General features: G+C 35.1%; 1 protein-coding gene and 1 pseudogene across 9 annotated transcripts; one reads left to right on the forward strand and one right to left on the reverse strand.

The window, feature by feature from the left end:
- Positions 1-2,479: 2,479 nt before the first annotated feature.
- Positions 2,480-17,796, reverse strand: LOC100391477 (elongation factor 1-gamma pseudogene; annotated as a pseudogene).
- An 81,707-nt stretch (positions 17,797-99,503) lies between these two features.
- POT1 (protection of telomeres 1) lies at positions 99,504-231,298 on the forward strand. 9 transcript variants are annotated; one of them, XM_078343863.1, is made up of 19 exons: positions 99,504-99,834; positions 100,635-100,812; positions 139,625-139,738; positions 140,605-140,653; positions 145,362-145,476; positions 185,627-185,757; positions 189,491-189,594; positions 192,926-193,216; positions 197,437-197,592; positions 203,287-203,453; positions 204,536-204,615; positions 209,754-209,810; positions 212,900-213,056; positions 214,654-214,859; positions 220,088-220,223; positions 225,132-225,220; positions 227,195-227,286; positions 228,847-228,952; positions 230,148-231,298. In XM_078343863.1, the coding sequence occupies exons 7-19, from the start codon at positions 189,511-189,513 to the stop codon at positions 230,258-230,260; spliced, it is 1,734 nt and encodes a 577-aa protein (XP_078199989.1). In that variant the 5' UTR covers positions 99,504-99,834; positions 100,635-100,812; positions 139,625-139,738; positions 140,605-140,653; positions 145,362-145,476; positions 185,627-185,757; positions 189,491-189,510; the 3' UTR covers positions 230,261-231,298. The 9 variants fall into 9 exon arrangements, with proteins under 9 accessions (XP_078199989.1, XP_009001384.2, XP_009001386.2 ...); XM_009003136.5 differs by lacking the exon at positions 189,491-189,594; XM_009003138.5 differs by lacking the exon at positions 189,491-189,594 and having other exon boundaries at positions 100,638-100,812.
- Positions 231,299-250,172: the final 18,874 nt, after the last annotated feature.

The raw sequence follows: 250,172 nt of genomic DNA on the forward strand, positions 1-250,172 counted from the left end.
CTGGCTCTATGGTTCACTGCTCTATCCTTAGGGCTCACTGATATACAGTAAGCTTTCCATAAATATAGGGAAGAAAATGATAAATAAATTCAAATTGAGCATTTATAAAAGTTCACATAGTAAAGTTCTGACTCAGAAAAAAATTAAAATTTTGTACAGCATATAAAAATAAAAAGCCAATCAAAGCACCAAAAATCAGAGAAACATGGCTTACATAAGCCGAGTGTTTAGAAGTTACTTTAGAAATGTGGAAAATAGCAATAAGTGTTAACAGTAGATAAAGAACATTCAGAAAGTTAATTCATAAGCAATATGAAAACTGTACTAGTTGTTTTTCATAATTTTAAAAAAATATTAAATGAAGCCATCCATTTTGTAAAGGAAGTCAAAGAGAGAAATACAGGAATCCAGAACAAAGACAGTGAGTGAGACAACAGAAGAAATAAGACATGATCTGTTAGAACTTGAGGAAGAAGTAGAAAAAAGGAAAAAAATGCAAAAATGAAGACAAAACTTGAAGATATGCAAAGGAGAGCAGAAACATATAAAAATATATAATAGGGGGCACAGAGAGTAACAATTTAACTTTCGAACATGAAGAATGGAGATGAAGACACAAATAGGAACAATTAGACAGACTGTAATAAATATAGAAGATGGGCAAAATAAGTCAATATATGCCTAATTGGAGTCTTGAATAAATGAACAAATATTTATACAATTCTTGAAAATTTTTATTTAATATACATACTAGAAGAACACACAGTCAGCTAGAGAAGTGGCCCAGAATGATTAACACTGAGCTATAGTCTAGTCAGGTTATTAGGCTTTAACAATACAGAAACAAGTAGAAGGGGAAAAAAATAAGGTAGGCTTCAAATTTCTCTGAAGCCATAGAAAATACCAGAATTGCATTGAGCAATATCTAAAAGATAAATAAAAGAGAAAGCCTAAGCTCAGGCTGTATTAAAACCAGGATATAAAAGATGAAGCCACATTTTGTAGGACAAGCTGCCCTACAAGTAAAATATACAATAATTCTAGAAATATTGTCTCTATGAACATTCTTGAGGATCTATTTAAGAAATTGCCAAAGAATTCATGAAAGAAAAAGTCAGTGAGACAGAAATAACCTAATTATGGAACTTCCCCTAAAATGAAAATGGAAACTAAAGTGGTTTGAACCACACAATTGCAATATCCATGGTTTCTTCTTTCCTCCTGCGTCTTTGCATTTTCATCTGGAGTTTTTTCTGCTTGAAGACCCTTTCATGTTTTCTTTGGTGCTGTGTTACTGATTACAAATTTTCACAGTTATCGAACATCCCAAAACTTAAATATTTTATTTTCATTCTCAATGAAATTTTTCACTTAATAAGGGATTTTTGATTAGTATTTTTTTCTAGCAACAATTTACCTGCCAGTTATCACTGCCACTTTTTTTTTTTTTTTTTTTTTTGGTGTCCAGGTGCCAGGCTGAAGTGCAATAGCATGATCTTGGCTCACTGCATCTTACCACCTGGGTTCAAGCAATTCTTCTGCCTCAGCCTCCCAAGTAGCTGGGCCTACAGGCACACATCACCATGCCCAGCTAATTTTTGCATTTGAGTAGAGACGGGGTTTCACTATGTTGACCAGGACGGTCTCGATCTCTTGACCTCGTGATCCACCCGCCTCGGCCTCCCAAAGTGCTGGGATTACAGGCGTGAGCCACTGCACCCAGCTGTCACTGCCACTTTTAAATTCATCTACTTTTGACATTTTCTTATATTTCTCTTAAATTTGTGTTACCACTACTCTTATTTTCTGTTTTGAAGTGTTCCTGCTCATTCTGGATATCTTTCTCTACCTAGTATATGATTAATAGTTCATAAATGCTACTCTCAACAGTGTCGAATGTGCTGCTAAACCTTTATCACTTATTTTCAAATTTGACTATAATACTTTAGTTAAAATTTCCGTATTTTATACTTTTCAGTTCTCTGCCAGATTTTCTAGTTTATATTTTGTGTCCTATAGCACAGTGAAATGGTTATTTTAGGGGTTTTGATAGCTCTAATATCTGAAGCCTTGTGAATCTTTCCTGTTGCTTGTTTCTGCTGGGTTTTGTTCAGCTAGTCTTTTCCCTTGATATGCCTGGATATCTTGGATACTTTTATGTTCCAGACTTTGTATTTGAAAAACTGGCTGTATAAATAATCTTACTAGACCTAAAATGGTGTCACTTTCCTCTCGAGATTATTTATCTTTTGTTTCTGCCAGAGTGCTATAAACATGGGATTACCTTTATCTACTTTCAGAAACTGAAATATCCAAAAGCTGACTCAGAATTTATGAGGGTCTTACCTATCCATTTGACCCTTACTCTTGGGTTGCAGCTTCTTGGAAGCCCTCCTCAAAACTAAGGGCATCCACCAGAGCCAAGCTCCCCCTGCACACAGATTTCTGCTCTTGTGATCTGTAATAGAATTAGAGTTGGATTCTTTTCTGATACACTTCACAACTAATAACTACAAGCAGAGGTTCATTGATAAAAATAAAGAAGCTATTAAAGTACTGAAGAAAACTACGGAGAATTTATATATAAATTTACAGCGGAAGAGGATGATCTAACCATGGCTTGCCATTCAGTCCTCCCACAGAAAAGACTGATAATTTTCATCACATATGAAACTTTAAGACAAACTTTTTTGCAGGTCAAAAAATACCATAAATAAATTCAAAGAGCAATCAAGAAAAAAAATACTTGTAATTCTGTGACAGACAAACATGTATTCTTGCTAGAATTTATAAATCTCTAAAAATAAGAAAAAATGAAAAATGGGCAAAGGTTATAGAAAGAAAAAAAATCAAGCAGTCTTTAAACATAAACAGATGCTCAAACTGACTAATAATGAAAAAACAGGAATTAAGCCTACTTCAAGGTAACATTTTATCTTACCACATTGGTAAAAACTGAAAAGTTCAAGAAAACACTCCATCAGTGAGGCTATGGGAAAACAGGTATCCTCATATATTGCTGATGGAATAGATACTGGTGCAATTCTAATGAACAAAAATTTGCCAATAACTACCAAAACTGCAGAAATACTTTATACAACAATACATGACATATTTCTCACAAACACTTGCATAAGTGAAAAATGATATACAGGTTGAGTATCTTGAATAAAGAAATCTGAAATGGTTAAAATTATAAACTTTTTGAATGCCTGTGTGGGACTGGAAGTTTGCAGTTGTCCATTGTTGCCATTGTTCAACAGCAAGTATTCTGATGATGGTACTGAGATGCTTTGTTACCCTGAACACATTTTTCACTGTATGAATGGTATGTCATTTTTTTACTGTTAAGTCCTTATGTGTGAATAAGAGTAAGACAATGATTACTTATTGGTAGCATATAAATTCAGAGTCAGAGATAATGACCACCACAGATTGTCCACATAGGTGGCTCAGACAGTTGACGCCTTTGCTTACTGATGGTTCAGGATACACAAACATTGTTTCATGCACAAAATCATTTAAAATGTTGTATAAGATTATCTTCAGGTCATATATACAAGGTGTGTATTAGACATAAATGAATTTGTGTGTATGCTTGGGTTCCCCAAGAACATTTCATTATGCATATGCAAATTTCCAAAACACAAAGTACGAAACACTTGTGGTCCCACATAAGGTTCAGATAAGAACCAGATAAGGTATACTCATATAAAGTATACTCAACCTGTGTATGCACAAGCTTACTCACTGCAGTATATTGTCTGAGAGCAAAAGGTTACATTTGTAATATTGTAATGTGCACCAGTTTGAGACAGATCAAGTAAATTATAGTTACTTTATGTGGACTCAGATCATTGTTTTTATTTTCATAGACATACCACAGGCCTAACATTTTTATTTTAATAAATATAATTGTTGCATATAAAATTAAATGCTTAGTAACAATATATACTAAAATTAAAAACTGTGGCATAAATTAACACAAACTCTATAATTAAGTAAACAAAACCTTTTGGAAGTACTCCACTTTGACTCTGTGTATTTCTGTACAAACAAGAAGAAAAAGGGCTTTGTCAAGAAAAGGAGAGAATGAGAAAGAAATTATATTGGAATATATCATCCAACAATGTATTTTAGGATAGTATATGAGTGGTGTGGTATATTTTATAAGCCTTTCAATAATAGAAAGTAACTGAATTGCCTTCAGAATTAAATGACCAATTCAGTGGAAATAAAATTCTTAGATCAAAAGCTGTTTCCTTCAAACTTCCAAAGAAAAGGCCTCTGCCAAACCAGAATGTGAGGAGTCACTCAAGGTGGAAGCAAAAATACTAAGGAAAAAATACTAGAGAAAGTTATAGAACAGTCTCAAACCCTTTTGGAAGTCCTAAAGGTTTTTTCTATAGTTCTTAGCTAAAGGCAGCCTTGTACCCTTAATTAAATAAATTAGAATAGAAACAAAGAAACATAAGGAGTTTGCCTAACTAACTTGTTTACTCATGTAGTCTTAACACTAACCTTTAAGCCAAATAGCCCTCTCAGAAAGAATTCAACAAAAAAGATCATCCTGTAATAGTGTTTGCTTTAAGCATCAGTCCTTTAATCTTTAACCTCTAGTAGTGTCGACTCAAGCCTTTGTCAAGTAAACTTTACTAAATAAACGCATGTCTCACTAGCTGATGAAAGCCAGCAGTCGCAACTGTTGACAGCACTCTCCAAAAAGTCTGTAAGCTGCCAAGACACTCAGTCAAACTAACAAAGCATAATTATCTGTGTGTCAGTGTACTTTATTCATCCATCACTAAGTCAAAGTCTGCAAGACAGACCCCCACAAGTAGTAACCCCAACAGTAGCTCCCAATGTAAAGCGACCCCAACACCCCAGACTAGACCAGGTTATATACATATACTTACACACACACACACCTTGCATTTCACCTTTTGTTTAAATATCATATGTATAATTATTTTGATAAAGAGTGTCTTCTCCACAAGACTGTGCCTATTTGCCTCTTTTTCATGTAGGTCTGTGTCAGATATAGATTAAGTGTATAAAATAAATGAATAAATGAGCAAATGCTCAAATCGAAAGAAATCCACAAAAAGCCTATATGTTTTTCTTTATTTTCTTCTGCTATTTATCATTAAAGTAAAGGTATCTAAAGAAAGGTACATTTTGCTCTGAAGTGAATACACTGCATAGTCTAAGTATATGCTTGGGTTTTTAAATCCTATTTCAAGTGTAGCACATATTTGTCTAGGCAAGAAGATTTTACACTCTGGTTGGGGATTTGCTGTTGTTTTTGTTTGTTTGTTTGTTTGTTTGTTTGTTTGTTTTTGATACAAGGTCTTGCTGTGTCACCCAAGCTGGAGTGCAGTGACACAATCATGGCTCACTGCAGCCTCAACCTCCTGGGCTCAAGGAATCCTCCTCCCTTAGCCTCCCAAGTAGCTGGGACTACAGGTGCACATCACCATGCCCAGCTAATTACCCTGTCATTGCAGTCTGTATTATAGAACTTTTAAAAATATTTGGATTTCAAGTGTAATTATGTCCATTGCTGATGCAAGATTCTGGGCAAAAATGTAAATAACAATAAATAACACAAAATGCTCCCTTTGTGTCAGATTACCTTTCCAGGAGCTTTATTAAAAATAACCAATTAATTCAAAATTAATTATATGATGTTACATTAATTTTATAACGATGGCACACCTGAAAAAACCAGAGGTTAAAAAAGTTCACCAAAGTAAGGAAGCCACGTGAGAGAGGAGACTTTTTTTCTGAATGTTCAGTTTCCCTTAATGACCCCCATCTCCGTGAAGGGCAGGTGCAGGCAGCTTGGCAATGGCAAGATATGTTCACTTGAAGATCTTGCCCTGATTGAGGGCTTTGCCAACATGCTGGAAAGCCCCATCCCAGGAAAAGTACTCTCAAACCAGTGTCTGCGTCTCCTTGCTGCGGGATCCAGTTTCCACCATATGTATGATTAGTAGTCCACCTGCTGATTTGGACTCAGTGGAAAGGTAAGCTCCTTGCCTCAGAAGATCCAGACTCTATAAATGGAATTACTATTTTTGGTTCCAAAGAAGATGACATTAGTGAAGGCATTCTTCCTCGCTTGTCCAGTTGCTGGAACATTCCAGCGATGACACTGTAGCTCATGAAGGTCTGAGTGAGTTCTTCAGGGAAGCGATACTCTGAGTGCCACAGAGACCAGCCGTCCTTATCAAAGTGCTCCCAGAATGTGGCAGTACCACAGAGAGTGCATCCTCATTGGAGTCCTTGCTGCTTAAATTCATACAACATGGCCGGGAACAGTGGCTCAAGCCTGTAATCCCAGCATTTTGGGAGGCTGAGGCGAGAGAATCACAAGGTCAGGAGTTTGAGACCATCCTGGCCAACATGGTGAAAACCTGTTCTCTACCAAAAATATAGAAAATTAGCTGGGCATGGTGGTGGATGACTGTAATCCCAGTTACTCAGGAGGCTGAGGCATGAGAATCACTTGAACCCGGGAGGCAGAGGTTGCAGTGAGCCCATATGGCACCACTGCAGTCCAACCTGGGTGACAGAGTGAGACTCTGTCTAAAAAATAAATAAATAAATAATCCTCCAACACAAAGGTACTCTTGGACAGGTGAGGAAAGGGGTCCTTGGACTTGGGCTCAGCAGCCAGCACCTGCTTACATCCATCCATTTCCTCCTCAGGAGCAGGGGCAGCTGCCTTTTTGTCTTCCTTCTGCTCAGCCTAGAGTTTCTGCTTCTCTTCCTGTGAAACCTGCTTTTTCTGTAGTGTATCCTTTTTGGGGTGGCTCTCGGCAAACTTTTTAGCATCCAACTGGGCCATCTTCTCACACAGTCTCATTTCCCCCAAGACAGCCCGGAACCGGGGCTGGTTAATGCAGGTGAGGAACCAGCAGTTATTATATATATATGTATATGTATATATATATAATATATAATATTATTTTAATATTTTAAAGTATATTACAAAATATTATATATGGTATTATATAGTATATAAATTATATGTAGATATAATTTATATTATTATATATGATATGTAATCATATATATTATAATAATGATATATATTATTTTATATATATAATAAAAATAAATAACAAAATTGGGAAAGGCTTGGTGGAAAGGTTCTATGACCTGCTTATAGAGCCAAAACAGAGTGCAGATGACTGTGATGTCAGCCAATCACTCGTTTGCCCACAGAGAAGTCCTTATCTTCAAGTGGGCATCCAGCAGCCCCAGAATTCTCCTCACTTCTTCCTTTACATTCTGAGTGGCCTGCTTGTTGTGGTACATGATGTCCATGATGGGGAACATCCAGGTACTACCTGGGCACACTATATCACTTTCAGCCAAGCTCACCCACTGTGCCACCTGGGCTGCTGCTTCTGGGGTACTTTCCCGCAGCACCTCATTGCTCACATAGTAGGTAATGGTATTGCTCTCAAACACACAGAATCCATCTCAAATGCTGGAACCTTGCCAGCAGGAAATCTGCAGAGAAATTCAGGGGTGCGGTTGGTTTGGCCAAAGTGGAAGTGCGTTGGTGCCGACAGTACATGGAGCTAAGCCCCACTGTACTGAGCAGCAATGAGGGCCTTGAAGGCCCTCCAGTTTTCAGGATATGTGTACAGAATCCCAGCTGCCAGGCTGATTCTGCAAAGAAAGGGACAAGAAGAGATGCTCTTTGATGCTTAAGATTGAAAGCATCTATATGTATTTAAAACATATATTCACATGCATAGAACAGACATGTAAAAGAAGCTCAGCAGAGGTTACTTCCCGAGAGGACTGGAGGACTTAGAATCTACAGTGAGAAGAGGACTAATATTTTACTATAAATGTTGGTGTACTGTTTGAAAGTTTTCCTATGTGCATATGTGACATTGTCAGTGGAAAGAAGAGACAGAGCAAATCCTACCTACCCTGAAATGTGTGTCTTGTTCCAGTTGGCAAGGAATGGCAAATAAAGGGAAGAAAGCTAAGGCCCAAATTGTTAATATCACAGTCTTGCAAATGGCCAGCCCTATTTAGCAAAGAAAGCATTTCAGATAGTCAACATCAAAATATGTATTTTATAAATGTTGTATCTATGCCTTCGGAGAAAAATATATTACAAAACAAAGTGTAGCATGTATCATTTTATTCAAAGTATTTTACATATTGATTCAGTTTAGAAAACCCTTGTGAAATGTGCTTCTACTATAATATACGACTGTGTGTTAGTCACTTTATTAATAGAATAATTGCACCATGCTTTTTTTATTCATGTATTGCTACTCAAAAGTATTTCTTTGAAAACAACACTGACTTTTTGATACCCATAATTCAAGTCTTGTAATCATTCAACATCAATAAGGAGCAAATCTCATCAGTTTCAAAGGTACACTGAGATTGTATGATGAGATATCATTCTAAGATACTGTTTCAGTTGTCAGATAAACACCTGTAAAGAGAACTAGTCTATTAATCTATGTCAAAAGGAGTTCTTTTAAAAAGCTGAAATCTGAAAAACAATACAAAAAATGACAAAAACAAGACACAGTAGGATGGGCCACTGTTATTTTGCCTTCCGCTCAATCCAGCTCACAACAGAAATACTTGTTTGGCAAATGAATAGATGGTGGTATTATTTACTTAAGTTGATTTTACAACATACTCAAGCAAGGATAGTTTGAGAATAAAAGGATGTATTATCCATTAGCCCCAGCAATCTAATGCAGGAACAGAAAAACAAACACCACATGTTCTTACTTGTAAGTGGGAGCTAAACAATGAGATCACATGGACACAGTGAGGGAAACAACACATACTGCGGCCTGTGGAAGGTGAGCAGGGGAAGAAGAACATCAGAAAACATAGCTAATGCATGCTGGGCTTTACACCTAGGTGATGGGTTGATCTGTGCAGCAAACCAACATGGCACACATTTACCTATGTAACAAACCTGCACATCCTGCATATGTACCCCAGAACTTAAAAAAAATTAAAATTTTTAAAAAATGCATTACCAAAAATGCATTATTATAATGACTCTATGACACAGGTGTAAGTTAAGACTGTCCCAGGCATATCAGGTGGCTTTTGCTATATAGCATACTAACATTGGATTTAAATAACAGTATTTTTTAATGTCATGAATCTATGGGTCACTTAGGAGGATTTTTTGGCTTGGGCCTGCTTGATTGATTTTCTCTCAGCTCACAGAATTCAGACCTGTTGGTGGCTGAATGATCTAAGATAGCTTCTGAATCATTCTAGGCTCACAGGTCTGGCAGTTGTCAGCAAATGTGCAGCTTGTCTTATTATACATGAGGCTGTCTTTTCCACATGGTAGACACAGCATTCTACAGGCAATGAAAGTTGAGACTAAGGCCTCTTAAAGCTTGGGCTCATAATTCAAACATCTTGTACCTCATCATTTTTACTAGATTTGATGTATTAAGGAAAGTTACAAGGTCAGTCCCAGATTTAAAGAATGAAAAACTAGACTCTACCATTTGATGAGAGTTACTGAAAAGTGTTGTGACTATTTTTGCAATCTAAAACTCTAGGCATACTAGAATATATGACCAGCCTGCATTTTCTGAAACTAGGAAAGCTAAAAGAAGTACAGCTTCTTTTCAAATACCACAAAACATGGCTATTCCACTGTCCTGTGACTTCAAATACAGGTCTTAGAATTATGAAAACATCTTTGAAGCCAGAACAGGACTCAAAATTCTAAAAAGACTGTGTAAAATGAACCTGCTGTATTGTTAATAAAATAATCCCGTAAACCATCCTTAAGTCATCCACATTTTCAAAATGCAGTAGGTACCTTTCAAGCCAGATATTTAAATCAGGCCTAGTCACTCACAATACTGGTCAAACAAGGTATTTGCCTGTTCTTGATCCTTTGCCCCCGGTCCCTCATGCTGCCTCTGGGGGCAAATACTCTCACAGCTAATGGATTATTTTCTTTGGAAGAGATAAGTTGATCACAGTTGCAAAACTTTTTGATCACAAATGGACCATTAATTAGCTCTCGTAGCTTTGCCCATTTTTTTCCTAAGGAAATTAAAAGGAGTTCAGATGGAACTCACAGCATCACTTAAATGGGAAGGATGTGCCAACCCGTCACAAGTTCTTAGCTTCAGTGCTCTTAAGGTATTTTCATCTGCCTCCTTTGGCTCAAAATATAAGCTGTCCACTAGTCCACATGGTAAACAGGTCTCACGTCCTCTTATACCCAGTCAGCTCCCAATGGACCAAGTTTTATGGGGAATATTCCTTCCTTCCTCCCTCCTTCCTTCCCTACCTCCCTACCTCCCTCCCTCCGTCCCTCCCTCCCTTTTCAGAAGTAGTTTCTCTCTTGTCACCCAGGCTGTAGTGCAATGGCACGATCTCAGATCACTGCAACCTCTGCCAACCAGTTTCAAGTGATTCTCCTACCTCAGCCTCCTGAGTAGCCGGGATTACAGGCAGCCAAAACCATGCCCAGCTAATTTTTGTATTTTTAGTAGAGACTGGGTTTCACCAAGTTGGCCAGGCTGGTCTCAAACTCCTGACCTCAGGTGATACATCTGAGTCAGCCTCCCAAAGTGCTGATATTACAGGTGTGAGCCACCATGCCTGGGTCGAGTCTTTACTTTTACCTGATAAAAGTAAAGTATCCTGCTGAGCTACCAGGTTGGGGACACATAGATATTATCAACAAGTTTATAACTGAAAATTCTTTACTTAATCTTTCTCCAAATGACATTTAGGAACCTAAACAAATAAGCAAGAAAAAACCAAACAACCTCATCGAAAAGTGGGCAAAGGACATGAACAGAAAATTCTCAACAAAAGATGTATGAACAGCCAACAAATGTATGAAGAACTGCTCAGTATCACTAATTATCAGGGAAATGCAAATTAAAAGCAAAATGAGATACCACTTTATTCCTGCAAGAATGGCCATAATTAAAAAATCAAAAGATAATAGATGTTGGTGCAGATGTGCTGAAAAGGAAGCACTTTTACACTGCTAGTGGGGATGTAAATTAGTACCATCACTATGGAAAACAGTATGAAAATTCCTTAAAGAACTAAAAGTAGAACTACCATTTGATCCAGCAATGCCACTACTGGGTATCTACCCAAAGAAAAAGAAGTCATTACATGAAAAAGCCAGATACACAGGCATGTTTATAGCAGCACAATTTGCAATTGCAAAAATATAAAGCCAACCTAAATGCCCATCAACCAACAAATGGGTAAAGAAAATGTGGTATGTACACACCATGGAATACTTCAGAGTCGTAAAACAGAATGTAATAACAGCATTTGCAGCAACTTGCATGAAGCTGGAGGACATTATTCTAAGTGAAGTAACTCAGAAATAGAAAATCAAACATCATATGTTCTCACTTATAAGTGGGAGCTAAGCTATGCAGATGCAAAGGTTTTCAGTACTTGGGGGGAAGAGTGGCAGAGAATACAGTGGTAAAACTACACATTGGGTACAGTGTACATTGCTCAGGTGACGGGTGTACCAAAATCTCAGAAATCACCACAATATAACTTATCCATATAAACAAAAATCACCTGTACCCCAAAAACTATTGAAATAAAATAAAGATTAAAAAGTTTTAAAGAAAGAAAATATAATGTATAGATTATTTTCTAAGAAGAAAGAAATTCTTATTCTAGTTTCTCTGAAATACTTTTACTAGAAAAAAATTTTTGCATCACTGACTAAAGAAAATCTTGTAGTCAAACACCTGCTTCCTATAAATTAGAACAGTTTCTTAGGGATATAGCTGACAGATGCCACTTTTATGTAGTGAATCTTCAAAAGTGGTACATTATTCTCTTGAAAAGAAGGCTGAAACACATAAAAATGAACAATAGCAACTACAGAATACATGCAAAAGAAAATTCCTGCTCAATCACACATAAATTAGTGAGAAGCAAAATCTGTGCAAAGAGCAAGATCTGCTCTTGCTTTTTCTTTCCTTTGTGTACACCAAACGCTGTTAAAGTAATAATGGCATTAATAACTATGATGATCAAATACTCCACTAGGTGCCAGGCCTGTCACTAAGCACTTTGCTTGCATTCATCTATTAAATTCTCAAGAAACTGTAAGGTAGCAGTAACAGCCCCACTTTAAAGATAAAGAATCCAGAACGTAAAAGTGTTAAGTAACTTGTCCAAAGTCAAACAGCTATTAAGTGACAGAACTGAGATTGGATCCAGGCTGCATCTTCCAAAGCCCATAAAGCTCAACTATGGCTACAACCTACTATAAAATATGATGTCTAGGGATAGAGCAAAGGTGAGGTGACAGGATCTGAAAACATGTTTATGGTTTCTCAACCTATGCTTAATAATAACCACAGATTCGACCTCCAACTTTGGCTTCTCCCAAAACCAATCATAAATCCATAATGCAAGCGAGTATATAATATTCAAATATCTATATGTTTAAATATTTGCTCCCACTTGAAAGTGAAGGGAACATCATGTTCCATAACTACATTCATTTTCAAATCCTTTATACTTAACATCATTAAGCTAAAGTGTGCATTTTTGTTATATTTTTAGGGAGATTATAGTTGTTTTTGTTTCCATGTCCAATTCAGATCTGTCAATAAGATGAACATTTACTTGCTACTAAATCAATAAAAAGTAATAGTACTCAGGGGTTGTCAACCATGTGAACAAAAGTCACTAGCGAGACTTAACTGTTAGGTTCAATTGACTGGATCTCATTCAAGAGGGCAAAGAGGTAACAATGCAAGCCTTCCTCTCCCACATAACATTATATGAATCTTCCTGCAAGAAAAAGGACATTTCACCAATTTGCCAAGTATTTGAGGTTTTTTCACAACTAGTGTAGCAAAAGTTAGCTGTATATGCATTATCCTTAATTTAAAATAATTTTGTATGAATGAGATGTACGCCTCAATTGGCAGCAAATGGTGCAGATCATCTGAACATACTTTGCACTGTGATGTTCTGCTCAAATGGCTTTTCAAATTATTAGTGTACATATATACAGCTCTTATCTTTTTTTGCTTCTGTTCTTATATATTTGTAAATGGGAATTTGTCTTTTTAAATTTCAACAGCAAATGCTTTAAGTTATTTTGTTATATATACATTGTTTCCAAGAAATAAAATATTTAAATATCTATTATCTTGATTTTCTCCTGAATATTAGACACAGAGTTTGTCTCCCATCGTTCATATAAGATTTAGATTCAATTATAGTATTAAGAATTATCTAAACTTATTTTAGGTACAGTTTAAAAATCAAACTATCATTTTCTGGATACCGTAAGATTGTCTTCTGATGCAATGCCACATTCTGGGTCCAGATATTTGACCCACATTCTGGGTCCAGACAAAAGTAAAAATAATAGGACTATATATTTTATGGGAGTGTGCTGTTAATTTCATAACGCCTCTAGAATCATTGTTTTTAAGACCAAAAGGAAGTGGAAAGAGAGGTGCAGGACCAATTGTCTCAGCTATCATTGGTTTAGAAATCTGTGTCTATGTCTCAGTAAAGTAAAGCAGGAAGTTTCATTGTGAATGTGAACCCTACGTGAATTCCATCCATGCTAGCTATATCTGAAGAGAGGGTGAAACCAGAGGTGAGGATTTGCATGATAGGAATACTACATGAGTCCCAACAAAACTCATAGAGGATGTCATTTTGCTTCCAATTGCCATCTTTAAATCAGTTCCTAATAACTGTTCATAGAAAAAGATAAAAACGTATCTTTTCCCTTCAAACAACTTGATGAAATTCCATATGAACATCCAAACAGAGTTTCAGGTATGTCAGGAAGGCCACTTAAAGAAAATACACAAGAAGCAGATCTACGTTCAAGTCCATTTGGACCACAATGCCTAAAAAGTTACTTTGTGGGGCTGAACTAAGACAAGCTGTCTACATTAATCAAATTACTTAAGAAATGGGCAAGAGTCTACTACGTGCTGTATAAAGACAGACACTGATGATCAAAGCTAGGGAGTTTTAATGAGGAGACTTAATTAAGATACATATCATCTTCAGAAATATGAGTCTTTAATTTTCAAAAAATCACTGCCAACCTTAGCTCATCTGTGCTAATTGGCAAAGACTGGGAATTCAGAAAATCAGGCATTTAGGGAAAAGTATCCTAAAGTGAGACTTTACAAAGCACTACCCAGGTAGTATACTGTTGCAACTCTGATCCTATGATAAATACTTTTGTAGATTTTGTCAGAAATGGGACTTTAAATATATCTGGCTAAATCGTCCATGAAAGACATTTTTCTCTAAACATCCTGAAACCTGGGAATCTCAAGAACATCAGAAACAAGGACTCATTATGCTCTGTGGCTCTTCTACTAGTTGTTGAATAGCTCAATTTAATTGGAAGTATTATCTCAGGCTAAGCCAAATCTGTCTCTTTGAGGTTTTCATTTATTGACTCTGAAATTATGCAGATGAAGACTAACCCTCATTTCTAAGTTAGTCTGTCTGTCTCTCTTTCTCTCTCTCTCTCTCTCTCTCTCTCTCTGTTAGACTTTCTCTTTCCCAACAGAATTCTCTGTTGTTTTCATTGTTTTTCAATAATTCCATTACAGATCTTACCACCATTCTGGGCAGCCTCCTGGAAGAAACCCAGTTGCTGACCTTCTTTAAAGTTGGTGCCTCAAAGTGTGATCTATTCAAGGTGTCACATAATAGAACTATGCATCTGGTTCTCTGGACATTGAAATTATTTTATTGCTACCTAAGTTTGTATTAACATTCTGGCAGTTACAGCACACTGTTGGCTGGCTTTGAACTTGCAATCAACTAAAACACCTGTCTTTTTTATGAACAGCCATTGAGCTAGGTTCCTATTTTGTGCTTCGTTGGTTGATTTTTAATTTAAGTCCAAGTTTATTTAGTCCCTATTGAACAAATGATCAATGTCCACTTGCAGAAAGATTAGAAAATATGGCAAGATAAGTAAGATGAGCAAGCATAAAAATTAAGTATAAATCATCCCTCTATTCCAAACATTTGAAGGTAACCACTCTTGACATTTTGGTATACATTTTATCAATATGTTTTTATGCATATATATACAATAGCTGTTGGGTATTTATGTGTATTTTTGTTTACACATACACAAAATGTAATTATATTCTTATGTACTTGTCATTTTCTGTAAATGCTATAAAAATATTATTTGCCTATATTTTCATTTAAAATTGCCTCAAGAATTTCATTTTTATATGTGTTATTATTTTATTTACTATGGCTGGGTAATAAACCACTTCAAAATGTAGTGAGTTAACAACATTTATTCTGCTCATAATTCTGCAATTTTGCAGACACAGCAGCTTCTCTCTGTTTTACTTAAAACTAGCTGTAGTGGCTTAAAGAGTGGAGGCTGGAATCAGTTGTGGTGAAATCCACAGTGTCAATACACTCCCCACCTTCTCTGTTCTCTAGTGGAACCCTAGTGCTTGTCTTGTAGCCTTAGAAAAATTTTTTTAAAAAATGGAACAGAGGCTGAAATCTTCTGAAATCTCATTCTCTCATATGACTAGCAGATGCTAGCTGTTGGCAGGAACCTAAGCTGGGGATGTCTGTTACAACACCTACTTGATACCTTGCCATATCACGTGGGTCTTCTCACAACATGGCACCTGGGTTTCGAAGGAGAAATATCCCAAAAACGAGAGAGCCCAGTGGAAATCATATTGCCTTTTATGACCTAGTTTTAAAATAACCCAATGTCACTTTCATTATATTCTCTTCATTGAGGGAGTCACAAAGTCTTGCCTAGGTTCAAGGAGAAGAAAAATAGACTGAAACTCTAAATGGGAGTGTGGTAAGGTTGAGAATGAGTATATGAGACTGGAAATATTGTGATGGCTAGTTTTGGCAAATACTGTCACTGCAGCTTTAACTCATTTATGCTACTTAACATTGCTTAAAATTTTCACCATTTGAAAAAAATACTGCAAAACAGTCTCTACATTTCTGATTATTAGTGTAATTATTTCCTTGGGATACATTCTGAATACAGTAATTACTGGGTCAAAATTTATACATATTTTTAAGGCTTTTGACAGATATAGGCAAATTGTCACTCAGAAACAATGGACATTCAAACCCCAGTCATGAGTTAATGAACAGAAAAGCCCATTTCTCAGCTACCATTAAACACTAGCTATATTAGACTTGTTAATATTAGCCAGTACTATCTTATTGGTATTTACTTTTTAATTTCTTTCAGTACTAGTTTGAATTCTTGCTATTCAAATTAGTTTCTTTTAGTACTAATTTGAATATTTGTGTATGTCTATTAGTAACTTGTATTTCTTCTTTAGAAGTTATTTTCAATTTCCTACAATTATGTAATCTCTGAGACATCTTTATCTTTGATCATATCTTATGGCTAGGACTACTAAGTGCTTTATAATTTAGTTATTATTTAGATTATTATTATTAATGAGCTATCTTTTTCATAGTAGGTTATATTCGTTTCTTGATAATACATAAGAAAACTATTATTTTTAACAATTATTTCTTATCCAGCCCCTTACTGAATTATTTCAAATCAATTGTTTTCATTTTGAATTCTGTGCATCCTATATAGGCAATCAAATTATCTGCACCAAGTATACTAATAACATTATATTTAGTTTCCCAGTATATAATTTATAAGTTATGTTAAAGTGTTCCAATATATATTTTAGTCAGAATATCTAAAGCAATCCTAAATAATAACAAAGATAATATACTTCTACTTTCTTTTTATAATGCATGAGTTGATGAGAATGCAACTAGAATTTCACCTGTGCAAAATAAAAATTCTTATTATGTTCATTTCCTTCTGTTCTTTGTCATTTTTTTCTACTATTCCCAGATTATTAACCATAAATGCCATTTTAATTTTTTTGACATATAATTCAAAAACCATATCATTCTCTTTTGAAGTACACAGTTAAATGGTTTTAGTATAGCTTGGCACAAAAGTACTTACAATTTTTGCCATTAAGAGTGAAACTGTGAGTCCATTAAGACTCTTTTTCTTTATAAATTACTCAGTCTCAGGTATATCTTAATTAGCAGTGTGACAACAGACTAATACAGTCTCTAAAATTGGAAATATCAGACTGAATTACATGAGAAAATATTTATATGAAATGTCTAGTATTGACATTTAATGGCAAAAACCGTAAGTAGTCTTGCACTAACCTAACATATTGTCAAAGCTATACAACTTTCACCATTATCTACTTCCAAGATACTTCTGTTACTCCCAAAAGAAACCGTTAATTAGTAGTCACTTCCCATTCCCCACATCCCTCACCCCTTGGCAATCTGTAATCTACTTACTCTCTGTATGGATTTGTCTATTTGAGTGTCTGTGGCTTTTCAAGGTGCATAGTACAAGCTAACAGTGGATCTACTACTCTGGGGTCTGGAGGACCGTGGCTCTCTCCTCACAGCTCCACTAGGCAGTGCCCCAGTGGGGACTCTGTGGGGGCTTCAACCCACATTTCCCTTTGGTACTGCTCTAGCAGATATTCTCCATGAGTGCCCAGCCCCTGAAGCAAACTTCTTCCTAGACATTCAATTGTTTCCATACATCCTCTGAAATCTAGGCAGAGGTTCCCAAACCTCAATTCTTAACTTCTGTGCATGTGCTGGCTCAACACCACATGGAAGCTGCCAAGGCTTAGGGCTTGCACCCTGTGAAGCCACAGCCCGAGCTATACCTTCACTCCATTTAGCCATGGCTAGAATGGCTGGGACACAGGGCACCAAGTCCTTAGGCTGCACACAGCAGGGGGGCCCTGGGCCCAGCCCAGGAAACCAATTTTCCCTCCTAGGCCTCTAAGCCTGTGATGGGAGGGGCTGCTGCAAAGGTCTCTAACATGCTCTTTGAGGAGATGCTTTCCCCTTGTCTTAGTTGATTAACATGTGGCTCCCCATTACTTATGCAAATTTCTACAGGAAGCTTGAATTTCTCCTCAGAAAATGGGTTTTTATTTTCTATCATATCATCAGGCCACAAACTTTCCAAACTTTTATGCTGTGTTTCCCTTTTAAAATTGAATGTTTTTTAACAACACCCAAGTAACCTTTTGAATGCTTTGCAGCTTAAAAATTTCTTCCACCAGATACCCTAAATCATCTGTCTCGAGTTCAAAGTTCTACAAATTCTAAGGCAGGGGCAAAATACCATCAATCTTTTTGCTAAAGCATATCAAGAGTCACCTTTACTCCAGTTCCCAACAAGTTCCTCATCTCCATCTGAGAACACCTTAGCCTGCATTTCATTGTCTATACCATTATCAGCATTTTGTTCAAGCCATTGAACAAGTCCCTAGGAGTTTCCAAACTTTCCTACAGTTTTCTGTTTTCTTATGAGTCATACAAACTGTTCCAAACTCTGCCCGTTACCCAGTTACAAAGTTGCTTCCATATTTTTGGGTATTTTCACAGCAGTTCCCCACTATCTGGTGCCAATTTACTACATTAGATTATTTTCACACTGCTGATTAAGACATATCTGAGACTGGGTAATTTATAAAGAAGAAGAGGTTTAATGGACTCACAGTTTCACATGGCTGGGGAGGCCTCACAATCATGGCAGAAGGTGAAAGGCACATCCTACCAGGTGGCAGGCAAGAGAGAATGAGAGCTAAGCTAAAGGGAAAATCCCTTATAAAACCACCAGATTTCATGAGACTTCTTCACTACCATGAAAACAGTATGGAAGAAACTTCCCCTTGAGAGCAGTATGGAATGATACTGGGTCTCCCACTGGGTCCCTCTCACAACACATGGGAATTATGGGAGCTACAATTGAAGATGAGATTTGGGTAGAGACACAACCAAACCATGTCAGAGACTTTTCTGAATTCTGATTCTATTCAGATTATACGACTAGGTGAATGTTGATTAGTTTTATAAGTATGCCTCTATGTCTTAAGTTACTAATATATTTTAAACACCAAAGCACCAATTATTTGCTCAACTTCTGTATAGGAACCATTCATTTTATTTGCATAACAAGCTTAAAATTTGCGCATTTCTAGAACCATGTTGCCTGCATGTCTCTATTTTGCCTTTAAGTATGTACTGAAAGACTAAGTGATTAGCTAAACACGTGATACATTGTCTCTGCGATGCCAACCAAAACCTTGCCAAATAACAAAACTAGAGGTTTTTGGCAAAGTTTATTCTAAGTCATTAAATATGAACTCATATTAATCAACGTACCCTTCTCTGTATGGGAATAAATCATCCTTTCATGAGGCAATACAGGCTCTTTCACTAGTATTAACCACAGACCTACTGACTCACAGTTTTCAGAGCAAAGCGTTTTTAAAACTTAAATCATTCAAGTTATTCCCTTAATCTAAACTCTGTAATATTTCCTTTTTTCATAGTATCTAAAAAATCACAGACAATGTGGCAGTTGCTAACTCTCCACTTTCATGTCTCCACTACAGCCTGGCTGGAGAAACAATGAAAGGGAGAACAGTATGATTGACACTCATCTATCAACTTGCTGGTCATAGTTTATGGAAATGTTCATATTGAATTTTATTATAATTAATAATCCAATTTAGCTTTCTTCTCCCAATTTGATTGCTATAAATTATTATGAAAAAAGAGTCATGAACTAATAACATGTTAGGCAAAAATTCCATTAGTATCTACATGGGAATTTATAATTAATGTGGTCATAGGATCATAAACATTTGTGAAATATTGTTGATGGCATACATATGCAAATCTGCAAATATGTAAACAAGGACACCTTTACCTGATGTGAAGTTCATGAATGTTTCATGGATTCTTGAGTGACAGAAGCTTTCAGAAACAATGTTTCTCTGATTTCCACTGCCTGCAAATAGGACAGAAGTTGCAAGTAATAATTCATTGAAAGCTTTATCTTTTACCATCTAACTAATGGGAAATAAGTATAAACCTGAGTATATTTAACCACTGAAGAAAATTAAAAAGATACTAACTACTAAAGAGAAAAAAAAATTGTAATAGCTTATATAAGACCCACTTTGTTGTTTATTAAATTACCTATATTTACAGAAATCAGTCAAGATAAATATAAGCTTGATGATGATCTAAATATTTTATTTTCTATTTATGAATATGATAGACAGGAACTACTGCAAAACAGAAGATAAATCCTTAAAATAGTCAATTCTAGAATATATCCATTACCTTTTGTGCCTTGTGCCACACAATGAATTATTCATAGAACATTGATAACTAAGTAACATACAACATTATACACAGTGGATCAAAACACTGAGCCTGAAGATGGAAGATTTTAATTCTCATTTTGGCTCTCCCACTAGCTGTGTGTCCCTGGACAATATATTCATTCATTCATCCACTCAATAAAATTTTATGAATCTTCTGCCATGTGCGATGTACTCTATCAGGCAATGAAATACAATAATTAACAAAACAGAAAAATGTCCCTGATTTCAAAAGGCTTACAGTCCAGTCAGTTAACCTCTATTGAAGACTTTTACTTTCTAGTTAAGACATGCAATTCCTTTGTCTCAAGTGTTCTCATTTCCAAAATGAAAAAAATTGGATTGCAGTATTTATAATATCCAATCAAAGACTCCTGAGTCTTCATCAATAAAGCATGTGCTTTCAGTCATGTTCTCAATAATGACTGTAGGTTGTCCTGAGTTGTCTATATATCAAGTTTCAAGATCTCCAATGATCACTTGCAACTATTTCTTGAGCAAGTTGACATTTTTGTTATGTGGTCTATCAAAACACCATCACAATTCTTGCTGAACAACACAGGTGTCCATCCAAAATTCAGAGCATTCCAACCAATGTGGATGAGTTACAACTGTGAGTGTGAGGAGATTGTAATTTCCTCCAGCTTCAGGGTGTTCTGATAAAAGTATGGGAGGCAGGAGCATCTAAAAGCAAGCATCTTTATCCATTGCCCTTCGTGTATTGCATGTATATATCGTTTTCTAGGTATGCCATGATATAAAAAAAATTGGGAATTATTGATCTAACCAACCAACCTATAAAATAAAAAATGCTAATATTACAATTTAAGTAAAGAAATAAGTAAATTGAAGAACAGAAGAAAATCAGTAAAAAGGGTATAGTCAAGTTCTAAAAAGTCTTTTATATCACCAAAACAAATTTATTATTATGTGAATAAAATCGAAACCAATAGATCTTAGACTTCAGGGAGTATAAAACTACACATAAATATGACATTTAATTTAAAGCGAAGTAAGTTTTGAAGAGTCTCATGGAAAGCTATAAATTCATCATTTCATTTTACAAGGCAGTATCCCTTTCCCCTTTGTTTAGTATGTTCATAAATACAATGATCTAAAGCACCTATAGATTATTTATTTCTAAGTTCTATTAATATATATTACCAAATCTAAATCCCACTGATGGAACACTAAGGGAACAATATTTTAAGGCTTTCTTCTCTCACTTAAATCTAAATAAATAAGTTAGATCAAAGCTCTGATTTATACAAGTCCTGCTGATTCTACAACCCCTCCAGTTGTTCAAATCTATTGACCTCCCTATTTGCAGCTATTGCCCTAAGTCTAGTTCTCATATCTGTCATCTAATCTACCTTCTCATTGTTTCCAAAATGCTTCTCTATCCTTTGCAAGACATTTTAAAGGAATCTCTTTGCCTACATATATTATTTTCACTGCAGGAATGTAAAAACTACCATAATTGCAAATTGTTTTAGGAGAGATTTGTTACATATTTCAAATGGATTTTCTTTAAAAATATGTAACACTGGTTAGCCAAATAAAGTCTAAATCTCTTGGTATGGCTTTCAAGATTGTCTTGACTTGGACTCATCAAATGTCTTTAGTCCCATCTTTTCTTATCCCTATTTCAAACAATTCTAAACTGTCCATAGTTCTACCAAGCACTCGTACATCAAACACTGGGTGCATTTGAACATGCCTTTCTTTTGCCTACAACCATCTATCTCCATGTCTTATATTCTTCAATTATATTTCTCAAATAGTCACAGATAAAGTTCATCATTTCTCCCATGTTTTATATTTGCTTCTCTTACAACAGAGTTAAAAGTATGCGTATGCCCATCTTATCTACCAAAGTAGGCTCTCCTTGAGTTGATTGTGTATTTCATCTTACTCAACCAGCATAAATTAGGTAGACAATAATATTTATTAAATTAAAGAAAAATCTTTCCTACATAGGTTTTCTTAATCTCTGCAGCTTTGGAAATCAAATTATAGTTGAGGATTCTTATAACATTATATATCAACTTGAAAAATTATTTTCAACTCCTTACAAGATTAATAACATATAATCTCCGTGTAGTAAAGGAATAATTTGCAGTTACAGTGCCTATATTGAAAATCACCTTATTATTTTCAGCAATGACAGGGAAGCTGTCAGTGTGCTAGGTAGTGAGAAATGAAATATAGATAAGAAAGGATCCCTGGAACCTTTGGTTCGAAAATGTATGTGCTCATGTATACTTATGATGTCTGCTTGAACTAGTTTCCCTATTACCAGTTATTCAGACTAATGAAAATCAGTATCAGTATCTAGAATGAAATGAATGTGAACTGACAAATTTTCACGGTGTTAGTTAGTGTCATACCTTGCTGTTGTCTCACAAAATTAATTCAGTCTGCAATAACATAGCATATGCTTTAAGATTCTGAGAAAAATTATTTTAAATTCTATACCTACCAATAAAAAAGCCATCTCCACGGGAAGCTCCTGGAAAACTAGCTAAAATCATCTTTTTTAAAAGTAAACTTTGTGCAAAGAGAGATTTTACTTCCCAATATTTCCAGGAAAAGCAAGCATCAAGATCTCTTCTGAATGCACAAACATGATTCAGATTTCTGAATCAAATCACTGTGGTCAAGAAAATTAAATGAGTTATTTAGTCAGACAGGTTATATCTCCATCCATGAAGAGAGAGCAGTAAGGTCAAGAGGTCACGCATACCTAAATCCCATGGACTAAGAGTGGACCCTTCCAATTATAATCAGGTCACTGGTATATGAAGAAAATAAAAAAGATGCTGGAAAAAATTAAAATGCAATTTCACTATAGAATAAGGAGAGAGAAAACCTCAAAATCAGTATTAGTCTATGCTCTCCCTTCAGCATTATTCTTCACAAAGAATATGATGATTATTGTGCTATCAGGTGTTCTAGATACAGAAAATAATATCCTCTTATAATTACGAAAACAGGTTTGACCTCATAGACTCCATAGAATTACCTTAAAAACCTTCAGGGATCCATGAACTATTTTTTGAGAGCCACTGTTACAGATAATACTTCTTAAATTTTAATGTCTATATAAATCACCCTGGGATTCTGATAAAATGTAGACTGCGATTTAGTTGGTCAGAGATGGGACCTAAGATTCTTCATTTCTAAGAAGTTCCGAGGAAATATCAATGCTGCTGGTTCATGAACCAGTCTTTGAATGGCAAAACTTAAACAATGAGGACACAATTGACTCACATAAATGAAACTCCAGAGGCAGAGAATAATTCATGATTGGTTTACTCTGGGGTTGTTTCTCTTTCTTTCTCTCTCTGTCTCTCTCCTCTTGCTGCCACTCACATTGCCACTTTTGTTCTAAAGCTGGTATCACCTTTGATCATCAGATATTTGCAAGAAATATTTATGTCCAGCTGGAAAGAACACTTCTCACCCTCAGTGAAGTGGAGGCTTGAGCATATAGTCCCTGAACCTCTCTTGAAACAGTTCCTGCAGATGGAAAATGACACATGCTGATTTATTGGCTCAGATAGCTGGGGAACCTGAGCCATACAGTATGGCAGAAGCAACTGATGTACTAATTAGATAAGATATTTCATTTAGCCAATAAATTATACTTCAATTTGGCATAAAATATAAGGAAATAACATGTATGAAATAAACATTGAGAAACCAGAAAAACAGACATGAAAATTACAACACAAGAAAGGAAGGAATAGAATAAAGAGATGGCAATGTTAAAGAATTAGATGGAAAATTATTCTTATAAGAAATTTAAAACAGTGCTAGAAAATGGAGGGTAATGATAACATTGTATAAAGTTAAACACCTTTTTAATGTTTAAGAAAAGTGAGGTAGGGGCCAGGTGTAGTGGCTCACACCTATAATCCCAGCACTTTGGGAGGCCGAGGTAGGTGGATCACGAGGTCAGAAGATCAAGACCATCCTGGCTAACACAGTGAAACCCCCTGTCTACCAAAAATACAAAAAAATTAGCTGGCATGGTGGCACCGCCTGTAGTCCCAGCTACTCTCTTGAACCCGAGAGGTGGAAGTTTCAGTGAGCCGAGATCCTGCCACTGCACTCCAGCCTGGGCAACAGTGTGAGACTCCATCTCAAAAAAAAAAAAAAAGAAAAGAAAAGAAAAAAAAAAAAGAAAAATGAAGTATATAAAATGCAGCAAATAAAAGAGGAGAAAATATGACAAATAGTAAATACAAAATATGACCAAAGATATGGAAGAGATTTAATATTTTACATGACAGAAATCTTGAAAACAAAGCAACAGAAAAGGAAAATGATACATCTTCATGTTATTTTTCAACATATTTTTGCATTTTGATTTTTAAATAAAGTACATTTTAAAATAAGTTTCTTAAAATACAAATAAGATGTAGAAAATATGAAATATTTTGTGCCTTTTTAGCAAAAAATGTAATATCTAAGAATAAGTGAAAAACCTACAGAATAAATGTCACAAAATTATACTAAATTTGTCTAGAACAAATGGAAAGCATTTCATGTTCTGAGATGCAAAAATAGGATATTATAAAGTTCTTTTCACAATAATACCATTCTTATAAATAACCCTCAGGATTCTTTGTAAAACTTGATAAAATAGTAGCAATTTTTGAAAGAATAATATAATAGAAAAATATAATAACATAATATAAATGGAAGAAAAGAATAAAGACAATTTTGAAAACTACATCAAATGATTACAATCTTAAATTTCTAGGTATTATAAGATCATAATAAACCATGTGGAACATGCATATAAAAAAATATTAATGGAACAGAATACAATGACTAGAAGCAGATTTATTTAGTGTTTGCTAAAAGTGGTATTTCTAATTCTCAGTATAAGATTGGATGATTAAACAACTCTTTTTGTAACAGCTGCTCAAATCATTAGAAAAATGATTAACTTTCTTATTCTATTGAGAGAAACAAAGTCTAGAAATTTTCCAATGAACTAAAAATACCAAAAAAGTCTAGGCAGTTCATGCAGAGGGAATTTAATACAGGAAATTAGTTTTTCCAATAATGAAATAGTTAAAAGCCAAAAGGGTGATACAAAATGTAGCAGCACAAGAAAGCTGTTATTACTCCCTTGTGATTGATGAATAAAGAGTAGTGGTAGTCTTATCAAGGCCTAACATCCAAAATAAAGGAAAGCGTACCAAGAAAAGATTGTTGTGTTAACTTGAAAAAATTAATATTCTATATGGCAAAAATTGTCCATAATCAATATGAGGCTAATAAAATGGAGAAAAATATTTGTAACATATGCAATATTTTTAATATGTTAAGAATTGTAAAGAAAATTTGCAAAAGAAGAAATGTAAAAAATTCACTTTTCTATGTTCAATCTTATGCACTAGAAATAAAATAATGCAAATTAAATCAGAGAAGCTTGTATTAACTGAATAAATATTACACTAATTTAAAATCAATAAACACAATAAATTGTAGGCCATGTGATCTTTTTTCAATAGTAGATGTACTTGCATTTTTTAGGGTATAAAGATATTTAATTCTAAAAGGTTATTGAAAGGGAAAAACTCCAAGCCCACTTTGTAAATATTAATCTGAAACCTGGAGACTTAAGCTGGAGACTCTTTCTAAAAAAAAAAAAAAAAAACTTAAAATTAAAATTAAAAAAATAAAGTTTACACCTTTGGCTTCCCAGTATATACAGAGATGATCTTCTAGCCAGGGTCTCTGCAGTTCCTATATCCAGTTGTAAATTCAGCTTTTCTGAGTGATGCTTATACCGTCTTTAGTACTTTCAGGATGATGATCAGGGTGATTCTAGGATGTTGATCATAGCTTTATTCCCAAGATCTGAGAGTTGCAGTAGTCTTTCCTTAATCCCTAGCACTGGTTGTTGCAAGTAACATGAGGCTTTCCAAAGAATCAGTTGAGTTTCATCCATACTTCTTCCTGACGCTATTGTATATCAATATCCTATTTTCAATTAATACTCTAGGTCAGAACTTTAGCCCACATGGTAACACTATCCTTTTGCTGATGTGTACTAGAGTTAGGCTATTTAAGCCTATTTAATCCAAAATAAATACCTTTTTTAGTTTTTAGTTTTATGAGTACATACTAGATGTATATATTTATGGAACACATGGCACATATTTAGATGCAGTCATACAATGCATAATAACATTAGGGTAAATGGGGTGCTCAACACCTCAAGCGGTTATCATTTCTTTGTTCATAGCCTCAAGCATTTCAATTATACTCTTGTACCTTTTTTTGCTGACTGTAATCACTCTGTTGTTCTAAGAAACATCAGATTTTATTTACTCTATCTATATTTTTGGACCCCTTAACCATCCTCACTTTCCCCCACACTCACTACCCTTCCTAACCTCTGGTAACCATTATCCTACCCTCTATCTCCAATTCAATATAAACATCTTTGGAGGAATGACAGAATCTGTCCAACTAATTGACCTGCTAGTAGGTAGCTTATTGGACCACTAAAATATAGGGCTTGTTAAGTAAGAGCCTATACAGGATCCTGATCTCTCACAAACAACCTGCTCACCATTGGATCTGAGACATAAGTGCTAAAAAGTAGATTGCTTCCGCAGTACCCTTTTATTGGTCTCTGTGCCTCTAAAGGCACCTGGTCCTTCAAATCATCAGTAAGATAGGTTTGACAAGTATGTACATGAATATGATAAACTAAGAACCCTCTTATCCATCTCCATATAACTCCTACTTGCAGAATTAACAGATGCTGCCATACACCCATACACTTTTGTTCCCACTGAATTATTACATGCTTCCCAAAATTCCATTGTACTTATTGTGAAACTTGTTTGTGCTTTCATCTATAATTACGTAAGTTAGTTAACCATCCTGTAAGCTAGTGAAATATGTATGTAAAAGGCATTTGATTCTACAAAAACTAAGTCGAATATATGGAAAGACCCAAGTAACTTAAATTATTTTAAAATTATATTCAGTTAAATTTAAGACAAAAATTTAAAAATGGAGAAAATATGGATTTCTGTAAAGACCTCCACACTTAAATTCCTTTGAAAGTACTTCTAAGTAATCACCGAGTTTATAAAAGCTGGATACGGTTATGAAAAAATACAATAATAATCTAGCCAAATAGTAATCTAGGTGAATCAAAGGCACAAAAAGCCTTTATTCTATCTCAAAACTTGATGAATAAATGTATATTTTTACTTTAACTTATTAAAGTTTTACCTCATTGAATTATACAAGTCTATATGTTGTCATCAAAATAAGAAGTGGACTTACAAGCATCACACCTCTTTCTTAAAGTAGGTGATACAAGGTGGAACCACTTCCACTTGGGAAAACATATCCCAATCTATACTCTAGCTCACTGGTCTGCCAGAAACTCCACTGAGGATACAGGAACTTAATTTTCATGGCTATGATTCCCTATCCTTTGGTACATACTTGCTGTACGTGGGCATCTGGGGTATAAGCAACTTATCATTCTCTAGCTATTGTCAGCCTAATGTCATCAGTGGACCAAAGTGACAACCTATAGGATGATGACATACTTAGATCCTGTAGACTATACATGTGATGAATCCCTAAGACAAGACTATGAATTTGTATTACTCTCCTTGTTCAATGTAATAAAACTCATTCTGGAGGGTTATTTTTAGCTATTGGGTAAGATTAAACATTATTTCCAAGATTAAAAATGTGTTGACTATTTACCACAGTTGTTGAAAATTCCCTCAGTGAGGAAATCCACCAGCATAACAACATTTGTGATAATGCACTAAAATTCTCCAAAATGCATTCATCTTCTGCACCTAGCAAATCAGGTGGCTAAACAGGGACGTAATAGAATCACAAAAACTGCAACTTTCAAGTATTGATACTAGATTTAACATCATACTGCCTTTACAAAGAAGAAAAGCTCCAGGATTTTCCCTTGCTCCATACTATCCCTTTCACCTTAAGTCAGGAAACCAAGTGAGGAGTTTGTCATTTATTTTAACATTTTTTTGGTTGATAATTTTATTTCTGTCTACAAGTAAGATTATGATTAGCCCTCCCGTAGAGAAAACAATCAATAAATGATTTTTGAAAGGTGTTGTCACTCACCATTTATTTCTCATGGCCTGTAGGAAGAGAGTGTGGTCTTGTTCTTTGGAGACATACTTGGAATAATTCACACACACTCTGCTAAAATTTTAGATTAGTTTTCTAGTAATTAAGGGACATACCTAGTAGATACATACTGTGTCTGTGGCTTGAGAAAGTTCACAGTTCAGGGCAGAGGGTAGTGGAAACCAGTTCCTTTGTTTTGTACATGTAAAATTTTGGATGCCTATTAAGTGTTTAAATTTATAGATGCAAGTAGCACATCATATAATCTGGAGTTCTGGGATGCTTGAATCTAAAGATACAAATTTGAGAATCAATCAAAAGTAGAGGGTATTCAGAGTCATAGGATTGAAAAAAGTTATCTATGGAGAAAGAAAAAGGAGCCAAAGTCCAATCCCTGAGACATAGCATTGTTCAGAATTCAGTCACAAAAGAAGAAACTAGAAAAGTAGAATAAGATGTAGAATCCACTGAAGAAGTGTAGTAGCAAGGAAGTTAAGACAATAAACTGACTCAAGAAGTAAATAATGGTTAACTGTCTACTGCTACTGAAAGATAAAGTAAGATGAAGACAAAGGAGTTATCAAGAGATTGGGAACATGCAAGAGCTATTTCATTGTGAAGTCGGAAAAAACAGTTCATTTGGAGTTTATTTAAAAAAATGAAAAGTAAGAATGTGAAGACAGTAAAAATAGCTTTTAAAATAAGATGCTGTGAAAAGTTGCAAAAAATCATGATGGAAATTGAGTAATGTGAAAAGTCAAGAAAAGGGACAGGATATTTTCTTAAGTTTGAAATGATAAAGATGTATATATGCTGACATAAGCTAAAATTTTAAGCAGTCTACCCATCTGACAAAGGGCTGATATCCAGAATTTACAAAGAACTCAAACAGATTTACAGGAAAAAAACAAACAAGTCCATTCAAAAATGGGCAAAGGATATGAACAGACACTTTACGAAAGAAGACATATATGAGGCCAACAATCATATGAAAAAATGCTCATCGTCACTGGTCATCAGAGAGATGAAAATCAAAACCACATTGAGATACCATCTCACGCCAGTTAGAATGGCAATCATTAAAAAATCTGGAGACAACAGATGCTGGAGAGGATGTGGAGAAAAAGGAACACTTTTACACTGTTGGTGGGAGTGTAAATTAGTTCAACCATTGTGGAAGACAGTGTGGCGATTCCTCAAGGCCTTAGAAATAGAAATTCCATTTGACCCAGCAATCCCATTACTGGTTATATATCCAAAAGACTATAAATCGTTCTACTATAAGGACACATGTACACGAATGTTCATTGCAGCACTGTTTACAATAGCAAAGATCTGGAACCAACCCAAATGCCCATTGATGATAGACTGGATTGGGAAAATGTGGCACATATACACCATGGAATATTATGCAGCAATCAGAAATGATGAGTTTGTGTCATTTGTAGGGATATGGATGAATCTAGAGAATGTCATTCTCAGCAAACTGACCCAAGAACAGCAAATGAAATACCACATATTCTCACTCATAGGCGGGTGATGAAAAATGAGAACACATGGACACAGGGAGGGGAGTACTAAACACTGGGGTCTATTGGAGGGAAAAGGGGAGGGCCAGTGGGGGGGGTGCTAGGGAGGGATAGCCTGGGGAGAAATGCCAAATGTGGGTGAAGGGGAGAAAGGAAGCAAAACACACTGCCATGTGTGTACCTATGCAACTGTCTTGCATGTTCTGCACATGTACCCCAAAACCTAAAATGCAATAAAAAATTAAAAAATAGAATAAAATAAAATAATAACATGAAGTTAAAAAAAAAAGCTTAAAATTTCCTGAATTGGCTTTCAGGAAGAAAAGTACAAATTTGCAAATTATTTACAAAGAATAATGAAATATATAATACTCTTCTGTAAATTCCATATAGCAAATTAGTCCTCACAGAGTGATCTTATTGATTTTTGCTGAACTTTTATGTTCTGTGACTGCAATTAACAAGTGTAGCTTTGACATTTATGTTGGTTGATATTTTCATTTCTATTAATAAGTAAGCCAAACGTGAAATAAAGATATACGTCTGAACCTTATTTGTTGGTCAATGACATGAAGGCCTTCCTTGTTGAATAATAGGATAGTTTTCCCAAACTGGAAAAAGATTTCCTTTTTGTGATATTCACAATGTAACAGGAACAGACATGACACTTCAAAAAGTTTAATCTGTATTATTAAGAAAGCATTTCCTTTACACTACTGTGTAGGGGCCATACAATATATTTCTTTTATCACTTTCTTACATCTATACAGCAAACAAAATAGTAAATTAAATTCTGATTTCTAGCATTTGGCAACTCCTGTGGTGTAAATATTCCCACCATGGGAATATTTAAGAGATAAACATAACAATTTTAAGAGATAAATTTTAAGAGATTTAAAAATTTTTAAATCTCTTTAAAATTTTAACAGATAAACATAACATCACAAAATGTTGAGTTGCAAAGAGCTGCCAGTAATACTCCATTGCATGGTATTTCCATGACACAGAAACAGTAGGTATAAGTAAACTCAAGATAATAATAAAATACAGCCAAATAATTAGGAAGTGATAAGGTTTGAGTATTTATTACCTTTATTTGTTATAGAATCTATTTAATGTTAAGTTTATATAATTATTTTAAAATAATATCTGGGTTTAACAACCAACTCCCAAAATTTCTAAAAGTTTAGTTCTGTTGAGTTGGTACAAGCCAGCCTCCTTCACACTATCATGTAGGGGCTGCAAGATACAATGCCTCACAGACCATAATAAGAACGTTTGATATCAAACTATGTACAATTTTCGTGTTTCAAACATTTAAAAGTAGAGTAATAAGAAGAATTAAGGCCAGAAAAATATAGTAATGTTACTCTCTTAATACTTCAGGAGAGTTTAGGGACATGGTTTGAGAACAGTTGGGAGAACTTACTTTGGAACAGGACACAAATTGTTGGAAGCAAATTATTTCCTAAAATTGAGTCCCCTTTGATTTTTCTGCAGTTTTCTAATGACTACAGAAACTATTAAAAATATGAAAATATAGGTCCCACCTAGCTGATGATCCATTATAGAGATTATTAGGTTAACTGATAATAATCTGATAATAATAACTGATTCAAGCTAAGTAGGTTTCAGCAGAAAGCATGTTGAAGTGAACTCTGATAAGCATTTTGCAAGGTCTAAAATCTTCTGATAAATAATATGATATAACATATTGCTTAATTTTTGGATATTAAGCCATCATAGCATTTGTGAAAAAAATCCTACTTGATTATTAGGTATAATTATTTCTACATGTTGCTAGATTCAGTCTGCTAGTATTTTCTGAAAATTTATATGTCTATATTCATATGGGATATTGGACCATGGTCATCTTTATTTGTGACCGTTTTATCTGGTTTTAGTATCACAATAAATCTGAATAATTAATAAATTAGAAAATGTTATCTTTAAAAAATTGGTTACAATTAGACAATCAGTAATGTGGGAAAATAAGATGATATTCCTGGGTTCCCAGTACTAAATCAAAAATATGTGAATGGTGTGTATAAAAAGTGGTGAAAATAAAATTTGCTTTTATTGCTATAAAGCTAATGAAAACCTCATTTCAGAAAAGAAATGAGGCTATCATATTTGCTGGTACATGCAATTCCTAGCAGGAAAGCTTTAAAAAGAGAGGGAGAAATGAAATCAGCCCCAGTGAGAAAGCAGCCTGATCAAACCTAAAATGCTGAAAAAAAAAGTTAAAGTGTAGAATTAAAAGTTGTAATTTCTACACCCGGGACACTATCAAATTGGTTGTTTTCAGCGTAGCTCTTGAAAGTGGTTTGATAGGAGCCAAAGTGTCTTTTGGCTTGTGAGGCTACGTGATAAATAGCTCATCCAGCACACTCTCCCTCTCCAAACCCATAGAAGCCATTATTACACTCTCAGTGACAGTTGGTTAACAAGTCTGGATAGTCAAACGAAAAACTACTCTTATTACAAGTTTAGAGCTCTACAGAAAGTATTGGAAACAACTTGAAAAGTGTTTTTTGTAGTGAAATAATAATGTAAATCGTTAACCACAAAATATAATTGTGGATTTAACAGCTATGGGTTTCTTTTTTTTTTTAACTGGGGAAGCCTCCTGATCAAAGGGGAAGTCTTAAGAGAATTAATTGAAAATGTATTTAGTTCTCTTTTAAATTATGTTTAAAATGTGGCATTTCTTGCAGTTATGAGTAATACTCTTGAAAAGAGACTGTTAAGTTAACCATAGTTTTTATAACTTACTTACATATTCAAAAATGTTATTTATTACATTCGTTTTCACATTATTTAGCTACATAAAGAAAAGGCAGCATAATTATTATTAAACCATTATTAATGCTAAAGAAGCCACTGATAAAAATTCATTTTTGTCCATTGACAAGTATAGATATCTAACATTAACACAGAGGAAAAGAACACCTAATGAGAAGCATAAAATCTAAAAATAGAATGAATTTGCATACATGATTTTATACTGAAATACTATTCTAGAACTCATTTTTTGCCTAATATTGTACCATTTGTTAAGAAAGAATTAGCAGCTAACGTGATGTAATGTGTTACAAAAAAGTGCTGTTACATAATCTTTACTATGTGCTATATCAAATTATGTTTCCACATGTAATATACATACGTAATGTGTATATGTAGTATGACAAACTGTCATACATACTACAGGTAGTTCTTAACCATTACCCAAATTCTCCTCTATAGTACTTCTTTATTTCGTAGTATAATTAATCCCATCCATTTCCTCTAGAAGGCAGTCCTGTTTTTCAGAGTCACATTCAAAGAGAGAATGATGGCACGTACAGGTTTTTAATATTATCTACCTATCTTTGAGATAATATCCAGAACAAAAGGGTAATTGTGGGAAGAATAGTAGCAAGTAGTATTCACAATTTTATGTGGAAAAAAAGGGTCCTTGTTGTTTGAGACCAGCTTGGCCAATATGGTGAAACCCTGTCTTTACTAAAACTACAAAAAATTAGCTGGGTGTGGTGGTAGGTGCCTGTAATCCCAGCTACTAGGGAGGCTGAGGCAGGGGAATTGCTTGAACCTGGGAGGCAGAAGTTGCAGTGAGCGGAGATCATGCCATTGCACCACTCAAGCCTGGGCAACAAGAGCAAAACTTTGTAAAAACAAAAAACCAGGGGTCCTTATTATAAGTATGTGAGTGAATTGGCAGAGTAGTCTTCTAGTTCGTGTCCTTCTACGTTAGGACATAAAAATCTCTCAAGGTGGCCAGGTGTGGTGACTCATACCTGTAATCTCAGCACTTTGGGAGGCCTAGGCAGGTGGACCACCAGAGGTCAGGAGTTTGAGACCAGCCTGGCCAACATGATGAGATCCCGTCTCTACTAAAATAGTAATAATAATACTAAAATTAGCTGGGTGTGGTGGTGTGTGCCTGTACTTAGGAGAATGAGGCATGAGAATCACTTGGACCCGGGAGGCAGAGGTTGCAGTGAACCGAGATCATGCTACTGCACTCCAGCGTGGGCAACAGAGAGACTCCATCTCAAAAAAAAAAAAAAAAAAGACGTTTATGGAGGTACAGGGAACTATTAACAATATTAAGTTAAAGCTTACAAAACCAGTTCCCATAAAAGATAAGGACATAGACTGCTGAAAAGGTCAAATACAATTTAAAAATATACAACATTATTAAAATGTATGATCCACCCAATCACAGTATTGAGCACAGTAATAACAAACACAAAGGATTTTTTATGCCAAATAATTAAGAAAATCTACATAATATGAGCTGGATTCAGCAGATAATAAATGTTCAAGGATGGTGACTATGATGATGAGAATAATCAGGTTGAAACATCTTACCATACCTACATAAGTCTTCAAAAAGTATCTTTTAGGAGTAAGGTTTATATTCTTTGACCCAGCAATTTCCACTTTGAGAATATTTTTCTAAGAAAATAATTAGATATGTGTGCCAAGATACATGTGTAATGATTTTCATAAAAGTTAATTCAAAGAAAGATATTGTTAGCAACCAAGTATTAAACAAAAGGGAATGGTTAAGTCAATCACAATTCCACTACAAAATGAAACACCATGCAAAACTGATAAATGATGTTATGAAATATTATATGACACAGTACATTTTCACAATACATTGTTAAATGGTAAAATTTTGTATGTCTACAATGCCATGTTTTGAATGTATGTAAATAATCTGTACCTATTATTTATATTTTTTCCTTTATATACGAATTTTACATATATATTCATATATAGTGAAAAATATATACCTAATAAGCAACTCTATCTGGGTGGTGATTACTTGTGCCTTTTATTATTTCATTTCCATTTTTCTTCTTTTCTGCATATTTCAAATTGTCTATGTAGCTATGCATAATTTTCATAATGTCAATATCAATGAATAGTCTACCAAGGGACTTTTTAATAGACACTAATAGAACTAGGAAAGGTATTTAGTGGAGTATATCGATGGGATTTGGTTGAGGTTCTAAAGGATGCTAGATTCATAAATCAGAGATACAGCCAATGCTAGAATGAATACCTTATTCTGATTCTGAGAATTTATAGGGTCAACTTTAAGTATTTTCATTGGCCACAATTTCTTTAAGATTTGCACATGGAGCTTAAAACAGTTTAAGACACTAGTCCACTAAATCAAGCAGGCCCTTCTTTGACAAGTTCATTTTATGAGATGATCTCAATTATTACTAACGCTTTAAAGTTTATAATTAGAGAATATGGTCCTCCCTCTATGTCCTGAACAACTGAGGGGAAAGCTAACAGAAAGAGGCTGGTAAATGGGTATGTGATTCCAAGCAGCAGATGGCTCTAGTGGTCTTCAGCAGGTGCTCATTTACATATTTTTGCCATAACCACCCTCCTCCTTCCCTCAGCATGGCAATATGCTTTGGCTTGAATGCACAATTATACCAGAAGTCTTTTGATTTAGTGAAAAAAGTACAGAATATAGGGTCTTACTTTGGTTTATTGTCCCGTCCCTTAGGCTAAGTACATATAGTCTTAAACATGTCCATTAAGCCTCATGAACATCCATTATTTTCAACCAGGTTTCCTGGTCATACTATTCATACAGAGATGAAAGGAAACTAAATGGAAAATTGTGCTTGGGAGGAATTGGATTTTACCCTAAGACACTAATAATTTAAGAGACCAAATTTTGGGAAGGAGCAGAAATGGTGCAGTGGGTAATGCCACAAAAATTGGAGGTCAGAAGACTCTGGTCCTCTCCCGGTCCCTAGTTATACATAGCAGGACCTTCAAAACATGTAATTGCATTTATGTTACCTCAACTTACCTAGCTGCAAAATGTGGGTACAGGAAAAGGGAAAGAGAATGTAGAAGTTAAGGTATATTATCTTTAAGCCTTATTCAGCTATAAAATGCTTTAATTTTGTTATATGATGTGAGTAATCAAGTGGGGTTTTTTTTTTTTTTGAGAAAAGTAAATTTATTCCAAAATTTTAACTGATTTCATGTGCTAAAGAGAATATATAATAGAACTTCACTGAAACAAAATATTATGTAATGGAATGTATTACTGAACAAACACTTTAACAGCACACTTTATGATTAGGAGGCCAGGCACGGAGGCTCACACTTGTAATTCCAGCACTTTGGGAGGCCGAGGCAGGTGGATCACCTAAGGTCAGGAGTTCAAGACAAGCCTGGACAACATGGTAAAACCACTGTCTCTACTAAAAATACAAAATTTAGTTGGGTGCAGTGACTCGTGCCTGTAATCCCAGCTACTCAGAGGCTGAGGCATGAGAATCGCTTGAGCCCAGTAGGCGGAGGTTGCAGTGAGCAGAGATTGTGCCATGGCACTCCAGCCTGGGCAACAGAGTGAGACTCCTTTCAAAATAAAAAATGAAAAATAAAAATAAAAATCGATATATCCCTTTCCATATTAGTTAAATATAAGGGTTACTTTTTACAAATAATCCCCATATTATTAGTAGCATCAATTTTTGTTATTATGATCCTTTCAGACAGTAGAGATACTGTCTAATTTAGTCGATAGAATACTAATGGAACTTTTGAAATAGTAGAGAAAATAAATTTAACATTTCAAAAAAACTATTTGGACTAGTTTCAAACATATTTTGTGGAATGTAAATAGTTTTTTAAAGTATTTGTCATTTATTTTATACCTTCCAGGTATGATCACTTTGTAGTGTATGTCATAAAATGAAGTTAATTATGGAAAAAATCTTGTCCACAAACCAATAGAATCATCTGGATTTTTGATGATGTAGTTAAAATATTTTAGTATTATATTACATAAATAAAACTTTAAAAAATTAAGAACAGTATTTCATTCAAAGTTCATTCATTTATTGAACAAGATTTAATTGAGTGTCTGATATGTTACAGCACTGCAGTAAGCATTGAAGTCTTTAAATAACATAAGGTGAATATTTGAGAGGCAAATTACTGTAATATCAGTTTCTTCATACCATTTTTTAATCCATATGATATGCTAATCTTTCAATTTATAATAGCATTCTCTTATCCCCTGATAACTTTCAGTTATTTAGAACTTTTGAAAAATACAAATGTATAGACTTTTTATATCCAAGAGCCAGCTTAAGCAAATATTACTAGAGATCACAGAGTATCCCACCATTCTAATTATTTTTATTCTAGAAGGCAGAAAAATAGGTAGATTCAAATACAAGTGAATCATTTAGAGAGGGAATGTCATCCCCTAAAAGGATGACATCTTTTGTGTTGAATTTTCATAGATTTTTTAGATTAGATTACAATGAATCATACTCAAATGTGACAAACCCATAGATTTTATGTTCTGATAGAAATGTATTTCCATCCCTGAAGAAAATAGTGATGAGATTCTGAAATCTGAACAAGTTATCAAGTTTTCAAGCAAGTATAATAAAACACAATAAAAATACTTATGGGAAAAGAAATGCTCAAAATCTTGTGAACAATCTATTTTTCTTGCAGTAGTTGCTACAAATACAAAGAAAATCAAGTGCTTCTCTATTACTGAGCTTTATATATATTTTGAATAACTGAGTGTCTAAACTTTTCAGAAACCTACTGTCCAGTCAGCAATTTAATTGGTTTTTAAGTTTTTTAAATTGACATTGAGGAGAGGACAAATCTGTCATAAGTGATAGCATTTTCAACGATGATATAAAAGTCAATCTAACTACTTCAGTAAATGATTTAATTGGCTTATACATAACTGCAAGTAAAGATAAAGATAAAAAATTTAATTATTACATAAATGTAAAATCTTTGTCATTAGTGCTTTTAAAAGGCTAGGGCAACATTAATGCATAGATAATTACAGCAAAGGTTGCAAATTAGTTTTCAGTGGTCACCCACAATTCAGTTAACAGGACCAACTGGCCACATTTGACTGCCTCTTACCCTTGTTAACATTCATGTTTTCTTTTATATTTCTTTCTTTCTGGTTTTCCAATTAATTCTTACAGGTTGCCAGCTTTTAAAATGTTCTTCCTTCTGAGGCCTAAGAAATCAGGCATGAATAGCACACTATTGCTCCTACCCACACCTAGTGCCTGTTTCTTGTCACTTCCCTCACTAAATTCTAGACAAACTGACCAGCCTTCACCTCTTTAAAAGTAAAGTCGTCCCTCCATATCCACAGAAGACTGATTCCAGGACTCCTCAAATATCAAAATCTGCCAATGGTGAAATCCCTTACATAAAATGGTTTAGTATTTGCATATAACCTATACACATCCTCCCACATAATTTAAATTATCTGTAGATTACTTATAATATCTGATACAATCTAAATGCTATGTAAACACTTTTATACTGTATTCTTTTAAATTCGTATTATTCTTATTGCTGTTATTTTTTATATTTTTAAAACATTTTTTATCCTCCGTTGAATTCATAAACGCAGAACCCAAAGATAGAAAGGGTTGACTGTAATCGTTAATAAAAATCATGCAACTGAAAAACAATTTCATATTGAACATTTTATATTCATATATCATTTTAAAGTCCTCATTGATGTATCTTAAATTATTTTGTTTCTAAAAGATAAGTAGTCATGTATGTTGAAATTAAAAGAAATTGTCCTACGATAATAAAGATTGAGTTGTGTTCCATTGTGTTCATGAATCTGCACACTTTCCATGCATACTCGAAAAGGGGAATTGGACTGCTAAATAAGTTTACCAATAAGAAAGTTAAGGTTAAATCAATAAACATATATATCAGTCTCAAAACCGGTTAAATGTATTTTATGAAGTCAAACATTTGTGTAATCATACTCAGAAATAAATGAGACAGAGAAAGAGTGCAGTGAAGCAATTTTCTTCCTTTAGAAATAGCTTGCATTTTATTTTTGTCCTAAAGAAATAGAAGTGTAAAATGGAACATTTCACATTGACAGATCTATCATCTTAAAAACAAAGGCAAAGTGTGACAAGCATTTTAACAAAAGTGAAGAGGAATTCTGTTTAATTTGGAGCTGTAATATGAGTGATGATGTAAGAACTTAAAATGGCAGGAGAGAACAAATAAGGTACTTGTCCAACAAATGTCTTCCCAAGAGCATCAGCACTCTTTTCTTTTGAGACAGAGTCTCTCTTTGTAGCCTAGGCTGCAGTGCAGTGCAGTGGCACAGTCTCAGCTCACTGTAACCTCTGCCTCCCAGGTTCAAGTGATTCTTGTGCTTCAACCTCCCAAGTAGCTGGTGAGCACCACCATACCCGGCTAATTTTTGTATTTTTAGTAGAGATGCAGTTTCCCCATGTTGGCCAGGCTGGTCTCAAACTTAGGACCTCAAGTCATCTGCCTTGCCTGGGCCTCCAAATGTGCTGGGATTACAGACATGAAACACCATCCTTTTCTTTTCTTTTCTTTTCTTTCTTTACTTGCTTGTTTGTTTGTGGATAGAATTGCTCTAACATGTCAATTCAGTTATCTTATTATCCTATATCATATTTTAATGGTAGCTGAGTGATCTCTGTGGATCTCATGGTAGAAATTAGGTTAAAGTAAAAAATGAGTCAGTTTGATTTTGAAGCATTTAATGTTGTAAGAACAGTGGTGACACTCATGCCAACATTTTAACATAAGACTTCTTTAAAATAAGTTCTTGACATATACAAATTCAAGTTTATGACTTGACCAAATAATTCAATACAGACACTGTAGTTCAGAGGCTCATATTTCAAATGTCAAAAGTTAGAATCTGAAGAAAAAGGCTGTCAAAAAATAGGGAAAGAAGGATAACTCTCTGAAAGCAGACTAAAACTCATAATCTGTCATGTGGGCAATGAGACTAAGAAACAGTTGTATTGTAGACATATTGAGTTGAAAGTGATTTAAAAAAAAAACTCTATCACTCATGAAAATTTTTTATTGACTTGATGTTTCCTAAGGAATGCCATCCAGCTACTTTAGCTTTGGGTCAGGTGTGGAGGTTCATACTTGAAATCCAAGAACTTTGGAAGTCCAAGGAGACAGGACCACTTTAAGTCAGTAGTTCGAGACCAGTCTGGGCAACATAGTGAGACCTCATCCCTACAAAATATTTAAAAATTAGCTGGGTATATTGATGCATGCCTATAGTCCCAGCTACTCAGGAAGCTTGGGTGGAAGGATCTCCTGAACCCAGGAGGTTGAGGCGGCAGTGTGTCATGACTGCCCTACTGCACTCCAGCCTGGGCAATGGAGCGAGACCACAACCCCCCCCAAAAAAAGAAATTTAAACTTTAGCTTTGGCATTCCAGGGTCCTTCATGACCTTTATCTTGACTTTGTGTACCTTTCCTCTCTTGTCTCTCTGTTCCCTATACTCCAGCCACACTAGACTGACTACTCACCTGATCAACAGATTTATTGCCTAGGGGGCTTTGATGAAACTTTGTTTGAGTTCTTTTCTCCATGGCTTTGACAATCAAAACCTTACCTAGCAATTTGTAAGGCTCAGTTCAATTACTCAAATCCTCTCTCTTTCAAGAAAAGAGAGGGGATTACTTTCCTCTGATTACTTACTGAGAACTATGCTCTTATTTGTACATACACATCTTCCTTTAAATCTATAATTGACTCATCACATTCTGCCATAAATTACAGTTGATTGTATATATCTGTCTCTTCCCTATATACAGCCCTAGAGTACAGACAATATATTCGTCTCTTTGTATCACATTTACATCTGAAGATGTGTGGAATGTAACTAAATGAATAGATTAGGAAATCTTAGATAATGCTATATTTAAATATCCTTTATCCTATTTTATATAAATAGAGAAAAATGTTCTCTGGAATCTTCTGCCATATGTCTACTTTGACACTGAAAATTAGCACCTAAGTATTATTCTAGGGCAAAACTATATCTCTTAAAAATTCTTCTTAAACTCTCCCTGCATATTTCTTCTCTGATGTTCTACTATAGCAGCCTGTATTCATCCACAGTAGCACCACACATTTCCTTCTCATTCGGGATTACAACAGTCTCTAGGAAAAACATCACACTGACTATACTCTCAATGCTGAAAATTAAAGTTGGAGACATGAGAAATTATTATGTGTTTATACATTTATATGTATGTATCTATGTATAGTTTCAGATGCCAGACTAAAATCAGAAATATTTCTTTACTGCACAATAACTGTAGGGTGTTCTATAATGACATTCTGAATTTGTCCATGCAGTTAAAAGAAAAAGCATCTTTGTGTTTACTGATTTTTTAAAAAATGCATTATGTTGAAGTTACAGTCCAACACAAACTCAGGTCTCACCAGAGGCTCTTAACAGTTAACATCTTATAACCAAGGCTTGTAATGTTAATATTTTATGAAGAGGCTGGTTAAATTATGAACATAAGAAATACCTCTGCCAGAAAATTGTGAAATTGTGTGTACACCCTATTCTGTTGATTCCACAAAAGTCAGCTATTTGTTTTTAGACTCTAGAACGTATAGGTCTCCAGGCAAGAGTTATTCAGAGCTGAAATAATCTGTTTGAGACAGGAATAAAGGAGAGGAGGGTGTAGGGGAGCAAACAGCCTCAGCTTCAGAGTTATTCCTTTCCTTTCTTCATTATCGTGATGTTACTTTGGCTTGCTCCTTTAATGGTGGAGATCTCTATTCACCCATGCTTTAACCAACCCACATTCTACTGCTGCTTCAATTTCTTTAGTTCGCCTGGTTGCTGATTATTTACGTGAACCTTAGATTTTACACTCTGCTCTATCTCTCTTGTTTTCTTGTCTGGCATCGTATATATCTCTTGCCTGGACTCTCTCTTGTTTTCTTGTCTGGCATCGTATATATCTCCTGCCTGGACATACTACACTTGTCTGTGTTCAACTTTCCTCATGGCTCTTCAGGGGGCTTCTCTCCTGACTGCTGGAAGAGCCAACCATAAATAATAGTTTCACCTTCTCAACTTTTCTCAAATACCAGTTGCTACTCATCTTTTTAAAGTCATTGAATTTAAAACTTTTACTGTGAGAAATGGATAGTGGAGAAAAATGGTGTAACAGAATTCCAGGGCTGTGTAACAAATTGCTAGAAACTGGAGGGCATCAAAAACCAACTTTAATCTCTCACAGTTCTGAATCCTGGAAGTTCAAAACTAAGATGCTGACAGGGTTAATTCCCACTGGAGGGACAAAACTTGTTCCGTGCTTTTCTCCTAGCTTCTGGTGGTTGTTGGCTGCTATGGTTTGAACATTTGTTCCCTCCAAAACTCATGTGGAAACTTAATTCCCAAGGTGGCAGTACAGAGAGGTGAAGCCTTGAGGAGGTAATTGGTCATAAGGGCTCTCCCCTCTGAATGGATTAATCTGTTCAAGGACTAATGGAATAATGGATTTTCAAGAGAGTGGAACTGGTGGCTTTATAAAAAAAGAATGGAGAACTTAGCAAGCACATTAGCATATTAAGTCCCTTCACCTTATGATGCCCTGAGCTGCCTTAAGATGCTACAGAGCATCTCTACCAGCAAAGAGGCTCTCACAAGAGGCAGTCATGCAGTCCCCCAACCTTGGAATTTTTTTTTTGAGACAGAGTCCCCCTCTGTTGATCAAGCTGGAGTGCAGTGGCCCAATCTTGGCTCACTGCAACCTCTACCTCCTGGGTTCAAGCGATTCTCCTGCCTCATCCTCCCAAGTAGCTGGGATTATAGCTGTGTGCCATCACACCTGAATAATTTTTGTATTTTTGGCAGAAATGGGGTTTTACCATGTTGGCCAGGCTGGTCTCGAACTCGCAACCTCAGGTGACCTGCCCGTCTCAGTCTCCCAAAGTGCTGGGATTATAGATGTGAGCCACCGTGCCCAGCCTAGACATTTTAGCCCCCATATTTTTAAGAAATTAATTTTTTAAACAAATTATCTAGTTTCAGATATTTTTATAAGCAACAAAAAATGGACTAAGACATTAGCAGCCCTTAGTGTTCCTTGGCTTATAGATGTATCACTCCAATCTCTTCCTCTGTCATTACATGGTTTTATCCCTATGCATCTCTGTCTCTATGTCTATTCTCTTAAGAACACCATTTATATTAAATTGAGAGCCTACCTTATTCTAGTAGAACCCAATCTCAACTTAATTACATCTGCAACAACCATACTTACAAAAATGTAACATTCTGGTACTGAGAATTAGGACTTTGACATCTTTTGGGGGGACACAATTCAACCTATAACAAATGGTTATAGCCTATGCTAGCAAATCTAATTTGTTAAAAAAAATTACAACAATTAAAATTATTGCAATTTCCGACCAGATAATGAACCCCTGCTTCTGCAGGATATAGTTAGGATGGCTTTTCTGCCTTCGTTTTTTATCAAAGAAAACTTCTCAAAGTCTGACTCTCATGAATACTAATGAGATTCAATTGTTTTGTTTGTTTGCCATAATTGCATATCATTTCACATTTGTACCATTAACAAACTGCTACTTTATTTAATATATACTTATATTCCTATATTTTAAGATATTGTTTTAGGAAAAATAAATGGACATAGTTTAGATAATTGACCCCTCCAAATCTCACTCTTAATTGATCCCCAATATTGAAGGTGGGGCCTAGTGGAAGGTGTTTGGGTCATGGGCCAAACCCTTCATGAATGGCTTAGTGCCATCCCAATGGTAATGAGTGAGTTTTCCTCAGTTCTAATAGTTCCCAGAGATTTAGTTGTTAAAAAGCCTGTCACTAACATGATTGTATATTTAGAAGACCCCATAGTCTCAGCCCAAAATCACCTAAAGATGATAAGCAACTTCAGCAAAGTCTCAGGACACAAAATCAATGTGCAAAAATCACAAGCATTCCTATACACCAACAATAGACAAACAGAGACAAATCATGAGTGAACTCCCATTCAGAATTGCTACAAAGAGAATAAAATACCTACAAATACAACTAACAAAGGACCTGAAGGACCTCTTCAAGGAGAACTACAAACCACTACTCAAGGAAATAAGAAAGGACATAGATGAAAAAACATTCCATGCCCATGGTGAGGAAGAATCAATATTGTGAAAATGGCCATACTGCCTTAAGTAATTTATAGATACAATGCCATCCCCATCAAGCTACCACTGACCTTCTTCACAGAACTGGAAAAAAACACCTTAAACTTCATACAGAACCACAAAAGAGCCTGCATAGCCAAGACAATCATAAGCAAAAAGAACAAAGCTGGAGGCATCACACTACCTGACTTCAAACTATACTACAAGGCTACAGTAATCAAAACAGCATGGTACTGGTACCAAGACAGAGCTATAGTCCAATAGAACAGAACAGAGGCCTTGAAAGTAACACCACACATCTGCAATCATCTGATCTTTGACAAACCTGACAAAAAAAAGTAATGGGGAAAGGATTCCCTGTTTAACAAATAGTGTTTGGAAAACTGGCTAGCCATGTGCAGAAAGCTGAAACTGGACTCTTTTCTGATACCTTACACAAAAATTAACTTCAGATGGATTAAAGATTTAAACATAAGACCTAACACCATAAAAGCCATAGAAGAAAATGTAGGCAATACTATTCAGGACATAGGCATAGGCAAGAACTTCATAAGTAAAACACCAAAACCAATGGAAACAAAAGTCAAAATAGACAAATGGGATCTAATCAAACTTAAGAGCTTCTGCACAGCAAAAGAAGCAATCATTAGAGTAAACCAGCAACCAACAGAATGGGAAAAAATTTTTTCAAGCTACCCATCAAACAAAGAGCTAATACTCAGAATCTACAAAGAACTAAAACAAATATACAAGAAAAAAAAAAAAAACATCAAAAAAGTGGGTGAAGGATATGAACACAAAAGTAGGTGAAACACACATATTTCAAAAGAAGACATTTATGCAGCCAACAAACATGAAAAAATGCTTATCATCACTGGTCATTAGAAAAATGCAAATCAAAACCTCATTGAGATACCATCTCCTGCCAGTTAGAATGACAATCATTATAAAATCTGAAGACAACAGATGCTGGAGAGGATGTGGAGAAATAGGAACGCTTTTACACTGTTGGTGGGAGTGTAAATTAATTCAACCACTGTGGAAGATGGTGTGGTGATTCCTCAAGGATCTAGAAATAGAAATATCATTTGACCCAGCAATTCCATTACTGGGTATATAACCAAAGGATTATAAATTGTTCTATTATAAAGACACATGCACATGTATATTTATTGTGGCACTGTTTACAATAGCAAAGATAATACAATACATTATCTTCAAAATAGAACAATACATTTGGAACCAACTCAAATGCCCATCAATGATAGACTGAATAAAGAAAGTGTGGCACATATACACCATGGAATACTATGCAGCCATTAAGAAAAAGATGAGCCATTTCCTTTGCAGGGATATGGATTAATCTGGAAATGATCATTCTCAGCAAACTGATACAAGAACAGAAAACCAAACACCACATGTTCTCACTCGTAAGTGGGTGTTAAACAATGAGAACACATGGACATAGGGAAGGAAACATCACAGATGGGGGTCTGTTGCATGGTGGGGGGCTAGGGGAGGGACAGCAGGGTGTGGGGTGATTGGGGAGGGATAACATTAACAGAAATACTAATGTAGGTGATGGGAGTATGGAGGCAGCAAACACCATGGCATATGTATACCTATGCAACAATGCTGAAATATCTGCATATGTACCCCAGAACTTAAAGTAAAATTTGTAAAAAAGTCTGTCACTTCCCTCCCTATTACTTTTTCTTCTCTCTTACTTTTCACCATGTGATCTCTACATGCCAGCTCCCCTTCAACTTCTGTCCTGAGTTGAAGCTCCTGGAAGCCCTCACTAGAAACAGATGCTGATGCCATCCTTCTTGTACACTCTGTAGAACTGTGAGCCAAATAAACCTCTTTTCTTCATAAATTACCCAGCCACAAGTGTTCCGTTCTAGCTACACAAACAGGATAAAACACTAACTAAACTTCCAAGTACTTACTGTAATAAACTGCCAAAAACACAAAAGCTGCAAATGAAGCATCATAGATTTCAACAGAAGTAAGAAAGACAGCAGCTGAAAGAATGAGGAAAGGATTCTGAGAAAATATGGTTTCAAGTTTAGATCTTAAAGGATAAGAGCAGTAAATGCTTACCAGAAAGCTGGATTTGGTGGAAGTTTTATATATTCTTCCCCAAAATTTTGAAATTCTATGATTTCATTATCTCACAAATATGAAAATAGATTATAATGGACATTTCAAGCAGAAGAAAATTAAATTATAAACAATTAAAAGACAAGGAGAGTATGTCTCAGTTTGGTTGGAGCATGACTTAGGAAACTAACTGGAGATAACACCGGAATGTTAGCCCTAGTTCCCAGCTGTCCCAGCCCAAACTCCTGTTCTCAGGATCAACCTTGATCAGAAACAGAGAACATATAAACCTTCTAAGCCAACAATCTTGGGTTAAGTTTCAAGTCACCTTTGCAGCAAGTTTTTGGCTGATCTCTTATGCTCTAGTCATGTCATTTGTGTCAATCCATAAAATCTAAAAGGGTACTGTGGGGAATGGGTACTCCTATGCATTACAAGTAAAAATGTGAATGGTAACAGCACCTTTGAAGAGCAATCTGATGATACCTATTAGAAATTAAAATACATAAATTATTTAGGCAGAAGTAATATCTTAAGGATCTATCCTAAAAGTGTTAAGGAGCCAGTAAATAAGGATCTGGTGCAAGGATATTTATCATAGATGGTTAACAGTGAAAAAAGAAAAGAGAAAGCAACAATAATGTGAATACCATCATCAACAAAAGAACAACTGAGTTACAAAGTTTATAAATAGCTTAATTCACAATGTACTACGTTGCTATTTAGTCCATTTGAGCTGATCTGATTGCATGTTCTCTCTCTAAAAAAATTATTCTATTACAATAATAAATAGTGTTCTCTCTCAGTTTTCCTTTAGAAAAGATGTCAAGTAGATACATTCCATCATTACTTTAGGGTATCTTGACTAAACTTCATGGAAACCATTCATTTTCTTCTCTACAAATTTACTTTTATAGAAAAAAAGTTTATTATAGATAATCTAGAAAAGGACATAAGCAAAATCTTACCCAGTAACAAATATTATACAGCCTTCAATGTAAAACCTCCCAGTATTTTTTCCTTTAAAAAATATTTTTCACCAAAATATATCAGATTGAACAAAATGTGCCATTGGATGGTGAATTAATTTCCTATCTTTTCTGTAATGCATCTATTTAGTGCTTTAAGACAAGTCAAATTTATAATTTTACAGGTGTGGAAGTCAGAAGTCCCAAATGAGTTTTACTCAACAGAAATTAAATTGATAGCAGGGCCATGTTCCCTCTAGAAGCTCTAGGGATGACTCTGTTTCTTTGTGTTTTCCATATTCTGGCGGCGGCCTGGATTCTTTGGCTCCTGGCCTCTTCCTTTGTCTGCAAAATGAGTAGATTTTAGCTTCTCTTGCCAGAGAAAATTAATTAATTAATTAATTGAAGGAGAACTATGTGAGATGAGGGATATGTTAATTTGCCTCACTATTGTAATGATTTTACTATCTATATGTATCCCATAACATCATGTTGTATACCTTCAACATACACAATAAAATTTATTTTAAAAACCAAAACAAGAACCTGGTAAAGATTAATATCTTTAAATCTCTCTCTGATTCTGACCCTTCTTCTTTCATTATATCTCCTTCTCTGACTCTGAAAATTCTTTCTCCTGCTAAGAAGAACCCTTATAACTACACTGGGGTCACCAGATAATGCACGATAATATTCACATATCAAGATTCTTAATTTAGTCACATCTAAAAAATCCTTTTTGTCATGTCAGGTAACATATTTACAGGTTTCTGAAATTAAGATGTGGACATCCTTGAGGGGCCATTATTCTGTGTACCACAGATAGGTTCTCCAGAAGCAGATGATCAGGTGGAGTTTGGGATGCAAGATGTTTTTCAGGGCTTAATCTGTGTTAGGGCAATAAAATAAAAGTTTGGCTAGAGAAAGAAGTCAAACTTTGTTAGGCCTAACTAAGTCTCAGCCAGCCCAACAAGGAGCTCTACAGCAATTCTTAACCTTTACAGTGTCATAAGTCAGCCCCAAATAGCTAAGCAATTTATACCCTGACCTGTATCAATCACTGAGTGATCCAGAGAATGAAGTCAGGCAAAGCAGCTCTCTGTATCTGAGGCAGACCATGAAGAAAATGCTAACCACACTTGCTAGCTGGGCAGCAAGTCTAATCCTTGAAGAGGAAATGTGTGTGGCACATCCTCAGGTCACCTACGTCATATATTTAAAATGCATCTATAGATTACTCTTTTGTAACTTGATTTCTTCACTAAATATATTTTAAACATTTTCCAAATAATTGGATATCTCTTAATGTCTAATGCCAAGATACGTGTAACAGGTACCTTCTGGTTGAACATTTGGGGCACTGCCATTTTTTTTACTCTAACAATGTAGCCAGGAACTATGAATTATATCATTAAACTACATTTACTAATATTCATCTCAGATTTGCATTTCTCTATCTATCCAGAGTGATAATCACTTTTTTCCCTTTCCCCCATAACAAGCAGATCATACTGGAATAAGAAATGGTAAATCCTTTAAATATAAACTTCTACAATTTATCTTCCAGAAGTTGTATTTTAGGACAGGATATTGTTTTTCTGGCATGAAGATCTAAAGTTTTCCTTAATGATATACTTTATCTTTTTGAATATCAATAAGTAAGAAATCTTGTGAAAATGTGTAAAGGCTACATATCAATTTTAAAAGTAAAAATCCTGAGTAGATATAAGGTTCTTCATTCATGGACAACCAGCCTCCTCATCTCAGATACACTGGACCTTTGCTTCTCACCAGTACCATTCTGTCTATCCCATTGTCACAGGCTTTCATTTTATTCCCATGGAGATGCAAAGGTCTGCTCTCCCAGTTATAGCGCTATAAGCCAGGGCCAGAGATAATACTTTCAAACAGTAACTACTAGCGAGACTTCTACATTCTCTTTACATGAAGCCAATCCTGACTGCACATTTATTAAGTATATGAAGAAAAGCCAAGAATTGTCCAAACAGAGAAAAAACACTTGGGAGATTAACAAACCCCATTTCCCTCTGGACCAAAATACTAGTCGTCTTAGTAGTCATTCCTACTTATTTTCCTGGCAAATGTCTCTATCCATACTAAGAGAACTGGGCCATGTTTGGGAAAAAAAAATCATCCTAATTAGTGGAAAAATTTGATAGCATTTTAAAATATAAATTGTATTTTTTTCCATAGACAACATTAACAATTTTCCAGCACATGGAGGTAAAATTGCATTGAAAGGAATAACTTTATACATTTTTAAATACATCCCATACATAATTGCTTAGTACAGAATGTTTCTCTTATGCCTGTTCCTTCCACTGTTAAAAGAACAGCAACTTTCACCATTTAATTGGCTACTAAACTATCATGTCACAATTAGTCACATGTAAATTTAAAATATCATATAAAGAAATACTCAGGGCAAATATTTACAGTATTAAATGCCCAGTGAAAATATATTAAAAATAATTTTGAGTTTGTATAGAAAATAATCTTGTATACCTAAACTATCCTACTTCATTTGGAAAGTCAAAATGAAATATTCCTGAGGACATATGAAAGTTATGTGATAAAAATGTTCATTTTTTGTTAGAATTTATCAGCAAATTGGCATTTGCATATCTGAGCATGTACTTTTTTTTTTTTTTTTTGCTTCCAAGGTAAGGAGTGTTACACCTGAATATAGAGCAATCACTATGACAAATTATTGATAAAAAATGTCAATAAGCTATTGTCCACTTTAAAATAAGTGTGCTGGCTGGAGATTAAATTAATTAAGTCTGATCTGACAGATTATAGTGCTGAGCTAATTAGTGTAACACTAAATGAAAGGAAAGGATGATTGGGCACCAAACCAAGATTTTTCATTTTAAACAGATTATGCAGCTGGCTTTTTAAGAATGTAAAGAAAATGACAAACTCCAAATGAATTTCTCACTCACCCCACAAATTATGACACTAGCAGTAAAAAGAGTTAAAAGAACCACAAACAGCACTGAGACTATGGAACAGCACTGCTATTCAGGTGTTATGGTTAATATTGAGTGTCGACTTGATTGAAGAATGCAAAGTATTGTTCCCGGGTGTGTCTGTGAGGGTGTTCACAAAGAAGATTAACATTTTAAGTCAGTGGACTAGGAGAGGCAGACCCACCCTCAATCTGGGTGGGCACCAGGTAATCTGCTGCCAGCATGCCTAGAATAAAGCAGGCAAAAGAAGGTGAAATGAGCTGACTTCCTGAGTCTTCCCACCTTCATCTTTCTCCCATGCTGAATGCTTCCCATCCTCAAATATGAGACTCCAAGTTCTTCAGCTTTTGGACTCTTGGACTTAGCAGTGGTTTGCCAGTGGCTCTCAAGCCTTCTCAGACAGAAGAGCTTGCACTGTTAGCTTCCTTACTTTCGAAGTTTTGGAACTACAACTAGATTCTTTGCTCCTCAGCTTGCAGAAAGCTTATTGTGGGACCTCACCTTGTGATTGTATGAGTCATTACTTCTTAATAAATTCTCTTCATATATACATCATATACATCCATCCTATTAGTTCTGTCCCTTTAGAAAACCCTGACTAATACATCAGGTAAGGCTATTTTTATAACAAAGACAAAACACCTTAAAACATAATAATTTTGGAAATATTATTATAACTTTCTGAAGTCTTCTGTCAAAACAACTGCTATTAATAGAATTTGCTCTATGTAGGGCCAAGGTATAACCTAAGCAGGGTTAAGGTGAGAGACAATCATTATCTTTAGATCATGGCACTAAAGCAGGCATTTATGGAAACAAGAGCTTAAGGCCTTATGTGCTCTTGCGCCCATTTTTAGATGTTGGGATATGTCATGAATGGACTGGGCATACCCCACAGAGGTCTGGGCTTAACAGGGAACAATGTAGAAAGCAGAAATCTATGTTGATAGAGAATTTTAGTGGTAAAGGTTGCTTAGGTTCATCATTTCTGCAATTACTGTAGAGTCAGAAACTGTTCCCAGTGAGTTTCTAACAACCCTGGGCCTGTGTCTGAGGCTGATTCACTGCTATATTTTTATCCAATGCAATAGAACTTGACTCATTTCAGTCATGTTAGTGGGATATCTGAACCTTCTCTCCTTGCTCTGATCTTTTTCCTCCCCTCCTCTCCCCTCTTCTCCCCTCTTCCGTTCCCTGTCATGTCACGGTCCCTCCAAATCTATTTTTATTTTTTTTAGCTCTTCCTGTTCTACACATATTACTTCTGAAGTTGTAGAAGACTTGGCCTTCTGTGATACTTATCTCTTACCCTCTGACTCCCTTTACCTCTGGCCATAACAGGGGGAAAAAAAGAATCAGAGTAAAAAAAAAAAAAAAAAAAGATTGCAGGCAGGAAAATGCTTTTAAACAAGTAAGTCTGGCAATGAAATAAAGGATGTAAGGTCAAAAGGGTGAAAAATGAAATATTAGGGACAAAATAGAACGTAGTAGATGTAATGGTTAATATTTGCTCTCAAAGACATTTCCCAAGAACAGTTCAAGTACGTTCATGACCATTTATGCCAGTGCCAACTATGCTGTAGAGGAAGTCAGGCAGCTTAGAATGATCCTTTCCCTTGGAATGCCGTTGTCCAGTGTAACCCCATCTGCCTGAGCAACTCCTACGCAGTCCTCAGCTCCTTCCAGTTGCCTCTCTCATATCACCTACTTATTTCTTTGATAACAGTTGCCATCATCTGTAATTACTGTCTTTTATTTATTTGTGACATGTTTATTGTCTCATTTTCTTAATAGAATGTATGCTACATGATGCTAGGAGCCTCTGTTTTTTTACAACTTAAGGCTAGTACTGAGCATGGTCCATAGCACAAAACTGATGCTTAATAATGTTAATGAATACATGAATGAATGAATGAATGAATTCAAGTTATAATTAAAGCACCATATCTTTTGTAAAGTGTTTGTTTTATACATTAGCTTCTTTTTCATTATAATAATAGCACCTTCCATATACAATTGTATTTTATTCTACAGTAATAAACTTTTTTTTTTTCACTTCTAACACAATACGAGCCCCTTGAAGGCTGGGTCATGTCTTATTACTCTTTGGAAAGGCAGACCACTTAGTAAACAGTTCTGTGAATGGATGAACATTTTGAGAAAGCATCATTAGCTTCCCAAAACCATCTTGAGCAAATGAGAAAACTTATATTTTACAAGTAGTTAAATATGAAAATATACTTCTTTATAATTCAGATAGCAGAAAGATTTTTATTATTTGCCTAGAAAAATAGATTATAATTTAAATATATATTTTCTCTTCTCCTGTACATTCCATAGTCTATTTTGACTACTTCATTGGCTGAAAATTAGTTGTTAAGTATAGGAGAGGCAAAGCTATGGTATCTTTTCAATGTATCACTGTAGTAATTGCTGATTGGCTTCACCACTTCTTTTTCTTCAACTCATCCGATACTTTGGTACCTATGAAGAATTATGACTTTCTCTATGATACTTAATTAAAATTTCAGAAATATCATATTTCTCAATGACAAATATGAATTTGAATGTAAAGTCATTTTCCACCTTTTTGCAAATTTTTAACTTGATATAGTATATTCAATTAAAGTTGAAAGAGATACTTAGGCTACATACAAGTAGACATTTTCTTTTCTAAGAATAGGAATGTAGGATTCTCCTTAAGAAAAGTTAGTATTTTTCTTCATTGTGACTACTTTTTGTCTTTTGGTTAAACATTTTCTTGCTATAAAATTTGCTTGCTATAATGTATGTAATCTGCTTGCTATAAAAGGTATAAAATATATATGCTTTAGATATCTTAAAAGAAGAGGGATATAATTGAGAAACCAACATCCCAGCTTGGCTAGCACTGAGGGGTTTCCTGGGATACAAAGCCTTCACTGCTAAAACCAGGCAGACCAGGATGGTCGTTTACCGTATGTTGATACAACATTAGTTTTTTCATTTTAAACTTAAACTGTATACTTGTTTAAAAAAGTTTCTAGAATTTTACAAGACGCATCTCTAAGGTAAAGTTAAAGAGAGGGAGGTAACTCATTTTCGTTTGAAAAGTTCACGTTTTTATGTTTTAGTTTCACCCTGAGATGATGATGATTTATTCCTAACAGTTGTAAGGGTACGTGGCACTTACAAACACATAAAAGGCAAAGCTCCCGTGAGGGTTCCCATCTAACCCAATATGCAATACAACACATAACGGCAAAAGAGGAGGTTAAAAAAGGTTGGAAAATAATCAATAGAGGAAGGCTTAATGAAAGAAATGTGTTCTCAACTTTCAAGGAAACATGTCAAAGAATAAAAGGAAGTGTGTTCAAGCAAGACTAATCTGGTTTTAAACCTTTTAAGAATTATACATGCATAAGTAATAGGAAAATGAATTTCTCTATCTGTTCTCTTGTTATACTGTATCTTCCTAGTGAGTCTTTTTCTTATTTACCATTATGCAATGGCCCTCTTAATACTGTAATGTTTTCTGCCTTAAACTATTCTGAGAGTAATATACTTATTCCAGCTTCTTGTGGTTAATATTTGTGAGGTGCATCATTCTTCTTCCTGTTACTTTCAAATAGAAAATTTCATTATGTTTTAGATGTGCCTTTTAGCAGAAAATTTGTAATCCAATCAGAATTACCTTGTTTTAATTGTTAGGTTGATTCTATTTTCTCCCATTGTGATTTTTAGTATTTTGTTACTTACACCTCACTTTTAGGTTTTATGTTTTCTTTTTTGATTTTGATATTGTCTATTGGACTCAAGTGTCTTTATTCCATTTTTCCCCTCCAAATTATTGGAAGTTCCACATTATGTTTCTAGGATTATTTATAGTGGTTTCCTGAAAATTCTAATATGTATAATCAAACCTGACAGAGTCTAATATTAATCGATATCTTTATACCCTACTTCATAAAAGAAAAGTAACTTTTACAAACCTCTTCCATGTAATTCATTTCTAATACTTAAAATGCGTTTTTTTTTTAAACCACACACAGTCATTATCTGTCATTTCACTTCATGTTTTCCACATATTTACCAATACTCATTCTTACCATCCATTTACGGATCCTGTTCCTACCTTCTAAGTTTAAATCCTTCCTATATTAAATCCTTGATTGTAATTTAAGTGATAGAGGCTCCCTGAGTAACTTTTTAAATTCCAACAAACAAAAAGCCCTCTCTATCTGAATATATCTTCTCTTCCCCCTCACTCTTGAAGAACAAAAATTTAACAGAGTATAGAACTCTGAATCTCTTATTTTCTCTAAGCATTTTGAGTGTATAATTTATTCCTCATTTTCTGACTTGATTTTGAGATATCTGCTGCAGTCCAAATATTATTTCTCTGTAGTTAATCTCTCTCTCTCCCCATCTCCCAGCTTCTTTTTCTATCTCTACCTATTCTTCCTTCCCTTTTTTACTCCCTTTCTCTCTCCTCCTTTTTCCCTTTCTCCTGGCTGTCTTCTCTTTCTCATTTGTCTTTGAGACAAAACAAAACATAACAAAAAACCTGTTGTCAGTTTTAACTGGATGTAATTGGTATAAATTTATTTTATTTATCCTGATTAGAAATTATTTTGCTTATAGGCTGTAAGAATTATTTTTCCTCAATCTGGAAAAGCTTTCAATTATTATCATTTCAAACACTGTCCCTTTCTTATGCTATATTTATAACTTCTATTAATATGTATATTGGATTTTCTCTTCTACCATCCATGTGCCTTAGTCTCTCTTTCATATCTTTACTCTTCATATTTCTCAGGACTACATTCTGGAAAATTTCACCAGGCAACCAATTCAACATTCTCTTTTCAGCTTTATTTTTATCTTAAGAAACATAATTGAATATCTGGAATGTCTACAGGCTGATTTTTCAAATCAACTTGCTTTCTTTTTATATTGCCTAATTCTTTCCTTATGGATTCTATTCATATGCGAATCTAATATATTAAGTATACTTATTTTGTTTTTCTGTTGTCTTTTTTCTTATATTTGCTCATTGTGACTTTGTTAAATCATTTCCCTATAATTGTTTTTATATTTGATTATAATCTTACCTTCCAAAACAAGTATTTACTCCATAAGCATTTTGTGCAGCACAGATAATGAAAGCATGTCTCCAGTAGTTTTACATTTATTTTTTCAAAGTGTCTCAGGAGTACCATTGTCCCCGGAACTATTTTTTTAACATCCTTATTAAAATTTCAATTAGGTACTATACAATTTCTGAGTTAAAGTGTGCAATACTATGGCTTTAGTATATTCACAAAATTCTGCAACCATCACCACAATCTAAGTTTAGAACAGTTTATCACCCCAAAAAGGAAACCTGTGCTATAAAGTCACTCTTCACTCCACCCCTTCCTCCAGGCAACCAACAGTCCTCTTTCTGTCTCTGTGGATTTGCCTCTTCTGGACATTTTATATAAACAAGATCAGGAAATATGTGGTCTTTTGTGACTGACTTCTTTCACCTAGCATAATATTTTAAGGCTTATCTGTGTTGTAGCATGTATCATTACTTTATTTCTTTTTATAATCAAACAATATTTCATTGTATAAATGTACCACATTTTGTTTATTCTTTCATCAGTTGATGAACATTTGGGACTTGTTTCTAATTTTTGACTGTTATGAATAATGCTGATGTGGACATTCATGCACAGGCTTTTTTGCGGATGTACATTTTCATATATATTTGAGTATACCCCCAAGAGTGACATTATTGCATCATTTGGTAATTCTGTGCTCAGGAGCTTAGCATTTTGAGGAACTGACTGTTTTTCAGGGTTTGTAGCATTTTACATGCTCACCAGCAGTGTTTAAGAGTTTAGGTTTCACCACTTCCTCATAAACAGTATGTCATTTTTTATTTTAGCAGTTCTAGTGTGTGTGAATTGGTATTTCATTATGATTTAGATTTGTATTTTCCTAATGGATATAATACAAATTTTTATGTGCTTCTTGGTCTTCTTTATATCTTTTCTAGAGATGTGTCTATTCAGGTCCTTTATCCATTTTTAAAACATGTCATTTCTCTTTTAATTATGAAGTTGTAGGAATTTATATTCTGGGTACTAGTCCTTCATTAGATAAATGATTGATTTGCAAATATTTTCCCCCAGCCAATGGGCTGCCTTTCACTTTCTTCATGGTATCATTTGTAGCAATTTTTTTTAATTTTTGATGTCCGAATTTACCTATTTTTTTCTTTTTTCACTTGTGCTTTTGGTATCAAATCTAATAAACCATTACGTAGGTGAATTTCATAAAGATTTACTCCTATTTTTTTCTAGGACTTTTACATTTTCAGCTCTTAAATTAGGTCTAGGATCTGCTTTGTGTTCACTTTTTGCGTATGCTTTAAGAAAGAAATCCAAACTCATTTTTTTTTTTGCCTATGGGTATTCAGCTTTTACAGCAATATTTGGTGTGAAAACAATCTTTGCTGTTGTCTTGACATCTGTATTCATTAATTTTTGTTTGTCAACTTGGCTGGGCCACAGTGCCCAGATACTTGGTAAAATGTTATTCTTGATATTTTTTGTGAATACCTTTTTTTTGGATGAGATTAACATTTAAGTTGGCAGACTCTGAGTAAAGGAATTACCCTCTATAATGTGATGGGTTCCATAATGTGGGTGGGCCTCATGCAAGCAGTTGCAGGCTTAACAGAACAAAGACTGACCTTCTCTGAACAAGAAGGAATTCTGTCTGCAGACTGCCTTTGGCTTGAACTTTTACTCTTCCCAGGATCTACAGCAGGCTGGCCTGCTCTGCATATTTTGGGCTTGCCAAGTCTCCACAATTATATGAGCCAATTCCTTAAAATAAATCTCTTCCTCTCTGTGTCCATGTGTTCTCATTTTTCATCACCCGCCTATGAGTGAGAATATGCGGTGTTTCATTTTCTGTTCTTGTGTCAGTTTGCTGAGGATGACGTTCTCCAGATTCATCCATGTCCTTACAAACGACACAAACTCATCATTTCTGATTGCTGCATAATATTCCATGGTGTATATGGGGGAGTACTAAACACTGGGGTCTATTGGGGGGAAAAGGGGAGGGCCAGTGGGAGGGGGAGGTGGGGAGGGATAGCCTGGGGAGAAATGCCAAATGTGGGTGAAAGGGAGAAGGAAAGAAAAGCACACTGCCATGTGTGTTCCTACGCAACTGTCTTGCATGCTCTGCTCATGTACCCCAAAACCTAAAATCCAATAAAAAATTTTTAAAAAAAATAAATAAATAAATCTCTTCCTCTTTTTCTCTCAGTGTGTGTGTGTGTGTGTGTGTGTGTGTGTGTGAGAGAGAGAGAGAGAGACAAACTGGTATCTGTCATTCTACATATACACACACATACACACATCTTGTTGAGTCTGTTTCTCTGGAGAACCGTTACTAATAGAGTGCCATTGTCCAAAATGATTTCACTTTAATTATAAGGGTTTAATTCTGGACTCTCAATTCCAATCCACTTACCTATATGTCCATCTTTATGACTCCAGTATCAATTTTAATGCTTCTATTTCATGATTTACATGTATTATACAGGATTCACATATACAAACAAGTTAGGATCAGACTTCAAATCTGTATATGGCACACTCTTCATTTTGAACTCTCATGAGATATTTCTGTTTATGCCAATAACTGAGCAGAGATATGACAACTTGACTCACATTAGGTCAGTGTAATTTCTTTATCATCACCAAAGGTGGAAAGTCAGAAGATGCTAGCTTTGTGTAGCTGCCTTAGTTCCAACTCTGTGTTTAATTTCCCCTGAAATCTCATCTTTTGTCTCTGCATGGACATTATGGCTCAAATTCTTGGGCATTATAGTTTGTTTCTGAATTTGATAATCACCTCCTAGATAAGTAATATCAACTTGTGCTCTTAATTGCTTCTTCTTCACTTTTGACACTGCACACACACACACACACACACACACACACACACACATATATCTCACTTTAAATTACAATTTATTCATCATTTCTAAGTATGAGAGTAAAGATTTTGGCCTCAATCTTTGTTAGAAACAGAATTTAAATACATATGTTTGTTTTTCTTTGACAACTTCAAAAGTCTGCACTAAAATTCAAATATAATTATAAAAGTTTAATATTAAATACATATAGTCTTAAGAAAACAGGATATGAATACTCAAATTTTATTTATAAGAATACTCTAAATTTCTTATACATTGAATGTATAAAGGTATTCCATGATTAAATTACACAGTCTTTTTTTGCAAGGCCAGGGGGTGGGAGGTGGGTGGCAGGGACTCCCTCTATTGCCCAGGCTGGAGTGCAGCAGAGCAATCTCGGCTCACGGCAACCTCTGTCTTCCTGGGCTCAAGTGATCTTCCAAGTAGCTAGAAGTACAGGTGTGTGCCACCCCACCCAGCTAATTTTTCCATTTTTTTTTTTTTAGAGATGGGGTTTTTCTATTTTACTCAGGCTGGTCTCGAACTATTGAGCTCACGAGATCCACCTGCCTCTGCCTTCCAAACTTCTAGGATTACAGGCCTGAACCACCTCGCCAGACCTAAATGACATAGTCTTACCACAGATTTAGTGATTAAAATAAGTCACTAACCACTTAATAAGTTAAATTATTGTATTCAATTTTATTGTTCAGTTACACATTGGATTACATATATATATAATTAACCTTAGGAGTTAAAGCTTACTATTTATTTTTCCATAAAATAAAATACATGCTGAATTCTAAATAACTATTGTCAAATGTATTTTGAATTTTTAAAAAAACTTATGTCTGTCATTCTATATTGTATTTAGGGGTCTATCTACTTGAAGGCAAAGCCATTTAGACAAACATAAAGGCCGGTTATATTGTCGTAAGCAAAGCATACAATTTCTAAATGGTTTATCTTCCTCACTGCAACAAAAAATTCATATACATTTTTAAAGTCTCAGAAGAAATGCTCCAGAGAAAATATTAACCATTTTACTTCCAAAAATCAGCTATTATAAACTCCTCAACATCAATTATTAATACATAAAAATGACACAACAAACCACAGTAATCTTAAGAATATTTAATCCTTGAGGTGGACCATTCCCTTTCCATTTCCTAGTGAAACAGCAATAAAATAAACATTTATTTCACATATTTTCACTTTAAAAGAAAATGGTTTTCTCAAAATATTTGTTTGAAAACATTTGTGGTTAAAATATTAATTAAGAAAACTAAATTTAGTTTTCTTGTCAAAATGTCCTTTTGTTTTGGGGAAGCTTTTCCTGTGTTGTAGGCTGTCAAAAACATTTTGAGAAGCAATGAATTAGTATTTTAACAACAAATATTTTCAATGAAATATTTCAACATAACATTTACTACAAATTAGAGGCTTTCTTACAAAATGTTAATAATTTTACACTGCCCAAAAATATCTTTTAGCCATACAGCTTTGTTTATCTTCATTTTATCTGATTACAAAGCAAGTAAGTTGAGTATCCATAATGAACATCTAGCGTGTTTGTTTAGGGAAGAAGACACGCAAAAACTAAGATATATAATGTGCTTAGTGTATATTAATTTTATAAATATGATTTATTCTATCAATTAGAACAACTGGTAAGCCATACACTTCATAACCGTAGGTACCATGTTGTATATAACCCTATTTTTTTAATTATACTTTAAGTTCTGGGTACATGTGTAGAATGTGCATGTTTGTTACATAGGCATACATGTGCCGTGGTGGGTATATTATCCTACTTTTCTTAGTTTTGACAGCAAAGTTTTCTAAGAGTGGACGGCTATTGCTACAGGAATATAAAACTTTTGGAAATTTTATAAACATGTTGAAATTATTCCATATATTTTTGAACTTATATTTTGGGTGAAAATTGATTTAATTTTAGCATACTTTGAACCTATTAAAACATATATTTGGTTTTGCACAATTCATAGGTTTGACGTTGTAGATTGAAGCTTGAAACAGGTGTCTTCTCAAAAAGATTAACAGCTAATATGGCCTCCCTCAAATGTGTGAGTTTATTTCATAAATAATTGTCCAGTTGCATTTACCAATTGATACGTATCTCATTTTCTTATAATTTAATCTTTTAACATTTTCATTTGTGATGTTAAAATTATTATGCCAATTAACTTTTGAAGAACTTTTTCTCTTTAGAAATAATGTATTTAGTTTTATATTTAGGTGAGAGTGAGATTTTTTTTTCTTTTTTTTTTTTGGTTTTTTTTTTTAATTTTTTTTTAATTTTTTATTGGATTATAGGTTTTGGGGTACATGAGCAGAGCATGCAAGACAGTTGCGTAGGTACACACATGGCAGTGTGCTTTGCTTTTCTTCTCCCCTTCACCCACATTTGGCATTTCTCCCCAGGCTATCCCTCCCCACCTCCCCCTCCCACTGGCCCTCCCCTTTTCCCCCCAATAGACCCCAGTGTTTAGTACTCCCCTTTCTGTGTCCTTGTGTTCTCATTTTTCATCACCCACCTATGAGTGAGAATATGCGGTGTTTCATTTTCTGTTCTTGTGTCAGTTTACTGAGGATGATGTTTTCCAGATTCATCCATGTCCCTACAAACGACACGAACTCATCATTTCAGATTGCTGCATAATATTCCATGGTGTATATGTGCCACATTTTTCCAATCCAGTCTATTATCAATGGGCATTTGGGTTGATTCCAGGTCTTTGCTATTGTAAACAGTGCTGCAATGAACATTCGTGTACATGTGTCCTTGGAGTAGAACGATATATAGTCTTTTGGATATATACCCAGTAATGGGATTGCTGGGTCAAATGGAATTTCTATTTCTAAGGCCTTGAGGAATCGCCACACTGTCTTCCACAATGGTTGAACTAATTTACACTCCCACCAACAGTGTAAAAGTGTTCCTTTTTCTCCACATCCTCTCCAGCATCTGTTGTCTCCAGATTTTTTAATGATCGCCATTCTAACTGGCGTGAGATGGTATCTCAATGTGGTTTTGATTTGCATCTCTCTGATGACCAGTGACGATGAGCATTTTTTCATATGATTGTTGGCCTCGTATATGTCTTCTTTCGTAAAGTATCTGTTCATATCCTTTGCCCACTTTTAAATGGGCTTGTTTGTTTTTTTCCTGTAAATCTGCTTGAGTTCTTTGTAAATTCTGGATATCAGCCCTTTGTCAGATGGGTAGACTGCGAAAATTTTTTCCCATTCTGTTGGTTGCCGATCCACTCTAGTGACTGTTTCTTTTGCCGTGCAGAAGCTGTGGAGTTTCATTAGGTCCCATTTGTCTATTTTGGCTTTTGTTGCCAATGCTCTTGGTGTTTTGTTCATGAAGTCCTTGCCCACTCCTATGTCCTGGATAGTTTTGCCTAGATTTCCTTCTAGGGTTTTTATGGTGCCAGGTCTTATGTTTAAGTCTTTAATCCATCTGGAGTTAATTTTAGTGTAAGGTGTCAGGAAGGGGTCCAGTTTCTGCTTTCTGCTCATGGCTAGCCAGTTTTCCCAACACCATTTGTTAAACATGGAATCCTTGCCCCATTGCTTGTTTTTGTCAGGTTTATCAAAGATTGTATAGTTGTATGTATGTTGTGTTGCCTCCAGTGCCTCTGTTTTGTTCCATTGGTCTATATCTCTGTTTTGGTACCAGTACCATGCTGTTTTGATTACTGTAGCCTTGTAGTATAGTTTGAAGTCCGGTAGTGTGATGCCCCCCTCTGTGTTCTTTTTGCTTAGAATTGACTTTGCTATGCGGGCTCTCTTTTGGTTCCATATGAAGTTCATGGTGGTTTTTTCCAGTTCTGTGAAGAAAGTCAATGGTAGCTTGATGGGGATAGCGTTGATTCTGTAAATTACTTTGGGCAGTATAGCCATTTTCACGATATTAATTCTTCCTAACCATGAACATGGAATGTTTCTCCATCTGTTTGTGTCCTCTCTGATTTCGTTGAGCAGTGGTTTGTAGTTCTCCTTGAAGAGGTCCCTTACGTTCCTTGTGAGTTGTATTCCAAGGTATTTTATTCTTTTTGTAGCAATTGCGAATGGCAGTTCGCTCTTGATTTGGCTTTCTTTAAGTCTGTTATTGGTGTAGACGAATGCTTGTGATTTTTGCACATTGATTTTATATCCTGAGACTTTGCTGAAGTTGTTTATCAGTTTCAGGAGTTTTTGGGCTGAGGCGATGGGGTCTTCTAGGTATACTATCATGTCGTCTGCAAATAGAGACAATTTGGCTTCCACCTTTCCTATTTGAATACCCTTTATTTCTTTTTCTTGCCTGATTGCTCTGGCTAGAACTTCCAGTACTATATTGAATAGGAGTGGTGAGAGAGGGCATCCTTGTCTAGTACCAGATTTCAAAGGGAATGCTTCCAGTTTTTGCCCATTCAGTATGATATTGGCTGTTGGTTTGTCATAAATAGCTTTTATTACTTTGAGATACGTTCAATCAATACCGAGTTTATTGAGGGTTTTTAGCATAAACGGCTGTTGAATTTTGTCAAATGCCTTCTCTGCGTCAATTGAGATAATCATGTGGTTTTTGTTTTTGGTTCTGTTTATGTGGTGAATTACGTTGATAGACTTGCGTATGTTGAACCAGCCTTGCATCCCTGGGATGAATCCTACTTGATCATGATGAATAAGTTTTTTGATTTGCTGTTGCAATCGGCTTGCCAATATTTTATTGAAGATTTTTGCATCTATGTTCATCATGGATATTGGCCTGAAGTTTTCTTTTCTCGTTGGGTCTCTGCCGGGTTTTGGTATCAGAATGATGTTGGCCTCGTAAAATGATTTGGGAAGGATTCCATCTTTTTGGATTGTTTGAAATAGGTTTAGAAGGAATGGTACCAGCTCCTCTTTGTGTGTCTGGTAGAATTCGGCTGTGAACCCGTCTGGACCTGGGCTTTTTTTGTGAGGTAGGCTCTTAATTGCTGCCTCAACTTCAGACCTTGTTATTGGTCTATTCATAGTTTCAGCTTCCTCCTGGTTTAGGCTTGGGAGGACACAGGAGTCCAGGAATTTATCCATTTCTTCCAGGCTTACTAGTTTATGTGCATAGAATTGTTTGTAATATTCTCTGATGATGGTTTGAATTTCTGTGGAATCTGTGGTGATTTCCCCTTTATCATTTTTTATTGCATCTATTTGGTTGTTCTCTCTTTTATTTTTAATCAATCTGGCTAGTGGTCTGTCTATTTTGTTGATCTTTTCAAAAAACCAGCTCTTGGATTTATTGATATTTTGAAGGGTTTTTCGTGTCTCAATCTCCTTCAGCTCAGCTCTGATCTTAGTAATTTCTTGTCTTCTGCTGGGTTTTGAGTTTTTCTGATCTTGCTCCTCTAGCTCTTTCAATTTTGACGATAGGGTGTCAATTTTGGATCTCTCCATTCTCCTCATATGGGCACTTATTGCTATATACTTTCCTCTAGAGACTGCTTTAAATGTGTCCCAGAGGTTCTGGCACGATGTGTCTTTGTTCTCATTGGTTTCGAAGAACTTCTTTATTTCTGTCTTCATTTCGTTGTTTACCCAGTCAACATTCAAGAGCCAGTTGTTCAGTTTCCATGAAGCTGTGCGGTTCTGGGTCGGTTTCTGAATTCTGAGTTCTAACTTGATTGCACTATGGTCTGAGAGGCTGTTTGTTATGATTTCAGTTGTTTTGCATTTGTTGAGCAGTGCTTTACTTCCAACTATGTGGTCAATTTTAGAGTAGGTGTGATGTGGTGCTGAGAAGAATGTGTATTCTGTGGATTTGGGGTGGAGAGTTCTGTATATGTCCACCAGGTTTGCTTGCTCCAGGTCTGAGTTCAAGCCCTGGGTATCCTTGTTGATTTTCTGTCTGGTTGATCTGTCTAGTATTGACAGTGGAGTGTTAAAGTCTCCCACTATTATTGTGTGGGAGTCTAAGTCCTTCTGTAAGTCATTAAGAACTTGCCTTATGTATCTGGGTGCTCCTGTGTTGGGTCCATATATGTTTAGGATCGTTAGCTCTTCTTGTTGTATCGATCCTTTTACCATTATGTAATGGCCTTCTTTGTCTCTTTTGATCTTTGTTGCTTTAAAGTCTATTTTATCAGAGATGAGAATTGCAACTCCTGCTTTTTTTTGCTTTCCATTAGCTTGGTAAATCTTCCTCCATCCCTTTATTTTGAGCCTTTGTGTATCCTTGCATGTGAGATGGGTTTCCTGGATACAGCACACTGATGGGTTTTGGATTTTTATCCAATTTGCCAGTCTGTGTCTTTTGATTGGTGCATTTAGTCCATTTACATTTAGGGTTAATATTGTTATGTGTGAATTTGATACTGCCATTTTGATGCTAAGTGGCTGTTTTGCCTGTTAGTTGTTGTAGATTCTTCATTATGTTGAAGCTCTTTAGCATTCAGTGTGATTTTGGAATGGCTGGTACTGATTGATCCTTTCTATGTGTAGTGCCTCTTTTAGAAGCTCTTGTAAAGCAGGCCTGGTGGTGACAAAATCTCTGAGTACTTGCTTGTTCGCAAAGGATTTTATTCTTCCTTCACTTCTGAAGCTCAGTTTGGCTGGATATGAAATTCTGGGTTGAAAGTTCTTTTCTTTAAGAATGTTGAATATTGGCCCCCACTCTCTTCTGGCTTGTAGTGTTTCTGCCGAGAGATCTGCTGTGAGTCTGATGGGCTTCCCTTTGTGGGTGACCCGACCTTTCTCTCTGGCTGCCCTTAGTATTCTCTCCTTTATTTCAACCCTGTTGAATCTGACGATTATGTGCCTTGGGGTTGCTCTTCTTGCGGAATATCTTTGTGGTGTTCTCTGTATTTCCTGCAATAGAGTGTTGGCTTGTCTTGCTAGGTGGGGGAAATTTTCCTGGATGATGTCCTGAAGAGTATTTTCCAGCTTGGATTCATTCTCTTCGTACCCTTCTGGCACACCTATCAAACGTAGGTTAGGTCTTTTCACATAGTCCCACATTTCTTGGAGACTTTGTTCATTCCTTTTTGCGCTTTTTTCTCTGATCTTGGTTTCTCGTTTTATTTCATTGAGTTTGTCTTCGACTTCAGATATTCTTTCTTCTGCTTGGTCAATTCGGCTATTGAAACTTGCGTTTGCTTCGCGAAGTTCTCGTATTGTGTTTTTCAGCTCCTTTAATTCATTCATATTTCTCTCTAAGGTATCCCTTCTTGTTATCATTTCCTCGAATCTTTTTTCAAATCTTTTTTCAAGGTTCTTAGTTTCTTTGCATTGATTTAATACATGATCTTTTAGCTCACAAAAGTTTTTCATTATCCATCTTCTGAAGTCTAATTCCGTCATTTCGTCACAGTCATTCTCCGTCCATCTTTGTTCCCTTGCTGGTGAGGAGTTTTGGTCCTTTCTAGGAGGCGATGTGTTCTGGTTTCGGGTGTTTTCCTCCTTTTTGCGCTGGTTTCTTCCCATCTTTGTGGATTTGTCCGCTGGTCGTCTGCGTAGTTGCTGACTTTTCGTTTGGGTCTCTGAGTGGACACCCAGAATGTTGATGATGAAGTATTTCTGTTGCTTGGTTTTCCTTCTACCAGTCTAGCCCCTTCGCTGTACGACTGTTGAGGTCCGCTCCAGACCCTGCTTGTCTGGGGTGCACCTCTAGTAGCCGTGGCACAGCGAGGGATGCTACCAGTTTCTTTTTCTGCTCTCTTTGTCCCAGGATGATGCCTGCCTAATGACAGTCTTTTGGATATAGAGGGGTCAGGGAGCTGCTTGAGGAGACAGTTTGTACTTTATAGGGGTTTAATTGCTGAGCTGTGCACTCTGTTGTTCATTCAGGGCTGTTAGGCTGCTATGTTTGATTCTGCTGCAACACAGCTCATTAAACAACCCTTTTTTTTTCTCAAATGCTCTGTGTTGAGGGGTTTGGGCTTTATTTTTGGATGTCCGATCAGGTGTCCTGCCCAGCTCGAAGGCAGACTAGCCACTGTTTGGCTGCCGAGGCTCCGCCCTGCTGTTGTGTGATTCGCGCTGTTCCTGCCGGCTCTGCTGTGGTCTCCGCCACGCCCTGCAGCGGAGTCTCTTCGTTGTAGCGTGTTGCCTCAGCAACGGCAGGCTGCGTCAGCAGTGGGCGTGTATCTCAGTAGGGACGGGTTGCCTCGGCAACGGCTGGCTGTGTCAGCCGTGGGCGTGTATCTCAGTTGGGGCGGGTTGCCTCGGCAACGGCTGGCTGCGTCAGCAGTGGGCGTGTATATCAGTTGGGGCAGGTTGCCTCCGTAGTGGTGGACGCCCCTCCCCCACAGAGCGTCTCGGACCGTCTGCCCGGGATAGTTTGAAATCACGGTTTTGTTTGTCCCACTGGGTATCCCAAACGATCTGTCCCTGCAATCCCCTGGGCTGGGCTACTGTGCAAGTCTCGTTCAGTCTCAAGTCCAGCCCTCTCAAGTCTCAGGCTGCCGGTTCAACAAGGCACCCGGACAAGCGCCCCCTGTGGGGATTGCTGGGTAGGGCCGGCCGCCGCCGACCCGGCTGCCGGCTTCGCCAGGCAGACCTACTGCCTGGCGTCCCGTGTCTTTTTATACTTGGGAGTTTCCCCGTTCTGTGGGCAACAAAGATCAGTGTGGAAATGCAGCACTGACTCACCGTTTGCGGATTCAACGCGGGCTCTAATCCTGGGTTGTTCTCACAGCGCCATCTTGAGTCCCCCCCAAGGTTTTTTTTGGTTTTTTGAGACAGAGTTTCGCTCTTGTTACCCAGGCTGGAGTGCAATGGCGGGACCTTGGCTCACCGCAACCTCCGCCTCCTGGGTTCAGGCAATTCTCCTGCCTCAGCCTCCTGAGTGGCTGGGATTACAGGCACGTGCCACCATGCCCAGCTAATTTTTTGTATTTTTAGTAGAGACGGGATTTCACCATGTTGACCAGGATGGTCTCGATCTGTTGACCTCGTGATCCACCCGCCTTGGCCTCCCAAAGTGCTGGGATTACAGGCTTGAGCCATGGTGCCCAGCCGAGATTTTTATTTTTAGCATATGTGTTTTAGTAGCCATTCACTTTTGTATCATCCATTATTTAAGAATTTCCTTTCAATTGTTTGATGCTAAGTAACAACAGTGCCAGAAAATAAATATAAGGGTTTCTTACTAAAGATATATAAGATCTAGTCATTTCTCACTTAGCCACTGATAAATAAATAATGGTGTTCTCCCCAAACTGACAGGCAAAAGCCAAATCTCACTGTATTTATATCACAAATTTTCTGTAAGATAAAAGGGAAAGGTATGAATGTCTGCATTTCTTTTTTTTTTACACTTAAGAGGTGAAAATTCACAGTGAAAAGTTAAATTTCTAGTCCAGTCCAATAGAGACTTTGAAAGTGATGACTTAATTTCTGGGTATCAAGAATTAGAAATTAGTTCTAAAATAATTCTTAAATATTTTGAAATAAATTATTGGGACTGCAAGAACAATATAAAGGACAAATATAATATATAAGTTTTGCCGTTTATTATATTTAAATTTTCTTTTTTAAGAGTAGTAAAACCATCATTTTTATCATTTCAACTTTTATTTTAGATTCAGAGGTACACATGGCTATGTTGTGTGATGTTGAGGTTTGTGGTACAGATCCCATTGCCCAGATCACTCTGTCACTAAGCATAGTACCCAATAGGTAGTTTTTCAACCCATGCCTCCCTTTTTTCCCTACCTCCACAGTGTCTTATCATTCCCATCTTTATGTCCATTTCCACAGATATCCTCATTTGTGTTATAGTTTACCTAGCAGTTTTTCTAATATATGTGTGTTAACAAAAACACTTTTGCTGGGCATGGTGACTTAGCTGGGCACAGTGGCTCATGCCTGTAATCCCAGAACTTTGGGAGGTCAAGGGGGGAGAACCTCGAGGTCAGGAGTTCAAGACCAGCCTGTCCAAAATAGTTAAACCTTGTCTCTACTAAAATTAGCCAAGCATGGTGGCCTATGCCTGTAGTCCCAGCTACTCAGGAGGCTGAGGCAGGAGAACCGCTTGGAGCTGAGATCATGCCACTGCACTCCACCTTGGGCAAGAGTGAGGCTTTGTTCCCCGCCCCCCCAAAAAATCAGTCTGAGATAATGGCTGAACACAGAAAATTAGAGTAAATGCAACTCCATTTTCATCTTAAAATATCTTTATTTTTAAGAGGATTTACTTTAAATTTCTCATGGGCTCTGTATGTGAACAGCAGATTGCAGAATGTAAGGGCATATTATTCTCACTAAAGGTTTTACTGTGTTTTTACAATCTAAGATTCCAGTTACCAATAATAAAACAGCTAGGCTCTGTGGTTGCAAAGACAGCCATCACACTATAAATCAATTCACTAGCTTCTTGTAAACTGCTGTGAAGCCAGACAGCCTGAACAATTTAATACCAAGAGAGTTGTGAATTCCCTCTATCTTAATAAATGATTAAGCTCAAAATATTTAAGTGCTTACAGTTTTATTCCAAAATTAAAAGGCTCAAATCCAGTCATGGAAAGTAATTAAATCACTTTTCATTTCACAATGTCTTTCTTATGCTCTGCTATTTAACTCTTTCTATTTTTAAAAATGAGTTTCCTAGGACTACTGACAATATTTGACAAACTAAATTTTGAGCATAAACATAAAAAGCATTTAGTCACACCTCCAAAGGTTTTATCAATCAATATTAACAATAATATTGACTTATCTATCATTACTGACAGTAATACTGAATTTGTAGTAAAAGTGTGATGTTGCTAGCAGAGTTATATATTGGCATGGAATGGAAATCGAGCTTGGTTATAAAGCACTTGTCCGGAGTGAGAATTTCTAGGTTCATATCCTGGCTCTGCTACTTATTATCTAAGACTAAATTTGGACAAATTATGTAACCATTTTCTGCCTCAGTTTAGTCATTTGTAAATGGGAATAATAATGGCATTATGTCATATGGCTGTGATAAAAGTTAACTGGGCTAGTATTTCTATTTAGATCAGTGGCTGGCATATATAAATAATATACACAAGTTGAAAAAATACTTTATCTAATATAAATAATATACATCCGAGTTGAAAAAATACTTTAATAATGTACTATAATTATCATGTATTGAATAACATTTTGAAATTTGTAATCCTTGCTTTCTTTCTGAATAGCGGACTGTACTGGAGAATAGCTAATAAAAGTCAATGTCTCATCTGGAGGAAAAACAAAAGATATATTTATTAAATTTGCTAATAATACAGAACTGAGAACACAGCTGATATTTTCAGTAACACACTGATATTGAAAAAGTTTTGCTAGAAATAATAAGCTGATTCTAGTCATATAAAATTGAATAAGAAAAAATAAAATTCTAATATTTAGATATTTTTAAATTGCCAAGTCTAGAAGGGAAGAATTTGGTTTAACAAAGTTTCCATATTCCATTAAATCGCAAGTTCGAAATTAACCAACCATGTTATAGTAGCCCCCAATAACTATTAACTTTAGTATGAATCAATAAATATGTCATGTCAGTTATTTTTTAAAAAGAGAATGTAATCTGGACAGGTCTTAATATTACTAGAATATTAGAAAAGACCACAGATTATTTTTTAAGGTGGGCATTGATTAAATGAAGTATGTGTGAAAGATTTCAGGAAAACTGAATAATAGAATCCTCAGTAAAAGCAGAACTGAAGTGAATTATACAGTTTAGTCTAAAGAAGAGAATACAAAAGCACAGGATAGCTGTCTTCAATAAGCTCTATAAAATTCTTCGAAGGACTTATACCTCTCTCCTGCTACGCCTGAAAACAGAAATAGTTTCAAAATGCTTAAATATCCACTACTTTAACAAAACTTTTGTCTCCAAAATACCTTCTACTTGACATACAAGTGACAGATTTCTCTGTTCTCCTCATTCTCATCCTCTTTACAAAGGAGACTAAAACTAACAACTATCTAAAACTGTTATATGTCTTGAAGACCTTTCTCCACTAATCTGCACCTTCAAGGTTTTTTTCATCCTTTGCTTCCTCTTTGCCAGGCTCTCCTTCGTTCTTCCATTTCCTGAACCAGGAGGTCAGAAAGATTTTTTTTCCTCTATATTACTCTCTCAATCATAACAACCTTCTCTCTTTATTCACAAATAATACAACTGGAACTGCACTTAAGGTCTCATTCTCAGGCACCATCTATTGATTCTTTCCACAGGACAACTTATTCATTTCCTCAGCTCTGTCTTGGCATACCCATCTACAGCCCAGTAACCCAGAGTTTCTGTTATCGACCAAGCCATCTAGAGATACCACTTTCAGGGAAAGGTAGTGTTGAGGAAGTATAATTAAAAACAAAATATCCTCCCAACACAGAAAACCACTCCATAAAGGTAGACAAGAAAAAAAAAGTTGTATTTATTATTGAATAAGCATTAAACCAGAATATGATGTGCATCCCAGGTAATCCATTAAGAGATTACAGACATAAAGGAATCTCACCCACATTTATAGAGCCAAACAGTTTCAATCCATTATATATATGGTCCTAAGATAAACAATTAGTTCTTGGGTAAGAGAACTTGATAGCACCATTTGTCGCACATAATTTTGTCAGAGGCATTTGAACCAAAGCAATTCCATCTTGAATAGAGGATAGGTAAAATAAGGCTAAGACCCGGTAGGCTGTATTCCCAGACAGTTAAGGCATTCTAAGTCACAGATGAGATAGGAGGTCAGCACAAGATATAGGTCATAAAGACCTTGCTGATAAAACAGGTGGCAGTAAAGAAGCCAGCTAAAACCCACCAAAACCAGGAGCCAACCAGAATGACCTCTTGTCCTCACTACTACACTCCAGCACCATGACAGTTTACCAATGCCATGGCAATGTTCAAATTTACACTGTATGGTCCATAAGGGGAAGGCATAAATAATCAATCCCTTGTTCAGCATATAATTAAGAAATAACCGTAAAATGGACACCAGCAGCCCTTGGGGTTGCTCTTTGGGGTAAACACTCTTTTATTCCTTCACTTTCTTAATAAACTTGCTTTTTCTTTACTCTACGGATTCACCCAGAATTCCTTCTTGCACAAGATCCACCTCTCTTGGGGTCTGGATCTGGACCCCTTTCCAGTAACAAACAGTTTATTCTAAATTTACCTGGTAATTGGGGTGACCGTTTATGTTAGTTAATTGGCTTTATCCAAAGGAATAACTTCCCTTATCATTAAGACAGAAGGTGGTCATAAGGTGCAAGGCAACCACCCAAAGTTGGGCTCTAGCTCCCCCATAGAATCTGGGACATAGGGTTGCTATCTTCCTTGATGATTACATTTCCAAGATACAGCTCTCAGATTTTTGAAAGAGATCTTCCTAGGTCATGAAGATAGCAAGAGACTTATATGGCTTTTAAAAATATTTTTACATATTTCAAAGTCACAGAGAAAGACTTTACAAGTTTCTAAAGTGAACTTTCTAAATAAAATGGTGGGGGGCGGGGTATAGAGGGAGTTTCTTCAAGAGTCTTTGCCTTGCATCAGCATTCAAATGCAGAAACTACAAGTGGCTGAAGAGAGAAATCAAGGATATTTGTTTTATAACTGCTTACAAATGAGTGATGATGGCAAGGCAGTCATCCTTCCTTTTATTAAGAAAGGAAATACAGCATATGTATGATTTAATTTAATACCACTTACACTTAATATCACTTATATCTAATGTAATAAGTGATATAATATCACTTATATCTAATGTAAATTCAGCCCAATAAAATCAGGCTTACAAATGAATGTGGGGAAAAAACACAAATTTCATCATATTTGCCCAGACTCCATTATTTATTGTTCCAGAAAAGTAATTAAGAAACTAAAAAGAATTGCACTGGGAACAATCTACATGAACACCGTTTCCAGAATGTGTTCCAAGAAAAACAAGAATGCATGGTAGAATAAATACAAATATTTTCCAGTCTTTTGTTTTTATTAAAAAAGGCTTTTATTAATAGTCATGTATGTGTATTCTTGCACATATGTGTGAGTCTATCAGGTGGCTAAACTCCTAGAAGTGAAATTTCTGGATAAGATAATTTTAAACATTGACAGATACAGCCAATTTGCTCTCCAGAGAGACTGTATCAATTTACATTCCTACCAACAACTTTAAAGTTGGCCTGCTTCGCCATACCCTTGCCAACACAGTCTTCCATTCATTGTTAGATTCTCAATAGTTTAAAGATAGTATCTTCTAAATTTCTTAATTTGTATTTTTCTTAGGAACATTAAACATGTTTTTATGTTAAAATATATCTTTACTTCCTGTAATTTAGTCATGATCTTTGTCCTATGTTTTCTTGGGTTACTTGTTTTACAGATTTGCAAGATTTTGTGACATTAGGCATGTGTATATTAAATGTGTGATAGAATTCCAGTTTACTAGGTTTTTTTTTTGTGCTGTTGTGATAGTAATGATGGTTTATGGAATTTTGTATGCAATGAGTTGAAATTTTTAAGGTATCATATTTATAACTCCTGAATTATGCCTGAGGAACTTCTTTCAAAGTTTAGTTTATTTTCAATCTCAAATGTAGTGTCATTACATCTGTGAATTCATATTTTGCACTTATATGTGGTTTTACATGAAATCTACTTCAGTGTAAAGAGAGAGTTAAGAATCCAGCTTTACTGTTTTTCAAGGTAGCTATGGTCAAAATAAAATCAGGTCAAAATTTTAAAAAGTTTTTAAAGTTCATTGTTCATACAAAACAACAGTTCAAGGATCAGGGAACCTCAAATGGAAAGTGATGAGATCCTGTTCCCATCAGTTACAACACAGCTTATTAAGCTAAAAGAAGGAAGTATTTTGACCTTTTATGTAACTGGCTGTTATGTGTAAACATCCTTTCTGAGACAAGTAGAACTGTTTAAGCTGATTTGTCTGTAGCTGATTCGTTTAATTTCACTGAATCACACTGACAAAGGTATAAAACTTTTATTTTATGCTTTCTTTATAATTTGCTTATATTTTTGTTTATAATTGCAGCTAGCATTTCAAGAAAATCAGGATGATTTAAAAGTAGGCTCTGTGGATTTGGGCAGTTGACACTGAGACATATCTAAAGTGTGGCCATTATTTTTATTCATTTTCTTTAAACACTAGTCAATTATTTTCTCCAAACATATCTGTATTTATAATCCACAGGCTTAGATAACGGTTTATTTGTATTATTTCATGCTTTTACATATATTTAAGGCCATGATCGTTTTGTCTGAAAATATCACTGTATATTTTAGGTCTGAAATACCATAATTATTGCTATTTTTCTAGATATTCTGAAATATCTAGATTTTCTCTTTTATACAGTGCTTAAGATTTTTTTTTTTTTTTTTTTTTGCTTTGCTTTTGTTTCTAATTCTGCAATGAATGTCTGGTTTTATAGCATTGTGATACAGACCTGTACTCTTTCTGCCTTTTGAAACACATTGACATTTTCTTTAGGAACTATCATATTTGGATGATTTTGATTACTAGACAATAGTAAAGTGGCAGTCTTTGTTTTCAAAATATAGGGCACAGTATATCAATTAAAGCTACCTTAGTAATCATATCAGCATGTAATTTAGGTTTGCTATTAATACATATTTTCTATTTTATTGACCATGAGTGAAAGAGATGAATTAATCCCACATAATACTTTTGTCTTTTCATTTATTTCTCCTTGTATTTCTGCAGCTTTTGCTTCATTAACTTTCTGGTGTCATAAGTATTCCTGACTATGAAACTGCCTTTGCAAAAACTGGATTGGTGAGAAAATTGTATCAGCAAACTAACCCCCATTTTGCATTACCCTTTATTATTCCTAGGCTACAAGTCCAAGCTAACTTTAGAAGGCATTTAGGCTACAGTTTAAATGATTATAGGTCTTGCCCCAAAACTCAGAAACTCAATCACTTTTGTATGGGAGGCCAGCAAGCTGGAGCGAAGAAAGGAGTCTGAGACCTTCCCAGGCTCAAACATAAATTATTGTCAGCCATGAATCTGGAGGGTATAAGATATGCCAACATCCCCAAGTACTTCTTCATATAACAGCACTACTGTAGATTGGCCCTTTGAGATACTGTTCAGGGTTTTTGTTTTTTTTGCATGTCTGACCCATTGCTCTACCTGGACCCACCAACCTTGATCCTGTGGCCCCACCTAAATTGCATTCAAGCCCACAGGCAAACAGCTTTAAGCCCCCAGGATTTCATCTCTGTCCCAACCAATCAGTGGTGAGCATAGCCACCCCTGCCCCTTCCTTCAAACTGCATTTGAAAAATACCTAACATAAGAGCTTTGGAGGAGATAGGAGTACAAACTCCATCTCCCACGTGGTGTGGCCACTCTCCTATCTGTGAAACTCTTTCTCTATTACAATGCTGTGGTCTTTCATTTTCCAGCAGGCAGGAAGAACTCCTCAGGCAGTTACAGCTACTTCATTGCAGCCTCCCTAATTTGCCTCTCTGTTTTCATGCCTGCCTCCCTGTGGTCTTTTCTCCACATAGCATCACATGTGAAACTTCAAGATATGTAGCAGATTATGTTATCCCCCTTGTCAAAAGTGTTCAATGTGTTTTTCTATCAAGGAATAAAATCAACTCCTCATATCATGGCATACGTCTTAGATTAGGTTTCCTAGAAGCAGACTCAGTGATGAAGCTTTGTCTGCTGGTGGTTCATTGGAGAGTGCACTGGGGGAAAATATCTATAAAGAAGTGTGGAAAGCAAGATTAAGTAGGAAAATTGTACAGTGACACAATTGCAAAGAAGGCCTATACCCATTATATGGGGAGCATTGAAGCTAGACTAGCCCTTTGAAGTCATCCCATGGTTTTTTGAGGGCCTTTGTAAAATTAAATCAACCAGTAATTTGATCCTATGGCCCTCAAAAATGGGTACCACTTTGGGTGAGCCATATCTATTCTTTAAGGGTCATTCATAAGCCATCAGCAGCCAATACTCCTGGCAGCTACAGTAATAAATGAATACTTTGGTCACAGCATTCCCTAGAGCAAATGTCACATAAAAAGACCTACTACTGGCCCTTGTTTAGACTGGATACTGCAATTTCCCTTCTTTTCCCATCCACCCTAATGTTCTTACTACACTCCAACCACAGTAGCCTAGTAGTTTCCCATCAATGTCTGGGCATTAGCTGTACCTTTCACTTGGAAATGTCTTCCGGGAGAGCTTTGGGTGACTTGCTTTCTCACTTCATTCAGGTCTCTGCTGTGGTATCACTTTTGTGAAAAAAATAAAATCTCAAGACTATACCTCACCATGCTAGTAGGAAAAAAAAATCAGCTAAAAGCTGAGGCATGCAAGAAACTGCCTTTTCTTTTGTTCCTAAACAAACAGAATTTACCCAATGTGGTCTGAAAAGGTGGGGGGATGCCAAATATCTCCACAGGTAGCTATTCAGTTTTCACTTTGTCTTATGTTAAGTGCTGATTTACTGAGTGGGAAAAAAAATACATATCTGACTATTCCTCTACCTGCTTCTTTTGTAACATGTATTAGTCCATCTTCATACTGCTATGAAGGAATACCCAAGACTGGGTAATCTATAAAGAAATGAGGTTTAATGGACTCACAGTTCCACATGGCTGGGGTAGCTTAACAATCATGGTGGAAGGCAAAGGAAGAGCAAAGGCAGATATTACATGGCAGCAGGCAAGAGAGTATGTGCTGGGGAACTGCCCTATATAAGACTGTGAGGTCTTGTGAGACTTACTATCACAAGAACAGCACAGGAAAACCCACTCCCCCATGATACAATCACCTCTCACTGGGTCCCACCCATGGCACATGGGGATTATAGGAGCTGCAATTCAAAATGAGATTTGGGTACAGACAAAAACAAACAGTATTATTCTGCCCTGCCCCTTCCCAAATCTCATGTCTTCACATTTCAAAACCAATTATGCATTCCCAGCAATCCCCCTAAAGTCTTAACTCATTTCATCATTAACTCAATAGTCCAGTCCAAAGTCTCATCTGAGGTAAGACAAGTCCCTTCTGCCTATCAGCCTGTAAAATCAAAAGAAAGTTTGTTACTTCCTACAATGGGGGTATAAGCATTGGGTAAATATATCTATTCCAAATGGGAGAAACTGGGCAAAACAAAGGGGCTAAAGGCAACATGAAAGTCCAAAATCCAGCAGGAGAGTCAAATCTTAAAGCTCTGATCTCCTTTGATTCCATGTCTCACATTTAAGTCATGCTGATGCAAGAAGGGGGTTCCCATGGTCTTGGGAAGCTCTGCCTCTGTGGCTTTGCAGGGTAAAGCCACCCTCCTGGCTGCTTCCCTGAGTTGGTGTTGAATATCTCTGGCTTTTCTGGGTGCATGGTACAAGCTGTCAGCGGATCTGCCATTCTGGAGTCTGGAGGATGGTGGCCCTCTTCTCACACCTCCACTAGGCAGTAGTGCCCCAGTGGGGACTCTGTGTAGGGGCTCTGACCCCATATTTCCCTTGCATACAGCCCTAGAAGAGGTTCTTCATGAGGCCTCCACCCCTGAAGCACACCTCTGACTAGACATCCAGGCTTTTCTATACATCCTCTGAAATCTAGGCAAAGATTCCCAAACCTCAATTCTTGACATCTGTGTACCCGCAGGCCCAATACCACATATAAGCCCCAAGGCTTGGGGCTTGTACCCTCTAAAGCAACAGCCTAAAATGTACATTGGGCCTTGTTGGCCATGGCTCAGATACATATCCCAAGACTGTACAAAGCAGAAAGGTCCTGGGCTCAGCCCACAAAACGATTTTTTACTCCGAAGCCTCTGAGCTTGTGATGAGAGGGGCTACTGTGAAGACCTCTGACATGCCATGGAGATACTTTCCTCATTGTCTTGGAAATTAACATTTGGCTTTTCATTGCTTATGCAGATTTCTATAGTAAGTTTTAATTTATCCTCAGAAAAACAGGTTTTTCTTTTTTATTGCAGTGTCAGGCTGCAAATTTCCCAAACTTGTATGTTCTGCTTCGCTTTTAAATCTAAGTTCCAATTCCAAACCATATCTTTGTGAATGAATAAAACTGAATATATTTAAGAGCACCCAAGTCACATTGAGAACAGTATGCTGCTTAGAAATTTCTTCTGACAGATAGCCTAAATCATCTGTCTCAAGTTCAAAGTTTCACAGATCTCTAGATTGGGGCAACATGCTACCAGTCTCTTTGTTAAAGCATAACAAGAATCACCTTGGCTCCAGTTCTCAATAAGTTCCTCATCTCCATCTGAGACCATCTCAACCTGGACTTCATTGTCCATATCACTAGCAGTATTTTGGTCAAAACCATTCAACAAGCCTCTAGGAAGCTCCAAACTTTCCCACATCTTACTGTCTTCCTCTGAGCCTTCCAAATTGTTCCAACCTCTGCCTGTTACCCAGTTCCAAAGTTGCTTCCACATTTTCAGGTATCTTAATAGCAGTACCCCATTCTACTGGTACCAATTTATTGTATTAGTTCATTTTCATACTTCGATGAAGAAATATTCAAAACTGGGTAATTTATAAAGAAAAGAGGTTTAATGGACTCACAGTTCCACATGGCAGGGAAGGCTTCACAATCATGGTGAAAGGTGAAGGAGGAGCAAAGGCACGTCTTACAGAGCAGCAGGCAAGACAGCATGTGCAGGGAAACTGCCCTCTATAAAACCAAAAGATCTTGTAAGACTTATTCATTATCATGAGAACAGCACAGGAAAACCCGCTCCCACAATTCAATTATCTCTCCCAGTGGGTCCCATCCATGACACATGGAGATTATGGGAACTACAAATCAATATGCTATTACAACATGTGGACCCAGTAATGTGACCAAACCCTTCCTCCTTCTCCTCCAGCCAGATTTTGCCCTTTAAATACTGAAGCCCTCAAAATCAACTTTGGAAAAAGGCAGAGACCACAGTCTGTTTCTCTGATTTTGTGATCTTTTTTTCCAGGCATGTCTTTAACCTTAGCAAAATAAATATCTAAATTGATTGAGATCTGTCTCAGATACTTTTTGGTTTACACTTTCTTATTTGAGTACTTTATCTAAAAATGCTACCCTATCCTCTACCTCAATTCCTTTCTTGTCTCTTATCTTTATTTTTCTTTATGCTATTTAACATTTTCACAAAATACATAATGTATTTGTTTGATTACTTATTGTTTATCTGTGACTCACAAAATATGAGATCTATGAGGTCAAAGATGGATCATATGTATACGTTTTTCACTACTTTATCTACAGTGTCTTTAGGAAATGAAAAATGAGCGAATTAATTCTTAGTAGTACAATTTATCACAGTAAAATGTTTTGCAATAGAAGTTAAGCAGGACTGGTTTTACAAGACACAGGTCACAACGACTCCACTGATGAAATAGGATATGGTGAGCCGGCCAAAACCCACAAAAATCAAGATTACTATAAAAACAACCTCTTGCGGTCCTCACAGCTCATTATACACTAATTATACTGCATTAGCATATTAAAAGACATTCACTAGTGCCATGACAGTTTATAAATGCCATAGCAAGATCTGGAAGCTACCTAATGTAGTCTGAAAGGTGAAGAAACCCTCAGTTCTAGGAATTCTCCACTCTTTTCTAGAAAACTTTTAATAATCTACCCCATATTTAGAGAATGATCAAGAAATAACCATAAAAATAACCAATCAGCACCCCTCAGGGCTGCTCTGCCCAGGGAGTAGCCACTCTTTAATTCTTTTATTTTCTTAATAAACTTGCTTTCACTTTATTCTGTGAGCTGGCTCTTGAATTGCTTTCTGCAAGAAACCAAGAAGCAACATGGCCTCCAGGGCTGAACCTGAATTTTGGGATTTGCCCTGTAATAGTTCTTCCTCTGTCTTCTAATTTCTGTGTTATGTTTGCCTTCGTATTTTAAATGTCTGATTACGTCTGGCTTCGGTGATCCAGGCACTCTCCCTCGCAATGATGCTCTGAGCGCAAATGAAGCCAAAGAAAAGAACTCTGTCCACCTATTCCACAGGCACTCACCCCAAAAAAAAATCCTTTCTCTTGGGATCTCCCCAACTGTTTGTCTGTGTTGACTCTAGACTTGAAGCATCCTTTGGTACCTTTCCACATCTGTCATACAGTCCTCTTCGGTATGTCTTTTGGGCCATGGTTTAAATGAAACTTTTTTTCCTGTTTTCTGTATTCAGTGAATTTCTCAAATTACATGGCTAATAGATAAAATAGATATTCTAGGTTTTCAGTACCATTTGAGATTTTTAAAAAAACTTGTGGATTAGGTTATGTGCAGATTAAATACTTACATTTTTACAACCTAAGTATTTCATCTTTGTGGCAGTCATCACCATAAAATGGAAATAATGGGGTACAGACAGAACATAAATGAATCTATGCAAAAATGTAAATATTTGCACTCAGTTAAATTACTAACATTCTGTGTTTTAGCTCTTTTTTTCTTAAAATATTGGGGAAATATGTCAAAGATAACATGAAAAGTCATATTAAAGCTTGGAGCTATATAAATATAATTAAACATGCAATTATAATTAGAATATGCTGAAACCATCATTTTACAAAAATGACTCTAGCTCTAGTGTGTATTTTGTTATTTGAGTCTAGAGAAAGCTAGAAATTTATAAATTTTATATAGGCATATAGAAATTGCCACATATAAAATTTTGGGGAGGTCTTATGATTTTAATATTTCATCTTCATACTAATTTTTTGTGACTTTTCTCAGGCTTTCTGGGATTTACAATAGTGTTAAACTAGGGTAATAGATAGCTGTATTTACTAACGGGCCTCTGAGAAACAGGATTTAGATCAACAATTTATCACAGATTCTGTTTGTTCTGAAAAGTGTCTTTGTCACTGTTATCACCAGAATTTCTTTTTATCTTCAGAAATAAACATTTTGAATGAGATTAGCATTGCCTTGAGGCACTCCCTGTGTATACTTTCTTTTTAACTCAGTAATTTCTAAGAGATAAGTGCTTTACTTCCTAATTCAGTGTCCGGGAAAGTAGTTATAAGCTAGTCTCCAAAAAGTGAAATAAAATTCCTATAAAAATATGCCATATACCCTTTCCTTGGCCCTCTATGCCTTCTCAATAGTCTCCTTTGACCTACCTTCTACCAGAAGGGGCTGATATGTATAGATCTCCTCACTGCTACCCCATACCCTCTGGCTTTTTTTAAAGCTTTTAAGTTCAGGGGCACATGTGCAGATTTGTTATGTAGGTAAACTCATGTCACAGGGGTTTGTTAAACAGATTATTTTGTTCCACAGGTATTAATCCTACAATCCATTAGTTGTTTATTCTAATCTTCTTCCTCCTCCCACACTCCATCGGCAGGTAGGCCACAGTGTCTGTTCCCTTCTATATGTCCATGCGTTCTGATCATGGGACTTCCCTTTATAAGTGAGAACTTGCAGTATTTGATTTTCTGTTCCTATGTTAATTTGCTAAGGAAAATGGCCACCAGCTCCATCCATATTGCTGAAAAGGACATAATCTCATTTTTTATAGCTACATAGTATTCTATGGCATATACGTATAACATTTTCTTTACCCAGTCTACCACTGATGGGCATTTAGGTTGATTCCATGACTTTGCTGTTGTGAAGAGGGAAGCAGTGAACATACACCTGCATGGGTCTTTATAATAAAATTATTTCTATTCCTTTCAGTATACATCCAGTAATGGGACTGCTGGGTCAAATGATAGTTCTGCTTTTATGCCTTGAAGAAATCACCACAGTTCTTTACACAATGATTGAACTACTTTACATTCCCACCAACAGTGTATAAGTATTCCTTTTTCTCCACAACGTAGCCAACATCCATAATTTTTTGACTTTTTAATAATAGTCATTCTGACAGGTGTGAGATGGTATCTCATTATGGTTTTGATTTGCATTTCTCTAATGATCAGGGATATTGAGCTTTCATCCATATGCTTGTGGAATGCATATGTATCTTCGTTTGACAAGTGTCTGTTTATGTCCTTCGCCCACATTTTAATTGGGTTGTTTTATTCTTGTATATCTGTTTAAGTTCCTTATAGATGCTGGATATTAGACCTTTGTCAGATGCACAGTTTGCAAACATTTTCTCCCATTCTGTAGGTTGTCTGTTTACGCTGTTGATAGTTTCTTTTGCTGTGCAGAAGCGCTTTAGTTTAATTAGATCTCATTTGTCAACGTTTGCTTTCACTGCAATTGCTTTTGGTGTCTTCCTCATGAAATCTTTGCCCGATCCCATGTCCAGAATGATATTGCATAGGTTGTCTTCCAGGATTTTTATAGTTTTGAGTTTTAAATTAAAGTTTTTTATCCATCTTGAATTGATTTTTGTATATGGTGTAAGTAAGGGGTCCAGTTCCAATCTTCTGCATACGCCCAGACAGTTATCCCAGCACCATTTACTGAATAGAGAGTCCTTTCTTCATTACCGGTTTTTGTCAGCCTTGTCAAAGATCAGACAGTTATAGGTGTGCAGGCTTACTTCTGGGCTCTCTATTCTGTTCCTTTCATCTATGTGTCTGTTTTTGTACCAGTACTATGCTCTTTTGGATACTGTAGTCCTGTAGTATAATTTTAAGTCTGGTAGTGTGATGCCTCCAACTTTGTTTTCTTTGCTTATGGTTGCCTTAGATATTCAGGCATTTTTTGGTTCCATAGAATTAAAAAAATTTTTTTTCTAGTTCTGTGTAGAATGTCATTAATAGTTTGATAGGCATAGCACTGAATCTGTAAATTGTTTTGGGCAGTATGGCCATTTTAATTATATTGATTCTTCTTATGTATGAGCATGGAATATTTTTTCATTAACTTGTGACATCTTGATTTCTTCGAACAGTGTTTTCTAGTTCTCACTGTAGAGATCTTTCACCTTCCTGGTTAGTTATATTCCTAGGTATTTTTATTCTTTTTGTGGCAGTTGTGAATGTGATTGCATTCCTGATTTGGCTCTCGGCTTGGCTGCTGTTGGTGTATAGAAATTCTAGTGATTTTTGTACATTGGTTTTGTAGCCTGAGATGTTTTTCAAGTTGTTAATCAGTTTAAGGAGTTTTTGGGCCAAGACTCTTGGGTTTTCTACCTATAGAATCATGTTGACTGCAAACAAAGATAGTTGAATTTCCTCTATTTCTATTTCAATGCCCTTTCTTTCTCTTGCCTGATTGCTCTGGCCAGGACTTCCATTACCATGGTGAATAGGAGTGGTGAGAGTGAATCCTTGTCTTGTGCCGGCTTTCAAGGGGAAAGCTTCCAGCTTTGACCATTCAGTATGATGTTATCTGTAGGTTTGTATAGATTTCTGCCTTTATTTCACTATTTATACAAATAAGACATCTACAGAACATACAGAAAATAAGAATATTCTTTTTTTGAAACAGTCTTGCTCTGTTGCCAGGCTGGAGTGAACTGGCAGGATCTCAGCTCACTGCAACCTCTGCCTCCGGGATTCAAGCAATTCCCCTGCCTCAGCTTCTCAAGTAGCTGGGACTACAGGTGTGCACCACCAAGCCCAGCTATTTGAATTTTGTTTTTATTTTATTAAAGACAGGATTTCACCATATTGGCCAGGATGGTATTGATTTCCTGACCTCTTGATCTGCCCACCTTGGCCTCCCAAAGTACTGGGACTACAGGTGTAAGCCACTACACCTGGCCAGATGATTCTTATTATTTTGAGGTATGCTTCTTCACTATCTAGTATATTCAAAGTTTTTAACATAAAGGGTGTTAAAATTTATCAAAAGCAGGTTTTTTTCGCATCTCTTGAGATAATTGTGTGATTTTTTTTCTCTAATTCTGTTTATGTGATGATCACATTTATTAATTTGCATATGTTGAACCAACCTTATATCCCAGGGGTAAAGCTCACTTGACCATGGTGAATAAGCTTTTTTATGTGCTGCTGCATATAGTCTGCCAGTATTTTTGTGAAGATTTTTGCATTGATATTCATCCAGGGTATTGGCCTGAAGTTTTCTTTTTTTGTTGTATCTCTGTCAAGTTTTGGTATCAGGATTACACTGGCCCCAGATAATGAGTTAGGGAGGAGTTTGTCCTCCACAATGTTTTGGAATAGTTTCTGTAGGAATGGTACCAGTTCTTCCTTGTACATTTGGTAGAATTCAGCTGTGAATATGTCTGGCCCTGAGGTTTTTTTTTTTTTTTTTTTTTTTTTTGGTTGGGAGGCTATTTATTACTGATTTAATTTCAGAGCTTGTTATTGGTCTGTACAAAGATTTAATTTCTTCCTTTCAGTCTTGGGAGAGTGTGTGTCTCCAGGAATTTATTCCTTTCTTCTAGATTTTCTAGTTTACGTGCATAAAGCTATTCATAATATTTTCTGATGGTTATTTGTATTTGTGTGGCATCAGTTGAAATACCCTTTGTCATTTCTAACTGTGTGTTTATTCGGATCTTCTCTTTTTTTCTCTTTATTAGTCTAGCTAGCACTCAATCTATCTTATTAATTATTTCAAATAACCAACACTTGGATTCACTGATATTTTAAATGGTTTTTCATGTTCCAATCTCCTTCAGTTCAGCTCTGACTTGGTTATTTCTTGTCTTCTGCTAGTTTTGTGGTTGGTTTGCTCTTTGTTTTCTAGTTCTTTAGGTTGTTGTTAGGTTGTTAAATTAAGATCTCTCTTACTTGTTGATGTGGGTGTTTAGTGTTATAAATTTTCCTCTTAACATTGCCTTAGCTGTGTCTCAGAGATTTTGGTATGTTATATCCATGTTCTCATTAGTTTTAAATAACTTTTTGATTTCTGCCTTTATTTCATTATTTACACAAAAGTCATTCAGGAGCAGGTTATTTAATTTCCATGTAATCCTGTGGTTTTGAGTGATTTTCTTGGACTAGACTTCTAACTTTATTGTGCCATGGTCTGAGAGAGTGGTTGTTATGATTTCAGTCCTTTTGCATTTGCTAAGTATTGTTTCATGTCTTATTTGTAGTTGATGTTAGAATATGTGCCATGTGGCAATGAGAAGAATGTATATTCTGTTGTGTTTGGATGAAGAGTTCTATAGATGTCTATCAGATCCATTTGATCCAGTGTTGAGTTCATCTGCCTAAATGATCTAATATTGTCAGTGGGGTGTTGAATTCTCCCACTATTATTGTTTAGGAGTCTAAGTCTCCTTGTAGGTCTCAAAGAACTTGCTTTATAAATCTAGATGCTCCTGTGTTGGGTGCATATATATTAGAGACAGTTTGGTCTTCTTGTTGAATTGAATACTTTACCATTATATAATTATATAATCTCCTTTCTCTTTTGATATTTGATGATTTAATTTTTTTAATTAGGATTACAACCCCTGCTTTTTTCTGTTTTCCATTTGCTTGGTAGATTTTTCTCCATTCCTTTATTAATTCTATGGTGTCACTGCATGTGAGATGGGTCTTGTGAAGACAGCAAACCACTGGGTTTTGGTTCTCTGTCCAGTTTGCTACTCTGCTCTTTAATCGGTGGCATTTAGCCCATGTACATTCAAGGTTAGTACTGATATGTGTGAATTTCATACTGTCATTATGATGTCAGCTTATCCGGTGTAGACTTGTTTGTGTAGTTGCTTTACAGTGTCACTGACATGTGTACTTAAGTGGGTTTTTGTAGTGGCTTGTAATGGAGTTTTCTTTTCATATTTACTGGTTTCTTCAGGAAATCTTGTAAGGGCAGTCTAGTGGTAAGAAATTCCCTCTGCACTTGCTGGTCTGAAAATGATTGTATTTCTCATTTGCTTAAGAAGCTTATTTTGGCTGGATATGACATTCTTTGTTGAAATTTCTTTTATTTAAGAATGTTGAATATTGGCCCCCAATCTCTTCTGCCTTGTAGGGTTTCTGCTGAAAGGTCTACTGCTAGTCTGATGGACTTCCCTTTGCAGGTGGCCTGACCTCTCTCTCTCTAGCTACCTGTAATATTTTTTCTTTCATTTCACTTTGGAGAATCTGATAGCTATGTGGCTGAAAGAGGATTTCCTTGTGAAGTATTTTACCAGTGTTTTTTGCATTTTCTGAACTTGAATGTTTGCTTTGCTAGCTAGGTTGGGAAAGGCCTCATGGATAATTTCCTCAAATATGTTTTCCAACTTGTTTCCATTCTCCCCATCTCTTTCAAGGACACCAGAGAGTCATAGGTTTGGTTTGTTTGCATAGTCCCATATTTCCTAGAGGTTTTGCTCATTTCTTTTCGTTTGTCCATCTTGTCTATCTTATTTCAGAAAGCAAATCCTAAAGATTTGACCGTCTTTCCTCAACTTAGTCTATTTTTCCATATTACTTGTGATTGCATTATGAAATTCTTATAGTACATTTTTCAGCACTGATTGGTTACCTTCTTTTTTATATTGGCTATTTTTTCTGTTAGCTTCTGTATCATTTCACTGTGATTCTTAGCTTCTTTGGTGTACTCCTGCATTTCCATGATCCTTGTTCCTATCCATTTTCTGAATTCTATTTCTCTTGTTTTAGCCATTTCAGTCCAGTTAAAAACCCTGGTTAGAGAGCTAGTGCCATTGTTTGGAGGAAAGAAGGCATTCTAACTTTTTTAATTGTCAGAGTTTTTGTGCTGGTTCATTCTCATCTGTGTGGACTGACGTTCATTCAGTCTTTAAAGTTGCTGTCCTTTGGATTTTTTTTCTTTTATCCTATTTGATGGTCTTAGGGGTTTGATTGTGCCATAAGGTAGGTTAAGTCAACTAGCTTTATTTTTGGAAGATGTAGGGGTCCAGTAATCAGCTCACAATTCCTGAAGTGTGTGCTCTAACTCAGGGGGACTGGCATCAGGCCCTGACTTTGTTCTCTGGAGCTTTGAGGTTAGGAACCCACTGACTAGGGAGGCAGAGTTGCTCCCAAACCACTGTCCATAGCACCCAATGGGTGGTTCCAGCCAAAGTGTTTCATAGGGTGATGGGAGCAGGATCCATCCTCATTTACATGTGCCCACAGCAGCAACAGTGGCAGTCTGGCAGGGTGCATGATCATCCACTGCAGAAGAAGCCAGTGAGTGCCAGGGTACCAGCCTTCCTGCAGGTGTTTGCAGCAGCATGGCTTGAGGAAGGTGGGTGCCCTGCTGGTGACTGTGAGCAGTTGTACCGGTGATTGTTTTAGCATGTAGGGTGGGGTTTTGGTGGGCACAGGACTCTGTGAGCTCTCTGAGCATTCACACAGGTGGAGGTAGCCACTGAGGGTGAGGAGACTACTGTTTTCCATGCCTAGTTTCACTGCAGTGACATTGCTGGCACAGTGGCATGGCACTGGTGGCACCAGGATTGGTGGGCATAGGGCCACCAAGGCTCCAACTACAATAATAGTAAGATGTTGGGGTTGGCAGAGTACACTCTGCTGGCAGCAGTGGGAGGCCAGGGTTCATGCACACACATGCACTGGTGGGGCAGGGAAGGCAAGATGCCCCCTGGCTTTTGATTGGCCTTGGCCAATGTTACTGAGGAAGTATAGATGTGTGGGGCATCCTGAGGCTGGCTATATCAATACATTGAAGACTACACACCTGCTCAAGGCTGTGCTCTCTGTATGACTTCCTCTCTCTGAGATCTATAATCTGCTAGCATTCCTTGCTGTTGATATGAGTGATCCTACAGCTTTAGTAAGTCATGTTGACATAGATGGCATCAAGTCTCAAAATTAAAAAATTAATAGCACCAGTAAAGAAAAGGAGATGGCAATAGTTTCAATAGCAGAGTTCACAATTATCTGTTTTTGGCTCATGGACAATGAAAACTTCTATTAATTATTTCAAGTGAAAGAAACTCACCAAATTGTCATAAGTAAAAATGGATTAGCTCTTCTAACTGGGAAGGCTAAAAGTAGATAACTAGATCACAACAGATGTAGGGGTTGTAACATTGCCTTTGGACATTTATACACATCCGTTCATTCTTATATGCCTCAGCCTCTTTTCTCCAACCTCTTCCTTTACTATTTCTTAGCTTTACTTTTAAGGGATTTTATTCTCAGCAAGCTCTGTGGTTTATCAAAGCTGAACTTACTTATGATGTTACAATATATTGGTGCCTGGAAAGCCCAATGAAAGGAGAGATTTTTTTTTAGTTATTACAGCAAAATTCCCTATAGTTACCAAAGCAATTGTCTACATGATTGTTTCTAAACATCAATTAGTGTGGCTGGGGTGATGGAATTTGTTAACTGACTAGGCTTGCAGCAAATGAGTGCCTGTGATCATGAAGAAGGGGAGTAGAGTTACACATCAAAACATTTATTTGATCAATCAATATTACAGACTATATCCCTATCACTTAAGAGAGTGTCTATACACTGTGGTACTTTCCTAAGTGATAGGGATAAAGTCTGTAATAAAATCTCTGCCATAATAAAACTTACCTTCTGGTCACAATTATAAATGGTAAAAATAAATGAACTGGAAATATATAGTGTATTTAGTCTATTCTCATGATGCGATGAAGAAATACCTCAGACTGGGTAATTTATAAGGAAAAGAGGTTTAATTGACTCAGTTCTGTATGGCTAGGGAGGCCTTAGGAAACTTACAATCATAGCAGAAGACAACTCTTCACAGGGCAGCAGGAGAAAGAATGAGTGCCAGCAGGGGAAATGTGAGATGCTTATATAACCATAATATCTTGTGAGAACTCACTCACTATCATGAGAACACCACTGGGGAACTGCCCACATGATTTAATTACCTCCCACTGGGTCCCTCCCATAGCAGGTGGAATTATAGGATTATAATTCAACATGAGATTTGGGTGAGAACACAGCCAAATCATATCATTCCACCCCTGGCCCCTCCTAAACCTCATGTCCTCACACTTCAAAACATAATCATGCCTTCCCAGCAATTCCCCAAAGACTTCATTCATTCCAGCATTAACGCAAAAGTCAATAAAGTCTCATCTGAGACAAGTTTTCAAAACCAATCATGCCTTCCCAACAGTCCCCCAAAGTCTTATTTCAGCAATAACTCAAAAGCACACATTCTAAAGTCTCATCTAAGACAAGTCCCTTCCACATATAAGCCTGTAAAATCAAAAGCAACTTAGTTATTTCCTAAATACAATGATGGTACAGGCATTGGGTAAATACACCCATTCCAAATGGGAAAAATTGACCAAAGCAAAGGGGCTACAGGCTCCATAAAAGTCCAAATCCAGTGGGGCAGTCAAATATTTAAGCTTTAAAATTATCTCATTTGACTCCATGTCTCACATCCAGGTCAAGCTGATGGAAGAGGTGAGCTCCCATGGCCTTGGGCAGTTCTGCCCCTGTGGCTTTGCAGAGTACAGCCCCCCTGCAAGCTGCTTTCACAGGCTGGCATTAAGTGCCTATGGCTGTGCAAGTGCCTATGGCATTGAGTGCTTATAGCATGGTACAAGCTGTTGGTGGATCTACCATTCTGGGATCTGAAGGATGGTGGCCCTCTTCTCACAACTCCACTAGGCAGTACCCTGGTGGAGACTCTGTGTGGAGGCTCTGACCCCCATTTCCTTTCCACACTGCCCCAGCAGGGGTTATTCATTAGAGTTATGCCCCTGCAGAAACTCCTGCCTAGACCTCCAGGTGTTTATAAAGCCTCTGAAATCTAGGTGGAGGTTTTCCAACCTAAATTCTTGACTTCTGTGCACCTGCAGGCTCAACATCATATGGAAGCTGCCAAGGTTTGGGGTTTGCACCCTCTGAAGCAATGGCCTCAACTGTACTTTAGATACTTTTAGCCATGGCTAGAGTGGATGAGAAGCAGGATGCCAAGTCCCCAGGCTGCATACAGTAGGGGGCCCTGGACCCAGGCCAGGAAACCTTTTTTCCTTCTAGGCCTCTGGGTCTGTGATGGGAGGGGCTGCCAGAAAAGTCTCTGACATGCCCTGGAGACATTTTCCCTATTGCTTGGTGATTAGTACTTGACTCTTTGTTACTTATGCAAATTTCAGCAGCCCACTTGAATTTCTCCCCAGAAAATAGGTTTTTCTTTCTACTGCATGGTCAGGCTACAAATTTTCCAAACTTTTATGATCTGTCACATCTTGAATGCTTTGATGCTAAGGAATTTTGAAACTACCTTTGTAAAATTATGACTGAGACAGTGAAAGAGATCTAACTTAACCAATTCCATCTTCCTTCTAAACTCCGAGCTTTCTTTGTTCATTCCTGGGCATAGGCTGAACTATGGGAGAAACTTAGTTTACAGTTTATAGTTTAAACAAAGACATTAATAGCCCTTTCCCAAAGTAGACCTCCTTCTTGCCTGGGGACTGGACTAACATTAGCCACAGGATTAGAAATTACGGTTTAGGAGTCATGCAGCTGGAAGTTGCAAGATTCTGACTGTCCCTAAACTGCTCCTAAAATCAGTGCTTGAGATACTTTGCACCGATGGATCTGCTGGCACCACCCAGATGGATAAACTGGCTCCTCTGATTTTGTGGCTCCCACCCAGGAACTGACTCACTACAGGAAGATAGTTTCAACTCCCTGTAATTTCATCCCTGACCAATCAGCATACCTCTGGCTCACTGGCTCCCCCACCACCCATCAAGTTATCCTTAAAAACTCTGTTCTCTGAATGCTCGGGGAGACTGATTTGGGTAATAGTAAAACTCCAGTCTCCTGCATAGCCTGCTCTACGTGAATTACTCTTTCTCTATTGCAATTCTCCTGTCATGATCAATTGGCTCTGTGTAGGCAGTGGGCATGATGTACCACTTGGGTGGTTAGAATTTCTTCTGCCAGATACCCTTAATAATCTCTCTTAAGTTCAAAGTTCAAAATGCTACCAGTCTGTTTGCATAGCAAGTGACCTTTACTCCAGTTCCTCATCTCCATCTGGGACCACCTCAGCCTATACTTTATTGTCCATATCACTATTGGCAAGGCATGGTGGCTCATGCCTGTAATCCTAGCACTTTGGGAGGTTGAGGTGGTTGGATCACAAGGACAAGAGGTCAAGTCCATCCTGGCCAACATGGTGAAACCCTGTTTCTACTAAAAACACAAAAGTTAGCTGGGCGTGGTGGTGCATGCCTGTAGACCCAGCTACTCGGGAGGCTGAGGCAGGAGAAGCACTTTAACTTGGGAGGCAGAGGTTGTAGTGAACCCACATTGTGCCATTGCATTCTAGACTGGTGACAGAGATTTATCACAAAAACGAAAACAAAAAACTCACTTAAATAACAAGGAAATTTTCTAGCTCCTATAAGTAGAAAGTAAGAGAGTCATGAGATTTCTGAGTTAGTTCATATAAGGGCTTAAAACTACCATCAAAGTTGCAGATTTTATTTTATTTTTTAAATTTATGTGACATTCTGTTCAGGCAACCACAGGACTGGCTTCATCTTAAGTTGGGCTCCCTTTTAGTTGTTGAATTGCTGGCAGGAAAAACTGCATTATACATTTCCTTAAACAGCATCAGGAAGAGAAAGACTGATTTCCCATGATATTTCTCCAGAGAGAAAAAAAAAAAATCCTAGAAATTCCAGAAAGTGTTTCCTTACATATTTTTGGCCTGAAGGTTACACGCTCATTTCTGAATCTGTAGTTGTAGCAACGAAGACAGGCTTTTTCTACTCTAAGATAGATGGTTTGATATAAAGGAGATCTGGCCGAAATTGAAAGAAAAGAAGCACTTCTACTATAAAAGAAATTAAGGAGGATATTGATCAAGATTAATATCATTAGTATCTGGATGTCTAATATGGATAAAATTAGCAGATTACTTAGAAGAGGTAGAAAATGATTGATGATCAGATATAAACAAGACTAAAGGAATACACTTCTTTTTTAACATTTTCTTTCAGTCTAATAGACTTATAAGAATCTATTAAACAAATATACATTTATACTTAGGACTGGTTTGCACCATCCTCATGTGAAAATAAGTATGAATAGCAAAGCATTTCTTTTTCTCCATCTGTTCTGTTCCTTTGGCTGTGCCACACTCTGATACCAAGTTCTGGGTTGAATATTCCTAATTAAACTGAGGTTTTTCAAAGACGATTATAATAGTAATCACTTCTATTCTGCTCCAATCATAGAAAAGATATCTTGGAGTAATTTTTCCTATTGAATATTAGGTAAGAGGGACAACACAAATGAGATGTGATTATCTAATCAACACAGTAGCTGTAAACTTATCCTTAGTTATACATAGTCTTCAATGGGCCAATTATGGGTAAGAAAGATAAACTCACATTTAACCATAGAAATTCTTAATATTATTGTACACAAGTAAAAAATAAATAAACTACCCTCAATTTTCATCAAGGAGACTAATTGATTTTCCCATTTCCCGTAGATATGTATGAATGTAATGAATAAAGGCAAATTTAATTTAAATTAATAAGACAGTTCTGACAAGTTACAAAATGTCTATGTTAAAAGTGCATTTTGACCCTAAAATAAATGTTCCCAATTACTCCAAATAAGCATAATGAACTAAAAAACATGCAAACTCTTAATTATCTTTCCATTCTTGAAAACTATTCATTATAAACTTTCTAAAATTGTGCCAATTTTTGATCACCCAAAAAATAGGAGGAAGACAAAAAAAATGTCAGGTTAACAAACTGCTGTCTGATTCTGTGCTCTCCAGCTTTAGAGTTGGACCATTAATTTTCAAAACAAATTAACCACCACTTTTTTAGAAATCTAAGATTACATAGAAAAGAGGCTGTAGATGTATATAGGGAACCAACCCCCACACACCACCCATGGGTACCCCGTGTTCAGTGGCAACAAAGGAATGAGAAAAAGACATATTAAGAATGCACAAAGTGGGACTGGGGGCCAGTGCAAAAGTAGAGGCTGCAAAGGCCCCGAGTTCTGATCTTCTACAGTATTTATTCGTTATAATCACTTTGATCTATAGGTAGGTGGTGGAGTGATGGTGGGGAGAAGGCAACACGATGGTGGAGTGAATCAGTGAGCTAGAACAGGTGCATCATTCTAAAGATTGATAACAGTGGTGGTTTCAGGAGTTTCACAAAACAAGAACATGTAGTTATCTTAAGCCTATTATCTACATGCAGCTGGTGGAACATGGGCCTCACAAGAGCCTACAAGTCTGGTTACATTTTAGTGCTCTGAAGGGGGTTTACATCCTTGAGCACAATGTTTATGGTAAAAGTGTCTAGGTCACCCTGTACCAGGAACATGAGGCATGGAGAAGTTTGCCTCCTCAGAGGCCTCCCACAGTTTGCTGTGGTTTGTTGTTCCCAGTTTATGTGTTACTTATAACCAATTTATGTAGGTACTCTGAAGTCCTTTCTCCTTTGCTGCTTCCCCCAACAGATGTAGGCATTATTACAGGTTTTCTCAGGACATGTCTTCATGATATAAAATGTAAGATATGTAGATGAAGGTGACATTGAACTCAAGACAATAATCCCTACTTCCAGCATTAAGGAGTTGAAAGATACTCTTTGACTAGTCTACCTTCTATTAATTCTTTTAAAAATTTTTCTTCATGCACCTTTCATGTGTGCTACCTCAATTAGAAATGCAGCAATCTGACTTAAACCAAACTCCTCACTGTTTTTCTCAAAATTTTCACTTATTTTTAAGTATTCTGTGAGCTCAATAACTTTTTTAAAGATTTTTTCTTTGAGTGGGGTTCAATGCAGGTACAGCATAGGCATCAAAGAGTGGCATGTCTTCTGGGAATCATGCATACACTCTTGGTTTCTCTGGTTCTACTTCAGTTACTTTTCTTTTTCTCTTCCTTTCCCATCTTTACAGAGAAACCTGAAGAACCAATCATTTTCTTAGGCAACATAGTTCTTCTCATACATAGGCACCTGGAGGGTCTTGAATTTTACTAAAAGCAGGTTTGTCAAAGAATATATTTCTGAATAAACACTCAAAAGAATTATCACTCAAAATAATTTTCCTAAATGCCATTTTTTTAATTTCCATAAATATCTTTGGTGTAATTTAACAAAAACTTACCTCTTTTCAGATAGTCTATTCTAACCAAAAGTAGGACATTCAACTCCTTTTGAAGAACTATGTCAAAGATATTAAGAACCCAGAAAACTACTGTCTTTTTCTCTTGGATTCCATTGTTTCTATTTTTGCTTCTCTGTATGTATCTGATTCATCCTTCTTTGCAGTTTGCTTTTCTCTGCCTCTTCATGCTGTTACGGACAATGGTCACCCAAGCTTCCTATTTGCCATTGCAAATCAAGTGTCAAGGCCAACTCACTCGTACACAAATGTCCAAAGTAACTTACTGGATTCTTAAAAGACAGATTCAGACTGGCTCTACCCAGGCAATAGATTGGCTGCCTCCTGAGTCAAGTGATTGGTCCAGCCTATAGTCAGGATGGAACAGGATCAAGTATATAATACCGACATGGCTACATGGTTAGATTTCTGTGTGTGGAAGGCACCTCTCTGAAGTGTAGTGTGAGTTGCATAAACATCCAAAAACTTGTATATAAGGTTATTAGATAATTTTACCACTAGAGGTTGCTTAAATATGAGTCCTTCAAAAAACTCCTTTTGGTTTAGCTATTTTTAGTCATGTGGCTAAGTGATAAAAGTAGTGAAAAAACTTAAAAAAAAAAGCAACTAGTCATTTAAATTTTACATTCAACAATATTCAGTGTGAACATTTTATGAACATCATTTCAGATATTGCTGTATAATAAATAGAATTAGAATTAAGTTACTGGCCAAGAAGATAAAATTAACTTAAATTAAAAGAATTATAAGTGATATTTTAAATTAAAAGTATTAATTTAAATTTTATTTGAATTAATCAAAAAAGAAAACAGTTTAAGTAAAACTGAAGGGATAATTAAACTTTGGATAAATGATTTTTTCCCCAAGAAAACATATAAATTCTTATAAGAATCCTCTGACCTGGAAGAAGAAAGTGCCCATTCTTGCGATAGCATTGAGATGAGCCACAGCCTTTTATTTATTACTGGGAAACAGCCAATTCCAAGTCTTGAGGGTGCTCAGATTGGCTTTTAACAGCAGAATATCTAATTCACTGACAAACCTTGAAGGCTTACTCTATGTTTAAAAAAGAGATGGATATATAGCTGCAAAAGTAAAATTATATGCCACAGATGAGAAAATTTAAAGAAAGAGATCTGTCTTCTCAGAATCACTAGAGAGATTACAGTGATTATACAGAGTCTTCAATTTTACAAATTGTTAGAAAATTAAGGGAAAGAACATGGCATAGCCAAACACTTGTAAATATTACCAGAGCCATAGCTGTAATTCATTTCTAATCCACTGCAAGGCACAGGAAGAAAATAAAAAAGAAAACAGAACACATCTGCAGGAGCTTAATTACATGCCTAGAAGAGAGACCATTTGAGAGGCAAACATTCAGGGGAGATGGTGCCCTGACCACAAATGTGAATATCCACATGTATTTCTTCAGTAGACTATGATCTCAAAACTCACATGACTTGACTATGAAATTCAGTGCTTGAATTTAAACAACCAAGTGTTTATAATTTGGTTTCTTATAAGTACTGATGTTAAGATAATGCCCTATTCCAGTTATATAGCTAAAATTTTAAAACTTTTGGTTGGAATTTAATACACTTGTATTATCAGGTGTTTTTAATATCAATGTGACTTTGTTTAATGTGAGCCAGTTTCACCAGAGTCACACAGTGGAGACAGAGTCTTTCTTCAAAATTCAGATAAATCAATGCAAGATTTTGATTATGATGTGAGATACTAGTCTGTCTCCACTGTAAGCTCCAAATCGGCCAGGGCTGTGCCTGTTTGTGCTGAACTTATTGTTAAATGGCCTTGCTCAATGTCAAGTACATGGTAAATGTTCCCTGAATATTCATTAAGTTTACATAAAGCCTTTTTTTAAAACAAAAACTTATTAAGAAAATGTCTGTAGTCTCACCATTTGGGGAGGCCAAGGTGGGAGGATCACCTGAACCTGGAGTTTGAGACCAGTCTGGGCAATACAGTGAGACTTTCACATCTACTAAAAATAATTAGCAGGGTGTAATGTTGCCTCCTTATAGTACTAGCTACTCAAGAGGCTGAAGTGGAGGATCGGTTGAGGCTGGGAGACTGAGGATACAGTGGGAGCTGTGACCTTCCTACTGCCAGCCAGGGCAACAGAGCAAGACCCTGTCTTGAAAGAAAGAGAAAATAAGGAAATAAAGAAGGAAACAAGGAAGGAAATAAAGAAAGAAGGAAAGAAGAAAGGAAGGAAGGAGGGAGGGAGAGAAGGAAGGAAGGAAGAAACAAAGAAAGAAAGAAACAAAGAAAGTAAGAAAACATTATATATGAGGTATAACAGGAAACATTTAAATTTTGGGGGAAGTCATACATTTCTTATAGTCTTTGAACAAGAGAATGCATACATTTGTAATTCACTTGTATGAATCAATGTCCTATGAATATTGACTTACTTATAGTTTATAATTAAAATTTGAATATAGGTTATTTTTTTCTTTGACAATTCTTAAAATGAATAGGAATTGAAGGAAAGATAATTTTTAAACTGAAACAGGATTTTTTTAAATAATAAATTTTAAGCCTGTAATCCCAGCACTTTGGGAGGCCGAGGCGGGTGGATCACGAGGTCAAGAGATCGAGACCATCCTGGTCAACATGGTGAAACCCCGTCCCTACTAAAGATACAAAAAATTAGCTGGGTAGGGTGCTGCGTGCCTGTAATCCCAGCTACTCAGGAGGCTGAGGCAGGAGAATTGCCTGAACCCAGGAGACGGAGGTTGCGGTGAGCCGAGATCACGCCATTGCACTCCAGCCTGGGTAACAAGAGCGAAACTCCATCTCAAAAAATAATAATAATAATAATACATTTTAAAATATTAATTATTAAAATATATAATTTTTGGGGAGACTTCTTCAATAGATACTAATGTCTCAATTTGTGGTACCTAATATTATGTTTTAAAAAATCTTTATTTTCTTCTAATATGCACTGAGTGATTACATGATTTATCATTTAATTTTATAACTTAAACATACATTTTATAAAAGTTTATGTTTTATCTCCCGGTTCAGCTACATAACAATATAAAAATTTGATGCTTTACTGAAACAGGATTTTACAAATCCATTTAGATGTTCATTAGGATTGGGCAGAAAGGCTATTAGATAAAAGGAAATGTACTCCAACTAATGTAGCCTAGCTATCATTACTAGAAAATCTCAGGAGTAAGATGATGATATTTTCAGGTGCCAGGGATGCAACCTGATAACAACAGCTTGCAAATGCTGTTGCAGAATAGATAGACTGCAAATAGGAATGGGTTAATCATCCCACAATTAATGCAAAGGAAATGAATTTGAAGTGTTGGACATGTTAGGCAATTCAATTTTACATTTAGTCATTAAAAAGTAAATAGGAAAGGATAATATGAAAATGCCATCAGAGGGAAGATGTATCAGAAATGTGCAGATTAATTTCACTTTTGATTTATTTATAATAACTGCACTGAATCCTTATATTTATGTATCACTTAAAAATTACCCACTCTGCTTTTGGTCTTCATTATTAATGAAAATTTCATTTTAACTTTTCTTAAAATTGAAGATTTTTACAATGTAGATTTTATATAAAAACTTTTTTCATTGTACCTTTAAAAGTCATACCTTTTAATAACATTACATTAATTGTTAGCTTTAGAGTAGCTTTTTAATGCTGCTTCAACAGGCATAGAATAACAGTAATGAATTATTTGGCATTAATATGTCTTCGGTGCCTTATTCAGTTGAATCAATCTCTTTTTTTCCTCTCTTATTATCTTAAATTGTACTGTACATTCATGAGAAATTTTCTTCATTTGTGAAAACTAATTGCTATTGTGAAGGAAAGCATTAGAAGCTCTGGAGCCTCTGCCAGTAATTGGGAGATTATGGAGAATAAATAAGATTGGTAGTTACTGGATGTGTAGGAAGTATTTGTGTCTTACAGGAACTGAGAACAATCACTTTAACAACAAAAAAAAGGACTTATGTCTATCTCTGTTAGATATCTTCATCACATTCTATAGAACATGGACACTTACAGGCTAAACAGATGATGAGAAATTTTGAAAGAGTCCAGTTGGTAGAAGGTAAGAGGAAAACTACGGCCATGCTGTAGCATAAAAATACAAAAAATTAGCTGGGCATGGTGGCACACACCTGTAATCTCAGCTATTCGGGAGGCTGAGAAAGGAGAATTGCCTGAACTCAGGAGGCGGAGGTTGCCGTGAGCTGAGATCCCTGCCATTGCACTCCAGCCTGGGTAACAAGAGCGAAACTCCGTCAAAAAAAAAAAAAAAAAAAGAATGTTTTCAAAAATATGAGACTAAAAAAGTCATTTGGGGTTAGCAATGAAAAGTTCTTCATTGGTTTTTCTAAGGGCAGGTTAAGTGTAATGGGGAGAGGCATAGGGGTGGGACGGAGGGGTGGAAGTCAGAAGTGAAGTAAGATAAATAGTTTTCCACAGCATTTGTTCATTTAACAAATATTTACCGCCCACGATGAGTCAGGAGTGTGAGACCGACTGGGAAACATAGTGAGAACTCGTCTCCACAAATTTTTTTTTTTTTTTAATTAGCTGAGTGTGGTGGCCTGTGCCTGTAGTCCTAGCTACTCAAAAGGCTGAGGCCAGAGGATCCCTTGAGCCCAGGAATTACAGGCTGCAATAAGCTATGATCTCACCACTACACTGCCGCCTGGGCGACAGAGCAAGACCCTGGGATAATGTGTTTAAATGCTGAAGGGAAAGAATGAATAAAGGAAAGCTGAAAATACATTGAGAGAAGATATATTACTGATGATGGAGGGGAGATGGAAGTGGTCAGGATCCAAACCCCATGTGGAGGGCTTCACATCATCACCGGTCATTAGAGAAATGCAAATCAAAAGCACATTGAGATACATCTCAGGCCAGTTAGAACGGCAATCATTAAAATCTGGAGACAACAGATGCAGGAGACGATGTGGAGGAAATGGAACACTTTTACACTGTTGGTGGGAGTGTAAATTAGTTCAACCATTATGGAAGACTGTGGCGATTCCTCAAGGATCTAGAAATAGAAATTCCATTTGACCCAGCAATTCCATTACTGGGTATATACCCAAAGGATTATAAATTGTTCTATTATAAAGACCCATGCACACATATGTTCATTGTAGCACTGTTTATGATAGCAAAGACCTAGAATCAACCCGAATGCCCATCAATGATAGAATGGACAAAGAAAATGTGGCACATATACACCATGGAATACTATGCAGCCATAAAAAAACGACGAGTTCGCGTCCTTTGTAGAGACGGGTGAATCTAGAAACCATCATTCTCAGCAAACTGACACAAGAACAGAAAACCAAACATCATGTTTTCACTCACAGCCAGGAAATGAACAATGAGAACACTTGGGCACATGGAAGGAAACATCACTCACTGGGCTAGGTGGAGGGGAGAGGAGGGACAGCCAGGGGCAGTGGGGGAGGATGGGGAGGGTAACACCAGGAGAAATGCCTGATGTAGGCGACCCCGTGGTGGGGGAGGTGAGGTGGCATGTGCACATGTACCCCAGAGCCCAAAGTACAATTTAAAAAAAAGAAGAAGAAAGAACAGTATTTCACAGCTGGATGAAACCAGAGAAGGAAGGGTAATAGCATCTAAACTTTCCTTATAGTTTTCCTCAAATGGACAGCTCCTGAATTCATGCACTTATCACCCCTGGCTTCTGTGTGGGACATAACTTCAGGGATGGGGAGGGGAAACGGAATTTGGATTAGCACTGAATGCTTCTTGTTGATTAAAAAAAAAAAAAAAAAAAGGCACTTTAAACATAGCTAGCTTTATTATCCTGCAAATATGTATATAGATAAGATATTTTAGTTCAAATTAGCCTTGGAAATATTCATGTAATTATTACATTTGGTTTCAGACTAAGACGGTTTCACTTAAATGATGGAAAGCATATATCTGAAATTAGCAGAGGAGTCACATTTAACAATTTATCATTAAAAATGATAAATTATAATATTTATCAATTACAAGTTAAAATCAATATTAAATAAGTATAATAAATCTATAAAATAATTTATAATAAATATTGATTATACCACAAAATCATAGCCCAATGAAACAATGGCAAGGTTAGTCCAATCTGTCTGTAAATAGCAAGACACATTGATGGCATTATGCCAATGCCTGAAATTATCACAAAAACTCTCAAATAACATTGTTATCCTTGTAAATGCTTCCTTGTATAAAGACTGCAGTAGGTGGCTACTTCTTGGGGGAAGAGAACTGGACGTTAAAAGAAGAGCCCTGCTTACAGGAGCTTCCAATCTACCAAAGGGAAGCTCAAATCCCGCCCAGCAGACCCGCCCGCTTCTCCTGAGGGTGCCTCCCGCCGCGAAAGAGGGAAAGCGATTGGGGCGGAACTAATGGGAGCAGCGAGATGTGACCGGACGGGGAGCTAATGGGAGCAGCGAGAATTCTGGGGGATGTGACCGGACGGGGCGGGGCCTGTACCTTGGCCCTAAGTTCCCGTTGGCGCCGCATTGGGTTCGTATTTCGTCAAACCTCCAGGCGCCTTCAGCGTGTGAACGGTTAAGCAGCTTCTCCCCCTGGGGCGGAGGACAAGCGGCTGTATATGCCCCGCGCCCCTGCACGCATGCGTGGAGCTGTACGGCCAGCGTGCGTATGACGTCACGTGCGCGCCCGGCTAAACTCTTCCTGGGTTTCTTTCTAGAGTGCGGGTGAGTGAAGTTTTTAAGATTAGGTGTGTTCGTTGAGTGGGTACCAGACGGAACGCGTTGGCCCGGAATTGAATTAGTTTAGATCAAAATTTAATGTAATTATCGCAGAGAAACACTTCCTCTTACGCGTGATTATCTCCAGCTTGCTGAGTTCAGCATCTTGGTGTTTTGGGAGAAGCATACAGGAATTGTGTCCAAGTCCCCGCCTTCACGGAGGTCAGGTGGCTTGGGGGAAGGTTGGTGCGCATACATTAAAATTAGATATCGATACTTGTGGGTTTTCCAGTCAAGAGGTTTGTGAAATAAGGTGGAGCCTACGAGGCACAAGTTAACCTCAGTTCAGTAATTTTTTTTCCGTTATTTAGCGGGTGAAGGGAGGAAGACACAAGAACATCTTGGAGTACTAAGCTTTTTGTGCACAATTTGCCTATGTAATAGTTACAACTGCCTTGGGTTAAAAAAAAAAAACAACGATTTTTCGGCCTGCCCTTCCCCAATAACTTTTACATTTTTAAAGCACAATGTTAAAGGCGTTTGTTAGTGAACTGTTACAGATCTTAAAATTTGCTTTTTAGATATACTTTAAATATACAAGCTAAGTAGACAATGGTTAAGTTTCAGATCCTTGGAAGAATGTAATGTATTGATCTTTGCAATAAAATTGTAAAAAAAATCCATCCTCCTGCCACGACCAACCCTAAACGTGTTAACTATAGTACAGGAAAGGGAAACTAAGTCAAAGAGGCTTAAAGCAAATTATTGACTACGTTTTGGGTAAAACACTGGTTTTGTATCCTCAGCAGCAAGTTGTCAACTTCTCTAGCTGAGGTGCTTTGGACCGGTGTGAAACAGAACTGATATGCCACTTGAATTAATAAAGGAAGTCAGTGGAGTGCCTGAAGTTCAGCCAACTGAGTAAATTACATAGATTTCTGATCTCTGCAGCCAGGTTCTTATTATAGCAAGAAATATATTAAGGTAAGAATTTTTGTAACGCTGAATGCTTTTTCCTACTAAAAGGAATGCAGTTTTTTAATGTTGAGTTTATTTATGAGAAGTGGTTTAAGTATGGTTTTTATCTTTGTCATAACATTTGAAATTGAATACTTTAATAAGTTATTCTTCATTATTCGGTATTTATTTAGCAAACAGTTATCAAATTCGTCTGTGAAACATTGGAGTACGTTTCTGAGGTACAAAGATAAATAAACATAGTCCCTGAACTGTAGGTAATCACATTTGCATGGGGTTTGACGGATTAATCATGTAATCTCAAATTAAAATTAATTTGAGTGTGCGATATTAGCATTGTGATATGTGAGCATGAGAGAGCTTTTGATTCTGACACATCAGGACAGTTGAATTGGAAATTACAGGACAAGAGACTGCGCTGTACCTTCCTTTGGGGTAAAACAAAGAAACAACCAGTTTTTATATGCACGTTGAGGAATTTGGATAATACCGTAAAAGCTATGGGAAGCCCTTAGTAAGTTTTAGCGGCAGAAAGACTTGATTTACTTTGAGTTGAAAAAAACTGCTTCTAGGTAGAGAATATATGGGAGAAGGCAAGATTAGAGGAAAGATGTTTAGTTAAGAGGCAATTACAGTAATTTAGATGGGAAGTTGATGATCTAGGCCAGTGACAGAGGGGATGGTGGGAAGGACATTGAAAATAGATAGTAATAATAAAAACTAAAGTTAACATTCATTGCGTTTTTTTTATGTGTTAGGTAGTGTTTTAAGTGCTTTACATATATATTATTTAATCATCACAAAAACCTATGGCATAGATAGTGTTATTAAGGACACTGTGTTTCAGAAAGATTAAGCAATTTGCCTGAGATCATCTTGATAATATGTAATAGAGAAGGAATTTGAATATAAATGGTTTGTTTTAGAGTTGACAGGATAAAGAAGCGAAATCAGTAGGTCTTAGAGAACACTTAGACCAGAGTGGCAAAGAGAAATTCAGGAAATTTCTGTTTCTAATTCCTAACCAGCCAGGAGAAGACACTGGGGGGTACACTTTCTGGGAGAAACATGATGAGTTCAATTTTGGACATATTAGAACCGTCTTTAGAGGTATATAAATAGTAGTGTTCAGCAGGCAAATGGATTTAGGAATTTGATGCCCAAAAGGTCTCCAATTTAGGTGGATTTGAGCCAAAGCATAGAAGAGAAGAGAATCATGTTGAAGGACTCAGTGAAATAAAGTAGCATGAATAAAAAGCAGAAATGGTCTAGAGAAGGAGGAAGAAACTCAGGAGAGAGTGCTGTCTTTGATACTTAAGAAAGCAAGTTTCAATTACACTTCTACAGATCGCTGTGTAGTAGGCACTCTCCTAAATGCTTTTTTATGTAATCTTTTCATCCTAAGAACCCTACATATTCTCATTTTATAACTGGAAAACAAACACAGGTTAAGTGACTTATTCAAGGTCTAATAGCCAGTAAGTGGCTGAGCACTGATTTGCATTCTTATTGTCTTTGCTACTAACCAGTTGCTGTTAGATGCTCAAAGGTCTGAAAAGTGTCTGTTCATTCTAATAACCAAGAAATTATTGATCACTTGGAAAGATTAGTTTTGCTTGAACACCAAGAAGGAAATTTATTTTTCAGTATTTTGAATATTGAATGTTAGGTGAAAAAAATGAAAGCAGGCAGCAAACCACATTGTGTACCTATGCAACAATCCTACATGATCTGCACATGTACCCGAGAACCTAAAGTACAATTTAAAAAAAAAAATGAAAGCAGAAAATATCAAGAAATGGGTTCTGATACTTTTGATAATTTAAACAAAATTTTTAAAATGTATTTTGTAAATACTTATGGGAATCTAGTGCAGTTTTGCTACATTGATATATAGCATTGTGATAAAGTAAGAGCCTTCAGTGCATCTGTCACTGGAGCAATGCACCTTGCACCCACCAAGCAACCTTCCATCATCCACTCCACTCCCAGTCCCCTACCCCTCCAAGTTTCCATTGTCTATCTCTCTACACTTTGCTTCCATGTGTACACATTATTTAGCTCACATTTAGAGTGAGAACATGCAGTATTTCTCTTTTGGTGTCTCAGTTGTTTCACTGAAGATAATGATCTTCATTTCTATCCATGTTGCTGTGAAAGACATAATTTCATTTTTTTATGTCTAAGTAGTAGTGTGTACATATATGACTTTTTAAATCCAGTCCTCCATTTATGTACGCTTAGGTTGATTCCATAGCTTTGTGATTTTGAATACTGCTGCGGTATACATATGAATGCAGGTCTCTTTTTGATTTAAGATTTCTTTCCCTTTAGGTAGATACCCAGTAGTGGGATTACTAGAACAAATGGTAGTTCTATTTTTAGATCTTTGAGAACTCACCATACTGTTTTCCATAAAGGTTATACTAATGTACATTCTCACCAACAGTATATAACAGTTCCTTTTTCTTTGCATCCTCTTCCCCCATTGTCTGTTATTTTTTTGTCTTTTTAATACCCATTCTGATTGATGTAAGGCATGTCATATTTCATTGTGGTTTTAATCTGCATTTTACTGATGATTAGTTATATTTAGCATTTTCTCATGTGCTTGTTGGCTATTTGTCTTCTTTTGAAAAATGTCTGTTCATATTCTTAGTTCACTTTTTAATGGGATTATTTGGGGCTTTTTGGTTGAGTTCCTTGTAAATTCTGCATATTGGCCCCCTGTTCAGTGCATAGTTAGCAAATATTTTCTTTCATTCCAGAGATTAGCTGTTCATTCTGCTGATTATTTCTTTTGCGATGCAGAAGCTTTTTAGTTTAATTAAGTTCCATTTGTCTATTTGTGTTTTATTGCCTGTGCTTTAGAGGTCTTAGTCATGAATTGTTTGCCTAAACCAGTATTTAGAAGAGTTTTCCCTACGTTTTCTTCTAGTATTTTTGTAGTTTTGGATTTTACATTCAAGTCTTTTATCCATCTTAATTTTATTTTTGTATATGGTGACAGTTTCACTCTTCTGCATGTTATAATCCAGTTTTCCCAGCAGCATTAGTTGAAAAATATGTCTTCTCCCCAGTGTAGTGTTCTTGCCATCTTTGTTATAGATCAATTGGCTGTAAGTTTGTGATTTTATTTCTGGTTTCTCTATTTTGTTCCATTGATCTGTGGGTATTTTTATACTAGTACCACGCTATTGTGGTTGCTATAGCTTTGTAGTATATTTTGAAGTGAGGCAATGTGTACCTCCAGCATTATTCTTTTTGATTAGGATTTCTTTGGCAATTTAGGCTCTTTTTTGGTTTCATATGAACTTTAGAATTCCTTTTTCTAATTCTGTAAAGAATGACATCAGTAATTTGATAAGGATTGCATTGAACTTGCAGCTTTGGGCTGTGGGCCATATGGTCATTTTAATAATATTATTTCTTCATATCTAACAGCATAGGATGTTTTTCCATTTTATTATGTTGTTTACAGTTTGTTTCATCAGTCTCTTCTAGTTTTCCCTGCAGGGATCTTTCACCTTCTTAATTACATACATTCCTAGATGTTTTGTTTTATTTTTGTAGCTATTGTAAGTGGAATTGCGTTCTTGCTTTAGTTCTCAGCTAGATTTTTATTGTTGTATAGAAACACTACTGATTTTTTACATTGATTTTGTATCCTGAGGCTTTACTGAATTAATTTACCAACCTAAGAGATTTTTGGTGGAGTCCTAGGGATTTTCGGTATACAAGATCATCTCATTAGCCAACTGGGAATGATTTGACTACTTCTTTTCCAATTTGGATGCCTTTTGTTTTTTGCTCTTGCCTGATTGTTCTGCCTAGGATTTGCAGTACTATATTGAACAAGAGTGGTAAAAAGTGGGTATTCTTATCTTGTTTCAGTTCTTAGAGGGACTCTTTTAAACTTTTCCCAAATTCATTATGATGTTGGCTGAGTATTTGTCATACATGACCTTTTTTATGTTGAGGGATGTTCCTTCTGTGTCTCGTTTGTTGAGGATTTTTGCCATGAGTGGAAGATGAATTTTATCAAATGCTTTTCTTCCATCTTTTGGGATGATATCTCATTTTTGTCCTTAATTCTGTTTATGTGATGTATAACAGTTACTGATTTGTGTATGTTAAACCATTCTTGCATCCCTGAGATAAATCTCACTTGATCATGATGTATGATCTTTCTGACATGCTGTTGGATTCAATTTCCTAGTATTTTTATTTTTTATTTTTATTTTTGAGACAGAGTCTTTATCTCTCAGGCCGGAGTGCAGTGGCACCATCTCGGCTCACTGTAACCTCCAGGGCTCAAGAATTCTCCTGCCTCAACCTTCCAAGTATCTGGGATTATAGGCATGCACCATCACACCCAGCTAATTTTTATATTTTTAGTAGAGACAGCGTTTCACCATGTTAGTCAGGCTGGTCTCAAACTCCTGACCTTATGATCTGCCCAACTTGGCCTCCCAAAGTGCTGGAATTACAAATGTGAGCTACCACACCCAGTCTTAATTTGCTAGTATTTTGTTGAGAATTTTGCATCGATGTCATTGGAGATGTTAGTCTATAGTTTTTGTTTTTGTGTATCTTTGTCTAGTTTTGGTATCAGGGTGATACAGGCCTTGTAGAATGAGGTAGGGAGAATTTTCTCCTCAGTAGTTTTGGAATCATTTCAGGTTGGTGGGTGATTGTTCTTTGTGTGTTTTGTATATTTAGGCTGTGAGTCCATCTGGTCTTGGACTTTCTTTTATTGGGAGATTTTTAAACTACTGATTCACTCTTGCTAACATCATTGATCTGTTCAGGAATTCTGTTTCTTACTGGGTCAATTTTGGGAGGTTGTATGTTTCCAGGAATTTATCAATTTTCTCTAGATTTTCTAGTTTATGAGCATATAGTTATACATAATAGTCTCTGATTATCTTTAGTATTTCTGTGGTATCAGTTGTAATTTCTCCTTTTTCCTCTTTGATTTTATTTGGATCTTTTCTTTCCTTTTCTTGGTTTCTCTAGCTGGCAGTTTATCAATTTTGTTTCTGTCTTTAAATAACCAACTTTTTGTCTCATTGATCCTTTGTTTTTGGTTTTTTTTTTTTAATTCTTATTCATTTAGTTCTGCTCTGATCTTTGTTATTTCTTTGCTTCTGCTAACTCTGAGTTTGGTTTGTTCTTATTTTTCTAGTTTCATTGAGGTGTGATGCTAGTGTGTTAATTTGTGATCCTTCTACTTTTTTTTCTACTGAGTCCCGCAGTGTTTGCTTGTCTGGGAAATTTTTTATTTCTCTTTCATTTATTCAGCTTATTCTGGCAGGATATAAAACTTTTGGCTTACAGGCTTTTTTTTGTTGTTGTTGTTTGTCTGTTTGTTTTTTTTTTTGAACACTTTGAAAATGCCATTCATTCTCTTCTGGACTGTAAGATTTCTTCTGAAAAGTCCAGTTAGTTTTATATAGTGTTTTATTTATTGGTGACTAGATAGATGCTTTCTTGCTAATTTTAAAATTCTTTTTTTTTTTAACTTTGACTTGACACATTCTGAATATAAAATGCTATGGTGAAGTCCTTTTTACAGTGTATTTTCCTGGGAATAGCTGGGCCTCTTGTGTCTGGTTATCTAACTCTCTTGCTAGACTTTGAAAGTTTTCATTGATTATTTCCTGAAATAGATTTTTTACACTTTTAATCTCTCTTTCCCTTAGGAATACTATAATTCATATGTTTGTTTGTTTTAAGTAGCCGCAGACATCTCGAAGGCTTTGCTCATTTCTTTTTATACTTCTTCCTATTTTTGTCTGGCTGCATTGTTTCAAAATTCATTCTGTCTTCTAGTTCTGAGATTATTATTGTTTTTGCTTGGTCTAATCTATTATTGAATCTTTTGAATGTATTTTGTATTTTCTTCAATTTTTTAATTTGTCACGTCTGTTTTCTTTTTTTTTTAATTTAAGAAAAAGATACCTGTTTCATTGGTAAATCTCTCATTCATAACCTGAATTGATTTTCTGATTTCTTTATATTGGTTTTCAGATTTCTCTTGCATCTTATTAAACTTTAAAATCAGTATTTTGGTTTCTTTCTCTGGCATTTTGATGAATTTTTTTTCATTGATATTTATTGCTGGATAATTGTGGTCTTTTGGTGATGTCATATTTCCCTGCTTTTTCGTGTTTCCTGTGCCGTTTTTTTGATATCTGTGCATCTGTGAAGCAATTTGATATCTGTGCATCAGTGTAGCAATTGCTTGTTCCATTGTTTTGAAATAGCATTTTTGTAGGGAAGAAATATTTTCTGAAGATTTGTATATGTTGTTGGTTAAGATATTTTGGCTTTGATATTGGGTGCCTGTGATAGTGTGGTCTTTATGTGACTTCTTTGGCAGTACACAGGGTAAGTGATATCTGTGGTTTTCTCAGGGGCTTAGTGTATGGTTATTAGTAGAGTTGTGGTAAAGTTTTGGTGGAGACATGGACACCAACTGAGCCAGTCTTCTGGCCCTGGTGGTGGCAGCAGTGGGCTGGGTGTGCCTGTTTTTAGGCCCTAGAGCCACTCATACTGACCTTGGTGTTACTGGATCCTGGAGGGCCAATTCTGTAGCCTCAGGTGCTTGCTTAGAAGTTAGTAGTAGGAGTGGTGAGTTAGGTGTGTGGATGGGTTCTTAGGCCCCTGGGTAGTTGTTACGGTGTGAGTAATGGCAGTAATGGTGATGAAGCAACCTACTGAGAACCAAGTAGTTCATATTGGTGTTATTGGTAGCTGCAGTGGGTTGGGTAGGTTTCTCCTCAGTTTCACAGCTGTCTGTAGCAGGTGGGTATTTTCCTATGTGTGCTTAGGAGAGCTTGGTCTCCTATGTCCCCTGCCTGGCTACGTGGCAGGTGCATCCATATTGACTCTAACTCTGCCTAAGGGTGAAGGACAGTCCAGCATTAAACTCTCAAAATGGTGCCTGCTTTAGGCTGTGGCCAGAGAGGGCACGGCCTCTCTCATTTGAGCAGTATGAGCAAGAAACTCATACTTTGGGGAATACAATTTCCTTGCATCTTGATCTCACAGCAGTTTGTAGCAGGGTGGTGGGTATTGTCCTAGGTATGTGTAGGACAGCCTGATTTCCCTGTCTCATCTCAGGAGAGTGGTGGCTGCAGCCATGCCGGCTCAAATTTGGCCAAAGGATAGGATGTAGCCCAACCTAAAACGCTGAAAGTGATGTCTTGAGCCTCGGATCAGGGAGAGTGGCGTCCCTCCCAGGCAAACAATTTAGGCAAGAAGCTGTGGGGAGCGCAGTCCAGTTATATTTCATTCTCAACAGCAGCCCTGCAGCAGGGTGGTAGGAATCCTTCCAGACATGCGCAGGAGCATCCAGTCTCCCTTCTGCCTCCTTGGAGCAGCACCAATGTCTACATGTCCTTGATATCTAGGCTCTCACAATGGCACCCAACAGAAGCTGCTTTAGACTTGGCATTATTACTTTCGGCCTAGCCTGGTATCTAGGCTACTGGACTGTGGCATTCCATATAGGCTCCCTTTCTGCCCAGAGATCTCTGTGTGATCTTTAGGCAGCTCCATTGTCAGTTCCAAGGTCCTAGTGGGTTGAAAGTTTCTCTCATACCCAAGATTGTAAAAGTCCATTTCAGAATGTGAAGCTCTGTGGCTTTTTCTTTACTGTTTCTCTGTGCCTAGGAACCTTGCAGCTCAGGCAGTTTGGGGCCCACAAGATGCCTTGAAACCTCTCTTTACTTATTTCAAGTACATCCTGTCACTTCTCTGTTGAATCCATCTTTCCTAGATGAAATGTATCTACTTACTACTCTTTTCGAAATGTATCTGCTTACTATTCTAGTTCTTCCCCATGGAGGAGGCACATAGTACCTACACATCCAGTTAGCCATTTTGATCCTTTTTCTACTTTTGATCATTTGATCATGGAAGTTATAGCCCTGAATAACTTTTGTCATTTTTTTTAAAGTGCAGCTTGCTGCCAATTCTCATTTAATTTTATGTAAACACATTCTTTAAGGCCAAAGCAAATCCAACTGATTTTCAATGTGAAAATAAAGTATAGAGACTGTTCGGATTATTTCCAAATAGTACTGAAATCAGAATTATCTAAGTCATCAAAATTGTCTGTTTTAAAATAATCGGATTCATGAAATGAATCTTTAGCCAACAACTATTCAAGAATGATGTTAATGTCACGGGTAGGCATGCTGTTTTCTGGGACTTAACATTTTCAGCAATCAAGAATATTTTGTAAATGGAAATTATCACTACTAAAAATAGAATGCTATGAATAGAATGCTATCTTTTGTTTCCAAAGACAATATACTAGAGTGATGCAACAATAATAATAAATGCAAGATATTTCATGGCAAAGCTATCTCTGAGTAAATGCTGCAGTCACTGTGCCATCAGTGAGCATTCTCAGGGCAAATGGGAAAAGGGGTAGAACTTTTAAAATCTACTCTTATGGACACATAGGACGAGAAAGCCAGGATCTGGTGAACATGCCTTGTCTTCCTCACCTCTGGTTCTGAGGACCAAGTCTTCAGATGCCCTGTTTTCATCATCGCTCAGGCTTTTCTCTCTTATAAAGCAAGATTTCTCCACCTCAGCACTATGGACATTTGAAGCTGGGTCATATTCTGTGGTGGGGACCTGTCTTGTGTATTGTAGGATGTTTAGCAGCATCCCTGAGCACTATGCATTAGACGCCAAGAGCATCTCTGTCCCAATGTGACAACCAAATGTGTCTCCAGACACTGCACATGGCTCCTGTATAAGAGCTCATCGCCTGACCTTTTCATTTCATAGATGACCATTTCATTCTTCCTGCCGGTATGAGAGAAACTTCCTTCTCCATAGAATCTTCTCATGCCACCTTCCTACCAATTTTCTATCCTTTCCCCTCTGTTTCCAGGCTAGAGTCACTTGTTGCATGTTTTTGATGATGTAGCCATTGCTCAACTCACTGGGTCTATATTCTTGGTGTCCCCAGGGTCTATCAATAAGGTCAGGCAAAAGGGAGGCAGGGATGTGAGAATAAGAAACACCTCCATCATCTGGATAAGCAAATACTTGAGAGATCTGATTCCAGTCATATATGCAATTTAGATACAGAAATCTTTTGGTATAATTGCTTATAATATTTAAAATTTACTAATGCAAAAAGAGAGAGATTGAAGTTGCAACTGTTCTTTTCAAGAGAAAATGTTAATTTTACATTTACTTAATAAATAAATAAAAAAAAAATCTTAGCTGAGTCTGTTTTGCATTTGAATCAGAGTGAATGGCTTTTATGTCAACTAAAGTCAGCTCCATAACCACTACACTCAAGTGAGATGAAACAAAGTTAATATTAAGAGTGTATCAACATTTTCTTTTTCCATATATTTTGCCCTCCCTCTCCCCAACATGCACTTACACTCAAACCCTAGGTGGTGACCACTAACTTGCTATCTGTGAATAAGGAGTTTTCATTGTTTCTGTTTTTAGTGAAAATAATATACTATAGCTCCACTGGCCAGAGCCTAGTGAAACTCAAGCTTCAAAGACTTCACTTGAACAAGCTCCCTTCAAACCCTGTTAGGAGGCTTAGAAATGAATCAACATGGCCGGGCGCGGTGACTCAAGCCTGTAATCCCAGCACTTTGGGAGGCCGAGACGGGTGGATCACGAGGTCAAGAGATCGAGGCCATCCTGGTCAACATGGTGAAACCCCGTCTCTACTAAAAATACAAAAAATTAGCTGGGCATCGTGGCGCCTGCCTGTAATCCCAGCTACTCGGGAGGCTGAGGCAGGAGAATTGCCTGAACCCAGGAGGCGGAGGTTGCGGTGAGCCGAGATCACGCCATTGCACTCCAGCCTGGGTAACAAGAGCGAAACTCCGTCTCAAAAAAAAAAAAAAGAAATGAATCAACATGTATTTAAAAAATTTACACAACATGTTTTAACCTTAGATGATTGAGACTACTTTCTCTCTCCACATTTACTTCCCTGCCATCACATTTCCTCTTATATCAAGTGGCTTTGGAACAGCTAAGAATTTTTTTTTTTAATTTAGCTATGGGGAAGTTTACTTTTGGAATATATTTAATTTGGATTTAGTGAGATATATTTAAATCGTTTGCAGTTACTTTTATTCATAATCAGGATATTGCTAGCCCTGCAAGCATAGGATTGGTTTCCTGGAACATGTTCCAGCTCACCGGGCAGCCTCGCAGAAAGGTATGGGGCCTGAAATGGTATCAGGGTATGAATTACAAATGTGACAGCTCTTAAAAAACACTTAATAGGAATTTTTTTCAAACTTGATATTAGTTTTCTTGAGGTTACCAATATTGAATAGTGAAGTTGAATACAACCTTTATAAAACGTCAACAGCAAAAAACAAATTTTAACCAACTGTGCTACAGGGGAAATAGAATTATTTTTATATTTTTAATATATTTATAGTCTTTGTAGAAATCAGTATTTTAAATTAAACATGAAGACATTATTAAAAAGTGTATAGCAAAAACAAATGTATAAAAAGGTATATCATACAGCGAGTTAATTTAAAATTGAGGTTCTTTTTCTGGAACTTTACATTTTTGTATAATTTTTCAGCTTTTATAATTTGTAATTTATTGTGATTTCTCATTCTAAATAAATATCCTCTTTCATAGTAAAAATATATTTTTATGTAAAGGAATGGAGAAAGGAAAAGTTGCAGTTAACGAGGCTGTAAGGTTAAAGAAATACCTGAATAGGGATTAGTGAGAATGAGGATGTGTCTAAATATGTTATTCATTTTTAATATTATTCTGCAAGATTTCAAATTTATTAAAATTTATTGAGACTTATTTTGTGGGTCTGCAAATGATCTGCCTTCCTGAACATTCCATGTGTACCTTGAAAAGAATGTGTATTCATTCATTAGTTGTATCAGAGTCAGACTGAAACATGGAGACAAGCCTCATGGCAAAATGTTTTTAGGAATGTATATAAAAAATCAGAATTGCAATTTAGAACATAAACACAGGCTTTGATGGTCTTCCATGTGTCTGAAAAATAAAGTTACGGAGTTTTCTTAGAAAGAGAAAGCACATTGGTAGGTAAAACTAGTCTTAAAATCAGGGCAGATCTTTTCAGCAGCTACTGGGTAAAACTGGTTTTAGGATTATGCCAGGCTGTTTCATCATCTAGGCTTGCTGTTAATCCTTGGGACAGGTGTTATGAGCCCAGAATGCTTTTTACCCCACATCCCTCAATTCTGATTTACTTGGGTAAGATGTAAATGACCCCAATCTGTATAATCAACTTTCGCAGTTGTCAGGTTTAGTGTTTTATAAATGTCAGTTGTGTGAAATTGCATGATAGTGTTCTTAGGTCTTCTATATTCCTACTGATTTTTTTCTACTTGTGTCAATTACCGAGAGATGATTATTCCAACTATGATAGTGGAATAAATGTTTCTTCCATTAGTTATGAGAGAATTCACGTATTTTGAAGCTTATTAAGTACATATATATTTAGGGTTATTATATCTTCATGATAAATTGATCCTTTTATTATTATCAAATATCCTTCTTTAATCTCTGGTAACTTATCCTAGAATCTATTTTGTTTATATAGCACTGGTAACATTCGTGTCTCTACTGTTTGGATAGAATGCCATTTTTGTAAAAAAAAATTTCTTTTTCAACTTATTTATGGTTTAGTATTTTAAGTATCTCTTAGCATATAATGGGATCATGCTTTTTGATCCAGTCTGGCAGTCTCACTATTTAATTGGCATACTTAGTCAATTTATTTAAAATAATTATTGATATGGTGCTGTTTAAGTCTGACAAACGGTTTGAGTTCCCTTTGTCTTTCCTGTGTTTTGTTCTCCTTCCTGAGTTATTTTGGGTTAAATATTTTTTATTCTATGTTATTTTCTCCATTGGCTTTGAGCAGTACCTGTTTTGTTTCTTCAGTGATGTGCTAGTACTAACAAGATATATCCGTATTAAGGTATACTCACAGCTACTAATTGTACCACTCCTCATGTTACACTTGTTATTTCTCATGTCCTGCTTTTTCCTTCCCAATGGACAAGTGTAAGAATCTTACAATAGTGAAATTTCATTTACTCACTTCCCTGTTCTTTCAGCTGTTATATGTTTTACTTGCACATGTATTACAAACTCCACCATGTATTACTACTTTTGCTTTAAACAGTGAGTTGTCTTTTAAGGAAACTAAGAGAAAATATAGTCTTTGTATTTACTGGTCTTCTTCATTTTTGCCTGTAGACCCATTTTATCTGGGCATTATTTCCCTTCATTTTGAAAAGCATCTACCATTTCGTATAGCTCAGCTGGAGATAACTTCTCATAGCTTTCATTCATTTGAAAATGCCTTTATTTCATGTTTGTTTTGAAGGATTTATTTATTGGATATAGAATTCTGTGTTGACTTTTTTTTTTCTTTTAGCACTGTGGAGATACTAGTCCACTGCTTTCTGGCTTCTATTGTTTTGTATGTGATGTGCATTTTTTTCCCCCTGGCCCCTGTTTTATCTTCTAGTTTCAGCAGTTGGACTGTCATGTGCTTAAATATGCTTTTTTTTTGAATTTCTCCTCTCTGGGTAACTGAGCTTCTTGGATCCATTCAGTGTTTTTCATCAAATTTGGGAAATTATTGGATAATATGTTTGGAATTTTTTTTTCTGCCACATTATTACCCTTTTCTCTTTTCAGCATGCCAGTTTTACATGTGTGTGTTTGTGTGTTAGGCTATTTGATACTGTAACAGATTTCTGAGATTCTTTTCTTTGCTCCTTTATTTTATTGTGTTTTGCTTGTGTGACCAAGGATTTTCAGTTGAGTAATTTCTGTTGCTCTGTCTGACTTCACTGAGCCTTTTGTATGCCATGTGCAATATTCTGTATGCATTTTTAGTGAGTTTTTTTATTTTAGTTGAGTGGGTGAGGGACAAAATACATCTGATAATAAAAAGAGAAATCTACATTTCAGTTATGCGTGTCTGTATTCTTTGTATAGATATTTGGTTTTTACATGTTTTACTCATCTATTTATTTCTTTTTAATTTTTATTTCTATTTATTTTCCTGGAATTTTCTTTTTTCTTTTTATTTATTTATTTTTTTTTGAGATGGAGTTTCACTGTTGTTACCCAGACTGGAGTGCAATGGCATGATCTCAGCTCACCACAACCTCTGCCTTCTGGGTTCAAGCAATTCTCCTGCCTCACCCTCCCAAGTAGCTGGGATTACAGGCACACGCCACCATGCCCAGCTAATTTTTGTATTTTTAGTAGAGACGGGGTTTCACCTCGTTGACCAGGATGGTCTTGATCTCTTGACCTCGTGATCCACCCGCCTCAGCCTCCCAAAGTGCTGGGATTACAGGCGTGAGCCACCGTACCCGGCCAATTTTCTTTTTTATTAAATAAAGTTTTACAAATTATAGTTGGTCTTTTCTACCTAATTGCATTTAAATGATTATCAAATGCTTGTTAGCATTCTCAGCTTATTTTACATTTGGTCAATTAGTGTGATATTTCTTGTATACTTATATTTATTAATAAGGTGCTATGATTTGATTCCTTTTCTTTTTGACATATCATTAATAATGATTACTTCCAAGCTGCATCTACTTTTGGCATACTTTTATTGTTTTGTGTGTTTGATAAAAAAAATGTTAAATACTGTGACAGTTTAAGTTCTTATTTTTGTTTCTACTTACATTAGTGAAATATTTTTTTCAATTTTAACATTTCTTGTTTTTTGTTTAAGAGATGGATCTTACTCTGTCACCCAGGCTGGAGTGCTGTGGTATGATCATAGCTCATTGTAACCTCAAACCCCTGAGCTTAAGGGCTCTTCCACCCTCAGCCTCCCATGCAACTGGGATTACAGGCGCATGCCACCATGCCCAGTTTTTTTTTTTTTAATAGAGGCAGGATCTTGCCATGTTGCCCAGGCTGGTTTCAAACTCCCAGCCTTAAGCAGTCCTCCCTCCTTGACTTCTCAAAGTGCTGGAATTACAAGCATGAGCCATCATCCCTGTCCAATTTGAACATTTTTATTAATGAATTCTTTTAGCTATAAGTGAACATGTTAGTATCCAGTAGGGTTAAAGCTAGGAAATACGTTTATATATTTCTTATGGTTAACAAATTGTTATGTAGAATGTTCATTTAAAAAAAATAAGGTTGAGGTATTTGTGTTATTTTACATGTCTGAATGAATCATTTTTCAACTCTCAGTTATGTACTTACATACCCTTTTCTAACCTGTAGATATATGTGTTTTTTGAATTTTATTAAATTCATTTTAGTGCTACATTCTGTTTTGTTGTAAACTTCTGCGAGTTTTGATGAATACCTGTAAACATGTAACCTCAATCATAATCAAGTAGTTAATCACCTTTCAAAATTTTATAGTTAGCTCTTTGCCGACTCTAACCACTCATGACTGCTTGCCAGTTTTCTGACACTGTATTTTTGTTTTTCAAGAATGTCATATGAATGGCATTATAGCTACTACTACAGCGTGTAGCCTTTTGAATCTGGCTTGTTTACTTAGTATGATGCATCTGAGATTCTTTCAGATTGTTTTTTTCAGTAGTATTTCTTTCTGTCAGTGATTAGAATTTTGTTGCAGCCTATTTATCCATTGCGCAGTAAAGGAATATTTGGATTCTTTCCAGTTTTTGTCATGGTGAACAATGCAACTGTAAATATTTATGTACAGATTTTTATCTGAACATATGTTTTTATTTCATTTGAGTAAATCTCAAGTGTTCAGATAGTTCCTAAGCAACAGTGAATGGTAGGGCTCGTAGGTTGGCATGCTACACTTCTCTAAATTCAGCTGTTAAGGAGGAAAGGCATGCAGATAGATTTACGTAGTGTATTCTTTACTTATTGGCGCAGCAGGGAACATGAACTTCATGTTTTCACTGATTCTTCTTTTCTCCCCAAGTCCTATGGGGGTAGGACCAGGTACATAATGTGTACATAGAGTTTGTAGTACATCTGAGGGGCACTGAGCTTAGAAAACTCCCAATTTTTAAAGAGGGTATGTTTGTCAGGTCAGCCATAACAAAGTAGCACAGATTGGGTGACTTAAACTTTTATTTTCTCGTAGTTCTGAAGGCTAGAAGATCAGTATCAAAGTGGCTGCAGGATTGGTTTCTTCCGAGGTCTCTCTCCTTGGCTCACAGATGCTCACTTTCTTACTGTGTCTTCACCTGGCCTTTTCTCTGTGCATGCCTGAGACTCTGGTATCTTTCTGTGTGTCCCATTCTCTTTTGAGGATACCAGTCAGACTGGATTAGGGCACATTCTAGTGGCCTCTTTTTAACCAAACTACCTGTTTAATGGCCCTGTCTCCAAATACAGTCGTATTCAGAGGTTTAGGGCTTAGGGCTTCAACCTGAATTTTGGGAAAACACAATTCAGCCCTTAACAGGATATGTTATTAGATTTTATATATCTATGCTAATTCATTTTTGTCTTAAAAGCAAACAAGATTTCTAGAATGGAGGCTGACTGTTGTTACAGTTGTGTACTGTATACAACATCTCAGTCAACAATGCACTACATATATGACAGTGGTTCCATAAGATCATAGTATTGTGTTTTTACTGTACCTGTTCTAGATTTGTATGTTTAGATACATAGATACTTGCCATTGTCTTATAATTGCCTACAGTATTTGATACAGTAATATGCTGTACAGGTTTGTAGCTTAAAAGCAATAGGCTATATTATATAGCCTAGGAGTATAGTAGGCTATACTGTCTAGGTTGGTTTAGGTATACTCTGTGATGTTCACACAAATACAAAATTGCCTGACAATGCATTTTTCAGAATGTACCCTGTTGTTAAGCACCACATGATTATATTATTCTCAGCAATTGCTCCACTTCAGCATATCTCAGCAATAACTCCCTGCCCATCCTCCCCATTCAGAACCATGCGGTGAGGGCCAGATGTCTTCCTGCTGTGTGAAGGGGATTTCTTGTACTCTCAGAGAGGAAGGCTGAAATGATGCATCTAGGAGTTTGTATAGGGTAGCTATTCAGCTTCACCACTCCTGAGAGTGGGAGAGAAACCTAATCTCCTTAATATAAATACATCATTGGGAATTTAAGGGAATAGCTATATATTTCATCCCCTGTTGCATTGTAAACACATAGTTCTGGGACATCAGTCTCTCTGAAAGTCTCTCATTGTCCTTTAATTGTCAAAGCTTTTCTTTTAACTCTGATTCCACTTTTCTTTGCTCAGTTCAACAAGGGCAGGGACAAATATCCTACCACCTTTCTAATGGAATAACTTTCACTATAGGTAAAACTGTTGACATAATGTACAACATGATTAACCAAAAAGGTCTTTTACTAAACATAAGAAACTTGAGTGTTTCTTATGTTTCTTACAGTACCTCTGGGTGCAAGACACACTGTTTATTTGGTTAGTTTCTGCCTTTCCCACAAGAAACACTCCCTGTGGCATACATGCCTTCCCAAAAACAGTTTATAATCGTTGGTTCCCCCTCCAGGAAGTATGTATTAATAGATAGGCAGCATGAGTTGACTGTGTCTCTTGTGTTGTTAATTAGCTAGTAATCCCCTAAGACCCCCAGTTTAGTCCTGGAAATTTAGTTTGGTAACTGTAACTTTATATTTTTTCTGATTATCCCTTCTATTCTGACCTAGACCTTTCTTCTAGTTGGATGATGTGCAAGAGGAACAAAAGCAGCTGCTTTGAGTTTAATTTCATTAATGTCATTTAATCTGATTGATTGTGGTTCTCTTGACTGCTTTGTGTTATTTCTTGCCCTTTTTTAGTGTCTCCTATGTTGTTGTCATTCAAAGTTATACACCTTGTGTAGGACAGTGGAAATTTAGGTATTTTTTACTTCTCGGCCTGTGTAAGTCTTTCTTTGTGCTAGGCCTTCAGTGTGGTGCATTGAGTTAATCTAGTCAGGAGTAGAGTTAGGTTTGGTATTTGTTGTTGTTTTTGGTGCTTGAATGCACTAAAGGCCTCGTATTCCTCTAGAGTTACTTTGTATGTAGGATCGGAGCTGGATGACTGGAAGACTTTTCTCTTGTCTTCCTCATCTTTAGTTTTAGGTCTTTGCTTTGTGCTTTGTCTCAAATAAGGTCTGTCTCCTGCTTGAGGGCTTCTCTTCCAGTAGTAGACCGTGTTTCTTTTTACTAGGTACTGGTTAGCCTTTAATGGGTAGATATTCTCTGTTCTAGTGAAGCCTGTCTTGGTAGCAGTAGGTCCCTGGGTCTTGTGAGTGGGGGCCTTCTCAATAATCTTGCTTTGCCCTAGCTTTAGGTCTGGGCCTTACACCTATGTACCTGTTCCTGCCCATCACTAACGGTGATATAAGGTGTTTTTTTCTGTTCTTCCCTTCCAGCTGCAGTGGGTTTTCACCAGTGTTCTATGATTGACACCTTTTTTTTTTTTTTTTGCCCTTCTCCCAGTATTTTAAAGCCTTTGTTCTGAAAGAAAGAGGAGAAAGATCCAAGCAGTTTCCTGCCTTTCATGCAGTTAACTGCTGCTGCCATTGCCCTGCTTCTTATCCTGAACCTTGTCAGGTCTGTGGAGAATCGCTTGTAAATGAAAATTAATTCCCCTGTGTTTGCAGCTCAGGGGCTCCATGTGTTTTCGTTGCCCCTTACTTGGCTTTAGCAGTTCATTAAAAATGTTAGATGACTTTTTCTTACAGATGTCTGGAAACATTTGTTGTTTACCTTAGGTAAGCAAATTGCTATAAAAAATTCTTTTTTTTTATTTGTATCTTGGTGTTATTACAAACTTTGGCTCTTTGTAACCATTTTTTTTTCCTCATTTCAGGGAAGGCTTTACTTATCCCTTCTTTAACTTATCATAGAAATAAATTAGTTGTTTTATTCTCATTAGAAGTACCTTGCTTTTTTCAGATTTCTGTGTAATTGGTTGCCCTGTGACTTAGCTCTCTTAAAGGTCAAGAAAAGTTTTGAGATTTACAGATTGTCCAACTTTTTGTTGTCACTTCTTTCAGCTTTCTATCTTCTAAGTGTAAGTACTTTTACTTTTGACTGTGAATCATTATGCAGTGTTGATAACTACATATTTATTTATGATTCCTGTAAGTAAAATTAAGTTCTATTTTATAAGTAAAATTGATGTATATTTTGTTAGCTATATCAAAGTCTGGAAAGCTAATGGGATCTGTTTTTAAACTATTTTAAATTTTAGCCAGGGAGGCTAATAGGATCTATTTTTAAACTTTATTAAATGAATCAGATTTCTGTGTGAAAGTTTTCAAAGAGCCCACTAATATATTCATAGCATCATTAAATTTCAGAGCCTTAAATTACAGAAACCATCCAGATTAAATGTTTAATTTTATGTGAGACTCTAATAACATTTTTAAAACTGAGAGATCTTAGTTACAGAAGCTAAACAAAGGCTAAACTGTTTGTATCTTAATCTGTTGATTTGTCCACACTATCCTTATTTGTGAGACTTCCATTTTTCACTTCTAAATCTTTCTTTATAAAGTTTTCTTTCTAGGAGCAAACATCGTTTTATTGTTTGGTAGAGAACAATATTACAGATTAAAACAAAGCTGGGGAAAGTTGATCTAGTTATCTGCAAAATAAGGAACTGATACTACCTAACTAATAGAATTACTTAAGAAATTATACTATAAACCTTGAAGTATTTGTAGACCTGATTGTTCTCTAGAAAAATTCAGGACTGTTCTTTGTCTTAAAATAGTACTTGAACACAGTACTTTGACTTCTTGAAAGACAAAACTGTTGCTATAAAAAATTCTGATTTTTATTTATATCTTGGTTTTATTATAAACTCCTTTGACTCTATAACTTTTTTTCCTCTGTCATTTCAGGGAAGGCTTTCACTTACCTCTTCTTTTAACTTATCGTGGAAATAAAACAGTTGTTTTGCGGATTGGACTACAAGGCATATAGTATAAGCAAACTATTTCTACTTAACTTTTTCCCTGTAATATACAAATATGTGACTTCATGTATGTGTGTTTGTATATACATATGTACACACACATATATATAAATGATTTCCAGTAGGTAGTACATTAATAGTAGTACAAAAATCTATAGAATGCAAGTTAGTCTTCCCCCTAGCAAAGTTTTTCCCAGCTATCTCTTCCCTTTCCCTCCCATTTCTTCTATTCTACTTAGTAACCCTTTACTCTCATACCTAGACCATTGTAGTAACTAACTGGTCTTCCTGCTTCTAGTTTCCCTTATGTGACTTAAACATCTTCGAAGGTTAACTGTCTTAAAACTTTTCTTAACCTGTTGCTTCTTACATAGATATACTTGTTACCGAGGTGTCATTGTTACATAAGGAGAATTCATTCTCCATGTAGCCTTCAGATAGTTGTAGTAAGACAGGAAGGGCTTCTTTCTAACACTTAGGGACAAAAGTAGATCTTACTTGAAGCCTGTGGTTGGTTAGAAGTGTCTGGAGCAGTAAATGGGAAATAAACTACAACATTCTACAACTATTGACAACCAAGTATATGTCAGACACTATTATAGGTACTGGGGTTATACCTGTTAACAAAATTTAGTTCTTGCCTTCATGGAGTTTACATTTTAGGGGAAGATGGAAAGGCAATGAATAATTATATCAAGTAATGTTAGGAATAAATGTGGTCTGGAGAAAAAGCAAGTTGAGGTGGTAGAGCATAAAAGGAGGTATGAGAAACAGATTAATTTTCCGAAGAAATTAAATATAAATGCATTTATAAGTAAACAGATATTTGTAGAAAATCGAGTTACAGTCATTTCTCTGTATCTGCATGGGATTAATTCAAGGAGCCCCCTATGGATATTAGAATCTGTGGATGCTCAAGCCTTATATTATTTGCATATAACCCATGGGTATTCTCTTCACCATTTACATTAAATCATCTCTAGATTATTTATAATACCAAATACAATGTACATGCCATCTAACTAGTTATACTTTATTAGTATTATTTTTTATTGTTACAGTATAATTTTTTTAAAAAATTTTCTGAATATTTTTTAGTCTGAGGTTGGTTGAATTTGGAGATGCAAAACTTGCAGATACAGGGGCCAACTATATGTCAGGAAGAAGAGTTTTGTTTTTCTTTTTTCTTTTTTTTGTATTTGCCATGATTAGTGCCTTGTTAGTGCCTTGTACTTAGCAGGAACTAAATGATATCCAAGGGTTGGGCAAGGCTATTAAGTAAATAGAGGGCACAATTTTGGACTTCAAGTCTGTATCTTGTCAGATAGAGAACTCATTCATTCAAGGGGAAAAAATAGTAACACTTGAATTATTGAGTACACTATAACATGATCCAGGCATTCATAATTTTAGTCAAACAAGGTATGTTTCTTGGAGGCAATTTTTTTAAGCAAATGTACATATAGAAAAATTAAATATAAATTCACTACATAAGTACAAATAGGGCATAAAGATTTTTGCAAAGAGAATAACACATTTGTAATTAGCATCTAAACCAAGAAAAGACCATTGCCAGCATCCTGGAAGCTCTCTTTATACTCGCTTCTAGTCATTACACTCCTAAGCATTACTACTGAACTTGTAATGTCATAGATTAGCTTGTCTGTTTTTGGTATTTATTTAAATTTAATTACAGAATTATATCAATTGTATCTAGCTTTTTTCACTGTACATTGTGTTTGATGCTTGATTATATTGATACTTCAGTTCATTCCTTTTTGTTGCTTTCTAATATTCCATTGTGTGAATGAATTACACTTATATGTTCTAATGTTAATGGGCAGTTAGTTAGTTTTGTGTTTTTGGCTATACCAAATATACTTGTACATATATACTATTTTTGGTAAATATATGCTTTTCTGTTGAGCATATATACTTTGTAGTAGAATTACTGTGTCATAGGACATACATGTGTTCATTTTTATAAATATTAACAGATTTGTTTCCCAAGTGTACCAATTTCCATTTTCACCACCATTATATGAGAATTTAGGTTCTTCCACACTGTCATCAGCACTTTGTATTTTCCATATTTTATATTATGTGATCTTAATAAGTGTCTAATTGAATTCAACACCAATTGGATAACTAGAAATAAGGAACCTTTCTTCATCTAATAAAAAATATTTTAAAACACTTTATAGAAAATAACATACTTAATGGTGAAATATTGAAAACTTACCCTTGAATCAGCAATGTAACCAGGATGCCCATTTTCACAACTTCTACTCAGCATTGAATAGGAGGTCCTCCTCATACAATAAGTAAAAGGCAAAACATTAAAAGGCATACAGATCAGAAAGGAGCTAGTAAAACTGTCATTGACATTACTTTAAAATATCTAGATCTGTGGAAATATATGAGATTTAATAAGAAAGCCTTATGAGGTTGCTGAATAAATGGCTGATTAGTTGATGATACTGTACTTAGCTTATAGACTTTTTGAGGTTTATCACATATTTTCAGATAAATAAAAATGATACTTGAGTTATATCTTTCAAATTGCAACAGTCCTGAGGTCAGTAAAACTGATCATTGATGTAAAAAGAAATAATTTCTCCACTCACTGCTTTTTAATTTTTAGTATTAATCAGAACATCTTAATATGTACATTTTTCTATCACTTAATTAAAAAGTAATTCTAAATAAGCAGTAATATGAGCCATAATTTTCTATATATAATATTCTGTTATAGTTGGTTTAAAAACACATGCCTGTTAAGTCCTCAAAAAATTAGTAGCAAACCTGATTCAACAGCATATGAAAAGAATTAAACATGATGACCAAGATAGGATTTATTTCAGGAATTCAAGGAGGATTCAATATGAAATAAATCAACATTGCAATACACTGCATTAGTAGAGCAAAGGGGGAAGAAAAACACATGATTAACATCAATTGATGCAGGAAAGTATTTGACAAAATCCAAGACGTTTATGATTACCACACTCAGAAAACTGTGAATAGAATGGAATTTTCTCAACATGGTAAAATGGCATTTATCAAAAACTCACAGTTAACATCATACTCAATTGTGAAAGACTGAAAGTGTTCCCCTAAGATTAGGGACAGTGATGTCTGCTTTCACCACAACTATTCAGCATTGTATTAGAAGTTCTAACCAAAGCAATTAGGTAAGAGAAAGAAATTGAAAACATTTAAATTGGAAAGGAAGAAGTAAAACAGTCATTATTCACAAATGACATTTTAGATATAGAAAATCCCCAAAATTCAGGAAAGTAACTTGAGCTAATAAATGAATTCAACAATGTTGTAGGGTGTAAGATCAATATAGAAAAAATAGTTGTTTCTGTATATTTGCAATGAACAATCTGAAAAGGAAAAAATGAAAGTAATTCCATTTATAATAGCTTCTAAAACAATGAAATGCCTAGAGATCAAGGCATTTAATGAAGGAGGTGAAAGTCTTGTACATGGAAAACTACAAAGCATTGCTGAAAGAAATTTAAAAATATCTAAATAAAAAGACATTCCTTTTTCTTGTGTAGAAAGACACAATATCTTAAGCTGTCAGTACTACCCAAAATGATCTATAGAGTCAAGACAAACCCCATCAGAATTATAAAACTTTGTTTAAAACTTTGTTGCAGAAATCTAAAGACCAATTCCAAATTTGTATGAAATTTCAAGGGCTTCAAATTACCAAAACAACCTTAAAAAAGAACAACAGAGTCTGAGTACTCAGGCTTCTCAGTTTCAAAGCTTGTCACAGAGCTGCAGAAATCAAAACAGTGATAGTGGCATAGGATAGACAGAGATCAATAGAGTACAATAGAGTCAAGAAATAAACCCATACTTCTACCTATGGCTAAGTAATTTTTTGACAAGGATGACATGTTCAGTCAATGGGGAAAACAATTAAATAAGGAAAAGAAATAAAAGAAACTCAGAAGGGAAGAAGTAAAATTATCTCTATTTAAAAATGACTGTCTTTTAAACAAATAATGAGACAACTGAATTTCCACATGCAAAAGAATGAAATTAGATTCTTACCTTATGTTATATAAAAAATTTAACTCAAAGTGGATTAAGCACCTATATGTAAGAGCTAAACCTGTAAAATCCTTCAAAGATACATTAGATATGATGCAAAAAGGATGAGCAGCAAAGGAAAAATTGATAAATTAAGTTTCATAAAAATTTTATTCATCAAAGGACATCATGAACATGAAAAGACAGGGTACAGAGTGAGAGAAAATATTTGCAAATCATATATCTAATGAAGATTTGCTATCCAGGATATATAGAGGACTCTTAAATTCACCAACAAAAAGACAAACAGTTCAATTAAAAACATAGGCAAGGATTTGAATAAGTATTTCATCAAAGAAGAAATACAAGTAGCCAATAAGCGCATGAAAAGAAATTTTAAAAAAGAAAAAGATGCTTAATATCATTAGTAATTTGAGAAATGGAAATCAATACCACAATGAAATAGCACTTTATACTCACTAGGATGGCTATACTAAAAAAGACACATAAGAACTCATGTAGTCATATTCAAGAAGATGTGGAGATTTTGGATCCCTCATACTTTGCTGATGGGAATGTAATATGGGTTAGCCATATGGAAAATAGGTTGGTAGTTCCTCAAAAAGCAAAACATAGAATTACCATTTGACCCAGCAATTCCACTCCTAAGTGGATACTCATAAGAATTGAAAAGGGGTACTGAAATACATACTTGTATAACAGTTTTCATTGAAGCATTTTTCACAATAGCCAAGATGTGGAAACAATCCAAGTGTTCATTAACAGATGAATGGATAAACAAAATGTGATATATATACACACTGGAATATTATATAGCCATAAAAAGAAATAACCTTCTGATAACATGGATGAACTTTGAAAACATGCTAAATGAAATAAGGCATACACAAAATGACAGCTATTGTTTGATTCATGTATATGCAAATGTAGAGAAAGTAAATTCAGTGAGACAAAATAGATGAAAAGTCATCAGTAGCTGAAGGAAAGGGAGAATGAGAAGTTACTGTTTAATGGTTACACAGTTTTTCTTTTTTTTTTTTTTTTTTTTCCAACTGTAATCCAGAAGTCCCATTGATACAGGAGTTCTAAAGAAATTATTTAGTCAGAGATTGAAAGTAAGGAAGTCTTCTTTTTTTTTTTTTTTTTTCTGGTGAAACCCAATCATAGTGTGCGGTCTAGCTTTTTTATTTTATTTTTATTTTTTTGAGAAGAAGAAGGGGAAAAAAAGAAAAAGAGGGAAAAAGGAATATTACTTCATTCCTAAAATGGGTTTCAATAATGGCCGATCAATATTTTGAGTGTTTAAAGTGGTTAATGCATATTTTATGTGTTTAAAATGGAGACCTCTATTGTGTTTATTTGTTCTGGCTCTGAGTTCAAGTCCTGGATATCGTTATCAATTTGTTGTCTCGTTGAATCTAAATTTCATTATGTGTCTTATGTATCTGGGTGTTAAGATCTCTTATTGTTGCATTAATCCTTTTACCCTTGCATCCTTGTAGCTTTGAAATCTATTTTATTAAGTGTGAGAATTACAACTCCTGCTTTTTATTTATTTATTTTTGCTCTCCATTTGGTTGGTGAGTTTTTTTCCATCCCCTTGTTTTGAGTCTTTGTATATCTTTAGATATATCGTTAGATTTTGTGGATAATGTATATTTTGTGTGTTTAAAATGGAGAGCTCTATTGAGTTTATTTGTTCTGGATCTTAGTTCCAGTCCCGGATATCGTTATCAATTTTCTGTCTCGTTGAATCTAAATCTCATTATGGGTCTTATGTATCTGGGTGTTAAGATCTCTTATTATTACATTAATCCTTTTATTCTTGTAGCTTTGAAATCTATTTTGTCAAATGTGAAAATTGCAACTCCTGCTTTTTATTTATTTATTTTTGCTCCCATTTGGTTGGTACGTTTTTTTTTTTTCCAACCCTTTATTTTGAGTCTATGTATATCTTTGGATATACCGTTAGATTTTGTCTGTATCTTTTGATTGGGAGATTTGGTCGATTTAAATTTAGGGTTGCTGCCGTTTGATATTAACTGGCTATTTTGTCCTATTGTTGATAAAAATTCTTCTTTATGTTAATGCTCTTTACTTTTTGGTGTATTTTTAGAAAGGGTCATACTGGTTGTTCCTTTCTGTGTATAGTGCTTCTTTTAGAAGTTCTTGTAAAGCAGGCCTGGTGGTAATAAAATCTCTGAGTACTTGCTTGTTCCTAAAAAATTTTATTTTTCCTTCAAATGTAAAGCTTAAATTGGCAGGATATGAAATTCTGGGCTGAAAGTTCTGTTGATTAAGTATATTGAATATTGGCCCCCACTCTCTTCTAGCTTGTAGGGTTTCCGTTGAGAGATCTGCTGTAAGCCTAATAGGCTTACCTTTATGGGTAACTTGATCTTTCTCTCTGGCTGCCCTTAATATTTTCTCCTTCGTTTTGATCTTGGTGAATCTAACAATTATGTGCCTTGGGGTTGGTCTTCTTGAGGAATATCTTTGTGGTGTTCTCTGTATTGCCTGGGGTTGAATAGTGTCCTGCTTTGCTAAATTAGGAAAATTTTCCTGGATAATGTCCTGGAGAGTATTTTCCAGCTTGAATTCATTCTCTCCATCACATTCAGGTACAGCAATCAAGCGTATATTAGGTCTTTTCACATAGTCCCATATTGCTTGGAGACTTTGCTCATTCCTTTTTATCCTTTTTTCTCTATTATTGTCTTGTTGTTTTGTTTCATTAAGTTGATCTTCGACCTCTGATACCCTTTCTTCTGCTTGATCCATTCGGCTGTTTAAGCTTGTACATATTTCACTAAGTTCTCGTGTTGTATTTTTCAACTCCATAAGTTCATTTGTATTCCTCTCTATATTGTCTATTCTTTTCAACATTTCATCTAACCTTTTTTACATTGGGTTAGAACGAGTTCCTTTAACTCCCAGAAGTTTCTTATCATCCACCTTTTAAAGCCTACTTCAGATAATGGAACACAGTCCTTTTCCATCAGGGCTTGTTCCGTTACTGATGAGTCCTTTTCCATCAGGGCTTGTTCGGTTGCTGATGAGTCCTTTTCCATCAGGGCTTGTTCTGTTGCTGATGGGTTCTGATTTTGAGTATACTCGGCCTTCTCAGGCTGTTTTTTTCCCTTCATTGTGGATGAACCACCTTTCTAATTAGTTTTCTGAGTCGACGTCCGACTTATTGATTCCCAGTGTTGGGATCCGAGCAACCCACTGTGGCGGCCTAAATAGCAGCGATAAGACTGATGGTGCTCTTCTGCCCGGGAATCTCTGGTCTGGCTTACCTCTTGAGTCCACAACAAGCGGCTCTGACTTCCCGGAGCTCCAAACTCCAGTCAGTAGGGGAAGCAGTCCCGTTGGCTCTGCATGAAGAGCTGCTGCGCCGAGACGCCGGCAAAACCGCTGCGGCGGCCACAAGAGTCGCGCTGGCGACCCGTGGGGCTCCTCCACTGGGAATCGGCTGATCGGTGAGTGACGAAAATTCGTCCAAAAGTGTGGCGTCGTCTCGTTCTCTGGGCTTTCACTGGGAGCTACAATCCTGAGCTGTTAGTGGTCGGCCATCTTGGATTGATCTCCACAGTTTTTCTTTTGTATTATAAAATGCTTTGGAAATAGAGGTGATGGTTATATAACTTTGTGATTCTAAGTAATGCTACGGAGTTGTATGCCTAAAAATGGTTGAAATGACAAGTTTTATGTTGTTTATGTTTTGCCTGAATAAAAGAAATACACACCTGCTGTTCACTATTTAGACAATACAGATTTTGTAATCCACAATGAGAATCTAAGTGATTTAAGTCCTCTAGAGTAACATTATCCAATAGAACTATTTGCAGTGATAGAAATATTCTATGTTTGTACTGCCAGTTTTATAGCCACTATAGCCACTGTCAAATGTGGATAAGGAATACTTGAAATGTGTCTAGTGTGGCTGAGGAACTGAGTTTATCTAGTTTTAATTAATTTAAATAACCATAGGTAACTGGTCTCTGCAGAGACCACACCTGTTGGTGTATGAGCATACAGGTTTTTTCTGCAGGTGTATTAAATTATTTAAAAATAATTTTATTTAAGAATCATGTGACATATTTAATGTTAATTAGAGATCCCCTAGGTATTTGCAGAACCAGAATTGGCTGATACTGATATCAAGCCATGTAATTATTAAATATATTTGAGTCAGCAGTAAGTCTCCACATAACTTGTTTAGAATTAGACCTTCTAAAACAATGTTGCAGGAATATTAGACAATGTATTAGTAGTTTCAATCCCTTTTAATTAGAATTGTGACTAAAAAGTAAATGACATGGGAAAAAAAGCTCTGCCTTCTGCAAAACCACACTGTCAAATGAGATTGTACTTCTTTTTTATTTATATTTATTTAGATTTAGCAAACATTTATTAAGGACTGACATTTTGCTATACATTGTGTAAGACTCGAGAAACCAAAATGAGTAAGTCACGGTGCTTGACCTTATGGAACCCACTGTCTCTACTCTAATGGGAAATCAGTTAATGGTGGTAACTACAATAGCTATATTAGCAGCCTCAATTAAACTGTTAATCAGCCTGGAGGACTTGGGAAAAGCATCTAATAATAGGCAGCTTTGTTTTTTAGTGAAAAAGTTTATTTATTATAATTTAAACTTTTTATTATGGGGAATTTCAAACATACAGCAGCTGTGAGCATTATGTAATGATTGTCCTATATATTAATCATCTGAGTTCAACAGTTATAGGTATCTTATTTCATGTGTTTATCATCTACTAATTTTACTTCCACAGATTATTTTGAGGCAAATCTCAGGAATTATATAATTTAAACCATAAAAATCTTGGAATATAAAATAAAGACTCTTAAAGTTACACATAAGTATGTGTATGTGTGTATCATGTTACAGGAAGTGATGCATGATTGTGTGTATATATATATGATGTGTTCACATCTATACTAGATGTTAATCTAGTATAGCATACACACACACACAGTCATGCATCATCATATTTCATGTAACATGATATAGTCTGAGAAATGTCTTGTTAGGCAATTTTGTTATACAAACATCATTGAGTGTACTTACACTCTATGATGTATACTTTCACAAACCTAGATGGTACACCTACTACACACTTTGGCTATATAGTATAGATGGTTTTTCCTAGGCTGTAAACCTGTGCAACATGTTATCTTAACTGAATTCTGTAGGCAATTGTATGACAATGGTAAGTATTTGTGTATCTAAACATATCTAAATCTAGAAATGGTACAATGAAAATACAGTATTACGAGATGACCATCAAATGTGTGGTCTGTCATTAACTGAAACGTCATAATGACACCTGACTGTACACAAATGAGTACATAACACAGTATCAACATATCACCTATTAACATTGATTTCTTAATATGAACTATCAATGCATTCATGTACACATACACATATATATATGCCTGTCTTCCTTTCCATTTATACAAATGCAAACTGTTCCATTATTATACCTAACATAATTCCTTTATATAATCAGATATTAAGTCAATGTTCTGTTTCCCCTGATTATCTCATAAATTATTTTTCCATTTCTTTTCTTATGTTGGTTAAAACCAAGATAGGGAAATCAATGTGGAGGCTTTACATTAATTCAAGATCTATCCGGGATGTATATTAAACCAAAACTAAAGCATTGGTGCAATTGACATACAATTGATTAGGTGTGTATGTGTGTTTATGAATTGGGTGGCAGTTTCAGTTTTTGAGACAACATTTATCATGTAAGTCTGTAAGAACATCTGCTTTCTAAGTTCAGAATTTGAATTTTTTAAAATGCTGAACATTAATTTTTTCCTGTTCGTGGGTATGATGTGTTCCTTAAAAAGTTTGTTAATATAGTAAAGCATATGTGTCTAATGTTCATTTGACACTGTGAAATGCATTTCCCAGGAAATTAAACTCTGCATATTTTGGAATGAAATGCCATATGAGTATATTCTGAAATATTCTCCATTATGTTTTTGTTTTGTTTTGTTTGTTGGAAAAGCATTTAAATTCTATATCTTAAATTCATGAGGGAATATTGTGGCAGATTGCTGATGCAGCAAAAAATACTGAATTGTTTGTTCAAAAAAGCTAGCTTTAATTACAGACTCCTTTTTTGTTGCAATACTTATTGTTGCAACAATAAGTTGTTGCAGTATTATGCAATCATTTGTAATCAAATGACTACATAAATAGGTGGATTGTTTAGAGATATATGGTAATATTTGGGGCTTTCTGGTTTTCCTGGGTTAGACTATTCATAGTTCCTAACTGCTCTTAAGGCAAGCTTGAACATCATCTTGCAGTCCCCTTAAATTTTTTTTCTTTTCAAGCTGAGCACGGTGGGTCATGCCTGTAATCTCACCACTGGGAGGTCGAGGTGAATGGATCACCTGAGGTCAGTAGTTTGAGATCAGCCTGGCCAACATGGTGAAACCCCAGCTCTACTAAAAATACAAAAATTAGCCAGGCTTTGATGGCAGGCACCTGTAATCCCAGCTACTCAGGAGTTCAAGGCAGGAGAATTGCTTGAACCTGGCAGAGGTTGCAGTGAACTGAGATCGTACCATTGCACTCCAGCCTGGGCACCAAGAGTGAAACTCTGTCTCGGAAAAAAAAAAAAAAAATTTTTTATACATGAAATTATAAGATTTTAGATGTCAGTATAGCATGTAGAATTAATGAATAAGTTGTGGCATTCATCTAGTTAGATGAATTACCTAAATAATTATAACTGTGCTAAGAATGAGCAGTATGTCCAAAGCTAATTTTTGACCAATATACACACGTACTGGCTTTATTGGTTGCTAAAATGTTTAAATAATTCTTTAGAGAATAGAAAATAGTTGTTGTTTGGAGCCTTCCATGACCTCCTCCCATTCCAGCTCAGGAACCCTAATGAGAAGAGGCACTGTACTTCTGCTCCCTTTTCCTGAACACCTTTGTGGGGTAGGAGAGACCATGGTTCTGATGGTGGTGGTTATGGTTTGGCTGTGTCCCCACCCAAATCTCATCTTGAATTGTAACTTGCACAGTTCCCACCTTTCATGGGAGGCACTCCCTGGGAGGTGCTTGATTTATGGAACTGTTTTCATGATAGTGAATGAGTCTTAAGAGATCAGGTGATTTTAAAAATGGGAGTATTTCTACCCAAGCTCTCTCTCTGCCTGCTGCCATCCATGTAAGATGTGATTTGCTCCTCCTTGTCTTCCACCATGATTGTGAGGTCTCCCTATGTGGAACTGTAAGTCCGATAAACCTCTTTGTTTTGTAAATTGCTCAGTCTCTGTTATGTCTTAGCAGCTTGAAAACGGACTAATAGAGTGATCCTGGCATCCTGGGAGTGACTGGTCTTCTGAAGCTGTGGCCATCTGTTGGCTTTCTGGAGCTAGAGCCTCTGCAGTATCCCTTGCTAGTCTTTTGTATTTGAGCTATAACTCTGAATACATCTGTGCTTCCTAAAGGAAATAGGAGAATTTGCATGTATCATTAAGTCATTCACACATTTATTAAACAATATATTGAATACCTGTGAGAAGCCTGGCCCTGTTCCTAGGCATTGGTGATCCAAGCAGACACAGTTGTCCTGATGCAGCATATGTTCTAGTGAAGAAAGGCAATAAACCAAAAAAATGTGAATATATATCGTTTCTAGTTGGAAACAGTGCCATGGAAAACATAAGGCAGTGCAAGAAAGATGAGATGTGAACTGTAAATGTGAGAAGGGGAGGGAACGTATATATTTATCTGGTGATGAAGAAAAGACTAACAATTAACGTTTGGTAAGAGATTTCAAAGAAGTTAAGTGATCAGATATTTGAAGTAAGAGTGTTCTAGAATAGGTCTTAGCAACTACAAAGGCTCTGCAGTGTGAGTGTATGTTTCAGATTTGCTAAGGGGAGGCTCAGGGTATCTAAAACCCTGCAGGTGTGACGTGGAGTAAACCCTTAATGTCATTGACCTTTTTTTTTCAAGATTGTTAACGGGACTCGAGACAAAATATATCCAATACTAGCACATAGTGTGAACTAAGTACATAACAACTATTATTATTGTCATTACTGTAATCGTGATTGGATACTGCCTCAATGAGGAAGAAGAGAGTAGAAGGACATCTGAACACTGCGCTCAGTAGTTTAGCTTCTAAACCCTGCTTTTCTTCAGTTAGTTATTGGCCTTTAAGCAACATTGCGTGTTGCCAGGTTCAAATTTAATCAAATATAAAGAAAAGGTGTTGGATTAGCTGAGAATTCTGAGTATTTTTTACATACAGTAGTTGTAGAAATTGTGGTGATTTATAAATAATTCAGTGCCCTTGAGAAATGGTACCATTTTTTTAAAACCTTTGAGGTCTGGAATAAAGATCCATTTGAAAAAGCTCTTAGAACATCTGCTTTTATTTTCTTATTACAAGAATTTTGTGATACATTGTCAAACTCAAATTTTACCTTTTTTGCTCAAGTTGCTGTGAAGTACTGTTAGGTCGGTTAATTTTTTTATCACTTCTACTTTGAACAAAGGAGAACAAAATCAGTTTTGTGTAAGTTTTCTATGTGCAATGCTGTTATTAATCAGTGGTGTATCTTAAAATCTTGCTTTGAAATTTGTAGAGAAGTAAGGCTGTTGCCATACCATTCATATCCTAAAGCTCATAGTACAAATCATTACTCCATTTTCTGAGAATAATCGCTGAAAAAATTTTAAAATATTGATTGAAATATAGTTTTAATCTAGCACAAAAGTTCTAGAGACAAATATACTATAAACAAGTCTAACGGTCATCAGGGAAGGACACTAGGAAATAAAATAGAAAAAAAAATACGCATGCATACACACACAATCATGCCGGCTTGAGGTGATTTCAAGTAGAAATTAATAGCTCCAAACAAATCCCTGTGTAAATATCTATTTTGACAAGATGCTTTTGTTAGTTAGTAGCCCCGGGAAAGGTCTGATATCATTACCATTCTTTGTATTATTCTTTCCCTTGAAAGCAAGACTTTATTTCAGCTTAGTTAAAATAACTAATATTTGAGATTACAGTTCTAAATTATAAAGAATTTAGTGTTGGTATCTTATAAAAATCTTGCATTTATGAATATTAAATAAATGTCAAGTGCTAATGTGATACAAAATCTCATTTACTAAAGAATTTTTGAAACATTTGTTTTAAGACAATACAGAAAATAGTGTTGGGGGAAATGTAGTTAGAGTTGCTCCTAAAGAGGTATGTGTACATTATATTTGTATGAATATATGTTAAAATTTATTTTATCTGAGAGTATGTCTCTGTTACACTTTTTCTCATTACTCTTAGGGTGTGTCTGTGATTATATGCATGTCTTTGTTTGCACTTGTATGTGTGTTTATGCTTCTTGGGAATTCATAAATGGTTTTTCTAGTTAACATGTTTAGATGTTTGAATTATGATATAAAGATATATAAATTCTAATTTCTCATAAGGTAAGGAGATTAAAGAACTTATTTTTCTGTTTCTTTTCCTATCCTTTGTTTATTTTACATAGTTCATTAGCAAATAAGGTCTATATTTAAAGAGCCATTAGGTAGTAAAAAAATTATTTTCTTCTTGAAAACATTTTTATAGCCAAGTTTTAACATTTAACCATTTTTTTCAGAATTAAAATTTTACTAAGAATATTATATTTATACTAAACCATACAGGTTGCACAGTGTCGTCATATATGTTTTTCATTTAAGTCTTTATTAACTATTAACCCTGTATGATGATGGTCATTAGCATTTTTATTATTACTAAGGCTAACATTTGTTAAAGGACTTAGAATGAAGTAGAGAATCTCCTCTATCTCCACACCTTTGTTTCCCCCTACCTCATGGTGGTATTATGGACTTGAAAATCTTGGAAATATTTGTCTAAGATTTTCTTGTTTTTGTGTAGTCATGATTTAAAAACATTCAGGCAGTGTGGTAGACTATAAACTAAAAAGCCAAAGTTCCCTCATTCCTGCCAAATCCCCTGCCATTTCCCAGTCCCATTCTTCTGGTAAAACTGCTATGCTTTTTTTTGGTACCCTTCCAGCTTTTAGATATGTGTGTTTACATATGTGCACATACTTTTGTGTGTGTCTGTGGGCATGGATAAACCTGTATGTGCATATTTTTCACCAAGTGATTATTCGTGTTTTGCAAGTTGCTTCATTTTTATCTAATATATCTTGGGTATTTTAGAGATGTGTTTTAAAAATAAATATGTAGTGTTGAATATTAGCGATTGGTTTGTTTATATTTTAAATGTATTTCATCTTTATCTTTTAAGATTTTTGTATTTATTAGATGTTTATTTGAGAAACAGTATAAAAGGGTTATGATATGAATTAACAAAACATGTACAGTACATCTACAAAACATGTACATTACATTAGGTATTTGTTTTTTACCTAACAAGTGAAGTATTTTCTGCTATTGAAATACATTTTAAATACGTATTCATTAAAATAGAATAGGACTATGCTAGTTAATTAGTACCTGTCAGATAACAGAGGATATTAATAATGGTAAGTCAAGGTTTCTTGCTTTTAAAATATAATGTTGTAAAGACTGATGTCACACTTACTTTAAATTGTTTCTGGATTTAAAACCCACAAATCCTGATTATTTGAGGGCCTAATACACCTATTTATTATAGTATCAAGGTTGAAGATTGTTCCAACCCAAAGGTAAAATTTTTCGCTTCAAGGAATGAGTTTTCTCTAATTTGATTCTTAAACCCTTCATCTTTGCCATTGGCTTGTTCCCTTAAGGCTAGCTTTGTATTTGAATATAATAATCCTAAAACACTAAAATGAATTTTAACAAGATTTTCATCCTTACTTTGATTGACTAGTGATATATTTTGCAGAAGTACATGTGCTGTAATTAAGCCTTCCTCTCTATGAGACATTTTTTGTTTTAGTTTTCATTTTTTAAAATAAGTTTTAACATTTAATATGAGGACATAAAATATGAGGAAAGACTTTTTAAAAGTATTCTAAATGTTACAAAAAATTACCACAAAACTGTCAAAAATAAAGACATTTATTTATCTTTTCCCCCTGAATCCCTATTAGACTTATTCTGAAAGAGGAGTTAGAGTGGTGGTGCCTGCCTTGAAAGTCAGGAGATTTGTATTCTTGTCTTGGTTGATAGCTAATTATCTGCCTGTGACCTTAGACCATTTATTTATTCTCTCTGGCCCTTATTTTCTTATCTGAAAAATGAAGATGTTTGATTAAATGATCTCTAAGGTCCTTTTAAGTTCTAAAATGCTAAGAGTCTCTGAAATAAGTTTTGTAAGTAGTTGTACAATGTATTTTAAGATTCATGAAGGTATACTATCTACATATATATGAGTATTAATATCTTTGATTATTTAGTTGTGCAAACGTTTGTTGAATGTTTTTGTATTCTATGATAGATGGTGGAGGTATAGCAATGAATAAGACAGTCATAGACCTTGCCCTCATACAGCATAGTTTGCCATGCAAAAGAATTGAACAACTATTACATAATTATTTTATTTAGTTGTGATATGTAACTATGAATATTGAATAGTAGAATGAGAAGAGTAATGGAAAAATTATCACGGGGTACTTGGGTTGTAGATTCCAAAGAGAGAATAGCATATACAAAAGCAAGCATCCTGGAATATTTAATGAATTTTGAGAAGACAGAATACCAGAGGGAGTAACATAATATGTGGCTGATGTGGCTGGTGAGATGGGTAGGGGTCAAATCATACAGTGATTTGGAGGCTATTTAAGAATTTTGGTTTTTAATGTTAATATTATTCAGATACATTACTTTCAATTATGTCCTTGGTATTAATCCAATACATGCAAATACTCATGAAATACGTCTTTATAGAGAAACATTTTCTGTCAATCATTACACTAACAATGTCAAAAGATTTCTGGTTTCTGCCTGTACCCTTACTCTTTAAAAATGTTTTAAAATATGATAATCTTTTAAGAAAAATAAAAAAAGAGTGGTTGGAAATTAAAAATATAATGGCAGGAAGATCTAAGAAAAGTAAAATATGATAACCTAACAAGATTTGTAAGGTCAATATAGAAAAATTATTTAATGTTTGTTAAAGTCAAATAAGTGTTTTTCATTTTGGATTATCAGTTATTTCATATTTTCAGTGCCTTTTTCCTGCTCATAAGTGTAAGACTCGAGAATTTCTGATGTATTATTTGTTAAAAATTAGCAAACTAATACATGAGTCTTGGTTTCTGTTATTATTTGTCTGTCGATTTGCTCATTTCACCACTGACTGTTTCCTTTATTAGGAGATATTAACATACAAAAAATAAATCATCTGATATGTTTTTTAAATACCTTTTTTAAAGCTTTAGTTTTTTTAAAAAATATTTAGGTTCACATCAAAATTGAGAGAAAGGTACAAAGATTTCCCATACATTCTCTACCCCCAGTTATGCATAGCTTCCTCTTCTATCACTGTTCCCACACCAGAGTGGTATTACAATTGATGAACCTACAATAACATCATTATCACTCAGAGTCCATAGTTTACATTAGGGTTTACTGTTGGTGTTGTACATTCTATGAGTTTTGAAAAATGCATTTTGACATATTTCTATCATTATAGTACCTTATAGAGTATTTCCACTCCCCTATAAATCCTCTGTGCTCTGCCTATTCATCCTTCCCTTTCTCTAACCCCTGGCAACCTCTGATCTTTTAGTTAGTGTCATCAGAAAGCATGTGGCCTTAATTTTGCGGAGGGCGGGGCAGTTAATTGTTGATTTTTTTTGAAGGACATTTCTTTATGGTAAGAAGACCTTTACTGACATCATTTTTCTTCTCTGAGATTGGTTTACAGTAAAAATTCCATTTGACTATACTAAACAGGGAATTGTTTAATGACAAGGGGGCACTCTTTGTAAAGCAATGTGACAGGGATGAAAGGGTAGTACAGACACAAAGCGAAATAACCCATTTGCTAATATTTAACTATCTTAAATTAGTTTAAAGATTTCAGTGATTCCAAATGTGTTTTTAGCTTTATAACTTATGTACATGCATTGATAAAGCCCTCTCACTTTTCGTAGCATAGTATTTTTCTCCAGGCTGGTCTCCTAAGTTTTTTCACCCAATTAAGTTAAATATCTACTGTGGTATGTCAGAATATACTCTTGGCACAAAAGTATGTAATTCCCATTCCTGTTTGAATGGCTTTAGTATGGTCTTCTCATTTTCAATTTGATCTAATGAGTGTTTATATAAACTGATATTGCCTGTTATATATTTATGTTTCTTATCTTCTGTGTATTTAAATTAATTTAAAAGCTATTATGATTTATAAATTCATGGAAACTGGATCCTAAGAGCCATTTATTTTTTCCCTCTTTGTTTAAATCTCTACTTCAATTTTTGCCAGTGTTCATTCATTCACTAGATATTTGTTGAACACTGTGGGCAGAAGCCTCTGGCAGCCATTGATATGAAAGATACACATGAATAAGACATTATTTTTAGTCCAAGGAACATACTGGGCTTTAAGGTCTTTAAAGGCATTAAGAAAAGTTTGTAAATAACATATAAAGCAAAAACTAAAATGCTGTATCGGAGAGTTTAGAGGAAGGGAGAATTACTTATTTCTGGGAGAGAATCTGTGATAGATTCTACTGGGAAGCAGGCTAGACTTTGAAATATGGATAAGGTCAGATGTGTACAAATGGGAAAAATGTAATTATTTGTAGCAGTGACTCAAAATAAATATATATATGTGGAAAAGCACTATGCTTATAAGAGCATCTGATTTGTCTAGTATTGAATGGGAAGTATGTGGAAATAAAACAGACGAAATTGGTTGGGATGAGATCACCGAGGGCCTTCAATGCAGTTTTTATATGTGCATTCAAATATATATCCATGTTTATAAATATAATAAACACATTTTAATTAAAAAAAAACTGTGATTGTTATTTCCATGCTGCTGAATATATGCCAGAGGAAGGGTTGTAACTTTTTACTGAATTGTGTGTGGCTACTGTTAACCTCAGAAAAATTTTTCTTATGAATGCTGATGTCCAGCTGTTAGTCATTTATTATTTTCCGAACTTTTGTTTATGATAAAATAAATACATACGTACTCGGTCTTTTTAAAAAGTTTAGATTATACAGGAAAATAGAAAAAAAATGGTCGTCTGTACTTCAACATTTGCATTTGGTACATTTGTTTCCATATATACTTTTGAAAACATTTTTAAGTGGAACAGAGAATGACAAGAGGTAGATTTTTTTTTTCTACTTAGATAATTCAGAACTGATAAACTGTTGGCTTCCCTACTTCTATTTATCTTCCCATGTGTATTTGATAACTTGAAATCTTTGACTAAAATCTTAATTTTTAATTTAAATCAGAATGTAATGGTCTAAGGTCACTTGAAAGCATAGTGTATTTTTCAGTTTGCAGGACTGAAGAAAAGTTACTCAGTTGTTACTTTTATTCCAGAAGCATGTTTATTTTTTTTAACTGTTTAAAACATTTTAGAGAGATATAAAAAATTTAGTGAGAAGGAAAATTTTCTCCCACTTAACTATGAGGAGTTGTAATTTGGCATTATTAGCATACGCACAGTTATGTTTACAATCTCATGTGAAGAAAAACAGGAATTTGCAGAGCTACAATACCTGGTTAGGTCAAGAGATTTTTAGAAAAGGCAACATAAGGTCTTTCCTTTGGTTTATAGACAGTTTGTTTCTGGGGCTTGGCTTTGTGCCAAGTCCTGTAAATACTGAGTAGAATTAGACATGACCACTGTATTCAACGTGCTCTCAGTCCAATGTTTAAATTTGAATAGGGGATTCTGGGAATTGATACCAGGCCTTTGTATGTTCAAAGCAAAATGCAGTAATGCAGAAGACTTCCACTTGATAGAGTTTAAAATTATTGAAGGAAGATGACTGAAAGCCCAGACATTTTGGTGTATCTTATGATTTTGATGTTAAAGTTAAGGGAGTAAGACAATAAAAATATATATGCAGCAAGGCAAAATTATTTGAGTACATGTGTTTTAGTATGTGGAAAATAAGAAAAAGGAAATTTAAAGAATGAGACAGGAAGGGATAAGTGGAGAATGGCATCTTACCACTGTTACAAACCGAAGTAGAAGGAATATATCTTTGTTCTTATTAATTTATAAATGGAAATTTATTATTATATCCTTGCCTTGTATTTATATGCATATATAGTCGTTTTGTAATATGCAGAGTTTTTGCACTGTCATGCCTTTCTCAATGTAGTTTCTCAACTTTGAGATTTAGTTTAATTTAAATTTCATCCTTAATACTATTGGATCCTCTAAGTTTCACTGCATAAAACTTTTTTAATGATTTAACATTTTCCTGGTCCATGAAGTGGGACATGATAGTCATCTATGGCTATATTGTAGCTGTAGATGTTGAAGACTGTTTTAGAGGAGGTCTAAATCATGTTATCAGTAAGTATTAAACAAGTTTAGATTAACCAGTTCTCTTTGGAAGTAATTTTTTAAATTTAATAATATAAATAAGAATTTATATGACATTCCAAATTATAGATATTTTTGTGATTAAAATGCTTTACATACACAAGAAAAATAAAATCTGTTTTTCCTGTATAACAATCCTTAAATTTTTGTTTTAAACCATAGGCAAATTCATTTCTTTTTTTTTAATTAGCTTTTTTTCCTATTTAGGACACCATTGCGGTGGCTAGATCTATTGTTTTGTCAACTTCTTCATGTACAAGCAGAGACTGTAAACCTTGTATATTTTTGAAAGCATTTGAAGACCTCAAATCAACTGTTTATGTAAGTGTGCAGCTTTTTTTCTCTAATTATATTGTAGATTTAATGAGCTAAAGTGAAGGGATTGAAAGTATTTCTCTAAATCTGCAGATAAACTATTTGGCCTGACTGAATTATTTTAGTTGAATATTTTAAGTTTAAAAAGTAGAAGTTTTTTTCTTAGTTTTATGTTTAGAATGACTAGATAGAAAAGAGAATTCCTTTATATTTAATAAATACTTATTAATGAAACTTACAAAACTGCACAGACATTCTAGACTGGTTACTGTTCCTTGTGATTGCCATCAGATGCTTTGCTCTACTTGATTTCACTTTAGATAATCAAGTACCCCTCTTTAGGTAAAACTGATTTGCTCCTATTTTATTCATTGTGAAGATAATCTTCCTTTCCTTTCCTCTTTTAACACCCCACCTTACACACACACACACACACACACACACACACTTGAAAACTGCCTTTTTAGTCAAGGCTGTTAGGTAGAATTGGGCTAAGCCAAGTGCCTGCAGGCCAACATCTGCCTCTTTTATTCTAATATGCACAAAGTTACTGTAAGGGCTGGCGGTGGCTCGGTTTGAGATTAAAATTAATGAATTAGGCTGGAGATGGGTAAAATTTGCAGTTAGAGTGATCACTGAAGCACAAGTACATTTTCATTTAACCTTACATCTTTGCTTTTTTTTTTTTTAGTTTCTATAGCTTAGAAAACTTTGCAGATTTCACTCTTAATTTGTAAGCCATAACTTCATGCCATCCTAGTGAATTTAAATATTTTACAGTAAAGTTTGTTCTTTTACTACGACTAAAAAGCCTGTAGTCACATTGGAGGTGATTTGTATACAAATAAGTTATTTCTTATTTTTTTCTTCAGGTTTATGTTAAATCCTGTAAAAGATCTGTCTACAGAATCAATGTCTTTGGTAAGATGAAACTTACTTTAATTTAGAATATTACCACTTACAATCATATATACACACACACATAGATATAAGTGTTTGTATATTCAGTCTGCTTTGTAGTCTGATTTTGACTTAGTATCAATACACTGGGAAAACATAATCTTCTTTTATAGCTGATAATGTTATGTTGGAGTTGTGTATTTTACTTAGTAATCAATATCTGAATATTTTATTGTCTGCAATATCTGCTGATAGTTTGTGTAAGCTATACATACATATGAAAAATAAAACAAGTTTTTACTATATGACGATCCTTAAATTTTTATTTTAAATCATATGCAAATTCATTTTTTTTGTTAGCTTCTATTTAACCAGACTATTATGTGATGAATTATATAATTGAACAAATTATATAATTTTAAGTAGTTTTCTTATGATACATTTCTCTTTTTTTAACCATTTTTTCCCCTCTATTTTATGGCATAGGTATACCTATAGCTTCCTCATAGCAATAGGAAGATTCTTATTTTTACAGATAGGCTGCTTGTAGCTGAGTGAAACTAGAAAGAAGGTATTAATATGTTCGTATAGTTTAATATAATGTTTATGTTCTACTTAGGTTTTTGAACTTTAGGTTTTTGAACTTTTAGTTTCAAATGGACAGAATTCAGGAACTCTTTCTAGTTGACAATGACTATAAAACATAGATTTTAACTTCTGAGTATTAGTATAATTAATATTTTTGGGGGGACTGTTGCTAATAAAAGAACTGATATGCTCTTTAAAAACTGTGAGTTAGCTCTGGTATTAGTATTTCACAAAATTGTTATGGATTGATTAATTTCAAATATTTGATATGTCTGTGAACCTGTAAATGAGGAAGGAATAAATGAAAAAGCCTCTAAACTTTGCAAAAATGTTTCTTCACAAAGCCCGTGTATTATAAATAAATCAGGTATGGATCTATTTGACTTTATTTTCCTTTATTTTCCTGACTCATCAAAAGATGCTCATTTGGCACATTTCCACATTTTTAAACTAAGCATGGATCTTGGAGTTGATATCAAGAAAACAAACACTTACTGTTTTTGAGTTTCTTATTTTTTTCCTGAAAATGTATACTTTTTCAAGAATTTATTATATGTGTAGTCTGTGTGAGAACCAGGATGGTTCTCAAAATTTAGAAAATAAAGTATTTTGTTTTTCAGTGGTAGAAAATTTACCCCTTTCAAGTGACTTAGAGTAATCATTGGATCTTATACTGTCTTTAGGATTTAAAAGCTTTACTGGCCCATTTATGTGATCTGAAGACCCAACATAAACTATCCCCTATGTTTTTATTCAGCCTAATCTTGTTATTGTCTTTGACCCATACACTCCAATGCAAACCTTCTGGATTTTCATACATACTGAATATGTTTTCTCTGCTTGGAACACTGTTGCTTATCTCAGTCCCAACTTCTGTACTTCATTTAATTAGTTCTTTCTTTAAATATCTTTTCAAAGAAACTTTCTAAGACAACTCTAAGACATCTCTCCACTTTTATGGTTTGTTCCTCCATTGGTTCAGGGGCTATTTGTGTTTTGTTTACACTTTTATTTTTAGTGCCCTATATAGTACATGGCCCATCAATGAACGAATAAAAGAAGGACAGAAATAAAGGAATGAATGAATTGAATTATGCTACTAGGTATCTCTCTCTCTTCAGGCTTTTATTGTCTTGACTTTTTTTACTGTCCTTGATTTTTGTCCACCAGTTAACTTTCTGCATATGCTGTAAATTGCATCTCATTTAACCCAGTGCTCACATTCCCCTTAAGCTATCAAGAAAAAAATTGTTCATGTCTGTGTGAAATATGGAAATATGGATCTATGATATACTTGGTGATAATGCTATCAAGTTGTCTTTAGTATATCATGAGCCCATGGTTTTCTCATGAATATATTTTACTATTTTAGGGCAAGTGGCTATGTTGTACAATACTAAGCAACTTGCTGTGTGGAGCTATTAAAAATTCAGTTCATGATTTGCAGTAGTTCATACTTAAATTTCTGAATAGCCACAATATTGCCATAGAATATTTTCATTATCACAGAAGATTCTCTTAGATAGTGCTGTTCTAGATTATTTAGTGAGCAATAAAAGAACCTCAACAAGTATTTTTGTAAGTACTAATTGTATTAGCCTAGGAGTTGTTAGAATGCCATAAATAATACATGCCTATTGCCTTAGATATTAAACATGCGCCTTTTACATCTGCCATGTGAAACTATTTTTGGATCCCTGATTACATAATGCTAGTATGTGCTATCACCTCTCCTTGTTACTTGTCCTTCAAAATTTAGATTTGTTGCCACCTTAAGAAAGCCTTTGCTTACCATTCTCCTTAGCTAACTCCCCTGTTTCCCTCACTATCAAATATTTGTTCATACTGATTTGGATGTCTCTCTACAGTCCTTTTATGTAATGCCATACTTTATTGTGTCACCAAGGGAGACAAATTGGTCACTAAGATAGGGCTGACTGGAAATCATGTAAATTTTATTACCATGTTCAAGTGTGAGCCTACTCGAGGGTGTATTAGCCAAACTTGTAAGAATATTAACCAAACTCATTAGAGAATGATTAAGAAGCAAAAATGTCAGTTTATGAATTTATAATGAGGATTATAACTTAGCTGTTGTACACATAAATACTTGCTGATTTACCTGGAAAGCCAAACAAGAAGTTGTTTATTGGTAATGAATTGACAAGTGGCAGTTACTTGGTTGATTATAATGGTTAGTGTCATTGAGTTTTACTGGCCTTTCCCATTCATCTCTTCATAAAGGGAGATACTTGCTAAGATAGAATATTGCATGTAAGCTAAGCACATTTTCTGTCTGCTGATCAGTATGCTTGTGTTCCATTATTCCTCTTTCCACTCCATTATTCTGTTACTCTTTTTTAATCATTGATGAGCCACAGCTTTCTTTTATATTGAAGTTTGATTAGATTAGCAAATTCTACTCTTTTCTTTAACCTGAGAAATAAGCGTCCTTGGAAAAAAAAATTTGAGTTTTAAAATTTTAACTGAGAGTGACCAGTATCCTTATTTCCAGTTGATATTGGGGCCACCTACCTAAAGCCTTTTAAGGGTTTATTTAGTATCACTGTTAATATGCAAACGTATGCTTGTGCACCACTCTTTTTTCTTTCCCAACTTATTTACAATTACTTCAAAAAATAATCTTTTGGTTTTCTTATTATTATAAAACAAAAGGAGCTCACTGCCTGATGTGCTCGAAGCCAATATTATGAAACCGAATTTTTGAGAAAAGCAAAGCTGAATGTCAGTGCCAAAGGAGACATGAGCTGAGCACAAATGTGTCTCCCCGTGCTGTCTTTAAGGCAATAATTTTATTAGAAAAGCTTTAGAGAGTGGATTCTGGGATTAGTAAGTCATCAGTAGAACAAAAGGGGGAGTGTGGAAAGTCCATGGGCATGCACAGTTATTTCTTCATATTAATGCATAGGTTGCACCTGCAAATTTAGATGGAGTTAGTACAATGAATGTGATGTCAGGGTCAGCATCTCAGCAAGTTGTTTCTTTTCTTATCTGATATTCTGCAAACTCAAGAATTTTTTTAGTTGCCGATTTCAACTTTTCAACAAGTTTTCTTACCTACTATAATGTAAGCCCCAGAATTTAGACATTGTTAATTTTAATTCTTTGGGGTATGGTTTCATTATTAGCATTTTAAATCTTTTCATACCATTTATAACTCAAAACCTGGCTTGAGTTATAAGTTGGAATTTAGGCCTAAGGAAAATCTCTATAATAGCATGGGGGGAAGGGGAAGAAATTGTACCACAAGTTTCAAAGTAATATTAGTTAAAAAATAGAAACCAATCTCTTAAATTGTGTTTTTTAGAATTTGCTGTCTGTTAACAATTTTATTTCTTGCCCCCAGCTAGAATTTCTTGGCCAAATAAGCTGGGGATGGACTATTAAATATAGCTAGGATGATTTAATTACTAAACGATTTCCTAAGAGTGTCCTTAAAAACAAAATTCCTAAACTTACAAGAGATGTAATTTTATTGTTAAGACTAGTATAGTATTCTAGTTGCCTTTCAGGGCTTCTAAAAATAATTCATTATGCCTAGTCATTTACCTTTAATAAAACTCTTTTCCTAGACCTTTCACATTGAAGATGACATATTTTAAAAGGAGTATTTTTTTGTTTTCTGTTATTGCTTCAGTTTTGACATGTATTGCTGGTATTTCACTACAAATGATCCTTGATTTACAATGAGGTTACATCCAATAAAGTCATCATAAGTCAAAAATGTTATAAGTAAAAAATGCATTAAATAGCCTAATAGACACATTCTAAAGTCAGAAAATTGTAAGTCGAACCATCATAAGTCAGGGACTATGTGTATATACTGCTGGCTACTATTTATTGAAGAAGTATAATGTTTTATTTAGATTATAGGTTAGTTATACCTTTATGAGCTAGTGTGCAAATTGTACCATTTATAAGTAAAGTTCTAAGGAAAACTAGTTGGTTTATATAGCAGCCTTTGTAAGCTGAGCTGTGTGCATTGCCTTTTTTTCAGGTTACAGCTTCTTTTAGACACTTAAGAGGATAAAATACAGATATATGGATTTGCTACAAATATAACATGATCTGTAATGTAAATACTTAATATAAATGTACTCACTGTCTTCTCTTTCTTTAGGTTCCAACAACAAATTATATATATACACCCCTGAATCAACTTAAGGGTGGTACAGTTGTCAATGTCTACGGTGTTGTGAAGTTCTTTAAGCCCCCATATCTAAGCAAAGGAACTGGTAGGTATTAAAACTGGTGGAGTTTTTATGGAGTAGAACTGAATTACTGATTTGGGAACACAGTTCCTTCAGTACACTAAGTCCTAGAATACAAACTCCGTTCTCACCTATAATCGCCAAACAACACTGATGCATATTTTTTGGCTAGTTTAATTTATAAAATAAATATGATCTTTAGATTCTAGAGTCTAGTAAAAGACAGTAAGGACAAAGAATGAAGCAAAGGATGCAAACCAACAACATGGAAGCATATGAAAGTATTAAATTCACTGGTAAAGGTAAATATATAAACAAATGCAGAATACTGCAATTCTGTAACATTGATGCCTAAATCACTTTTAATTCTGGTATAGAAGTTGAAAGACAAATATATAAAAGGAGCTGTAACTATAGAAATGTGTTAATGGAAATATACTATAAGAAGTTGTAAATTATGACTTGAGTAGCATAAAGTGTGGTAGTGGTAGAAGTAAAAGTGCAGAGTTTTGGATGCAATTAAATTTAAGTCATCAGGTTAAAATAGATTGCTGTAAATTTAAGGTACTTTATGTCAACCTCATGGTAACCACAAAGAAAATACCTATAAAAGATACACAAAAGAAAATGAGGTGGGAATCAAAGCATGTCGTTACAAAAAACTCAAATACACAAAGGAAGATAGCAAGAGAGGAAGACAGGGAATTAAGAGCCACAAGCCAGACAGAAAACCATGAATTAAATGGCAATCATAAGACCTTCCTAATCAATAATTATTATTGTTATAAATGAATTAAATTCCCCAATAAAAAATCATAGAGTAAATGAGTACATTAAAAAAACAAGATACAATTGTATGCTGTCTACAAAAATTCACTTTAGATTTAAGGACACACATAGGCTAAATGAAAATGGAAAATGGAATGGAAAAGTATTTCTTGCAATGGTAACCAAAAGAGGAGGGATAGCCATACTTGTATCAAACAAAAGAGAGTTTAAGCCAGAAACTGTCAAAACAGGCCAGGCACAGTGGTTCATGCCAGTAACCCCAGCATTTTGGTAGACCAAGTCAGGTGGATCACAAGATCTGGAGTTTGAGACCAGCCTGGCCCAAATAGTGAAACACTGTCTCTACTGAGTACAGAAAATTAGCTGGGCATGCTGTTGTATGCCTGTAATCCCAGCTACTTGGGCAGCTGAGGCAAGAGAATCATTTGAACCTGGGAGGTAGAGGTTGCAGTGAGCCAAGATTGGGCCATTGCACTCCACCAAGTTTCAGAGTAAAAAAAAAACCTGTCACAAGCGACAGTTTTTGGACATTATATAACAATAAAAGGGTTAATTTGCCAAGAAAATATAAGAGTTACGTATGCTGCTAACATCAAAGCACCTAATCCATGAAGCCAACATTTCAGAAATGAAGGCAGAAATAGCAACACAATTATAGTAGAAGGTTTCATTTCACCACTTTCAATAATGGGGAGAACATCTAGACAGAGATCAATAAGGAAACAAAACTTGAACAACACTACAGACCAAATGGACCTAATAGACATAGAATATTCTACCCATGTATACCCATCTAGACCAGAGTATACATTTTCTCAAGTGCACATAGAACGTTCTCCAGTGTAGGTAACTCATTAGGTTACAAAAAGAGTCAATAAATTTCAGATTAAAATCATGGCAAGTATCTTTTCTGACTTCAGTAAAATGAAACTAGAAATCAATAGCAGGCGGAAAATTGTAAAATTTAGAAATGTGTGGATATTAAACAACACACTCTTGAACAAACAGTGAGTCAAAGGGGGTCAAAAAGGAAATTAGAAAATACCTTGAGATGAGGAGAAATCCAAGCTAGCCAAATAGGAACAGTTCCAGAGTACAGTTCCCAGCAAGAACAATGCAGAGGGTGAGTGCCCACCATATTTCCAAAGAAATTTTCACCACCCCAGACCAGCTGATTCCCAGACCAAAAGCACCATGAGTTTTAAGCACAGCGGTTTCAGCTGGTGCTGGCTTGGCACACAGAAACAAATCTGGGCAGCGACAGGGAGCCAGGTGATCTGCCTCAGCGGGTACCACCCCCACAAAACAAGCAATCTGAAATGCTCTGGATTGAGAGTTGTGCAACTGGACCCAGGACGGTCCAGCTCAGTGGAGGGAAGGGCAATCACCACTAACAAGGCAGTCTGTCACTACCGAAGCAGTTCACACAGCAGCTGGGCAGAGCCTGCAGCCTCTCATCAACGCCTCTACTGGCAGACTGTGACTAGACTACTCCTGCGGGGCAGAGCATCTTTGAAAAAAGGCAGCAGCACGACAGGAACTTAAAAATAAAGCCAACCTTCCTAAGACAGAGCATCTGGGAAAAGAGGCAGTTATGAGTTCCACTGCAGCAAACTTAAAAGTACTTGCCCAGCTACTCTGCATGGAACAACGGAGCTCCCAGCCCAGCACTTGAGCTCCTGTAAGGGACAGACTGTCTCCTCAAGCAGCTCCCCAATCCCTGTTTACTGAAAGAGACACATCATAAAGAAGAGCTCAGGCCAACATCTGGCAAGCACCCTTCTGGGACAAAGATAACAGAAGAAGAAACCAGCAGCAACCCTTACTGTTCTGCAGCCCCTGTGGGTGATCCCCAGGCAGGCAGGGTCAGGAGTGTACCTCCAGCAGTCCTGCAGCAGAGGGGCCTGACTGTTAGAAGGAATAATAAGAAACAGAAAGAGATAACTTCATCATCAATAAAAAGGACGTCCACTCAGAGACCCCATCTGAAAGTCACCAGCTACAAACACCACAGGTAGATAAAGCCATTAAGATGGGAAGAAACCAGGGCAAAAATGGTGAAACCACCAAAAACCAGAACACGTCTCCTCCTCCAAAGGATCACAACTCCTTGTCAGCTAGGGATCAAAGGTGGATAGAGAATGAGTCTGATGAATTGACAGAAACATCCTTCAGAATGTGGGTAATAACAAACTTCTCAGAGCTAAAAGAACATGTTCTAACCCAATACAAAGAAACTAATAACCTAGAAAAAAAACGTTAGATGAGGTGCTAACTAGAATAAATAGCTTAGAGAAGAATATAAACCACTTGATGGAGCTGAAAAACACAGCACGAGAACTTCGTGAAGCATACACGAGTTTCAATAGCCATATCCACCAAGTGGAAGAAAAGATATCAGAGATTGAAGGTCAACTCAATGAAATAAAACAAGAAAGCAAGAATAGAGACAAAAGAGTAAAAAGAAATGAACAAAGCCTCCAAGAAATATGGGCTTATGTGAAAAGACCTAATCTACGTTTAATAGGTGTATCTGAATGTGATGGAGAGAATGAATCTAAGCTGGAAAACACTCTTCTGGATAATTATCCAGGAGAAGTTCCCCAACCTAGCAAGCCAGGCCACCAATCAAGTCCAGGAAATACAGAGAACACCACAATGATATTCCTCAAGAAGAGCAACCCCAAGGCACATAATCGTCAGATTCAGTGTTGAAATGAAGGAAAAAACACTAAGGGGAGCCAGAGAGAAAGGTCAGGTTATCCACAAAGGGAAGCCCATCAAACTCACAGCATATCTCTCCACAGAAACCTTACAAGCCAGAAGAGACTGGGATCCAATATTCAACATCCTTAAAAGAACTTTCAATCTATAATTTCATATCCAGCCAAATTAAGCTTCATAAGCGAAGGAGAAAGAAATCCTTTATGGACAAGCATTTGCTGAGAGATTTCATCACCGCCAGGCCTGCCTTACAAGAGCTCCTGAAAGAATTACTAAACAAGGAAAGGAACAACCAGTATCAGCCACTCCAAAAATGTACCAAATGGTAAAGACCATTGACACAATGAAAAAAATGCATCAACTAACAGGCAAAATATCCAGCTAGCATAAAAATGGCAGGATCAAATTCACACATAACAATATTAATCTTAAATGTAAATGGGCTAAATGCCCCAATCAAAAGACACAGACTGGCAAATTGGATAAAAATTTAAAGCCCATCAGTGTGCTGTATTCAGGAAACCCATCTCACATGCGAGGACAGACATAGGCTCAAAATAAAGGGATGGAGGAAGATTTATCAAGCAAAAGGAGAGCAAAAAACATCAGGAGTTGCAGTCTTAGTCTCTGATAAAATGAACTTTAAACCAACAAAGATCAAAAGAGAAAAAGAAGGACATTACATAATGGTAAAAGGACTAATGCATCAAGAAGAGCTAATGATGCTAAATATATACAAACCCAATATAAGAGCACCCAGGTACATAAAGCAAGTTAACGACCTACAAAGAGGCTTAGACTCCCACACAATAATAGTGGGAGACTTTCGATTATCTCAATAGATTCAGAGAAGGCCTTTGACAAAATTCAACAGCCCTTTATGCTAAAAACTCTCAATTAACTTGGTGTCTAAGGAACGTATCTCAAAACAATAAAAGCTATCTATGACAAACCTACAACCAATATCTTACTGAATGGGCAAAAACTAGAAGTGTTCCCTTTGAAATCTGGCACTAGGCAAGGATACCCTCTCTCACCATTCCTATTCAATATAGTATGGTAAGTTCTAGCCAGAGCAGTTAGGCAAGAAGAAAACAGGTATTCAATTAGGAAAAGAGGAAGTCAAATTGTCTCTATTTGCAGACGACATGATTGTATATTTAGAAGATGCTATCATCTTAGCCCAAAATCTCTTTAAACTGGTAAGCAACTTTAGCAAAGTCTCAGGATACAAAATGAATGTGCAGAAACCACAAGTTTCCCTATACACCAATAACAGACTTAAAGAGAGCCAAATCAAGAATGAACTGCCATTCACAATTGCTACAAAGAGAATAAAATGCCTAGGAATACAACTAACAAAGGATGTAAAGGACCTCTTCAAGGAGAACTATAAACCATTACTCAAAGAAATAAGAGAGGACACTAACAGATGTAAAAACATTCAGTGCTCACAGTTAGGAAGAATCAATCATGAAAATGGCCATACTGCTCAAAGTAATTTATACATCAGTGCTAATCCCAGCAAGCTACCAATAACCTTCTTCACAGAACTGGAAAAAAAACACCTTGAACTTCATATGGAGTTCACACAGTCAAGGCAATCCTAAACCAAAAGAGAGCCCACACAGTCAAGGCAATCCTAAACTAAAAGAACAAAGCCGGAGGCATCACTTTACCTGATTTCAAACTATACTACAAGGCTACAGTAATAAAACAGCATGGTACTGGTACCAAAACAGAGATATAGATCAATGGAACAGAACAGAGGCCTTGGGTGCAACACCACACATCTGCAATTATCTGATCTTTGACAAACCTGACAAAAACAAGCAATTGGGAAAGGATTCCCTGTTTAATAAATGGTGTTGGGAAACTGGCTAGCAGTGTGCAGAAAGCAGAAACTGGACCCCTTCCTGACACCTTACACTAAAATTAACTCCAGATGGATTAAAGACTTAAACATAAGACCTAACACCATAAAAACCGTAGAAGAAAATCTAGGCAAAACCATTCAAGACATAGGCATAGGCAAGGACTTTATGACTAAAACACCAAAAGCAATGGAATCAAAAGCCAAAATAGACAAATGAGATCTAATTATACTCCAGAGCTTCTGCACAGCTAAAGAAACAATCATTAGAGTGAACTGGCAACCAACGGAAAGGGAAAAAAAAATTTGCAATCTACCCATTTGACAAAGGGCTAATATCCAGAATCTACAAAGAACTAAAGCAGATTCACAAGAAAAAAACAAACCCATCCAAAAGTGAATGAAGGATAGGAACAGACATTTTTCAAAAGAAGACATACATGAGGCCAACAAACCTATGAAAATATGCTCATCATCACTGATTATTAGAGAAATGCAAATCAAAACCACATTGAGATACCAACTCATTACAGTTAGAATGGTGATCATTAAAAAATATGCAGACAACAGATGCTAGAGAGGAAGTGGAGAAATAGGAACACCTTTACACTGTTGGTGGGAGTATAAATTAGTTTAACCATTGTGGAAGAGTGTGGTGATTCCTCACGGACCTAGAAATAGAAATTCCATTTGACCCAGCAATCCCATTACTGGGTATATATCCAAAGGATTATAAATCGTTCTACTATAAGGACATATGCACACGAATGTTCATTGCAGCATTGTTTACAATAGCAAAGACGTGGAACCAACCCAAATGACCATCGACGATAGACTGGACTAGGAAAATGTGGCACATACACATCATGGAATACTATGCAGCCATAAAAATGATGAGTTTGTGTAATTTGTAGGGACATGGATGAATCTGGAAACCATCATTCTCAGCAAACTGACGCAAGAACAGAAAATCAAACACCACATGTTCTCACTCATAGGTGGGTGATGAACAATGAGAACACATGGACACAGGGAGGGGAGCATCACACACTGGTGTCTGTGGGGGCGGGGAGGGAGGAACAGCGAGGAGGTGAGGAGGTCGAGGAGGGATAACAGGCAGAAATGCCAGATGTAGGTGACGGGGAGGGAGGCAGCAAACCACATTGCCATGTATTTACCTATGCAACAATCCTGCATGATCTGCATGTGTACCCCAGAACCTAAAGTACAATAAATATATATATATATATATATATATATGTATCTTGAATCAAAAGTGAAAATACAGCATACTGAACATATGGGATGCAGCAAAAACAGTTTTAATGGGTCGTAAAGTACATACATTTAAGAAGTAGAAAGATCTCAGACAACTTTACATCTCAAGGGACTGGAAAAAGAAGAAAAAACTAAACCAAAATGAGAAGTAGAAAGAAAATAATAATGAACAAAACAGAAATAAGTTGAATAGAGAATAATAAACAATAGGGAAAGCAGTCGATGAAACTAAGTTAATTTTTTGAAAAGATACATAGAATTGGCAGACTTTTACCTAGACTAAGAAAAAAATGAAAAGACTTAAATTTGAAATGAGAGGACTGTATAGCTGGTGCTAAAGAAATGCAAAGGATCATAAGAAACTATTATGAAAAATTATATGCCAGCATATTGGATAACTTCGAAAAAATGGCTGATTTTCTGGAAACAAAATCTGCCAAAATTGAATCATGAAATACTAAATTTAAGAGGGACAAAGAAGGGCACTACAAAATGATAAAATTGTTCTATTTAAAAAGAAGACATAGCTATTCTAAATGTATATGCACACAGCATTGGAGCACTCAGATTCATAAAACAAGTTCTTTTTTGACCTAAGTAAAAACATAGACAGCCACTGGAACACTCATTCATAAAGCAAGTGCTTCTTGACCTAAGTAAAGACATAGACAGCCACACAATAATAATGGGAGAGAGACTCTAGCATCCCGCTGACAGTGTTAGATTATCTAGGCAGAAAACTAACAAAGAAATTCTGGAAGTAAACTCAACACAAGATCATTTGGACTTAATGGACATCTACAAAATACTCCACCCAACAACCACAGAATACACGTTCTTTTTATCTGCCTATGGAACATGTTATAAGATCAGCTACATGCTTAGTTATGAAGCAAGTCTGGATAAATGATAAATTCGAAAAAGTCAGTCATAGCAAGCACACTCTTGGAGTGTAGTGCAATAAAAGTAGAAATCAACATCAAGCAGAGGTCTCAAAACCACACAAATACATGGAAATTTAAAAACAATCTGGTGTTTCTCTCAGGTGAACAATGAAATTAAGATAGAAAACAATAACTTTGAAATTAATTAAAATAGAAACTCTGCTTACCAAAACATTTGAGGTGCAGCTAAAGCATATTAACAGAAAGTTTATAGCACTAAATACCTTTGTCAAGAAGTTAGAAAGATCTCAAATTAACAATTGTTGCATCTATAGTAACTCAAAAAGAAAACAAACCAACCCCAAAGCTAGTAAAAGAAAACAGTTAAATAAAATTAGATAAGAACTGGCATTGAGTTGCAAAAATCAATACAAAAGATAAATAAAGCCAAGAGTTGGTTCTTCAAAAGAATAAACAAGATTCATTGACTGTTCACTAGATTAACAAAGAAAAAGAAGATGCAAATAAGTATAATCAGAAATAGCAAAGGTAGCATCACACCAATTCACAGAAATACAAGATTCTCAATAACTATTATGAATACCTCTATGCACATACATTAGAAATTCTAGAGGAAATAGATATATTCCTTTAATTGTACAGCCTACCTGATTGAACCAGGAAGATAGTGAAAATATGAACAGACCAGTAACGAGTTCCAAAGCTGAATTGATAGTAAAAACCTCCCAACCAAATAAAGCCCTAGATCAGATGGATTCGCATGTAACTTCTACCAGATTTACAGAAAAGAATTTGTACCATTTCTACTGAATCTATACCAATAATACTCAAGGAGGGGGGACTCCCCCCTAACTTATTCTGTAAAGCCAGCATCAGCATGATAAAGTGGTAGAGATGCAATGTAAAAATAAAACTTTAGATCGCTATCTCTGATGAATGTAGACACAGAAATCCTCTACAAAATATTAGGAAACCAAATCAAGCAGCTCTTCACACAGTTAATACCCCACAATCAAGTAGGCTTTATTCCTGGGATATAAAGTTGGTTCAATATAGGCAAATCAATAAATGCAATTCACCACATAAACAGAATTAAAAGCAAACACCATATGATTATCTCAATAGATACAGGAAAAGGTTTCAATAAAATGTATACTTCCAAATACAATAGCAAGAGCAATCTATGACAAACCCACAGGCAGCATCATACTGAACAAGCAATAGCTGGAAGTATTCTTCTTGAGAACCAGAACAAGACAAGGGTGCCTACCTTCACCACTCCTATTCAGCATATTACTGGAACTCCTTGCCAGACCAGTCAGACAAGAGGAAGAAAGAAATGGCATCCAATAAGAAGAGAGAAAGTAAAACTTTCTCTTTTTGCATATGATATGATTCTATAGCTAGAAAACCTCCATAGTCTTTGCCCAATGGCTCTTAGAACTTACAAATTATAGCTGGCACAAACAAATGGAAAAAAATTTCATATTCATGGATAGGAGAAGTCAATATTGTTAAATACTGCCGAAAGCAATTTACAGATTGAACACTATTCCTATCAAACTACCATGTGATTCTTCACACAATTAGAAAAATTCATATGGAATCAAAAAAGAGCCCAAATGGCCAAAGCAATCTGAAGCAACAAGAACAAAGCTGGAGGCATCACATTAGCTGACTTCAAACTACACTGGAAAGCTACAGTAACCAAAACAACCTGGTATTGGTGGTACAAAAACAGATATATAGAGAGATGTAAAAGAATAGAAAACTCATGTGTGTACCTACGCAACTGTCTTGCATGCTCTGCTCATGTACCCCAAAACCTAAAATCCAATGAAAAATTAAAAAAAAAAAAAAAAGAAAAGAAAACTCAGAGACAGCTATACACCTATAACTGATACAGTTTTGGTATATGTCCCTGACCAAATCTCATGTTGAATTGTAATCCCCAATGCTGGAGATGGGGCATGGTGGGAGGTGTTTGCATCATCTAATACAAAAACCATGAGATCTTCAATAAAGTTAACAAAAGCAGTGGGGAAAGGACTCCCTATTCAATAAAGTGTGATGGGACAACTGACTAGCCATGTACAGAAGAATGAAACTGGAACCTTACCTATTACCATATACAAACATTAACTCAAGGTGGATTTAGGATTTAAATATAAGAGCTGAAACTGTAAAAATCATTGAAGAAAACACATAGGAAATACCCTTCTCACCATTGGTCTTAGCAAATACTTTTTGGCTAGTCCACAAAAGCAATTTTAACAAAAACAAAAATTGACAAATGAGAACAAACTAAACTAATGAGCTGCATGCAAAAGATACTATCAACAGAGTAACTGTACACCCTACAGAATGCAGAAAAATATTTAGAAACTGAATCTGACAAACATCTATCCAGAATCTATAAGGGAGTTAACAAGCAAAAGCCAAATAACCCAATTAAAAAGTGGGCAAAGGACATGAACAGACACTTCTCAAAAGAAGACAAACATGAAAAAATGTTTATCATCACTAATCATCAAAGAAATTCAAATGGAAACTGCAATGAGACACCATCTCCTACCAGTCAGAATGGCAATAATTAAAAGTCAAAAAATAACAGATGCTGGTGAAGCTATGGAGCAAGGGAAGTGCTTACATACACTGTTGGTGAGAGTCTCAACTTAGAACAGCTACCATTCAATGCAGTAATCTCATTACTAGGTATATACTTAAAGAAAAATAAATTATTCTACCAAAAAGACAAATTTATATTTCATCAAAGCACTATTCACAGTAGCAAAGACATGGAATCAACCCAGGTGCCATCAATGGTGGGTTAAAGAATATAATGTACATCTACACCATTGAACACTATGCAGTCATAAAAAGTAACAAAATCATGTCCTTTGCAGCAGCAGGGGTGCATATGGAAGCTATTATCCTAGGCAAATTAACACAAACAGAAAACCAAATACCTCATGCTTTCACTTACAAGTTGGAGCTAAACATTGAGTACCCATGGACATAAAGATGGAAATAATAGACATGGGACTATTAGAGCAGGCAGGAACGGAGGTTGCCGTGTGCTAAAAACCGTCCATTGCGTACTATGCTCACTATATGGGCGATAGGATCATCTGTATCCCATATCTCAGGATCACACAGTATACTCATGTAACAAAACTGATCTGTGTACTCCCTCAATGTAAAATCAAAGTTGAAATTATTTTTTTAAATGCTTGTAATGAGAAAAATCACAGATTATTTAAATTGATCCAGAAAAAGTACTTGATAAAGTAATTACCCTTTTATGATTAAAAAAAGGCAACCTAGAAAAAGAAGGAAATTATCTCGACTTAATAAAGTCATATATGAAGTGCTCACAGCTAACAGTAGTCAGCAGTGGAAAGGTAAAACCTTCCCTCTAACAACAGGAATAAGACAAAGATGCCAAGTTTTGCTACTTCTATTCAATGTAGTATTGCAAGTCATAGCCAGAGCAGTTAAGCAAGAAAGAAGGATGGGTGGATGGATGGATGGATGGATGGATGGATGGATGGACAGACGGACGGACGGACAGACAGACAGACAGAAAGGAAGAACTAAGATTTTCTCTGAAGAGGACATGTCCCTATAAAAAATGTAAATACTTAACAAAAAAAACTGTTAGAACTAATAAATAAATTTAGTAAAGAAAATTAACATACACAAATTAGTTGCATTTCTGCACACTAACAGTGAACAGTTTGAAAATGATACGAAGAAATCCATCACATTTAAAATAGCATCAAAAACTGTAAAATTCTTAGAAATGAACTTAACCAAGAAGGTGAAACACTTGTGCATTGAGAAATATAAAACATTGCTGAAAAAATTAAAAAGACAAATTAAATGGAGTGATATTCTGTGTTTATGGGTTGGAAGACTTAAAACAGGCAAACCTGGAGATATTGACTGGTTACAGGTAACAAAGCAAGTACCACAATAAAAGTCACAAATATTTTTTGATTTCCCAGTGCATTTAAAACTAATGTTTAAATGCTATGTTTACTATAGACTATAAAGTGTGCTATATATTAAGTCTTTTTTATTTTACAAGTTTTTATGGTACAGGTGGGTTTTGGTTACATGGATAAGTTCTTTAGTGGTGACTTCTGAGATTTCAGTGTACCCGTCAGCCAAGTAGTATATGTCGTACTGAATATATAGTCTTTTATCCCTTACCCGCTTCCCAACCTTCCTTCCTGTTGAGTCCACAGCTGATGGAGATGATTGATTGGTCAAGGTGGTGTTTTCTGAAGACTGGTGTGGCTGTGACAGTTTAGTAAAATAAGGGGGTACTGAAGTGTGCCATATCACTTGACTCTTCCTTTTACAAAAGATTTCTTTGTAACATGAGATGCTGTTTGATAGCATTTTATTGATAGTAGAACTTCTTTCAAAATTTCAGTCAATCCTCTTCAACCCTGCTGCTGCTTTTTCAACTAAGTTTATGTAATATTCTAAATTCTTTGTTGTCATTTCAAAAATATTCATAACATCTTTACCAAGAGTAGATTCCTTCTTAAGAAACTACTTTCTTTTTAGTTGTTCTACAAAGAACTTGTTCTAACTACTTTCTTTGTTCATCCATAAGAAGCAACTCTTCATCTGTTGAAGTTTTATCATTAGATTGCAGCAATTCAGTCATACCTTCAGACTCCATTTCTAATTCTAGTTCTTTTATTGCTTCCATCACATCTGGAGTGACTTAACTCCTCTGAAGTATTGAACCCCTCAGAGTCATCCATGAGGGTTGAAATTAACTTTCCAAACTCCTGTTGATGTTAGATTTTGACTTCACATGAATCATTTTTTTGATGTCATCTAGAATAAATACTTTCCAAGTTTTTAATTTACTTTGCCCTGATCTATCAGAAAAATCAATGTGTATGGTGTATATAACCTTAAAACGGTATTTCTTTTAAATAATGACACTTGAAAGTTTCTTTACATTGGGTTAGAACAAGTTCTTTTAACTCCCAGAAGTTTCTTATCATCCACCTTCTGAAGCCTACTTCTGATAATGGCACACAGTCCTTTTCCATCGGGGCTTGTTCTGTTGCTGATGAGGAACTGTAATCCCCTGTAGAGGGAGAGGGGTTCTGATTTTGGGTATTCTCAGCCTTTTTAGGCTGGTTTCTTCCCTTTGTTATAAATTTATCCATCTGTCGTCTTTACGATTACTGCCTTTCTAGGTGGGTTTCTGAGTAGACGCCCAGTTTATTGATTCCCAGTGCTGGAATCCGAGCAACCCACTGCGCCGGCCAAAACAGCAGCGATAAGACTGATGGTGCTCTTCTGCCCGGGAATCTCCTCCCGTTTACTCTGCACGAAGAGCTGCCACACCGAGGTGCCGGCAAAACCGCTGCGCCGACCACAAGAGTCACGCGCTGGCGACCCGTGGGGCCCCTCCACTGGGAATCTTCTGGTCCATGAGCGACGAAAATTCGTCTGAAAGTGTAGCGTCCTCTCATTCTCTGCGCTTTCACTGGGAGATACAATTCCGGAGCTCTTAGCGATCAGCCATCTTGTATCTCATCGAACAAAAGAACTTGTTCTAACCCAATGTAAAGAAACTAAGAACTTTGCAAAAAGGTTTGACGAAATGCTAACAAGAATAGACAATATAGAGAGGAATATAAATGAACTAATGGAGTTGAAAAACACAACACAAAAACTTAGTGAAATATGCACAAGTTTGAATAGCCGAATTGATCAAGCAGAAGAAAGGATATCAGAGGTTGAAGACCTACTTAATGAAATAAAAGAAGAAGACGAATAGAGAAAAAAGTATAAAAAGGAATGAGCAAAGTCTCCAAGAAATATGGGACTATGTGAAAAGACCTAATTTACGTTTGATAGGTGTACCTGAATGTGACGGAGAGAATGAATACAAGCTGGAAAATACTCTTCAGGATATTATTCAGGAAAACTTTTTAAGTCTAGCAAAGCAGGACACTATTCAACCCCAGGTAATACAGAGAACACCACAAAGATATTCCTCAAGAAGAGCAAACCCAAGGTACATAATTGTTAGATTGACCAGGGTTGAAACGAAGGAGAAAATACTAAGGGCAGCCAGAGAGAAAGGTCAGGTTACCCACAAAGGAAAGCCTATGAGGCTTATAGCAGATCTCTCAGCAGAAACCCTACAAGCCAGAAGCGAGTGGGGGCCGATATTCAACATCCTTAAAGAACAGAACTTTCAGCCCAGAATTTCATATCCTGCCAAACTAAGCTTCACAATTGAAGGAAAAATAAAATCTTTTATGAACAAGCAAGTACTCAGAGATTTTATTACCACCAGGCTGGCTTTACAAGAGCTTCTGAAAGAAGCATTATTCATAGAAAGGAAAAACCAGTATTAGCCTTTCTAAAAATATACCAAAAAGTAAAGAGCATCAACATAAAGAAGAATTTATATCAATGAACGGATAAAATAGCCAGTTAACATAAAATGGCAGTAACCCTAAATTTAAGTCGACTAAATTCCCCCAATCAAAAGATACAGCCAAAACCTAACGGTATGCTACTTCCAGACCCATTTCACATCCAAAGATATGCAAAGACTTAAAACAAAGGGATGGAGAAAGATTTACCAACCAAATGAAGAGCAAAAATAAATAAATAAAAAGCAGGAGTTGCAATTCTCACATCTGATAAAATAGATTTCAAAGCAACCAAGATATAATGGTAAAAGGATCAATGCAACAATAAGAGCTAACAATCTTAATACCCAGATGCATAAGACTCATAAAGAGATTTAGACTCAATGAGACAGAAAATTAATAAGGATATCCAGGACTTGAACTCAGATCCAGAACAAGTAAACTCAATATTTATAGAGCTCTTCTCTTTAAATACACAAAATATCCATTCTCCACCTTAAATACACAAAATATTGATTGGCCATTATGAATACCCATTTTTAGATTAAAGCTACATTCCCATTCTCTCTTCCTCTTTTTCTTCCTCTTTCTTCCTCTCCTTCACTCCTTTTTTTTCTTACTTTAAAAAAAAAAAAAGTAAAAATTACTCCTTGATTTGTGGACTGCAGAGTGGATGTTGTATTAGCAGGCATGAAAATAACATTAATTTCCATCAGAGCTCTTGTGTGACTAGGTGCAGTGTCAGTGAGCAATAATGTTTTGAAAATAATCGGAGAGAGATCCAAGATGGCCGACCACTAGCAGCTCAGACTTGTAGCTCCCAGAGAAAGCGCAAAGAACGAGAGGACTCCATACTTTCAGACTAATTTTTGTGCTCAAGGAACAGGAGATTCCCAGTGGAGGAGCCCCACGGGTCACCAGTGCGACTCTTGCAGCCTGCGCTGCGGTTTTGCTGGTGCTCCTGTGCAGTGGGTCTTGGTGCTGAGTAAACGGGATTGGTTCCCCTTTTGGCCGACGTTTGGAGCTGATTGAAGAAGGGAGTCAGGAGGGAAGCCAGAAGGGAGACTCCTGGACAGAAAAGCACCGAGAATCTTGACGCCGCTGTTTTAGCCAGCACAGTGGGTTGCTCAGATTTCAGCCCTGGGAATTAACAATTTGGATATCCACTAAGAGACCTAATTTGAACGTTGGTAATTACAAAAACGACAGGTGGATAAATTTACAATGATGGGAAGAAACCAGTGTAAAAAGGCTGAGAATACTCAAAATCAGAATGCCTCTCCCTCTATAGAGGATCACAGTTCCTCATCAATAGGGGAACAAGGCCTGATGGAGAATGAGTACATTCCATTAACAGAATCAGGCTTCAGAAGGTGGATAATAAGAAACTTCTGTGAGTTAAAAGATCATGTTCTTGCCCAATGTAAAGAAACTTAAGAACTTTGAAAAAAGATTTGACAAAATCCTAACAAGAATAGACAATTTAGAGAGGAATATAAGTGAATTAATAGAACTGAAGAATACTATAGGAGAACGCTGAGAAGTATGCACAGGTTTTAACACTCGAATTGATCAAGCAGAAGAAAGGATATCAGGTGGAAGACCAACTGAATTAAATGAAATGAGAAGACAAGGTTAGAGAAGAAAAAGTAAAAATGAATGAGCAAAGTCTCCAAGAAATATGGGACTATGTGAAAAGACCTAATTTACTTTTGATAGGTGTACCTGAATGTCATGAAGAGAATGAATCCAAGCTGGAAAATATTCTTCAGGATATAATTCAGGAAAACTTTCCTAACCTAGTAAGGTGGGACAATACTCATCTCCAGGTAATACAGAGAACACCACAAAGATATTCCTCAAGTAGAGCAACCCCAAGACACATAATTGTTAGATTCACCAGGGTTGAAATAAAGGAGAAAATTCTAAGGGCAGCTAGAGAGAAAGGTCGGGCTACTTATAAAGAAAAGCCTATCCTGATGGATAAGTTTTTTGATTTGCTATTGCAATCGGCTTGCCAATATTTTATTGAAGATTTTTGCATCTATGTTCATCATGGATATTGGCCTGAAGTTTTCTTTTCTTGTTGGGTCTCTGCCGGCTTTTGGTATCAGTATGATAAAAATGAAATACCGCATATTCTCACTCATAGGCGGGTGATGAAAAATGAGAACACATGGACACAGGGAGGGGAGTACTAAACACTGGGGTCTATTGGGGGGAAAAGGGGAGGGCCAGTGGGAGGGGGAGATGGAGAGGGATAGCCTGGGGAGAAATGCCAAATGTGGGTGAAGGGGAGAAAGGAAGCAAAACACACTGCCATGTGTGTACCTACGCAACTGTCTTGCATGTTCTGCTCATGTACCCCAAAACCTAAAATGCAATAAAAAATTAAAATTAAAAAAAAAAAAGAAAAGCCTATCAGACTTGCAACATATCTCTCAGCAGAAACCCTACAAGCTAGAAGAGAGTGGGGGTTAATATTCAATATCCGAATTTTCAACCCAGAATCTCATATCCAGCCAAACTAAGCTTTATAAATGAAGGAAAAATAAAATTTTTCACGAACAAGCAAGCACTCGGAGATTTCATCACCACCAGGCGTGCTTTACAAGAACTTCTGAAAGAAGCTCTACACACAGAAAGGAACAACCAGTATCAGTTATCCTCAAAACTTACCAAAAGATAAAGAGTATCTCCATAATGAAGTATTTATATCAACTAATGTGCAAAATAGCCAGCCAGCATTAAATGACAATATTAAACTCACAAATATCAATATTAATCCTGAATTTAAATGGATTAAACACCCCAATCAACAACAGACACACAAACTGAATAAAAAGTCAAAACACATAGGCACTCTGTATCCAGATCCATCTCATAAGCAAGGACACACAAAGACTCAAAACAAAAGGTTGGAGGAAGACTCACCAATCAAATGGAGAGGAAAGAAAAACAAAATAAACAAACAAAAAAACAGGAGTTGTAACTTTCGTCTCTGACAAAATAGACTACAATAGTAAGCAAGACTGAAAGAAAAAAAGAAGGACATTACATAATGATAAAAAGATCAATGCAACAATAGGAATCAATGATCATAAATATATATGTACCCAGTATAGGGGCACCCAGATATATAAGACAAGTTTTCAATGACATATAAAGAGACTTGGACTCCCACATTAATAGCAGGAGACTCTGACACCACATTGTTAATATTCGACGGATCAACGAGATAGAAAATTAACAGAGACATTTATGATTTGAACTCAGACCTGGAACAAGTAAACTCAGTGAATATTTATAGAATTCTTCACCCCAGGTCCACAGAACATACATTTTTTTTTTTTTTTTTTTAGTATCACATTACACCTATTTTGAAAGTGACCACATAAATGGAAGCAAATCACTCTTCAGCACTTGCACAGCATTTCACAGATTTAAACCAAATATTGGTTGGCTGTTTGTTATTTTCTTTCCTTATTCCTTCTTGTCTCCGCTGTTAAGCACAATCATCAGCATAAAATGTTTTTAATACCTGTTTCTAGATTGCATTCCAGCCTGGGCAATAGAGCAAGACTCCTGTTCTCTACCCCCTTTTCTCTTTCTCTTTCTTTCTTTCTAAAAAAAAAAAAATCTTTTTGCTGAGCACTACATCTCAACATTGGACTTAAAATATTCAGAAAGCCATGCTGTAAGGAATGTCATCCAGGCTTTCTCGTTTCATTAAAGAGCACAGAGTTGGTTTTGCCTAATTCTGAAAGGACCGAGGATTTTGAGAATAAGTGAGTATTGGCTTCAACTAAAAGTTACCAACTGCATTAGTCCCTCACAAGAGAGTGAACCTGTTTTTTGAAGCTTTGAAGACAGGCATATACTTCTCCGTAGCTATGAAAGTCCTAGATGGCATCCTGTTTTAAGAGAAAGCTATTTTGTTTACATTGAAAATGTGTTGGTTTGTATAGCCACCTTTGTTGATGATCTTGGTTAGGTCTTTCGGATAACTTGCTCCAGCTTCTTCATCTGCACTTGCTACTTGCCACTTCACCTTGTACTTTATGTTACCAAGATTACTTCTTTTATGAAATGTCATGAACCAATCTACTATCTTCAGATTTATCTTCTCTAGGCCCCTCACCTCTCTTGGCCTTTAAAGAATCAAAGAGAGCTAGGGCTTCATTCTACTTTAGGCTTCAGCTTAAGGGAATGTTGTGACTGGTTTGATCATCTATGCAGACTACTAAAATTTTCTCTGTATCAGCCATAAGGCTCTTTGACTTTCTTCTTATTCCTGTGTTCACTAAAGTAGCACCTTTAATTTCCTTCAGGAATTTTTTCTTTGTATTCACAACTTGGCTGTTTGGGCACAAGAGTCTTACAGGCCATTATAGGGTTATCAAGTCGTCTAATTTCAGTATTCTTGTGTCTCAAAATAAAGAGGCCTCAGGAGAGGGAGAGAGGGGAATGACTGGTTGATGGGGCAGTTAGAATACACATATTTATTGGTTAATTACACCATCTTATAGGGGTGTGATTTGTGGTGCCCCACAGCCATTAAAATAGTAATGCCAAAGATCAGTGATCACAGATCCCCATATCAGATACAATGAAAATGGAAAAGTTTGGAGTATTGTGAGAGTTACCGAAATGTAACACAGGCGCACATACTGTTGCAAAAATGGTGACAATAGACTTGCTCAGTGCAGAGTTGTCACAAACCTTTATTTTGTAAAATTGAAGTATCTACAAAGTATAATTAAGTGAAGTACAATTACAGGAATTATGCCTTTTTTGTTAAAATGGCCATATTACTTAGAGTTATCTGAGATTGAATGTATTCCCTATCAAAATCCAAGTAGCATTTTTTATAGAAAAAGAAAAATCAATCTTAAAATTCATATAGAAATACAGAGAACCCTGAATAGTCAGAGGAATCCTGAGAAAGATGAAACCGAGAAGCCTCACTCTTTCTGATTTTAAAATATGTTGAAAAGTAACAGTATTAAGACAGTTTCAAAAGCCAGACATACTGATTAATGGAATTTGAATAGAGAACCTAGAAATAAGCCCACACATTTATTATGGTCAACTGTTTTTTGACAAGGGTGCAAGAGTATATTATAGGGAAAGGATAGTCTCTACAACAAATGGGGTTGGGAAAAACTATATCCACATGCAAAAAATGAAATTGGATCCTTATCTTAGATCATACACAAAAAATCAACTCAACGTGGATTAAAAACTTAAGAGTATGGCCTGAAACTGAATGTTCTAGAATAAAACATAGACAAAAAGTTTCCTGGCATTGGCCCTGGCCATGATTTTATATAAATATATACATATATATGTGGTGATACAGAGATGTATATATACTTGGGTAGTTTTAAAAGTAAAGTAAAAATGTATAACCTATTGCTGTATGATAATGTAAGGTTTTAACAAACATGTAAACAGACGCATCAAACACCATGAATTTCAGTTTATCGTGAGGTAATAAAGTGAACAGAAACACATGACCTGTATTTAATTTAGTACTACTAAATTTAACACTGATTATTGTATTTTCATCTATTCTCAAACATCATTATTTGTAAAAGCCTTTATCATTTTGTATATCATTAAGAAGGGAAAAATGCAGCTAAATAAATTATGCTTAATTATCAATTTTAAGATATAGCCCTATTTCAGAGATGTTCAAAATGTGAAACATGGATATTGTTGATGAAATATAGACTTTATCTGCTGTATGCCAGGAGTTGTGATCATGTTGCAAACACAACAATGTTCTCATTGAGTTTGTATTACAAAACCATTTTTTTTTATATAAAGATACATATATACAAATTTTACTGTTGAGGAATGAACTAGGAGTCTACTCTTTGGTTGGGCGGATGGGGGAAAATCTTTTTCTTGTGGTCAGCATATTTTATTAATGTATAACATTTAAAAATTAGTCTATTTGTAAATGAAAATTGTGAAGATTATTAAATACTGAGATAAGTTTTAAATAGACCTCATATTAAGCAAGAAGACTGCAAAAGAACATTTTGTGAAAAATCTGTTTTTTAAAATATCTATTGTTTTAGAGGTGTTAAAGTGGAGAAAAATGTTTTAAACATATTTTTCTCAAATATTTTCATATCAGCTTATTCCAAAAGTCTTAATTTCCCTACCTTATCGTACCGTTCAGCACATACTCACATACTTTTCCCTTAGTAGATTCCTCTCCCCATCAGTTTTCTTCAAAATCTTACATGTGCTGCCCTTTTGAGAATTAGTCATAAAGATGTGATCAGGTTGGTCCTCTTCCAATTTGAAGTTTTACCTGGTTGAATTTAATTGGCCTGCCAAACTTAGGAATAAGCTACATTGTTGCTATATGTCTGTCTAACTTGGTAGAAGATATAATTTTAAAAGTTTTTTAACAAATTGATCAGCAAATACATTATTTTTGAAAACAACTTAAAATATAATATAGACTAAAATGATAGCTCTTTTGAAACATTGATGGCAACATTAATTATCAGTTAGTAGACAGAAAAATCATATTTTCTCATGATAATGTTATTAAATCTTGCATATAAAATGAAAGCCATGGGAAACAAGAATATGTATTATATTTGCATATGTATCTTATATCTCTATCAGATATATTTACTTCAGTCACTGTAATCCCTTAGTAAAAAATTCATGGCCAACGAGCCATCTGTTATTACAGAGATATATGTTCGTTTCTTCTGAGATACTAAATTAAAATGAATGTCGTCTATTTTTTCTGAACCTAGTCATCGAAGCTTTTAAATAAATCTTAAGACATAGCAAGGTATCTTGACTATTAGCCAGACAATACAGTTTTAAAACTATCTCTCTGATAACTTTAGTTACAGTTATATTAGACAAATAGCACTGATATTTGTGTTCAAGAAAGGATCACCTTCATTAGTATTACCACAGAGAAGTATAAGAATAGATGTACAGGAACAGTCTGCAGCTGTGCTTTTTAAAATATTACCTAAAGCAATATGATTTCACAAATACAGAGCCACAATCTAAATAACATCCAGATGTACATAACTAGTTATGTGGTGGAAAATTACCTTTATGCAATTCAAATTTAGGTAGATGGAAACATTTATGCTGTTGTATTTCATTAGCTAGAATTTTACATTAAAATTCATCTTATAAATGTTAAATTCAGTGTGATAGAAGCAAATAGTAACAATTTGGCATCTTTACTCCTTTACAAAAAATTTTTCTTGAAAACTTTCCTCTTATCTTTAACAATAAAGATTACATATGACCTGTAGCATACTATCTTATTTCTGGTAGCAATCGTATTCTGGTAGAAATGCTACTATTCCCAAGCTTTATATTCACTCTTGGGGTAAAGTTTTTATTCTTACATAGAGTCTATCAGTCCTGTTGTTAAAAGAACATGTAATGCTATAGATACTAACATTCCTATTCAGTTTTGATAAGATTAATGTGAAAAGTGAGAAAGAATTCCTCAAGTATTACAGAATCAACATATGTTGAAATGTCATTTTATCATCAAAATTTATTTTATTTTAGTTATAGGAGAGACAGTATCTTGCTCTGTTAGCTAGGCTTGAGTGTACTGGCGAGACTGTAGTGAACCTCAGCCTTGACTCTTGGGCTCAAGCAATCCTCCTACGTCAGCCTCCCTAGTAGCTGGAACTGCCAGAGGGTGCCACTGTACCCAACTAATTAAAAAAAAATTTTTTTAGAGATGGAGGTCTCACATTGTTGTTCAGGCTGACCTCAAGTTCCTGGCCTCAAGAAATCCTTCTTTCTCAGCCTCACAAAGTGCTGGGATTACAGGTGTGAGCCACCACATCCAGCCCAAAATTGATTTTTAATTATTTAATATATTTTTTATTTTTTTTAATTGAAAATACACCTTTGGCGTTTTAAAACAAAAAAGGCTTTTGCAATCATACACATGTGATGACAATTATAGAACCTATCCTAGAAAAATACACAACATACACGTATACAGACTTATGCATATATCTATGGTTCATGCTTCCTCCACTTTGAACTCCATGTTGTGAACTCATGACCTGTGATATGTTCATATATACTTCCCTGAATATTTAAATAATATTAAAACCATAAGGAAGTCCTCTTCATTTAATGTATAGAACATAAATAAATACATAGTTTTGTTTTTTTGGTTCACTCATTTGTTTGTTTATTCAGCAAACCATTTATTTCCTATATGCCAGATAATATGACATGGGAAATTCAAAGGTATATGTGTCATTGTTTCTGACAAAGGGTTAAATTTTGTGAAGACAGATACATTAATGAATAATAATTACAATACAATTATAATTATTATATAAACTTTTTTAGTCTTTCTCCAATTTATAAAACTACTTTTCCATCTTTTGGCTATGTAAGATAGAATCTTCATTTGTGAAGGATACCATGCTTTTTGAATGTATATTTTCAAATTGAATGATGACTTATCTATTACGATGAATGGAGTTGGTGGATCAGACAGACACTGAGTTTTCCTTATCTCAGGATCCAAAAAAAAAATTATGATATGTCTAGGTAAGTGAGGGGAGACTCTTCCCAGGTGCTTGACTGCCTTTCAGAAATGGAACTCATACAGGTCATGGCTGGTCATTACTTAACATTTCTTTAACATTTTGGGTAGTTGAGACAAGCCTCCCCACTTCAGGTTACTCATATTATTTTCCAACTTCTATCAACTTTCATCTAGAGAATGGAGATGGAGAAAAGACACTTTCCCCCATCACTGCACTTTTATATTTATTTTTTGCTCTTTCTCATTTGCAGGAATGGAAGCTTCAGGCTTCCATCTGACTTTTTTGAGACTAGCACTAGCTTTTCATCTTTCATGACTTTTTCCTCAAGCAAATTATTAGCATACGAATTTAGAGAAGTATCTCCGTCTCCATTAGTTTACAATTTGAATTGTTTTAATGAATCATAAAATTTAGTACTGTTTTTTCATTCTTAAAACATTTGGTAGGGTCTTTTATTCATTGAGTTAAAAGACTTTTTTCTCTAGTCTTAGGTATAGTGTAAAACATAGAAGTAAAGCTTCACCAGAATAATGTTTATGAATGCATGCAGTGTCTACCATCTATCTAATCTGTGTTGTTGTATATATCATAATTTTGTTATATCATGACATGTATGCTTTCATCTTTCATCTTCCATGCTCTCATGCTCTTCCAATAGAATAAAAGGACAAGGGGAAATTATGTAAGCTCACTCCAGAAAAATAAAGAGAGTGCTCTTATTTCGTATTGTACAATAAGTTTCCTTGTAAAAGAAGTAAGATGACAGCACATAATGTAGCTTGATTCAGTGATTTGCTTTCATAGGTATTACTTGAATGTAAATGATACACTTTAATACCAATGGAATGGTGTTGCTCAAATACTGATTTATTTAAAAACAGCGGTGTTTTAGTAGATAAAAAGGAGATAAAGCAACTTTCATGGAGGAATTACTTTGTGGATTGTATAATTTATGCATGTGTGCTTCTTTGATTAAAATCCTTGCTTAGATGAACTATCAGCTCTCCCTTCTTATAAAACTCTAAGGCAATTTACACTTAATCATACTGAGTAAATTAGGTGAATTGCTCAAGATTGCAAAATAGAGGACTTAATATATCATTTATTATCTTTTCCGTATTTATATCAAGCTTTGTGAGGTATTACCAAAGTGTTAAACTAGTTACTTTGTCAACAGTTTAAATATGATGTATTACTAAAGCATTAAAGTCAAAACTTTATCAACAGTTTAAATATATGTGTTATAGGGACTGGGTACTATTTAAAGTAGGAATGCTGATTTATTAAAGGATTTTCTGCTCTTTCCACTTTCCCTGGTGATGTTGGCTAACAAAAAGATAAACTTCTAATTTACCTTTAGTTTTGTACCTTCGTTTTAGAAACAATGAAAAATAAGCCATGGGGAAAATATTTTTATTACTTTGTGAAGTCATTATTGAAGGGCGTGTGTGTGTGTGTGTGTGTGTGTGTGTGTGTGTGCCCGCGCGTGCGTGTGTTTGATAGAAGACTTAACTTCCTTGGAGCAATTAAATAAGACATATTTTAGCAGTTTGCATTGTTATTATTTGTTAAAACAAGTAGTGTGGTTCCCTTCATGCCATGAATCTAATGCTAATTGAGGGAACCTGAAAGCCATTTAATATTTATTTTAGCTTGCTATTTTTTTCTTACTGTTCTTGAGAGATTATTGAATAGATTTTTAAAATGCCACTTGTTTCCTCAAGCTGAATTTTGTTTCCTTTTACAAATATATAAGTATTTAAGTTAAAAATAAAGTACAGTCATGTGCCGCATAACATTTTGGTCAACAGTGGACTGCATGTATGATGGTGGTCTCATAAGATTATAATGGAGCATATATAGAAACCTGATACATGGCTCTTGATATTGGCATAACAGATCAATTATGGTAAATGACTGATGTTTAGTAATGGTGCTGGGACATTTATTTTTTCATATGAAAATACATATATAAATTAAAAAATAAACATCATCTGGGCTTCTGTAAGTACACTCTGTGAGTATATGAAATCACCTAACTACACATTTCTCAGAACATATCCCCATCATTAAGCAACACATGACTGTATATTGAAATGGTATTTTATTTTGAATTGCTCATTAATACCTTAGGAGATTCTAAGAAGATTCTAGTATGTTTCTAGAGAGCTTGCATTTTAGCAGGTAGATTATATTTTGAAAGTATTGCTGCCGTAAGTATATCTGAGCCTACAATTCAGTGATTTAATAGAATAGTGTGTGTAGCCAAGGCCGCTGCTCTCTGGCACACAGTTAAATCTCTCTGTAAAACTGTTTAGGTGTTTGAAGTACTTTTATTTGAGAAACAAGGGTCTTTTTCTAATTTGAACAAAGATTCTGTAAAAGCAAGAGGTGGCCTTGTGAAGACCTAGATAGTGAGTCTGCAATAATGTTTCTCAAAGTGTTACCTGAAGTCTTTTGCAGTCTGTTAGGTCATCTTTTGGAAGGTTGACATTTTCATAGAAAAAACAAGATGTAAAACAATTTTTCTTATTTTAAAATTTAGATTAAACCTAAATTTTTACAAAACTCCCAATAGTTTTTTATAGTTATTTCATTCTTCAATATTATGTAAGTGCTGCAGGGACTGGGCTTTATCAGTTCATCTTGGCTAACATTTAAACTATTTATTATTATTTATGCCTAGTTAAATTCAGTTTTTTTCTTCTATTGATCTTGTATTATATCCACAATTTATAAAAGTAGGTCAGTGTGCAGCATTTAAAGTGAGAGGAGTAATTCAGAATTACTACAGCTTAAAAATCTGAATTGAATTTTATTAGACTAGTGATCTCTTTGCCCTTGTGTTTGTCATGAAATTTTAAGAAACTTCAAACCTTCAATGTATTTGTGTTTTATGCCAAGTACATTGTGTGTGTGTGTGTGTGTGTGTGTGTGTGTGTGTGTGTGTTTGAAATTGGCAAACCAATTATTTGTTTCACTGTGAAACTGCTTAATTGTGTCACATTAGTGGGAAAAGGGGGACCAAAAGTACACAGGTATTAATCACAGTTCTGCTTATAGCAGAAACAGGTTCAAGTGGCAATATTGGGAATATGTTTAGGAATCCAGCTGCAAAGTTAATAGCCTCTGTAGTGTTTGCAGGAACACTTTAACCTATTACCAGAAAATCCTCTGTGAGAGAGTGTTACTTGGATGTCATGTAACATAAATGATGTGCTGTGTGGAAGAACAGTTGTATTGTGGGATTTGTTTTTAGTTGAAACCTTTAATGTAAATAGTAGGAACTAACTTTTCCATAGGTGAAGTACAAATATAGGAGAAAAGTGATAGTGATTTTTCTCTCTTTATCTCTAAAATCTTATATTGCTGAAGAATGAATTTTCCCTCTCAGAAAACACTGCCTTATCCTAATTTCTTTACTTTTTAATCTTGCTGTTCTACAGAAAAGTTTCCTATTGCATTCTTCTTTTTCAAGTATGTCTTATATAAGTGTAGCCCTCTGCTCCTCTATTTTAACTTTTGAGTCAACATGTCATTTGCCATTAACAAAAATTAAACATAACAAAAGTTAAAGGAAACCAGACTAAGAGGGTATCTAAAGAAATTTCATAGAATGTATAATGTATTAATGCCAGTTACTCCACAAACCGGCTTATTAATTATTTTTCCCTCATTTCCAAACCATGGCAATGACAGGCAGGTTTTCTTCATGATCCCCTATGCTAGCAAGTGGATTCTTTTTTCCCTTGCTCCATTTTTTTTAAGGTCACCAATTTATGCTGATAGCTCACTTTCAGCTTCTACCTTGCAATAGACCAAGCTGTAGTTTCTTTTCTCAGACTTGGTATACAATGTCCAAAACTTTAGTAAGAGCCCTTTCAGATGTGTTTTAGCTTTTGAATTTGCCTCCCACCCGATTCACCTCCTGCACTGTTTGTTTTTATCCTGGGATTTACTTATGATTTAAGACCATGATTTTAAAAGTGGTACGATGTGGTTGTAATTTATCACACAATTAGTATTTTAAGAGGAAGAGTTTATATTATATAAATGTTGTATACTATGGAAAATATTCCTTTTAAATTTTTATTTATGTTTTTCTTATTCTCTTTAATTTTAAATAATATATTTGACTTTATTATTCAACTTCGGTTAGTATTATTGTTTACTTTCTTCTCTAGTCTTCTATCAGATGTACCTTTACTTTTATCTTAATTGTGAGCATTTATATTCTCTTCTGTAACCATACATATTTCTTCCATTATTTGGCTATCTCTGTGCTACATTTTAGTTTTCTTCATTTTTGCATCAGATATTCCTGTACAGCCTTTTGTATTTTGTGGGATTTCTAATGTCTTTTCTTTTTTGTTGCTATTGTTATTAATAATAAAACTGTGCCTTCACTATGCCCTCAAGTTTATATGAATATGTAGTTGTGTATGGGATTATTTATTGTTTTAATTTAAATTGTTATTTTAAATTGGCAAACAATTATATATACATTGTGGGGGGAAATGTGATGTTTAGATATGTGTATACATTGGGGAATTATTATATAAAGCTAGTTAACATACCCATTACATCGCACACTTACTTTTTGTAGTGAGAACATTTAAAATTTATTAGCAATTTTGAAATACACAATACATTATTATTAACTATGGTCACCATACTGTACAGTAGATGTTGAAAATTTATTCCTCCTGTTGAACTGAAAGTTTGTATATCCTTTGGTTAGCATCTTTCCCCTTTTGTTTTGAGACAGAGTTGCTCTGTCACCCAGGCTGGAGTACAGTGGCACGATCTCAGTTTACTATAATGTCTACCTCCTGGGTTCAATTGATTCTCATGCCTCAGCCTCCTGAATAGCTAGGATTACAGGCATGTGCCGCTACACCTGCTTAATTTTTTTTATTATTTTTAGTAGAGATGGGTTTTTGCCATGTTGGCCAGGCTGGTCTCAAACTCCTAATCTCGTGATCTGCCCACCTGAACCTCCCAGGTGCTGGGATTACAGGCATGAGCCACCACACCCGGCCAGCATTTGTCACCACCTCCACCACATAGGCTTTGATAATCACTTTCTACTTTTATAAGTTTGACTTTTTAGATTCCATGTATAAATGAAATCGTGGAAAAAAAGAAGGAAATTCTGTCACTTGCAACAGCATGAAGGATTCTGGAGAACATTATACTAAGTTTTTACTCTCTTTTTTTTTTTTTTTTTGATGCAACTCTCCTTTCTTCTCAGCTCCCTTTCTTCTACTACAATCTAGAGTAGTTGTTTGCTAAACCTGCTCTCTGTCAACCTGGGAGATCCATTACTATTGTCTGTACTCTGCATTTTTCCATTTTAAGATTTTTCCTATTGTTTTGCTGGAGAATTACCTAAGAAAGATACTATGGAGGTAAACTATCTGATTGACCAAAATCTGAAAATGTTCTTAATCTATCTTTATGCTTGATTGATAGTTTTGTCAGGTTTAGTAAAACTGAAGGATCAAAATTATTCTTCAGACTTTTGAAGCCATTGATTTGTTGTCTTTTTAGTAAACCTAGTCATGTTGATAGAAAAGTCTGATGTTAATCTGCTTCTGAGTCTTACATTGGTGATTTGTTTTATTATCTATAGAAGTTTTCAGAATTTTAAAAAATATTTGGTGTGCCTTAATTTCACAATTAGGTGACTTGATGTGATCATTTATCCCATTTGCCTTCTGAGGGACCTTTTAATTGAAAAGACTGTGTCATTCACTTCTAGTAAATTTTCTTCCTCTGTTCTTGAACAATTTACTTCTGGGGCTTCTCTTGGTCAGATATTGTACTGCTAAGGTTGATTTTATGGAATAAGATTGTCAGTTGTTCTTCCATTCTGACTTTTTTGCCTGGGGTACAGAACGTAACAGAAACAAAGTCTATGTAGAGTAGAACAGTTAGCAGAATATTTTTGTATGGCTTTTCTTTTGCTCCCGAATTTTTTACTGTATTTGCCGTGGAATGTTTCACAAAAGTATACAAGTGCTAGAGTTGAGAAAGATATCCCATTCTTGCCATATGAATTTATTTTAATATATATGCTTCAGAAAAATTTACAGAAACAGTCCATTACTTAACTAATGGCACATATGTTCAACTCCTCTGAGTTTTGAACCAAACTGCAAAAGTGAGGATATAACCTCATCCTGGGGAAGCAGGCTGCACCATATCCAGATGTCTATGAAGAGGATCTCTTTTTCATTGAGCAGAGTTCAGAAAGTCCAATTCTTTGAGTTTTCTCTCTCACTTATTTTTTTTCTCTATTTTTTTGTCCTTTTGTCATTTTTTTTTCCTTTTGCTTTAAGTTCTTAAAGATATCATCAGTTTTTTGGCAACTTGTCCCTATTTTTTTCCTAAGCATAATAGGAAAAACAATCACTGTCTTTTACTATATGGGTCCAATACCTTTTCAAGTTTTTGAATTTTTAGGTCATTTTTTGAATATTATACAGCAGTGAAAATAAAGAGGTAATAAAGTCATTAAAATATTTTTAAAATATGAACATAGCAAAGTCATTTTTATTTCATACTTCCATATTTTTCTGGTTTTGAAGATATGCAAACATGGTTTAAGCTTATTGCTTTTGGTTTTTCTTCTTGCACTGGCATCATCAAAATACTTGTGAAAACTTTGCTGACTCAATCTTTTTTTGGAGAGAGCAGCTGTTTTTGCTCCATAATTATAAAATAGTTTATATTTTAGACTTGTAAATATCAATTCAAGTGATGTAAAGATTTATCTTTCATTTTGATATACCTCTTCCTTCCATTACCTTTATGTATAAATTTGCCTTCAGCATATCCACTTACATGGGATTTTATGTAAATTTTGATGTGCAAATATCATGTAAGATGAAAGAATGCCATCACAAGTCCTTTTAGCAAAATGGAATGGTCCTCAGTCGTGTCCCAGAATATCATATGGTGAAGTCATTTCTGATGAATGACTTACTGGATAAGAATACCATATTCCCTCTCTGTTTTTAGAAATATCTTGTATTTTCTCCCTATTTTTAGAAACATATTTTCATGCATCAATTCTTGAGCTTGAGAAGCTTTATATAGGATATCATCTGGAGATAAATAGCCTGAGATTTCACTTATGTGATCAATTTGATCATCATTGTCGTTTAGCTTCTGATTCATCTAATAATGGTTAAATGACTTCCTCCATCAGTTTTCTTCTCACTGACCATTGGCACAAATTTTAAAATTCTGAATTTTTAACTATGCTAAATAGAGCTAAAGAAGAAACTCAAAAGATGGTGTCTCCAGACTTCTTTTATATCTTGCAGTACAAAAACTAAAGAATGATATAATAATGATTATTTATTTCGTTCTTGTATCATCCTTCTAAACAGGTGCCTCATTTCACATTTTAAAAATTAATTTAGTCTTTTTAAGCATACAAAAAATAATGCATAATGATGAAATAATTACTCAGATAATGAATGTCAATTATATTTCAAGATACATAATGTATCCCAGCTGTATAAAAGGATACAGTAGAGCCATATAGTAATTGCAAGTAAGAATGTGTTATCTATTTTGAAAAATAAATAAAATTTATCATTGGTCATTGGAAGACTTCTGACCAAAAAAAATGTCATGAAATATCAATCCTTACTAATTGTAAGAAATATCGACAAAGGAAACTTAAAAACTAAAATTGGATCCAGTGGGTCCTCAAGGGGTGAGCATACAATATCTTTTTACTCTTTCTGAAAGTGCTTATTAAAGTTTTTTTCATTTGTGTTTTTGTTTTATTTCACCCTTCTCACAAATTCAGATTTCTTTTTCTACCCTTTCTTTCTTGTCTCCCTTTTCCTTCCCATTCCTCTCTCCCTTTCCTCCCTTCTTTTCCCCCCTTACTCTCTCTCTCCTTTTTTTCCTCCCCCTCACTCCCTTCTCTTCTCATTTTCCTTCCTAACCCCATTTTTTTTTGTGACAGGGTCTCAATCTGTCATCCAGACTGAAGTGCAGTGGTGTAATCTCGGCTCACCGCAACCTCCACTTCCCAGGTTCATGCATTCTTCTACCTTGGCCTCCCAAGTAGCTGGGATTACAAAGAAGTGCCACTACCGCCCAGCTAATTTTTGTTATTTTTAGTAGAGATGGGGTTTCACCATGTTGGCCAGACTGGTCTTGAACTCCTGACTTCAAATGATCCACACACCTCAGCCTCCCAAAGTGCTGGGATTACAATGTCTTCCATTTTTATTTTTATGTCTGGTAATTTTCTGCTGTCTTTTTACATTTAAGAATGTAGGTATAGTTTATTTTACGTTTTATATACCTTTCTCCTTTGCTTTGTATGTAAATAGTTCATTTCTCCAATATGCTCCCCCCGCGCCACCCGCCCTTGAGTGGGAAACTTGATAGTGACTAATAGTACTTGTTAAGGCATATCGATTGAAAACTTCAGTCTAGGGTGGGTGGAGTGAGAACTGCCAAACAGGCTGTAGGTTCCCTAATGTGATGGTGAGGAGGAATTTTTTCTAGTTGTTAACACCAATATGAAAAGTCTTAGTACTTCTCAGTTAATTAGTGCAGCTTCCTTGGAAAAGAGCCTGTGTTCCCAGAATTTTTCAAAATGGAAAGGTCATTAATACAAAGATGCTGCCTGAAGCCATTTTTAGGGAAGTGGAGAATAAGGATGGGTAGTCATTGAAACACTTGTTCTGCGTGTAAACTTCTAATTGATCCCCTGATTTCAGCCCTACTTTTTACTCTCATCCTTAAACCCAGTGGTTCCCAATCTTCTCTTTGTAGTGTCTTCTGGATTTTGGCCTCCTCTGTTTATCCCTTAACCACTTAACTTTTCATTATCCCAAAATATGTTGATATTTTCTCACACTCTCCTTACCTTCACTGTTTTGAGGTTTGTTCCTTTCAATCTCTATACTTCAATTACTAGGGAACCAGGAAGGACAGAAAGTCAATGCATTTTCTGAATCATGTATATAGGCAGCCTCAAAGTCTATCAAACATTTAATGGAGAACTAATACCAATTCTTTTCAACCTGTTTCAAAAATTGAAGAGAAGAAAATATTTCCAGACTAATTTTAGGAGGCCAGCAGGATCCTGATACTGAAGACAGACAAAGACAAAATAAAAACTAACAACCAAAAAAACCACAGGCCAATATAGATGCAGAAATCCTCAACAAAATACTAGCAAACCAAATTCAACAGCAAATTAAAGAATCTATTCACGGTAGAATTTATTCCAGGTATGTAAGGGTAGTTTCACATACACAAATCACATGGTTATTAGAAGAATGGAGCATAAAAATTATATGATCATTTTAATAAATGCAGAGAAAGTTGAAAGCTTTTCCTCTGAGATCTGTAACAAGATGCCCATTCTTGCCACTTCTTTTCAATGTAGTACTAGTAGAAGTCCTAGCCAGAGGAATTAGGCAAGAGAAAAAGATAAAAGGCATTCAGATTGAAAAGGAAGAAGTTAAATTGTCCCTCTTTGCAGACAGTATGATCTTATATATAGACAACCTTAAAGACTCCACCAAAAAAAATTTAGGATTAATAAACTGATTCAGTGAAGTTGCAGAATACAAAATTAACATACAAAAGTCAAAGTATTTCTATACACCAATAATAATGTAGCCAAGGAAGAACTCAGGAAAGCAATTTCATTTACAATGGCTACAGAAAATTAATACTTAGAATACATTTTTTCAGCTTTACTAAGGCGTAATTGATATATACACTAAAGGGCACATCTTTGAAGGTACAGTTAACGTGTGTTTTGACATATATATATATATATATTTGTGAAATCATCATTAAGATAATACATAATCTTTTCAAAAAACCAGCTCTTGGATTTATTGATTTTTTGAAGGGTTTTTCGTGTCTCAATCTCCTTCAGCTCAGCTCTGATCTTAGTTATTTCTTGTCTTCTGCTGGGTTTTGAGTTTTTTTGATCTTGGTCCTCTAGCTCTTTCAATTTTGACAATAGGGTGTCAATTTTGCATCTCTCCATTCTCCTCATATGGGCACTTATTGCTATATACTTTCCTCTAGAGACTGCTTTAAATGTGTCCCAGAGGTTCTGGCACGTTGTGTCTTCGTTCTCATTGGTTTCGAAGAACTTCTTTATTTCTGCCTTCATTTCATTGTTTACTCAGTCAACATTCAAGAGCCAGTTGTTCAGTTTCCATGAAGCTGTGCGGTTCTGGGTCTGTTTCTGAATTCTGAGTTCTAACTTGATTGCACTATGATCTGAGAGGCTGTTTGTTATGATTTCAGTTGTTTTGCATTTGCTGAGCAGTGCTTTACTTCCAATTATGTGGTCAATTTTAGAGTAGGTGTGATGTGGTGCTGAGAAGAATGTGTATTCTGTGGATTTGGGGTGGAGAGTTCTGTAAATGTCTATCAGGTTTGCTTGCTCCAGGTCTGAGTTCAAGCCCTGGATATCCTTGTTGATTTTCTGTCTGGTAGATCTGTCTAGTATTGACAGTGGAGTGTTAAAGTCTCCCACTATTATTGTGTGGGAGTCTAAGTCCTTTTGTAAGTCCTTAAGAACTTGCCTTATGTATCTGGGTGCTCCTGCATTGGGTCCATATATGTTTAGGATCGTTAGCTCTTCTTGTTGTATCGATCCTTTTACCATTATGTAATGGCCTTCTTTGTCTCTTTTGATCTTTGTTGCTTTAAAGTCTATTTTATCGGAGATGAGAATTGCAACTCCTGCTTTTTTTTGCTTTCCATTAGCTTGGTAAATCTTCCTCCATCCCTTTATTTTGAGCCTTTGTGTATCCTTGCATGTGAGATGGGTTTCCTGGATACAGCACACTGCTGGGTTTTGGCTTTTTATCCAATTTGACCACTAGCCAGACTGATTAAAAATAAAAGAGAGAACAACCGAATAGATGCAATAAAAAATGATAAAGGGGAAATCACCACAGATTCCACAGAAATTCAAACCATCATCAGAGAATATTACAAACAACTCTATGCGCATAAAATAGTAAACCTGCAAGAAATGGACAAATTCCTGGATTCCTGTGTCCTCCCAAGCCTAAACCAGGAGGAAGCTGAAACTATGAATAGACCAATAACAAGGTCTGAAGTCGAGGCAGCAATTAAGAGCCTACCACACAAAAAAAGCCCAGGTCCAGACGGGTTCACAGCCGAATTCTACCAGACACACAAGGAAGAGCTGGCACCATTTCTTCTAAAACTATTTCAAACAATCCAAAAAGAGGGAATCCTTCGCAAATCATTTTATGAGACCAACATCATTCTGATACCAAAACCCGGCAGAGACCCAACAAGAAAAGAAAACTTCAGGCCAATATCCATGATGAACATAGATGCAAAAATCTTCAATAAAATATTGGCAAGCCGATTGCAACAGCAAATCAAAAAACTTATTCATCATGATGAAGTAGGATTCATCCCGGGGATGCAAGGCTGGTTCAACATACGCAAGTCTATAAATGTAATTCACCACATAAACAGAACCAAAAACAAAAACCACATGATTATCTCAATTGATGCAGAGAAGGCATTTGACAAAATTCAACAGCCCTTTATGCTAAAAACCCTCAATAAACTCGGTATCGGTGGAACATATCTCAAAGTAATAAAAGCTATTTATGACAAACCAACAGCCAATATCATACTGAATGGCCAAAAACTGGAAGCATTCCCTTTGAAATCTGGCACTAGACAAGGATGCCCTCTTTCACCACTCCTATTCAATATAGTACTGGAAGTTCTAGCCAGAGCAATCAGGCAAGAAAAAGAAATAAAGGGTATTCAAATAGGAAAGGTGGAAGCCAAATTGTCTCTATTTGCAGACGACATGATAGTATACCTAGAAGACCCCATCGCCTCAGCCCAAAAACTCCTGAAACTGATAAGCAACTTCAGCAAAGTCTCAGGATATAAAATCAATGTGCAAAAATCACAAGCATTCGTCTACACCAATAACAGACTTAAAGCCAAATCAAGAGCGAACTGCCATTCGCAATTGCTACAAAAAGAATAAAATACCTTGGAATACAACTCACAGGGAACGTAAGAGACCTCTTCAAGGAGAACTACAAACCACTGCTCAACGAAATCAGAGAGGACACAAACAGATGGAGAAACATTCCATGTTCATGGTTAGGAAGAATTAATATCGTGAAAATGGCTATACTGCCCAAAGTAATTTACAGAATCAACGCTATCCCCATCAAGCTACCATTGACTTTCTTCACAGAACTGGAAAAAACCACCATGAACTTCATATGGAACCAAAAGAGAGCCCGCATAGCCAAGTCAATTCTAAGCAAAAAGAACACAGCGTGGGGCATCACACTACCGGATTTCAAACTATACTACAAGGCTACAGTAATCAAAACAGCATGGTACTGGTACCAAAACAGAGATATAGACCAATGGAACAAAACAGAGGCACCAGAGGCAACACAACGTACATACAACTATACAATCTTTGATAAACCTGACAAAAACAAGCAATGGGGAAAGGATTCCATGTTTAACAAATGGTGTTGGGAAAACTGGCTAGCCATGTGCAGAAAGCAGAAACTGGACCCCTTCCTCACACCTTACACTAAAATTAACTCCAGATGGATTAAAGACTTAAACATAAGACCTGGCACCATAAAAACCCTAGAAGAAAATCTAGGCAAAACTATGCAGGACATAGGAGTAGGCAAGGACTTCATGAACAAAACACCAAAAGCATTGGCAACAAAAGCCAAAATAGACAAATGGGACCTAATGAAACTCCACAGCTTCTGCACGGCAAAAGAAACAGTCACTAGAGTGGATAGGCAACCAACAGAATGGGAAAAAATTTTTGCAGTTTACCCATCTGACAAAGGGCTGATATCCAGAATTTACAAAGAACTCAAACGGATTTACAGGAAAAAAACAAGCCCATTCAAAAGTGGGCAAAGGATATGAACAGATACTTTACGAAAGAAGACATATATGAGGCCAACAATCATATGAAAAAATGCTCATCGTCACTGATCATCAGAGAGATGCAAATCAAAACCACATTGAGATACCATCTCACGCCAGTTAGAATGGCGATCATTAAAAAATCTGGAGACAACAGATGCTGGAGAGGATGTGGAGAAAAAGGAACACTTTTACACTGTTGGTGGGAGTGTAAATTAGTTCAACCATTGTGGAAGACGGTGTGGCGATTCCTCAAGGCCTTAGAAATCGAAATTCCATTTGACCCAGCAATCCCATTACTGGGTATATATCCAAAAGACTATAAATCGTTCTACTATAAGGACACATGTACACAAATGTTCATTGCAGCACTGTTTACAATAGCAAAGACCTGGAATCAACCCAAATGTCCATTGATAATAGACTGGATTGGAAAAATGTGGCACATATACACCATGGAATATTATGCAGCAATCAGAAATGATGAGTTTGTGTCGTTTGTAGGGACATGGATGAATCTGGAGAACATCATCCTCAGCAAACTGACACAAGAACAGAAAATGAAACACCGCATATTCTCACTCATAGGTGGGTGATGAAAAATGAGAACACATGGACACAGAAAGGGGAGTACTAAACACTGGGGTCTATTGGGGGGAAAAGGGGAGGGCCAGTGGGAGGGGGAGGGATAGCCTGGGGAGAAAAGCCAAATGTGGGTGAAGGGGAGAAGAAAAGAAAGCACACTGCCATGTGTGTACCTACGCAACTGTCTTGCATGCTCTGCTCATGTACCCCAAAACCTATAATCCAATAAAAAATTTAAAAAAAAAAAAAAAAGATGGCAAAGGCAATAAAAAAAAAAAAAGATAATACATAATCGTCATTCTCCAAATTTCTTTGTGTCCTTTGCCTTCTTCGGTTTGTTTGTCATTAGTAATATATTTAACCAAGAAGGTGAAAGATCTCTACAATGAAATATGTAAAATATTGATGAAAGAAATTGAAGATGCCAGTGAATGGAGAGATATCTTATGTTCATGGATTGAATTCACTCTGGATAGTATGGACATTTCAACAATATTAATTCAAACCATGTTGTTGAAATGTCCATACTACCCAGAGTGATTTATAGATTCACTGTAATCCCTGTCAGAATACCAATGACATTCTGTATAGAAATTGAAAAAACAATTCTAAAATCTGTAAGAAGTCACAGAAGACTCCAAATAATGAAAGCAATTTGAGCAAAAAGAATAAAACTGTAGGTATCACACTATTTAACATCAAAATATACTACAGCAGGTCTTTGAATAGCATCATTTTGTTCAGCATCATTTTGTAATGTTGATAAGCAAAAAAATTCATTCCTACCAAGGTTCACTGTCTGTGTGTGGAGTTTATACATTCTTACCAAGTCTGCATGGGTTTTCTCATTTCCTCTCATATCCTAAAAATGTATACATTGGATTACTTAGCATGTCTGCATTGGTCCAGTATGAATGAATGTGGGTGTCTGTGAGTGCTCCTTGCAATGGAATGGAGCCCTGTTCAGGGTTGGCTCACCTCTTGCACCCCAATCTGCCCAGATAGGCTTCAGCCACTCATGAGCCTGAACTGGAATAAGAAGGTTGGAAGATGCATGAATGATTGAGTGAATGAATGAATGAATACAAATAATAGTAAAATAAACATTCAAAAAATAATTATAAAATCTGTGACAACAAATAAAGCAGTATAGTATAGAAGTGCATACTGAGGCTGCCATATTTGTTATTGTTTTTGATTTGCATGGTGGTAGGAGGTAGTTTTTAAAATTTTCATTTTGCAAACATGTACTCCTTGTTTTAACCCACCACCACTTAGGACTGTCATCACCCACTGACTTACCAAAATAAGGGAAATAATTAGGGTAAATAATTATCTTCCTTTTTGAAAGCAGTCTTTCTTAGTTGTACATATGGCTCAATTTATTTTTTGGTATTAGAATTTAATGTTTGATATTAGGTGTTCATGTAGAAGTTTGGTGATGGTTTTTGACCAGAAATATGACATAGAAACTTAACTGCTTATTTATATCAATCGACGTATGGTAGAACTGATTTCATTATGTGTTGTTTTGCTTGAAGTCACAGTTTCCAGGAACCAGTGTTAAGTGAGGACTTAACTATACAAAGCTATAGTGAGCAAAACACTATGATAGTGGCATAAAAACAGATTCATAGATCAATGGAGCAAAATAGAGAGCCCCCAAGTAAATCTCTTCATTTAGAGCCAACTGATTTTTGACAAAGGAGCCAAGAACACACAATGAGGAAAGAACAGTCACCTCAGTAGATGGTGTTGGGAAAACTGGATATCCACATGCAGAAGAATGAAACTAGAACCTTATTTCATACCTTGTACAAAAAGTAACTTAAAATGGATTACATACTTAAATGTATGACCCGAGACTATGAACCTACTAGAAGAAAATGTAGGGGAAAAGCTCCATGACATTAATTCAAGCAGAGATTTTTTCGGAAGGGACCTCAAAAGCTCAGGCAATGAAAGCAAGAATAGACAAGTGGGATTATTTCAAACTTTAAAACCTTCTGCACAGCCAACATCAATAAAGAGACAATCTACAGAATGGGAGAAAATATTTACAAACTATACCTAATAATAGGTTAATATCTGCAGTATATGAGAAACTCAACTAGATGGCTAGAAAACAACCCAATTTAAACATGGACAAAGGACCTGAATAGACATTTCTTTAAAAATGACATACAAATGGCAGAAAGGTATGCAAAAAGATGTTCAACATCGCTAATCATTATAGAAATGCAGATTAAACCACAAGATATCACTTCAAACCTACTAGAATAGCTGTTATCAAAAGAAGACTAGTATTGCAAGGGTGTGAAAAAGTAACCTTTGCACATTGTAGGTGGCAATGTAAATTAACACAGGTATTAGAAAACAATATAAAGGTTCTTCGAAAAATTAGAACTACCATATGATCCCATAATCCCACTACTGGATACGTACTTTTGTCCAAAGGGGATACGCTCCAAGACCCCCAGCAGCTGCCCAAAACCATGGATGGTACTGAACTCTGTATACACTGTTTTTTCCTAAAGATAGATACCTATGATAAAGTTTAATTAAGCACTTATCACATCATCTTCATACTTTGGGGCCATTATTAAGTAAAATGAGGGTTACCTCAACAATTGATATGTTAGCTGAAACAGCTTCTCAGTGACAAACTGTCAGGGAGCAAGGACAGTATGGATTCCCTGCATGAAGGAATGATTCACATTATTTCTGGAATTTTTCATTAAATATTTATAGATCATTGTTGACTGTGGGTAACTGAAACCGTGGATATACTATGTATATCAAAAGGAAATAATCAGTATGTTGAAGAGACATCCCATGTTCATTGCAGGCTTATTCACAACAGTCAGCATCTGTTAATGGATGAATAATGAAAATGTGGTCTGTATACGCAGTGGAATACTACTTAGACATAAGAAGGAAATTCTGTCATTTACAACAACATGGATGAACCTGGAGGATATTGTTAAGTAAAATAAACCAGGCACAGAACCTTGAAAAATTGATCTCCTAGAAGTAAAGAGTACAGTTATTGCCAGGGGCCTGTGTCGCTATGGGGAAGGTTTGGGGAGATGGTGGTCAAAGGATGGAATATTTGAATTAGGAAGAATAAGTTCAGGGGTTCTATTGTACAACATAGTGACTGTAGTGAAAAAATGTATTCTTGAAAAGTACTAAGAAAATAGATACAAAGTGTTCTCTCTACAAAAATATGTGAGGTAATGTGTGTATTTTCATTGACTAGATTTGATGATGTCACAATGTATGTGTACTTCAAAACCATTTATAGCACATGGTTTGTATGTATGTAAATACATACAATTTTTTATGTTAATTAAAAAATTTAAAGCAGGATGTATTACAGTTTTATTACCACCAGTGTTTGAAGTTACCATTTTATAGCAACCCAAATATTATTAAATTTTTCTCTCAGTTTAAATTATATAAAATACTTCTCTTTTGTTATACTGAATAATTTTTATAGGTGACTAGCAACAAATACCATTTTCTCTTTTGAGTTTTTTATTATGACAGTTTTCTATGAATTGTTTGTTCATCTGTGTGACACATTTACTATATCATCCTAATTTTTATAACAATTTTATAAGTTCTTTAGACACTATACTCTTCACATCTGCTGCAAATAATTTAGCCTTTGTTTTCATTTAAATTTGTGTTTATTTTATAAATTGCATTTTTCTTATTGACCATGTTTATGTTTCTTAATTTATAAACTTTGAAGTAATAAGAAAGGTTATTTTCTCTCCAGACAATTTACACTGAATGAGATTTTTATTTTTGTTTTACTAAACTTTCTAAAATTAATTTTTCTGGAACACTTCTGCAAAATAATTTTGCAGTGTGTATTAAAAGCCAAGAAATTGTCTCTGTTTTAATCCTCTTCTTAGAAGACTTAATGAAAGAAAGAATATAGTTTGGTGTTTTGAAATAAGCATATTCTTATTTTAAAATATTGAAAGTCCAGTAAAATATTTTTGTGTTTTCCAGATTATTGCACAGTTGTAACAATTGTGGACCAGACAAATGTAAAATTAACTTGCCTGCTCTTTAGTGGAAACTATGAAGCCCTTCCAATAATTTATAAAAATGGAGATATTGTTCGCTTTCACAGGCTAAAGGTATAATTCATACTGTCTAGAACTTATATTTGTTTGAAGGGAACTCTGTATTGTTCACAGAAACTAGTTAGCATTAATTATACGGTTGCTTTGTTACAACATGACAGCAAGCTTTTCGGAAGATAAGAAGTAATGTAAATAGTATCAGACTTCAAATAATTTACAGAAAGAAACATCTTCATTTGAACAAACCACTTGCCTTCGTTCTCCAGAAATGGATTACATGCCATGATTAAGACTAGTTCCATTCCTCTTCTGTTTCTAAATATAGACTAATGCTGTAGAAGTTTTATCTGTAGAGTTTTTTTAAGAGCATTTGTTTTTTAAAGTTTTAAAAAAGTTTTAGGCCAACAAGAAAAAATGTTTACAAAGGTTAGGAGATTATATTATTCTTTCCTGTTTCTTGTATTAATTCAAGAACATTGAAAACATTGAGATATTAAGTATAATATCAAGTTAAGTTGGTCTTCATTTTTAAGAAATACATTAAGATATGAACAGGTACTTTTAAAATTATGCTTGTAGTTAAATATGAGAAAGCTTTTAATATGAGGGTAAAGTAGCACAGTTTTTAAAAATAAAAATTTTAGAACTTAGATTGCAAAGCATTATTGTTTTCTCAAAATTATCCTTGCTGTAATATTTATTTAATTGAACATTTTTGTTCAGTGCAGTTTTTGAATTTTTCTTTGGAAATTACTGCATGATGCTTTGGACAGCTTTTATATACTTTGTATGCTTCAGTTTGATTCTGCCCTTTATGGTCAGTCTGACGTTCATAAACAAGGACAATATTCAGCTGTGTTCTATTCTTAGGTACTTCATATGACCTATTAATGCTGTTTCCTTCAGAATAGGAGAATAATAGAGAATATTTGTGTGAAGATTTAAAAAATAGAAATATTATCATTATAGCAGTGTAATACATGCTTATCCATACATCAACAAATTGCTCACTTTTCACAGTGTTGTTTCCTATATACTGTATTGAAATAGCACACTCTCCCTTCTTAAATGTATTTAGTTGTTATTCTGGTTATTGTTTATGGAAGTTACTATTTAATAGCAAATAGATAAACATTTTGTCATTCACAATATAACTATAGTCATATAGCTAACACTTTAGAAACTTCCCTCATATCTCCATCCAGGGAGATCATTAATGTGCCCCCCACTCCAGGAGTAAAGAGTCTCATGACCTCTAACAGTGTATAGTTACCCCTTGAGCCACACAGGTTTGAACTGCATGAGTACACTTATATGCGGAATTTTTTCAATAAGTATTTTGGAAAATTTTTTGAAGATTTTCAACAATTCGAAAAAGCTTACAGATGAACTACTTGGCCTAGAAATATAAAAAAAAAAAATTTTAAAGGTATGTCATGAATGCATAAAGTATATGTAGATGCTAGTATATCATTTACTATCATAAAATATATACAAATGTATTATAAAAAGTTAAAATTTATTAAAAGTTATACACAAACACTAACAGACCATACATCGCTCCATTCACAGTCTAGAGAAATGTAAATGAATATAAAGATGAAGTATTGTCTCTGTATGAAATAACTGTACAGCTATAATAATTCCTTAGCTAGCTCTTCTATTATATATTCACTATGACTAAACATTTTTTAAGTACTGTCTTAGTTGTATCCAGCAGGTTTTACTTCATAACTTCATTACCATTCAGTTCAATATATAATCGAATTTCCATATTGATCATTGATTTCCTCTCTGACCTATGGGTTTATAAATAATTTATAAATAATCCATAAGTCAGAGAGGAAATCAATATGAAAATTCAAAAAATATTGAATTAGTATTGAATATTTATTGAATATAATATAATTATATTGAATATCTATGTTATATTTGAATTATGTTCAGATAATCCAAATAATATATATTGAATTATATTCAATCCAATTTTATAGGATTCTTATTTATGTTTTTTATGTTTAAATTATTTAATAGTTGCTTTTTTCTTACTATTATATATTGTGGTCAGAAAATGTACTCTGAAATGTTAGGCATTTTGAAATTTGTGGATGCTTTGTATTCAAACATACGGTCAATATCATTTTATTTCTTATCTACTTAATTTATCAGCTATTGAAACTGTTTTAAAGACTGCTATGGTAGAAGATTTGTCTGTTTCCTATAGCTCTGTTGATTTTGCTTCATAATTTAAGGCAATGTTAATGGAGTTTAGGCCTTCTTTTTTTTTTTGAGACGGAGTTTCGCTCTTGTTACCCAGGCTGGAGTGCAATGGCGCGATCTCGGCTCACTGCAACCTCCACCTCCTGGGTTCAGGCAATTCTCCTGCCTCAGCCTCCCGAGTAGCTGGGATTACAGGCGCCACCATGCCCAGCTAATTTTTTGTATTTTTGGTAGAGACGGGGTTTCACCATGTTGACCAGGACGGTCTTGATCTCTTGACCTCGTGATCCACCCGCCTCGGCCTCCCAAAGTGCTGGGATTACAGGCTTGAGCCACCGCACCCGGCCTAGGCCTTCCTATTTAATTTTTTATATATTTTGAGGCTGCTCTATAGATTTAGTTACTATATTTTTCCTTTCCTTTTTTTTTTCTTGAGACAGAGTCTCATTCTGTCACCAGGCTGGAGTGCAGTAGTGCCATCACGGCTCACTGCAGCCTCCAGCTCCCTGGTTTAAGAGATTCTCCTGCCTCAGCCTCCTCCCAAGTTGCTGGGACTACAGGTGTGCACCACCACACCCAGCTAATTTTTGTTTGTTTTTTTTAGTAGAGACAGGGTTTTACCTTGCTGTCCAGGATTGACCTTGTGATTCACCCACCTCAGCCTCCCAAAGTGCTGGGATTACAGGCATGAGCCACCACACCCAGCTAGGTTACTATATTTTTCTATAATTTTCATGTAATGTTCATATTTAGGTCTTGCTTCTTTACATTCTTCATATTGACAGTTCCACTAGCTTTAAATAGCCCTGTTTTCTTTAGTTGAGCAAGGTCATTCTAAGTACAGACATCTGCTTTATATATCAGAATTTATTTTTTCCTATTTTTCTTACTGCAATGATCATAGTTCATACAAAAATATACATAAAGCAAGAGTCAAGATCTACTCCTCTTTTTTCCAGCATATATTTATTGGATATTTGTTTTATACAGGCTTCTGTTTTAATGCAGAGAAACAGACAATATAAAAGTAAGCATATAAGTCAAAGTAATTTCAAGTAGTGATAGCTGCTGTAAAGAAAATAAAGCAAAATCAGAAAAGGCCTTTCTAATGAGGAGAAGGGTTGAGACCCAGCTGATGATAATGAGAAGTCCTACTGAGATTTGAGGAAAAATGTTTTCCACCACATGACGCTATAGGTGCCAAAGCCCTGTGATAGGAATGACCATGGTATTGGAGAAACAGAAAGCGACCAGCACGAATCCTAGTCAGCCATAGGGGAGGTGTTACAAGACGAAATTATGGTGGATGAGTTATTTAGATTTTACTCTAAATACAATGAGAAGTCATTAGAGGGTTTTAAATGTAAACATGAAATGATTGGTTAACATTTTGAAAAAATCAGTCTTACTAACACATGGATAACAGATGGTTTGTTGAAGGACAAGCATGAAGGAAAAGCTTTAGAAGGCTATTTCAGTTTTACAGACATGAGATGAGGATGGCTTAGACTAGGGTGGTGGGGGAAATTGAAGTAGACTAATTCAGGTTGATTTTTTTTATCTCAAGCAAAGAGGACCTGCTCATAAATGATCTGTGAAAACAAGTTACCAACACACCTAAGCTGGAAGATTGTCCTAGTTTACCATGATAATCAGCAGAGGCAAGCTTTGGTAAATACTCTACATTAGTGAGCCTGGAATTGGTGATAACAACGATGCTCATAGAACCAAGAATCAATCAGACATTGGAGTATAAAACAGAAGCAGCAAATACATCAAGTAGAACCCATTTAAAAGTGAGAAGTTAGGTAATGGATCAGTTGTAGGCAAGTATAGTTAGAATCTGCAGAGTGAACTTCTGCTTTATGAAAAATTAACTGGTACTAGACCAGCCCTACTGCCGTAAAGACCCATAAAATATATGAGACAACTGTTTTTTAGGCATCAGACAATGGGTAGTATGATGAGAGGGCCAAGAGAAACTTATGAAGTGAGCCCCATCATGACCACATACCTGCCTACAGACATTTTCTCAACCACTGCACAGTAAGCTGAAATGCAAACTGTGGTCCTGCTATACCTAAAGTCAGGGTTCAAGGCAGCTGAAAACTGCAATTTTTGTAACAAGAAACCAGAGAGGAAAGAGCTATACAGAAGGGAATATCTAAAAGTCCGCCCCGCCAGGGTTGAGATACTCTTGAGTACTTGATTGAAAGCCAGGCTGCACATGGCAGGGTAGAACTACTTAAGTATTACAAAAGCTGCTGTGTGGTTGAACATGTTAAACATGAAACACACTACACAGGTCTAGAAATGGGGGGTGCTGGAAGTCCAAGATAGTCAGGGACAAATAACCTTGTTAATACCTCTTTAATACCTTTGACATTCAGCTGAGACAACACAAAATACCTCAACTCACAAAGGACCTCATCTTAGGTTAAGTCCTTTTCTACACATGTTTTATCATAGCCTAAAACAAGTTCTATAGAGAAGACATCGCAGAGAGTTTGCAGAGTGAGTCCCATCAAGGTAAAAGACTTTGGGAAACATCATGGGCTTTCCACAGATAACAAGGCATAAAAACAAGCATTCATGAGTTTAAGATGACCAGACAACTCAGAGGCAACAAGAACAAAAATTAATGTTTGTCAGAAGAAGCCAACATAATTCAGAGTCTTTACAATATAGCATCTATGATGTCTAGTAAAGAAAAAAGATACACTAGACATGAAAACAAGAAAGTGTTATACCTAATCAAGAAAAAAGAAAAAAAACATAGACGTTTCAAACCAGCTCCATGGTAGCCCAGATGTTGTCTTTATTAAACAAAAACTTTAAAACAGATAATATATAGACTTTCAAAGAATCCAGTGGAGGTGGGAGGATCCCTTGAGCCTGGGAGGTTGAGGCTGCAGTAAAATGTTACTACATCACTGCATTCCAATATGAGTGACAGAACAAGATCCTTCTCAAAAAAAAAAAGGAATTAAAGTAAAAATATATTAAACGAATTAAAGGAAGATGTTAAATGAATGAAAAGATAAGAAATTTCAGCAGGGAAAGAAGTGGAAACTATTAAAAATAGAAATTCAGTAACTGAAAAGAACAAATGAAATGAAAAATCTACTGAATGGGCTAAATCAGATATGTGTTAAATTGATGACAAATCATTAGAAACTACCTAATCTGAAGAGCAAGGATTAAATAAAAATTAATAGACCCTAGGGACCTATGAAACAATATCAAATGTTACATGTAATTTGAGATGCAAGAGGAGAAGATGTGAAGGGAAAGAAAATATTTACAGAAATAAGGACCAGAATTTTTCCATATTTCATGAAAAACAGTGACTTAAATGTATTTTATGCAGGGTGTGCCCAAATAAAAGCACATCCAAACAAAACATGGTGAAACCATTGAAAAACAAAGAGAAAGAAAAATCTTGAAATCAACTGGAGAAAAAAATGGTGCATTGTTGGAGAACAGTGATACCAGTCATCTTTTACTTCTTATCAGAGACAGTGACACCCGGAGAACAAAGAAATAATTTTTAAATGGTGATAGAAAAATTTATTCACACAGAATTTTAAAACCAGCAAATATATTCTTCAGGAATGAGGGTAAAATAAAAACATTTTATATAAAGGAAAAACAAGATAGTCTATGGCCAGCATACCTGCATAGTATTAATGCTAAAGAACGATATTCGGGCCAGAGAGGAATGCTAGCAACTAGGAGCTGACAAAGAATACAAGAAATTATGGAAAAAAATAGTAAATATGTAAACACAATGTTTTTATTCTTTCTGTAATTTAATTAAAAGACAAATGCCTATTTAATGCACATGCAATAATATTACATAGTGGAAATTATAAAATATGTAGAAAAAATACAACAGTAACAGAGATGTTGGGTGGGATGATTAAATAGAGTTATACCATTGAAAAGTTATATTTGTGAAGTAGAATGTGTAAAATAGGAAGTGGCAAGTATGAAATGCAAAGTAGAAAGTGCATAGTAGAACAATATTGATTCCAAGTAGACATTGAGAAGTTAGAGTTATTCATAGGTAAGAAGAAGCAAATGGAGCACTAATAAGAATTCTAAAAGAAAACAAGAAAGGGACAATAGGAAAAGCAGTTTCAAAATAGCAAAACAGCAAGAGGTGTGGGAAAAAAAGGAAAACAAATAACAAGATAGTACACTTAAATACAGCCATATTAATAATTGTGTTTCTGTGAATGGACTGGTGTCTGATTGCAAGGAAACAATTGACTGAACAAAAAATACCATGAACCAAATATATACTGCTTATGAGAAATGCACTTTAAATATGTAGACCTAAACAAGTGAGAACTAAAACTGTAGAAAAAAATGTACTAAGTAAACATAAAGGAAATGAAATAACGGTATTACTCCCAGAGAGTTTTGGAAGGACCATTTCATGAGGACAAAGGGTCACTTCATGAAAATATAACAATATAAATATATGTGCCTCTGATAACAACCCCCATATTCAGAAAGCAAAAGAGCTTATGAGGTGTCTCAGTACTCTCAGTCACTGATTAAACCTTTGCCTGAGCTGTACTTTATTCATTTTATATCCTCATATATCAAGTGTTCTAGTCTTTTCTATAATATTCATAAGTCACTCTCATTTGTGATCCTTTTTCCTTGTAAAAATTGCACCTTAATAAAAAACCAATAAATAAAATGTAAAAATGCAAGCTTGGTAAGATTAGGGAGACTACTACCTAGCTCTTTAAAAAATATAAATAAACTTTGCATAGAGGGTCACAGTTTACATGATAGTTCTGGATCTTGATATAGCACCAGTTTAGAATTTCATATGCTAATTAACTGAAAAATAGTTTTTTTTTAAATGCCCTCTCTTAATTATGCTGACAAAATTGATAATCTTTCCAATTTCTTTCATTCATAGATTCTTCATCAGTAAGCTATTTTATTTGTATCTGTTTTCTACTTTACCCTACTTTCTTAGATTCAAGTGTATAAGAAGGAGACTCAGGGTATCACCAGCCCTGGCTTTGCATCTTTGACATTTGAGGGAACTTTGGGAGCACCTATCATACCTCGTACTTCAAGCAAGTATTTTAACTTCACTACAGAGGACCATAAAATGGTAGAAGCCTTACGTGTTTGGGCATCTACTCATATGTCACCGTCTTGGACATTACTAAAATTGTGTGATGTTCAGCCAATGCAGTATTTTGACCTGACTTGTCAGCTCTTGGGCAAAGCAGAAGTGGATGGAGCATCATTTCTTCTAAAGGTACAAATATTTTTAATACTTGAAATTATAAGTTAGCACCACTTACATGTCTGTAAAGAGCTTATATTTCAGCATTCTGATGAGATAAATAGGCACACTCTATATTATACTAAGAACTTAAATTTTAACTATTTGTGATGAACCCCAATATTCATGCAGCTCTACTCTTCTATAAAATTTTACACTTTTCTTCTAGAGAAATACAGTGTTATCAGATCTACATGTTAAATATAGTATGACTTATGCATTTTTTAAATTTTAGTATTAATAATATGTAGACTTGTTTTCTATTATCTTATGGTTTGTAGTCATATACATGAATATTTTTGTTTCCCTGTCAAGGTCGCCTTCCCTCTCATTCAATTACTTTTTTGTCCCATTGATTTTGGGTTCTCTTTTTATGTCTTTCACTGCTTACTTCATAGGCATATCATGGATAGTTTTGAAGCAATTTTATTACTATGTTTGACTTTTAAATCAGTAAGACATAAAAGTAACTTAAGACCCATCAAATCTCTGTTCCCACCTATCCCAGTTTAGAAAATAACTTCTGGAGAAGCTGGATGCCTGATGTTTTTCTTGCCAGGACATCCAGTGGAGGATGCATTTGAAAAATGCCTCTTCAAGCCTGCTCCTGTGGTTATTTCTTTATATTCTCTTTGAAATAAGGCAAGAAATGGAGTGCAGTGGCACTTGGACAAGTCTTGGAGTGTAGCATTATTATCATTTACACCTTGCCCATATTAAAGAACAGAGAAGTTAGATACCATTGAGTAAAATACAAAGTTTTTTGCAGTTGAAAATACCACATTTATATACACATGGAATACTGTGATAAAGTTGTAAATGCATGTTACACATAAAGTTAAATAAGTCAAATATGATAAAACTGAAGCTAAAGCAACATAAAATCAAACAAAGCTAGAAGGAATCTTAGGGCAGCCAGTCATACTCTCTGGCAAAAGTGATGTTCTTAGCAAATGAGCATTTGCTGGCCACTGAACACTTCTAATGACAAAGACTCTACTACTATGCAGTGAGGCATATTCTATCTTTTGACCACTATGTTTTTAGAAAATTCTTAAATTCTAAGATAAAATGTGCCAACTTTTAGCTCAAATAGTTGAGTCTGCATTTCTCTCTACAGAAATATTGCATATGCCTGCATCCAATTGTAGTAGATAACTTTTTTGGATAAGTGAAAACAACTGTCATGTAAATGTTACTTTAAAATATAACATTGAAAAGTCAATAAAGAGCCTGTATAGCCAAGACAATCCTAAGCAAAAAGAACAAAGCTGGAGGCATCACACTACCTGACTTCAGACTGTACAACAAGGCTACAGTAACCCAAAAAGCATGGTACTGGTACCAAAACAGATATATAGACCAGTGGAACAGAACCGAGGCCTCAGAAATAACACCACATATCTACAACCATCTGATCTTTGACAAACCTGACAAAAACAAGCAATGGGGAAAGGATTCCCTATTTAATAAATGGTTTTGGGAAAAATTGGCTAGCCGTATGCAGCAAACTGGAACTGGATCCCTTCCTTACACCTTATACAAAAATTAAGACGGATTAAATCTTAATCAAGATGGATTAAAGACTTAAACGTATGATCTAAAACTATAAAAACCCTAGAAGAAAACCTAGGCAATACCATTCAGGACATGTGGATGGAGAAAGACTTCATGACTAAAAACACAATGGCAACAAAAGCCAAAATTGACAAATGGGAGCTAAACTAAAGAGCTTCTCCATAGCAAAAATAAAACTATCATCAAAGTGATCAGGCAACCTACAGAAAGGAAGAAAATGTTTTCAGTCTGTCCATCTGACAAAGGGCTAATCTCCAAAATCTACAAGGAACTTAAATTTACAAGAAAAAAACAATCCCATCAAAAAGTGGGTGAAGGATATGAACAGACACTACATTTATGTGGCCAACAAACATACATAAAAAAGCTCATCATCCATGGTCTTTAGAGAAATGCAAATCAAAACAACATTGAGATACCATCTCATACCAGTTAGAATGGCTGTTATTAAAAAGTCAAGAAACAACAGATGCTGGAGAGGATGTGGAGAAATAGGAATGGTTTTACACTGTTGGTAGGAGTATAAATTAGTTCAACCATTGTGGAAGACAGTGTGGCAATTCCTCAAGGATCTAGAACCAGAAACACCATTAGACCCAGCAATCTCATTACTGGGTATATTCCAAAGGATTATAAATCATTCTACTATAAAGACACATGCACACGTATGTTTATTGCAGCAATATTCATGATAGCAAAGACTTGGAACCAACCCAAGGGCCCATCAATAGTGGACTGAATAAAGAAAATGTGGCACATATGTACCACAGAATATGATGCAGCCATAAAAAAGGATGAGTTCATGTCCTTTGCAGTGACTTGGATGAAGCTGGAAACCATCATTCTCAGCAAACTAACACAAGATCAGAAAACCAAACACCTCATGTTCTCACTTATAAGTGGGAATTGAACAATGAGAACACATGGACACAGAGAGTGAACATCACACACCAGAGCCTGTTGGGGGCTGGAGAGCTAGGGGAAGGATAGCATTAGAAGAAATACCTAATGTAGCTGACAGGTTGACAGGGTGCAGCAAACCACCATGGCATGTGTATATCTATGTAACAAACCTGCATGTTCTACACTTGTATCCCAAAACTTAAAGTATAACTAAAATAAAAATTAGTAAGGCTTTCTTATGATAATTTAAAAGTAAATCTCAAAAGTCTCTGTGTACCCTTCGACTCAGCAATTTTATTTTCATTATCTTAAGGAAATAATTTAAAATATTTACAAAGGTGCATTTAATAGAAAATATTATCTTTCTTAGAGTACAAATATAAGAATATGGTAGAAAAATTAGAAAAAACCTAAATACTAACAATAGAGAATTGTGTACACTATTTATATAGGAAGACCATAAAATAACATTGTAAATGTCACCATAAAATGCTTTGTAACCATAAAATGACATTTTAGACATATACTTGTTGAGATAGAATTTCATGATAGTCTACTTAGTGATTACTGTAGTTTTATTTACACACTAAAAATATATGTACAAAGCAAAAATATATTGGGAGGCCTATAAAGCAACATTTTACTGTTTTTATCTCTGGGAAGTAGAATTATGAGTGATTTTTTTTCCTGACATTGGTTTTCCTATTTATCAGAAATAATTAAAAAAAAATTTTTTTTAAACAGAGGAACTAGACATTACTCGAAATAATCTCTGGTCACATACAAAACAGTACAGTCATTTTCCATCTAAAACTGGGCACAATATCAAATATTGGTACTTTTTTAGTAACCACAGTGCATTCATTTTAATTTTTGAGTAGCCATGATACACCAATGGTTTGCATTAAAAGCATAATTTACTAAATTTGTTGATCTAACATCATTCTACATTTTTCTCTATTCTGTTAATATTAATAAATTATTTTTCTTAACAATACTCCCAAGTTGAATTTTCTCTGAATGTATATATTTTGTTTTAATGTCTATAGTATTGGTGCCACCTTATCTTTTGAGTGTTTGTTTTATATTTTCATTTTTTAATAAATAATCAGACGTCATTGATAGCCAGAGCTGGTTGGTAGTTTGTATGTCTTATCTGTAATGTAGTTTGGAGAACAAAAAGCATAATTCGAACCAGAAAATCATCGTATTAAGGCAGTTATTCAAATTTGCAGCATTTACTTCTTTGTATGGAAACATCAGAATAATGCTTTACAACTATCTTAAGAATGAGACTGAATCTCATAGAAATAATTTGATTAATGTCAAATAAATATAGTATTTTTATAATTTTTAGAACATTTGTAATTTTGCTAGTTATATTTATATACAAACATTTTAATAAATAGGAATGTATTTCAGGACTATTTTGATTTGTTTTTGTTATATAAAGCATTTGACTCAAGAATATTTAGTCTGGGCTTATGGCAGTGTGACTCTTTTTCTTCTTTACATTCTTCTACATTTTCCATATTACCCATAGTTCATATGTATTTCTTTACAATCAGAAGATAATGTCATATTTAAAATAGTGTCAATATTAAGAGGCATACATTGAATTACTTTTAAGTACTGTTAACAGGAAAAAAACTGTGTTTAGCACCAGTATTTTTTCAAAAGAATGATAAAACTACTCTATTCTCTTATGGCAGGTATGGGATGGCACCAGGACACCATTTCCATCTTGGAGAGTCTTAATACAAGATCTTGTTCTTGAAGGTGATTTAAGCCACATCCATCGGCTACAAAATCTGACAATAGACATTTTAGTCTACGATAACCATGTTCAAGTGGCAAAATTTCTGAAGGTGATGTTGAGTAGGAAAAAATGTTATTTTATGTTTTTATAAATTGTAGTGATTTTTGCTCATGTAAGTTTTTTATGTATGGTTACATTTATAGGTGATATTTACAGTCTAGAAATTATTATTTTCTTTTTCAATTGTAAAATGTATGTTACATTAAATTATTAAAAGATAAATCTAATGGGTTAGAACATTTTTTAAAATAATTTTTCTTAAATATCTTAAAGCTAAGCAATACAGAGCTCTTCTGTGCAAATAGTAAAAAAAAAAATATGTGAGATAATACTGCTTTAGAATGACAGGATATATAAAATATGTTAATGTTTAGCTTGGTAAACTGGTTTGATAGAATATAGCTTGTAACTTTTTGCTCATTAGTTAAAGAAATTGTTAAATCACCTCTAATATATATTATAAATTGGGTATGTGTGTGTGTATACTGTGTACTTTATAGAATTTGCATACTGTCTTTTGAAATACAGTAAGGTACACAGTTTAGATATGGCAATACTTAACAAAAATTGTAGGGAATATTTTTCTCTATTATGTCTTCTATTTGAAAGTACTTTTTGTAGTAAACAATGGTATGATAAATAATACAGTAAATAATAAGACTAACCTTTGCTAGGCACCTTCATAAGATAGGTGATGATAGTCATCTTGTTCTACAAATGTGAAGTGAGGCACTCAGAGGTTAAACCAATGATTCAAGATTCCACACCTAGTTGGATTGAAGCAGGATATTTCCCAGAGCACTTTGAAGGCAGGAACTGGAATGCACAGGCGCTGGAACTAGTCTGCCGCTTCAGTGCTGGCAAGGGTGAACTGCACTCGCTCTGACCCCCTGTGCCCCCACCCCTCATGGGAAGGGGAGCACACAGGTGAGCAGGTACAGGAACTGGGGCAAGGGCTTTTGGGCATGGGCAGAAGCAAAGTCCGTACTGGCCCTGCAGCAGCATCTGAGAGAGTTTCTGTGACCCCTGAAGCCCCAGAGGAAGTGTTGCAGTACTCTTAGCTCTGCTGTCCATGGACAGCTTAAGTGTTAATAGCTCAGTGGAGGGTTATTGTGACAGCCTTTTGCACCCACAGTTGTGGCATCTGAGCACTTCTCCAGCATCCAGGAAGTATGTAGTCTCAAGCATAAATAGAAGATGGTAAATGCAGGGGATTTTATTACTGATGAAAGTGGCTCCCAGCAGGAAGGGGAGCTGAAAAGGGGATGGAGCAGGAAGGTAGTCTTCCCCTGGCATCCAGCCGTCTCTGGCCAGGTTCTTCTCCCAAGTTACACCATCAACCTGCCCCTCTGAAATCAAGCTGCTTTTCTCTGACATCTCTTCTCTCTGCTGGCTCAGCCTGGGGTTTTTATGGGCACAGGATGGCAGGTGGGGTGGGCCATGGTGGTTTTGAAAAAGGCAACATTCGAGCAGGAAAACATAGATGCAAGTTCTCACTTTGGGCTGTGATATGAGGCTTTTCAGCTTGAGGGCAGGGTTCTTGCTGGGAACCTGCCCTCTTCTGCCCAGAATTTCCCCGCCTCCTGTTCCTATCAGGCTGAAGCCAGTGTTTAAACCCATCAAGTCTCCTTCCAGAGCTAATCCTTTAAAGCATTAAATGGAAGTGATCTACATCACAAATATCTTCTAGCCTACTTATAGGAAGTTAAAAGAAGACAGTAAGAGTAACGATCTGAATTTCCCTTTTCACTGAATGCCCAATTTTCCTTTATACATCAGTGGCCATGGAGGAACAAATATATCCATTGTATATTGTATTACAAATAAGTTCACTATCAACACTGTTCTGGGTTGCAGAAAAAAATAAAAATTAGAAAACAAAACAACAAAACATTTAAATAAGTTCACCCAACTAAAATCAATAAATTAGATTAAATCCAAGGTCCAGGAAGATATTGACTGCACTGTTTTGTCCTTTGTAAGTGTGTATGTATGCGTGCACATACATCAGTGACATATCAGAAAACACTGTTGAAGATTTTTTTGACATTTCCTTGAAAGATATTATCTACATTGATTCGTTTATTTCAAAAGTAAATATACTAAGTCCAGTTCTGAAGGTTTTTTCATAGAAAGAGTTCTTTCATAAATAAAATGAATTTACATTTTAGATTCACCTTAGTTCCACACTCTGCATACCTACCTTCACCATTTAATTCTCTTCTCTTTCCCTATACTGCTTCCATAGGTCTTTCTTTCTGTTTCCCTGTTTGTCCTGCTTTTCTTGTCTTAGTCCTAAACAGCACCTATCACAATGCTTTCCCTGTAGTAAGAATGAAGCAAATAATAGCTGCTGCTGAATGAATGAATCAGTGAGTGCCATGGTTTGTTTGTTTTTTTTTAAATTATTTTCTCCTTTTTTATGGTCTGCTTTATTTTGCCCACTAGAGGTGATATGAGCACACATAATTAAGAAAATATATGGTATTGTGTTTTCTGTAAAGATATAGCATTATATTATTTGTCTGCAATGCAATATAAAAATGAAAAGGATTCTTCTCTGTAATACGACTTTAGATTTTTATTTAATATACATTGACATTGCATTTATTTGTTTTCTGACAACCTGCATAACATTTATTGTTAATTTAGAAACTCTTCACTCATGTGACATTGATATAAATGAATTCTTCTTGGTACTTTCAAGACAACTGTTTAAAATTACATTTTTGTATCAATTGAATTGTACCAATTCAAAAGACTTTTGCTGTGTAGGAGCAGGAAAAAAATGTGTTTTTATTTTATAAAGAGGATAGTATAATGCAATTATAGAATATAATTAACATATACAAACAATATATTTTAGAGCCTGAATTGCCCTTAACTATTCTCTGTATCTTGTTTTTTAAGTATGTTACATCATTCCCTTGAACATTTTACACAGAATCAGTCACAAAAACTGACATTTCAAACCTTTTGTCTAGAAACTAAAGCTTTACTTTCTAAATCCCAACTCTTAACCAGAAACAACTGTTAATTGCAAAATATACATGGTCATAATTAAGTTTTGACCTTTACTTGACAAAAACTGTGATTTGATTGGCTATTTTGAGACATTCAGGGAATTAAAAATAATAAACCTAAAGAGAAATTCTTGAGTTTATGAGGAATAATTTGATTATTTCTAAAGGGATAGTCATTTCTTACTAGCCATATTTACTTAGCTTTTTTTTATTAGTGTTTTAGTATAGAAATAGACTTCTATAATAGTTTTTTAAACTATGTTTTTATAATTTTTTGATTATGATTCTTCATTTGTGTTTTCGGAATCTTAATACTGATAAGATTACCAATACTTTTGTTTTATAATAGAACACCTGGCACATTCCGTAGTATTTTTAGTCAAGCTTTTAAAAAAAATACAATGCTGCCTCCATAAGGAATTTTTGATAATAACAACTTATCTTTATGTGAATAACTTATATCTTGGCCTAGAAATTTTGTTATATTAAAAAATACAGTAGTAGAGAAGATAGTATAATAAACACCCATATGTTCACCCTATTTTTAAATGTTTTGTCACATTTATTTCCAACGCTTTTACATTTTAGGAAATAAAACCCTACACATCAAACCTTCTTTGTGCCCTGCCTGCTCTCATTTTTTTTTTTTTTGCTCCCCACATCCTTTTCTCTGTGTCTCCACATGTGGGTTTGTATGTACACCTATGTTTATTATCCTTTTTCTTTATGTGCTTTTTGTTAGGGTAAAGCCCCCTTCTCATATTCTTCAGAATTGATTTGACTATTCTCTTTTGTTTTTGGATTCACTTTTCAGATTCCATTAAAGCTTCTGGGAATTTTGACTGAATTGCATAGAATGCAAAGTTTAATTTGGAGGAAATTACCATTTATATAATATCAAAGCTTTCAGTATATGAAGATATATCTTTCTCCATGTGTTAGGCCTTCTTTCCAATCTTTTATAGATCATATATACATGTGCTATACTAATATACATACATATATACCTACACATATTTTAAAAGAATCACGAAATAAGTTAAAAAGAATGAGATAAAACTAGAAATTTTTATGTTTTTTCCACTGTCTCACTTTGAAGACTATGAGGAAAAAGTTCTTTCTTTTTCTTTTTGTGCTTTTCTTTAACTTTCTTTATGCTACTCCTGGCTGTGACATAGATGTAAGTGAAAAAGGTCAAAGAAAAAAAGACTTTATCTTACTTCCTCCTCATAAAACTCATGATTCGATGAGAAAAAAAGACCTTTGGAAATGAAGGAGTAGCACCTGAGACTGTGGGTTTTCTCCTTACTTCCTTTACTGATATCCTTCATCAGAAATAAAGAGTAATGAGGAGAAATATAATTAAGAGAAGCTACAATAAGCAGAATTGGAAAGTTCATTTAATATTCATCTTTTTTTAATGTGTTTCTCCTGATAGGATTGAGCCTCTGTAATCTGAGAGTCCAGAAGTCTCCAAAATGCAAACCTTTTGAATGCCAATATGAGATAGTGATATTTTTCTTTCCAATTATTCAGTGTATAGAAACTTTGTTTCATGCACAAAATTATTGACAATATAGAAAATTACCTTCAAGTTATGTGTGTAATGTGTATATGAAACATAAATGAATTTCATGTTTGGACTTGTTTCTCATCCCTAAGGTATCTCATTATGTATATGTAGATACTCCAGAATCCAAAAACATCCGAAATCTGAAGCACTTCTGGTTTCAAGTATTTCAGATAAAGAATTCTTAACCTATATAGCTTTTCTGTTACGTAAGATATCTGTTACTTAATCCTGAACTTTTAGGCAGAAAGAGTGGTATCCCTGTAGTCAGTCACCCGGTAGTCAGGAGTGCTGTTTTTATACAAATGAATTAACTTTTCTTGTTCGTAACTCCTTTTGTTTCTGAATCTTTCTTCATAAACATAAATGTGATTTAGGTGATCTAGCTTCTTCTTTTAGATAGATGTCAATATCTTTGAATAGCATTCTGCATCTCTTTCATTTGAAATCTCCATTATGAGAAAAACCTCAGTGGTCTGTAATTAAAGACATTTGTAGACTAAGGTTAGCAAAACATCTGAGATTAACTATTAATTCAAACATTTAATTCAAAACTCTAGTTAACTCATGTTTGAAGTCACAGAGTGTTTCACACTATGGTGGTGCAGGCACAAATGCATACGTTTTCTTTCCATAGAAGTTGTAAGATGGAAGATGTTTATTATTTTTAGCTGGTACCACATTAAATTTCTTCTTAGTATTCTTGTAATGACAGTATCTTAGGGATCATATTTAATTAATCCTTAAACTAGTTAAAGCAAGACATTTTCAGAAACCTTAGTCAAATAAAGGACTTGGATTCCATTTAGGTAATGGATTTCTTAACCATTGTATTTTATTGATACTAAGACTTAATATTTTTTTTCAAAATGGAAATATCTATTAGAATTGAATGTGTGTGTATATGTATGTGTGTGCACACATGCATATGCATGCACATGTCCATATGCTTAATTTTGATCTAGTGTCCATGCAGCTGACATTCAGCCACAGTGGTATAGCATACTTTGCAGATACTTTAGTATATTTCCTGATTGGTCAGTGCCCTGGTTGTTGTTGGTCATTGCTCCATATTAGTTATTAAAGTTTTAAATATCAGAAATATTTTAATTTTTCCCTGCTTTCTAAATAATAAATGATCTATTTTTAGGTTGGAAGCTTTCTTAGAATCTATAGCCTTCATACCAAACTTCAATCAATGAATTCCGAGAATCAGACAATGTTAAGTTTAGAGTTTCATCTTCATGGAGGTACCAGTTATGGTCGGGGAATCAGGGTCTTGCCAGAAAGTAACTCTGATGTGGAGCAACTGAAAAAGTAAGCTTTTAATGTAAATATTTAGAAAATGTAAATAAGGTATTCATTAAGCTGACTTCTAAGATCATACTGTTCCTCGGGGTTCTGATAGGTTCCTGTTTGATCCTTATAGCCTTTTGTGCCATTCTCTATGTTTTTAAATAGATGAGGCAAATGAAACAAATCAAATAATTATAGGTTCATATAGCTAAGTAGTAGCAGAGCCAAGGTTATAGTTGAAGTTTTCTAACAGTTAAATTCTGGTTTTTACAGTCATGCTTCTCTTCTATCATTTGCCACACTCTCCAAGTACAGCAATATACAGTGAAAACTAGACCTTAGCCAAAATTAGGAAAATCTGATACATATCTAAGATTCCAAAAATATTTTATTCTCTCATAAAGAAATATATATATATATATATTTCTGAATTGCCACCGATTAAATAGATAACACATGTTTCGGTGTGCCACTTTATTTTAAACTTTTTAAAAACATTTTTAAAATTTACATGTGCCAGAAAGTAAATAGTATCTTAAACCTACTATATATTTAGTTTTCCTGCAGTGTTCCTAGCAAGTATTGTGTGCAGAAGCATTTTGGTCAATATACTAGAAATTTTAAAAATCTGCATTTCTTCAAAGAGAAAACATACGTTCAGTAAATTTAAATAACTTTTGTCTAAATTTCAATTCATTGAAATCAGTGTGACTCAAAATTAGCATCTGTTTTATTACTTATATCAGTTTTACTGATTTTAATATCATTGCTATATATAGCAACATAGTATTTAGCTTCTTGAATCTAGAGTGAGATTGTTATGACTCAGAATGCCATTTGTTAAATTCCAGTTTATTTTTGTTTGCATTATTTCATCATTCTGCTATTCCACTTGTATCTTTCTACACTCAAGTTTTTAACTTTGAGGGGCCTCAGAACCCTCAGATACTCTGATAAAAGCAATAGTCCCTTAACTGAAGAATGCATATAAACACAAAATTTTATATACAATTTCAGTGAATTTCTAGATTTTATGGGTACAGATAAATTTACTATATTGACTTTGTTTTGTGCAATTTGAAATCCTATTCTTTCAATTATAGGGATTTAGAATCTGCAAATTTGACAGCCAGTCAGCATTCAGATGTTGTCTGTCAATCAGAACCTGACGACAGCTTTCCAAGTAAGGACAATCTTTAACATTGACAGTTTAGTTCCTGCTAAATAAAATAGTTTTATCAACATAATTATTTTTAATGCCTTCTCATTGTCTCCCTTAATAAAAATTTCACATAGTAGAGGAACATACTAAAATCTTTGTCTGTGTTCTATGCCAAAAAGTAAACACGGTTTCTTTCTAAATTTATAATTATATTTTCAAACTGTATGGTAGTGATTATTTGATTAGGATATATACATACCATGTGTGCATATTCACAAGAAAATCTGTATTGATTTCATAGACAGCTATTTTGCTTATAAGTTTTTAAAGGGAACAAAGATTGTTTTTGCCACTTATTTCACATAGCCCAAGTACTTTTTGCTCAAACATATGTTAGATGTATACATAGTTCCTAGTCTTTATTAAATTAATCAGTCATCTAATTACAAAATATTAACCAACAGTGGAATGTGTCCTTATAATATTGTTTACCTGAATAGGTGGCTCGTCAAATCTGAACTTGAAAGCCTCAATGTGTATTGTTTTTTTTCTTTACCACTTTGTTTTAATTTCTGGGTATTTATTTGTTTAAGAGACAGTTTCTTGCTCTGGTAATCAGACTAGAATGCGATGGCATGATCATAGTTCATTGCAGCTTCAAACACCTATGCTCAAGCGATACCCTCTCACCTCAGCCTCCTGAGTAGCAGGGACTTACAGTCCTGCACATGGCAACACGCCTGGCTGTTTCTTTTTTTTTTTTTTTTTTTTTTTTTTGAGACGGAGTTTCGCTCTAGTTACCCAGGCTGGAGTGCAATGGCGTAATCTCGGCTCACTGCAACCTCCACCTCCTGGGTTCAGGCAATTCTCCTGCCTCAGCCTCCCGAGTAGCCGGAATTACAGGCATGTGCCACCGCGCCCAGCTAATTTTTTGTATTTTTAGTAGAGACGGGGTTTCACCATATTGACCAGGATGGTCTCGATCTCTTGACCTCGTGATCCACCCGCCTCGGCCTCACAAAGTGCTGGGATTGGCTATTTTTTTTCTTCTTTTATTTATTTATTTATTTTGGTAGAAACAGGATTTCACTATAAGTTGCTCAGGTTCTTCTCTACCTCCTGGTCTCCTGGTCTCAAGCAATCCTTCTGCCTTGGCCTCCCAAAATTCTGGGATTACAGACATGAGCCACCACGTCTGACCTGTCTTAATTTCTGCTTCTACATTTTGGGACCTAGAATCTGGGTCACTTTCTGTTTTTTTGTTTTTGTTTTTTTAACAACCTAGCTTCTACCCTTCTATAATCCAAAGAATCATTTTATGAGATTCTTAAAATGATTTCTGTTAACATCCCAATAATGTTAAGCACGAATATTAACATACATTTCTTGGTAGACACTTAAGTGCCTGCATGCATTATTATTTTAATTCTAACAGCACTCCTATGAGATGAATTATTCTCTCTCCCTTTTATGATGGGAAACTGAGGCTTTGATGGATGGATATTATATAATTTGTCCACAGTTACTTAGCTGTTAACTGATGGCAAAGCAAGACAGATCCAAATGCAGGCTATTTGATTTTTTTGTATATATTTTACATTTATTTTCCTCATTCTCTCTGTTTTAAAGCTCTACTTATTTTAAAATGCTAGCACCCTGGTGATAACATTTTAGCCTGGTGTATGATTACTTGAACTACCATTAGGAAACCGATTTAGTTCAATTGACGATCATTTGGAGACAGTATAATTTGTAATTATACTTTTTACAATCTCTTTCTCCTCTTAAAATGATTCTTTCATTATTTTTAAAGTGCACAGTAATATGTGTTATAATATCTAGTCGAATAGCTTTCACTGTGCCTTTATTCCCTCTCCCTGAGGTAAGATTAACACTTTAGTGTGATTTCTTCAGTCGCTTCATCTGTATGCACACATATATACCTATATATAAACAATATGACTCTGGCCTTTTTCTTAAATTTTTACCAAAATGGAATCACACTATAATAAATAATTGCTTTCTTCAACATTATGTCATAGACCTTTTTTTCTGGGCTAATTCATGTGACTCAAATTCATTATAGTTCCATCATAATAATATTATACTTTTTTTCATTTTTCATTTAATAGACCTTGAGATCATGACCAGTTTTTTGCTCTTACAAATAATACTTCAATAAACATTCTTGAATATATGTACTTTCATGTTTTTACTCCTCCAGAATAAACTCCTAAAAGTGAGGTCGATGTATCTAAGGGTACGCACATCTTTTAATAGATGCTGCCAGATTATTTACCAAAGGTCATAGGAATTTATATCCAAATAGCACAGAAGAATGTACTTTCTTCACATCTTCTCAGTATGGGAAGTTAACACTATAATTTTTTTTTTTTTTTTTGAGACGGAGTTTCGCTCTTGTTACCCAGACTGGAGTGCAATGGCGCAATCTCAGCTCACCGCAACCTCTGCCTCCTGGGTTCAGGCAATTCTGCCTCAGCCTCCTGAGTAGCTGGGATTACAGGCACGCGCCACCATGCCCGGCTAATTTTTTGTATTTTTAGTAGAGACGGGGTTTCACCATGTTGACCAGGATGGTCTCGATCTCTTGACCTCATGATCCACCCGCCTCGGCCTCCCAAAGTGCTGGGATTACAGGCTTGAGCCACCGCGCCCGGCCCAACACTATAATTTTTAACAATTCAGCAGGTAAAAGGCATTTTCTAACTTAATTTTCCTGACTACTTGGAACTTGAAAATCTTACTGTATTTTCATGAATATTTTAAATTCCTTCTTCCTCAGATTGTCTGCTCTTTACCCTTTATCTGCTTTTCTGTTGAAATATATTTTTGTCAGTTTGTGGGAAACCACGTGTGTTTTACACATTTTCTTGTTTGACTACTTTTATGGTTTCTGCCATTGTTTCCATCTCATGTTGTAATGGTCAGTATTAATTACTACATTAGATGTATTGAAATTGTACCATGCCAGCCTGAGATGTCCATTCAAGTCCTCTTGACTTGGATTTTTATACCATTTATTAGCAATATCGAGGATAAGGGACTGACTAGTAATGTATATGTTTGTGTATGATGCCCTATAAGATAAATTATAAAAACATAATATATTTTCATATATAATAGAATCTAAGTTAAAGTATTTATGAAATATAGATTTTTAAAGTCTTAAATTCTTCTTTTTAGAAAACATTTTGTAACCGTATTGCTATGACTACTACTTTTGCTTTCTTATTAGAGTAGAATCCTATTTTGTGATGTTCATTTGGTCATTCTATTAAATTTCATAAGTTTAATATTTTTTTCATCTCCACTTTTATTCTACACTGTATTTTTTCAACATAATAAAAATTTTCATACATGGTACAGTTAAAACAATTGTACATTGAATACTCAAATACCTACCACCTAGATTCTCCATAAATACTTTACTCTGTTTGCTTTGTCACCTGTGTATTTGTTTCTATATGCCTTTTTTTTTTTGAGATGGAGTCTCACTCTGTCCCCCAGGCCTGACACCATCTTGGCTCCCTGCAACCTCCACCTCCTAAGTTCAAGTGATTCTCCTGCCTCAGCTTCCCAATAGTTAGGATTGCAGGTGCCTGCCACTATACCCAGCTAATTTTTGTATTTTTAGTAGAGATGGGATTTCACCATGTTGGCCAGGCCAGTCTTGGAACTCCTGACCTCAGGTGTTCCTTCCAACTTGGCCTCCCAAAGTGCTGGGATTACAGGTGTGAGCCTGTATCTGGCCTATATGCCTCTTTTCATTCATTAATTTATATTTTTTATACATTTCAAGGTAAGTTCCAAACATAAGTACACTTTCTAAACACCTTAATATGAACATAAGTAGCTAGAATTTTGTAGTTATTTAGAGTTTTTTTTTTTTATTTTTGAGGTAAAATTACTTGCAGTGAAGTGGACAACTTAACCATTTCATGTATCACTCCATGAGTTTTAACTAATACATAAACATGTAGATTTGCTGTTCTAGAACTTTGAAAAAATTCAATCATATGTACTCTTTTTGTGCATATTATATATATGTTTTTGAGATTTATTCAAAAACATTGGTTTTTTTTGCATATATCATCACTCGTTTGTTTCTTTTTTAATACCTAGTCACATGATATGAGGTAGACATTTTTCTTTAGGAATTTCTAGTTGTGGCATTATTTGTTTCCTTTTTCTGTTAGATGACTTTAATATCTTTGTCAAAAATCAAGGGAGTATAAATGTGGGCTTATGTCTAGGCTTTCCATTCAATACTTACTAGTATAGTGTGAAGTATGCATTTTTCCCCATAGTATATTTTGAGTTTTTGCAGCACCATTTGCATTCCCTTTGAATTGCTGTGTTGCTTTAGTCAAAAATCAAGACCAAAATGTGGGCTTATTTCCAGGCTCTCTGTTTAATTTAATTCAGTTGATTTATTTGTCAATCCTCATGCTAGTGCCATGTTGTCTTAAATTACTGTAACTTTATAGTAAGTCTTGAAGTCATGTACATTGTCTTCCAATTTTGTTCTTCTTTTATAAAATGTTATTTAATATTCTAGATTTTCTGCACTTCCACATAAGTGATAGAATCTGTTTCTCAATTTCTACAATAAAGCCTCTGCTATTTGTTTGTTTGTTGTTGTTGTTTTGAGGTAGAGTCTTGCTCTTTTGCCCAGCCTGGAGTCCAGTGGCACAATCTCAGCTCACTGCAGCATCTGCCTCCTGGGTTCAGGTGATTCTCGAGCCTCAGCCTCCTGAGTGGCTGGGATTACAGGCTTGTGCACCACACCTTACTAATTTTTGCATTTATAGTAGAGAAGAGATTTCACCATGTTAGCCAGCCTGGTCTCGAACTTCTGACCACAAGTGATCCACCCACCTCAGCCTTCTGAAGTGGTATGATTACAGGTGTGAGCCACTGTGCCTACCCTAGCCTTTGCTATTTTTAAAGGATTATGCTGAATCTACAGATCAATTTGGAGAGAATTGATAACAATATTGAGTCTTCTAAATCATGAATGTGGCACATCTCACCATTTATTTATATTTTTTTCAGTTTGTCTCGGCAGTGTTGCATAGTTTTCAGTTCTACATTGAAGTTGTATTGGACTTAATTCTTTTGCCTTTTCCTTTTTATAGGCTCTGGATCAGTATCATTATACGAGGTAGAAAGATGTCAACAGCTATCTGCTACAAGTAAGATTGTGTATCCTTTTTGAGATATGGGCACAATAATGAGTATAATAAAGTCTGCTTCTATATTTCCCAACTAATCAATTTCTTTCTAATAGTAAAACACATATCCTTGAAAGCTAAAGTATGTCCATATTTAACTTTCTTCTTCTACCTTGTCCATAAAACAGATATGCATTTTAAACATTAAATACATGATGTATTTTAAGTCATGTATCTCTGTTAGAGTTACATGACTTAAGCTATTACGTGAAGAGTTATCCTGTTACACTATGCATTTAGCAGTGTACCATAAAGAAGCTCCTTACAATATGCCTCAAACTTTTAATTTAATTTTAGTAATGATAGTGTGTCTATCAAATACTCTCCTTCTGTTACATCAGCTAAGATTTTTTTAAAATTTTCAGAAAAATATTTTAAGCACAAATATATTAAATGTGCTATTGTAAAAATTTAATTTCTCACATTGCAGAAAGAAGATACAAATATGAATAGAAGGCTTGATAAAAGCTTGTAATGTTGTATTGAATTGGAGGTGCCATTATGTACTCATGATTTTATAGATAAATACAGAAATAGATGTAGCTGTGTGTATGCATGATACACATATATTCACACACATACACATTCCTTTGTATTGTAGGGGTGTTTGTGTGCATATCAGTATGAATGTGTATTTATATATACCCTATCTCTCTCTCCATGAAAGGGCATAGAAGCAGCAGCACTCTAGTTGCACTAAGCACACCTAGTGCACAGATCTTGTGTTATAAATAATATCTCTCTCTCAAAGGAATCAGGGCTCCTTCGTGAAACAGCAAATTTCAGAACTAGAACAGGAATTACAAGATTAGTATGGAGTATCCTTGTAGTACTAGAAAGTAAGGAGGTGCTCAGTTAATGAAACTTGTCAAATGGCTTATGATAGAATATGTCTAATCTGGGAACATTTGAGCATCAATATAAATAATATTAGTACTAATTGAGTAAAGTAGGAAAGCATGAGCCGATGTTGATGATAATTAACAAAAGAAAAAGAAAATATATGGAGTTAAGTGAAAATATCTTTCTTAAAGTAGAATAACAAATATAAAAGTGATAATGAACTTGTAAAAAAAAATCACGATTTTGTACCCATTATTGTAATTGTTGAGATAGTTGTCGATCTGTGGATTCTAAACTATCAGGATATTTGAAGAAAAATTAGATATTTATATTTTCTCTAGTATATTTTCGTTAAATACAAGGGAGAAACAGTAAGTTTTTGGTAGAGAAGTGATTGGACACTGCCTTTACCAGCTAAGTAAAGTTAGGTCCACATTAATAGTAACATTCACTTTGTATGCCTCTCAGTGTGATACACTGATAAGCACACAGTATCACTTATCCATTATTCCTGCCAAAAATGCATAAGCTAAATCTTAGTCTGAGGAAGAACCAGACACATCCAAATTGGTGTTTATTCTACAGAATAAATGGCCTGTACTCTTCAAATATATCAGTGTCATCTTAGACAAAGAAAAGCTGAGGATCTGTTTTACATTAAAGAAGTCTAAAGAGACATGAGAATTAAGTGTAATACATGGTCCAGGGTTGGATCTTACACTTGAAAATAAAATGCATGCTAAGAAGAACATTTTGAGGACAATTGGAGAGATTTGAGTAATGTTTATTAATTTGATTATAGTTGTAAATCAGTTAAATTAATGTTGAAAATTGCCCTGTAATTATGTCAATAAAATGTCTTCTTGTGAAATACATACTGGAGAATTTAAAGGAAAGAAGGCATAATGTCTGGTAGTTAGATGATTCAATAATATTTGTGCGGTAAGAGACAGAGATAAAAACAGACCCAAAGACAATGATAAATGTGCAAAAATGTTAACAATTGGTAGATCTTGGTGAAGATTTTACAGAAGGTCTTTGTATTTGTTATTGCAGTTTTCCTTAAGTTTGAAAGCATTTTAAAATGAAGTTAAAAATTTCTGGTTAAAATACGAGTTTGAAGCAATTGTTGTTACCACTGTATAGCAATTTACACTAAATTGATCAAGTCTGCCACTGGTTTTTTTTAAAACAATCGCCACCACAATAGAATTGTTCCACTGTAAACCCTTGTCCATTTGTTCCTTGAAGGAAAACTAATTCTACAAGAATTTCATTGGCTTAAAGCTCAGTACTGAAAGGAATTGTCTTCGCCAATGAAGTTAATAAGATTTGTATATCATTTCTATTTTCTAAAATACACAAAAGTGTTAAGCTAAATGTATAGCAAGCTGTTGCCTTAAGCTAAGGGTCACCAGCAATTTTATACTTTCCCCGTAAAAACTGATCGCTACAATCCCAGGCGTTCTTTCCACAAGTAGCTGAGGAGACCTTTTCTACCTGTTTCCCAGGCAATTGCTCCCAGTGCTTTTGTCTAGCTTTTTTTTTTCCCAGTTTGACGCAACTTCCTCTTCCTTTTCCTCTTCCTTCTCCTGTACTCCCTCCTTTCAACTTCCCAGACTTCTTCTCCACTACTACACCACTCCCATGACAGATCACCCTTAATGTCCCTTCCCGTTCTTAACAATCTGATTTTATAAATGATGGTTCAATAAAAAGTAACTAATTTGAAACATCAAAGAGCCTGCAAATAATACTGGGCCAATGTGTTTTGTTACAGACACTAATGAGAACTTCAAGCCGTTGTGGCAGACACCAATTAGAACTTAAACTGTTGCCTAGTATATTATTTTCTTAGCTAAATAACCCTTTTTTATTTTGTTAGCCAGATTTTATTTTGTTAGCTTTCTTTTTCTGTTAGCCAGATTTCCATTAGTCTCATACTAAAATGCTTCTTTGAATACTTACCAGGCAATTATTTCTTCCCCAGATAATCCAGCATTTATTAGTACACATTTGTTGAGCACCTACTATGTGCCTGGCACTATGATAGTGGGCCTTGGGTATACATCCGGGAATAAAGACATAATGCTTGCTTTCATGGAGTTGACAATAGAGCTTAATTAGATTTTATAGTACATATTTGGTACAGGAGGTTGCATGTTATAAATATTCTTGTTATGATTTAATATAAAAATTCTTTACAGTACTTACAGATCATCAGTATCTGGAGAGGACACCACTATGTGCCATTTTGAAACAGAAAGCTCCTCAGCAGTATCGCATCCGAGCAAAATTGAGGTCATATAAGCCCAGAAGACTATTTCAGTCTGTTAAACTTCATTGCCCTAAATGTCATTTACTGTGAGTATTTTCCATAATAAAATAAAAGTGTTCACATTATTGTGCACATATATGTAATTCTGTGTCTTAGGAATAAGTAAATTGTGAATATATGTATTATATTTTCAAGGAATGGTAATGTTTTTTGGGTAAAATACTAAATTCTTAGAGAACAGATTCTTCTGATAGTAATAAAAGTGGGTGCTATTTTTAGATATAAATTCAGCTTAGTCACTCTGATAAAAGCAAATGAAAAATAAATGAATGTATTTGGGCAGGCTTATTTGTTGCAAAAGTATCTTCCCAAATATAAACCTTTATTAACTGAAATTTTGGAAAAGAGTTGTAATTACATGAAATTTTTAATTAAGTGATATAGAGAACCTTGTTGGTAAACTTATGCTTAATAACTAGAAGATAATACATATAATTTAAATTTCTTTTAAGAATTTCTCAATGCCTTTACTCCAAACACCAGTTATTATATAAATATGTAATAAATGTATATAATGGTTTTGTAATCCTTTTGCTAGAAAATCAGCTCAAGACATATTCTGAAAATCATTTTTAAAAGCTCCTCATCTTTTTGTTGCAATTTGACTATCTTTCCTCTGAATATCTAAAATGATGTTTTGGAAAATGTAGATAATTGATGGATATATCATTTGGATGCCATAAATTGAGTTTTCACTAAAATGTGCTACAATGTATGAGTATATATGTACATAGCTATATATTTGTATGCTTATAAATTGTGACTATCCGTGTTCATTAATATACGTATATTTTCCCCTCCAAAATTTGGGCATAATACTGTTTGAGGAGATTTTTTTTATTATAAAATTTCCTTAAGTAAAAAGTGAGGGAACCATCTTTACCCATTTGAGCTTTTGGGATTAAAGTATATATATATAAGGATTTTAGATGATTCTTCAAGTATTGTCAAATTTTGGCTCATTGAGTTTCATAAAATCATATAGCTTTGTAAAATAAAACCACTCTCTGTGATCATTTTTTAAACAAATAAGGACATTATCTCAGAAATTAACAGAAACTATCTAAAGTTACACAGTTAGTTAGCAACAGAACCAGAATAAAGCCATAAACCTTTTGATTCCAAATTCTGTCATTTCTACTACATAATACTTAACCATGTGACTTCTTAAAAGTATTAATTATAAACAGAATTCAAAATAGTTTAGAATTACCCTTTTCCCTAAGTGTGGTCAGTGGATATTTAACTGGAGTGAAGACAGGGGGCACTGCATTTTTTTTCTCCTGCTGGGAAATTTAGCATTCCTTACAGAGGAGAAAAACAAATGGTGCTAGGAATAATTATAAGTAGCTTTGTATCACAAAACCAGGCATGGATATTGCTAGCAGTTAATGTAATTATGATTTGGATATGCTTACACACAAAATATCAAATATTTATCTATTAAATAAAAGTTATTTATTCTGCAAAGTGAATCAGCTCCATAATTTACAGAATTTAAGAAAAAGTAACTGATTCATCTGCATGTAAGAATGATACTTTTTAATTAGATAACTTGTTAAATTGAAGTTTTCAAGCTCATATCAAAATTGATTTCTGTCATTTCATTGTCAATGATTTTAGGCAAGAAGTTCCACATGAGGGCGAATTGGATATAATTTTGCAAGATGGTGCAACTATAACCCCAGATGTCAAGCTGCAAAATACATCATTATATGATTCGAAAATCTGGACCACTAAAGATCAAAAAGGGCGAAAAGTAGCAGTTCATTTTGTGAAAAATAATGGTATTCTCCCACTTTCAAATGAATGTCTACTTTTGATAGAAGGTAACATACTTAAGTCACTGTTTTGTTAGAATACTGCTTTTGCATAATTTTCATAATTAATTATTGTTTAATATATTACAGGCTACCTAGTATGTATAAAGTAAAAATAATATTTAAATTTTACAAAATTGAATATATGTTAACTAGATTCAAATATATATACTCAATGTACATAAATTTATCTTAATTTCCTTTCAAATTGTACATTAGACTCAAGTGTTTACATTTAACTCTATTATTGGTTTGCATTCAATTTTGTCAGTGCTAAGCTGATTATCTAGTTAAGTAATGATAAAGAGGCTGATTGCTTATGTACTGTTGCTGTTTTCTTGGCCTCTGGATGTCACTGTTGTTTTATAAAAATAGGGTGAAAATCATCTATTGTATCTAAATCAAGGAAGAGACTATTGAAACAAGGTAACTTGATAAGCTATAAATGAAATTTGTCATGTTTGTTTTTTCATTTTCTTTTCATTTTCATCTAATTTTTATCTAATATTTGTCTAAAATATATACTGTACATTTTTTCTTATGGCAGATTTAAAGTTTCATTATTTTTCTTAAGGCTTTTCTTTTGTTGTAGCCTTGTGAAATAAAAGAAAAATACCTTCTTTAATTTGCATTAGAGTAATATATAGTTTTATTTTTAATAAATGAGGGAATCCTATGTAAATTATACCTTTGGGTAATTATATGTCAATATAGGTTCATTTTTAACAAATGTACCACTATGGTGGAGGATGTTGATACTGGAGGTGGCTAGCATATGTGGTAGCAGGGAATATGGAAAATTTCTATACCTTCCTCTTAATTTTGCTGTGAACCTAAAACTGCTCCTTAAAAAGAAAAAAAAATGAAGTCTTAAGAAGGAAACATAGTCTACAACACCAAGAGTGAACGCTAATATAGACTGTGGACTTTGATTGATAATGGTTTGTTAAAATAGGTTTCTCAATTGACAATTTACCACTCTGGTGCAAGATGTTGAGAATGGGGAAGTAAGGGGGTAGCTGAGTAATAATAAAGTGGGTAAAGGACATAAGGAAACTTTGTACTTTTTTCTTAATTTTGCTATGAACCTAAAACTGCTTTTTAAAAAAAGCCTTATTTGAAAAAAAAAAAATTAGAATGTATGTAAAAGCACTTTGAAATGTAAAAGGAATATAAGAATGTAGCTCTTTTTGTTTTATATTTTTAAGTATTATAACCTGAGTCAAGGGCTAGGATCTTACTGCAGTATAACACTGTTCTGGTTTGGAAATAACAAAATGAAAAACTGGCCTGGACTTAGAGACGAACCAAAGTAAACCATATAAACCAAAGTCATTCTTAGACTTTAAGGACCGGCAGCAGCACTCGCTGATATTCACGCCAAGTTAATGCAGTTGACACTATTTTATTGTGACCATAGTTTACATTAGGGTTCACTCATTGTGCTGTACAGTTATTTATGCTTTGACAAGTGCAGAATACCATGTACCCACCATTAGAGGCTCATAGGAAACAGTTTCACTGCCCTGTAAATCCTCTGTGCTCCTCCTATCCATCCTCCTACCCCTTCGCCAAACCTCTGGCAACCACTAATCTTTTTACTATCTTAATAGTTTTGCCTTTTCCAGAATGTTTAGCTTTTCTTCTTTTTATCTTCTAGAAGTCTTCCAGTTTTGCATTTTATATTTGGATCTGTAACGCATTTTCAGTTAATTTTTGTAAAAGATGTAATTCTGTGTCCAGATTTCTTTTGCATGCAGATGTCCAGTTTTCCAGTACCATTTGTTAAAAAGACGGTTCCTTCTCCATTGAATTGCCTTTACTTTTTTGTCAAACCAGTTTATTCATGTGAATTTGTTTCTTTATTCTCTATTCTGTTTTAATCTATTTATATGTTATTTTGCCAATATCACACCATCTTCATTTCTAAAGCTATATAGTAATTCTTGAAATTGTGTAGTGTTGGTCCTTCAACTTCGTTCTTTTTCTTCAGTATTGTGTTGGCTATTGTGAAACTTTTGCATTTCCATGTAAACTTTATAATCAGCTTGTCAATATCTAAAAATAACTTGCTGGGATTCTTATTAAGATTGTCATAAATCTGTAAGTCAAACTGGAGAGGGAGAACTAACATCTTGATGTTATTAACAATGAACATGGACTATCTCTCTATGTAGATATTCTTAGATCTCTCTAGGGTTTTATAGCTTTCCTCATATAAATAAATTCAACAAAATATAGATCACATTTTTTTAGCTTTATACCTAAGTCTTTTCTTTTTTGGTAATGATTATTTTACGTTAAATTCAGACTCCAATTGTTTGTTGCTTATATATAGGCAAGGAATTGATTTTTTTTTAATTAACCTTATATCCTGTACCGTTGCTGTAATTGCTTATTATTTCATAATTTTTTGTTGTAATTTTCTCTAAAAGACAGTTTTTTACTTCCTTCCTAATATGTATACCTTTTATTTCCTTTTCTTCTCTTACTGCATTAGATAGGGCTTCCAGTACAATGTTGAATAGAAGCAATGAGAGGGAATGTTCTTTCTTTGATCTCAGTCTTAGGTGGAAAGTATCACCATTAAATGTAATTTTAGCTGTCGCTATTTTATGATGTTCTTTATCAAGTTGAAGAACTTTCCCAATATTCTTAGTTTGCTGAGAATTTTTATTATTAATGATGTTGAATTTTATCAAATGCCTTTTTTATTACATCTATTAATGTGATTATACAATTTTTCTTCTTTAGCCTATTAATGTGATAAATTACATTAATTGATTTTGGGGTATTTAACCAGCCTTGCATACATAAATCTCATTTAGTCATGGTGAATAATTATTTTCTTTTTTGATTTAATATTTAAATATTATTTGAGTATTTTTGTATGTGGTTTATAAGAGAAATTGATCTGTAAGTTTTCATTCTTGTAATGTATTTAGTCATGTATTCGAATATTGCTGGCCTCATAAGAGTTAGGAAACGTTCCCTCTACTTCCATTTTCTGGAATACATAGTAGAGAATTGGTATCATTTCAGTGTTTGGGTAGACTTCTCTATTGAAACGATCTGAGCCTGGTGATTTTTTTCCAAGATTATTATTATTGTTTTAATTTTTCTATAGACATAGTCTTATTCAGATTATCTGTTTCTTCTTGTGTGAGTTTTGAAAGATTATGTCTTTCAAGAAATTGATTCATTTCATCTAAGGTGTCAAACTTGTGGGTATAGAATTGTTTATAATATTTATTATTAACACTATATTTGAAACTACGTGATATTTAACTTCCTCTGAAACATAATTTGTATGGAACTGTAATGTCACTGAATCATTTTATCATAGTATTTGTTGTTAATACTTATAATTTACTAAATAGACTATGTGTCAGGCACTTTACTACCTAGTTTGCTATTTTATCTTTAACTCTCATAATAGGTCCTCTGTAAGCTAGATATATCCCCTTTTTAAACACATGAGGAAACTGAGACCAAGAGAAAATGGTGAAGAACTCAAGGTTAAAGACCTACTAAATGTCAGAAAAAAATGTAAACTTAGGCTTTTCTGTCTCCATAGTCCATGTTAAAATGTCTACTGATTGCAAATAAGTTGTTCTCTGTTAAGACGGCTCCACATACAAACCTCTAGAAACCAGTATTCACATAGATGAATGCAAATGTATTTTCTTACACTGATTCATTTGTTCAAAACATGATTATTGAATGCCTATTGTGTGCCAGACACTGATTTAGGCATTAGTGGTAATGTAGCAAACAACAAAGTGTTTCCTTTCATGGACTTTTTATTAAGAGGAAATCACAAAAATATTGATACCAGTAGTCACTCATGGCTTTATGTGATTTACAAATACTGACTCATTTAATCTTTATAATCTTTTTACAGAGTAACATTATTCTCAGTTTTACAAACGGGGAAACTGATATACCAAAGTTTAAGTAACTTGACCAAGGTTGTCCAGCTTATGTGCCAAAGCCACACTGGTGTGGTCAGTGTGAATGGCTAGATGAAATCTCACCAGTTTCTTTAAAATAGCATTTCTGGACAGGAACTCATAGAGAAAAGAGTTAGTGAATGGTCACCTATTGCAGTTTTGAACAGTAGGCAGGAGTCTCTTTAGCAAGGCTAGGTATCCATCTCCAGAAGATAGACTAGCTTTTGGAAGCTTTTAAGTAGCATGCTTTGGGAATATTGTTTTGAGTTTTTAAGCTGGCATAATGAGGGTTTATATCTGACTGCAGTATGATATAGCAGAACTGTGGCTTCCAAAAACAATGACCTTGGGGGAAATAGTATGGGAACAGGGCAAGTTAAAATGCCACAGAGCTCACTGCTCTTACAAAAATTCAGCCATTTTTATGGAACACTCCTTCAAGACGCCTTGGATCATTGAAGGCCTCTGGTAATTTCTAGAGTTCTAAAAAAGGTTTTACAGTTTTTGCCAATACTCTTATTGCTGTTTTAGACAAGTGTGTCTTTGGATGTCCTCACTCTGCTATGCCAGAAGTGCTTCTCCCTTATAATTGAATGTTGACATTACAAATTCTACCCAAATTTTAGGAAACACAGATGTATTTTTTAAATCCTTTTCTTTTGCCTGGAGAGAGGAAGCATTGTCGACTAAGTAAAAAGGACACTGCCTTCTAATAATGGCATGCCATTGGGCAATACTTCTCAGCCAGTGTGGTCATTTGAATGCTTACTCTGCCATAGAATTAAGTGTGATAATTTTCCCAGGAAAAATGAACAAATTTTATATATGAATTTATATAACATGAACTACTCATATCTATATTTAAATGAAATATTGACCTGAAAATTGAGATTTATTTTAAACTCAAAACTAAATTTGTCCAGATATTAATTAGTATATAGAAAATTTATTAGTGAGAATCTGATAATACCTTGGCTCTTACCTTATATTACCTTTTGGTTATTTGAACCAAAAGTATTCTGGCATAAAGGGTAATTTGTTTAAATTTAGAAAGATGGTTAAAATTTCACAGGCTTTATGTTTTACCTAAGTCTCAGCATTTTTATCCATTGATTATTTTCAATGTACAGGATTGTAAGTTTACGAATTTATATTTTCACATACATTCATTGTCTTTTTTCTGTCCATTTCTTAGGCTTTTATTATACCTCACATTTTATTTAATAGAACTGTACTTTTTCTACATTTTATTTGCACTACTGGAAGGGTTTATTCTCTTAACAGGAGGTACACTCAGTGAAATTTGCAAACTCTCAAACAAGTTTAATAGTGTAATTCCTGTGAGATCTGGCTACGAAGACCTGGAGCTCTTGGACCTTTCAGCACCATTTTTTATACAAGGAACAGTACATCACTATGGGTATGTTTTCAACTTAGAAAATTTTTGGAATTAAAAACTGTTTAAGAGTAAATTTTACTAGTTTATTTCATTGGTTACTATATGTTCAACAGAAACTTATAGTTATATCAGCTTAGATGTACTAGCTTTTTCTGACATACATCTGTTCTTTTGATAAGCATATATACAGAGAGTACACATAATGTGTGAGACATAGAGCTTCCTTCTTTTGATTCCACAGTCAGATGCTGGTACTCACTTGTTTTCTTTCACAGTGAGGATTTAGATACCAGTTACAGAAAAAAAATCAGAGCTGCAAACCTACTAAAAATTAAGTACTGAATTTCAGAATTTCTGAGCCACTAAATTACAAATTTGCTGCCACTGAAGATCGGAATATAAAAGAATACATTAGAAGCCATAAACAGATTTCTAAATTTAGAAGAAGGGGATAGGAATAAAATCTCCTCTACTAAACAATCACCCTAAGCATGTTCTGATTTGAGAAACCTTGGATTGTAGTATATGTTTTGTCATACTATTCCTCCTCTTTTCCAACTTCTAAATTTGTAGTAATTATTAGTCATTGTCTTAATGTGTAAATCCTGATTCAAAAATTACATGCTCGTTGAAAAATACTATACTGTAACCATGATACCTCCTTAATTGTATGGTAAAGTCATTGTTAGGTATTGCCTCTGTTCTGTCAACAAATCTTAAAATTTTAGCCGTAAAGTGAAACTGTGTGCCACTGACTTAAATCCCTGGGTTATAGCTGTTTTTACTCTTATATGCTCAGTGTCTAATTATCTCTCTTGTTAGACTCATGATCTGAGAGTCAGTTTTTTTTGAAAATAAAATGATTTTTAATTAAAATAATTAAAAAATAAAAACTCATAAATTCTATTTTTCTTGTATAATAAGTCACTAATTGAGCTTTCTCTTTCTGCATGCTCATCCTCGATTACTTGCTCTTGTTCTTTCTCCCTTCTCCCTATTTTGCCTTCCCAGTATTGGGCACTATGACAAGTCTAAACCAGGAGGAAAGGAAATACTCATTTTAAACTCTATAATATAACTTATTCATTTACTAGAAGTCTCAAAAAAATTACCTGAAGGCTCTCGACTTTTTTTTCTTTGAGATGGAATATTGCTCTATTGCCCAGGCTGGAGTACAGTGGCATGATCTCAGCTCACTGCAACCTCTGGCTCCTGGGTTCAAGCAATTCTCCTGTCTCAGCCTCTCAAGTAGCTGAGATTATATGCACAAACCAAATGCCCAGCTGATTTTTTTTTTTTTTTTTTTTTTTTTGCATTTTCAGTAGAGACATGGTTTCACCATGTTCGCCAAGCTGGTCTGGACCTCCTGACCTCAAGTGATCTGCCCGCCTTGGCCTCCCAAAGTGCTGGGATTACAGGTGTGAGCCACCATGCCTGGCCAAAACTCTGGACTTTTTTTATTAGTTGCTTCAAAACTAAGAATGCTGTTCACACTCCATATTTTAAGACACTTTTACATTTTTTATTACTTGAGCTTCATCATCAAAAGCCAGTATATCTTTTTAATTGATTCATCTTTTTATTTTTAGGTTATGAAATAATTTTTGTTGTTGTTGTTGCTGTTGTTTTTGAGATGGAGTTTCGCTCTTGTTACCCAGGCTGGAGTGCAATGGCGCGATCTCTCCTCACCGCAACCTCTGCCTTCTGGGTTCAGGCAATTCTCCTGCCTCAGCCTCCCAAGTAGCTGGGATTACAGGCATGTGCCACCGTGCCCAGCTAATTTTTGTATTTTTAGTAGAGACGGGGTTTCACCATGTTGACCAGGATGGTCTCGATCTCTTGAACTTGTGATCCACCCGCCTTGGCCTCCCAAAGTGCTGGGATTACAGGCGTGAGCCACCGTGCCCGGCCTATGAAATAATTTTAACTTACAGAAAAATATGAAAACTAACATCACAACAATTACATAACCACCATTTAGATTTAACAAATGTTAACATTTTATCATTATTCCAGACCCTCCCCACCGCTTTTTTTTTTTTTTTTTTTTGGAGTTAGAGTCTCACTCTGACACCCAAGCTGCAGTGGCATGATTTCAGCTCACTGGAGACTTGATCTCCTGGGCTCAAGCAGTCCTCCCACCTCAGCTCCCAACTAGCTGGAACTACAGATGCACACCACCACCACACCTGTCTAATTTTTGTATTTTTTGTAAAGATGTGGTTTTGCCATGTTGCCCAGGCTGTCTTGAGCTCCGGAGTTCAAGCAATCTGCCTGCCTCAGCCTCCAGACTTTTCCTTTTAAGAAATTAAATGTTATGGAGAAGTAATATAACTCCATACCAATCCCTTCTCTAACCCTTTTTTCTCAGAGATAGCTACTTTTCCCAAGTTGGATTAAATCCTTCTCATCAATGTTTTTATGCCTTCATATGTGTGTGAACTTTGAAGCAGTATAGCATATTTTTTGTTTTGTAAATTTATATAAACTGTTTCGCACTATGCCAAGCCTTTTGCAGCTTGCTTTTTTACATTCATTATTATATTCAAGATTTACCCATATTGATGCATGTACATTTAGGTTATTTATTTTAATGCCTATGGAGTATTTCATGAAAGACCAGAATTTGTTGGCTATTTACCAATTAATGGTGGATATGTGTTATTTTTTGTTTCATTTATAGAGAGTACTGAATGAAGTCACGTTTTATGTTTCTTGTGTATTTCCCTTCTCATAAAATGAGCTCAGTGGGTCATGACCAACTTTTTTTTAATCGTATGATGTAATTGTAGTAAGAAATGGAATGAGAGGGAATGGATAATAGAGAACATTTTACATAGTAAGGGTCAGTGTTGTTCCGTAGCACTTTCATTTCAGTTGTGTGTGTATGTTTGTATTACTAAAATATGTTAATAAATAATTTCTTACTGTGAGCCCTTAACAAAAATGTTTGAAAGTTACTACTAAGGTGTTTACCTGGAATTAGAATTACTGGATTATAAAGTATACATAAGTTTTGCTTTATGAGAAAAATACCCAGTTGTTCTTCCCATGGTTCTAACAATTTATGGTCCCATCAGTAATGTATAAAAATTTTAGTTTCCACCAAGTTCACTCCAACACTTAGTATTAATCTATTTCTGTCCTATACTTGGTATTAGTCTAACTTGTGCTTTTATTAGGCCAATGAACATCAGATGCTATCAGTGATGTTTTTGTTTGTATTTCCTAGATGTCTAGTGTGTTTAAGCAGCCCCCATGTTTATCAGCTACATAGGTTTCCTACTCTGTGAATTCCATGTTTACATCTTTTGCCTCTTTTTCTGTGAGGTTACTGACTTCTTTCTTGGTTTATTTTTGAACAAGCATACATGTAATTGGTTTCTTCAGAGATACTAGTCTTTTGTAAATTTCATCCATACTTCTAGTATGGATGCCTTTTTAACTTTATGGTTTCTTGTGTTTTATAGGCTTTTTAAAAATTTTTGCTAGGTAATTGCTTTATAGCTTACTCTCATCCATTTACTTTCAAGTTTCTGGCATTCTGTTTCTTATGTCACCAATAAATAAAAGTTTATTGCTAAATTTTAGTTTTAATAGTTGAGTTTAAAATATAATCTTAAATTATTGATATATTTAGTTTATGTTCCTAATTTTTTCTGTTTCCCCTTTTACTGCTTTTGGAAGTAAGTAGTTCTCTATTTAATTTTGACTATCTTTAATTTTTAATTTTTATCCTATACTTGCTTTATTAATTTCTAATGCTAATTAATATCATAGTTTTTTTTCTTAGACAGTAATATTTTTTTCTTAAATTAATGTCTTTTATTAGAAAAGATGATAAGATGTAATATGGTTACCCTCTTGTTTTCCCAAAGTGCAAATGAAAACAAATGTGTATGGACCTTTTCAACTTTTATTTTTATTCAAGTATATCTTTTCAAGTATATTTTCTTATCAACATCTCATAAACATTGTGATGATGCATAATAAAAAATATATAACTCATACTTAAAATATATTAGTATTCAAATAAAGCAAAATCCCTATACTAAATAATGCACGACTTTAGTGTATTGTATAGTCTTCAATTTATATACATTTCAAAAGATAGCTACAATATTAGGCATCATAAAATACAAACCTCTGGATATATGCTTACTAAAAATATTATCTAGAATCTTGTATGTTCTAACTTCTTTAGTAATTTTTCTCTATTGACCATATTTATTAAGACTTTGAATTTATTAAGATATTTACTTACAGTGGCCAGGCATGTTTACTCATGCCTGTAATTCCAGTACTTTGGAAGGCCAAGGCAGATAGATGGCTTGAGCTCAGGAGTTTGAGACCAGCCTGGGCATTGTGGCAAGACTTTGTCTCTACAAAATTATAAAAATTAGCTAGGCATGGTGATGCACAACTGTGGTTCCAGCTACTTGCGAGGCTGAAGTGGGAGACTCACTTGAGCCTGGGAGGCAGAGATTGCAGTGACTCAAGATTGTGCCACTTTACCACTCCAGCCTGGGTGATAGAGTGAGAGACCCTATCTCAAAAAAAAAAAAAAAAAGATAATGCTTATAGAATCAAAGAATAGAGATGAGCATTTTCTTTGACTTTTCATTTTAACAAATAAGGAAATTGAGAGCAAAATTAATTAATGATTTGGACCTGGAACCCAGCACCCTATTCTCAATTTAGAGTTGTTTATTCTGAATCTTACACTGTCTTTTTCTTACCTTTATGTAATAAACTTACTCTTTCATAATTCTCTTCTGAAACAAGCAAGCACATTACAATGTAGGGGATGCAGTACTCTTCTATTTAATAATTTTTATTTTAAAACTACACATGTTTGAGCTATAAAAAGCTATAACAAGCTAAATTATTTTAAAATATTTATTTGGTTTTTTCTTTTATAAATTTCAGATGTAAACAATGTTCTAATTTGAGATCCATACAAAATCTAAATTCCTTGGTTGATAAGACATCGTGGATTCCTTCTTCTGTGGCAGAAGGTTAGCAAAATTTCCATGCCCTGCAATTTTGAATGTTTATATACAAGATTATTTCACCTACTTATATTTCAGCATACCTGAAAGTATACCTATTCCTTTGGATGCCTATTTCTTCTTCTGTAAGATAAACAGACTTTGCAAATTTTAAGCTATCTACCAAGGCTTCCTTTAGTCTGCATTTCTTCAAGCAGGCACCATCATTGTCTTTGTACTTTCCCCCATGTTTTACTATTTTGTTTTTCCTCATCAGGAAGCATTCCACTTAACCAGTGCTCTTCTCAAAATTTGGCATTCAGAGCTGGACATTGAGCTGCAGATGTGGTTTGGCCAATTCAGAATAGAGTGAAAATTATTTATTTATTTATTTATTTTTGCGGACAGAGTTTCGCTCTTGTTACTCAAGCTGGAGTGCAATGGCACGATCTCGGCTCACCGCTACCTCCGCCTCCTGGGTTCAGGCAATTCTCCTGCCTCAGCCTCCTGAGTAGCTAGGACTATAGGCACGCGCCACCATGCCCAGCTAATTTTTTGTATTTTTAGTAGAGACGGAGTTTCACCGTGTTGACCAGGATGGTCTCGATCTCTTGACCTCGTGATCCACCCGCCTTAGCCTCCTAAAGTGCTGGGATTACAAGCATGAGCCACCATGCCCGGCCGAAAATTATTATTATCTAAAACTGGACACTTAACTTCTACTAGCCTGAAATGGCATTGTATAGCTATTTATTTGTACACTTGGTTTTGTTTTCTTGCCTTGTTAATACAGCTGTCTCGTGTTTTATTTGTGGTCTAGTGAACTCCTAGGTTCTTATCACATGAACTTCTTGAACTTGGTTTCCTCATTCTATTCTTAATTTAATTCTTTGTTTTTGTGGTTCCTTCGGGTAGGTACTAAGTTTATCTTTCTTGATTTTAGTTCAGTTTTAACCTATGGAGACCTTTAGAAACCTAAAAATCAGTTCCCCTGTATTAATGTCTGGTTTATGCCCTAGTTCATGTCTATATGTCCTGATGTATTCTTACTTGCACTCTTAATTAGTCCTCCTGTTTAAATATGGGTTCCACAGATAGAAGCTAATATATAACATTCTATAAAGTGAGTATCTTCCATTTCCAAGTAAGAAGATATTTACCTTAACCTATAAATTTTCGTGTTATCCAGTATCTCTGTTGGACAGGCTGGTCTTGAACTGCTGACCTCAGGTGATCTGCCACCTCGACCTCCCAAAATGCTGGGAATACAGGCGTGAGGCTGTCAACTCATTTTAAATATACATTACATTAATATTTAATCAAAACAGGTTGGCCGGGCATGGTGGCTCACGCCTGTAATCCCAGCACTTTGGGAGCCCGAGGCAGGTGGATTATGTCAGGAGATCGAGACCATCTTGGCCAACATGGTGAAACCCATCCGTACTAAAATACAAAAAAATAGCCAGACATGATGGCATGGCACGTACCTGTAGTCCCAGCTACTCAGGATGCTGAGGCAGGGGAATCACTTGAACCCAGGAGACGGAGGTTACGGTGAGCCGAGATCATGCCATTGCACTCCAATCTGGCAACAGAGCAAGACCATCTCAAAAAAAAAAGATTATCATAAGACATTCTCCCTGGGTAATAGTGAAATGTTCCAAAATAAACCTGCTAAATGAGCTTAATTACAGGTTGAGTATCTGCGGAGTTAAAAAAACACAAACTGTCCTCTGCTCTGACACCACAGCAATCAGAACAGAAGACTTACGTGACCAAATGTATAAGGGTTTTCACCCACACGCCAAACAAGCAATCCTGCAGCAGATGCTAGCTGGTGTTCTCCAATTCAATTCTGACACTATCTATCTACCTGGAGATAATATCTTAAGTTATTTCAGTATATAAAATTTACAGGTCTATACTATCATAAGACAATTTTAATTTTACCTTGATAAGAAGTAGCAGACTCATGATTTGATCTTTTTTTTCCTTCACTAGTACTGGGTGTTGTACCGCTCCAATATGTGTTTGTTATGACATTTACTCTTGATGATGGAACAGGTGTATTAGAAACCTATCTCATGGATTCTGTAAGTATCAGAGGTAGTAAAGATATTTTTAATTAAAAAGTAATATTTAAAAAATTGAATACATTTATTTCTACCTGCTTTATTCCTAAAAGGACTTAAGGCAACTTAAAAATGTAAGTTAAAATATGAGCACATAAATTTTGAATCATCTGTGTATGTATCTCCTTTTTTATTTGACACTATAAATCTTAATATTTGAATAATGAAAAATTAAGTAACAGGGATTTAAAGAGTCATTCTCTATACCTTAGCCAAAATGCAAAGATCCAGGTACACTATGGCAGCATTATTTATAGTCAACATTTTATCATACTTTTTCAACCTCCACATTTCGTATTAGAGGAAATGAAGTTACTTTGACAGGAGGGATAGATAATTATTGTATAAAGTTTTGAGGCAGTCTACAAACGTTCCTCATTTCTGTCACTAATTGCAGCTTTGGAAGTCCCCAAGGCCACTCTTAGTTTTGATAATTCACAAGACTCTTAGAATTAACTGAAACCTGCTACACTGACAGCTACAGATTATTACAGTGAAAGGATGTACATTAAAATCAGATAATGGAAGAGATGTGTAGGACAGAGTCCAGGAAAGTCCCAGACTTGGAGCTTATGGTTGTCCTCTCCCCAGAGAGTTGCAGACTGTGTTACTTTCCTTGCAACAATGTATAACAATATACGTAATATATTGCCAAATAGGGAAGCTCAGCTAAAAGTTTTTAGTGGACTCCATCATATAGGTGTGCTTTACTGCCCATTGGCTGATCAGTCTTCAGCCCCTCTTGAAATCAAGCTGATACCACATGCTCTGAATGTCTCACCCTACATCATATTGTTAGACTATTAACAGTGACCAAAGCTTCCAGTCAAAAATACTTATATCACCTGTGACATGGGAAGGGCTTAGAGATTACCTTCCACAAGCTAAGGTCAAAGCCCAGACTTCTCTTAGGGTAAAGTTAAAATGTTTACTACATGCTTTGGAAAATATGTGAGGTAAAGTTAAGAGGAGAATTTTTCTTCTACCTACACAATTCATTTAACCTTTTATTAAATTATTAAGTATTTAATGAGCACCTGCTGTGTGCTAGGTACTATCCTATGTGATGGAAACAAAGCAAGCAAAATTCCTTCCTTCTTGAAACTTATAAAATAGTAGGAAAGATAAAAAATAAATAAATATGTAATATATATACTGTATGTTATATTCATTTGAGCTTAGCACAAGATATTTTTTCTGTGCAGAAAGAGAATAGCCTCACTGTTTTTAAATAATTATTACCATCATTATTATTATTAAATCAGAGCAATTTACTTGATTATGTATATCTCAAAGCTATTTTAAGATTAAAGTAGCATTTTAATCTAATTAGCATTTTAATCTACTAATCTAGAATGCTGAGACCAGCATTCTAGTTTATGAATTCTACAATCTTGATAGAGTGAAAGCGTCTAGTTTATCTTTTAATTAGACAATACTGAAATATGTTTGTGTTAATAATAACATTACAAATTATTAATATCATTTACTTTTTTTCTTCTCTTATAAAATATTTTTAAGGACAAATTCTTCCAGATTCCAGCATCAGAAGTTCTAATGGATGATGACCTTCAGAAAAGTATGGATATGATCATGGATATGTTTTGTCCTCCAGGAATAAAAGTTGGTAGGCAAGAATATTTTAACAAATCCACACTTGCTTTTACTTGAGATAGCACTAGCATATATGTAATCTGTGGACTTTGAGAAGTCTGAAAGCTTTGCTTCCAAATGAATTACTAAGTAGTGATTACTGATGTTCAACTTTGATGAAGACAGTGGCAGGGATAAAATAGTTATGAATCATAATTTCTGCATTGAAAAGATTTTTTAAATATTTTTAAGTATAGGAAAGGGAGGTAGCTTTGATCACAGGCACAAGTGATGTTGTCATGCTACAAGCGTTTTAGTTGAAATTAGACCAAACGTATAAATTGTTGGCAGTAAACATTTTCTGTAACAAACTCCAGGGTTATCCAGTTTAATTCATAAATGAATTTTTTTATTTAGTGTTAACTAGTTTTAGATTTTGTAAAATTTAAAAGCTTATAAGCTTTTGTTTTACTTATTTTTTATGAGCTTTGTTTTCTGTATAAACATTTGATTAATAAACCAGATACTCCTTATTTCAAATTGTACTGCTTATACCTGCTGCTATTGAATTTTCCTTCTGTGCCCATATTTGTACTTATGTTGAAACTTGCAAATCTAAGTCATATTAAGACAATTTGATTTTTCTAACAATTTTTTAACTTTTTATTGTAGGAAATTTCATCAGCTGCAGATTTAGCAGCTGGTTTAACTTTATATATTATTCTTAATCAAGCTTTACTTTCCCTGGTCAATCTTTGCATCTTATAATAGTTACATAATGATAGGAATTTGTGTTGATCTATAACAAAGTTTAACTTGAATACTTGTATTTGTTGTCAGTTTTAATTTGTGTTATCTGTTTGGATTCTTTTAGACAGATTTCTAGAGGTAAATCTTTATATCAAAAAACATGGCCTGGTAGACCCATTTTAACCACTGTTTTAGATTTTAAATATATATACCAACCATTTTGAAACACAAGATGTAATCACTGTTAACCTATTTTTAGCAAAAAATTTAAATTAGTCAAAGTTGCTCCAAAATAATAACATGAATCTAGTATGTATTTGGGAAAGAGAATAATGTTAAATTTGGAAGGGACATTTACTTACGTTTCAAGCCAAAATAAATGTTAATTTTTCTAGCTCAGTGGTATGCTTAGATACCTATTTCAGAGTTATTTATTTTGTTTTAATGGTTAAATAACATTTTTGTTTTTGGTTTTGTAGATTCATATCCATGGTTGGAATGCTTCATCAAGTCATACAATGTCACAAATGGAACAGAGAATCAAATTTGCTATCAGATTTTTGACACCAGAGTTGCAGAAGATGTAATCTAATACTGCCATCCAACTTAGCATACACAAAATGTTGTAATTTATTAAAATCTTACTTTTCTATTAGATTATTATAAAACCCATGAGATTTCACTATTTTTTTAATAGCATTCACAATTCCATTTCAACTAATATTCTTTATTATCTTGACAAATAGATATTGTGTTATTCTAATGCCATCTTGTATGCTAAAAATGTTCCTGTTGTTCAAAATAATCAGCACTATGGCTTTCAGGTATATAAAAGAAAAAGAGACATTGAATAAGATCTGTGTTTTTGTTTACTCTTTTACAGTCATTTTAGAGCAGTGGTTTTGTTACCCTACACTAGAACTCACATTTTCTATTGGTTTTTCATGTATCATCCACTGATTTCTCTGCCACTCACAATCCCTGGTTGAGCTTCTTTTCCTGCCCTGAGTTTTGTATCAGCAATGTTGATGATGTTAGCATGGGTATGGGATTAGAAAATGTCCTTACCTTAAATCTCTTCACTTTTACTGGGTGCAAGTAAATAATGACTATGAATTTTGTTTTGCTTTTGTACAAAGAGATCTGCTAAAGCAAGTACTGCTTAGATAAGTGTTTGTCTGATCAAGCTACAGTTTACTTGAAGTAGAAATGGCTAAGTTGCTTTGTTGAGGTGCTGATACTGATGATTTTAGGGTAAACACATTTCTTTAGTCTTGAAATACATGGTTTGATTCCTAATTTTCTCCAGGATATTAGAGTTTTCTCTATTTCACCTCAACCTAATAAAGTGACTTAACATTATTCTTTTCTAAGAGTCTCATGTAAAATATGCCAGTATTACAACTTCTAACTAGTTGAAGGAGATGTTAACTTAGTAAAATAGTTTGTTTTTTACCTAACAATGTTTGTCAAATGTAAAATCATAAATGTTTAATTTTGTACAAATAGATAGATAGATAGATAGATAGATAGATAGATAGATAGATAGATAGATTTGTGTATGTTATTTGCTAATGTCAGATATAGATTACCTGGTTTAATATTAGTGAAGAATAAATAAGTGCACACATTTCTACTGTTTCATTTATTTGCCCTAAGTTGAGCTGAAAAATTATATGAGGCAAAGAATCAAAGTAGATGTGGCAATACAGCACGTGTTCAGGGCTGTCTACACCCCATGTACGCACTAAACATGTATTTGATTCTCACAGCAACCCATTTTTCTGGTAAGAAATCTGAGACTTGATTGATAAGCTGACTTGACTAAGTTTTTGCCCAGTTTTTGAATGCCAGAGTCTGTGCCTTAATTCAGGTAGTATCTATTCAGAGCCTGTACTGTTAACCACTCTGCGATTCTGGAACAGAAGCCAACAGTTTTCTGCAAATGAGTCATTGACTTAAATATCTGAGATAACATTGGAAATAGATTATAAGAGGAGTCAGTGTATTTTTCTATACTTTCAAAAAACTTTTAGCATCTTATTGGCAAAAATGGATTGTATAACTGATTTTCTCTGTTCATAATAACTCAAAATTCTAGTTCCTGAGTATATTAACACATCTCTACACCTAACTACCAATGTCCCCCATCATCGACTTATCAGCTGTTTGAGACAGTGAGAGAGACTGATTTTATTGTTTTCAGGAACCTATGGTTGAACAGGTGTGTTTCCATATTGATAAAATGCTCAGGATACAAAGATGTGATATACATACTTTTCTGCCTTCAGGAAGCACTCAATCTAGAAGAGTAGAGGTCAAAAAGTACCACAGGTTCTTTCTGTAAACCTGTAAGATCTCCAAGTTAACAAAGGAAAACTCTTCCTATGAATCTTCATGATGATAGGTCATTTCTCTTTTTATTTTTGTTTTAAATAAACATCCACATTATAAAGATTTCTTTTGGTTTATTGTAGGGTTTTGTCCTTATCTTTTTTAAAACTTTTCAGTTTTGAGCAAGAATTGTTCCGTCAACACCTAGTTTTTGTCTAGAGATGATGTATTCACTTTATGCTAATCAGGTCCCCACAGAGTTAGGAGAATTTTATTTCTGGAGCTACAACTAAATGGTAGTTCATTTGGGCCCCGCCCCCTTTATGTGAACACTGATAGAATCTTCCTGTCAGATTTTAAATTACATAAATTTAAGAAAGTGGTTTGTGTACAGCCTCAGCCTCAATTTCCAGCTTCTGCAGCATCCACTTTTTAAGACACTACTGGATTGACTCATGTTGTCCCTGTACTGCTCTTAGAATGTATGTCTTAGAAAAATCTGAGACAGTCATTATTCTTTATCTAGATGTAGCAATGAGAAATGCACTACCTAATGGCTTTTTCTGTGTCCACTTTCAATTATACCGCCATATGTGAAGGAACATACAATGTATCATTCCTCATTTTACCCCTTCTCATGCTTTAGGTTGGGAATTGTTTCCAAATCATTATAGAAAGACTGATGTTGATGGAAGAAGCCACTTTTAACAATATGGTGTATAATTTTTCAGATTGTTCCAAGAACATGAGCTTGTGTGTATATACACAAATACATATATATATTAGCATCATGTGATACAGCTCTGCAACTTTCTTTTGTCATTTTATATAGAGAACTATTTTTTCATATCGATATACAGGGAGAAACTCATTGCTTATAATTACTCAGCATAAATAACTTTCAGTGTGTAATTCTCTGATAATTGTACTTTCTGTTTCTGTTGTGGTTTTTTGTGTAAGTATTCTGTTTTTTATTGTGCTAGTTTTATTTTGTATGTTTGCAAAAATGTATTTTTGTTATCTGTTTTGCTACCACATATTCATGATAATGTGTTTTACTTATTTTATTTTATATTTTGTCCGGTGTTATTTCCCTTTTAAATCAATCTAGAGACCCAGAGACCTAATTTCACTATGTCTTCTGGAGGTTTTTAGGTGATTAGAATTTTGGAGACCTATACAGACTTCCTAATACAGGATTAGGACTCTGCCATGGCATGGTTGTTTTAAATTATTCTTTCATGTTTTGAGGAATTTATTGTGAAATGAATGTTAATGTAAGAAAAAAAGAACATCTTCTAAATGAATGTTAATGTAAGAAAAAAAGAACATCTTCTATAATGCTTTTCATTAGGAAATTCAGACTCCATGAAGGCTATGATGAGTTACATGAAAGTTCTAGAACATTATTTTAGGGGAAATATAAATCTCTTTATTTCTTGGCCCCCTCAGAATCTCTGGATAGTGTCAACCCTACCTATTCCAGGGAAAAGGGACCTAGTCACCTAGTAAAATCTGGCCATAATGACCTGTCTTCTCTCCGGTTCTTGGAAAGAGTATCTAAAGTCACTAGGCACTCAGAATGGCTCTCAGGTATGTGAGATCCTCTCTTCTTTTGGTAGTCAGTAAATTAATCGGTAAAGTGCTCTGTTTGTTTGTTTGTTTTCCACTATTGTGATTTAAGCTGTTAGGAAATTTGAGATAAGGATTCTAAGTGATGATTATCTTTTTTTTTTTTTTTTTTTTTGAGACGGAGTTTCGCTCTTGTTACCCAGGCTGGAGTGCAATGGCGCGATCTCGGCTCACCGTAACCCTCCTGGGTTCAGGCAGTTCTCCTGCCTCAGCCTCCCAAGTAGCTGGGATTACAGGCACGCGCCACCGTGCCCAGCTAATTCTTTGTATTTTTGGTAGAGACGGGGTTTCACCATGTTGACCAGGATGGTTTCATGTCTTGACCTCGTGATCCACCCGCCTCGGCCTCCCAAAGTGCTGGAATTACAGGCCTGCGCCACCGTGCCCACCCAGTGATGATTATCTTAAATAGAGATAAATAAATGTCTCTCTTCCATCAGGACTGCATTTGATGGGTTGAAAATTATTAGGCATCAATTATAATGACAAAGATAATGTAACAGTATATATGGGAGCTCTCCCTCACATGGCCAATTGGTAAAACATGGATATTGCTATTTTTAGACTATAGCAACATCTTAATGAATTTCTAATATTTTTCCTTGAAATCTTGGCCACAAAGTTAGTCACATTGATAGAGAGAGAGGGCCACAGCTACCACAGAAAGCATTTTCATCTTATGTCGAAGTTTCTTTTATTTCCTCTATTTGCAGTATTTTAAAGATTTGGAGCATGCGTGTTAAAAACCTTAACCTTCCTACCGTCTATTAATCAAATATTGATGAAGTTCCTAAACATGTACCTTTTTATATACAACCTTGTTTTTTTCTCTATAACTTCAAAACAGTTTTCCTCTTCTTTGAAATTGGAACTCCCAGATAAAAGCTCTTTTGTTAAAAAACTCTATTCCTCAGCCAACTCCTGTCCTCCATTAGAAGGCAGTCTTTCTAGCATTTAAAGTCTCTTGCCAAGGTTAGCTACCTCATAAGTGACATTGTGTCCCAAGTTTTTATAATAGTTAATACATACATAAATAGCTAATGCAAGTCTCTCATAGCACTACAGGGAAGGTAAGTCATTTTAAAATTAAAAATATTAACCTGTGGACTCAAGTAAAAACATAGCTTGCAGCACGTAGGCATGGCTGTAGTTTTATTTTTGTATAGAAAATCTTTTGTGCTTAATTTTCATTAGAAAAGTTTCTAGAAAAATAAACATCTTTAAATGTTGGAATCATTAAATATTTTTTACAATAAAAGCTTAAATGGAGATGAAAACAAAGAATACAAAGTACAAAATAGATATGTAAAAGTTAATGCCTCTGCATTCATTCATTACTCAGTGTCTGTATCCAAAAAGGATTTGATGTGATTTACAATGAAAGACAAACATGTGCCACAGGACACACCTTTAGAAATAGGGCAAGAAGGGCCAGAGAGAGAAGTGTTAAAATAAGTTAAAAACTCTAACCTAAGGAATGCTACACATTTTGAACTACACTTATTGAAAGAGCAGTGTTCCCTGACCCCTCTGAGGACATGTGACAGGCATGTGGCTCTCTGTTTGGGACACTGCAGGCTCAAACCCCTTATGGGAGAGGGAGCACACACAGGCAGATACAGGAACTGGGGTGAGAACTTTGGGGCTTCAGCCCCACAGCAATATCTAGGGGTGGGTGCCTGTGACTCCTGAAGTTTGCCCCAGTATTATGGTGCTCTTTTAGCTCTGCCACCCACAGACAGCTTAAGTGTTAGCCACTCAGTGCCCCCTTGTCACCCAGGTTCTTGTTTGGAGTCCAGGAAGAATAACATCACACGTGGACTTGAAGGATGAATGTGGGAGTTTTATTGTGTAGTGGATGTGGCTCTCAGTGGGATGAATGGGGATCTAGAAGGGAGATAGAGTAGGAAAATGATCTTCCCCTGGAATTCGGCCATCCACTAGCAGATCTCTCCAGTTGTCCCAGCCAAACTCCTCTCAACATTCAAACACTCCATCCCTTCTCTCCTTCTCTACTGCTCCCTTCTGCCATTTGTCAGTCTGTCTCCTCATCTGCTGCAGGAGCCTAGGTTCTGGCATTTATATGGGTACAAGATAGGGGGATATGGCAGGGGAAAAAGCAACTTTTTGGGCGTGTTCTCATTTAGGTCCTGGGTTTCCAGGTTACATTGCTCCTACTAAATAAAACTTACTAAATTATGTTACTAGGAAATACAAACATTTTATTTATCTCAACATTGAGTGCAGGTACATTTTTATATTAGACACCCCAAACAGAATGATTTATGTAGTTAATGGTAGTTGCTTTAAAATGCAAAAACATGATCCAGAATGTAGGAGTTAAGTTCTGAAGATGGAAGAAATGGAGCAGGGAAATTTTCTACTAAATGTCCACCTTTTTTCTCATGTGAGGAACGTTTTTATTTTAATAATTAATGTAAAGAGTCTGAAATATCTGCATATTTAAAAATCATTAGAAACACTAATGACAAGAAAAAGTCGTAAATATTTTTCTGGTATTAAAAAATCTATTCCCTTCTGATACAAATGTCACTGAGAAAATTAGCTCTTTTTACCTTTTCCTTTTCTGGTTGCAGATGATAAATTAAAAGAAATGTCTTGAACATAATGATTGATGTCAGGAATAATGCAGGTTTTAATGAGTCATTTGGAAGACATGTATTCCAGTTTTTCACCTTCAGTGCTCCATGGAAGGTGTTGTTTTAGTCATAAGTCAAACAAGCTTCACACTTGTGCCAAACTGGGAATTTGCTGGGAGAGTATTTTACCTACATCAAATTTACTGAGCTCTAATACCCAAACATTACATCTAGTCATCCATGATTCCTCTTTCTTTTGCACTCCACATCCAGTCCATTGTAAAAATTATCATGGCTTATTCTAAAATACATCCAGAATTTGAGCATTTATTACCACTTCTACCATCATGTTGGTCATGCTACTATCTTCTTATGCCTGGACTATATCCAGTGCCCTGCAGCTGGTCTTCCTGCCTCCACAATTTTCCCACATATTACACTCTCAGCCCCAGGTTGATCTGTTAAAACATAAGGCACATCTTATTTTTCATGTGCTTACCATGGCCTTCACCACCCAATGTGATAGATCCAGTTCCTCACTACCATTCTAATAAATTCTACTCTCATTTTTTTCCTTTCATTGCTTTTCAAACACTGGTCTTACTTTTTTAACCTACTGGGCCTTTGTACATGATGTTACTTTAGTCTGGATACTGCTGAGTAGTAGGTTTCAAGCTTCATTGTCTGACATCTCTATTCCAACGTAATCTTACCAGAAAGGCCATCCCTGACTATATAAAGGATGACCCTACCCATCCCACTCCACGCCCCCACCCCTGCCTTATTTTTCTCCACTGCATTTATTCATCTGACATAGATTTGTTTGTTCATCCTACATATATTTATGTGCTCTTTCCTCAGTAGAATATGAGCTCCTTAGAGGAACTGAGTTTGATTTCTTCACTGCTATTCAGCAACTATCTAGAAATTCACGGCACATAAGTGCTCAGCAAATATTCCTAGAATGAATAAAATGATCATCTCATATTTGAGAACTCTCTCCCAAAAATATTAGGTTAGTGCAAAAGTAATTGCGGTTTTCACCATTTAAACTAATGGCAAAAATACTAGAATTTATTGGCATCTAAAGTGATTTTAGAGCAGTGGTAACCTGGGATCCAGAAATTTACATTGAAAAGTAAAACTGCTTGAACCCAGGAGGTAGAGATTGCAGTTAGCCAAGATCATGCCACTGTACTCCAGGCTGGGTGACAGAGTGAGACTCCATCTCAAAAAAAAGTAAAGCCTGGGTAATTGTGATATAGATTGAATTAAGATTCAATGGGCTGAGGCTCAGTCATTTGTGTTAACAATGTCTCCAGGTGATTTCTCCTTTAGTAAAAATATGTGGACCCACTTTTCAAAATTATTTTAGAATATGGGGTCTGTATCTGATTGCTTTTTAAAATTTATTTAAAATGCCTGGCCCTGAAAAGGGTTGAGATGAAGAACCTTGATCTAGAATCAGTCAGTGGTTCTTAAAGTTGGCTTCAGGTTATTATCAGCTGGAGAGAGAACTTTAAAAGTATCAGATTCCAAGGTGTCACCCTGGAATCTAGCTCAAGACCACATGGATTCAACTGCCTGCTGCACAGCTCACTAGCTATTTGACCTTAAGCCATTGGTTGGCCTTTCTTGAAAATTAGGAATTATAGCAGTGGCCACTTTAGAAGGCCGTGATGGGGCAGGAAAAAATGAAATATTAAAATGTTTAGACTCCGGCACAGAAGAAAATCTCATAAAGGATTGGATGTCAGTACATTTTGGTGACAACTAATCATCTTTATTGCTGCTCTTTTAAAAAGAGACTTAAAATGTATGCCTTTCCTCTATTTTGCTGATTCCTTAACATCTCAGCCATCATTGCTTTAATGGTTGCAAGGGGAAGCAACTACACCCTCCAGGTTATTTCAGGCCCAGCTAGTGAAGCTGTTAAAAGATGAGTATGAAATTGACGGAACATGGGGATGAAATGGAGTGAATGTCATTGATCAGTTGACCAAAGAATCCTCTCCTAAGCTGGTCATCTGGATAGTTTTATGATTGCAAATCCTATTTTTTCAATATCTTGTTCCTATTGTGTAAAAATATGGAGAAACAAAGAAACTCAAAAAAAAAAAACCAGTAATCATCAAAAGCCAGTAGGGCTGCTTTTTAAAATAAGGATTGGCTAGACTTAGTAACTTAATGAGGAGGAATCTGAAAACAGTAGTGAACAAGCACTGAGGAAAAAGGAAAACACTTTTGTCTACTCTGAAACAATGGCAGAAAGAGTCGTTTGTAAATTTTATGGAAAATTTTTTTGCAATATAGCCAGTTTGTGAAAGTCTCTTAAATTTCTTCATTCAAGTCACATACAACTAAATGCAAATAAATTTGGGAGGCTGAGGCGGGTGGATCACGAGGTCAGCAGATCCGGACCATCCTGGTCAACATGGTGAAACCCCGTCTCTACTAAAAATACAAAAAATTAGCCGGGCATGGTGGCCCGTGCCTGTAATCCCAGCTACTCGGGAGGCTGAGGCAGGAGAATTGCCTGAACCCAGGAGGCGGAGGTTGCCGTGAGCCGAGATTGCGCCGTTGCACTCCAGCCTGGGTAACAAGAGCGAAACTCCGTCTCAAAAAAAAAAAAAAAAAACTGTAGATTTCCCATTGCCTTTATCATTCTACAGTGTTTATATGTAATAAATCACTGACTCCCATTAGTTGTTTTCCAGAGTCATCAGGAAATATTTTTCTTATTTGGTATGATCTAATTTGGAGTGTGATTATATAACTCAATGTTCTTGTCTCTTCTTATAATAGAGATTTAAAGAAAGAATAATGATATAATACACTACTAGTGTAGAGTCCCTGTGGTTTTAGTTAAATCTAAATGCAAATCTAAATGTATTTTTTATGCTAGGATATTTGGCAAGACATTTTAATGCTTATTTTATGGTTCCACAGACCATAACTGACATCTATTTGAAAGTACTGAATTTCCAATATTGAATATTCAAGATTACTCTCTACCTTAAGATCACAAAAGAGACGTGACATAATTTGTCTATCTCAGAAAGTAAGGTTTGGTTTGTAATGAGGGAACATGTTAGGTACTTAAAATTTACCGAAACCTGGCCTCAATGTATTCTTCAGTCTTTATGACACTACACTTGGTCATCCTAAGAGAGTGATAAAATAAATCTTTGAGAGCAGTACCACACCCACAAAATAACAGCAGAGGTTAAACCACGTGGCACAATTTTGTTACTTCCTCTATTCAGGAAGCCAACCCTGCAGACATTTATATCATGATTTCTCCAGCTCCGCTCCAAAAAGATCAATGTTCTGTTGCAAAGTTAAGAAAAACAAAACAAAACAAAAAAAAACACCTTATTGGCTCTTTACCAGAAATTCCACTCTGCCAAAAGAAGACCTAGTGAGAGATTGAATTTCTCTTGGTAGAACTTCAGTTCTTTGCCTTAAAGCCTTAAGCCTCCATGAAATGCAAATCAGTCTGGAAAAACACAATACTTTATGTTGTTGTCAATAGCTAAGATTAAGTGGCATTTTATTTATTTTTTTTTTTTTAGAATAAGAAATAAAGACTTTTTTTTTTTTTTCAAAGAAAAAAAGGAGTGAAGGAGAGGAAGAAAGGAAGAAAAAGAGGGAGAGAGAACAGGAATGTAGCTTTATTCTAAAAATGGGTATTAATAATGGCCGTTCAATATTTTATGTATTTAAGGGGGAGAATGTATATTTTGTGTATTTAAAGTGGAGAGCTCTATAAAGATTTATTGAGTTTACTTGTTCCGGATCTGAGTTCAAGTCCTGGATATCCTTATTAATTTTCTGTCTCGTTGAGTCTAAATCTCTTTATAAGTCTTATGCATCTGGGTGTTAGGATCATTAGCTCTTATTGTTGCATTGATTCTTTACCACTATATCTTTGTTACTTTGAAATCTATTTTATCAGATGCAAGAATTGCAACTCCTGCTTTTTATTTATTTATTTATTTTTGCTCTTCATTTGGTTGGTAAATCTTTCTCCATCCCTTTGTTTTAAGTCTTTGTGTATCTTTCGATATGAAATGGGTCTGGATGTAGCATACCGTTAGGTTTTGGCTGTGGGGGATTTAGTCAACTTAAATTTAGGGTTGTACTCAGAGATTTTATTACCACCAGGCAGGCTTTACAAGAGCTTCTGAAAGAAGCATTATACATAGAAAGGAAAAACCAGTATTAGCCTTTCTAAAAATATACCAAAAAGTAAAGAGCATCAACATAAAGAAGAATTTACATCAACGAATCGATAAAATAGCCAGTTAACATCAAATGGCAGTAACCCTAAATTTAAGTGGCATTTTATTAAAAATAGAGAATTACCAAGCACAGGTATCAGAAGGCTGCAATGTACAACTCTAGGGATCATTCACCCCTGACACACTACAGTGTGAATGGCACCAGCTCAGCCTTTAAGAAGTTAGGAAGTGGAGGCAGAGCTGGCAAATGAGGTTGCTTACCCCAAGCCTCACCTACTAAGAGTCAGCAAACTTGAGATCTCATCCCAGGCTTCACACTAGTTCATTTAATCCTGAGCAAGTCACTTCTCTGGACTCTCATCTATAAAAGACCATTTGCTTTCAAATTTTCAGCACTGATTAGCTTACAAGGTTTTGCCTAGAAAACCTCACCGATTAAATGAAAATATATGAAGTTTAAGGTGGTTTTTTTTCCAGTTCTGTGAAGAGGGTCATAGGAAGCTTGATGAGGATAGCATTGAATCTATAAATTACTTTGGGCAGTATAGCCATTTTCATGATATTGATTCTTCCTAACCATGAGCATGGAATGTTTTTCCATCTGTTTGTGTCCTCTCTTATTTCCTTGAGCAGTGGTTTGTAGTTCTCCTTGAAGAGGTACTTTACATCCTTTGTTAGTTGTACTCCTAGGTATTTTATTGTAGCAGTTGTGAATGGCAGTTTGTTCTTGATTTGGCTCTCTTTAAGTCTGTTATTGATGTTTAGGAATGCTTGTGATTTCTGCACATTGATTTTGTATCCTGAGACTTTGCTGAAGTTGCTTATCAGTTTAAGGAGATTTGGGGCTGAGATGGGGTCTTCTAAATATACAATCATGTCAACTGCAAATAGAGATGATTTGACTTCCTCCTTTCCTATTTGAATACCCTTTATTTCTTTTTCTTGCCTGATTGCTCTGGCTAGAATTTCCAATACTATATTGAATAGGAGTGGTGAGAGAGGGCATCCTTGTCTAGTGCCAGATTTCAAAGGGAATGCTTCCAGTTTTTGCCCATTCAGTATGATATTGGCTGTGGGTTTGTCGTAAATAGCTTTTATTATTTTGAGACACATTCCATCGATACCTCGTTTATTGAGAGTTTTTAGCATAAAGGGCTGTTGAATTTTGTCAAAGGCCTTCTCTGCATCTATTGAGATGATCATGTAGTTTTTGTCTTTGGTTCTGTTTATGTGATGGATTATGTTTATAGACTTGCCTATGTTGAACCAGCCATGCATCCCTGGGATGAAGCCTACTTCATTGTGATGGATAAGTTTTTTTATCCGTCCTGTTGCAGTCGGTTTGCCAGTATTTTATTGAAGATTTTTGCATCTATGTTCATCATGGATATTGGCCTGAGATTTTCTTATTTTGTTGAGTCTCTGCTGGGTTTTGGTATCAGGATGATGTTGGTCTCATAAAATGATTTGGGAAGGATTCCCTCTTTTTGGATTGTCTGGAATAGTTTCAGGAGTGGTACCAGCTCCTCTTTGTATGTCTGGTAGAATTCGGCTGTAAACCCAGCTGGACCTGGGCTTTTTTTGTGTGGTAGCCTCTTAATTGCTGCCTTAACTTCAGCCCTTGTTATTAGTCTATTCAGGGTTTCAACTTCTTCCTGGTTTAGGCTTGGGAGGGTGCAAATGTCCAGGAAATAATCCATTTCTTCCAGGTTTACTGGTTTATGTGCATAGAGTTGTTTGTAGTAATTTCTGATGGTAGTTTGTATTTCTGTGGAATTGGTGGTGATATCCCCTTTATCGTTTTTTATTGCGTCTATTTGATTCTTCTGTCTTTTCTTTTTTATTAATCTGGCTAGCAGACTGTCTATTTTGTTGATCTTTTCAAAAAACCAGCTTCTGGATTTATTGATTTTTTGAAGGGTTTTTTTTTGTTTCTCTATTTCCTCAGTTCTTCTCTGATCTTAGTTATTTCTTATAAATGTAAATAGGAACTTTTGGTCTGATTAACATAACTAATGCTGAATTTAACAAGTCATCTAATCCTAAGCAAAAGCAAGGAATTGTTGCAGATTTTTCATGATTAATATTGCAACTGTTTAAGCTTTTGAAATACTGAAAATAGTTTTAAAACCCCACTTTGTGCCTATTTCTCCCTTGAAGTCCTCTGATCAGAAATTGTTTGTAAACCAGTGAACTGGAAGATCTTTAAGATCCCTTCCAATTCTAACATTTCTTTGATTTAATGATTCTTTGTTCAGTTTTGCCCAGAGACACTTCTGTTGTATCCCACTGACGTTGTTGTTGACTGCCCTAAAATAGGGAATCACTCTATCCGTTAACGAGATGTCTTATGCTAACCATATCTAACTAAAAGACTTACTAGAATGAGCATTCTCAGTGGAAAGAAGGAAATGATAGAATACTGCTTTACAGGCTTCCTTCTGGACATGATTTAAGAACAAATCCTTAAGCAACCTAAGGGAAAAGTAGAAGAAATAAAAAATATTACCGCTAGTCCAGAATCATCACTGACCTTGAGTTTCTTTCCTTTTCTGAAGGTTGAATTCCTCTTTGGCGTGTGAAAGAAGACTTTTCAATCTCACCTAGAAGTTTATGTTATTCCATGTTCATGTCAGTGTTTTAACAAAGAGGAAAGTTAATTGCTTAGCTCCTTCATCTGAATGGAGCTTTTTTTTTTCTATTAATTTCAGTCTGTAACAAGTAAAACATTTGTGTTCTGGCAAACCAAAACATAATCATTAATTTTCTTTAAATCCCTGGCAGTTTATTTAGCTAGCAGATATTTTTAAATGGAAAATTACAGATTTAAAGAAATAACAACATACATTTCTCTTTACAATTCATAATGCACTTCTAGAGACTTCAGGTGGGTAGTGACTTCAGGTGGGTAGTATTAATCTGCCACAAACTCGCTTATGTCCTCCCACATTGGAGCAGGTGGAGGTGGGGAGGGATATAGGCTATAGTTTTCCCAGCAGATTCTTCTAACATTCCTCTAACTTCCGTCAAGGGCACTGATCCAAAATATACAGCCTAAAATTTTAGGATAATAAAATTATATTACTGCCTATAACAAAAGCTTTACATGGGGGTTTATTCCACAGATTTTTACTTATGTAGAAAGAATTGTTGTAGCTTCATTTTAGTATCAGACATACCCATTTTCTTTCCCAACAGTTATTTAGGAGACATAACTTCACACTCTAAAAGCACAGATGAACCCAGGAGAGTTAACAAGTTGGGTGAAGATAGCCCATTCATACACTGTCAACCTTTTCACCAATACTCAGTTATAAGCCAGGTGTAAGTAAACAGCTTATGCATGAGAAGCCATTTGTAATAGCTGATGTTGACATGATAGCAAACATATGTAATTATTCTAATATCTAGATAGATTTTTTCAAAATCCATAAGAAAGAATTTTATGCCTTTGGCGCAGTCGGTGATTTATTTTTTCCTATGAGTAGACAGACTACACAAATAACATTCCATGTATATGGTATGAATTAAAAAGGCAAAAGGATCAATGTGATATTACAATGTTTTTAATAATAACCTTTCTCTAAGTTAATGGATCACAAAACAACCTTCGAAGATGCATTTCAAAGACAATAGATGAAAAATGTACTCTTTTGTTCCTATTCTTGTTGTATTAGGGAAAAAATAAAACAGTTGTTGTGGAAGAAAAAATATTTTTCATGAGATATACTTCAGTTGTAATACTGGCTAATCTAATGCCAGGTTGTTGATTATGTTGGTTACAAAAAAAAATGCATCGATAAAAAGAATTACCATAAACACCAAAAAATTATTTTAAAAAGTCACTGGACCTTTATATATGTATAACAAAACCTTTTTTTGATTGTGTTTTATCTTGGTCTTCTCAACACCCCATTTTAGGGAAATTTCATTATCTTCCTAGTACAAACAAGAACACTGGCACTTGAGGACCTTTACTATCTTTCAGGCTTTTTGACTCCCTTTGGCTGCTATTACAAAAACCATAGACTGGGTGGCTTAAAAACAATAGAAATTTATTTTTCACAGTGCTAGAGGCTGGGAAGTCTAACATCCTGATGCTGGCAGATTAGGTGTCTGCTGAGGGCCAGCTTCCTGGATTATGCTGGCTGTCTTTTCACTGTAACCTCACATGGCTCTCATGTCCTACTCTCTACCCAAAGGTCTCACCTTCCAATACCATCATCTATGGGGTAGCATTTCAACATAGGAATTTTCAGCGGACCTAAACATTCAGTCCATTACAAAAGAGCTAACAAAAAAACTCTGCAATCAACTGACATATCCCCTTCCCACTTTAATGAATTGAAAGTTGAAACTGACTTAACCAGAAGCTGACCCAGGGCTATAACTATATTGCCAAGTCTTAGTTTTGCACTTTTTCACAGTATAATGTTAATAAATTACTTATAATACAATGCCTATATTTCTTAAAAGTCGAAAACTCTATTATAACTATATTTCTTTCATGAAGTGATTAAGGATCTGGTGTCCACAAAATAATCTTCAAAATCTCTTCCAACAGCAGCAACAACAAAATGTTCAACGTATTTGGAATGTGCATTAACTTAAGAAATTATCAGTTGAAAAATGAAGGCACAAAAATAGTATATGAACTTGATTTTAAAAATTGGCAGTGACAGTAAATAAATTAGGAATGGAGTACGAATAGAACAAAGAGTAGTCTGTCAACTTCATTTTTCTCTATTTTAAACAGTCACTTTGATGTAAAGTCTTTCATCTAACCAATATGTGATCTAGTTTGACTATTCTTAAGGTTTGTGTCTTTTGATTTTATGAAATTAATTGTGTCCTACTATATAAAACTGTTTGAATTTACTGTTGTCAAAACAAAAAATTACAACAAATTTAGTTTAAAGATTTTAATTGACTTTACCTGCAATTATAGAATTGGGCAACAATCATTTAATAAAATAGAACGAGCAAGCTGATGAGCTGAGCAGAGCAGAAGGGGTTGGTTTTATACACCAAGAAGGACTGAAGAAAGCAGAAACAAAGAACAAAAGAGGGATTGGTCTTTTCAAAGTTACTTCTTTGTAGGGATTAAAGCAGAAGGAATTTCATTATCAAGCCCATTGAAACTGACCTATTTGGGAATTTGGCTATTTCTCTCTCTCTTTCTCCCTCTACCTCTCTCCCTCTCTCCCTCGCTCCTCTCTCCCCCTCTCCCTCTCTCCTCTCTCCCCTTCTCCCTCTCTCTCTCTCTCTTTCCTCTCCTGCTTTTGCTGAAAATCAGATAAAGCCATTTCCACCTAGTAGCTTGGAATTTTTGCAATGAGTAACTCCATTTTGGTTTGGTATGTTGGGCATGGTGCAGGAGCTCAATCTAAACTAGTGACCTCCAATAGATTTTTCTTTAATGCTGTATTAAACTAACAATTGATCCTATTAAGTTCAACTTTCTGCCCTGGTATTCACACTAAAAGTCAAAAGGACATTGGTATTTTTCATGATGTCAGAATCCCCCAAAGGTCATCCTAACATTTTAAACAACTCATGAATCATGCATTTATCTAAATCCTACTGAAATTAATATACACTCAGCACTTAATCATTTTAAGCTATTGAAGTATTCTCATTCTATACCATATGGTTTCCTTTTGTGCACCTAAAGCCATTGTTTGCAAACTGCTGAAGCATCTCAGGATACCATAGCAAACAGGCAAAGGATGGGAAGGATATTTTCAATGTCTTAGAGAAACAACAGCAACATATGTCAGACTAATATTGAAACATTGGAATGCTGCATTCCTTCCAGTTATATTTATTTTCAAATCAGCCTGGAGCAGAAAACAAGGCCAGGTTGAATGGGGCCTGGGAGACCTCACTTAGTGGTTTGAACTTTATTCTAGATTAAATGGAAAGCTTAACTAACATTTTAAGCAGGAAAAGTGACACAGGAATTAGATCCCAGACATCATAATCTTGGTATTTCTCCACAAATATAAATTATTATGTTTTTGGAAAGAAATATATGGAATATTTTATCTCTTGACCTACAAATAAAAACTATTGGAAATGATCTTTTAATTGTATGCACTGTATTTGGAAGCTCTGCAAAACACTACATTTCAAACTTGTTAGATGAGTTCAACCACAGTAGGGTTTAACTTAGAAGTAATAAAAACTAATAATTTCAGTAATGTACATGCCATTTATGTCCAATTATAATGTAGTACAGTCTCACCGATGTACATCATTTAAAATATATCAACTTCTCATATATTTAAAAATATGTGACCAAAAGAAATTTTATTAGTATCTTTATAAAATGGGATAATGAATATTTTTTAAATATACTTCTGTTCTAGCTAAATTTCCTGTAATAACATGGTCATATTTATAATTTTAAAAGTCATCCATTAAATTATTTTACATTTTTATTTATCAGGCTTTTTAAATTAAAAAACTGGGGCTGGGCACAGTGGCTCACACCTGTAATCCTAGCAGTTTGAGAGGCTGAGGCTGATAGATTGCTTGAGTCTAGGAGTTTAAGACCAGTTTGGGGAACATAGTGAGAACCTGTTTCTACCAAAAAAAAATTGTTAAAGATTAGCCCGGCATGGTAACTGTGCATACAATTAAAAGCTGCAGTGAACTGTGATCACACTGCTTCAGTGAGCTGTGATCTTGCCACTGCACTCCAGCCAAGGCAACAGAGCAAGACTCCATCTCAAAAACAAGTAACAAATAAATCAATATGCCAAAAATATAACGCAAATAGCAAACTATGATAACATTTGTGAGAAATACTACATGCTAATTGTTGCAACAAAGAAATGAATTCATAATATAAACTTGAAAAATAAATTCAAATGCTTAATTGCACTAAAAATCAAGAAATGCAAATTGAAACATATTTGTATATGAAATAAGGAAAGATTGAAAAATATTTTTTTCTGGAAATAGATTTAAAAGGCTCCTTTGATATTATTGTTAGGAGTTCAGCTTTTCTGGGAAGTTATTTAGTGGCACAAATAATTTTTTTTCAAGTGTTCCTCTTTGTGCCAGATTTTTTTTTTTTTTTTGAACTGTGAAAAATTGAGCATCACCATAATGTCAAAAAATACCATTTAAGGCTCACGCCTGTAATCCCAGTACTTTGGGAGGCTGAGGCAGGTGGATCATGAGGTCAAGAGATCAAGACCATCCTGGCCAACATGGTGAAACCCCATCTCTACTAAAACACAAAAATTAGCTGGGCATGGTGGCACACGCCTGTAGTCTCAGCTACTTGGGAGGCTGAGGCAGGAGAATTGCTTGAACCAGGGCGGCGGAGGTTGCAGTGAGTCGAGGTCCTGCCACTGCACTCCAGCCTGGCGCCTGGCAACAGAGTGAGACTCTGTCTCAAAAAAAAAAAAAAAACCACTTAAAAAGAATGGGAACAACTATAATGTCCTCAAATACTGACTGATAAATTACTGATTATCAAAAAAGGAATATAATGTAGCCTTCAAAGATTATGTTTTACAAGAATATATAAGGACATTCTATTTACTGTACATGAAAAAGAAAGACCTGTATTAACAGTCTGATGCCATTTTACTATGTTTGTCTGCATTTATTTAACATGCAAATTTCATTAATCTCTTATTTTGTTCAGGGCACAATGATGAGAGCTGGGAAAACAGGAGTAAGCAATATAGTGCCTTCCTTCAAAGACTACACGCACACATGCATGCCAAAAATTACAAGCAGAGACAATCAGACTGCTAACAGGGATTATCTGGTTGAAGACATGTTGGTATCTTTATTTCCATTTTTGAACTCATCTATAGTTTCCAGAATTTGATGGGGAGCATGTATCAATTCATATTCAGACTAAAGCATAAACACAATTTTGTAACATGTCACTCATTTTACTCTATGCATAGATGAGGCGAGACCCTACCAAAATGAAAGTGGTTTCCTTAGGCAGCTTGAGAAAATCATTCTCATTATATCATAGTGTTCATATAGTCTTCACAACATGCCACTAAGTCTCTAAACCAAGGAGGGAAACTAATAAAGGAAGAGTGCACTATTTTCTGGCATTTCCATTTTGCAACTAAGAGAGGCATTATTTTAAAACTTAGTCAAATATTACCAAGGAGACTTGATAACAAAAATAGGAAAAACCTTTTATACCTATTGTATTACTAATTCTTAACTATTCAAAATTTGTACAAAATTACTTAATTCAACATCTAATCAATAAAGTGCAATACTGTGTAAGTTCTATCATTTTATGCTAAAAATTCAATTTAAAGATGTCACTAAATAGTTTAAATAAGTTTATAATTATCATTGGAAAATCTTTTTTTATTCCATTAGGTTTCTAGGTGTAATGAATAATTCAAGAAAATCACTGTCAATTTTAAGTTAACATCATATAAAATAAACCTTCTACATCCTTATAAGCTTTACATTAACAATAATGTATTATTTAGTATGCCTTTGGTAATGAGAAGGTTGTGTTACACCTTTATAGTTGAATAGAAGTTCAAGTTAATATTAAAATATTTGACAGGAGCTTCCTGCTGCTGCTTTTGTTGTGAATTAGGCCATGATTTTAATGGTCAAATTTTGCTACATACTTAAATAGATATCAAAATTATGCTACAGAGAAAATAACACTTGAAATAACCAAGGAAATTTAAATTTCTGCTGGCAATAGGCCATGTAAGACTTACAGAACTAAGGTGATTGATGTAGGCCATTGTCTTCACGTTAGTGATTTTGGATTGGATAGGCAGAAAATAATCCATATAATCTTCTTTGTAACATTCAAGTTTTTCTATTTCATTCACTTTGAGCAAATGTAATTTGTATACTTTGAATTTGTTTATTCCTTCATCTGAAATTCATTTGAAATTGTTTTTCAGAAGTAAAAAGGGATGAAGTTGGAGCTTGGGAATGCTAAAGAAACTTACTGCAAGACAGCTTTAGACTTCAATAGCTTGAAATGTTGACTTCATATCAGATGCATAGCTTTTGAGTCTTGAGTGTGATGGAGACTGTCAGAATGCTAACTAGTAGCTATTTATATATCTTTAAAGAGCAACAACTTTTCATGTATATACATACATATATGTATATAGTATTTATATGATGTATATAGTATCAAGAGACATTTATTTATTAACGATTTCAGTCTATCACCCAAATTGGAGTGCCGTGGCCAATCTTGGCTCACCACAACCTCTACTGCCTCCTGGGTTCAATTGATTCTTCTGCCTCAGCCTCCCAAGTAGTTGGAATTATAGGCACCTGCCACCATGCCCAGCTAATGTTTTTATTTTTAATAGAGACGGGGTTTCACCATGTTGGCCAGGATGGTCTCGATCTCTTGACTTCGTGATCTGCCCACCTTGGCCTCCCAAAGTGCTGGGATTACAGGTATGAGCCACCATACCTGGCCTATATACATATATTTTTATGCCTCTTGTGAAAACTGCCATCTACATACTATATATTGCACTATATATACATGGTATTTATTGGAAAACCAGTATTCGTCAAAAAGCTAAAAACCAGAAATGAATTCAGATGAGTTTAGGGACCTTTGATTCCAAAGTTTCAGTCTCCATGAAAATTTTTTTAGGCAATAAATTTTACTAAATCATTATATGATTCATTTTAAAAGGTCTTTGCT

This window comes from Callithrix jacchus, chromosome 11, assembly GCF_049354715.1.
Source record: "Callithrix jacchus isolate 240 chromosome 11, calJac240_pri, whole genome shotgun sequence".
Classification (NCBI taxonomy): domain Eukaryota; kingdom Metazoa; phylum Chordata; class Mammalia; order Primates; family Cebidae; genus Callithrix; species Callithrix jacchus.

Bases quoted from the DNA above. Each gene is read 5' to 3' on its own strand.
- POT1 (XM_009003136.5), top strand. The intron at 197,593-203,286 runs GTGATGTTGAGT...ATCTATTTTTAG, and splicing joins AAGTGGCAAAATTTCTGAAG to GTTGGAAGCTTTCTTAGAAT. The intron at 227,287-228,846 runs GTAAGTATCAGA...AATATTTTTAAG, and splicing joins AAACCTATCTCATGGATTCT to GACAAATTCTTCCAGATTCC.